The 249,875-nt window shown below is 40.5% G+C and overlaps 15 protein-coding genes across 24 annotated transcripts; 7 read left to right on the top strand and 8 right to left on the bottom strand.

The window, feature by feature from the left end:
* Positions 1-17,497: 17,497 nt before the first annotated feature.
* Positions 17,498-18,390, bottom strand: LOC128737895 (uncharacterized). The gene is made up of 2 exons (XM_053832642.1): positions 17,790-18,390; positions 17,498-17,733 (listed from the first exon to the last, which is right to left on the bottom strand). The coding sequence occupies exons 1-2, from the start codon at positions 18,315-18,317 to the stop codon at positions 17,536-17,538; spliced, it is 726 nt and encodes a 241-aa protein (XP_053688617.1). The 5' UTR covers positions 18,318-18,390; the 3' UTR covers positions 17,498-17,535.
* A 10,948-nt stretch (positions 18,391-29,338) lies between these two features.
* LOC128733429 (peptidoglycan-recognition protein LA) lies at positions 29,339-49,748 on the top strand. Of its 2 annotated transcripts, none has more exons than XM_053827004.1 (5): positions 29,339-29,706; positions 48,442-48,651; positions 48,741-48,973; positions 49,033-49,239; positions 49,307-49,748. In XM_053827004.1, the coding sequence occupies exons 1-5, from the start codon at positions 29,382-29,384 to the stop codon at positions 49,466-49,468; spliced, it is 1,137 nt and encodes a 378-aa protein (XP_053682979.1). In that variant the 5' UTR covers positions 29,339-29,381; the 3' UTR covers positions 49,469-49,748. The 2 variants fall into 2 exon arrangements, with proteins under 2 accessions (XP_053682979.1, XP_053682980.1); XM_053827005.1 differs by lacking the exon at positions 29,339-29,706 and adding an exon at positions 42,098-42,750.
* Positions 49,749-61,652: 11,904 nt separating this feature from the next.
* LOC128737243 (peptidoglycan-recognition protein LC-like) lies at positions 61,653-90,515 on the top strand. Of its 6 annotated transcripts, none has more exons than XM_053831841.1 (6): positions 61,653-61,799; positions 71,376-72,075; positions 72,135-72,362; positions 72,495-72,646; positions 89,517-89,670; positions 89,731-90,515. In XM_053831841.1, the coding sequence occupies exons 2-6, from the start codon at positions 71,523-71,525 to the stop codon at positions 89,982-89,984; spliced, it is 1,341 nt and encodes a 446-aa protein (XP_053687816.1). In that variant the 5' UTR covers positions 61,653-61,799; positions 71,376-71,522; the 3' UTR covers positions 89,985-90,515. The 6 variants fall into 6 exon arrangements, with proteins under 6 accessions (XP_053687816.1, XP_053687821.1, XP_053687820.1 ...); XM_053831846.1 differs by having other exon boundaries at positions 72,135-72,287; positions 89,731-90,514; XM_053831845.1 differs by lacking the exons at positions 89,517-89,670; positions 89,731-90,515 and adding exons at positions 88,927-89,071; positions 89,137-89,447.
* Positions 90,516-90,565: 50 nt separating this feature from the next.
* Positions 90,566-91,460, bottom strand: LOC128737245 (SOSS complex subunit B homolog). The gene is made up of 2 exons (XM_053831848.1): positions 91,348-91,460; positions 90,566-91,288 (listed from the first exon to the last, which is right to left on the bottom strand). Exons 1-2 carry the CDS (start codon positions 91,365-91,367, stop codon positions 90,682-90,684), a joined length of 627 nt encoding a protein of 208 aa, XP_053687823.1. The 5' UTR covers positions 91,368-91,460; the 3' UTR covers positions 90,566-90,681.
* A 1,584-nt stretch (positions 91,461-93,044) lies between these two features.
* LOC128736233 (uncharacterized) lies at positions 93,045-104,479 on the top strand. Its single transcript, XM_053830713.1, has 6 exons — positions 93,045-94,842; positions 96,565-96,729; positions 103,352-103,581; positions 103,641-103,845; positions 103,916-104,139; positions 104,204-104,479. Exons 1-6 carry the CDS (start codon positions 93,820-93,822, stop codon positions 104,358-104,360), a joined length of 2,004 nt encoding a protein of 667 aa, XP_053686688.1. The 5' UTR covers positions 93,045-93,819; the 3' UTR covers positions 104,361-104,479.
* On the bottom strand, positions 104,303-105,809 carry LOC128738313 (uncharacterized). Its single transcript, XM_053833350.1, has 3 exons — positions 104,911-105,809; positions 104,717-104,850; positions 104,303-104,660 (listed from the first exon to the last, which is right to left on the bottom strand). Exons 1-3 carry the CDS (start codon positions 105,789-105,791, stop codon positions 104,467-104,469), a joined length of 1,209 nt encoding a protein of 402 aa, XP_053689325.1. The 5' UTR covers positions 105,792-105,809; the 3' UTR covers positions 104,303-104,466.
* A 3,896-nt stretch (positions 105,810-109,705) lies between these two features.
* Positions 109,706-116,819, top strand: LOC128738314 (ubiquitin-conjugating enzyme E2 N). 2 transcript variants are annotated; one of them, XM_053833352.1, is made up of 3 exons: positions 109,706-110,425; positions 110,489-110,861; positions 116,615-116,819. In XM_053833352.1, the coding sequence occupies exon 1, from the start codon at positions 109,940-109,942 to the stop codon at positions 110,396-110,398; it is 459 nt and encodes a 152-aa protein (XP_053689327.1). In that variant the 5' UTR covers positions 109,706-109,939; the 3' UTR covers positions 110,399-110,425; positions 110,489-110,861; positions 116,615-116,819. The 2 variants fall into 2 exon arrangements, with proteins under 2 accessions (XP_053689327.1, XP_053689326.1); XM_053833351.1 differs by having other exon boundaries at positions 109,706-110,861.
* Positions 116,820-117,299: 480 nt separating this feature from the next.
* On the bottom strand, positions 117,300-125,007 carry LOC128736232 (chymotrypsin-2-like). The gene is made up of 5 exons (XM_053830712.1): positions 124,889-125,007; positions 124,602-124,787; positions 117,885-117,980; positions 117,522-117,819; positions 117,300-117,452 (listed from the first exon to the last, which is right to left on the bottom strand). Exons 1-5 carry the CDS (start codon positions 125,005-125,007, stop codon positions 117,300-117,302), a joined length of 852 nt encoding a protein of 283 aa, XP_053686687.1.
* A 6,613-nt stretch (positions 125,008-131,620) lies between these two features.
* On the bottom strand, positions 131,621-143,744 carry LOC128736231 (glutaminase liver isoform, mitochondrial). The gene is made up of 6 exons (XM_053830711.1): positions 143,716-143,744; positions 143,072-143,219; positions 142,882-142,970; positions 133,525-133,560; positions 133,287-133,383; positions 131,621-133,225 (listed from the first exon to the last, which is right to left on the bottom strand). Exons 1-6 carry the CDS (start codon positions 143,742-143,744, stop codon positions 131,621-131,623), a joined length of 2,004 nt encoding a protein of 667 aa, XP_053686686.1.
* Positions 143,745-148,795: 5,051 nt separating this feature from the next.
* Positions 148,796-155,065, bottom strand: LOC128734853 (nucleoporin Nup188). The gene is made up of 7 exons (XM_053829230.1): positions 154,939-155,065; positions 154,642-154,867; positions 153,123-154,569; positions 150,620-153,063; positions 150,275-150,562; positions 149,846-150,220; positions 148,796-149,785 (listed from the first exon to the last, which is right to left on the bottom strand). The coding sequence occupies exons 1-7, from the start codon at positions 154,962-154,964 to the stop codon at positions 148,844-148,846; spliced, it is 5,748 nt and encodes a 1,915-aa protein (XP_053685205.1). The 5' UTR covers positions 154,965-155,065; the 3' UTR covers positions 148,796-148,843.
* Positions 155,066-160,800: 5,735 nt separating this feature from the next.
* Positions 160,801-164,310, top strand: LOC128734282 (N-alpha-acetyltransferase 60). 2 transcript variants are annotated; one of them, XM_053828381.1, is made up of 5 exons: positions 160,801-161,122; positions 161,781-162,066; positions 162,314-162,534; positions 162,605-162,715; positions 163,581-164,310. In XM_053828381.1, the coding sequence occupies exons 1-5, from the start codon at positions 161,103-161,105 to the stop codon at positions 163,717-163,719; spliced, it is 777 nt and encodes a 258-aa protein (XP_053684356.1). In that variant the 5' UTR covers positions 160,801-161,102; the 3' UTR covers positions 163,720-164,310. The 2 variants fall into 2 exon arrangements, with proteins under 2 accessions (XP_053684356.1, XP_053684357.1); XM_053828382.1 differs by lacking the exon at positions 160,801-161,122 and adding an exon at positions 161,610-161,716.
* An 8,124-nt stretch (positions 164,311-172,434) lies between these two features.
* Positions 172,435-198,618, top strand: LOC128734280 (protein cueball). Its single transcript, XM_053828380.1, has 4 exons — positions 172,435-172,751; positions 194,004-195,528; positions 195,926-196,196; positions 196,261-198,618. Exons 1-4 carry the CDS (start codon positions 172,688-172,690, stop codon positions 196,396-196,398), a joined length of 1,998 nt encoding a protein of 665 aa, XP_053684355.1. The 5' UTR covers positions 172,435-172,687; the 3' UTR covers positions 196,399-198,618.
* Positions 198,619-205,956: 7,338 nt separating this feature from the next.
* Positions 205,957-224,664, bottom strand: LOC128736933 (tubulin polymerization-promoting protein homolog). Of its 2 annotated transcripts, none has more exons than XM_053831445.1 (4): positions 224,417-224,664; positions 206,961-207,267; positions 206,651-206,836; positions 205,957-206,588 (listed from the first exon to the last, which is right to left on the bottom strand). In XM_053831445.1, the coding sequence occupies exons 2-4, from the start codon at positions 207,255-207,257 to the stop codon at positions 206,406-206,408; spliced, it is 666 nt and encodes a 221-aa protein (XP_053687420.1). In that variant the 5' UTR covers positions 207,258-207,267; positions 224,417-224,664; the 3' UTR covers positions 205,957-206,405. The 2 variants fall into 2 exon arrangements, with proteins under 2 accessions (XP_053687420.1, XP_053687419.1); XM_053831444.1 differs by lacking the exon at positions 224,417-224,664 and adding an exon at positions 207,334-207,424.
* A 5,601-nt stretch (positions 224,665-230,265) lies between these two features.
* Positions 230,266-233,268, bottom strand: LOC128733645 (AFG3-like protein 2). Its single transcript, XM_053827381.1, has 6 exons — positions 233,034-233,268; positions 232,484-232,980; positions 232,339-232,432; positions 231,971-232,275; positions 230,856-231,906; positions 230,266-230,803 (listed from the first exon to the last, which is right to left on the bottom strand). Exons 1-6 carry the CDS (start codon positions 233,130-233,132, stop codon positions 230,378-230,380), a joined length of 2,472 nt encoding a protein of 823 aa, XP_053683356.1. The 5' UTR covers positions 233,133-233,268; the 3' UTR covers positions 230,266-230,377.
* A 2,379-nt stretch (positions 233,269-235,647) lies between these two features.
* LOC128737090 (uncharacterized) lies at positions 235,648-245,658 on the top strand. Its single transcript, XM_053831652.1, has 2 exons — positions 235,648-235,867; positions 244,644-245,658. The coding sequence occupies exons 1-2, from the start codon at positions 235,732-235,734 to the stop codon at positions 245,528-245,530; spliced, it is 1,023 nt and encodes a 340-aa protein (XP_053687627.1). The 5' UTR covers positions 235,648-235,731; the 3' UTR covers positions 245,531-245,658.
* The last annotated feature ends 4,217 nt before the right edge of the window (positions 245,659-249,875 follow it).

Here is a 249,875-nt window from a genome sequence, read left to right as displayed (position 1 = left end):
TTTTGTTTTATTCTCCCAATTCTATCATTCCCGTATATGCGCACCACACGCTCCTTATTTACTTACTTACTTAGTTGGCCTAACATCTAATGGCAAGGCTTGCGTAGGATAATTCTTCCATCTAGTTCGCGGGCACCCTGGGCTCGCCAGATCTCACTCCACCTTTTTTTAACACTTCACTCGCTGTGCCCCATTTCGTCTTGTTCCTACCGGATTCGATGCGAAAACCATTTTTAGATATTTGTCCGGCATTCTAGCAACATGTCCAACCTAATCCGTACAGCTTAATACACATTCTGAATACTGGGTTCATCGAAGAGACGCGCGAGCCATTCCTCGTCTTCCTATACCGTTCTCGTGCACGCCGCCAAAGATGGTTCTTAGCACCCGCCGTTCAAAAACTCGTGTGCTCGTAGGTCCTCTTCTAGCAGTGTCCACGTCCCAATCTCAATCTTCTCTGCTTCGCGTTCTAGTCTGGTGTACTGGGGTGACATTGCGCATCTCGTTTCGAGTGATTTTCGTTCGTTTCGACCACGTCTAACAAACGGGCGTCTCGAACGAAAATCACTCGAAACGAGATGCGCAATGTCACCCCTGATCTGATCTTCCACCACCTCAAATATTCTACCGACATCATACACGTCGTCAGCAAATCAGATAAATTGACTGGATTTATTGAAAACCGTGCTCCGTATTTCGATCGACGCTCGTCTTATAACACCTTTAAGCGCAATGTTGAATAGCAGGCAGGAAAGACCATCTACTTGTCGAAGTCCCATGCGAAATTCGAATGAATCCGACAATCCACCCGAGATTCTCACACAGCACTTGATTCCATCCATCGCAGCCATATCCCAGAGAATTGGCGGAAAGTAAGGGTGGTGTTCATACCTAAGGCTGGCAAAAAAGACAAAACCATGCCTAAGGCTATCAGACCGATAAGTCTGACTTCAACGCTTCTTAAGCTGATGGAGAAAATCACGGATAACTATATCCGCAATGAGTTTTTAAAAAACTCTCCGTTACATGTAAATCAACATGCATACCAACACGGTAAACCTACGGAAACCGCACTGCACTGCTTAGTGACGTTAATTGAGAAATCGCTCAAATATCAAGAGACGGCACTTTGTGCTTTTCTTGATATTGAAGGCGCTTTCGATAACACGTCCTTTGCGTCAATTAATACGGCTCTCTGTCAAAAGAGAATCGACCACACTACAATGAGCTGGATTCAAGCAATGCTCTCGAGCAGACAAATTACAGCATCATTGGGAGATACGTCGGTCACGATTTCGGTGATCAAAGGATGTCCACAGGGAGGAGTTCTTTCCCCCCTGCTCTGGTCACTGGTGGCCGACGCACTCCTTCACAAGCTATAACAGCTTGGTTATGAGAGCATTGCTTACGCCGACGACGTTGTACTTATCGTCAGAGGAAAGTTTGACGCAGTACTGTCAAGTCGCTTGCAAGGAGCTCTAAACACCACCATGTTATGGTGCTCACAAGAGGGATTTAATGTAAATCCCACCAAAACAGTCGTTATACCATTCACTAGGCGAAGGAAACATACCATTACTCCGCCTATACTGAATGGTGTCAGACTGGGCTTCAGTAATGAAGTCAAACACCTCGGAATAATTCTCGATAAAAAACTGAACTAGGCCGCCCACCTAGATTATGCTGTTAAGAAAGCAACTTCGGCTATCTGGGCATGCAGCTCACTGTTTGGCAAAACCTGGGGATTGAAACCTCAACTAGCCTTTTGGTCATATACTACTATTGCACGGCCTAGGATAACCTATGCTGCAGTCGTATGGTGGCCAAAGGTGAATGAGGTGACAGCCCAAGCCAAACTAAACAAAGTTCAGCGCCTGGCCTGCCTTACAGTTACCAGTGCCATGCGTATAACACCTACTGCAGCCATGGAGGCAATGCTATGCTTACTGCCTTTGCATCTTCATGTGAAGAAGGAAGCAGAGCTCGGCGCACTACGGTTGCAAAGGAGTAAAAGCATACTCGAAGGTGACCAAATCGGTCATCTTCGCATACTTCGGGAATTCAATCTGACACCCTTAGTAACTTCAGTCTCTGACTGCATGGAAGCCAGGCCCAATATGGACGTTCCATATGAGGTGATTGAAACAGATCGCTCAATGTGGAATAATGGAGGGCCAGATCTTCCATCTGGAACTATCTGTTTTTTTACAGATGGTTCAAAAATGGGGGCCTGCACAGGCTCCGGAGTCTACGGACCCGGCATCAGGGAAACTATCTCATTAGGAAAGTGGCCCACCGTTTTTCAAGCAGAAGTATATGCGATATACATCTGTGCGACAATACGCTTGAAACGAAAGTACAGGCATGCCAAAATCGGTATCTTCACGGACAGCCAAGCAGCACTACTGGCTCTCAAGTCCGCCAAATGCGTGTCCAAATTAGTTTGGGAGTGCAGCACAGCATTGAGGGAACTCTCCCGCCAAAACAAAGTTTTATTACTTTGGGTGCCCGGTCACTGCGGCATCGAGGGCAATGAATTTGCTGATAACCTGGCAAGACAAGGATCAGCTCAGCAATTTATTGGTCCTGAACCGTTTCTGGGCACCTCCACATCCGCCGTAAAAGGCGAATTGATGACATGGGAAAAGCTAGAAATAGTATCCCGTTGGAATCAAACACAGGGTTGTAGACAAGCTAAACAGTTTATCTACCCAAACCCTGCAGTAGCTAAAAAACTACTCCATTTAACTCGTAGTGAACTACGCACGATCACGGGACTCCTAACAGGACACAGCCACGCTCTTTATCATTTAAAGAATATCGGCAAGGTATCATCTGACACCTGCCGCTTTTGTAACTCTGAACCTGAAAGTTCAACGCATCTGCTCTGCTATTGCGGAGCTCTTACATTATCAAGGCACAACTTCTTAGGAAGTTTCCTTCTTACTCCATATCAGGTATGGAGCCTAAATCCCAAAACGGTCATTGGCTTTATAAACCATGTAGTACCGAATTGGGGCACAGGATTACAACTATTCCGCTCAACTCCATCAATGGGTATGAGCGAGCCGTAAACTGTGTACAGCAATCGGGGCCTGCCACAAAAGACGATCATTAAGACTGTCGCAGTGGCCTTTTAACCCAATGCCCTTCTGGCATACAAAAAAAAATCGCAGCCTTGATGAGTCTAGTAAGCTTACCCAGAAAATCATTTTCTTCCAAAATTTGTCATACCTGTTGTCGGCTTACACTATCATATGCGGCTTTGAAATTAATGAACAAGTGATGCATGGGGACTCGGAATTCGCGGCACTTCTGGAGGATCTGCCGCAGGGTGAAAATTTGGTCCGTTGTAAACCGACCCTCCATGAAGCCGGCCTGATATCGTCCCACAAATCTATTGGCTATTGAGCATCCAATCCAATCCAATGCATCCAATTTCTGGAATTATGACACTTTACTACTTATAATCTGCAATCATTCCTATTTCTTTCTGACTTGAAACACTTCTTTCTTGCCATTTTTAAGTTGTCTGCCAACTTAATCAAAGAAGTATATTAGAAAATCTCCGGTACGGTTATAGGAAATCATTGCAGTGTAAGGCATCAAATCACCCGAAACAAATATTCTGTAGCTTACACTGTTAATTCCAATCAAACACTGCATTTTAAAGCGTTTTCGTGCAATTAAATCATTTTCTAGGAAAAAAAATCACTAAATATGACAAATCAAACAGCCAGTAGCAATTTTTCGAACCATAGACGGTCATTTATATTTGCCCCTGCAGCTTTTTTTACTTTTTATTGATCCCCCAACCAAATTAAATTATTCTGATTGGTTATGATGATGCATTTTAATTGATGGCCGGTTGATTGATCAACTCAGTGTCAAATGCGCACCCTAGGGAATGGATATTTCACGATTATTAATTTGAAACAGGAAAAACATTTGATTCCGATGACATCCGAGCGCCTGTGGCCGGCAGGTAATTAAATCAATTTACTGGATCTGTGCGGTAATAATAATCTGCCATAGTAATGCTGTTCAGCTGAAGCATTTTGAAACTTCCTGTTGGGCTACTGGTTTCCTAGAAGTGAATACAATAAAACAGTATCAAAAAAATACACTAATTACTAATACTGCAATATATATAGAAGTCAGCTTACCCAAGTTTTTTCTTGAAATCCATCGCAGGTTTGTTCTACAATTTTTTACAACATAACATTCAAGTTTGCACGCATTAGAAAAACAATAAATTTATTTTGCTTGGTTCTATGCTTTTGGTTATTATTTTGCATGTGTATTATAACTTCATGCCATGTAATGAATCGCCTCCAAATGCGCAGATTTCAGCTTTTATTCATCATTATTGCCATCATATCACTACTTTGTACATTTTCCAGCGGCAATTGTACACACTAATGACCAAAGATAGATTCGGCTGTCCAATGACAGCGCCAGGAACAGCACCATCACCGCCACAAATCACTGCAACCAGTAGCAATAGCATCAGTGTGAGCACTGCACCTGCCGCTCCTGGCTTAGCATCCCCGGTGATAGCAGTGCAACCACTATCCAATAGTAGGAGTAATAGTGCCAGTGGTAGCCTAACCTCCCTCAATCAGCCCACGAAGCCACCTCGAGCGTCGCTATTGCTATTCACATCAACTACCACCACTGCTACTACTTCAATTAGCTTCCCGGGCACACTGGGAAGTACTTCCAGGAAGTCACCCGTCGGAGGATGTGCTAAACGTTGAAATTTACCAGCTCAATTCCCAACCACCACCGCGCTCTTACAGTGCAGGTACATATAACAATCGAATATAATCGATAAACTAACGTTATTGGCGGAGAATCGGTTTCATAAATCAATTTATACTTTTCTACTTTGCTAAAATTACTAAGTATCCAAAAAATTTAATACGACTTTGCATCCTTTTTGGTGGCATGGCTTTTAATTGACTTAAAACAGTTGACAAACATTTTAACAGAAGAGAATGGTGGATTAAATTTGTAAGTATTTATTTGGGCGTTCGGTAAACAAAATTCTGTTGCCCCCTACCGTCAAAACAAACCGAAAAAGATCCAACTTCACATCTCATAAGCAAGCTGCTTTCCTAAAAACATAATAATAAAAGAGAAACAACAATAAATAGACAACGGTCAATCAAACAGTCTTTATTTTAAGTAGCAAGTTGAAAACAATCAAACAGATCAATGTTCAATGTTGACAGAAAGCGTAATATTTTAATAGCAGATTTTATCAGAGAATCAGTCACATTACTGTACGGGCAGGAACCCAACAACATACACAGACTATTAATAGTTGTTTATATATTGTGCAAAATCGAGATATTGAACAAATCTAAGCCGTATTTATGTAATAGACAAAGGCAACAATTAAAAAGTGTCGTACAATCCGAAACAAAAATGCGTAATCGCACTCCTTGAAGGTACGCACGTACAACTATCACGCAGGCCGTGAACCATGCGTTATAATGTTTCAGCCAATGAACGCTAGGCGAAAGAGCTTCATTAATTTTTCGATTCCTACCAGTTTGCGATAGCTCTCACAACGATGTACGATGAGGCCGGATTTGTTGGGACTGCTAATGCAAAATCCTTATTTACAATACAACGAGATGTTTGTCTGTTTAATTTTATTTATTTATTTATTTATTTATTCTTTAAATTTAGTAAAAAATTTTAGGCGAAACAATTTATCCTTTTGATAAAAAAATATGCACAAAAATGTATCCGTCGAAACAACAGAAGGACAATATCAGGAGAATACACCACTGGATGTAATACGATATCTCATTTGGACTTACAAATACAAATATTTTTGCACGATTTTTGCAGCATGAGTTCGAGCATTGTCATGCAGTAAAATGCTTTTATCATCATTTTCTAAGGTAACACTACTTTCGTGTTCCCATGTTTTTGATTGACAAACTACTACTGTACCATACTGCCAAAAGCGAATACTTCTGCTAGAGACAAATTCGAAGTATACCAAATACGAAGCCTTGAAGGCGTTGTTCCCGAAACCATGTTTCTTGAGCTGGCGGTACGTGTATCCCAGAATCTAGTGGACCGATTTGGCTGAAAATTTTTTTCAGCATGTAAAAATGAATTATCTAAATTGTTACGTAGCCGTTTTTGATATCTCAATTTTTCAATTTTTTATGAGCTCTTACTTGGCAGTTTTTGACGAAAAAACACCTTTCTCTTGGAATAATTGCCGCCATTTTGGTAATTTTTCCAATTTTGACCTAAAGCTTCAAAATCAGCCTTAAAATCCGTTCTACGATACCGTCAAACGGGGTAACTTGCAACAGTGGGGTAACATGCAACAACGCTATATCGATTTAATTTATTGTATATATTTACCTGTTACTTCAATTTTTAATCTATCTCAGTCATAAAATCTTGTTGTTAACAATTCAAAGTAGCCTTAGATACTGTTATGTATCTAACCCCCACTAAGAGGGGGCGCTCCCATACAAATCTATGCCTATAAAAATGGATTTCTGTCTGTCTGCCCGAATGTTCTTTATAGAATCGAAAACTACTAAACCGATCGGCGTGAAAATTTGCATATAGGGGTTTTTGGGGCCAAGGAAGGTTCTTAGGATGGTTAGAGACCCCTCTCCTCACTAAGAGGGGGGGATCCCATACAAATGAAACACAAATTTCTGCATAACTCGAGAACTAATCAAGCAAATGGAACAAAATTTGACAAGTGGGTGTTTTTGGAGACAAGAATTTTTTCTATGGTGAATTGAAACCTCTCCCCACTTTAGGAGGGGGGCTCCTATACAAATGAAATACAAATTTCCTCAAAACTCGAGAACTAATTAATCAAATGGAACCATATTTGGCATGTAGGTGTTTTTGGAGGCATGAATTTTTTCTATGATGAATTAGGACCCCTTACCTTTTTAGAAGGGAGGGCTCCCATATAAATGAAATACTAATTTCCTCATAACTCGAGAAGTAATCAAGCAAATGAAACCAAATTTGGCATGTGGGGAGTTTTGGAGGCAGGATTTTTTTTAATGATGGTTTGAGACCCCTCACCCCTGTGGTAGGGGGATAAGGACTCTCATACAAGTAAAACAGAAATTTTTGCGTAACTCAAAAACTAATCGAACTCGAGAAATTGTAGACTCTTTCATAAAACATAAATTAATAATAAGACCACCAAAAACTATCAAATGTAACATTAGATAATTTAGCGCGAGACGGCCACAAGCCGCGGGTGTTGCCGGCAACCTCTATCTAGGTTTATTTATTTTCCTAGATCTACTGACCTCTATTACTTTCCTTCAGTTGGGTCACCCCTGCGAAATAGTACTTTCTACGAAAAGATTTTCCGTGAAATGGTACATCCCGCGTAAGGTTTTTCGCGAAATGGTATTCTGCGAAACTCTATATTCCGCGTTATGGTCAACCGAGAATTGGTGTTCCGCAAAATGGTATTCGGCGAAATGGTTTGTAATGATGGCGAATATTTAAATGCTATCCGCTTTATTTTATCAGGCTAAGCAATGGGCGCAGTTGTTTTCTACTTTACTGTGAGGAAAATTTGTATATTAAAACACCCATGAACTCCCCAGAAACTTGCAAAACTCAAGATTGGGACAAAGATCATCCGAGATTCACGATTTATGTACAACACAGTTTAATTTGTGGCAATACGAAGTTTATCGGGTCAGTCAATAATAAGGAAACAATATAATTGATTTACGATGACTATTTTTTTATATCCTGCTTGTTACCACATTATTCGTAAAGCGAGTACTTAAACGGGGTAACTTGCAACAGCTAGTAGATATAAAAAGCTGTGTTCCGTTAACTTCACGAGGCGAATTATCGTTTAATTTTGCATCAAGCAATACTAAAACACACTTGAAGAGTGTAAGATACTTTCGGCAAGTCGGAAATAAGCCAGTTTTTCTCTGGATATACAGAAAAAGGCCATAGAAGAGGCCAAAAAGAAAATATCCTCACTGAGAGAAATCGACCAGCAATATGATAGTGTCTAATTACGATCACTCGTAACGTAATGTACATTCATATATTACGTAACCAAGATATCGATGATTTTTAACTCCCCCGCTCCACTTCGTGACGCGATTTTGCATAGCGGATTTACAACGTGTAATGCGTTGTTACACAACTCCCGTTTCCGTAAATGCGTTACGTAATATGTGAATGATCCCTTAAGAAGGCAGCTCTATCGAACCCAGACACGAAATGTCAACTGCATGAATGATATAAAAAGTTTAATTGGTAATTTGCGTTACGGGGCTCATAAATTATTAGCTGTAAACCCGGCGCGTCACCTTGCGTCTAATTGAGAGCAAATTGGAAATACGCTGTGTAACGCTAACGCTATGTAACTCTATGAAGTGCAACTACTTTACTTTTGCTCGTCTTGAATGTAATCTGCTGTGATTGGTTTGAGTCTTTGCTTAATGTGGGCGATTATTACCACGAAAATACATATCGCGCCCCTCGTTTTGGCGACAGACATAAGCCTCTTATATTTATGATGATTATGATGATGATTATATTTATGATTTTCACCAACGTGACATAGGACATTTATGCGTAAATTCATAGCAAGAGCATTTGTCGTGGAACTTTCTTTCACGGCGAGGTTAGAAAAAACACAATCTTTTAGCGCAACAATGTAAATTGCTTAAAGCTGTAATAATCTTTTCAATCATTTTAAAGAATATAATATAATTAATTTAAAACTCACATTTTAGTGTTCAAAGTGTTTCCAGACTTCGTAGCCGTATATATTTTAATTTTAACTAATTTTAACCAGATTTTAACTCTTGCTGCCACACGTTCAATACGTTTTAATTTGTCGTGACGTTTTTTGTGCTGTGAGCATGTTACGCTGTACGGTTGGTAGAAGTTGGTGCAATAGAGATGCCGAAGCTGATAGAGTATAGAACACGATTACTGCATCCGCGAGCTGTCATGAGTCTGAAGCACCCCATCGGCAGGCAACCATGTTTTCGCCGCCAACATCTCGTGTGTGCGAAAATGAGATAGCATGTCAGTACTGCATTTCACTCAACTGCCAGCAGTCTGATTTGGGCCCGCTGTCAAATTTTGAGCCCAGGACATGCTGTCGCTGACGTTCACTGCAGCTCGATATAGAGATGTCGATGGGGTGGTCTGAAGGGTAGTCGGATCCTCTCCGTTGTCCCGACAGCATTAAAAATTGCAAGTCGGATTATCATTTGCATATTCTAGTCAAAAGAAACTCATACAAATCATTAAATTCGTTCAATTTCCAAAAAATATTGCTTATTGCAAGTTACCCCGTTTAATAAAATTTTGCAATCCGCTGTGATTCAAAGGTTCATCAATATCTGCGATCCACAAGGCTTAAGGGAAAAATTGGTTTCAAATCCGGTTAAAATTGGCTCCCATTATAGCTTGGTTCGATCCGCGGATCCCCAATTTACCAGAAAGAGAAACCCTAGTTAGAGAAACATTATACAAACTTAATAAGCGTTGCTTCAATGACCCCCCATTATCTAATTTAACGTTCTTTTCCCTTCAAGCCTCGCCAGTTGCTATCAACATCTTTGTTTCATTTACTTTCTTGTACCGTTCTCTCTGTCGACTGTAAATAAAAATTACCATGATGAAAAAAAATATTGTTTGCCAGATTTTCTTTAAAATCCAATAGGTAATCATGCATCATGGTCTTCTTTATTGGAGTTATTGCGTGGAAGATTTTCCGATCGATTGATGTAAAGAAAGGTGTTGTAAATTGCTCAAAAATCGCTAAATTAGAGGCGCTCAGAATGATTAGGTTCAGCTTTTCGTAGCGTTCATATTTTTTGAATCAATGAAATACCACAATACCTACGTCGTCTAAGATGTAGTCCTATGTTAAAAATCTAAGAGGAGTAAATTGAAAAGGTTAAAAAGAATCATACGACCACGAAAAAGTTTTGGCTAGCAACCAACCAACTTATGATACGAATTTGTCGAGGCAGTATAAACTATCTTTATCCGATTCTCGGTGAATTGCCTTTTTGTAAAAGTGTTCAAAATGCATACTTTTTAAGAGCTCCTCATTCTAACAGATACAGAACATTATTTAATTGTACAAACTCTACGATTGCTACAATTTATCGAGGTGAACTCGACTGTGCAACGATGATGGCAATTTTTTTTCTGTTGTTGATGCATGAATGCACAGAAAAATAATAATTCATTTCGCACAGTTGAGAGCGCGAATAACTCTATCAATACAATGTTCAGTAGTCGTTTATCAGTGCATCAATTGGTGCCTATATCAGTATAAAAAAATACAATGTCAATGAAACTTTTGAGTTGAGTTGAGTTGTACCGCCTGCAGCCAATTATTTTGAAATTGAAAACAAGCCAATCGTTCTAGCAAATTATTGCTCCCACATAAAACGGTGGACAGGATCTCTGTATGGTAATAGTTTGATTTGAATTTTGAATTTATGTAGTGTGAACATATATAGACACTTGATTACTTTTGAACACTAATGACAAAATCAGATAACTTCAAAAGTTTCTGCTTATCACTGGTTCAAAAACTCCAATCCTTCTTTGAACCATATATTTGGTTCAGTATAATACTTAAAAGCAGAGTTTTTTTGTTATAGGTGCAGTCTTTGTCAGCAATGCCTTGATAGTTTCCTTTATTAATTTAATCTCGAAAGTAGAACAAATTGTTATGCAACAGAAATCTTTGCTTACGGAGCTTTCTGAATCGTTCCAAGTCAATGAACATTTTGCGGTCTAGATTATTGTATCGAATGCCATTGATAAAAGTCTGTAGGCTCAAATCATAACCTGCAAATATAATCTTCTCTGACTCAAACCGATAATCCTTTGGAATATGTTATCCTTTATATGATAGTAACCGACTGACATGCATTGCTCTCAGTGTTGCATCCGTACGGAAAGGAATGGTATTTGTTTTGAACAATCTGATAAATTGTTCAAACGGAATTCATACTATATCTGCAAGGAACGTGTTTTATTGATCTTCACTGAACCAAATAAATATCAATTAAATTGTTGAATCATACTCGGATGCCGTCATGCGGTTAAAAGCTTGTCGGAAACATTACACTTATTGATATTTTTAGATTAAGATTAACCCAAGTCAGCCCAGAATTATTCCGCAAATTCAGTCCAGCTTTCAACTTTGAGATGCTATTGCGTCAATGTACAAAGCTCAAATACTTTGTGTGATATTTTCTTACTAACGCAAACGGTACCCATTGGCCTTCGAAAAAGTGTTACCAAACCATGTAAATATAAATTTGCTTGTATTTTATGGCGAGTATAGCGTAAAATATGTCAAGTGATTTGGCTATAGGCTATATGGCTATTTATCAAACATAATTTTTGTCCATGTTAATTGTATTTCAAGAGACCCTTGGAAGGCCATAACGCACTTTCATTTTTTATTCCATTTTTAACTTGATCTTTCCATTTTTATCCTAAGGACAACATACTCTCTAAACAATCTAGTACCTCCTAAACCTTAAAAATGAACAGATAATATTGCTGCTAACTTACTTACTGGACCCGCCTGTCCGGCAGAACAAAGGGATGAAATCAGACAACTCCACTGCCGACGAGAGATTTTTTAGGTTGCTTGCACTTATAGAAAACCTCGTATCGAACTGTTAACTGTTGCGAATAATTCAATTTTCTGTGCTAAACAAACTGAAATGCTTCATGACAGCAAAAAGAGCTTTCCCCGAATACGTGCAAAATATTAAAATTAAAAGCAAATGATTCCAAAATTAATTCGTACAGCGTCACTAGCAATGAAGGGATTTACAACTATTCTGTTTAAGGAACACCAATTAGCGAAGACAATCAGCTGGTGTTGGAGTGGAGTGCATCGGCATATGTCGTGCTCCTTCAAGCAAGAGATTCACGTCGTTGAAATAGTGCAGTAATATGAGCGGTCCGAGATGACTACCCTGCGGAATACCTGATATGTCACAGAATATACTGGATCTCCGTTTATCCCACGTCTTTCCAATTTAGCGAGTGCGATTACGTTACTGAGCTTATCAAAGGCGGCTGACAGGTCTGGTTCTTGAAGAGAACAAATTTGGTGCACAGTCGTCCGGCATCCTTGCGAAGTAGCGCCTGTAACTCATGGTTCATACGCCTCCGCCGCCACTTTGCGCTTTCTGGCTGTAATCCGCAAGAAGTAGTCCGCAACACCGTTCAAATATGGCTCGTACACGTACATATATCATCTGTAAACTCCTTGATCGAAACGTCTTACAAAGGGAGGGCCCGCCTTCCAGCTTGAATGGGTCGTTGAACCTCCTTGCTCGTATTACTGTATTGTATTTGGGTGATATCCCAAATATATGAACTCATCAACTATGTACTTCGAGTTCATCGCCATCACTGTCTACGGGAGGCAGAATTTGTTTTCCCTGGAGCCCCTTCCAATCATATATTAGAATTTTGACGCATTGAATTTCTGCTGAACCCTCCGACCCTCCGACTAATAAGACGTTGATTACTTCCGCCGTCGCAAAGTTTCTAGTAATGATGTCAAAGTCATCTGCAAAGGCTAGGAGTTGGCTATTTTTGCTGAAGACGGCTGCCCATGTTTCGACACCCGCCCGCTGGATCACACCTTCAATGGTGTTGTTAAATAACAACAAGACAGTGTATCCCTATTCCGTAAACCTTTGCGCGTTTCGAAAGGAGTAAGGGACACGGATGTGCCCCTAAAACACGTACGTAGTATATCACTTTTTCTAGGGTAACTTTAATCAGTCAGGAGTTAAAATGGGACACATTTCAAAGCGTTGCTAATTTAAAGTTGTGTCCCACTATTCCTCTATCCGTTTCGCTCAACCCAATCATACGCTGCTTTGAAAGCTATATCCTGGTAATGCATGTGCAAATTGAATTCCCGAAATTTATTCAGAATCTGCAGCAAGATAAACATTTACTTGTAAAATTCTACAAATGAGATAATTGCCTACACTGCAAATAAGGTATTCGAGGCATACCAACCAATCAAGTAATTCTCCGATGGATTGCATAACGGGTGGCAGCTAAAATGTTGGAATTTTTTTTCTCAAGCTATCAAAAAAGACAAAGAAACTTGAAGAAAATCTAATTTACTGAAATTACAGATACATTGTCGATTGGTGACAAAAAAAAAAGTGAACATTTAGAAACGGTCCGTAATCGGCTGTTCGGGGTAGCTTCCGTTTGACGTCGGAACATGAGCGTTGTACGGCCGTCATGTCAAATTTGCGAAAGCATCTCTTGCGAAAGCATCTTCTACCAATTAACTGTTTGTAATTCGTGGCTCTCCTGTTATTTTTGTACACCAAGGAGCTCAAAATCCCGAAGAAATCTTCGATTGGGAGACATCGACTGATTTGACATGTTGTGGTTTTTGGGTACAAATGGTATCGAATGAGTATTCAGAAACGATTGTTTTTTTGGCATAATGCGATGATACTTTAGTATTGCCCATGTGCATGATGTTTTTGATTTCCGGGAATGCGCGTCTTCGAAACAGGGAAGCAACTTTCGTCGTCCAAAACAAAGCATTTTCCGGAATAATTTTTTATCAACCTGCGGCATTGGAATTTCAGCGTCGAAATATGACTCTTTTCAATGTTTTGCAGGTGGGAGCAGTTGAACTTTTTTGCGGCACCCAGTTGGCTCACGGAATCCTTGTTGTTGAAGATACGAGAAAGAGAACGAAATCCTTCTGCGTCCACAATTTTGAATGGTCTGCCTCTACCTTGCTTGAGAGTAGTTGTTGGGGATCTTAGGATGTGGTAAATAGTCGAAGCCATAACATTTTCGCTTTTAAAATGTTGTACCATATACTTTTTGCCGAGATCTTTGAGTAAATCGTAGAAGTGTACAACGCGCTTAAGAAATGCTTCTTGTTTTGGCGCCATTTTGAGCAAAACTTGGTAAGCATAAACAAAACAAAAAATACTGGCAGAAAGAGGACACAAAGAGCTAATACATACACAACCTCATTTCTCTCTGAGCTCGTTTGTTGTTGTGCATAGAGTCCCCGAAAAAAATCCAAAATTTTAGTTGCTACCCGTTAGTAGTGACCCGAAGCAATTTTTCTCTTAGGTTAACTGTCAAATTGACGCTGACGGATGCATGGACGCACCATTTTGTTTGGCCCTTAAGAGTTTTAAACTTGATGAGGATATAATTATTTATCTCATTACAACTATTTAACTTTCTAATCATAATTCAGATCTTTAGATGAAAGTTTCTTTTTTTAGGCCAATAAAAAGTTCGGAAAACAAAAAACAAATAATTTTTCTTCGAAGTCACGAAAAAAGGCTTAGAAGAACAGAATGATTAAAAATATAGGGCCAATAATTAATCATTTTGTTCTGAATACAGATTTTTCATTTAATTGTTTCATACATATTCTGTTGTATTCGCAACTATTAGGGTAATTTAGCACAATCCTTTATTATTGCAAAAAGCTTTGCACATGCACGCAAAAGTTTTTATACATTTTTATTTTTATTTAAATTTTTCTTTCATTGCTCAAATTTATGCTTTAAATAATTGAAGGAGCTTTGTTCAGATTGTTGGAGAAAGGTCCCCATCTACTATCTCGTTCCATTGGAGTAGCAACTAGCATTGCTTGATGCTTAAAAATAATTTACCAAAATTGAATCCCTCTACGTTGGGAGCTATTGCAATTATGGGACCTTTTGGCTTTATTCTATCTTTTTCATTGTATTAGGATTAATCTGGTTCGCTTCTAATTTCACAGAAATTAAAAACCTGCTAACTGACCCGCTAATGAACCAGAAAATACAAAATCACAAGGAGTGAAAGAATAGAAACTTGGAGCAGAAGATAAATTCTAAACAATAATCTGTAATAAACCATCAATCATTCCTCCTTGCGAAAATAAAATTTAAGAAGTAGCGATAGACAAAAACAAAACGTCAATTTATAGTTATAAAACTTCTTGCAATCTCAATAACATCACTAACATAACTCCAGATTCTCGCAAAACAAATTGACAAATTTGTTAACAAAACCGGTACCAACATCGGTTAAACAGAAATCGGTAAGCGGTCGCCACTCCAACGATAACAAACAGATATTTTAGAACAATTGGACCAATGGAAAAAATAATTGAAAACACTCAATATTCAAGCGATGTCATTATTTATCTTTAGGGTGGTGATTACGGTTACATCAGCAGTAATTTAGCATTAATTCTCTAAACCGAAAGAAGGCCCGATACAATACCAGTAAATAAGTGTGAGTGTACATGTATATATCAATGGATGTTTTTTTAAGAAACGCACTTAAATCCCAAATTTCGCATCAGAACAAAAAATCAAAAATGTTTCTGTCAATCAAAACACAGCGTAGTTTATTCTAATTTTTAATAAGCATTAACGAGAAACGCGAAAGAGTTGTAACGGAGTGAAAACATAAACTTGGTCAAATCCAACATTCAAAAGGAGTTGAATAAATCGGTGTTGCACATAACGGAAACGGAAACAAAAAAAAATCGGAGAGCTTACCACGTGACTACGGGCCATCGAAAAAAGATGACCGCTGTATACCACAATGACAATCACCACCTTTGGCTCACATATCGTAGCAGTTGATCTAAGAAAATTGCCTGAAAATTTTTTTTCTACCCCATCTTCGTTCCCTATGAATGCTATTATTTGCTCAAATAGAGTGTATTAAAAATTCTACAAAAAAAAACATTGAATTAACAACTTTCCGTTGTTATCAAACCAAAACCGTTATAAGAAGAATTTATAAGAAAGAAGCGATCAAAAGGATTTTAAATATATGTAAAACGCAAAGAAACATCATAACTATTTAGCAATTAGACTTTTTATAATTGCGATGTTATATATTTTGACGCAATTTCAGCAATGTGTTTTCATTGAATTGAAAAATAATACGAGGTGAAATGAGGTTTATACAATGGATTTTAGACTATCAGCAACAAATAGGGAAATGAACAACAATCTCTGCAATCGTTTGGTGTGTCACATTAACTTTGTAAACTGATCTCGTAAGAGATGTAGATTTAAGCTGCACGTCACAATCACGATACTACCTACTTGACGTTTACTTGCTGTACTATTAATCGCTAAACAAGCAACAAATATCACGCCCTTTACAAATAAAAACTACCAATAGAAAAAATTTGAACATTTCAATATTCAACCAAACGTGTAGTTCCACACTCAACACACCTTAACTGTGTTACTGTTTGACTTTTGCGTATCGTATGTTAACATTAGATAGGAATCGAAACCAACTGACAATCCACATAGATTTTCTATACATCTAACGTAAAGTAGAATCCTAACAAAAATGTAATATTCGTCAGGCAACATGTGTCCCATTGTGTCCATTTATATATCCGTTACACAACTGCCGTGCGATGAGAATGATGATAAGGTTGATACCGTGATATACAGGTACAAATCAACCCTATTTCAATCTTCTCCCCTTTATAGAGAAACAAATGGATCCTATAATAGTCTGTAGATAGATAGAAACTTGTTTCCAGGCTGTGATAAAGCATTGGTTAGACACTTTCCTTTCTGTTGAGATACTCGTAAAAGACAGGCAGAATAATGAATGCAAAATTAATAAACGAGAAACATACAATAAAACAGAGTCGAACAGGATTGAGAAAATTATGAACGCTTTAAAATCCTAATGCAGATTATATCCATTGCGAAAAGCCTTTAATATTCGCGCATATTTTTTTTCACAAAAAAACCTGCATTTTTAATCCACACTTGGTAGCTTCTAACTCAAAAATGCAACATTCGCTACAATGAATATTTCCTTTGCTAACTACAACATCGGTGTTAATTAATCATAGCATTTATCATTGTTAAAAGCTACATATTCATATTTACAACCATAGTCTATTTTGTAAAAGAAAGGCAATACATAGGATCCACACATTTTATATTAGATAATCTCTAGCACACCAAAGAAACAGAAGCTCATCTTCGTTTTCGCAATTTACGCTAAAAACAACAAAGTATTTTCATGAAACTCCACTGAAATGTACTGGACAGCAAAACAAACAAAATCTAGATGTAAAAAATCGTGCTTTGCAATAGCATAACATTCCAAACTAGAGTACGGAAATAAAGGTATTTTGCAGCGAAACGTTCCGTTGGCTGTAGTTGCGTCGTTGCATGGGTGAAAAACGGACCCATCATACATTTGTCGCCTCCGAGATCGAGAAGCAAAAGAGCAACTTAATGTACGCGAACAATACGCTAATCAAGACACTCTTCTTTATCGGTAAACCGGAATAAAAGTATTGTGAAAACAAAAACCCGAATTGTACTGTAAAAGTGGTTAACTATTTAAGCTTAAGTCGGAAATATAAAACTGCAGACACCATGACATTTAAACACGTTTTATTCAGTCTTACCTCTCTTTAGCAACCAACAGAAAAGTTTATTTGGAAACGTAAAACAATTTCTTAAATGGTATTTGAAACGGATTAAGGTTAGTATCGGCAAAATAAGCAGCCAATGTTTCATTAGACAAACAATCCGAAGGCGATTCCCTAGGTGCGGCCATGTTCGACATGCATTCACGTAAAAGATTCACATTACTGCTATTGTCGGATTGCTTAATCTGCGATAGGGTTTCCTGGAAAATAGCTCAAAATAACATTTTCACGAAATACTTCACCATTGTCTACCTACCTCGTACGTATCCTTCAATACTTTAGCTGTAGCAGAGTTCATTTCTTGAATTGGACATCCCAGCATCATGTTGGACAAATTCATGTAGAGCACTTTGAAATCCACTCCGTTGGCATTCTTCGGTTCCGGAAACTGTTCCGAAAGAGCAATCATCTTCATCGTCAGAGCAAGCTCGTGATTACACGTTTCTTTTAGCCCGGCCGAAAGCATCAGCTCGCTCCAATTGGTTACCTGAACGAACTCGGTGCTATTCCGCATCTTCTCGTAAACACATTCTTCTGATTTTGTGGAAAACTCATTCACATACTGCTTCACTTCACTTTTATCGTGCTTTTCGACATAATGAGCACCTAAAATCTTCTCTGGTCGTTGCGATCCGAATGTATCGAAAGCTGCATTCAAATGCCGTCTAAAGTAGCGATTGTTTGTATTCTGGCATGATTTAACGTTTGGTTCTCCCGTAGTTGTGTCCACCCGGTTGCTATCGGAATCGTTTTCGGCTCTTGCTGGTGTCGAATATTCAGACATGCTTACCGAAATATGTGAGGCGAATATTATCTATTAAAACTTATTATTAATCAACTTATTCACCTATAATCTGTAAATACCGTAAATACTCAAACCCAACGATTAGACTGAGCACTGATGTCTGATGTCTGATGTTTACATACAAAGATTCTTATTGGAAATGGAATTGACTATACTGTCAACGCTGTCATGTCAAGTGCGAGTGGATGACACGGATAGATATCATATACTGCCATAATTTTGTTAAAGTGCCATATTAGTAGAGTGACGACGCGTCATCATATACACAAGCATAAAAATTACTGTTGTATACGACTGTGTTGGTGGTTGGTTGGCAGCGGGAAACAATTTCGCTACTGGAAATGTTTTTGGATAAAAACCAATCGCATATAGGTAGGTGATATAGGTGATACGTATACGCGGTGGAGTGTGGGTATCTATCAATTATTTTTTTAGGTAAATAAAATGTTTGAACTTTTCTGATATCCACAACCCCTACGCACGTCGCCATTTTTCTGTGACTGAAACTGAAACGTCAAAAACACTGGGTGGGAAATCACTTCATAGAAAATCAATGCGACGGCCATTGTTGTTTGGGGTATAATAGTGAGGAGTCCAACTTAATGGGGGTACTGTCAAACTCTGTAGACCAAGATAGCTATGTCGAGCTTTTTATGAGCTATAATGGAGGACAGTTTAATCCTACAGAGGCTGTAGATTACAGAGGCGACAAGGCACTCAAAAACCGCTAAACTTTGAATCAAAACGGAGACTACCATCACAAATAAAGGTAACTGTCGGTTTTCATTCAAAATTTAGCGGATTTTGAGTGCCTCGTCACCTATGTAATCTATCCAGGTTTTTACGAGCCGCAATGGCGAACGTGTTCATAATCAGAGATGCCAGGTGATTTTTTGAAAAGTCTTCACGAATCAAGGAAAAATGTCTTCATTTGTCTGCTTTCGGCTTTCCGCCCATTTAAATTGCATGGTGAAGCTTCAAGTGAAGACATTTCACTTTTTTGTAACAAAAATGTTTTCAAAATGAAGACATGTCTTCACTTCTGGCATCTCTGTTCATAATATTTGAACAGCATTTTTGACATTTCTCTAATACATCGCACGTTTTCTTTCCGTACATTCCTTTAGTTTTACCGTGAACGCGCGGAAAGGAAACGTGCGATGTATTAGGGAAATGTCAAAAATGCGATTCAAATATTACGAACATGTCCGCCATTATTGAGATTGATGACAGCTACCGTACACACACTATGCCGCGTATACGTACACGCGATTTGTTGCTGCTGCTGTTGGTTTTTCCATGACGTTTTTCAAACTAGGGGAAAACAAACCACCAACACAACCGCAAATTAGCAAGCTCTATGTCTATGGCTCGTAAAAAGCCGGATAGTCTGTAATGGATATTGAAACCATTTTGATACAGTACTTACTTTACTTTAGTGGCAACGGTCCGTTACCGATCCTGCGCCGAACGAATTATGGTTCTCCAGTACCGTCGGTCCTGGGCTGCCGTTCTCCAATCCCCACGAACACCAGCATCGTCTTCGACAGCACACACCCACCGGGGGCGGGGTCTGCCTCGGGGTCTACGGCCTCTTCCTGGTTCTCTGCTGAAAATAGTTTTGGCTACTCTTTCATCGGGCATTCTGGTCACGTGTCCAGCCCACCGCAGTCTGCCACATTGCACTACCTTCACTATATCAGCATTTTCCATTTTCATTTTGCCACCAAGTATAGATCGCAGAATTTTACGCTTGAAAACCCCAAGCACTCGCCGATCAGCTTCCTTTAGCGTCCATGATTCGTGTCCATAAAGGGCCACCGGGAGGATTAGTGTTCTGTAGAGCGCCAGTTTTGTGCGAATTTGCAAACTGCGGGACTTCAGCTGGCTATGTAATCCGTAGAAAGCCAGATTCGCAGCTGCAACTCGTCGTTTCACTTCGCGGCTTACATCGTTGTCACATGTCACGAGTGTACCAAGGTATATAAATTCCTCTACTACTTCATATCGTTCCCCATCTAACTCCACCTCGGCACCAACACCACTTGAGCTCCCACGTTCCCTACTAGCAACCATGTACTTCGTTTTGGCGGTATTAATGGTAAGTCCCAATCTCGCAGCTTCCCTTTTAAAAGGCCTGAAGGCCTCTTCCACTGCTCTACGGTTGATTCCGATGATATCGACGTCATCCGCAAATCCAAGAAGCATGTGAGATTTCGTGATGATAGTTCTATTCCTTTCCACGTTTGTTCTTCGTAAAAGGTGCATTATGGCAATGTTGAATAGCAGGTTAGAGAGTGCAGCCCCTTGCTTCAGTCCATCCAACGTCACGAAAGCAGCTGAGGTCTCACCCGCTATTCTAACGCATGATTTGGATCCGTCCAGCGTCGCATGAATCAGCGTAACTAGCTTCGTCGGAAAACCATGTTCTGGCATTATCTGCCACAGCTCATTTCGTTTAACTAAATCGTACGCCGCTTTAAAGTCCACAAACAGATGGTGTGTCTGCAAGTTGTATTCCCGGAACTTGTCTAGCAACTGGCGCAGGGTAAACATCTGATCCGTCGTGGAGCGACCCTCACGAAAACCAGCTTGGTACTCGCCGCCGAAGGACTCCGCTAACGGTCTCAGTCTGCAGAACAGGATACGGGAAAGCACCTTGTAGGCAGAATTGAGCAATGTAATTCCTCGATAGCTTTTACACTCCATTCGATGTCCCTTTTTGATACAGTACTCAATTTAAAAAAAACGTATTCATTATTGCTAATTGCAAGAAAAATTTTCCAATCCATAAGTGCAAAATCGCTCTTAAAAGTGCTATTTTAGCTTAAGTCGCTTCGGTCTCTTCGGCGCACTGATTGCTTGGAATGTAACGAAGAAGTGCGCCGAAGATACCGAAACGATTTAAAGTAAAATAGCACTTTTATGAGCGATATCGCACTTTGGATGGTACAATTTTTCTTGCAATCAGCAATATCATGAAAATTACGTCTGAGAAATCATATCTAAAAAATTACACAGGTTTGCAAAAAATATTTTTTTTCTTCAGATGCATGAGATATTTTAGGTGGATTCTACGTTTTTCGAAGTGCTGAATCCAAAACTGATTTCCATCTTTCTTCATTGCATTTTTATATGAAAAAGCTACAAAATCGACGGAAAAGTCAGTACCACATGTCCGTAATAAAAAACCCAAACAAAGTTGTAAATTCATTTTTGTAAATTTCCTCCTAATAATATTGCGGCGCTTATAATAAATCATCCTGCTGCGGCGGTGGTAACGCGCTCAGGAGAGAACCGCGATACAACCGCAAAATTAAAATTTAAGTTTTCTGGTTTGTGGTTAAGCCTTAAGCGTCTATTTCCATGTCAGGAGCGGCTCTTAGTGGCTTGACGATTCCTCAATCAAGTAGGGTTACCAAGTAGCCGGTTTTGGCCGGCCCGACCGGTTTTTCACTTGCAAAACCGGCGGCCGGTCAATCCGGCAAAAAGTCCGGTTTGCCGACATATGAAGCCGGATTTGTACTTTTTTCCTGATTTTTTAAATTTTCTGATAAATTTATTAGTAATCCTGAGCGCAGTGGATCATTGAAGATAGCTAGTTTTGTAGAGACAATACGTTGCTTCTGGCGGTAGCATACATTAAATTGTCCACTAGCGCCAGAAACAGGTTGTTACTACCTTCAATAGCCCATTCAATGTTCGGTGTGGTTGTAACTATGATGTCCTGCCGTTCGTCTCCACTGACTTCTCATCCCATTTACACGGGAAACTGTCAAACGACTTCCACTTTCTCTCTATGCCGGTTACATGCTACCGGCGACTAGACTACACTACACATTCCAGGCAAATCCTCTACTATGCTATTAATACAAAAGTGCCACAGCGACCTGACACCCCCCCTCCCCTTCGCATATTTTTGAAGGCGGGACAACCGGCCGGTTTTTGTAATTTTCAGACTTGGCATCCCTACAACCAAGTGTGCGGTTGTGCTCCAGGTTAGGAGCGGCTCACGATAGTGTCTAATCCGGAGCGGACGGCTGTATCAAGAAATGTGTTGTTTCGACACTACACCTAAAATGGCAACCTCATCACGAGACTTGGTAGCGGGACCGTGCTCAAGGAACATTTTTGTTGTATAGCAGCTTATCAAGCGGTTGTTTTATATTCTATTAGTTCTAGCTATACAATAGTTGCCCAGTAAACCATTTGGTTTGTATATCTCGATTGCAACTGAGGTATACGAAATCATATCTGAACGAAAAAGTTATATTTCACGCCATATAAGAACATATATGTACCAAAGTGGAGGCGATATACGTGCGAAAATTTTGACAACTATTTGTAATTCTATTTTACGCAGTTTTTATAACACACAACTAAATACTCCTGAATATATGATTAAGATATAATCAAATATTGCAATTGCCTATCCTGCTTTATAATTCACAGTCATGAATTGTATATGAAGACACGCACGACTGCAAAACAACTTATTGTTTACTTCGATTTAACATTCTCTAATCATTATACAATTCCAATGTGAAATTGACATGAAAACGATTTAATGTGAACTTTCTATTACGATTTTGTGTTATCTGGGTGAATAAGCTACAACAATAGACTAACAGACGTCACACTGAGGCCTCATTCCATCGTCAATAAATACGATCATTTCAAATTTTCGCACCAAAACTCAAACAAATTGCTAAATTTATAGCAACCTACTCTGGCGTCCCAGATAACACAAAATCGTAATAGAAAGTTCACATTAAATTGTTTTCATGTCAATTTCACATTGGAATTGTATAATGATTAGAGTATGTCAAACCGAAGTGAACAATAAGTTGTTTTGCAGTCGTGTGTGTCTTCATATACAATTCATGACTGTGAAGTGTAAAGCAGTGTAGACGATTGCAATATTTGATTATATCTTAATCATATATTCAGGAGTATTTAGTTGCGTGTTATAAAAACAACGCAAAATAGAATTACAAATAGGTGTCAAAATTTTCGCACGTATATCGCCTCCACTTTGGTACATATATGTTCTTATATGGCGTGAAATATAACTTTTCCGTTCAGATATGCTTTCGAATATCTCAGTTGCAATCGAAATATACAAACCAAACGGTTTACTTAAACAAACACCTTACTACAAAAAATCAAGAAAATTCGACTCAGAACCAGGGTTGCCACATACACAGATTATTCTGTGTTTAACAGATATTTGAAAGAAATCACCTGTACAGAATCTGTATGCATAGAATACAGATTTTTGCCAAATTACACAGATTAAACAGATTTTTGAGCTTTTACATGAGAGTGAAAGAGACGGAAATAGTCGGCAAAATGGCTCTCTATCTCTTTCACTCTCATTGTTTTGCATTGGACAGATTTTTGCACAGAAATTTTTCCTCGCCGTACAGATTGTCAGTTTTTTCCAACATAAAACACAGAATTTTATGTGGCATCCCTGCTCAGAACATTCGGCATGACCAAAAGTGACAAAACAAAGGCATGAAATGGAATGAAGCTTGGAACCTGGAACTACAGATCGCTGGATTTCGCCGATTTTGCTCGATCAGTTAGAACGGCGAAACTTCGACATCGTGGCACTGCAGGAGATCTGTCGTACTGGTAGGAAGGTGTAGAGGATCCGTGGCGGCAAGGTCCAATTTTAGCAGAGCGCTAGAGCAATCCACGAGCTGGGTTTTGATTGATAGGCACTTAGGCTGAATGCAGGATCGCGTGATGAATTAGAAGGCGATCAACGAAAGTATGTGTAGGGGAACTGTGGGTAAGACGAACAGGGTGGGTAAGAAGGACAGGTGGTTGATTCTACCAGTTAAGCATTAAAATACATAAATGTTTTGATGGGCATCCAACCATCTTGCTATCTCATGATGTCTGAACGTTTCAATCATCATTTAAAACTTTCCAATTTTGATAAACCACAAAAAAACTAAAAATTGGACATGATTCTGCTTTTGGATGTAACTTTTTTTCCATCGGAATTAAGCTTTTTGAGTGGTTTAATTCCAAAATGTTGCCCATAGCATGAAGTACTTTGATTTAATACCTTTTCAAGTAACGTCTGCATTGAAATAATACATAATTTCATTTGCGTATGAAAAATTGTGAACGCTTTAAAAAAATGTATAATGATGGGGTGAAATGGACAACTGCTAGTGTGGGCCCAGTAAACCATTTGGTTTGTAGGGGAACTGTGGGTAAGACGAACAGGGTGGGTAAGACGGACAGGTGGTTGATTCTACCAGTTAAGCATTAAAATACATAAATGTTTTGATGGACATCCAACCATCTTGCTATCTCATGATGTCTGAACGTTTCAATCATCATTTAAAACTTTCCAATTTTGATAAACCACAAAAAAACTAAAAATTGGACATGATTCTGCTTTTGGATGTAACTTTTTTTCCATCGGAATTAAGCTTTTTGAGTGGTTTAATTCCAAAATGTTGCCCATAGCATGAAGTACTTCGATTTAATACCTTTTCAAGTAACGTCTGCATTGAAATAATACATAATTTCATTTGCGTATGAAAAATTGTGAACGCTTTAAAAAAATGTATAATGATGGGGTGAAATGGACAACTGCTAGTGTGGGCCCAGTAAACCATTTGGTTTGTATATCTCGTTTGCAACTGAGGTATACGAAATCATATCTGAACGAAAAAGTTATATTTCACGCCACATAAGAACATATATGTACCAAAGTGGAGGCGATATACGTGCGAAAATTTTGACAACTATTTGTAATGCTATTTTGCGCAGTTTTTATAACACGCAACTAAATACTCCTGAATATATGATTAAGATATAATCAAATATTGCAATTGTCTATCCTGCTTTATAATTCACAGTCATGAATTGTATATGAAGACACGCACAACTGCAAAACAACTTATTGTTCACTTCGATTTGACATACTCTAATCATTATACAATTCCAATGTGAAATGAACATGAAAACGATTTAATGTGAACTTTCTATTACGATTTTGTGTTATCTGGGGGTAAGATGGTCAGTGAACATATTATATTAAAATTGTTGATTTTGCTTCTTAGTGATATCTCAAGCAAATAAATGAAAATTTAACCGGCAAACGTGAACTTCAAACAAATTAGCAGCGGCCAGGCATGAAACAGTTTTTGGAATGCTTGTTCATATTGCCGCTGCCAATCAACTTTCTATTGGCTGCCTCTAGTGGGAGGGGGTGGACTGCCCCCTTCATTTTTTGCACGCTACACCACCATATTTTACGTATTCAATTTGTTAAGGGTCAAAAATAATAATATGCGCTCAGTTGGGGCGATTCACAATACCTGTCCATCTTACCCCCACACATTGTCCGTTACACCCGCATCACTAAAAAAGTTCACTTTTTCGGACCATTTTTAAAACTCAAAATACACATTGAAAACCATTTTTTGTTAAATATTTCACTAGCTTCTTTTGAAAACAATATGTTGAACTGAAGTAAACTGTATTTAGGTTTTATAAATCATAAATTCTCTGTATTATATTAGCTGTTCTTCTTAACCTGTTCGTCTTACCCACAGTTCCCCTATGTGGAGAGTAAAAGGTCATTTCTTCAAGTACACCATCATTAACGTGCCTCACGAAGGTGGGCCCGACTGTTATATTATTACTTTGCAGTACCTTGTTTATACCCAGATAACACAAAATCGTAATAGAAAGTTCACATTAAATCGTTTTCATGTTCATTTCACATTGGAATTGTATAATGATTAGAGTATGTCAAATCGAAGTGAACAATAAGTTGTTTTGCAGTTGTGCGTGACTTCATATACAATTCATGACTGTGAATTATAAAGCAGGATAGACAATTGCAATATTTGATTATATCTTAATCATATATTCAGGAGTATTTAGTTGCGTGTTATAAAAACTGCGCAAAATAGAATTACAAATAGTTGTCAAAATTTTCGCACGTATATCGCCTCCACTTTGGTACATATATGTTCTTATATGGCGTGAAATATAACTTTTTCGTTCAGATATGATTTCGTATACCTCAGTTGCAAACGAGATATACAAACCAAATGGTTTACTGGGTAGTTACATATACCTTCACAGTAAACCATTTGGTTTGTATATCTCGATTGCAACTGAGATATACGAAATCATATCTGAACGAAAAAGTTATATTTCACGCCATATAAGAACATATATGTACCAAAGTGGAGGCGATATACGTGCGAAAATTTCGACAATTATTTGTAATTCTATTTTGCGTAGTTTTTATAACACGCAACTAAATACTCCTGAATATATGATTAAGATATAATCAAATATTGCAATCGTCTATACTGCTTTATAATTCACAGTCATGAATTGTATATGAAGACACGCACGACTGCAAAACAACTTATTGTTCACTTCGATTTGACATACTCTAACCATTATACAATTCCAATGTGAAATTGACATGAAAACGATCTAGGGTAGATGCTCCAGTAATGGAGGGATTATGTCAAGGGATAGTGTTTAAAGACAATTTGAACGCTCAATTTATCAGTTTCCAATTGAACTACATGATAATATGCTGCACCATAATGTTGGCTTTAAATACATAAAAAACTTATACCATTCTGCTGGTTTATATATCTAAAATATTGTTTTTCGTGACATTAGTCTGTGCTCCTAAAGTAGTGGTAATGTTCCTTTAATAGTGGAAAATTTGCCTATAATAGTGGAATTTTGTTTACCGCCCTTAGTAACGCTTGCAGTGAGCATGGCAGCAGGTGGATAACAGCGTAGGCTTGTTAAAATGTTATGGATTGTTACGAATTTCTTAAGCAGTTGCACTTTATTGGTCTGCTCAAAAGGAATCTGTAATTTTGCACCAACATCTTTAATTTTAACTGTGTATCTTAGATAAAACGGTTAACTAATATATATTTAACAATAGACAATTGAAATTATCTCGAAATTCGCCAAAATTATGATAAAATTCGCGTTTCCACCACTACTGGTACTACCACAACTACTGGAGCATCTACCCTAATGTGAACTTTCTATTACGATTTTGTGTTATCTGGGTTGTTTTTACCCATACCTTGTCTGTAGTGCAATTGTAACGGCAGTTGAATAAAAGCACATGAAACAGTATAGACGTGTTTCTTTTACACTCTGACCCGAAAGTAAAACACCGACGATAAGAGGAAAGCGTTCTATGTACAGCTGGAGGCAACGTGGGGTGGGAACAGGATAGGCTCGATCGTTAATGGGACCAAACCCGCAGTGTAAAGCGAAGAAACCTCGAGGGCCTAAAAAGGCTGATTTGACAGGTAACGCCAGCAGGCAATGAAGAAAACAAAGAGCTTGGAATAACTATCTAAACATTGCCACTAATCGACCTGGTTAAAAACGAGTGCGATTGCTTAAACAATTTAATCTACAATTTTCCTTCGTCATCACCGAAAGCAATCCGCGAGTTGCACGAATCATTTCTAAGGCCAGCAGTTTGACCATCACTGACCTGAAACCTCCACAACACTTACAGAGCAAGGTGTTTTATTTGGTTATCTGTATGGTTGGAGGTTATATTTGTCACCATCAGGGACCGAAACGGTTACACTTTTTCTATACATTTAGCAGCATGCAATGCCATGTTAGACTCTTAACGAATACTATCGCTCTGTACTGTTTCTGTATCGACAGTGCCTATCTCTTGTAAGTGTCAAGATAAGTCCGAATACGTTCATGTTAATAAGCAAACATTTTCGTACGGGAGCTGACCATTCATACAAAATGTCGTATAGAAATGACATGCATTTGCCGGTTTTTGCTTATAGTTGAAGTTGGATTGTATGGACAAGTGACAGAGAATAAAGGTGTTTTGGGGACTTTCTTATTTAAAACCGTGTTGTTTAGGGGAATGCTGTATGTTTGGTTTATGTGCGCAACAGAATAAGAGAATACAAAAAAGTGTCTCCAAGACTGGTGACATTTTCTCCTCGATACCGAAGAGTGTACGACACGTAGAAAAAAAGATGTATAGATGTATTCGTTGTTCTTGCATTTCTTTTCAGTACTTGTGTACCAGTAACAAATCGCAAAACTGGTTGCACGAAAAATGTCTTAAAATTTTTGTTATCAACCAGTACATTTTACGTCTCTGGTCACCATATTTGTCTAGTGTTGTATGACTTGTACCTTCTGGGCCTAAACAGAAGGCAAGGGGGTTGGGCTTGTTAAGTCCTCCCAGGCCCTGGGAGAGATTTAGATCCCCGCCCTTAATCGACTCAGTTTTTTAATTTTAAAAAATTTAATGAGGTAACTCAGGTAGTAAAACCTGAGAGTAATATTTATTAGTATCACTATTATAAGATCCTATGCATTAATGCACATTTAATTATAGTATATCAATGAAATAGCAATAATTGAAGCCTAGCAAACGAGGAATAAAATTAATTCCATTGTGCTTAACTGCGCCATTAATACTCCGTATATATTTTGAACGCTCTAGGTCTACCTGTTAGTCTACCAACATAAAAGCCATTTCACGCTACTAGGTAGATTAATTCAAATTGTAGCCACCAAAAATATCTCGAAATAAATTAGTAATATGTTTGCACATTGTTCGCATTCCCAAAACGCCTCGCTTTATTTACAAATTTAATAACATAAACATTCTCCAAACCACAAACCTAAACTGTTTTAGTAGCTATGTGTGACTTACTACGAGCTTTCTTTACATGACGAATCAATTTAATACAATCATGATACAACCGAGGAAAGGGTGGATTTCCCATCCTAAGTAATAACACATTCGAAACTGGTTTCAGCAGAGCATTATTCATCGCATCGACAGGGAATACGACTTAAACTTAGAACGATGCATGTAGGTATATCTATGTATAGCACACTCGTTGAAGTCTCTCGTGATCATTGTTCGTTTAGTTCCTGTGCAACCTCTACATCGACTGCAGCGCGCAAACCTTTTTTCTCGGTGTGACCGTCGTTCCGATCTGTCGCGATCAGTTTCAGAGCATGGATCAAAATATACCGCGATCCTCGTCAGGATCTTCCCTACCAGAGTCTGCAAGTAATGCGCTAATGAGCATACACCCGCGGTATAATAATTTTCACCAGCACAATGGCATGCCAAATATACAGGAGAACAGCTACAGTCAGAGTTCAAATTCGGGGCCTGGCAGTACAAACAATAATAACAACACAGTGCAACCGGCCACGACCAGTGTGATCAATCTGTCCAACTCAAGTGACGTGGTCATCGGGCCAATGACACAGTACCAAGGATCTGTTACGATCTATCAGTACATGGACGCGACCGTCGAAGCAAGCCGGATTGCATGTAAGTAATGGCTCAGTGAGGGTCTGGCGCGATTGTTGTGTGGGTACGTGTGCCGATTGATAATTATGCCACCGTGAAGTGAAACTCAAATGCATTGTCAAATAACCTACGCCAGGAAAGAATATCTTACATTCGTCATTTGAAGGATTATCGAAGATCGCAAACAAGCAATATATGTGACATAGATCCATTCCGGTTAATGTGTTAACGTTTATACATAATTGAGTGATTTTTCGGTGAATATTTTTATCTCATTTTTGAAAAATTTTATCAATCAAAGCTACAGTTGCGGAAAGTTCACGAAAAAGCTAAAATTAGATATATAATTGCTAACATTTAAAACCAATTAGATGCAAAACAGAACGGGAAATAATAGAAACTTGTTTCGTTAATACAACTGTACCTGTAGATATAGTACTCTGGGTATTCCTGGTAATTAACCCTAGAGCGGTCGCGCTAGTGTACTGAGTACACGCGCTTTCGAAAAACGCGAAAAAATCATCGAAATTTTAATCAAATCTCACCAGGTTTTGGTTGTATTCGAAGATCTACTCTTCCTCTTTCTAATGATGCCAAAATATAGAAAAAAGAAATAAAAAAAGTGGTCGAAAGATGCTTGTAAAAATGGTGTGTCCGCGCGCGTGTACTCAGTACACCAGCGCGACCACTAACGTAACTTTTTTTAAATGAAAAAAGTTACGCAAGCGGTCGCGTCGTGTACTGAGTACACGGCGGGCAATAACTCAAGTTTGTGAATAGATAGAAGGTTGCGACTTTCGACAAAGTTGCTTATCTAGTTAAGACACATCCCGTGATATACAACAAAATTCGGAACTGATTCGCTAGATGGCGCTAATAATGAAGCAATTAAATTCATTTAAGAATATTTTAAAACCGTAATGAGCTAAAAGGTTACTATTTACTGCAAAGTTGTTTGTAAAGCCAAGACGCATTTGGTAACGAACTCTGAAGTTTGGAACTAGTCCGCTAGATGGAGTATAAGGTGAAATTTAATTCAATTGGCGATATTTCCGAACCATGACGAGATAGAAGGTTGATGTTTTCGACAAAGTTGTTTATCATGTCAACATGCTTCCGATGAAGGTAAATTAAATTCGGAATGAAGTAGTAGTAGGTGGAGATGATGAGAAAATCAAATTATTTTCGGAATATTGCGGAACCATGATGGCATAGAACACTGCTGTTCGCTACAAAGTGGTTTCTGTAGTCAAAACACGTTAGATAACGTATCGTTGTCCTTTTCATCATCGATTGCGTTGTCAATTCCAGTCAATCAACAGCTATTTTTATGGTTTCCTGAAAGAAGCAATTGATACGTATTGCTTCAACTTTTATCAAAAGACAAGATGAAGAGCACAGACTGATCATAATGCTTTTGACGAAGCAATTTCGTCGTCTACATCGTCTATATAGAAATATCACCAGAACAAGATTCCTGGAAACCCGTGCTGCGTTTCCATTACATTCTTAAAAAAATATTTTAGAGTGTTTGAGTCCCTATTCTTCCCAGGGTCGCTAATAGGTTTATTCGAAAACCTGGCAAACACGAATAAATGTCAAAATCTGGCGATCAATATGACCGATGGGGAGGACTTTTTCGGGAAACGTCTTGCCAGTTTTGATCAACGCCGGTACAAAATGTTGTCTGAAATTAGGAGCGATGACTCCTTTGCAGAACGGAGAAACAAAAATCTGGCAAAAATCTGGGACATTACCAAATATCTGGAAGATTTAGAACTTTGTCTGGCATGCAATAAAAAATCTGGTAAAATCTAGATTTATCAGCAAAGCAAAACCATGCATGGATATAAACGTCCTTCAGAACTTGACTCTTCTTTATCGATAGATATCGCTGCCGGTTATTAGAGTACAGGAAAATCACTGGGCTAGTGCAAAGATCCTATTAACTCTGAAGCGGCACCGCCCAGTCGAGACTCGAACATACGACGAGTGGCTTGTTGGGCCAGCAACGTATCCCGGAGTTAACTTGGCAGACAGGCATAATGGCAACGTTGATGCTTGCAATTATTAACGTGTGCGTGATGATAAAACCAAAGCTATTTGTTTTGCTAACGCGACAACACGACTGAAGTGCACTCTCTTGATACTCATTTGCAAAACAGCTTGCTTTTTTCATTGGGCTCGAATTCTTTACTCTTTCCTTGTATTACGTGTGTGTTATTTCCTGTATGATATAAGTGACCGTAATAAGAATATTATAGAATTGTTAGGAATCTAATGTACATTTTTCATTCTCATTATCATAGCAGGAAATAAAACAAACAAATGCTCGTTTTGTATTGTTTTATGGTAAGTGTCAACATAATTCTAACATTCTAATGTTTAAAGCATTACCTCAACATACCATAGCAAGCTTCCCTAATAACATACTCATTATAAAACTGTACAACTAATTGTTATACAACTAATGTGAGTCATTAATAAATTGATTTAAATAAAAGTATCGTAAGTGTGCTACTTGGGTAAGTTGAATAAGTATCATGTATTCCTAGGTGATATGTGCATTATTCAGTTTGTCAACATTGTCGATGATTCACAAACTCTGTTTTGGGAAAATCGTCAAAAGAATACTATTTACAAACATTTTGGTGTTCTTTTCCAGACCAGATAAGCCATTTTACCGTTTATTCGACATAAGCTGAGATATCGCAAAAAGAAATATGATTTTACCAACTGCGACATCTAGCGGGACAGTTCTGAATTTGACCGATCATTTTCAAATTCGTCTTGTCTAGACACACAACTTTGTCAAAAACCGCCACTTTCTATCGTATCATGGTCATGAGATATCATCATAAGATTATAATTTGACCACGCGCGCCACCTACTGAGACAGTTTCAAACTTTGTTATGAATTTCCAAATGTGTCTTGTTCGAACAAATAACTTTGTAGAACACAATAACAGTCTATCTCGTCACGACTCTGAGATATTCCAAAAAAAACTCAATATGCTCGTTATAAGCGCCATCTACCGTATCAGTTCCGAATTTTGTTATCCGCAGTCAGATTGATCTCGTCCAGATAAACAACTTTGCCAAAGACAGCAATCGTCTATCTCTTCTCAGTCCCGAGATATTAGAGATTCTAGTATCGAGATTCTAGAATCATTTGTTTTGGTCGCCATTTGCGCCATCTAGCGGATCAGTTTTCAAACTTTATTGTTCGTTTCCAGATGCGTCTTAAATTGATAAACAACTTTGTCGAAAACCGCAACCTTCTATTTCATGTCAGTCCTGAGATATAGGCAGTATTATTCGCCGTGTACTCAGTACACGACGCGACCGCTTATGTAACTTTTTTTAACGCGACCGCTCTAAGGTTAACGGCAAGTATACTGCATTTTATTGTTATGGAAATGATCTGATCTGGTGCTCGAACATATTGAAATTTCAAGACTGTAGAAAAATAATCTTCATCTATTTAATGTAGATTTTTTGTCGGCATATAGTTTGTTGATCATTGATACTCTTGAACTATTTTAACTATGAATTTATAGTGTTAATGCATTCAAGTCACATACGCGGGTATGGCAGGTTCTGGATAAGGGAAACCCCAAAAATCTTGTTGATCTTTTATGTTCTTTTACAAGCTGATTTTGATTATATGTATTATCTCGCAACTACGAGCACGTAAGAAAACGCAACCTTATGTATTATTGCCCAACTTTTGTCTTTTAAAATCGTTGTTTTTAAAAAAATGTAAAGCAATAATCTTTCCCCTACACTGGCCCTCATCGCATCAAAATCTGTAAATGTTTGCTAATAAATAAGTTACAGCCTTGCAACAGAGTAAATACAAAAATTGATACAGAAAAAATGGAGATTACAATTAGCTCTCATATGTTGCATATGTTATGACTTTTACAGATTTTGCTTCTAAGAGGCAGTACAACTCATTGGTGTATGTGAGAATAACTGACCGCTACAAACCTGTATGAAATGCTACAAAAATTAAACTTCAAACTAATATTTTTCCTGAGAGCCACCTTAGAATACATTTCATTTCGTATCAAAATCATTAAAACGGATTCAGTGGATCAAAAGCTAGGATTTTTTAACAAAGGAAAAATTAACAAAAATTACATTTAGGTAATATTATTGAAACCAAGTGGATAAGTGGAAAAAAGTGAATAAAACAAAAATAAATTTATTAAAAGCTGAATAATGCAACCGTCTATGCTTTGCAAACCAGTAGACACAAAATAGATCTTATAGTGGTTCAAAGCCTTTTATCCAGCATCTCATATCCCTCCATGCACGTGGTACCAGCCGGAGTACCAGCAACCTTAGTGGAGCACGGGTAACCATTATCATCCATAATCAACGAGCAATTAGCGACAAACAAGAAAATTCAGCCCGCAACAATGAGAATTAGATCCGCAACGAAAACTGCAACGCAAACTGACTATGGGTTGGAAACTCGGGACTCAACTTCCCAGAGAGCGCTTTAGTCTGTCTGTCTGTCTGTCTGTCTGTCTGTCTGTCTGTCTGTCTGTCTGTCTGTCTGTCTGTCTGTCTGTCTGTCTGTCTGTCTGTCTGTCTGTCTGTCTGTCTGTCTGTCTGTCTGTCTGTCTGTCTGTCTGTCTGTCTGTCTGTCTGTCTGTCTGTCTGTCTGTCTGTCTGTCTGTCTGTCTGTCTGTCTGTCTGTCTGTCTGTCTGTCTGTCTGTCTGTCTGTCTGTCTGTCTGTCTGTCTGTCTGTCTGTCTGTCTGTCTGTCTGTCTGTCTGTCTGTCTGTCTGTCTGTCTGTCTGTCTGTCTGTCTGTCTGTCTGTCTGTCTGTCTGTCTGTCTGTCTGTCTGTCTGTCTGTCTGTCTGTCTGTCTGTCTGTCTGTCTGTCTGTCTGTCTGTCTGTCTGTCTGTCTGTCTGTCTGTCTGTCTGTCTGTCTGTCTGTCTGTCTGTCTGTCTGTCTGTCTGTCTGTCTGTCTGTCTGTCTGTCTGTCTGTCTGTCTGTCTGTCTGTCTGTCTGTCTGTCTGTCTGTCTGTCTGTCTGTCTGTCTGTCTGTCTGTCTGTCTGTCTGTCTGTCTGTCTGTCTGTCTGTCTGTCTGTCTGTCTGTCTGTCTGTCTGTCTGTCTGTCTGTCTGTCTGTCTGTCTGTCTGTCTGTCTGTCTGTCTGTCTGTCTGTCTGTCTGTCTGTCTGTCTGTCTGTCTGTCTGTCTGTCTGTCTGTCTGTCTGTCTGTCTGTCTGTCTGTCTGTCTGTCTGTCTGTCTGTCTGTCTGTCTGTCTGTCTGTCTGTCTGTCTGTCTGTCTGTCTGTCTGTCTGTCTGTCTGTCTGTCTGTCTGTCTGTCTGTCTGTCTGTCTGTCTGTCTGTCTGTCTGTCTGTCTGTCTGTCTGTCTGTCTGTCTGTCTGTCTGTCTGTCTGTCTGTCTGTCTGTCTGTCTGTCTGTCTGTCTGTCTGTCTGTCTGTCTGTCTGTCTGTCTGTCTGTCTGTCTGTCTGTCTGTCTGTCTGTCTGTCTGTCTGTCTGTCTGTCTGTCTGTCTGTCTGTCTGTCTGTCTGTCTGTCTGTCTGTCTGTCTGTCTGTCTGTCTGTCTGTCTGTCTGTCTGTCTGTCTGTCTGTCTGTCTGTCTGTCTGTCTGTCTGTCTGTCTGTCTGTCTGTCTGTCTGTCTGTCTGTCTGTCTGTCTGTCTGTCTGTCTGTCTGTCTGTCTGTCTGTCTGTCTGTCTGTCTGTCTGTCTGTCTGTCTGTCTGTCTGTCTGTCTGTCTGTCTGTCTGTCTGTCTGTCTGTCTGTCTGTCTGTCTGTCTGTCTGTCTGTCTGTCTGTCTGTCTGTCTGTCTGTCTGTCTGTCTGTCTGTCTGTCTGTCTGTCTGTCTGTCTGTCTGTCTGTCTGTCTGTCTGTCTGTCTGTCTGTCTGTCTGTCTGTCTGTCTGTCTGTCTGTCTGTCTGTCTGTCTGTCTGTCTGTCTGTCTGTCTGTCTGTCTGTCTGTCTGTCTGTCTGTCTGTCTGTCTGTCTGTCTGTCTGTCTGTCTGTCTGTCTGTCTGTCTGTCTGTCTGTCTGTCTGTCTGTCTGTCTGTCTGTCTGTCTGTCTGTCTGTCTGTCTGTCTGTCTGTCTGTCTGTCTGTCTGTCTGTCTGTCTGTCTGTCTGTCTGTCTGTCTGTCTGTCTGTCTGTCTGTCTGTCTGTCTGTCTGTCTGTCTGTCTGTCTGTCTGTCTGTCTGTCTGTCTGTCTGTCTGTCTGTCTGTCTGTCTGTCTGTCTGTCTGTCTGTCTGTCTGTCTGTCTGTCTGTCTGTCTGTCTGTCTGTCTGTCTGTCTGTCTGTCTGTCTGTCTGTCTGTCTGTCTGTCTGTCTGTCTGTCTGTCTGTCTGTCTGTCTGTCTGTCTGTCTGTCTGTCTGTCTGTCTGTCTGTCTGTCTGTCTGTCTGTCTGTCTGTCTGTCTGTCTGTCTGTCTGTCTGTCTGTCTGTCTGTCTGTCTGTCTGTCTGTCTGTCTGTCTGTCTGTCTGTCTGTCTGTCTGTCTGTCTGTCTGTCTGTCTGTCTGTCTGTCTGTCTGTCTGTCTGTCTGTCTGTCTGTCTGTCTGTCTGTCTGTCTGTCTGTCTGTCTGTCTGTCTGTCTGTCTGTCTGTCTGTCTGTCTGTCTGTCTGTCTGTCTGTCTGTCTGTCTGTCTGTCTGTCTGTCTGTCTGTCTGTCTGTCTGTCTGTCTGTCTGTCTGTCTGTCTGTCTGTCTGTCTGTCTGTCTGTCTGTCTGTCTGTCTGTCTGTCTGTCTGTCTGTCTGTCTGTCTGTCTGTCTGTCTGTCTGTCTGTCTGTCTGTCTGTCTGTCTGTCTGTCTGTCTGTCTGTCTGTCTGTCTGTCTGTCTGTCTGTCTGTCTGTCTGTCTGTCTGTCTGTCTGTCTGTCTGTCTGTCTGTCTGTCTGTCTGTCTGTCTGTCTGTCTGTCTGTCTGTCTGTCTGTCTGTCTGTCTGTCTGTCTGTCTGTCTGTCTGTCTGTCTGTCTGTCTGTCTGTCTGTCTGTCTGTCTGTCTGTCTGTCTGTCTGTCTGTCTGTCTGTCTGTCTGTCTGTCTGTCTGTCTGTCTGTCTGTCTGTCTGTCTGTCTGTCTGTCTGTCTGTCTGTCTGTCTGTCTGTCTGTCTGTCTGTCTGTCTGTCTGTCTGTCTGTCTGTCTGTCTGTCTGTCTGTCTGTCTGTCTGTCTGTCTGTCTGTCTGTCTGTCTGTCTGTCTGTCTGTCTGTCTGTCTGTCTGTCTGTCTGTCTGTCTGTCTGTCTGTCTGTCTGTCTGTCTGTCTGTCTGTCTGTCTGTCTGTCTGTCTGTCTGTCTGTCTGTCTGTCTGTCTGTCTGTCTGTCTGTCTGTCTGTCTGTCTGTCTGTCTGTCTGTCTGTCTGTCTGTCTGTCTGTCTGTCTGTCTGTCTGTCTGTCTGTCTGTCTGTCTGTCTGTCTGTCTGTCTGTCTGTCTGTCTGTCTGTCTGTCTGTCTGTCTGTCTGTCTGTCTGTCTGTCTGTCTGTCTGTCTGTCTGTCTGTCTGTCTGTCTGTCTGTCTGTCTGTCTGTCTGTCTGTCTGTCTGTCTGTCTGTCTGTCTGTCTGTCTGTCTGTCTGTCTGTCTGTCTGTCTGTCTGTCTGTCTGTCTGTCTGTCTGTCTGTCTGTCTGTCTGTCTGTCTGTCTGTCTGTCTGTCTGTCTGTCTGTCTGTCTGTCTGTCTGTCTGTCTGTCTGTCTGTCTGTCTGTCTGTCTGTCTGTCTGTCTGTCTGTCTGTCTGTCTGTCTGTCTGTCTGTCTGTCTGTCTGTCTGTCTGTCTGTCTGTCTGTCTGTCTGTCTGTCTGTCTGTCTGTCTGTCTGTCTGTCTGTCTGTCTGTCTGTCTGTCTGTCTGTCTGTCTGTCTGTCTGTCTGTCTGTCTGTCTGTCTGTCTGTCTGTCTGTCTGTCTGTCTGTCTGTCTGTCTGTCTGTCTGTCTGTCTGTCTGTCTGTCTGTCTGTCTGTCTGTCTGTCTGTCTGTCTGTCTGTCTGTCTGTCTGTCTGTCTGTCTGTCTGTCTGTCTGTCTGTCTGTCTGTCTGTCTGTCTGTCTGTCTGTCTGTCTGTCTGTCTGTCTGTCTGTCTGTCTGTCTGTCTGTCTGTCTGTCTGTCTGTCTGTCTGTCTGTCTGTCTGTCTGTCTGTCTGTCTGTCTGTCTGTCTGTCTGTCTGTCTGTCTGTCTGTCTGTCTGTCTGTCTGTCTGTCTGTCTGTCTGTCTGTCTGTCTGTCTGTCTGTCTGTCTGTCTGTCTGTCTGTCTGTCTGTCTGTCTGTCTGTCTGTCTGTCTGTCTGTCTGTCTGTCTGTCTGTCTGTCTGTCTGTCTGTCTGTCTGTCTGTCTGTCTGTCTGTCTGTCTGTCTGTCTGTCTGTCTGTCTGTCAGACTCGCAAAATTTGCATGTAGGGCTTATTGGGGCCAGGGAAGGTTCTTATAATAGTTAGAAACCCCTCACCCCCTAAGAGGGGGTCTCCTATACAAACGAAATACAAATTTTTGCATAACTAGAGAACTAATCAAGCAAATAGAACCAAATTTGGCATGTGGGTGTTTCTGAAGGCAAGAATTTTCTATGGTGAATTGAGACCCCTTCCCTTCCCTCCCCTTAGGGGAATTATGACCGCTCCCCCTTTAAGAGAGGGGCTCCCATACAAATGAAATACAAATTTTCTCTTTCCTCGAGAACTAATCAAGCAAATGGAACCAAATTCGGCATGTGGGGGTTTTAGGAGGCAGGATTTTTTATATGGTGTTCTGAGACCCCTCCGTCCTTTCACAGGGGGGCTCCTATTCAAATGAAACACAAATTTCCTCATAATTCGAAAACTAATTAAGCAAATGGAACCAAATTCAAGGGGTTTGAGACCCCTTACCTCTGTGGTAGTGGGATAAGAACTCTCAGATAAATAAAGCAATTTTTGCGTAACTCAAAAACTAATCAAACTTGAAAAATTTTAGACTCTTCCATAAAATATTAGTCAATAAGGCTATTACAAATATTTTATAAAATTTTTGTTCAGTGCTGGGCAACTGAAGGGAAAGAGAATTTTTTAATCGAGCCAAAAAATGCATTTTTACCTAAAGTTTAAACGTGAAAACCAAATCTATTTTTGCTTTTCATGTTCATGTTTTCCATGCAAAAATCGACAAAAAGAAAGAAAAAATGGCGATTGTTGCAAATTCTATTGTTTCAATTTCCATTTCTGTTTGATGTTAGACGCGTTAACACTCCGTACACTAGTTCTTTAGGGTGTAGCGTGTAGAGCCTACAGACAAATGATTTTATTAAAAAAAATTCGACTTGCATCCCACAAATTATTTTTTGCCCTCCGATTTTTCAAGCCAATTTCAAAAACTTTAAAAATAATTTGCAGTTACCTAATAAGGCCACCAAAAACTATCTATAGTCACACTAGATGATTCAGGGCGAAACGGCCGTAGGCCGCGAGTGTTGCCGGCAACCGGCGACTCGAATGCAAATTTGTATATTAAACTACCCATGGTTTCATATGTCGAATTTGTTTATTCAATCCGGATTGGAACTGGATGAACTTTTTGTGTTCATTTGCTCCTATCTGACAGATAAAATTCATCAAGTTTCAACCCGGATTGAATAAACAAATTCGACAATAGTTACGTAACTGCCAAAATGAATCATCTAAAGTTGAACTTCTCAGAAACTTGCAAAACTCGAGATTGTGACATAGGTCATCCGAGATTGACGATTTATGTACAACACAGTTTAATTTGTGGCAAAACGAAGTTTGTCGGGTCAGCTAGTAATAAATAAAATCAAAATTAAGATGAAATTAAAAAATAATAGCGCTGCGGTTATGATTCGAAAATTTGATTTTATATTCAGTGGTTTAATTTTAATTTTTAATCTTCGTCATAAATAACATCGCACCGACGTAAAACTTTTCCAGCTAACTAAATACTACTAATTTCTAGCCTAAATACATTTTATGATGAACGAAAATCCAACAATCCGCACAATAGATGTGGCCTACTAGGAAGTCGAAGATTATCATCCGTTGAAAGAATAGGCTCCTACTTGACATGTGTAGGCCGATCAGCACGCAGCGACTTTAATACGGTGGTAGGACTGCCTTTGCACACGTTCGACTCGGTTGATGTGAGCTACATGATATGGTGCCCACACTTGCAGTCCGTAGCCCGTACTTTAGAACACAGCGCACGTGCGAGCAATACAGCATCGATCTGTTGTCGTTTTTCCATTTAGTTCACAAAAGTCGAAATGTAGCCTAGCAAGTTTGTTGTGGTCGAACGTTTTTTCATACTTTACAGATTAGTAGAGTTTATTGTGCATCATACTTTCAAACACTTGAAGCAGATAGCTAAGCATGGAAATCCCACGATAATTCTCCACTTCGTTGAGAGAACCAGATTTGTGAATCGGTGTAATGGCGGCAGATTTCCAAATCGTTGGAAAATACCACAGAGAGGTACGGTTGAACAAGATACTGACAGGGTACGCGAGAGCGCTCTAACAAGCCAATCGTTTTATGTTCGAATCTTGGCTGGGCCGTGCTTGCTAGAGAGTCAAAAGAATTGTTGCACTAGCCCCGTAATCGACCTGTGCTCTAATAACTGGCTGCAAAGTCTTTCGATGAAGAAGGGTCAAGCCCAATGCTTTGCATTTTTATAGCTAGGTCTGTTATTTTTGCAGTGAAAAATTGTTACACGACTCGGATCGGAGCTAAATACTGGTATTGATGTCACATTGTGAAACATCCAGCTATTCGTATGGGAAAAAATGATACGTATGATCTTGGGTCGTTTCTATTGTAAATACCTGCGATAAATTTCCCTCATCTAATACGCTATTTCCGCTTACGTCTAAATCGAATTATAATTAGTAAATTGGCAAGGTATATAATTATACACTTAGTCAATCGTTAGGTTTTCTAAACCCATATGATCTTGCTAGATGAGGAACTACTTTTTAGTTAGTTTCTCCTGCTATGACGGATCAACCCAAATAATGTCATTAACATATTGGCCGGGACTATACAGCAAAAGAATCAATTGGGCGATTGCATCTCCCGCACAGCCACTGGTAATGGATCTCAATATTGTTATCGTTTAAATTCTATAAATATTTGGATGTAGGCTGTTCATCAGTGTCACTGCTAATTTATAATATTATTTGAAGCATGCCGTCATTAGAAGAGAACGCCAAATCAACAGAATGATTAACGGGAAATTAGCAGTCATCAACTTTTCGTCGGAAACCCCAATTTCGGAAACAGTTTTTGAGCCCAAACGCGGGGTTCTGTTTATAGAAATGTTTTCAATTCCATTTTGTTGGCTATAAGTTAAAAGTATATCTGCTTGTTAAAATCCTTCGCGTTAGTAGTACTAGTTGGTTTCGATCCAGGTATTGAGTGTATATCCAGAAGCATTCATAATCAGACGGTGATTGACGGTTCGCGGTTTGCAAATTGCTAGGCAAATCACGTCGCCCTCTACGAGCGTGTGTTAGCCATATAACATCATTCAGCCTTATGAACGAAAGCTGTCTTTGTACTGTGATGCGCCTGCCGGTGGACGGCCACGACTGTCCAGGCGAGCAAAGAATACGAAACTATATACCTGTAAGTACTGACGGCCGCAGAGTATTAACCCTTTGTTGCACATATTTTCAATATATATTCGATTTGAAATATTACATGATTCTTCGCTTTTAAAATTATTGCAACTCAACGTTATAACGATTTTAAAATATTTTTAGAATATCTTTTTTAGTTCAATTCATTTAGTGCAATTTAGAACTCCAGTCAACCAATTAAATTCTTATGCGTCTTGGACATACGGATTCACAAATCTTGGTCCACCAAGGATTCATTTTATCCAACATCGATTTAAAAATAGTGTTATTTTAAAATAAAATAACATAAAATAGTATAAAATAAAATAAAACAAAATAAATTAAAATTAAAAAAATTAAATTAAATTAAAAAAATATATTGAATTAAATTAAATTTAATCACAGTGAAAAAAATTATTGGCAATAATTCAGATAAGATAAAAGTTAGCTGAAGAATTTAATTGTAAATTAATCTTTTAATATAAAAATAAATCGACCACAATTTACAGAAACACACTCAGCAAAAACTAAAGTAACGCTATTTAGCAGGTCACTTATATTGCGCTTCGGTTACGTTCAACACTGATATCTTCCTACAGCCCTGACCCGGCCCGTATGTACCAATCACTCTCTCCTCCAGTGCAAACATTGCTTATGTACGAAATGACGGGCGGCTCACGCCGTTCGGTATGTTATTTTCCACGTTCCAGCGAGTGCATCCGTTCTGTTTAGCGCCCCAATACTAGTTAGATTGGACATTGTGTCTACACACAGAACCACTACGCAAATAGCAGAAAAATCTGCTCGATTTGTATAGCACATCACATCATCGTTGGATTAACTAAATAAACAGCAGCGAAGACATCACTTGTCCGTTAGCTGTCCAGCGACGTGGTCCGGAGAATGTCCGTTCGCGATTGAAAACTATACCTAAACTTGGTGACAACGAAAGTAATCGCCTTTGCGGATTATTCGATATTACGTGCGCGTAGAACAAAACGAAAGTTGTAATTTCCTTGTGTAATTACCCTTAATACAGTGCAACAAGTGTCAAACAACAACTAATTGAATTTATTTAAAATGGATTCTAAACAGAAATAATCCATCAGTTGATAAATGTTTCGAAATTAGACTTGTCTAGACTATCATTGTTAGTGCACGCCAAAATGGTCGAAACCACCGATTTCGTTCGAACAAAACGGTAACCGAAAGCAACCAAAAGCAAAGTGAATCATGAAATTACTACTGAAAATTCATAACAAGGAACGGCATCACTCGAATCTGCAGCGCAAACGTAAATACTGTCACCGGCGAGGGTCTAAGTCATCATCGTCCAGTTCTGGTGATTGCTCACCGTCCACCGGAACAGCCTCCGCCAGGAGGAATTCCCCCTTTCCAGCATCATCGGCACCAGCACCAACAACGGCGGCGACCAGCTGCGCTACTGCTAGATGTTTGTATATTAGCGAATGCTTGTTATCTGTAAACGAACACCTAGTTTAAGCAATAACCATGTTTCACTCATAATCAAAAGCGAATGAGATTATTTTGGCTTTCTCGAACCGAACTCATCATGTGTTCATCTTGTTTCGCTTTTGTGAAAACGTTTAAGACGGAAATCGGAAGTCTATTTGCTGGTTTTAAAACAAAGTCGTAAAATCGAGTTCAGACTAGAAGATTTTTTATATCTCTGAACTAATTATGAAATTGCATAAACAAAAACCAAAGCTATCACAATGCAGCCTTACTTACCGGATAATCAATCATACTTGATATTAATAATGTATGAATAATATGATATGCGCATTTGCAAGCGAAGAATTTTTTAGATTTTTTCCAAATAATATGTATGTACTGGGCGTCGCCATTGAAGTATATTAAAACACGAGTTTTCAACGAAACAAATCATTCGAATGAAAATAGTATTTAGCTTATTAAGCTACAGCTCAAAAAGTAAGTGAATGAATAGTAAGTTTCAAATTGTAGGAAAGGTTAGTTCTTGTAATAACCTTCAACTAAAGATTCTCATTGGAAATTGTAGACTGTTCCTTCACTATTTTAGATCGTTCCCCACCCAGCTCCTCCTCGGTATTAACACCATTTAGACTCCCACGTTCTCTGCCAGTACGAAAGAATGTATGTACTTCATCTTGGCGGGGTTTAATGGTAAGTCTCAATCTCGCTGCTGTCAATTTAAAAGTCACGAAAGTAGATGAGGTCTCACCCACTTTTCTGACTCATGATTTTGACCCATCCAGCGTCGCACGAATCAGCCTAACTAGTTTCGACAGAAAACCATATTCTAACGTTATCCGCCACAACTAATTTCGTTTGACTGAATCGTACGCCGCCTTAAAGTCCACAAACAGATGGTGAGTCTGCAAGTTGTGCTCCCGGAACATATCTAAACTGACACAGGGTAAACATCTGATCCATCGTGCAGAAACTCGCACGAAAAGCAGCTTGGAACTCGCCGACGAAGGACTCGGTTACGGTATCAGTCTACAGAACAGAATACAAGAGGCAGAATTTAGCAATAGTTTTTGAAAATGAAGCAAATGAGGCCATCCAACCACTTTTCTGGCTTTTTTCCTTACTCCCAGATTCAGACAATAATCTGGTGAATTGTTTCGCGCAGCCGCTCGCCCCTCCCCGCTTTATAAGTTCAGCCGGGATACCGTTCTTCCCAGCAGCCTTACCGTTTTGCAGCTATATCAAAATGCCCACCCCACACTATATGTAACCCCTGGCCTTGGCATGGCTCTTATCATCCGTCACTCTCTAGCATTCGGCCTCAAACCAGCTGTTACGCTGTCTTCCACGCGTAGTGCCTACTACTTCTCTTGCAATTGTTTTGATGGCATTATGAAGGTTTCTCCACATCCCACCGATACCTTCTTCCCTCTCTTCCTGCTGTTCTGCGATTCTTTGATCAAGCTTTCTGTCGTATTCCGTTGCTACGCCATCTGCCGTCAACCACTAGATATTGGAATGTAGCCTTCACCGCGTCCGATAACCTTGCGCGAATCTTACACACGACGAGATAGTGGTCAGAGTCGATATTTGGTCCCCGAAAACACCATACCTATAATTGATGATATCCGAAAAAAAAGTGTTAGCATAGTTTTAGAGCAAATTGAAAACAAAATGTGATATCATGATGTAACAGATTTTTAATACCGTGGACCCACGTTCGTTTGACCGCTTTTAATCTGAACACTTTTTAATTTGCACCCCGTTGGTTTGCACAACGTGCAAATTAAAAATGGTTCAAATGTCATTCTCAACATAACATCATTTGCTTATGCAGACAATGCGCATAAACGTGATTTCTTTGTCCTGATCTAGCGTGTTTAATCTGTTTCACATTGCGTTTTCCCAACGATTATGATAGAAATCCGATCGGAGAATGGAATATTCGCTGCTTCCAATTTCCAACTGAATCAAACCACCAAAACAATAACAAAGAGTAGGGCGACCAGATCACACAAGTTCCAGCATATGTAGAGTTGCCAGTTGTTCAAATTAAAAACTAACCCCGCTAGTTTGCATGAGGAATCGTTCAAACAAACGGGGGTCCACTGTATTCGGTGTGATTTCATTTTGGTCGACTTGGCGGTTAAAATATCAAAATTGATTGCAAAAATTCCACGCCGTGAAATTAAATTGAATACTACTTTTGCTATCAAAAATATCACGCAATACGCAATATTAATAGGAAAGCAGAATTAGTTGTCATTTACCTATCATATCATCATCATTTTGCTATCATGATATGATTTGAACCAACCATTTTACTAGAAAAAAATTTACGTGAAAATAGACTAATTAAAATATTGAAGGTTTATTTACATCATAAATAGAATCTGTCAACACATTTTCTTTCAATAAAAATGAAAACAAAATGATAGCAAAGTCTGATACATCATAAGTGCCATTTTGAGTTAGTAACAAAACTTGTTTTCTAGTTGATATCAACAGCAGAATATGTAATAATTTTGATATACTTTTGCTACAATAAAAAAGAAAACAAAAAGTTATTTATATCCTTTAATTCTACTACTGTCTACACTTCTACACAGTAGTAGAATTAAAGGATATAAATAACTTTTTGTTTTCTTTTTTATTGTTTCAGGTATTCTACTAAGACGCTCAAATAAACATTAGTTAATTTGATACTTTTGCTGTCAATCCTTGCTCGGGTTGACCGTCAATAACATGATCGATCTAAAAGCAAAGTCGTGGGCTTTAACCGTCATTAGACATTACCATTCTTTATCGACAGACTTTGCAGCCGGCTGTTAGAGTACAGGAAAATTACGGGGCCATTGTAACGATCCTGCTGACTCTAGCAAGCACCGCCTAGCCGAGATTCGAACAAACGACGACTGACTTGTTAGACCAGTATCGTACTTCGAAGCTAACTGGGCGGCTAACATGATCGATCTGAGAGTCTCATTTGAATTCCCCCATGTGTGTTTCCGAATATTCAGACGTGTGAAATAGGTGCGAAAGGTGGCCATTCCCCTTACCGTGAAAACTTATGAACCTTATACCGTTATCATTGGTCGACAGATGAAGGCTATGTCTTCCTATGGCTGTATGGCTGTATGGCTGTATGGCTGTATGGTCATTTTAGCTCTAGTTGCTGATTAGCGTTGAAATATCAGCTAATGGTTGATCAAATTAATAGTGCTACTTCTGAGTAACAATTTTATCAATCACTTCGTATAATATTCACGCATTAATCAGCAGAAAAAGCTGATATGACCCATAATTGTGTGTGATCCATGATTGTGGACTGACTGTAAATCTTATCACCGTGACTTCTCCGCCCTGTCAATAATATTTGGAAGCTGGATGTTGCCGAATCTCTTGAAATTTTTAAAGAAAATCCATCCACTCTTCTAAATAATCAAACAGGTAGTAACATTTCACCGCTTTTTTACCTAGTAGATAATTAAAAGATTTTTTTGGATATTGCAACAACCGGTTTTGCGCACCCACCGGATTGTGCGCCCACAATCCCCATATAATCCCTATAGATACTGAATAAGGTCTCACGTTGAGGTCGAAATACGTATTTACCAATAAAACATAGTAGTAGAATTAAAGGATATAAATACTTTTTGTTTTCTTCTTTTTTATCGATTCCTGATACTGTTCAAATTAGGTAAGACCATGGATCGTCATCGTTTGATTTATAATATTGCGATGGACAACTAGATACTTTCATATTTACGAGTTAACAACGACCTTCGTAGCATGATAACCGGAATAGATTCCTCCATTGAAGGTATCGAAGAGCAAAACGCACAAGCTTCCGCTGTACAACTTCGATACAAATCAATACTCAAATACTCAATACTCATTGAAGTATAGAAGGACGGTCCTAGGTGGCTGTCTTGAGGAACCCCAGATTTATTTCCAACTGCCCTCGAAGCGCTCACGTAGCACATCACTCGATCTAGAGTAGTTTCGATCAGTTACGCGAGTTTATCCAGAAACCCGTAATCTTACATTATCTGCCAAAGCTGCTCCCAATCGACTGTATAGGATGGTATCCTGAGATCGATCAAAATATTATGTTAAGTTATACTCCCGCCATTTCTGAAGAATTTATCGCAATGGGAATGCGTAGTAGCGCGATCCCGCCTTAAGCCCGTAATTTCCCGCAAGCGAGGTAATTTCAACAGTCAGGTCAATCGCCAATCATGTGCCATTAGCAAAGTTGATGAACCGCAAACCGTTTAAATTCGTGTTGGTGTGCCGGTTATTGCCTATTACCGGTCTGCATCTCGCACGCTGGGCGTTGATATCCTCAACGACGATTTTGGTGTCCCGTGGTGTTATACGTTGCCTCCAACCCAATGTCCTTCTCGTCACCCAGTCTATCTACGTACGGGTAGTTCACGTAAATGATGCCATACTTTAAGAAACGGTCTTCTATCCTCAAGAGATACATCCCCTCGTTGCTCGCCTTCCAGTCCATCATACTATTCCACATTCTGTCCAACACTACAAAGGCCTTTGCCAGCTCGGCTCCACTGCTCAGGTAAAACTGGCCTTGCCGTCACGGATCTTCTGCATCTTCTTACGTTTGTCACAAATTTGTCAAACATTTACAGTTATGCCATTCCAAGTGCCAAGCTTCTGTTCCATATTCCTATTTGGTTGGATGTGTCCAAAGAAAGTAAAAAAAAAAGTTTGGTTATAAATTTTCAAGTCTAGGGTCTCAACTTTGTGCTGCTTTCTACTAACAGGAATTTTCTTTTTAAAAATAACTTTGAATTGCTACTGGAGTACAAATAACAGTAGGGTAACATCACGGCACAAAATTTTGTCAAATTAACACCTTCAGTGTTGATTCTATTATTACGTTAGAACAAGGCAGTGATGACCTTATTCTGCGAAAGGAGAAATATAGGGTAACCAACCTATTTTGAACCCCATCAGCAGCTATACATAATTTGGACCTTTTCATTAGATTTTGCTGTATGTGTCCAAATTAGGTACAGATGCTGATGGGGTCCAAAATACGTTGGTTACCCTATATTTCTCCTTTTGCAGAATAAGGTCATCACTGCCTTGTTCCAACGTAATAATAGAATCATTACTGAAGGTGTTAATTTGTCAAAATTTTGTGTTGTGATGTTTTGAGGTATATAGCTTTATTCGAGGTATACTGTAAAGTAATGAAAGTATTGATAGTAGCTTTGATGTGTGTTTTTCCTGCTTTGTTTTTTATTAACAGCGGAGAATTTATTGAATTAATATCGTATCAAATTATCCTACATATTCCACAACAATATGAGAAAGCTCAGCAACCATTCATGGGCTTTGAACAATTTTCAATTTACTTCAATTTACTATAACACTTTCCCAGATAAGTTCGGTATTTCCACACTGTGTGGCGCTAGTACATATGTTATTTAGTTTCGTGTAAAGATTTAATATCCAGAGCTTGATGATGTACGCAATTGGGGTCTTTAGTAGTGTGATTTAATATATCCTTTATGCAATGTGTGACATGTGGCATGTTGTTTGTAACATGTAACATATCATGTGTGCTAATTACATAACAATATACTGGGTATATACAAAATAACGTATGTTAACCGAATTGAACCTCTTCTCGTTTTAGCTGGTCGCAATAATCAAAACCGTGGATTGCCATCACCGGAGGAATCAACCGTCCTTCGACAGGAGCGATATTTTCTGTATGGAGCACTAATTTTATTCACCATCATCGCGTTTTCCACTGCGCTATACTTCATAATACAATATACCCAAAAAAGCGATATCCCTAGTCAGCCGGAAATTCTTTTCGGCAATAATTATGCCTCTGGAACTAGTTAGTATACTTAAACCTTATTCACGTCGCATACCCATTCAGCACTTACTAGCTAATACTTTCTAACCATGCCAGACTAATCATTGCAGTTCCGAACCTTGGTAACGGCCATCTAGTCATCGATCGGCAGAACTGGGGCGCCCAGCCAGAGGTTCACGGTCGTTACCCTCTATTGCCACCGATCCCGTACGTGTTGATCACGCACATCGGGGTCCAGTCCACTCCTTGCATTGACATGTATAGATGCTCAATCAAAATGCGAACAATTCAGGATGCTGCTGTAGCCGAGATGGGGCTCCCGGACATTCCTAACAATTTCTACGTAAGACAGCGCTACAGTTATGCCAGAATGCGAATAAACGAAACCATTCATAATTCTAGCTCGGAGGTGACGGTTTCGTTTACGTCGGCAGAGGATGGGATATCGTGAACGCCTACGCGAACCATACGCTTTCCGTTTGTTTCATGGGAGATTATCTCCGATATGAACCAAATGATAAGCAGTTTTCAGCCCTACAACATCTGCTTGCCCATGGAGTCGCTCAAGATTACCTCGCAAAAGATTATAAACTGGTGACACACAATCAAGTATTAATCATCGAACTTCTAATTGTCCACAAAGTCCAATACTAAATGCTTTATCGTTCAATTGCAGACCAAAACCACCAAAAGTCCTGGACCTTATATTTACGACCGGATATCGAAAATGCCGCGATGGGTACCCTGCGGTGAAGCAGGCTACAGCAAGTGTGGAGCGGAAATTGGACTACCTACGGTATGGGATCAAGATTTTCCAAAGAAAAAGAAATCCTCGTAGTTAAAATAGGGTCGTATCATAGCTCAACATCAGCCAAGCGCACCACAAATTGGAATTATACAATTAAAAAGTTAAAAAAAATTCTGTGCCATTACAAACATATTGACACAAAGGCCTGTTATTCCACGCTCATGAATTTGACATCTGTACATAACATATATTAAGAGGTATAATTTACTATTGATTGACGACTTTAGGAACTTGAAAACTCTTTCGTTATGATAATTTATAATACATATTGTATGCATTTAAATAAACTGTTATATTGCAAAATAAAATTTAGGAGAATTTAGTTACATCAAGTACATTGATTTTCTGGAACATATCTACAGAGTCATTTCAACAATACGTTTGATTTAAAGATTTGTTTTTTAAAACTTTTTTACTCCATTCTTCTTATCTTAAAATAAACAATACAACGTCATAAACAGATTATTAGAGCAAAAATCATTTCGAGATTCTAAATACCACTGATTACTGATTTATGCTTAAAATAATTGGAGTAAATCATGCGTAATGCTCATATCATAATCTACTATCTATTTATACACCGTCGCCCCCTAAACTGAACTAGCTCAATGTTTGTTCGGTAAACAAATCTAAGCCAGTGAAAATCGCTTACATTTACAAAACGCTACTTGTTCGTACGCCACAGCCCACATTCAGATCACTAGCATCAAAAGCGAATCTTCCAGGTATATTTCGACCGGTTTTACTATGGAATCTTAGTTTGTAGAACGTAAAGCTGCTGAAACTAATACTATAATACTCGCAAAAAATAGTACACGACAACACCAACTTAAAATAGAATTATCAGACAGTAATGCTGAACCCTTTGTTGAAAGATTAAAAAACACATAACAAATACACTTTATGGTGTTGTGTCTGTTTGCTATTAAGACTGTTGAAATCGCTTGAATCATCCCCGTTATAATCATTTACAGTCTTTTTTTGCTATACAATTTCATCTGTAAAATTTTGCAATCGATTTGGTCAATATATTCTGATAGAAATTTTTACACAAACATTAAAAGCATTACCTATCAGTTAATATTTTGCATACTTGTGTACTGAACCGATATTTTATGACCCCAAACCCTTAATGGTTATATTACTCAAATTGGCATTATTTTTAACTGGTGTCGTCATATTGAAATGGTTTAACCGTGATACACTTTTCGCCTTTGGCGAATTTCAATGGACCGTTTCTACAGGGTGTTCAATAAGTTCGAATACCACTTTTCATCGTTGTGTAAGTGCGCATCATGTGCATTCTGTGTATTGGTATTGGTGTCAGCTTTAGCCTCATTTACAGGCTAACCGCCGCGCAAGGTGTGGACTTAATGTCATTTGTTATTTGTTTACCGCGCGCGATGAAGAAGTAAAGTTATTTGCGAGAGGTGAGCGACCCGGCGACATATATCGGCGGTTGAAATCCTACGGGGTGAAGCGGAATTTCATCTATAACACCATCCGTCGGTACCGGGAGACGGACTCTGCTAAGGACCGTGCTAGACCCGGGCGGCCGCGTTCGGCGAGGACTGCTCACACTATCATGGCGAAAGACCTGGGATGCAAGCCGTACAAGAAACGCAAGGTTCACGGGGTAACGTAGGCTACAACGAAGAAGAGGCTGAAGAGAGAAAAACTGAATCTTTCGCGGCACGCTGGTCAGGAGTACGTGTTTTCTGATGAGGAACTCTTCATTTTGCAACAGCCACACAATGTCCAAAATGATCAGCTGTGGGCGCCGACGTTGGCCAGTATCCCCCCGTCCCACATAAACATCCCGCGGTTCCAAAGCGCCGCATCAGTGATGGATTGGGTGGCCATATCCAAGCGTGGGAAACTTCCACTGGTGTTTATCGAGAAAAACGTAAAAATCAACGCCGCATACTATAAGACCGAGGTTCTGGAGAAGGTTGTGGCTCGGCACTTCGTCAGTGACCTCTACGGGAAAGATCATTTCGTTTTTCAACAGGACGGCACACCGGCCCACAGGGCGAATATCGTCCAAGCGTAGTCCAAGATAAGATTTTGTGGTCTCCCAGCTACCCGGATCATGCTGACCAAGCAGAGCGAACATAAAGTGACCAATTTAAGAAGCTCAATTTCCAAGATCTGGGACGAGATGCCCATGGACCAGGTGCGTGCCGCGTGTGATTCTTTTGAGAAACGTCTCAACCTTATCATAAAGCACAAAGAGGGGGTGGGGGGTGCTTCCACCAAATGTGTCGTAAAGGTTCTCAATAAACACAGCTTCAATAAAAATTGACTCAGAAGAGAATATCTTGTATTTTCATTTTATAAACACATTTTGTAAGTGTTCGAACTTATTGACCACCCTGCACATAAGCACGTCGCGGGAACCGGGAATGCGAATGTTTCTCAACGGAAATCCATTCTGTTTTCACTATTCAACTGAAAATTAATTCTGTTTTCCAGAAAAAATATAGGGTAAATGATTTTGAAATGGACCTAGTCGAATTCTGATCTTGAATGGACCTATTTTTAAATAAGAATTTTAGGATATAATGATCAAGTCTTTGTACTGTATTTAGCTTTTATGTTTATCTTTAATCATTTCTGAACGTAAATATACTAAAATTAAATTAAAATTATAGCCAAAACCACTTTATTGCCGCGTATTTAAAAGTAGCTGTTTTTCAGCCTTTTTGCAGTTACCATAGAGTATTTTCAAACTGTTACTACCCGGAACCCTTCTGGTTTGAAATAAAACAATACTCTTAAAATGATGCTAAAATATGTGTAATTTCAATTTAGGTATTTAAAAGTTCAGTAAAACCAGTAAAATTTTCAAATTCCTTAAAAATGTTAACCCCCTTTTTTGATCTTGAATGGACCTAGTATTGATTTAAGAATGGACCTAGTTTTGCGCTCCGAGACATCACTGGCGGTAGCTATCATTGCCTACCACTAACGAACACGCCGTTGTATATTCCATAAAACTGCTTGTTGTCACTATAGTGTCTCCGTTTATAATTAATCTATAAGCGCGGGATATTGAAAGTAGGCTTGATTTATAGCCTAAATAAAAACTTAATTATATTGATAAAACTAACTATCACTCATCCTTTTTCGTAGTTGCTTCATAGTGTTTGTACATTGTAGCCTCTAGTTTTGAAACTAAAAAGTCTTCCTAATTAGTTAGCTAACATATGTCATTTTATGCTTAAAACAATATAAACTTAATTTATTCTCAGTATTGTACAAAAATTTTAACCATCATTGATTAAAAGATAAGATGGATCAAAAGATAAGAGGGATACTAACTGCCTTCTGTTAAGGGGGCATAGTACCTTTTCAATTTTTTAAAACCTAAATTTTTTTTTGGATTATTTCGAAAGATTAACATTTTGACCATATATGCTTGAAGTCGTTTGCATGAATTCCAAATATTGACAAAGTTACAGCTATTTGTACCGCGCATGGAGCGATTAAACAACGAGTAAAAACTTCAACGTCGTTTTTCTCGAAACCAGGTTTTGAAAGTCGGTACCATAAGTATCTCAAGAACGGCTCAAGCAATTCTTATGATTCTTTTTTTTTTTGTTTGAAAGCCATCAAAATTATCTAGTGTTTGACCCATCCTTTTCTTGATAGTGTAATTTTTGAATTTTTTAGAAATGTTTAAAGTCAATTTTTTCGCTTAAAAACCATACTTTTATGTTTCAATGTCCGCCATTTTGTTATGTGTTTGAATTCTAAAAAAGGATGGATCAAACACGAGATAATTTAATGTTCTTTCATGTCGTTTTGGAATTTTTTCAATTCGGATAAGCCCCCCAGCGCCAATCCATGGTACCGCAATTCATGGTTTTTTTAAACGACTATCTTCAAGGAGCCGTAGGGGCAAGGGGAAGAGGTTCCCTTATGAAAACAAAATTGCAAATATTAGTATAAAATGGAATTCGGAAACTCAGAATTCGAATTTCCATTTCTGTTTCGTGCTAGAAGTGTTAAGTACACTCATTTTTCGAGTTTTTCAGGCTGTAGAGCCCACGGACAATTGATTTTATACTCATATCCTCCAAATTTTTTTTAGCCCCCTGATTTTTCAAGCCAATTTCCAAAGGGGGGGGGGGGTGACAAAAACTTAAAAAATATTTTGCAAACGCCTTATATTCCGCCGATAAGTAAGCAGGTTGACTTCACATCACCTTTTGGTCGATTTGGGAGATTGAAAATCAGTTTAGTAAAATATTCAAAAGTAAGTGGTGAATGACCCTTTGGGTTAAAACCACTCAAAAAAAAAAATATTCAAAATCATGCAACCGGACTAACGTTGTACTACGTCATCCATGGTCGTATCTTATACACAACCCCTCTGATTTTTTTCTTGGGGGATGTAAAGTTTTCTTTAAGCACCTCTCCCCTCTGACTTGTGACAAAATTAATACCTCCTTGTCCACCGAAATTGAGTGACTCTGAGATCTAAAATATTCATTGTTGAATCTTCCTATTTTCTATCTGGTACAGTTCTTCATCGACTATCATTTAAAATCAAAACCTAGTATCTAAGCTTACCTTTAAACCTAGTAGAATTACCAAGTCTAATTTTTTCAAGCACCATTTACAGTATGATTTCGAATTTGACAACAAATGCGTGTCGCCTATGTTGTCAAAATCGAAACCTTGGCAAAATCTAGACCATTTTTCAACTGAAAAAATTGCATATAAATGTGTCAAAAATTGAATAATTACCACTAATTAACGAATTTTTCACGATTGCAACGGTTTTATATTCAAAATGTTCGACAGGGGCTGTCGCAAACCTTTAGATGCTTTGCAGTAAGACGTAGTCCTACGTCAGTAAAAGTCTGACCTTTCGAAATATGCAGTCACTAAATAAAAACTCGAACCCCACTGTACTTGATAAACTACGTTTAATACAAGTTATATTACATATTTTTAATGAATGGTTTAAATTTTTGAAACTAATAGGCGACATAATTTTTTTATGACGTGGAAATCGTTTCAACCATATCTGAACAACAGGTAATAATAAATTCCCCATATACAAATGTCACACACAGATACATACACAACGCATATCAAGTCACTGAAACAATGTTCAATTGTTGGGCTGACATAAAAACAAGACCCTCGGTGACTGTAACCGATTTCAAATATTTCAACCGACTTTCATACCTTTCTAACAGAGTATAAGAAAGGTAAAAGCTGTTCAACCTTGTGTCCTATTAATAAATAACAGTAGTATAGTTGTACTATTAAAAAAAATTCTTTGTTATTATGTTGTTCATTAACATGAAAGAAACTATGACAATCCTAATTTAGGTCCATTTCAAAATCAAAAATAGGTCCAATTCAAGATCATGTTGGGTCCATTCAAGATCAAAAAAAGGCTTTGGCAAAAAACGATATATTTAATAAAAGTTTCATCAATTATACATTTTTAAAGTACTGATAATGTAGAACAAAGGTGGTACTTTCCAACAAATAGTAACATCACCACATATTATTTATAAATGACGAGTAAATTGAGCAGGAGTTCGAGTGGTGGTGTTAAAAAGCGCTAAATAGGTCCATTCAAGATCAATTACCCTAAACATAAATGAATTTTCAGACTAGGACAAGATACAAATTATACTTCTGGGGGTGGCGAAAACTAGGTCTTGGGGTTCGAAAACTGGTGCCTGCACAAATTTTACATTTACAACGAGTTTTTCAAATATTTGAGGTTTTGTGCTGAAAACGTAGGAAAAATGTTTTTGTTTCATGTAGGCTAAACAATTCTCATCGATATGGAACTATATGGCAATAAATCTCGGTTTTTTGTTTGCTATCTGAAAAAGTACCTTATAGCCTTAAAGTACGACCAATACACAGTAGTCCGGTTTCGAAACAGTGCGGACGTTAGCGACTGGGTAAAAAATGCGTAATTCTTCAAGGGTGGTGTCTTCGGAGAAGTTTAATAAAATGTAGCGCATCTTTCTGCACTATTAGGGTGACCGTAAATTCACCTATTAGGGTGATACGCACTTTTTTTTAAATAACTTCAAAACATAATTTCTACAAAAAGTTGCACAACATATAAAAATAAGCAACTTTGCTGAATACAGTAACTATATATCTCTTACCTTTTGCGAAACATAATGATGTGTTAAAAAAGAGCACTTAAAAACCAATTATGCTCAATAACTTTGCACACGATTTTTTACTGCTTTCGAGTGTTCTACAAAGTTATTCAGTATGATAAAATACACATTTCTGCCGTCATATGCAAAAGCGACGTTCATCCATTTTACACATTTTTCAGTAGAAGCAAAAATCGTAAATTTAATGCATTTTTAAGCCAAAAGGCAATTTTGGGAATCTGGTCTATACAATTTGTTCGTTTAGATGTATTGTATACTAGCTAACCATTGCTGTTTCTTTAGTTATTTTGTTGATTACATGACATGCTATCATTGACGTCACTTGTGTGTATATATCCAAATTCAATCTTTACATTTCGCTGCAAAAGTGACGTCGGCGAACAAAATGGCAGGGACAGCATGCAAATGCGTAATATTACACGGCAGGTGTCTTTGGAGAAGTTATTTAAAAAAATATGGTCCATCTTTTTAAATTTTAATTTTTGTTTTCTGTAAATTCACTTCTTATGTAAATTCTTCTAACGACTGCTAACTTTGTAGAACACTCGAAAGCAATAAAAAAATCGTTTGCAAAGTTATTGAGCATAATTGATTTTTAAGTGCTCTTTTTAACACATCATTAGGCCATTACAAATATTTTTGAAAGTTTTTGTCCTTCAGGTGTTGGGCAACTCAAGGGGGCGGGCGAAAAAAAACAAAAATATTTTTTAATTGGGCAAAAAGCAATGTGTTTTTAGCATTTTTACACAAAGTTTAAACATGAAAACCAAATCTAATCATGCTTGTCTAATAAACGTTATTTTCAATGCAAAAACCTACAAAAAGAAGGACGCAAGAGATTCCATTGTTTGAATTTCCATTTCTATTCCGTGCTAGAAGCGTCAACTCCACTCGTACACTCAATTTTCGAGTACTTTAGGTGATCATAAAATAAATTTATGCCTTCAAAAACCTCCACATACTAAATTTGGTTCCCTTTGCTTGATTAGTTCTCGAGTTTTGAGGAAATTTGTATTTCATTCGTATGGAAGCCACCCCTCTTAGAATAGGAAGGGCTCTCAGTACACCATAGAAAAAATTCTTACCTCCGAAAACCCCAACATACCAAATTAGTTCTCGAGGTATGAGGAAATTTGTATTTCATTTTTATAGGAGCCGCCCTCCTAAAGAGGGGAGGGGTCTCAATTCACCATAGAAAAAAATCTTGCCTTCTGAAAACACCACATGCCAAATTTGGTTCCATTTGCTTGATTAGTTCTAGAGTTATAAGTAAAGTTGTATTTCATTTGTATGGGAGTCCCCTCTTAGAAGGGAAAGTGGTCTCAGTACACCAAAGAAAAAATTCCTGTCTTCTAAAACCCTCACATGCCAAATTTGGTTCCATTTGCTTGATTAGTTCTCGAGTTTTGAGGAAATTTGTGTATCATTGGTATAGGACCCCCACCCCCTCTTACGCCCTCCATGAAATAGCTCTCTTAACACCCTCCATAAAATTGCTGGTCATTTGTCGACCAACATTTGAAAAGGGCGCATAAGCCAATTGTCAAACAGAACGAGTGAGAGTTCATTTTCCTATGCTGCTCCAGCAAAAAATAACTCTCGCTCGGTCTGTTTGACGTTTGGCTTATCTGCCCTTTTCAAATTTTGGCCGATATTTTATCTATCCAATGACATATAAATTATTCAGTTTCGTTCAGTAGTTTAGTAGTTATTACTATTTGAAATCTTTCATTCAAACGTTACACTTCTATTTTCATTTTCACAAACTGCTACCCAGTCCCAGTATAGTAAACAAAGACGTAGTCCTACGTCAAAATTAACATATATCCCCGAAATTATTTTTTTGCCCCACATTTTTTCAAGCCAATTTCAAAGGGGGGGGGGGGGAGGTGGCGTGACAAAAACTTTAAAAAATATTTGTAATGACCACCGGTAAGAGATAGATAGTTACTATATTCAGCAAAGTTGCTTATTTTAGTATGTTCTGAAACTTTTTGGAGTTTTTTTTTAAATTGATTTTATTTAAAAAAAAACAAAACCTCATATAACCCTGATAGATGAATTTACGGTCACCAGAATGCAGAAAGATGCGCTATATTTTATCATTGAACTTCTCCAAAAACACTATGCCTTAAAGATTACGCATTTTTACTCAATTGCTAACGTCCGCACTTTTTCGAAACCGGACCACTGTGCAATAGTATAAATATGTAGTCGGTCACAAACACTTAGATGTATTCGCGAGAAATCGTATACCGTGGACCCTCGTTCGTTTGAACGATTCCTTATGCAAACTAACGGGGTTAGTTTTTAATTTGAACAACTGGTAACCTTAAATCTGCTGAAACTTGTATGAACTGGCCGCCCTGCTCTTTATTATTGTTTTAGTGATATTTTTTGAAGGGTTGGCAGTTGAAAGCAGCGAATTTTTCATTCTCCAATCGGATTTCTATCATAATCGTTGGAAAAATGAAATTTAAAACAGATTAAACACGTTAGATCAGTACAAACAAGCCGTGTTTATGTGCACTGTGCTTTTAGGGAAAGACGACTTAACAAGATCTAGGATCTAGGTTAATTATAGCAATGGAGCCGATCGCCTTTTTTGTGGACCAGACAAGTCACCATTAGCATAGCTAGACCAGGCCTCTTTCAGAATTCTGCAGACCCCCTCCAGAAATTCGCAAAAACCAAACGAATATCAACAGTTTTGTAGTTGCAAGAGTAGTAAAGAGAACTTGGGCAAATACCGAATACAACGATCCTGAGGAGTAAAAAGTGCCAAAAAGAGGACTGCTCCCGTTAAGAATTAGAATAACTATTCCGACTAATGACATGCGCAAGTTTTACGAGAAGGTGAAGCAAACTCACAAGGGTTTCCCACAGAAACTTGACATGTGTAGGAACGAGGGAGGGAATATAATCACAAAGGAGCGCAAAGAATCACACGAGAAATAGGGTGGCCGAAGACCAACAAAGTCGCTGGCAAGGACCGTTTACCGACAGAGCTTTATTAACATGACCGAGAAACGCTGGCTCTTCACTAGGTTATTTCCGAGATTTGGGAAAACGAGAAGCTACCGGAGGAATGGATAGAAGAAGTGGTTTGTCCCAACCATAACAAAGATGACCGGCTTGACTACTGCAATTATCACGATATAACACTGGTAAGTGCCGCCTCCAACATACTCTACAAAATCCTGTTACGCCCAGGGGGGATCTATCGGTAAGGAATTGTGAAACACACATGTGAAGGGGCAGGCAGGTGACCATAATTTTCAATGCCGCTCTTGCTACTTTTTTTCTTACCGATTTGCTGCTCTTACCTGTATATGTAGCTTCCGAAAAGTTTATTAGTTTGTTTTATTTACGCTAAAAATCAGATAAATCCATTATCGGGATCAAAACAATACAAACGATAATTGCGCTGCGTATTTGGGTTTGAGTTTCTGTCAACTGCACAGACAAAAATAGAGTTGCAAGTCCCTTGGCTCGAAATCAATCACACGCCGTTTGGTCCATGACAGTACAAACGTCATGGACCAAACACCATCTGCGGTAACGCACACATGTATGGAATTTGACAGCAATAGATCCCCTCTGGTTACGCCGGCACCGATAGCACATGGTATCGTAGGGAATTACCAGGCTACATAGGACTCGAGCTACCACTGACTATATTTTTTCCATCCGACAGATCTTGCAAAACTGTTGGAAGTTCAATGTGTCCACGCATCACATCCCAAGCAACAATGTGAGTTTTATTGTACTCTTATGGCGGTCTTCATGACCAATTTTGGTCTTAAATAAGAGTGTAATGAAACCCAAATTGTTACTTGGGATCTTTATAGATTTCAAAGGTGCGTGCGATACAATCGATCGAGATCCGCTATGACAATTAATGCACGAACACGGTTTTCCGTATTGGATCGAGTGTTGAGTTTCATACGCATCTCGGGGACACTCTAAAGTTCCATCGAGATGCGGCGAAAGTTCAGACAAGGTGACGATGTAGAAAATTACCCAGTTGAGTAATTCTTTTCAAAACTGGCAGGGATGGTTCGATCACTTTGACTTAATTTAGATTCATTTGACAGTAGCATCGTAACCAAGCAAAATTTGGCAATTAAATTTATGGGACATTTGTAGATAATAACTAGATCTACAATTTTGCTCAATAAAGTGTTGCTGTATCTTTTGTAGTTACGGTGCTACAATGCTAGTACCGCATTAGTAACTAAATGATCGTTCATTTAGTTACTAAAGAGGTACTAGCATTGTAGCGCCGTAACTATAAAAGTTATAGCAACACTTTATTCTGCAGAATTATAAATAATAACGAGTTCTACAAATGTCTCATACATAACTTTGTCAAATTTTGCTCGGCTGAGACGGTAGTGTCAAATGAATCAAAATTGAGTCAAAGTGATCGAACCATCCCTGCTTTCAGTCAATAAAATATATCCTATATATAGAGCTTTTGGCATACTTATTTCATTCAACTTCAATACCATAACCGTATGTCCGCACCTTACGCTTAACTCCACTCATAAGGTTCTGTACACCATCTGGCCGCAGCTTTTTCTGTACGGAAACCCACTTTTTCTTCATGTCTTCCTCAGATGCTTCCGTAGTGCCTGCTTCAAAATAACCCAGTATTTTTCGATGGACCTTAGTTCCGGGGCGTTGGGGGGAGAGTTTCGTTGGGTACGAAAGTGACCCCATTGGCTTCGTACCACTCCAGGGCAACCTTTGAATAGTGGCATGAAGCAAAATCCGGCCAGAAGATCGTAGGGCACTCGTGTTGCTTCAACAAAGGAAGCAGACGCTTCTGTAGACACTCTTTGACGTAGATGTGCCCGTTTATAATGACTGAAGTTTTTGGAGCGTCTTAATAGAATACGAAACCTAAAAATAAAAAATAAGAAAACTTATCCAATTTAATTCTACTATGTGTATTTTATTCAATGACAGATACGTATTTCGCCTACGACTTGCAGGCTTCCTCAGTGTCTGTTTTCGAGTTCGAGTTCGAGTTCGAAAACAGACACTGAGGAAGCCTGCAAGTCGTAGGCGAAATACGTATCTGTCATTGAATAAAATACACATAGTAGAATTAAATTGGATAAGTTTTCTTATTTTTTATTTTTCCCGTTTATAATCCCGGTAGTCACGAACTGCGCACTCCGTTTGCCACATGAGCAGATCGCTTTCCAAATCATGTATTTCTTGGCAAACTTTGAAAGTTTCTGCTTCCTTACTTCCTCTGGAATATCAAAGTTGTGCTGGGCGGTAAAGAACAGTAGCCCCGTAAGCTGCCGGTAGTCCGCTTTGACATAAGTCTCATCATCCATAACGAGACATGTTTCGTCAGCATCTGGGTATACAGTATTTTGCCGGTCGTCATGGTTTGGAGCCTTTTTGCAATTTGTACCCTTGCAGTCCCTCCCGGTCCTTGAGGTAGGAAAAATAAAATTTGGTATTTCTAATCTTTTTCTAATGTTATGTTAGGTTTTCAAAACGAAAAAGTAATAAAAGGATTCTTTTGATAGGCAGCGTTATAACGCTATGTCTTAATCAAATTGCTTGATATGTACTTTATGTAACACTTCCTGCTACTAGCTAAAACCCATTGATAAATTTTTATCATTTTAAACATTTCATTGATTGCAACTGTTGTCTTCTTTTTTGACCCTTATTTAATTTTCCATGAACCAAACAGTGCAGTGCTTGTTATCAAGAGCAGCGACGCAACGTCATATTCGACTATACACGGATCATTAAGAGCTTGCCAGCTAGTATTCAAAACTGTATTCTCCCGGCATGCAGGTATTTATGATTAGCAGAAGTAAATTTACTATATATACTATCTCAACACACTGGGCTGGAATTTCGATCTGACTGGAATTCACATCGTTCACGCTGCGTTGTGTTGGTATTCAGCCAGTCAGTAGTGTCATCGCAAACCACCAGCTCAAAGACATTCGCGCAAGTTACACGTTTCACGGTTTAGCAGTTGCTTCAGTGTGCTAGTCCTCGTCGGATCGCGCAGCCGATTAGATCGTTGAGTTCGAGAGTGGTTAAGCATTGCGCGAGACAATTTCGTCGGAATTCAGTCGTCATAGATCTGTTTGCATATTCGAAAGGAAGCAATAAAGAGTATATCCACTTCAAAATCCGAGAAAATAAAGGTGTTTATAGGTGTACTACATGCGTTAGTGTATGCTAGCAGTTGATGGAGTGAGAAATGCTTGTTGTTTTTTCGAATGAACAAAGAAACTTGAATGCATGATAAGCCTCGTGTCCCCCAATTGATAGTGATACAGTGCAACAGAGCAAGAGTGATTGAATTTTTTATCTAAACAAGAGAAACATGTACAGTGACTCGAAAATGGGTGATGGAAAATTTGCAACGGTCGTGATCATTCTTGGAATTTCGCGTTGTCAGAAGCATGTGATTGAATGCAATGTTGAATGTCAAAATACAGTGTAATTTTGAGATTAAGCAGTGACCGCAGTAAAACAAGAAGTGTAAAATACGAAACAAGAACAAATTTCTGAACGAGTGGAGGATTAACCATACTTTTTAAACAATCATTTGTATGCTATTGGACTTATGATATCCTTCTCTTACTTTTTCCTAATGACTCCCTTTTATTGAAGATAATGATTTTAGTATTCCACAATATTTATTTGCATGACACATTATTTGTTTTTGGGACGTACAGTAAAATAATGCTTAGGTTCACTGTTGGCTTGGCCGTCCAGGCAGCTTTGCCTTGACCTCAACCATGCAATATTTTGTGATAAGACGTCTGCAAAGCTGGTTTGTCTTTTGTTTTATGTAAATAAATGGAATGTAAAGTCGTAACTAATCTGAATGTACTATTCGCGGAAATATTAACTAGTATTGTAAATTTGCAGCACTACTCAATTACATTAGTTGACTTGCTTTATTAAACTTATATTCGTTTTTTAAGCATCTCAGTCAGATTTATGAATGTGATCGGCTTTTAAAGGATCGATTAACTTTGCGGAAATAGTTTGACATCTCTACATCATTTTGTGAAACAAATTATGCAATTGACGATATGCAAATACTGACTTAAAAGTATTTCGTTCAAAGAAAAATAATTTCGCTTGCAACGTTCGGTCTTAATTTTATATATGTAATTCAATTTAGCGCCTAAAAAAACCTAAAATAATCTCAACCATTAGCAGAGCGATGATGATATTTTTCCAATGAACAAACGCAGCAGTTTGTTTGAACAAACATTTTTACATATTTTTAGGAATTGAGCTTTACAAACACAGCTAAGCAAAGTGTGAAATTGGCAATAATTATTGCCTTTTCTAAAGGTTGATTTTCAAGACTCGTTTCAACAACAACAGTGAATATGAGATATGGTATACAAATAAACATAGCAAAACGCTGTGTTTTGTTGCATGGAACGATGATCACATTTGTTGTTCCTGCACGGAACTTTAGAACCATACAGATGATGTTCCTATCGCACACGACTTCAGCCGATGATGTGTGACTATTTTTGTACCAGAGTCTCGTGATCACTCACACCAACGGTTCGAAAACCGGCCACTGGAATTGCGTTCACTTCCAGCAAGTACCTATCATGGATCGTCGCGCTTTGTGAGCATGTGTCGTCAGTGACACTGCTTGGAGCTAGACGATCATTCAACGGTTGGTGACGTTCATTGGGATTTTCCCACGATTAAGTGATCTACGGTATGGAAGAAATACAGGACTTTCTTTACAGCTGATAAGTCATATTTATTATGACGTAGATTTCCTTATTTTATCAGGGAACTCTTATTTCAAACAACACTCCGTGACGTATAGAAACGGCCAAAATAAAAGTATTTTTTTTATTAAAATACACCCTATCAGATAAGACAAAGAAACATTTTATGTTACCATTACTTGTGCTATTTGGTTTTGTCACGTACATAAAACCAAGCATTTTGTTTTTCACGTTTTCTAACTTCTGACTGATAGCACTAATCATCTTCGTGTTACAAGACTTTTTAACATTTAAAAATCAGAACTTCCGTGGATCTGCTAGAATATGACACATTGTGTTGTTAAATCTAGCCGAACTGCATGGTGGAAGGGTGAAGAAACATTTGGATCGACAATGAACTATAATAGTTGAGTCCGTGGAAAACACCTGTGCAAAGTAAGGTCTTGGTTATTCGCTTGTGAAAAGCAAAGATTTAGTGTGGAGTACGAACTACTTTTTGTTTAGTTTTACTCTCAAAACATGAGACATATTACTACATGTTTGGATTGCGATAATTTGTTCTGCCCCGGAGGAACACACGTGGGTCACAATTAGTGATGGGATACCGGGTATACCAAGATCAGTACTGATTAAGCCTCTAACGGGCAACATCGTAAAAACGATGCAATCAAGCTAATGACTATTTTATCGTGAGAGTACACTCAAAAGAACCTTAAATTCTGATTTTCATGCAAAAATAATTATCTGGAGGAGCGCAAGGTTACAAAAAGTCCAATTTCTCTTTTCCGTTTTTCATGTCTAACGCTCTACCCAGATATTTTTTCAATTTAAATACATTACAAAATTGAAATAAAGCATGAAATTTACTCATAGAAAAATTTTAAGGTCAATCATTTTATTCTAGATATCCTTTTTCTCCAAAAGTAAAAAAGGAAATATTCGCGCATTAATTATTTTCGAAATTTTTCGGAATTTTTGTTTGAAAGATTTTGTTTGTTTGAAAGATGATAACTTTTGAATGCATAGTCAGAATGTTGTGAAATTAATATCAAAATGTCAAGACATCTATTCTGAACACATTTTGCATGTTGTCAATTCAAAACAAATTTCGTATGCAACTCTGGAGTACCAAAAGCGAAGGCCGTCTACAGACGACCTTACCCTTTAGAGGGTTAACCAGTACCAAAACACCGGTTCTGGCATGAGAAAATACCGGTATTTTCCGACCAGTTTTGATAAAACGTCCTCATGTATTTCTGCTTCAAAATCTCTATAAAGTATTTTGCCTCGATGCCGAAACACAGCATTTTTAAACAAACGCCCAATTTCTCATGCAAATTCAGGACGAAAATACACTTTCTCGTGTCGCCATGTCCGACAGCAAAGGATGAAAGCAGAGACCTCCACTGCCAACGGTTTACCCGCCATGGCTTTCACGTTTCCCCAGGACAGGTTCTCATCAACAGCCACGAGTCTCTGTGTCTGCCTTCGATTAGGCGCACTGAGACAAATATTTCGGGTCGTGGTTTTTGGATACAAATGGAATCGAATGGGTATTCAGGAACGATTGTGTTTTATTGGCGTAATGTGATGATGCTCTATCCGGCCAAAACACGTATTGTCCATCTGCATGATGTTTTTGTAGAAACAGAGTCCAAATTTTCTCCAAACATTCGTATGTGGTGCATCTCTATTGATAGCTAAATCAGAGGGCTTGTTGTTGAAGAAACGAGAAAGAGAACGATGTCCTTCTGCGTCCATAATTTTGGCTAGACTTCCACTACCTTGCTTGCGAATAGTTGTTGGGCATCTTAGGATATGGTAAAAAGTCGAAGCCGCAACATATTTGCTTTTGAAATGTTGTACCGTATACTTTTTGCCGAGATTTATGTGGCAGTTCGTAGAAGTGTACAAAGCGCTCCCGACATGCTTCTTGTTTCAACTCCATTTTAAGCAAAACTGGGTAAACATAAACAAAACAAAAAATATTGACAAAAAGAGGAGTGAGAGAGCTAACACATACATATCGCATTTCTCTCTGAGCTCGTTTGTTGTTGAGTATAGGGGCCGGGAACAAATTCCAAAATTTTAGTTGTCACCCGTTACAAATATTAACTTTTGGTGAACGACTGGAAAACCGATGGTCCGCGGTAGGGTAACCAACCTATTTTGTACCCCATCAGCAGCTCTACATAATTTGGACACTTCCATTTGATTTTGCTGTAAGTGTCCAAATTATGCACAGCTGCTGAAGGGGTCCAAAATACGTTGGTTACCCAACCTCGCGTACCTGCGGAATAAAATAGACCAAAGAGGTCCTCAGCCTTTCATTAATTTATTAAATAATTTATTAACTTTCATCTTTATCTTCTTATGTCTTAGTGAAGATTTGAATGGAAAAACCAGTTTGAGTTGATCAGCGATAGTTCGATCACTTTCACTTCATTTTGATTCATTTGAAAGTACCGTCTCAGCCGAGCAAACTCTGACAAAGTTACATATGGGACATTTGTAAAACTAATTATTATCTATAATTTTGCTTAATGAAGTTTTGCCGTACCTTTTGTAGTTACGGTGTTAGAATGCTAGTAGCTCATTAGTAGCTAAATGAACTTTCACTTAGTAAGGCCATTGCAAATCATGTTCAAAGTTTTTGTCAACCCCCCCCCCCTTGGAAATTGGCTTGAAAAATTGGGGGGCAAAAAAAAATTTGTAGGATATGAGTTAAACTTTTTTTATAAAATCAATTGTCTGTGGGTTCTACAGCCTGAAAAACTCGAAAAATGAGTGTGCGAGTTGAGTTAACTTCTAGCACGAAATAGAAATGAAAGTTCAAACAGTGGAATTTCCAAAACTCGGGCAAAAAAATTTTCTTTCGTTTTTGTTTTTTTGTTCGTAGATTTTTGCATGAAAAATAACAATGTATTTATTAAAATCAAGAATAGATTTGGTTTTCACGTTTAAACTTTAAGTAAAAATATCTAAAATTCATGTTATTTTTGCTCGATTAAAAAATTCTTTTTGTTTTTTTTCGGTTACTCACGCTGTTGTATTTTGTGCAACATGTGTAGGTTTCAAGCCATATTGTTATAAAGGTTTAAATCGTTGTTTAACTAACGTATATTCTTCAATAAACTTGTTATGAGCAAAATGTCAGAATTATTCAATGCATTAATACTTTAAATTGTTTAGAAAACAGATCAGTATAAACCAACATCACAGAAACGAAGCAAGCAGTATGTGAGGTGTGCCGCAATTGGCCCCAATTGCAATATGGAAAAATGGTGTCTGTATGCAGCAAAATTATCAGCAAATGTAAAATGTTTAAAATGTATCCGGCTGTTGGCAGTCGAGTCAAAATCAGGATATTTTTTATAATCAAAGTTCTACAGTTCCTAAACAAGCAAACAAAGAGGTATATTATTTTCAGCAAAGTTGTGTATTTTTACTATTTGTACAATTTTGCAATACACAAAAAAGTCATACAACAATTACAAAAAGAGCTAAAATAGAAAAACTGATTTTACAAATTCATATACAATAAATAAGATTTTTCTATCTTCGCTGAAGAAATAGAAGGTTACTGTCTTCAGCAAAATTTCTTGTAATAGTATGCTCTAAAACTTTGCAGAACACATCAATGTGTTATGTTGAAACTGAAGAAAAATAATTTTTTTTATTTCATTTTTAGGGGGATTAATCAAAATTTAAATTCTACCAGACGATAGAGCTTTCAATTTTAAGAAACTCTTTCAAAGGTTCGATAAACTTAAAACCAAGTTTTCCTAGTCAAAACTCTAGTACGCACATTTTCTTTGGTTTTGGGCCATTGTGCGCGCGAGTGTTCGAGGGTTAATTTCTTTTGACCGGTAAAACTAATTCTTATAAAATTTTGCATATATATTCGCAGTGTCAAAACCTCTCGTTTGATATTGAAATAATTGAAATTGGTTAAAATCATTATAAATAATTGTTAATTTTGGTGTGGTGTATACGATTGCTCATAACTTTCAAATTAAACTTCCAATCAAAAAACCATTCAATAATGATCTATCAGGCTATATTATCTGCCAAATGAAACTAATAGCGCATAAATCGGTCTGGCCATCTCTGAGAAACAGGCGATCATTTGGACCTTGTCAAAACTGGTTTTTTAATGCTAACTTTTAAACCGCTTGTTTGTTTTCAATAAAACTAGGCATGAAGTTTAGCAATAGTAAGAGCTTTTATTTGGTACTAAGATCGTTGAAATCGGTTGTGTGGTTCCGGAGAAAATCGTGTCACGTGGTTTTCACATTATTGCTTATAACTTTTAAACGAAAAGTCAGACCACAAAACAATTCAATAGTAATATTCTCCACTATAATACCTTCCAAACAAAAGTAATAGCAGACAAATCGGTTCAGCCATCTCCGAGAAATAGACGATAGAAAATCAGCAGCGCACACACACACAGACATTGCTCAATTCGTCGAACCCTATCGATTGGTATGTGTGACTCGGCCCTCCGGGCCTTAGATCAACTTCGTGTTTTTCGACCAATTCCTAAACCTTTGTTATATAGTATAACAAAGGTAAAAACGAAAAAATTGTCTGAGCATTGCCACTAGGGAGAACTTGCCCAAATACCGACAAGCAAGGAAGGACGAGGTAGGGAATCTGATCACGCACCAGCGCGATATGATCGAGATGTGGAAGCAGTTCGTCGATGAGCACCTCAATGGCAAAGTTGCAGAAGAAGGTGGAACGAAAGTAATGCCTATGAAGGATAGCAATGTCCCAGCACCTGACCTCCAAGAAATCATACGTGAAATCGAGTTGCTGAAGGTCAACAAAGCCGCCGGTAACGACCGCCTATGTGCAGGGCTTTACAAACATGACCGAGAAACGCTGGCAATGGCTCTGTACCCGATAATTTCCAACATTTGGGAGGATGAGAAGTTACCGAAGGAATGGATGGAACCTTCCACGGACGGTAGCTACACACGGCGACAGACTAGAAGTGGTAAATGGGTTTGTGTCAGTGCTTAAAATTATCAGTTGATACTCATAAAATTGAATATAAACTCGCTCTCTATGTAGCTGATATTTATCAGTATGAAAATCAATTTCAATATCTAGTCACGGTATTATTGGAAAAGATAATCATTATTCCATCTCTAAAACTGAATATCAAATATCAGTTTCAACGAATTCGAAAAGAAAAATGATACTCAGTATCAAAAATGTCAGTTACTACCCTGGTGTTGATATTTTCACTGAGCGTTGTTTTCACCATAAACGTTTGATTTCAGCGCAAACCGCACAAACAGTTATCTCAACTTTAAAGTAAATTGTCATCACAAAGCCTACTGCAATCTGTTGCGTCCCAATCCACTAGAATATAACTATTCAGTGCAAGGCGCTGAAACTGATATTCATATTCACTGCCATGAAACTGAAAATGATATTCAGCTCTGACTTTTTTCTAACGCATTATATGAATTTTTCGAAACGAATATACAGAAACATCGAAACTCAGCAGCTTGGTTTAACAATGAATTTTTATTCCAATGATATTCATATTGCTTCTGGAAAAAAGAGTTTTGATATTGCATTGACTCAAAATCAATCATTTTGAGTTTCGATAAAGTGATTTTTTCCAGCACTGTTTAAGATTATTGGTGACTGTGGACAACAACATTAGTAGTAAGACCCAGCGGAACATTCAAACGGAAAATCAGGATTAATTTGCCTTCCGCTAAACGCTACGAACAAAAAGCATACGTCTCCGTACGAAGCTGACATCGTAGAAACCCCTCGTTAGATCGGTATAGTTCTTTATTAACTTGAAGCTATTTCGCTACTCCCGGAGAACATACGCGCCATGCTGGCACGGAAAGTACTGCGCACGATATCTCGTGGAGTACAAACTCAAAGCGTAGAGTGGCGGACGCGTATAAATCACAAGCTACGGCACTACTTGGAGAGATAACCATTGTACATCTGGCAAAAGTCGGTAGACTGTAATGAGTTGCAAACAGGCCTAGGAAATTACCACCCTAAGAAAAATACCACGAGCTACCCCCAGTATGCTGACGACTAGGACAACGACGACGTATTTTCCATCAAACAATTCATACCACTGAAACATTCGTCCACGATAACCCATTAAATCTGCAAGTGACTCTGCGGAAATGGGAACGAAACGCTATAAATACTACCGCACAGTAAGAAACGAGTTTTTTTTAAATAAACACACGGGAGCCTAGGTATAGATCTTTTTACTTATTATTCTTTTCAAAATTCACACAGTTTAGAATATGTTTTAGTTGGTACTCAAGCCAAAAATCAACCGTGCGTTGAGAGCATAGCAATACAATATTTTGTTTAAAGGCTTATTTGTCTCATTTTCAACCACATTCATATATGTAGTATAAAAGTGACACAAACATTACTAGAAAGAATTCAAGTTAGTAATAAAATTTTGATTCAATAAAAACCAATGCAGACATTTTGTTCATAATCTTACTCATTTACGAAGGCCATATAAGCTAACCTAAGCTTAAAAGGTTAATGGGTGTTAATATTCTTTTTTGGCTGGATTTGAATAGCCGGTTTATCTAGCATATTTAATACAATTTGGATAGATAGATAGATATTTAATATCTATCGAAAACATTTTACTCAAATTTTTTTAATGGTGCACTTGCAGATTAACTATCCGGCTTCTCTTATCGGTTTGATAACAAGGTATTTTCTGATTGGGGAAGGCTGGGGTAGGAGGCATATCAAAAATAAAAGCAAATTGTATAATCTAAAATATTTTAAAATAGGAACATTGTTTTTGCTAAATTTTATGTTAAATATTAAGACATTCTGAGATAATGTTTGGGAACACTTACGTTTCTATTTTTTGCTCAAACTAGACAAGTTTTCTTACAAAGTAAGTTTAGTTTAGCGCGTGATATTTCATGCATTTTTGCAATACTAACCAAAGATCAACATTCTCCATAAATCAATACGATTGTTTCCCAGCAATGGAGTCGCTTTGTATTTAGATCTTAAGGGGGCATAGTACTTTTTACACCATATTTTTAGCCTTATTTCAAATATTTTTTTCTCGATAACGCGAAAAGCGAATCCATTCGAGTTTTTTGCATTCTAAACATTGTACTTTATACTAGTATTTACAATTTTGTTTGCATATGTGAACCTCTTCTCCTCTCCCCTACGGCTCCTTGAACATGATCATTCGAACAAACATGATTTGCGGTACCATGGATTGGCGCTGGGGGGCTTATCCGAATTGAAAAATTCCAAAACGACATGAAAGTATATTAAATTATCTCGTGTTTGACCCATCCTTTTTTTAAAATTCGAAAGCATAACAAAATGGCGGAGATTCAAACATAAAAGTAAGGTTTTGAGTCGAAAAAATGGACTTCAAACATTTATAAAAAATACAAAAATTGTAATATCGAAAAAAGGATGGGTCAAACACTAGATAATTTTGTTGGCTTTGAAACAAAAAAAAGAATCATGAGAATTGCTTGAGCCGTTCTTGAGATATTTATGGTACCGATTTTCAAAACCTGGTTTCGAGAAAAACGACGTTGAAGTTTTTATTCGCTGTGTAATCGCTCCAGACATACGAGATACAAATAGCTGTAACTTTGTCAATTTTTGGATTTCATCGAAATGACTTGAAACACATATGGTCAAAATGTTAATCTTTTGAAATAGTCAATAAAAAAAATTTCGATTTTTTTAAATTGAAAAAGTACTATGCCCCCTTAAGAGTGGACACAAACGGCATATTTGAAACAGATGATTCAATTTATAATCATTTTTATAACCGCAAAATCAAGTAGTTGTTCTCGTAGCTCTTTCCAAGAACTGCATTAACTAACGTAAATAACCTAATTATACCGTCGGTATTTTATTGCAACGCAACGCTCCAACTGCTAGCTACATTGTTTGATAAGTAATATTACCTCGAGTTAATTTTAAACTATTTATTTGCAGTGCTATCACAGAAAAGGTGGAAAGAGATAAGTTTTATCAGGTTTTTGTCTTAGCCCTTACACTCACTCGAGTGCCATGCAATGAAGAAGCTGAAGAAAGTGACTAATCGTCATTGGGCATTCCACGACTTGCTTGAGCACTACAGTTATGGCAAAATCAAAAAATGAACCAAACAATACACCGTCCACTTCTAATTCCAACCCACTGTATCCGAGTACATCTGAGCCCTCAAAGGGTGCAAACTATCCGGCTAGTTGTGACAACACTGGTGTAGTAGTCAACCCAGTTGTAGATAAGAGTGATAGCAGTAGCAGTCAAAACATATCAATCTCGTCGATTAACGAAAATGACAACGATTCAAGTGCCTTCGAGAGCAGTGACAGCGAGTGTGATGATGAACAGATTAAAAAGGCCATTGAACGGATTCCGAACTCGCTACAACCCGGCGGACAGTTGGTACAGAATGGCATGTTGACGGTAAAAAATGATAACGGTTCACCATCTACCAACCGGGGACCGAATATCGGAAGCATAGCAGTACAAAACTCGTCAGACATCACGTTTGGCAACAAAACATACATAAAGGGGCAGGTTGTGATAAAAAATATTTACCATGATAGACAGGACGGCGTCGTTAATCAAGGATATCAGAGAGACGGTGAAGCGGAAGGCGAACCCGAGATTACCAAACAGAACACATGTAAGAAATAGCTACTTAATTTGAAGAATATTTTTCTAATTGAGACATGGATTTTTCAGCCGATCCGTTGAGTCCTAAAGAGCCTGCAACATGGCGTTCTAGTCTTAAGGCTATAATACGGGATAAACCATTGCTATGCGCGGGCATTCTGATCGCCATGATGCTCGTCATAACCTTCATAATTATTGCGGCCTACGTAGCAAGCACTGCAGGTAAACCTATAATAAAGCCGCACTACGGCGATGGCGACGATGACCGAGCATATGTTCCCCCGGATACTGGCATAGGTATTTTAGGGATTGCTTTTACTAGAATAGCGACACACAAACGAACTCTTACTCAGCTCCTATCCAGCAAACATCAGAAACTATAAAATATCGATCTAGTGGAATGGTAATACTAATTTAGTTTATTTTCAGATGAAGACTTCTTCCCAGATCCGAAACCCTTGCGGATAGTCACAAGAAACGAATGGCTGGCGCAGCCACCTAAAGAAGATTTAGAACTACTTAAGCTCCCTGTGCATAAAGTTATAATCGCACATACCGCCACCGAAGGCTGTTCTACGCAGGTGAGCTTTCGCACATTATTGTAATCCGTATTTGGCGAGTGCATATCATAGCTTCGTAATCAACCACTTATTTCTTTAGTATAAATGTGTTACTGTGTTGTTTTCATTGCAATGTTTTCTATGAAACGCAAATCATATTAGTTCCAATTCGTTCCATTAAGTTTACAAATAGGGGACTCGAAAAAAAACTTTAAACTTCACTATAGCTTTTCTTCCGCTTTGAATTTTGAGCCGGAGAGAATGAATAATTGGAATTATTACCTAATTGTTTTTCGGATTTTTATCTCTAAAACCATAGCAGAACAAACATTTTTTATGGAACTGTAAGCAAACTTTCTCTCCATTCCAAAAAACATTGAAATTGAGGAAAAACTTTTTCATAAAGTTTTCTACAGTGGTAGAAAAATTTAAAGGAAAGTCGGAAAAATTGTCTTCTATATCATTTTTGTAATTTCTAATCTTTAAGTTACAAAAGAAATTACGAACCATACCCATACATTAAATTTCTGTACGATAATTTTGAAAAATTGTAACCGTTGGGTTACAAGTATAAGTTGTGGCATTCGCCACAACAATGTAGCCAATAACTTGTAGTGGAAATTTCCCGTCCATTCCCGAAGTCCGTCCCTGATATTAGCTGGACCCGATGAGTGAGGTGCATCCAGATTGTACTAAACTGGTGAACCACTCAACAGGCCATCTCGCCGTCACCTAAATGTGTGCGTCTTACCACCATGAGTGTGAGGTACATCGTACAGCACACCTCACTAATGGTTAAACGGGAGAAGTTTAGCTCAGTGGACGTAGGCAAATCATCGCTCTCGGTGACATTCGGACTTGTCGTTGCCTCGTCTCACAACTTCCGCTCTTCGAATCTATAAAAGCTCAGCGTTCTCACAGTGAAACTTGTATATGTTCGAAACTGGCACAGATTCCAGAAGTGCGCGTCGTGTGTGTCATTAAGAGTAAATTTATTTTATTAAAAGTGGTGAAAGTTTTAATGTGTTGTTCTATACTTACAGCTAAGGTAGAAGTTAAAAACCTAAAATTTGGCATGCACAAAAGTGAAATCTATAAGTTAAGAATACGGTTAGTGTTTTATTGTACGTGGAGTATTTTATTGTTAATCATTGTCGTTTAGTAGCTTTTGTCTGTGAGCAACATAAAGCTGAGTATTGTCATTATTGTATCGAGTGTCAGACAAATAGATTGTACAACAGAAAAGGTAAATGAATAACTCTGTATGATTGATTATGGTTAAATATTGTGCGGTATGGGTAGATGGTGGAAGAAAAGATGGTATGGCGACCGATTACTAATCGTGCTGGAAAGGTCCAGCGGGCCTTTTCTGTTTTACCGGATTATTTCCGGAGTTTTTCGTCTGTACAGGAAAGCCAACGAAGCCAATTCTTCAGTTTCGGTCGGCGAATTTACCGGTCAAATCAACACGCGTATACTCTACCCGTGCCACTCGGGGTTGAGATCAACGTCATTTGTAGCCGAGAGTAAATCAACTCATCCGTTTAGAACCGGGCTGCTACCTGTGCACCGTGACCGATAGGCCGACTGGCGGTACATTCATCTGCTGGGGTGTGCGTCGCTAAGCCCGGCTATTGCTGAACTTCCCCTCAACCGTCACGACGTTTATATATCGCTCGGCGCTAGATCCGGCACCTGCTGAGATATTCACCCACTGGCACGACGTGTATACATCGCTCGGCGGTAGATCCGGCACCTGCCGAGATATTCATCCACGACGTTTCCAAACTCTTCGTCGGTAGGTCCGGCCCCTGCTGAGTTCATCATTGATAGTCGTAGCCACCGTTGATTGTGGGTCGGTGCATACGGCCCATACTGTAAACTGTGGCGTGTCATTCTGTTCCTGAAATTTAACCGCAACCAGCGTCTACTCTTCCCCAATACATACGCTTGCTAAGTGGACGTCATCGAGTCGAGCCGTCAGTGTCGTCATCTGCTGGACGGACCTTATCCAGCTGTGAATACCCATACCCACCACGAGTACCCACGAAACCGCAAGTAAAACCAAGAAGCCATAACTAACCCACCATGTACAATTTGTAATAAAACTTAGCATGTAGGAGAATGTACAAGGTACCTTTAAATTCAAGTACAGTTCACACATCCAAAGATTTTCACCACTTCTATTAGTCGAAAACCGGACTCATAAAGCTAGTCGCCAGGCCTCGGTCTGATCTGGTTTTGGTTCAGTTATCAGTTTCACTGTCGCTTTTGAGTTGTTCTTCGTTGTGCGATTCCACTTTGCGACATTTTTCTTGGACAGTCATCAGTGAGTGAATCGGGTTTAACCTCCTCATTCAAGGTAGGCTGCAGGTTTGGTGAAGGGAGGTTTCAGCTAATATCGTTTAAATCTTCTGCCGCTTCCTTTACCCCATATATCCGCTGACTAGTTAAAGGCTAATAATTGGCGCCCAACTTTAAATACCCACTAAGTAGAATTTTGGCTAGTGACCCCGGAGAGGGAAAGAAAAATCAGTACGCTGATTTAGATTAGCGGCACGTCGTTCTCCAAACGCACACAATGGATATTGAATTTGATTTACAATACAGAAATTTATTAGTCCATCATCTAGAAAGGGATGAAATTGTGCATGAACTTATAATTCGCGGTATTGAGTATACGGAGGTTGAAACACGATCCGCACTGGCAAGAAGACTCAAGGCTAGAATAAAAGAAGATAAAGCGAAGAATGATGCAGGATTAGACTTCAATTTGCTTAATACTTCGGTAGATCAGGAGATAGAGGTAATAGATAAAAAAGTGAAGGAAATTAAGGAGTTCCTTTCGCATCGTAAGAAATTTGAAGGCATACGGGAGGCCCTCAAAACGCGACTAGTACATTGCTTTGCCCGTGTGAAGCGTGCTGCGGAAGGCACAGAAAACGAGGAAGACCTCGCTGATTTGGATTCACTAGAATCGTGTATCCGCGGAACGTTTAATACTTACTTTTCGATCATTTCCCCCATGGGTCAACAAGAAATTGTGAACCAAATTAATCAATCTTTGTCTAATTTAGCAGTCGGTCAAGAAAGCGAGAATAGGTCGGAATCTTCTAGTCCGGAAGAACAAGTGTTTGCCACACCGGGTAGACACCTTAAGAGACAATTACAGTCGATAGGGGTCCCGTCGTATAATCAGACCGTAACCCCAAACAACTTACTCCCATTCTATATGCAAGCCTGTCAGTTTCCGTGGATGTTTGGTCCCACCCAGATGCAAATGTGGGCAGCGCAAAAAATGTGGGGGATTAATTCCTTTGAAAATGTTAATGGTAGAGCCGAGACCCTGGATATTCCTGAAGGAAGGGAAAAACAATCTAATCGAGCTAGAATTGAATCGTTACCGTTAGTCCAAGACTTTAGACCTCCGCGTTCGCGATGGCGTAGAGAAGCAACAGATTCGGAATCGGAAAGGTCATCGGATAGATCGCGTCGGGAATCGAGAGGAAAAAAGCGAAATCGACAGATCGGTAGAGGAAGACCAGTGTCAGACTGGAGACTTAAGTACGATGGCGCGGACAACGGCCAATCGTTAATGAAATTCCTCAAAGAAGTGGAGTTTTATACCAAATCGGAAAATATGTCGCACAAAGAATTGTTTCGGTCGGCAATTCATTTGTTTAGCGGCCACGCGAAAACGTGGTTCATGACAGGTTTTGAAAATGAAGATTTCACCTCCTGGAACGAACTAAAAGAAGAGCTCAAACGAGAATTCTTGAGTCCGGATCACGATCATATGAATGAATCGCGCGCGGGATCGAGAAAACAGGGCCCACGCGAACGCTTTCAAGATTACTATTTAGAAATGCAAAAAATATTTAATTCCCTTACCAAACCGTTGTCGGAACGAAAAAAATTCGAGTTCGTATTCAGAAATATGCGCGCGGATTACAAAGGCCACGCGGTGTCTTCAGAAATAGATAACCTGGCAGACCTGAAGAAATTTGGTCGCCGTTTAGATGCGACGTACTGGTATAAGTATCAGACGACGGCAAATGATATCCCCCGCGGGAAAACGTCCCAGGTGAATGAGATTCAAACCGGGGCAATACCGAAAACCTCGCGGAAACAAACGTACGAGCATCAGAAAACGCGTCATTTCTTTAATTCAAAATCGCGCGCGCGGAGCTCAGAAGACGAGAAAGAATACCCGAATAGAGACGAACCCCACCCTTCCGAGGAAAATCAGGGACTCGACATGCTACTACGTAACTATCAACCGCCAAGAGAGGGCTATTGCTACAATTGTCGGTTGAGGGGTCATCACGCTCGGGAATGTGAACGACCGAAGCACCAATTTTGCAAAAAGTGTGGTTTTCACAACGTGGACACAGCTTCTTGTCCGTACTGTGAAAAAAACTTACCCAAGACTGTCTCCGAGGGCCGACCAGTCGAACATTAGAAAAGCCCCTCGCCAAAACCGAACAGGTAACCAATTTGCAAACGTTAGGATTTGCCAAAGTTTTATCGAAAGATTATGTGTATTCCTCCCAATATGAAACTAATGAAGCAATTATCGAATTAGAAAATGATAACCGTCCATTCGTAGAAATTTCCATTTACGGCAATACCCTAAGAGGTTTATTAGATAGCGGAGCACATTTGAGTATTCTGGGAGCAGGTTCATTGAAATTAATAAAACAATGCAAACTACAGCTGTTTCCCAGTGAGATAAGTTTAAAAACGGCGGATGGAACTGAGCTCATGGTACGTGGCATCGTAAACCTCCCAGTCACTTTCAATGGCCGGACTAAAGTAATCGAAACCCTTGTAGTTCCCGCACTCAGAAGACGAATTCTTCTGGGAATGAATTTTTGGAAATCGTTTCAAATTAGACCAGCGATCGGTCAACCAGGGGTGGAGAACTTAGAAATTAGTAAAGAATTGGAACCACTAGACGAAGATGTAGATCCCGCTTCAAACGCAAGCGAGGATCAGGAAACAGGACTGAACGAAATACAGAAATCAGAACTGGAAAGTGTTAAAAACCGATTCAAGGTGGCAGAGAATGAAATATTGGACATGACGGACTGGATAAGCCACCGAATAGAGCTTTCTGAAGAAGCAAAAAAACTGCCACCTGCGCGAATTAATCCGTTCCCTACGTCCCCGTCCCGACAGGAGCAAATTAACGCTGAATTGAATAGAATGTTAAAGGCCAAAATCATCGAAAAATCCTACAGCGACTGGGCACTTCGCCTTGTTCCGGTGGACAAATCTGATGGGACGGTACGACTTTGTTTAGACGCACGAAAGTTGAACGAACGAACCGTCAGAGATTGTTACCCTCTCCCACATGCGGACCGAATCCTTAGCCGATTGGGAGCTGCTGAATTTATTTCGACTATTGACCTGTCGCAGGCTTTCCTGCAAATCCCTTTGCACCCTAGATCACGAAAATTCACGGCCTTTTCAGTATTAGGCCAAGGTTTATTTCAGTTTACTCGAATGCCATTCGGCTTGGTAAACAGCCCGGCCACACTATCGCGTCTAATGGACCGAGTGCTCGGTGGGGGAGAACTTGAACCGAACGTGTTCGTATATTTAGATGACATAATTATCGTCAGTAACACGTTCGAGGAACACGTGGCACTCTTAGGCGAGGTCGCAGACCGTCTGAGGGCAGCAAACCTTTCGATCAATATCGCAAAATCACGTTTTTGTGTACTGGAAGTAGCTTATCTGGGATATATTCTAGGTCAAGGGGGACTTAAACCAAATCCGGACCGTGTATCGGCCATCGTCAACTACGAACGTCCCAGATCTTTACGAGCACTCCGAAGATTTTTGGGAATGTGCAATTATTACCGAAGGTTCTTAGTGAATTACAGCGTGGTGACACAACCTTTAACCGATTTACTCAGAAACAAACCAAAAACGGTTCACTGGAATGACCAAGCTGAATCCGCATTTGTACAAATTAAAAATTTACTAATTAGTGCCCCCATTCTGACGAACCCGGATTTCCGCCGGCCCTTTGCGATTCACTGCGATGCGAGTGATATTGCGATAGCCGGAATTCTCACGCAATCGTATGAGGGTATAGAAAAACCTGTTGCGTACTTTTCACAAAAATTATCAAGGACTCAACAACGTTACTTCGCGACTGAAAAGGAGGGACTAGCTGTTCTAAAGTCCATTGAAAAGTTTAGATGTTACATAGAAGGCACTAAATTTACCGTTTTCACGGACGCTTCGGCGTTGACTTACATTATGAGGAGTAGTTGGCGGACCTCCTCACGCTTATGTCGATGGAGCATAGAACTCCAACGGCATAGTATGACCATCTTGCATAGGAAAGGTGCGGATAATATAGTAGCCGATGCCCTATCCAGATCTATAGAAGAACTCCAAGTTTCGAATGGCTGGTATCACGACTTATTGGGAAAAGTCAAGGCGACCCCTGAAAAATATAAAGACTATCGAGTCGACCAAGGGACTCTGAAAAAACTCGTTGCCTCTCCCGATCATGTGCTGGACTACCGATTCTCCTGGAAAATATGCGTACCAGAAACGATGAGAGAGAAAATTCTAATAGAAGAACACGATGATCGTCTGCACTTGGGTGGTGACAAAACTCTGGCGAAGATCAGGAAAAAATACTTTTGGCCTCGGATGGCGAAAGAAGTACGGGATTATATTCGTAAATGTAGTCTCTGTCGTCAGAATAAGCCGGCTAATCGGTCGCAACTACCTGAGCCAGGCAAACAACGCCTGACAACGAAACCGTTTCAGATCATCGCACTAGATTTTATTCAATCGCTCCCGCGGAGTAAACAGGGAAACATACACCTTTTGGTCATTATGGATCTCTTTTCGAAGTGGTGTCTCCTTGTGCCAGTAAAAAGAATTTCAGCCCCTCAGGTAACTAAAATCCTAGAAGAGGCGTGGTTTCATCGATATTCAGTCCCCGAGTTTCTAATTTCCGATAATGCCAGCACCTTTTTGTCGGTCGAATTCAAAGCACTTTTATCTAAGTACGGGGTCCAACACTGGACCAGCCCTAGACACCATAGTCAGGCCAATCCAGTGGAACGACTAAACCGAACAATCAACGCTTGCATTCGGTCGTATGTAAAGCAGGATCAAAAATTGTGGGACACCAGGGTATCGGAAATCGAATCTTGCCTAAATAATACTCCACATTCAGCAACCGGGTTTTCTCCATACAGGGTTCTTTTCGGACACGAAATTATAGGACACGGGGAAGAACATAGAATTGATAGGGAGGAAAAGGACATGTCGGAAGGGGAAAGGATTGATAAGAAGGGGGAAATCGATCAAGTAATTTATTCTATAGTAATTAAAAATCTACAGAAAGCCCATGAACAAAATACACATAGTTACCTTCTCCGTGCAAAGAATACCGCTCCCGTATATGCAGTAGGGCAGCGAGTTTTCAAACGTAATTTTCGGCAGTCCTCCGCCGCAGAGGCCTACAACGCGAAGCTTGATGCTCTGTACGTGCCATGTACCATAGTGGCCCGAGTAGGAACAAGCTCCTATGAATTGGCAGATGAGCGAGGAAAACATATCGGAGTTTTTTCCGCCGCCGATTTGAAGCCAGAATCCTAAAAAGAGAACGCAACGGTTATCTTCAAACCGAGGCCAACCCTCAATTTAGAAGCAATCAGCCGGGGGGGGGGGGTCCAACATCGAAGGAAATTGGCACTTGCGATTCTAACACCCGATGCGGAAAAAACACCACGGGCCGGGTCGACTATAATTCGCGATGTTTTCATTTACCAATGGTTCGAAATACCCCCAGTTCACTTTAACGCTTCACAATCTAATAGATTGTGTAACCTACCGTGGTACCGCACAGAAACGAATGATAGTGAATAGAGGAGGAATAGTCGCACTAGAGATCACGGGTTGACATCGCTGTAAGAGGAAAGTTTTAATTATCAAAGTGAAATACTTACCTTAAGAAAATTTTATTTTCACGATGCTTCGTTTACTAATCTTCACTGATTCTCCTCACAATCACGATTGCCATCAAACTCAGACAGTAACCAAGCATAAATAGGTATTGGTGTGCGCTCTTTTGCTTCTTCATATAAGTGAAGAAAGAAAGTGAGATCACAGAAATAGTACAGGAGGTTTTAAGGGGATATGGGAATGTTTTGTACTGGGTACAAAAGATTCTGCATGTGCAAAAAGAAATGCAATCAGTTTAATAACCAGAATACTAAAGGTGATAGGAAAAGGGGAGAGGGACGATGGAGTATTGTAACCGTTGGGTTACAAGTATAAGTTGTGGCATTCGCCACAACAATGTAGCCAATAACTTGTAGTGGAAATTTCCCGTCCATTCCCGAAGTCCGTCCCTGATATTAGCTGGACCCGATGAGTGAGGTGCATCCAGATTGTACTAAACTGGTGAACCACTCAACAGGCCATCTCGCCGTCACCTAAATGTGTGCGTCTTACCACCATGAGTGTGAGGTACATCGTACAGCACACCTCACTAATGGTTAAACGGGAGAAGTTTAGCTCAGTGGACGTAGGCAAATCATCGCTCTCGGTGACATTCGGACTTGTCGTTGCCTCGTCTCACAACTTCCGCTCTTCGAATCTATAAAAGCTCAGCGTTCTCACAGTGAAACTTGTATATGTTCGAAACTGGCACAGATTCCAGAAGTGCGCGTCGTGTGTGTCATTAAGAGTAAATTTATTTTATTAAAAGTGGTGAAAGTTTTAATGTGTTGTTCTATACTTACAGCTAAGGTAGAAGTTAAAAACCTAAAATTTGGCATGCACAAAAGTGAAATCTATAAGTTAAGAATACGGTTAGTGTTTTATTGTACGTGGAGTATTTTATTGTTAATCATTGTCGTTTAGTAGCTTTTGTCTGTGAGCAACATAAAGCTGAGTATTGTCATTATTGTATCGAGTGTCAGACAAATAGATTGTACAACAGAAAAGGTAAATGAATAACTCTGTATGATTGATTATGGTTAAATATTGTGCGGTATGGGTAGATGGTGGAAGAAAAGATGGTATGGCGACCGATTACTAATCGTGCTGGAAAGGTCCAGCGGGCCTTTTCTGTTTTACCGGATTATTTCCGGAGTTTTTCGTCTGTACAGGAAAGCCAACGAAGCCAATTCTTCAGTTTCGGTCGGCGAATTTACCGGTCAAATCAACACGCGTATACTCTACCCGTGCCACTCGGGGTTGAGATCAACGTCATTTGTAGCCGAGAGTAAATCAACTCATCCGTTTAGAACCGGGCTGCTACCTGTGCACCGTGACCGATAGGCCGACTGGCGGTACATTCATCTGCTGGGGTGTGCGTCGCTAAGCCCGGCTATTGCTGAACTTCCCCTCAACCGTCACGACGTTTATATATCGCTCGGCGCTAGATCCGGCACCTGCTGAGATATTCACCCACTGGCACGACGTGTATACATCGCTCGGCGGTAGATCCGGCACCTGCCGAGATATTCATCCACGACGTTTCCAAACTCTTCGTCGGTAGGTCCGGCCCCTGCTGAGTTCATCATTGATAGTCGTAGCCACCGTTGATTGTGGGTCGGTGCATACGGCCCATACTGTAAACTGTGGCGTGTCATTCTGTTCCTGAAATTTAACCGCAACCAGCGTCTACTCTTCCCCAATACATACGCTTGCTAAGTGGACGTCATCGAGTCGAGCCGTCAGTGTCGTCATCTGCTGGACGGACCTTATCCAGCTGTGAATACCCATACCCACCACGAGTACCCACGAAACCGCAAGTAAAACCAAGAAGCCATAACTAACCCACCATGTACAATTTGTAATAAAACTTAGCATGTAGGAGAATGTACAAGGTACCTTTAAATTCAAGTACAGTTCACACATCCAAAGATTTTCACCACTTCTATTAGTCGAAAACCGGACTCATAAAGCTAGTCGCCAGGCCTCGGTCTGATCTGGTTTTGGTTCAGTTATCAGTTTCACTGTCGCTTTTGAGTTGTTCTTCGTTGTGCGATTCCACTTTGCGACATTTTTCTTGGACAGTCATCAGTGAGTGAATCGGGTTTAACCTCCTCATTCAAGGTAGGCTGCAGGTTTGGTGAAGGGAGGTTTCAGCTAATATCGTTTAAATCTTCTGCCGCTTCCTTTACCCCATATATCCGCTGACTAGTTAAAGGCTAATAAAATTCACAAATATTAATTTAGATTGTCCAACTAAACATATAAGGTTGATTTATTTTTTTTAACAACTCATCTGAACATATCAATTTGACCAGATTAGAACTGGTTAGAATTTTAATTTTTCATTCGTTGATATAAGTCTTCTCACTCTAACAACGTTTTTGGTTCGAGCAGCAGTGTTTGAGTAATTTTTCAAATCCATAAGGTAAAAATTTGTTATTTTAAAATGTGTTATTTCAATTTGAAACCAGAATTCCACATGGATAATGTTGTAAACATAATTTTGCGCAACATAACTTGATGTAAAGCCGTACTTTCTGCAGCGAAGTTGTTCGGAATATACTAAACTATACTTTAGCATAATTTGTTGTAATCATTAATGCCAACTTTGGACCTTTAGAAATGAATATACATACAAATCAGATGGATGCAATTTTCAAACGCCATGGAAAAGGTAAATCTATAAATAGTAGAGTATTCATATATAAGCGTTGTATCCAAACAATTCTGTTAAAACATGTATCTAAATGACCATATCGTCATTATGTTCTATGCGACTCTTAAGAATTTTGCAGTGTTGCTGAAATGTTATTGTATTTATTCTTTTGCCAGTTCTATGGGAAGGCGCATTAGCTTATCTATGGTTACGCTACTGTCTATAGGCCAAGTGTCAAAAAAAATTTCTGAATACAACATGAAATTAAAAAGCTTATGCTGAAAAAATATTGCTTTGTTGCTCTCTTATACATTCATACATACACTCACGCAAAGGTTTAAAAAATACGAACATTACCATGTACATACACACACCACACATATTTCCCGCAAGTTTTGTTCCTACATTATCGGCTCCCGATTTTATTCTAATTTTTGACACTTTCTTCCGATTTATTCAGGCTTACAAAAGGACCGATTTTGATATTTCAATCCTGTTTTAAAATGTATACTATTATATTAAAGTTCGAACATGCGTCATTGATTTCTGGGATTTCAAAAGCAGTTTTTATACTCAGAACAAAAGATATGGCACCAAACCAAAAACCAAAAGAACACAATAATGAATTTACTGTGACCCTTGCTGTATCAAGAACTTGTCCCCATTGTAGTCTGTTCTGGGCTACTAGTCACCAATTCGTGCAACGTCTTGACATGCGCAAATCAGCTTCAACCTGGTCGAGTCATCTAACACGAAGAGCCCCACTGTTCCTAGAACCGGTAGGATTCGTGAACAGAACAGATTTCACTGTACAGTCTTCCGGCATCTTCGCGACGTGGTTGGCCCACCGAAGCCTTCAGACTCTCAGCTGGTGCACGAGGGGAATTTCTCGTAGTGTAGTGCCTGAAATTCGTGATTCATACGCCTCCACCACTCTCCGCTTTCTATTTGTAATCCGGGAAAAAATAATACGCAACGCCTTTCGTTCAAATACGGCAAGTGTACGTATGTTTTCCGTAAGCAAAGTTACAGTCTCAAGTCCGTAGAGGATTTCCGGTCTGATTAGTGTTTTGACCAAAGCGTCCAGTGGAGGGAAAAGTGGACCTGACTTCCAGCTTGAATGTGTCGTCGAGTTTCCTTACTAGTTATTGTAGACGCGATGGTGACTAGAGATTCCAAATATATGAATAAATTGTCGAATGAATTATCTTGTTCTCGTAATCTTGTAGATGATAGACGTCGACGTCGTAATCAGCGTTGATCAGCGTATTACCATGAAAACTACAACAATCGAATCTTTTTGTAGATGGGACAAAAAGCACATCTTCCATCCACTCCTCCGGTAGTTTCTCCTCCTAACAAATCTTTAAATTTATCCAGTGAAGTACCGTTGCAAGCTGTTCTTGGCCGAGAGTCAGTCCTTCCGGCAGCTCTATTGGTATCCGGAACTCTTCGAGATCGGGAACCGGCACGCTGTTATCGTTTGCAGTCACCCCTAGGTTAAGTTCCGTTGCATCTCCTGCTGTAATATCACCGTTAAGACCTGCTCAACCACCGACCACCTCGCACTCGTTTGTGTTTAGATCCCCTCTCTCTTCCCTACACATGTCAATTAGCCCGAAATAGTTGTTCCAGTTCCTTACGATCTAGTCATCGTTGGTTCGGCCTTGGCCAAATTTTCCCTCGAAGAAATGCTTAGATAATTTTTCCAAGTTTTTTTCCTCTCCATTGCTTGTTGGCATTCCCCGTCAAACCAGTCATATTCTACGCTCGTGGTTTCTTCATCTAGCACCGCGGTTGCGACCTCATTGACGGCCGAGTGTATCATACTCCATCCGTTTCCGATTACTAAGTGATGGTCCGAGTCGATATCCGTACCCCGTAGGGAGCGCACGTTGGTGATGTTCTAAAAAAAACCGGTCCTCGATGAGAATATGGTCGTTTTGGTTCAAGGTTTGTTGGTCAGATGATCTCCAGGTGGCTTTGTGTTTCTTTGCGGGGAAAGAAAGTGCTTTTGATCACAAAGCTTCAGGAAGCTGCAAATTTGATGCATCGCTGGCAGTTACCGTTCGTGTCGACGTGCAGGTTATGTAGCCTGATTACCGGTAAATACATTGCTTCCCTGCCGAGCTGGGTGTTCATATCCCCGATGACAATCTTGATGTCCCGTGGCGAGCAGCTGTCGTCTCCAGCTGCACATAGAACGCTTCCTTCTCGTCGTCGGGTCTATCTTCGTGTGGACAATGCACGTTTATGATGGTGTAGTTGAAAAAACACAACATGCACGCACATCCTCTCGTTGATTGCCTTTTGCGAATTCCGGTCCATTGCGCGATCTTGCATTTTGACCATCACTAGAAAGCCCGTTCCCAGCTCGCTGGGCACTCCACTACTCTGGTAAAATTGGGCTTTGCCGCCACGGATCCTCCACACCTTCTCGCCCTCAACAGATCTCCTGCAGTGCCACGATGCCAAATTTTCGGGGTTCTAACTGATCGAGCAGCACACTGTCGCCACAACGAAATTTAGCGATCTACAGTTCCAGGTACCAAGTTTTCATTCCATGTCCTTATTTTGTCACCTTTATCCATGCCGAATGTTTCGAGTAGAATTTCGTCGATTCTTGTTAGTGTGGAGGATTTGGATAGGTAGGCGTACTAGGGCCACGCTACCGAGTCTCGTGATGGGGCAGCCATTTTATAGTGCCGAGACAACATTGTGCCTCCTTCCGTGTTGGTAAAAGACCTTAGTTTCCACCAGGGTTGGTCACCCGTTCTCCAATAAGGTTGGTAGGGATAGAAGTTGCTAGATAAGAGGCTAATGATTACTATGAGGTTCGTTTGTATGTACTCCTAGGTAAACTTCCGTTCCGCCCCCTTCGATATAACAGAGCGATTAAACCATTGAGATGTCCATCGAAGAATTGCTTCCCAACACAAATCAGGCGCGTGTCATTGACCCGAACTAGTTGTTCTAGCTCTTCACGATCTCTGTCCTCCTTCTGGTACTTGTTCCTCTCAGAGCGGTGATCAGTTCGTCGACACTTAGGCAAATTCTCCCTCGTGAAATGCTTAGACAGTCCTTCCAAGCTTTTTTCTCCTCTCCATGGCATGCTAGTATTCCCCGTCAAACCAGTCATTTTGTGTCCTCAAGGTTTCTTCGCGGGACATCATTGACGGCCGATCGTATCGTGCTCCATCCATCTTCGAGGGTCGAAGCACGTAACACCTAGCACCTAGCAGAGGACGGTAGAGGTTTATCCAGTAGGCGCGCGTAATTCTCGACAATTTGCGGGTTTTGAGTGAACAAAGTAATTTTTGAGAAAAACCGATTGTCAATGTTGTCGAATGTGGTTGAGTTGGTTCAATGTTCGTTATTCACGTGATCTTTGAGTGGAAATAAAGTGCTGATGGTCACCAGAACTGGGATCTTGGGAAATTGCAAATTTGATGCATCGCTGGCCGTTATCGTTCATGATGGTGTGCAGGCTATGTTTAGGATCGGTCTTTACATCGCTTCCCTGCCGACCTGGGTGTTCACCTCCGAAGACGATCTTGATATCCTGTAGCGAACAACTGTCCTACGTTGCCTTCAGCTAAGTATAGAACACGTCGTCATCGAGTCTACCATCGTGTGAATAGTTTATGATGGTGTAGTTGAAGGAACGGCATTTCATCCTCACATACACTTCCCGTCTATCACGCGATCCTGCAATCTGCTCAACACTACAAAGCCCGTTCTAACACTCTGGTAAATTGGGTCTTGCCGCCACGGATCCTGCATACCTTCTCCGATTGTACCAAGTCGAATTTTCCTAATTATCCGTAGTAGCGTGCCTTACTAGGACCACGCTATCGGGTCTCGTCATGTGGCTGCCATTTTAGCTTTAGTGCCAAGACAACACGTTTCTTAATTCAGTCTCCCACTCCTGATCAAACGCTCTCATGAGCCGCTCCAAACCTGGAGTACAACCGCTCACTTGTTTGTCTCAATTTATCTAAAAATGCAAGTGAGGTTACGCTCAAAATGACCTGCAATACAATGTTTGTATATAATGTATAATAAATAATGTTGAATGGTTTATTCAATTTATATTTAACGCACATCATATTATTTGTCTTTTGCTCGACTGCAATCGTATTTTCTTGATCAAGGAATTAAAATAAAGCCTGTGTGCTATGGTGTAATAGAGCTTTGCTTAATGCTTCTCAGTGCGATTTTTCTAGTGTCAAACCATGTGCATCTAAATTCGTTTAGCATACAACATCGACCGGCGGATTACAATGTCCTCTCGCACTCGGTAGATAACCAAATCGATGCATTTATTCTCTATCAGACAAATGTGCAACCTATCATTTTCAGACGGCGTGCGTCTATCGAGTACGGTTCATTCAGGAAAAGCACATCAATGTGGACAACTTCGGGGACATCGGGTACAACTTCCTAATAGGCGGAGATGGCAACGTATATGAAGGTCGCGGTTGGCTCAAGCAAGGTGCTTTCCTTAGAGGTATGATCGGACATAATTGTCACAGTTGAGTCGCTGTTTAATGTTGTGCTTTTTCTCCAAATAACAGGCCAAAACTCTAAAAGCGAAGGCATTGCCTTCATCGGAGACTACCAACGTGTAAAACCAACCGTTGCTCAAATGGAGGCGCTCAATAGCTTATTAATGATCGGGATTCGAAATGGCCACTTATCGGACGATTTCAAACTCTACGGTGCTAGACAGTGGCAGGCAACCGTTAGCCCTGGTGACATGTTGTATGAGAAATTGAAAAATCACTCGCATTGGAGTGATGAACTCGTTGATTGATGACTACTACCTACTGCTAGGATAATCTGAACAAAATGGCAACAAAAGACTGAAATTATTGGAAAAATATCAAACAAATGAGTTGTATTCGCATTTACCACTAGCTACTGACTATCACAGATAAATTGCCAACCACTTTGTAACGATTTAAGAAGGAGATGAAATCACACACCGAGCTCTAGACCCTTTTCCGCGTCAAGTTCACTTAAGATTTTAAACGTAGTTTCTGTGAAGTTTGGGCATTTATGTTTATTTCACATTTCAAGCAGTAATAAGCTGACTCAAATAATAAATGGACCGATATTCAGATAACAATTCCGATCAGAACGGTTTTGATCGAAATGAAGGTATCTAGTTTTTGCTAATTTGAACTTGCAATTGTTTTGCCCCGCTACTGTTTTGACAAAATTTGTCCAGTTTTGAGTATTTATCGATAGAAATGGACATGAACGGTTATACGCTAACAGTTCCTCTGTCTAACATGAAAAATCTGTAGATTGAAATGGATTTACAATATTTCAAGACAGTACAAACAATTTCGAACAATATGCAATTAAGACGCGACATGTAATGAACACGAAACACAAACACAAACCCAAAACTTTCTGCAAAATATGTAAAATTTACATCATTTAATGATTTAATTTGCTCACCTAAAACCTAATCAATAGAATTAAGAAATTGTATAATATTTTTGTCGAATGAGTGAGTTAAATACAAATTGAGTGGTTTATACTGATACAAAGTTCTGTTCATCAATTCATTTGGCATGCAGTATCTATCAATTTTTGCAACATTAATCTGCACCAGCTTTGAATTCATAGCAAAAACTTGTGCGATTTTCAGACGGCGTGCACTTACCGAATGCGTTTCATTCAAAACATTCATAATGAAATGGACTTCGGTGACATTGGCTACAACTTTCTGATTGGAGGAGACGGAAACGTGTATGAAGGTCGCGGATGGCTTAAGAAAGGTGCTTTCCTTGTGGGTATGTTTGTGAATAACTGACCTACCAATATTGTTTACTGACAATGTACATTTCCTGAGTAATAGGTCAAAACTCTAAAAGTGAAGGCATTGCGTTCATCGGAGATTACCAGCGGAAGCAACCTACTGCTGATCAAATGGGGTTGCTAGATAGTTTACTAGCTAACGGTACTCGAAGCGGCTTTTTGGTGGACGACTTTAAGCTTTATGGTGCCCGACAGTGGCAGGCCACCATTAGCCCTGGCGATATGTTGTATGAGCAACTGAAGAAACACCCACGTTGGAGTGACGATCTTGTAGACTAATATTTTTTAGAAATTTTCAATCAAAATTATTTTGGAAGACTGAATACGGAAAAAACGCATTTTTATTTTTCAAAAGAAGGCCATTGTCATATGCAACGAAGATGATGAAAATCAGTAACCGCCAATTCACATTTTTTACAGAGTCAGTGTGTGTTTATGACCAGCAACATTCAACAATTTCACATGGCTGAGGATTCTAAAAACTACTCCGATATTGCGTACAACTTCCTAGTGGGAGGCGATGGAAATGCTTACGAAGGCCGTGGATGGGACAAACAAGGTGCTCATACTAAAGGTAGTTTTTGGTTAATAAACACAATAGATAAAGCCGCTGAGTAAGTTTTTGTTATTTCAGGATTCAACACAGACAGCATATGCCTTGCCTTCATCGGAACGTTCATTGATGTGGAGCCACCAGTAGCACAACTGAGCGCAGCTCGGCAACTGATAGCACTGGGTATTGAACTCAAAAAACTGGATACCGGATATCGACTCTATGGTCACAGACAGCTTGCCCCATTCGAAAGTCCCGGTAGAGCATTGTACAAAATCATCCAAAAATGGCCACACTGGTCTAATGAACTGGGACCAAATCATTGGACCGAATAGATATCGAATATGCATGTAGTGAGTCATCTCTGTTGATCGGAAATTATCACACGAATGTCGAATAGTTAGATATGTAAGCGGAAATTGAGCTCAAATATGTATTTATGAATACAACTCTGTACACAACTGTGATTCAGTCGAATAAACCTAGTTAGTACTGCAAATTGGCAAAAAAATACTTTGGTGCATTGATATTAACATATTTCTTTGTATAAAAATAGAGTAAGCTTTTTCTGAAGTCACAGATTATTAAAAATCTTTCATGAATTCTAAACAATATTCGGCAAATAGCTTACTTGCAGAACCAATTTCGCAATCAACTTTGGCATAATAACTTTCACAATACATAAATCAATGGATAAGTCACTGCTTAGAAAAAGCCACACGAGCATTTGTACGATTTAAACCACATACTTCTACCTTTTTAGAAAGAAAAACATTCGCAAGCGCAGAAAAGCAAGCGTATTTAATAATATAGGAATTTATTCTACATGTTTGACTTGAAATAAACGTATAAACAGATGATTATACTAAGTCGTTTTTGTTAGAATTATAGAAATTCCCAAAATGTTCGAGTTCAATAAAAACTGTTATATTTCGTTTTACATTATCCAATATAAAATACAGAAAACGTTTGAAAATACTTTCCAAACACATTTTGCTTACTCTTAACTTTGTTCAGCCTTAGCAACCTAAACTATCTCCTCTCATTTTTCGCCGAGGAACTCTTAGCCTGCCCACTGCGACCTGTTCGAGGAGCATTTTTGGGAGCTTTACTTGGTTCCGTACTGGAAGGAACAGCAAATCTCGATCCTTGTGAGCCTACTTTAGTACCGGTTTGACTCTGCGACCCGGAAGGTCCAGGTTCACTTTGAATTTGCTGCCGACCACCTTTTCCTGTGGTATTGCCTGCTCCTACACCACCATTACCATGCGGATTGCCACCGGTTAGACTCGGGTTTGGTTCGCTCATGTTGATAAGCTCGTTAAAGGTAAAGCAAAAATCACCTAATCGATGAATTTCCCCATTTTTCCCGGAATATAGTGTTAGGCACTGGCGCCAAACCGCTGCATAGCCCTTGGTTAAACGAACAATATCTCCCGGCATCAACAACTTGCCCGGTTCGTCCCATATCGACACATTGATAGCGGCACTTTGGTCCGCTACCTTGAACGTTCTGACCTCCCGGTTTTCTTTCGTCAGCGTTACGGGACCTACCTCAAGCACTATGAATATAGCATTTATATTTTTCAGCCCAGGATAGATGTCCTTTATGGCTATGATTTCAATTGGATGTTGCGAGCTTAAACGAATAAAAAAAACATGAATACATCATAATGTAATTGTGTGTTGAATTGTTACCCGTGTAAGCCAGAAGTCATATTAACGAACTATTTACTGCTTCGAAATAAGTTTACGAGTCTTTTAACTGATATTCATATAACTTATAAATAAAATGCTGTAATTTAATTCTTTACAGCCAAAGTATACACCACCGACAACAGCAAATCAGAGTTGCCAGATAGTTTTGGAGCAATAGAACTCTTTTTGAGGAAATGAAACTGCTCGAAATTAGAAAAGTTATAAATAAATCGCTTAATAATCTACGGGGTGAAGTGGCTGTCAAATTCATACATTTTCGATGTCCCACGCATAGGTACCAAAATGTTAATTTTGACAGGAACCAAAAAATTTGCTGAGAATTCCCCTTTACCGAGGACCATTTGAAAGTTGCTCTCTTCACTCTTACATGAGAAAGAGATAGCAACACACCATGACCTTGTTAATAATGTGCACATTATTTAAGAAAGTAATTAGCTTACGAAATTAGACGAGGAAATTTCCAATAAATACAACTATTTGCTTGATAATAAAGTTTCCCAGATTCCGGCCTATATACCTACTGATTGGATTTGTAAAAACGAAAATTAGAACCACACGAACAGAATCTTGTTTGACGAACAGATTATACTGTGTTCCAATTCTCATCACTCGTGTTATTGTCGGCGGTAACCAGAGATTCCGAATATGAGAACTCGTCCACCACTTCGATTTAATCACCGTCAGTAGCCAAAATGTTTTAGAATGAACTCTTATCATTGAACATTTATCGAGTTTTTCCTGTTTCACTTATGAATTGTTCCTTTGAAATATCGTCAACAGACTTCAGATCCTTGATTAAATAGAATTTTGCGTAACATGAAAAGATTAAATACAAATAAAATCGGGGCTGCTCGAATTTTGTTGGATTTGTGGTCATCCAATACTTATGGCAACCTTGCGCGTGCTTCACAGTGCAATTCATAAACAGTCCGAAAGTTATGAATGACTGTTTGCTAATTCTCTACACGTGTTTGTGTAACGAACGTATAGTAGCAAAGTAAATCTAATTTTTCTCTTTATTGCTACATTTGCGATTTGTTTAACGTATGCAATCGCCGGGAGTGGAAACGTTATAAATTTACTATTCTGCTGTGAGCAACCGTGTCGGGTACGCAAATCATTGTTGGAATTGCAATCGGTATGTATTTTTCAATTTATGTTTTGATCGCAAAATGGAAATATTCACACATTTTCGCTGGCGTAATGTGTATGTGCAAGGTAGAGTGGTTCTGGATTCACCAAATTCACCCATCTTTTAAAAGGCTGACAGTCACACCAATACTATCGTTTAATATAGTATAGTAAGAGAAGTACAACCAGTACCGCTATGCAGTATGTATATTGATAATGCTTTTCTGATAATTTAAGCGTTCTACTGACTAAGCGGTAAGCTGCGCAGGCAAGTGCAGGCAGGTTTTTGCTTTGATGTTTTTGGTATCGGTTTCATAGCCAATTCGCCTTAATTTCAAAGCAATTTGTGTGAGAGTAACAATTTTTAGAAACTAGGTAATATTTTTGATGCTTTTCATACACTACCTACATATTTTAGGTAACTCCTGTAGTGTGTACCTCGTAGCCTCGTGTGTGACATTCTTCAGAATGGGTTTGGTGGTCAGTATTGCATGAACCATCCAGAGTACGATTTTTTTTATTTTCTCAGTTTGTTCATTCACTAGATAGTGTGCGTAAACAAAAAAAAAACATTACTGTAGTATTGTGGCATGTTCATGTAATGAGCCCAAAGTAAACAAAGTTCAGTATTGATTCAAGTGGGTTGTAGAGTTTAATTTAGTGTTTTCCTTTCGTTTGGTTAGAACTTGCTTCGAAGGCAGAAATAAGCAATATTAACCGAGACGAACTGACTTAACAAATTACTTTCGAATTTTGTTTTTAAACAAGAGTACACAGTAAGAATGGTAAATCTGTTAGTAAAGTAAATCCGCTCATATTTACATAACTGCACTTGTATGTGCGCGTGTACTTCACGCGAATGCGAGAGAAACGAACTAATCTTTTTCTCCTCATCTTCTATCTGATTCACAAAGTTGCGACGTATCGAGTTAAACGTCAAAACCGCGGATGATCCGGGGCTAGTGATTAAAGTGATTGATGTCATTTTCGGTAGAGAAAAATAACACGATGAAAATCACAATCATCCATTAAAGTGTTCGGTCAAAGATTACTTTCAAAGTTGTGTTCGAAACAGAGAATCCAGCAGTATACTGTCGTGAAATGAAGATCACAGAAGAATGCTAAACAAAAAACCGAATGACCAGAATCAAACAAAAGCAATAAGAAGAAGCTCAGCGGAAGTTGCCATTGGTCCACTAGTACAAATCGCAATTACTCCCACTGAATCGGATGAAGGGAAGTGAAAATCTTTGTGGTGGAGATAAGCAGCACTAGTACTGTGATTATTCGTATCGCACTGATTGGGCACTCGTGATCAAAATGGGTGCCAATGAATCTCCAGGAAACGCCAACGAGGGAATTACTCATTTCATGAAGCTAACAAGTGCAATTTTTTATGGAACAGCCTCATTTCTAATCACCGTAGTCAACAAAACAGTACTCACTTCCTACCGGTTTCCGTCGTTTTTGGTGCTCAGTCTAGGTCAGCTTGCGGCTAGTATTATCGTTTTATTTCTGGGAAAGCACTTTAGTATAGTAAAATTTCCGGATTTCAACCGAGACATTCCGAGAAGAATCTTCCCGTTGCCATTGATTTACTTGGGAAACATGATGTTTGGCCTGGGTGGCACGCAAGCACTCAGCTTGCCAATGTTCGCCGCTCTGCGACGATTCTCTATCCTAATGACAATGATCCTCGAGCTGAGGATTCTCGGCGTCCGGCCCACGACTGCAGTACAGGTCAGCGTCTACGCCATGGTCGGCGGCGCCTTGCTCGCTGCTAGTGATGATCTTAGTTTTAACCTGCACGGCTACCTATTTGTGATGGTTACCAACAGCTTAACTGCTGCAAATGGAGTATATATGAAGAAGAAATTAGATACTGCCGATATGGGCAAATATGGACTGATGTACTACAACTCGCTTCTTATGTTTCTACCGGCACTTGTTGGAACATGGTTGTGCGGTGATCTAGAGAAAGCCTGGCAATTTGAAGCGTGGAACGATCCTGTGTTTGCCATACAGTTCCTGCTTTCCTGCGTGATGGGTTTCGTTCTGACCTACAGTACCATTCTCTGCACACAATACAATTCAGCATTAACGACAACCATCGTGGGATGTTTGAAAAACATCAGTGTAACTTACATCGGTATGTTCATCGGAGGAGATTACGTGTTCTCCTGGCTCAATTCCATCGGAATCAACATCAGCGTTGCAGGATCGTTATTATACACGTACGTGACATTTCGAAAAAAGAGTTCCACCGGAGGGTCTGGCTCTATGGGCAGTAACCAGGCGGCGGATCGCAAATCTTTGCTGCCCCCGGCCGGTCGAATCGACGAAGTGTGACGGAATGACATTGAGGCTGTTAAAGATTTCGAGTTCGTTGGACTCTGAACGGGCGGAGCCAAATAACCGCCAACCAGCAGGACGACGAAGACGAGAAGAAACCAAAGTTATACCTGGTTCGACATTGTGTCTGTGTAAAGTGCTTAGCTATTTGATTTTAGACTTGTCCATAATACACTTAGCTGGGAGGGAAGCAGATCAATGATGCAGTTACTAAGTAGTTTTATGAAATGAGAAATGAATGGACGTTATCATTAAGAGACAAAAAACGGATAGTTTTGTATAAGTAATTGATAAATATAGTTATTAAAGTGACCAGAATCAGGATAGAAACCTGGTAGAAAATGTGGTGTTGTTTTGCATTATTTAAATGTATGTAATTTTCTTATTCCTCATTCTTGTTTATTTATTTCATCTACTTACATGATCCCAATAAAGGTTAGCGTCGTAAAACTAGTGGTTAAGTAGGTATATAACTAATTTGTTATAACGGTAGTTTTTTTTTATAATCGACGGAGGGGACCGTTGGAAAAGTAATAAAACAAAGGTGTTAATAGTATCCAAACAGGGTGGGACAAAGCGTAAAAAGGGAAGAGCGGAAAATTAGGTAAGGCAGGGTCATTGAAGCAGCACTTAAGAAGTTGTGTACCGTTTTTCCTTACCCGAGCTGTTGTGGTAGTTCGGATCCCAGACCGCAGAACAGTACTCCAGAGGCGATGGCACCAGAGAGTAGTATAATGCATTTAAGCAGTAGACGTCCATGAAAGTTTTGTCAATCCTGAAGAATCCCAGGATCCTGTCTTACTTTTTTTGGAGCATGTCTATCAATGACATACGACAAAAAATTTGAAAGATTCACGCGTCGGGATTGTCAACGATGTTATTCCAATCTTTGTTAGCTCGCATCTCCTAAATTCTTGCTCGGTTATGACAGCCCCATCTCCGGTCGTCAAGATTTGCAACCACCACCCTGCAAATAAATATTTTTCTTTTGTAGCATTTTTTTTTTTTTTTTTTTTTTTTTTTTTTTTTTTTTATAAAAGTACGTTTATTTGTCTTGATTATTATAAAACATTAATACATGTTATTTAAATTCCAATTTCAAATTCAAATTTTAGTTCGTCTGTATTCGTTGAGATGCTGACAACCTCTCCAGTGAGGGCCACAGTAAATCGGCAGCACGAAGACGTCTGCCAGATATCGAAAGTAGTTTTTGCTGCAGTACGTCGAAAGCAGCCACCACTCTCGGGCATCCGAAAAACTTGTGATGTATTGTTTCAGTTGTCAAGTTACAGAAGGTGCACTGCTCGCCATCCACTCGTCTCATTCTGTACATTAGACGCCGATGCGAGATTTTTTGGTTGACCCAATAGTACAGCAGGCTACGTTGTGAAGGTAACAGATCACGTGCAGCCACATTTTTCCATACGCGTGACCAGTTGATATCGGGACTTTCAGTTTCTACTTTTGGCCTGTCCGTGTGCTCAACGAAGAAACGATGGATAAGATTTGCGGAAGGGTGTTGCCGCATTTGGAGGGGAAGGTTTGAAGTTTCACTCAGAATTTGCTTCAGGCATGGGAGGTCTGAGAGGGAATTTGCTTGGGGGGGATTTGTTTGATTTAGGAGGGATCTGTAGTAGGGGATAGAATCGATTTCATGCAGATGCCGGTTTATTAATAGTGCCTTACATTTAAGCGCAGGTAAGTGCAGGTTAAGCCCGCCGTTTAGTTTACTGCGCGCCAGCTGCTGCATCGGTACAGTTGCACATGCTCCACGGAAGAGATAGTTTCGCATGGTGGCCGTTAGCTTTCCTACGTGCATTGTTTTCGGTTGTAGATTTGCTGCTATATACCACATCTTCGACGAAAGGAATGTGTTGGGTAGAGTCACTTTTTGATGCAGAGACAAGCTGCGTAGCGAGTGTAGCCAAACTAGCCGAGCGAAATTGGTTACCAATGTGTCCCAGTTTAGTGTCACCATCAGACGCACTGAGTTTGCAAAAACCACCCCGAGTATTTTGATTGTACTCTCCGTTTGAAGCCACGGAGCAGTTAATGGATTATCAGTCAGCCCGACGTCGATTGCCATGGTTTTGCTATCATTTAAACGCGCTCCTGCTACACGTTCAAACCGCCTGAAAAAACTTTTCATTTCTTCCAGCTTGCCAACACTGGTGACGATAGCGCTGATATCATCTGCGTAAGCCACAAGCAGATCTTCTCCACACACTTGGCTTAAGCATCGCAAGAGCGGGTGTAGATAGAGCACGAATAGATGCATGGAGAGAGGGTCTCCTTGCCGGACCGAACGTTGAATCGGGAAAGGTGGAGAGAGGTGCCCATTGATAAGCAGACGAGACGATGACACTGTTGCTATATTGGCTAGCAGATCGATAAGAGCCGAGTTGAATCCTAACGCTCGCATTGTTTTAAACAAATAGCCTTGATCTACACGATCAAATGCATGATCTAGATCGAAAGATATCAGTTTTCCCCTCTGCTTAGTTGCTTTGAGTTGTGCAATTTTGTCTTTGATAGCCAGCGTAGCCTGAAAAATGTTTCGTCCAACGTTAGAACATTTTTGCGAGCCGGTCAAGACACCATGCACCCGTAGCACATTTTCTAGACGTTGTTTGAGAATACGGGAGAGGATTTTATAATCCACATTTACCAAACTGATTGGTCTGTACGAACGTGCGGTTTCCTCAGTGCCGCGTTTTTTAACCAAAACAATCACTCCATCGACAAACTGGGGCGGAAAATTTGAACTGAGTGCTTCGTTCATGATCAGGTTCAATTCACGATGTATAATGTCAAACGTACGCAGGAAAAATTCTTTTGGTAAGCCATCGGGGCCTGGTGACTTTCTTGATGCGCTTGTACGGATGGCGTGGAGGATTTCAGCTGTTGTAATCTCATTCATGCACGCTCTGTTTTCATCATCGTCTTCGGTAATAACTCTCTCGCAACGAAATGGGCTGTTTTCTGCTTCGTCATATACATGACCGCGTGCGTATAGATTGGTAAAATATTGTACCATATGATCCTGTATCGCAGCAGAATCATCGATGATCTCGTTCCTCTCATTTTTCAGCTGATTTATAGTAGTTCTTCGGCGCCTTCTTTCGCCCAACTGGAAAGTTGACAACGGCTCACCAGCAACGTAGGTTTCATTTATCCGCACGAACATTGCAGAGAAATTTCGTTGATGCGCGAGCATTTCTGCTTTTAGACGGTTTATAGTGGTCAGCATGGCACGGTTGTTTTGGTAGCCGTCGTACGCATTTCGTAGTAGCCCGTAGAGATGTTGCTGTTCGCGATGAAAATCGTCAAAAGCGGCTTTGGACTTCCAATGAAAGAATGACTTGATTTTTGGTTTCGCATACAAAAGCCACCATTCCATCCACGACGAGTAGCTTCGGCGTTGGCGAGTCCAATATTGCCACCTTTCTTGGAACTCGTCAATATTTTCCGCAGTCAAGAGATGTGGACGAAGGGACCAGTAGCCACGTCCATGCTCTTTATCGGGAAGAGGGAGGCATATTCTCACAGTGACGGCTTTGTGGTCAGAGAAACAACACACGTGGATAGCAGTTGATCTCAGCTGTTCTCGGAGACCGGTGCTAACATAGAGTCGGTCGAGTCTAGAGGAGGAGTTGTGTGTGATGTGTGTATATCCGATCTCACGTGGGCGAAGCTGCTGCCACGTATCATGTAGTTGTAACTGTTGAACGACAGTTTGGAGAGCTGGACTCAAATTTTGTCCTGTCGCATCGCATTGCCGAATGACGCAATTAAAATCGCCTCCGAGAATGATGTTGTCGGTGCGATGTCGGAGATAGTAGGCAATGGTGTTGTTGAAGAGTCGCTCGCGCTCGGCACGAAGTGCAGAGCCTGAGGGGGCATACACGTTACATAGCGTGGTATTGTGAACACGCAAAGCCAGCAATCTCCCATCTAGGCTTTTCTCTACGTGAGAGAATTTTATGTGCTCTTTTAAAGCAATTGCCGTTCCTCTTCTAGAGTGGTCGACATTGCAGACAACGCTGTAGCCTGGCAAGGAAAGCTGTTCGTTCTCGACTTCTTGTAAAAATACAATATCTAACTCCGTGGTGCGGAGGAACGTTCGAAGGGCGTTTAGCTTGGTTTGGTTGGTGATGTTATTTATATTGAGTGTTCCGATGTTACAGCTCACGAGATCCATTTAATGCAGCATGTCTATATCAGAAATTCTGTCGTGTTCTTGTTCAGTAGTGGCGATGTCTTCTGTAGCGTGTTTCATTTTCTTGCCTGGCGGTTGTCTGCGTGAACGACGAGTGCCGATCGAAGCTTGTGAAGCTTGTGAGCTGTCGGTTTCATGGCCATCAGTCCTGCGATGCGACAATATGTTGCCGATCGAGGTTGATGCCGGCGAGAGTTGCGTGGCAGCGGGAGCTGTCTGAAATTTTGCTGTCGCAAGTACCGCGGGAGGCGGCATCGTATTTTTTTGGAGTGTAGTGTAAGTTAAATTCATACCCGATGTACGACAGTCCGCAAGCTGACTCTTAGCAATTCGTGTAACCGGACTTAATGCTGGTTTGGATAGACCCTAAGGTTTGGTCGATGAACTGGATGGTTTGATCGGTTTTCTCTTCGCTACGCTTGCGTACGACAGATCTGATTCGCACTTTTGCACCAGCAGTTTTTTGTTTTGCACACACGGTATACCGATGTGTGCAAATTCGTGGCAGTGCAAGCAGGTTTGCCGCTGCCCCTTGTATTTTACCGCAGTTTCTTCACCCTGGATTGTCACGAGGGAAGGAATGTTCTTTGCCACTATCATTCGAGCAACGCGAACCCCAGTTTTAACACCACCAAAATCACTGAAGCGGTCATCCCACAATAAATCACGAACACTGATAACTTCGCCGTATTCGGCTAGAAAGTCGGCAATCTGGTCGTTGCTGATATCTTCGGGAAGTTCAAGTATTTTTACTTCCACTGCTCCGTCTTCCATAGCAATTCGTAGCTTGTGGGATTTCCCATCGAACGTGAACTCGTGTTTGCCGTCGTGTTCTTCCACTATCTTCTCGGCCAGCTCAAGGCTATTGACCTTCACGAAGGTACAGCCAAGCCGTCTGCTAGGCTGAAGTTGTATCACATTTTCTCGCGTCAGACCGAGTTCTTTCGCGATGAACTTATGGATCTCATCATGGGAGAGAACTTTCGGAAACTGGGAATAATCAACGCGAAACGTATTTTCGCGGCGCGGCATAGCGAAATATGAATGTCGCGGCAGTTGCGCACGCGATAATGGATGCGAAAGTTGAATAAGTGTCGATAAAAACGTACTAGTAGTTCGTGAACGACTCCCGAAATTTGCTCGTCTAGAAAAAATCGACTGATCAGCTCGGAAGTTGAGCGCTAACTGCATTTAGTATAAGACACATTCCAGTGTGTCCCGTTACGACGAGGACCCGACTTTCATTGACATTTTGCTCCCGCTAGCCAAAAATACGTTAGTGATTAAGTTATTAAACAAGGTTTAAATTATGTTTGTTAAATGTACTTTCTAACGTAGTATTTACTCTTTGATTTAGATTGTTATTTAGGCAGGTATAACAAGTTACATTTCGTAACAAGACACCATCGCAGAAATACCGCTTTTTCCACCATGTTTTAATATGTGTACACTTCAATGTGCTAATTATTAAACGATCTGTATGTTGATTGTGTTGAGAACTACGTTTTCTTTGTAGTTCAATAATCACTGGTTCATATCCAGTATAAAATGAGTTGAAATATGCAGTTTTAAATACCGATTTCTTGGTGTACAAGTGCGTGGAATGGGTCATAAGCTTCTACACACTATCACGCTCTTATAGTGTAATGCATTTGCATTATATTAGACACTTTCCCGTTATCAGTAGATCGAACGTAGCCAAACAGATCTATATGTACCGACCATCATTAGGCTTAATAAATCAGTCATCATACTGACCGTGCGCACAGACATATTTTGTTCTTTTCCATCAATCAGTTTGTCAGTTGTGCAATAAAATTTTCTATTAAAAGATCAGGACCTGGCAAAGGGTAAATATGTGCATTCCATAACCTCTGTTCACTAACTCCTATATCTACATCCACGTGGTGGCTGCAGGGGTATGCAACCTCGGTTGTTGTGCGCTAACAGGGAAGGGGGTACTGTGGCTCCCGCCCACCTTAACATGGTAGCCCTGTCAGCGGGATAAGGCTCTTAAGTTATGCTTCAATTGTTTCAATCTTAAGTTAACAACCTACTGTAGTCGAAAACAAAAAAAAAGTTAATGAAAATGAAAGAAGAATTCTTTTTGGATTATTGACAACGACCTTTAGCATGAAAACACGGACACGAATCGGAACATGGAATATAGTGACCCTTGCCCAGTAGGGCAAGCTGGCTCAACTTGCAAGGGAAGCTTGAAGTCCTGGGACTGAGCGAGTTCCGCTGACATCATCCGGACGTCTTGCTCTACTCTGGCATACGAGGGGAAAATGCTGCTCGAGAAATAGAAGTTGAATTCCTGCTGAGCCTGATGAAGTGGGAACCGATAAACGAAAAAAAAATCGTTGCCAGATTCAGAACACGGGTTAGAAACCTTACAACAATCCAGTGCTATGCGCCAACAGATGCTACTGACCTGCAAGAGTAAGAATCCACTTGCACGTGGGGGGTGGAACACTCTTTCCCCATAGACCAGCACATGAAGTCATGTGGGTTCTTCCCATCTGAATCAGCCGACAATGGTGAAGGAGCCTTCTTGATGTACGTAACCGCAAATGCTGCAGCTCTGGTATTGCACTTGTCAATCAGGTTGTTATCGCTGAGATACGTTTGCGCGTCGCACGTGCCCAACAACGGGAGAAAAAAGTTGGGTGCCGTTACGACGCCCGCATCACTGCATCACGTTGCTGTGTATTACTCTCAAAGTCCTCTGTAAGATAATCCTCAACTGGATCCAGGAGAAGATCGACGCTACTCTCCGGCGGCAGCAAGCTAGATTCCGTCCTGACCAATCATGTGCAGACCATATCACAACGCTCCGCATTATATTGGAGCAGATCAACGAATTCCAGGACTCTCTTCTGCTGATGTTCGTTGACTTCGAAAAGACGCTCGACCGACTTAACCACAAAAATATCTTGGGCGCACTAAGGCGTAGAGAAGTTCCAGATAAGCTAGTCCATCTCATCGAGGCTCAGTACGAGGTGTTCTCGTGCAAGGTTTTGCACGACGGCGTTTTGTCCGACCCCATAAGGGTTACTGCTGGCCTGAGACAGGGCTACATTTTATCACCGCACCGCATTAAAAGATCAATATAGTATAGTACCTGAGCCCTACGACGAACAGTATCTTGTTAAAGTTCACAGTTTTCCACCTCCGCTCGTTTATCTGCCTTCTTGTTGCCAAGGCGGTACCAAATCGCTTGATGACCACTATGGCTATACTCCTCGCACACTTTCCATTTCGTAATCCCTGCCGCATCAGGGCTGCGAAAGGTAACATCGATGATGGACTCCCGGTCTTCCCTGCGGTAGGTGCTGGTAGTGCCTATATCTACATTCAACTAAGGCCTCTAGTAACGCTTTGTAGGAGTAGCTGCTAGCTTTCGTGTCCCTTGAATTCCAACTTTGCTCACATGTCACGTAGAACTTGTTCATACGGATCACCACTGGTTTTGCCTAAGAGCGCCGTCCGGCATGCTTGCGACGTAATCGGCCCACCGTAGTCTCCAAACTTTCGCTAAATGTACCATGGGAATAGTCCGCAACACCTGTCGTTCAAATACGGCAAGTGCACATATGCCCTCCGCAAGCAAAGTTACTGTTACTGTCTCAAGTCCGTAGAGGACGACCGGCGTTTGTAGCGGCATATGCTCCTTGATCGAAGTGTCTTGAGGAGGGAAAAGTTAGCTCGACTTCCTACTTGAATCTCCTTACTCGTATTATTGTCGGCGGTGACCAGAGATCCCAAATTCAACCACTAACTTATCAACATCGCAGTCAATAATCACTGTTCGTAGGAGGCAGCCGTTATTTTCTCCGGATCCTTTTCCTACCATACATTTGATTTTCGACGTATTGATCCTATCCTCCTAGCCTCCGTTTTTAGTCTGACGTAGATTGCCTCCGCATTCTCTTGCGATTGGGGATCGAGAACGTAACAAAATCTGGGAGAGCCAGCGTAATGCTGCGGTAATAACAGCAATCTAGCCACCCAACAAACCATCACTGGTTTTAATTAAACTGGCCAATAATCGAATAATAGTCTTGAGTGCTGAAAAAATGCATGCTGGACTACATGTTATACAATGTTATACAAATGATAGTTAGTAAAGCAAAATTTGAGCATTTATACAACCAATGCGAATATGCTCTTACAAAACGTTTTACAAACAATCTTAATTTCTCTTGTTCAATATGACCATCTAGCCTAATGAACAGCTTAAAAAAGCTTTAAACAAAAACTGACTTTATATTACAGAAAATGCTACTACGAAGGCAACGCTTTAACGAGCTTAGGCGTATGTGGAATATGAACTTATGTACAGTAACCGACCAAGCTTCACCAGCGAACGAATCCAACTCGGATCATACACCGCCGGTAGATGAATTTACGCAGGAATTTCTCAAAAATCAAATTAAGCTCACCGATGCTCAAAAGCTGTTTTTAATTACTGGAAGTTCGATTGCTGCAATCCTAAATCCAAGAAGGCAAGTTGATATTAGATAAAATCCTAAAATTTGAATTCTACGATAAAAGTACTTCTCAGGCATGACATGATAGCTTGTTTGGGCGAAACGACTGGCGCAGGCGTAGCTGAAAATATTCGACAGCAGATGTTATCCTCGACAGAAGGACGACTCGTCCTAGCGGAGAAACCTCGCATCAATACCCGCACCGTGGATATGACTGCTCTTAAGAAACTCCCGGAAAATAGTTTTGGCTTTCATTACGTACAATTTCTAGAGAAACACGTAAGTCCTTATGAAGTGAAAAGTGTACAAATGATTACCTTGGAGATAAACACTGCTTTAACCTTAACAGGAAATCACGCCCGATTCGCGCATGGAAGTCCGATTTATGGACAATCCAGAGCTTGCATACGTTATAACACGATACCGTGAGGTTCATGACCTGATTCATGCTGTTACCGACATGCCGACCAACATGCTTGGCGAAACCGCTGTCAAATGGGTAGAAGCGATTAACATCGGATTGCCCATGTGTTATGCAGGCGCTGTTTTTGGTCCATTGCGATTGCGACCAAAGTAAGTTATGATAAATGTAAGAAATCACTCGAAGCCAGGATAAGATACATGCATTTCTTCTCAGGCAACGACAAAAATACCAGCAATATTATCTTCCGTGGGCCATCCAGACAGGTCAACGAGCCAAATCGCTAATGTGCGTCTATTGGGAGAAACGATGGGATCAAGATATCAATGAATTACGAAAGGAGCTCAATATTGACGTTCTTTCTACAAAGTGATAACAGATGTTTATTATACTTTAGTCGTTAATAGGTAAAGCACATTATTGGTTATATACAATACTACCTACTTACTTAATAATTACATAACAGCTGAAACACTATTTCAAAATTTATACTCATAATTTTTAGCTTTTTGCACCACCCCCTTAATTACTGGTGAATGCACATTTTGTCGAGGCCCGTTTCCACTCAGCAATAAATTTAACAATTTACGATTGTATATTTCGGGTAGCGGTATGTCCAGATTGATAGAATTTTGAATTATTTCCGAGCAAGCTCGCAAATCGCGTCGCCAATCTAAAATCAAACTATTTCAAAAAGTGTTCTAATTTGTTTCGCACGGTATATCTTACATTGATATTCAAATAACCGTATCAAAATAAGTCGACATTGTAACAGCATGTTGTACTTGAGGAACAGTTCCATAAGCTGATAGACTTGCTCGACGCAGTACTCTTGCAGGTAAGTAAAGCATATTTTATTAAGCCTAAAAAGAAAACCTTATTAAGACAACATTTTTGCTGAATCTGAAAAAAGCTATAGGTACCTTCTTGCTATACCCTGCCGGAGATCGTTATGCTTATCAAAAATCTTTTTAGCAGCCTCTTGATCACTATACCACTGACTACGAAAACTCTTCTCCCAGGAATAACATAAAATGCCATCATCTTTGAGCTGCAGCATACAAAATTCGCCCATCTCAATGACGGCCAGCAGCACGGCCTCGCTCTTCTTTCCAATTGTCTCGTCGACGATTTCCTTTAACATTCGGTTTATTACGTCCTTGCTCGAGTCACAAGTGCAGTCTCGAAGAGCGTCCTTAAAATTATTCAGTGCATTTAATGAGCTGCCACTTTTCCACTGCAGCAATGCCTTATAGTGTAACAGGCTACTACTGGAAGATACAAACTCTGCGTCGGATTTTCTGCACAATTCCATCAGGCGAACTAATCGCAATCGATCTACGTTTTTGGCAAAGCTTTCCAGCAGCATATCGAGCACATTTCTTGAAGGAAGCTTCTGATATTGATCCATTTGTTCGAACAATAAATAAACGTCCTTTTGATTACCCTCCCTAAGAGCAGTTTCTACCAGATTGTCGACGTGCTGTTGTTCCAGTTGACCTATGTTGATCACAATCGGATTCGATGTTAAATCGTCGAAAATTTGAGTCAGTTTAAATGAAGATGTTGTGTTAGCTAGTTCTGGTTTTGCTGTTATGCTGGCTAGTTTGGGTACACTCGTAACGTTATTATTATTAAGAACTTTCCATTTTAAAGTTTTATTATCAATCAATTCATTGATGTAGGAATCTATTGCGTCGACACTGGTACTTTTGCGATTCGTCAATAAATTAAGCAGCCACACATTCGGTAACGATATGCCACGGTGTGCAATTTGTCGCGAATTGTATGCCAGAAGAGCCATACCTGGTTTAAAATGAACAAAATTAATTTTTACCTGGACAGCAGAATTCCAGCCGAAGAATTCTTCAAAACAAAAATGATGATTATTATTATGATTATGAATTCACAATCATTAACAATTGACATTGACACTTTGACAGATTTCGGGCTTACTGACGTTCGTTGACATTACTGACAGTGATGCCTTCGTCTGAAAGCTTTTCAGCAACTACTCGAAAACTAAAGTGCTCGAAATTTACATACAGTACCACCCCACTAATCTGACAAATTTATAACTGGATTATCAAATTTTGACTCAACCCCAGAGATGCCAGAAGTGAAGACATGTCCGGAGTGATTCGCGATAAGGGCGCAACTAACAAAGTGTAAACAATGAGGAATATCACTGTTATAATTTGCCAGTACATTTTCAAGTCTTAATTTAAATAAAAGTTACAAAAATCAAGGTTAAAGACATAAATTGGTATAGAATAAATCAATCTTATAATTTCACAACAATACTGCATAAAATTTATGCATTCAAGCTCTAAATCTAATGTCGAATTTGTTTATTCAATCCGGATTGGAACTGGATGAACTTTTTGTGTTCATTTGCTCCTATCTGACAGATAAAATTCATCCAGTTTCAACTCGGATTGAATAAACAAATTCGACATAAGTTTTATAGTTGAACCCCTTGGAATGAGCCTCAAAGCATTTTGACAATGAGATTCGCCCAGCCCTGTTTCGCCTTGTTTTGATTTTTATATTTAGTTCCGCCTGTTTACAATGCGCCTGTGTTTTGAAAACAACGCAGTTTCGCTCTTTACTATCGCCTGTTTACGAAACGATTTGCAAATAAGCCTGTCACATGTGGCAAATTGTCTTTTGTTTTGATTAAACACTTTTATCGCCCATCACTAAAAACTTGTTTTAAACAATTCTAACGATTGAAACAGAAGAAAGGATTCTTCCAAGGATATTATCAGTCTTTTTAAGGCTGATGGTGTAATAAAACGATTTGTTTACAATTTGCCAGTTGAGCCCCAATCGCGAATCACTCCGGATGTTTTCATCACAGAGAACAGACATCCAAGCGAAAGGTCCCCACTTGGATAAAACTTATGTCAAATTAGTTGGGAAACTATACTGATGGTGTCGCTAAAGGCGCATAAAATTCTACACTAAACTCACAACAGCTAGCTTCTGGCGCTAGCATAACGCATATAGTCCATATATACTAGCGCCAAATGAGCCAAAGGTTGTCAGTGTGCAAATCAAAAGAATCATTTAGTTGGGAAACTATAATGGTGGTGTCGCTAGCAAATTACGTGATTTTAATTTGAAATTTTATCCAAGAATTCTCGAAAATTTTGTTCCTGAATGGATGTCTGTTCTCTGTGCCTTTACTCTCTTGTATAGTCACCCAAGTAACCAAGAGTTCGAATAATGGTGTCTAACAAGGGTTAAACAGCTTTATGTATATCAATCTATAACTTGCTAAGCAGCGTCACTTTTAAGTAATTAACCGAACTTTCAAGCTGTCTTGGGTTCACTGCATAGAACGCTAAGCAGCTTCGAAATAAGCTGTCAAAAACTAAGAAAAAACAAATTTAGCAGCACTTCTATGTTCTATTTTTATACTTCTACCTAACTTCTATATTCGTAGCATTTGCCTGCTGTTGGGTTTGAACCCGGGTGTTCCGCGTTGTAAACCTATCCCGATCCACTGCGTCACCTTTGCCGTATACAAGCGATGTGAATTTTGCCAATGAGTTGTTAAGTAAAAGTTTGTTTTAGAACTTGCAGCAGCTTTGTGCAGCGCGAGTTAATTATAGAACATAAAGTTTGGAACCAGGCAATTAACTATAGTAGTGAGATACCGACAGCATATGCTACACAACACAACACAATAATGAAGAGCATTACATTCTAATTTATATTTGTAATTAGAAATCTTAGAAATGTGCGAAGATTAAATTTATTCAAGTGAAATAAAAATAATTAATCTCCAATAGTTTCAGGTTCTGCTGGTTTGATCACCAGAAATATAAACAAAAAAGCAGCACGCAGAACTTGTTAGCAACTAAAGTTACTTCAGAACTTCATGTTGCATCCTAATAGCTTTGAAGTATCTATGAAGTACTCGCTGCACTTCTTAAAGCATTTAGTTCCACGTATACTTGACATACACTACTAATCAGCAAGAAAGTTCCACGGAACTGAATCTGAACTAATTATGAACTTTCGAGTTCGCGTGTCAAGTAATATTCGAACTTTTGGTTGCTTGGGGCACTCTACAATCTCCTAGGACAGGACGTGCCAAGTGTCAACCGTGACGTTGACCCAAAATTGACCCAGTTTCTGATTGGCTGAAAGCGACGAGCAACCGTTGACTGGAAAATATAACGCGGTATCGCTTTCAGTGTTGCTGAAACTCATTAGTGGGAATACGATAATCACAGAGAACAGATTAACAGGCTCGAAGGAAGTAATCGATTTTTTGTGTGTAAAATCTGTCGGTAGCGCCCTCCAGAAATAGTTTGCCAAACGCATCAAAAAATATCCATGTACCTTTATCAATATTTCTTTGTGCTGGAGTTACATAGCAGCGACGGCAGCGACATCAAGATTTAGTTTGCCACTTACTGCTCGAGGGGTGCTCTATTGAAGGATTTCTCATAGATTACATAAAAACCTTTTACACACTTTTTGTCAATTACCTGGTAGTCTGTTCTCTGTGCGATAATAAGTTATTATTACCGACTTTTGATTTCTTTTATATTCTGAAGTTCTATGCTTGGTTCTACATTAGTTTTATTTGTACACGAATTTTAATTTTCAAAATGAAATGCAAAACATGATTTTGGTCGCATAAACTGTGGCGTATTCGGGAGCTGTTGTTCGGCATAAGAAGTTATTCTTAAAAAAATATGTGCAAGCAACAGCGGTGCAGAGTGTAACAAAGAATATGCAACCGGGATGGCGGTAATAATAATAAGAAGAATAAGAAACCAGATGGCACCTCCTGTCCTAGTACAATCTCGGTTAATTTTTGAACGCTTTGACAGCACTTCGATTAAAACCACCCTATTGACAGCTGTATTTCGCGAGGGGATGCGCTGTGCTATCCCTTGCTATGTATTTGTCAGAGGATAACATCGCGCTTCTGTCAACACTTCCAGAAGTGTCAAATTCCAATACAGTAACATAGCGAGAAAAAACAAGAAAAAAAGCAAAACATCGAGTTTATTTGTTCGATGTTGTATTCGCTGCTCTCGTTAATGGAGCATTCCCTTGGTATTTCGAGCTGCAGCAAGTGACAGTGACTAATGTCTCGGGCTCAAAACTTGACAGCGGGCCTAAAACACAGTCGCAGTCAAGTGAAACGTAGCGACGAAGTGCTACAGTGGACCCCCGTTCGTTTGAACGATTCCTCATGCAAACTAACGGGATAAGCTCTTAATTTGAACAACTGGTAATCCTAAATATGCTAGAGTTTGTGTGAACTGGCTGCCCTGTTCTTTATTATTGTTTTGGTGGTTTGATTCAGTTGGCAGTTGTAAGCAGCGAATATTTCATTCTCCGATCAGATTTCTACCATAATCGTTGGGAAAACACATTGTGAAACAGATTGAACACGCTAAATCAGTACAAATAAATCGTGTTTATGTGCATTATCTGCATAAGCAAATGATGTCATATTGAGAATGACATTTGAACCATTTTTAATTTGCACGTCGTGCAAACCAACGGGGTTCAAATTAAAAAGTGTTCAGATTAAAAACGGTCAAACGAACGGGGGTCCACGGTATCTCATTTCTGCTCACGCTATCATGCGGAGCCAGGTTAATTTATGAATTCGCTATTTGTTTCAGTGTGTCAATTCCAATTTCATTTTCATGTCATATATTTGGCAACTTTGCCAACAAGAAAGACGTCGCCATCATTCGTTTGCAGTCAATAATCGTGGAAATTTTTTCTTCACTGTGTAATTGAAGAATTACAGGAATACTGACCTTAAATTAACCAGAAATTGTGTGAAGTATTTTTTCAAATTTTGAAAGTGTCGACAAATCCTTGCTGTTTGGATTCTGTGCTTAATAAAATTTAGTCGGCCTTATCCAGGGTGGGCAATAGCAAGAAATCAGTCCGCTAGAGAAGACAAAGATGGCTGCTCTTCCCCGTAGAATAATCAAAGAAACTCAACGCTTGATGCAAGAGCCCGTTCCCGGAATCAGTGCTGTTCCAGACGAACAAAATGCTCGCTATTTTCATGTGATTGTTTTTGGACCGGAAGACTCCCCATTCGAGGGAGGCCTATTCAAATTAGAATTGTTCCTACCGGAAGATTATCCAATGTCCGCACCAAAAGTGCGATTCATCACGAAAATATATCATCCAAACATTGATCGACTGGGTCGCATATGTCTAGACATTTTGAAAGATAAATGGAGTCCAGCGCTACAGATTCGAACTGTACTGTTGTCTATTCAAGCCTTGCTAAGTGCCCCAAATCCAGATGATCCGCTTGCCAATGATGTAGCCGAGCTGTGGAAGGTTAACGAAGCGGAAGCAATCCGAAATGCTAAGGAATGGACTCAACGGTACGCGATTGTGGACAACTAAGCAAAGTTCTAAGCAGCATCGATCGGAGTAAGAGCGACATTTTATTAAATTAATTTTATAAAGAAAAATCTGAATAACAAATGTACACAGCATAGAATGGTAATATGTATTCCCCGGCGAAATAAAAGCGATGACAGAAGTAGCGTGTTATTACTAATAGAACGTGAGTGGAAAAATGAAAAAAAAAATGTGGAGAACCCGTTTGGTGTATCAAAGTCTCATAAAAACCGACAAACACAAAAATATCTTGCAAAGCACCAGCGAAACAAAAGAAAAAAAAGCAACTGCTATCATGAAAGTGCTGCGTGGAAAAACAGCTAAAATTAAGACAACAAAGAATGTTACGTACGAACAGCAGCACCATACACAACTAATAACCAGCAACAGCAGTTCTCTTTTGATTGATTTTCTCCCTAGTTTTTCAAAGAATCTTCAACCGCTTGAATGGCATTATAAATTAAAGGTAAGCTCTTGAATGCTGCATTATTATTATTTTTCGGTTTGCTATGTTACGTTCAGTTTGTGCTCATGAATGGCTTCCTTCCAGCCCAGCAGTGTGCGCTATTCTCTGTTCTATTCAGAGCTTGATGGGTCAAGTTGGGCAGAGTGCTGTTTTCATACGCGATACTGTCGACATTGAACGAAGCACGCGTGTTGTGCAATTGGGTTATTTTTAATTTTGTAATATATAATACAAGTTTGGAAAAATTACAGTAAAATAGTTCTAAGATTTGCTGATTTACCTCAATTTTTACATTGTTCTGACTAATTCGTACCTACAGCGATTCAATCATTCGTGAGGTTCAAATTGTTCTTTAATGATAGTTGCAAAACGTAGAAAATGAGAGTATTTCATTATTTCAATCGGTGGCGTAAACAATCGGCAATTCGGATTCAGTTGATGGGGGGATGAGCATGGGATGCGTTCCATGACTTCAGTCTTAAAGCAAAGCCTTGGTGCTATACTTCGCATTCAAAACTTGATCTTCTGTTCTTCTTCGATAGACTTCGCAGTCAGTTGTGAAAGTACATGACAATGTTATGCGACAAATGTTACGATCCTATTGACTCTGACCGCCGCTCCCAGTCGAAATTCGAACAAACGACGATTGACTTGTAATATCCGTGTCGTACCTCGAAGTCATACCTAACTAGGAGGCTGTGTGATGAATTTTCGAACAGAATTTTTGCTTTCTTTTGTCAATTTTTTGAGGAATGGAGCACTAAAATCAATTCTAATATGCAGTATTCGTAGGAGAACCTACCCTATAGGCAGGCTAGATTTTCGGTTTTTTGCTAGGTATATGCTCATTTGACTACGTCTCACTGAAACAGATTTCGAAAAAGTAGTGCAAAGAACAATTGTAGAGTTGATTGTTATCAACCATATTGTTAAAGAAAATACAGTTTTCTGTTTTATTTACGACGCTATGGGGTTGCTACCATGTGAGCTCGTTAAAATAAGGCAATTCTAAACAGTTGAAGGTAATCAAATATGTATTTATAAGTTTAAACCCATAGTTTTATCACAAATCCTAAGCTTTTTTCAAGGTGTGGAGTCGCTAGTTTCCTGCATTCTTTCTCTGATTGAAGAAACTGGGCGGTGAGCACCGAAGGCTTGATTTGCAGTTTTTGCTCATTTGACTACAACAGCGCCTAGGCGGAAACTAGAAACACAATTCAATTTCTCCTCTCCAGTTGGGGACCTGAAATATTCATACATACGAGGTGGACAACTACCTAATAATGTTCTGTTGTGATCGCTTCTCGAGTATGGTAGAAATAACATCTGGTGATATCTCAAGGCTCTGTTCTCGGCTTTTTGCTCTTCGGAAACATAACGGTATCAGGTAGCTACTACAGTTACATATTGCCTACTGGAATCAAGATTCCAACTGACGCGTTCATTAGATTCCGCAGACAGCGAACTGTATTTCACGGGCAAAGTCGACTACCATTTATTGTATGATGCAGGCAATTAATGTTATGTTTGTTATAGGGATACAAATCGGGTTTAGATGTATACGTTACACATCCACTCGAAGCTAAGGTTGCAGGCATCTCGTGCGTTTCGTGATAGATCATTATCTGGCTGGAACAAGTTAAGAGTTTTCTCTATACTCGCAACGCGACAGTACTCGACAGTCAGTGGGGTCTAGCGTTCTTATTTTAAAGTATGCAACAAGCAAAACCTAGGTACTGCAAAACCTAGGTTGTTCGACAGACTTCGCAGCCAGCTGTTCCTCCTCTTCTGTTGGGTACTCTTACCGCTGCGCCCAGTATTTTGAACTATTGTATTATGCACAGTTTATTACTTTTACTGTACGCTTCAAGCTTATCTATCACTTATTGAGGAAGTTGTAGGCTGGTAGCTGGAGCGAGACCGGTGCCAATCAGGGATGGCTTGGCTTATGATTCTTGTTATCCTGATCGGCGACGCAAACCAGATCTCCCTAGGTCCTTTTTGAGATACAGCAGTCTGCATTCTATTAGTGCTCCACAATTGCAGAGCAAGTGTTTCGAGGTTAAATATCATCTTGTACGAGACCGAGATTCCGAAGATGATATTTACTCGGACAATGTCCTATCACCAGACCGGTAAGCCGGCTGAGATCTCTCTTATTGAGACACAGCAGCTTTTGTGTAACGTTAATACTCGGCGTTATATTTTTTTTTACTGTTTGAACGATTGTACGACCCAAGGTTAGTCAAGAGAGGTTTTCTGATGTTCAAATTTGTTTTTCACCCCCGCTGGGTTACCCTTGACGATCACCGAAATTTTCAAAGCGGAAACTGTTGAATGTATAAACAACGTTGATGGTTGTTAACCAATCGTTCCGCGCACTTCTGTTCTACAAACTGTGAAAACTAGATCACGTATTTTAACTCACCTTGGTACGGCCATCCAGGCCATGACTGTTCGGCTCTCCTATTGTTTCAGCTCACCCTTCAGCACACAGTCAGAGATTCCGCAGAATGGATCTGGACCCGTTAATAGAGAGTTAGAGCCGCATCTGGCTAATTCGTCTGCAAGTTCATTCCCCTCTATACCGCAATGACCAGGAACCCAGTACAAATTTACCAAGGCTTGGCTTAGTTGTCGTAAGAAGCAAATGCAATCTCAGACAATTTTTGAGGAGCACTTAAAAGCTTTAAGGGCTTTTAGCGCCGCTTGGCTGTCAGAGAAAATGTAGATATTAGCATGTCTGTATTTCGTTTTAAGACGTTTGTACATTTATTATAGCTGTTATCTCTGCCTGGAAGACTGTTGGCCAGTCTCCCATAGCCACAGAAATTCTTCAGTGACCGGCTTAATGCAGTAAGAGCAAATCACTGTGGAGGGCGCCCTGGTATTCCACAGGCTCCGTTGCGGCTGAGTATTTATAAAACCCTCTCCACTATTCATTCCTCGGCACGGGTCGCGTCGTACCTTAGATTAGGGGTTTATCCATTCAGCACATTACGTAATAACCATGAATAACAGCTATTAAAACCATCCTCCTTTTAGGGGCTTTGGACCCTCTGCTCTGGTTCTCAGTAGCTTCAGGTTCATTCTAACATGTCTCTACAGAGATCCGTCATTTGCAGGCGGAATTAGCCAGCTGTTAGTGTGCAGGGTAGTTGCAAGCCTATTGCTACGATCCTATTGACTCTTACAATCTCTCGCAGCGGAGATTCAAACGTATATGCGCGAAATAACCGGCAAGGTAAATGAACCCAAGGAATATTGTTGTATAATAGCTTATCTAACGCTTGTTGCACAGGCATTAGCTGTACAATAGTTGCATAAGCTACTCTTAAATAAAAATATTCGTTGGAAAATCCTTAAAATGATCCTGGTCCCGGCCCAAAAGGACTGATAGTTAATCCAAATAAAAGTCGACGGCATTGGGAATTGTTCGTTACCAACAACTGGACAATGGATTTATATAAGCTACTGATGTCCACCATCAAAATGGTCAGAAAAAAATGAGTAAACTTGGATTATTTTAAGTGATCTCCAAAGGGGGGTCTTAATATTACAACATTGCGTAAAAATATATGCTGATCTGCTAACGTTGTATTCGTTCAAATCGTTTATCCTGTCCGATTTCCTGTTCGGAGATATTTTCCACGCATGCCTCACTGCTTTTACTCACCTGCGAGTGGCAAAATTGTTCGTGTACTTCATTTACGGACTAAGCCAGTATGACCATGTGACTTATCTACATAAAAATTTATTAGGATGTCCTCTTCAAGAGCGTTTAACTTACATTGATTCGGCATTTTTCTGAGGGCAATATAAATACTACATAGAATTCCTGTGGTCGCCGTTTGAAAAGATTAGTGGTCACTGAGAATAACACTACAAACTTAGGGATGTGCTACATTGGAACTGTTTAACACCCACAATTAAGTGTGCACCCCCGCCCGTAATCTTTAAGATAGGCGAATTTTGGAATCATCTTTAAGGTGTTAATCTACGCGACTGAAGTAACCTGATGTCGCCAAGAGTTAAGCGTTATCACTAGAAGCTGCGCTGCCGAATGAAGCTGAGCTGAATAAAATACCTCTGTTGGTGTAACGTCAAAACGATCATTAACAGCGTGGCGGTGTACGTCTTAGGCCGGTACCGTACCGGCCATAAGGAGGTACCGAATCAACGTCACCGACGGTTTGACGAGGATTGCCAGCAGATATTGGATGAGAAGAACGCACCCGCGCTGATAGTGCGTAGAGACACCAGTCAGAATATGAAGCGATACAGAGAGAAGCAGAGGCAGCATACCCGCCTCTTCCAGGGGAAGAAACGCCACCACGAGGAGAAGGAGTGCGAGGAACTCGAACAGCTGTATCGTTATTATGATACACGGAAGTTCCATTAAATCTGTCTATTGAGCCTATTGCCACAAATCATCAATAATATCGATAATAGGGTAACCAACCTATTTTGTACCCCATCAGCAGCTGTACATAATTTGGATACTTCTATTTGATTTTGCTTCCAAATTATGTACAGCTGCGGATGGGGTCCAAAATACATTGGTTACCCTACTAGAACCTTAAAAATATTATTTTCACCAATATTATCCGAGAAAATAGTTTTCGGCAAGATTCAGCCAAGTAGAGGTCCCGCCTTTTTGTGTTTCTGCCAAATACAATTGCGGACTTCTGTGTCAGTTGTTAAAATTCGTTCTTTTGGATTTCGGCTCTCTGTTAATCGGCCATTCGCTACCAGCCCCTTTGATGCACTCCACTTTCGGTCAAACAATCTAAGCCTCCGTATGCGGAGTGCACCTTGTAGAAAACGTAATTGGATCGGGTGTCCTTTAAGGGCATTAAATATGTGGACACTGCTAAAAGAGGACCTGCGAACGCTCGGAATTTACAAAAGGCATGTGTTGAGAACAGTTTGAACGGCTTGAATCTTTGGCCGCAGGAGAACGGTGAATGAAACGAATAATTAACCACGAGCTCGCGCGTTTCAACGGTGAAACCAGTATTTAAAAAGTGGCCAAAGCTCACCGGATATGTTGGGCAGAACATGTTACAATGCCAGACAACTATTCTACAAAAATAGTCTTCTACAGATAAAAACTCTTTCATTAATGTCCTTCGGTTTGTGCTGTATCAACAACTTTCCCCTCTACTCCATGCACGGCTATTTGTCGCCGATTCCTCGTCCTCGTTTTGCGGAGGCCAAAATAGGTTCGATTTACAGCTTGCTGCTTGAATACGTCGTTCAATCTTCTTATTCGCATTGTTGTCGGTGGTGTCCGGAGATCAAAAATATATCAACTCATCAGACTTCAAGTTTATCACCGTACCGCTGTCCTTTCTAGAATCTCTAAATTGCCTCCGTTGTTCAATAGTGATATAGTGATAGTGTTCCGCAGATGATCCGCATGATGTTATCTAGGAAACCAGTCTCGTGCGTTATCTGTCATGTCTGCTCGCGTTAGACTCTAGCGTATGTTACGTTGAAATCTACAAAAATATGATGCGTGGACATGTACTCCCGAGATTTCTCTAGGATTTATTGGAGCATGATTTGTTCAAAGTTCTTAGAAAAGCCCAGTTGGTATTGTTCTACGTCCTACATCTTTTGCTATTGGGAACAAAATTACTTCTGCCTATCAAGTATTAAAATAAATAAGATATGAAAGAAAACACTCCCAAATACTAAAACCTATCAAATATCAATTAATATAAGCTTCTCTTTCGGTTTGATTACAGATTGTACGATAAACGTGCACGGGATATCCATTTAATTTCGACAATTACACGGAACTGGTCTCGATTTCTACCGGTGTATTTCAGTATGGTGCGTAAATCCGATGCCGCAGTTTATTCCGTATGGTAAATTTTAAATTATTTCCCCACGGAAACGCAAAAAAGTTAATGAAAAATAAAACAATAAAAAAGCAGCGTAAGTTATGAAAACCACTCACTTGTTTTGTTTGTCAACCAAAAAAATCAGAATGTCCGTGGTTCATAGTTTTCTGTCATTTTCGGGGATTGCTTAATATAGAGTCTTGCTTCTACGCTCTGCACTGGGTTCTTTTTCTCAAATATTCAAAATAATGGTTAAATTTACCATTGAAAAAGACGAATCGAATATCAAATCAAACAAACGGCCGAAAATAGCAACTAAATTGCACTACAGCGAATATGACTAGAAAAAATATCACAGCTGAAGTGATAATATATAAATGCTATTAATAAAATAATAATCAATCCGCGCTGTTTATCAAATCCAATACGTAAAAAAAACTAAAACCGAAATATAAAGTTGCGATAATCATATAGAAAACATTTACAATCGAAACGTGGAAAACTGTACATTAGAAAGGGAAATAAAACACATCAGTAAAGGTACAATTTGTTTATTTCGACCGAGAAGTTTAACGCAGCTAGATGTTCACTCGCTATTATTGGCAACGTTTGTACGAATCCACTCGTGATAGTAAGAAATTCTGGCATGCGCATCGGGATAGCCACGGCCGCAGGGTATGCCCCAGTTAACGAGCCCGACTAACTTTCCATCCCATGTTAGTGGACCTCCAGAGTCACCCTGATAAGTAATCAATATGTGCGTGGTGATTTTTCAAGTATTATCAAGTACAATTTTCGAAAAACTTACGTTACATGCTCCCTCGCCCCTCTTAGTAAACGTGCACAGATGACCGATGTCTACATTAGGATCATCACCGTGTAGCTTTTTGCAGCGATCGTGATCCACATTGAGCAAATCAATGGTCTGCAGTTTGTTAGGAGCCACTCCGCCAGCTGAAAGTCGTCCCCAGCCGGTTAGCGTAATGGTGGCATTGTCGGGAACGAACTTTTCCGAATATTCAATAGGAGAAATGAGCTCGCTAAAGTTCAAATTCGATGACAACCGCACCAAGCCAATGTCGTTGTGGTATGCAGGTTTGTTGTATCTGTTGAAAAAGTTTATAAAGTTATTAGAAACAATTTATTAATTGTTGCATTTGCGACCGCTTACCGGCTATGATGTATGAGGAGGTCCACCTTCAAGCTTGTGCCGCCTTCGTTGAGGTTATTTGTTCCAACCAGCACTTTTAGGTCCGATGGTTTACGGCTGAAATAAATTAAAATACAAATTAAATATGTTGATAGAGTACCTATTATTTAACGATTCAAGTGTCACGTAAACAAAATCTGGTCAACAGGCAACGCATATGTCCAACCCGCAAATGCTGAATTGATGAATTGATAACTTTCTGAGAAATACGATTTTATGTTCAGAATGAACTAAAGTGTAAATGTGATTTTCCTTTACACTCATTTTTTTCAAATATGAATTCCATTTATCTGCACTATATTTGTAATTGATTAGTTCTGATGATTTTATAATGCACGCAATTAGGCTTCCCCACGATTTTAGCAATTAAAATCTCTAAAATGTTGCAATTTCACAATTTCACCAACAATAACACTGTTCTTACATACTTGACAATACAATGTGCTGCCGTTGCAACCCATCTTTCTGCGATGATAGCGCCTCCACAGTTGTGCCCAGACGTTGTTTGCAAAGAAACTTGAAACGGGGCCGCTCCTTCCTTAGCTTCTTCTCCACCCACAATTTTGGGCTCCGATTCCTCTATCTCATCAGCTAGTGCTGCTCCAAAGCTCCCGTTCGTTATCCACAGGATCACCGAAATAAATGTGAACAAAGTTTTGTATTCCATGTTGAAAGTTCTCAACTTAACCCGTGCTGGCGAACGAATGTTCTTTACTGGGTGAAGCGTGTGTAACTTATAATCTTTGCTAGTGTACACCTGCTGAGCGCACTACTTATTTAATTATTGCGAGTTCACGTTTCAGGTGTACCGCTCGAGGAATTCGGCAGCGCGATAAATGGTAAGTGATAAAGTTTCCTGGCTTTTACCGACAAATCGATCAGTTTTACATTTTCCGCAAGAACATCAAACCTGCCATTAAATAATTCTGAAACTAACGATTAGATGCAGAACTAATGCTTTTAAAGCTGCGACAGTTGCATGATTTAGATTCACGCGAGCTTGTGTTAATTCAAATGCATAATTTTTCTGACCTGGTGACCCAAATTTAATAAGCTCGTTGGAATATTAGCCTTATTACCGTTGGAAACACTCGGTGAAGGTGGAGTTACAGGGGAAAAACTACCACGGTAGTCATCGCGAGCTATTCTCAATTTCATGGTTCCTTCTTGCCAAACTGGTTGTATTCAAATTTCAACCGGGTATAGATCAGTTTTGATCAATTGATGTTGCCATCAAACAATAACAAATAAATATAATTTGTAAATTCAGTTGTAATCGAGGTTGCATAAGTGAAGTGAAATGATGCGAAGGTAATTATCATAAGGCGAAGGTATTCAATATTCATAATAAGGGTCATGATTCATTGAATACCGTATACGACAGGGAAGGAGGCAATCGTGCGAATGCTGACTACAGCAACGAGGAATAGTCTTTCCAGCCTTGATTTGATGGCTTGACGATTCCTCAATCAAGTGCGCGGTTGTACTCTAGGTTAGGAGCGGGTCACGACACCGTTTGATCCTGAGCAAGCGGCTGAAATAAGAAGTGTGACGTCTCGACACTCGCCTAAGATGATATCTCCATCAAGAGCATCAAGAGACTCGGTAGTGTGGCCCTAGTAAGGCAACCTACCTAAACCTTTCCACTAGGAACATTCAAAGAAATTCGACTCGGAACATTCGGCATGGACAAAGGCGACGAAATAAGGAGATAGAATGGGTGCTAGGTATCTGGAACTGCAGGTCGCTAAATTTCGTGGATCGGGACAGGGTGCTGCTGGAACAGCTATAACTCCGAACGTTCAGCATCGGGGCACTGAAGTAGATCGATCGCAAAGATCGCAAAGAAAATGTCTAGGATCCGTAGTGTCAAGGCCAATTTTATCTGAGTGGTGAGGCAACCAACGAGCTGGGAACGGGCCATGTCATGTTGGGCAGAATACAGGATCGTGTAATAGCCTGGAAAGCGATCAACGAGAGGATTCTAAGACCGTTTCTTCAACTACACCCTCATAGACGTGCATTGCTCATACGAAAGTAAAACCGACGATGAGAGGCAACGTACGACAGCTGTTCGTCACGGGACATCAAGATCGTCATCGAGGTATGAACGCCTAGATAGACGTGGTGATTGGTGACCAACGTATGCTTCGAAAGGTGTGCGAATATTAACTCGAATCTTTACCTAGTAGCATTAGCACGTGCGCTTAAACCTATCGACGGTATGTACATTACGTCAAAGCCGTCCTCTTCGGTTAAATATTTGGCAATTAAACACCCCGCGAGTTGTCGTGAACTACGCGCGTCTAGTGGATGAAGCTCTACCTTCTCTGTGGAACTAGGCGATTCGACCCTCGAAGACTCATGGAGCAATGGCGTCAATGAGACTGCAACTGCGGTACTACGTACAGAAGCCTCGAATTCGCGAAATGACTGGCGATGAAGAGATAAAAAGAGCTTGGACAAACTATCTTTGCATTACTATGAGGGAGAATTTAGCCACAAATTGACGAGTGTGGAAACACGATACTGTGAAGGAAAAAGCACAGAAGAAGGACAGAGGAAGGACGTTAAGAGTTAGAACAACTTCGCGCAAACTCTACGAGAAGGTGAATTAATCTCGTAAAGGATACACACCAAAGCCTAATATGTATAGACAAGGTTAGTCAAGAGAAGTTTTCTGATGTTCAACTTTGTTTTTCACCCCCGCTGGGTTACCCTTGACGATCACCGAAATTTTCAAATCGGAAATTGTTCAATGTATAAACAACGTCGATGGTTGCTAACCAATCGTTCCGCGCACTTCTGGTCTACAAACTGTGAAAACTAGATCACCTATTTTTACTCACCATGTGTATAGGGACGGAGAGGGAAACCTGGTCACAAACGAGTGCGAGGTGGTCGACAAGTGGAAGCAGTTCTTCGATATAACAGAAGGAGGCGGAAAGGAAGTTAACCTAGGAATGTCTATAAACGCTAACAGCGTGCCGGCTCCTCATCCCGAAAAGATTCTGCGAGAAACCGGTCAGCTGAAGAATAATAGAGTCGCCAATAAAGGACCGGCTTTCGGTAGAACTCTAAGAAATGACAACAAACCACTAACAACGGCACTTCAATGGATAATTTAAGGATATGAGAGGAGTAGAAACTACCAGAGGAATGGATGGGAGGTGTGGTTTTGAATCTATGAAAAGGACGATCGGCTAGATTGCTGTAATTACCGCGACATTAAGCTAGTCAACACCCCCTACAAGATGCTCTCCCAGATTTTGTTGCATCGTCTATCCCCAATAGCAGGAGAATTTGTAGGGCAGTATCAGGCGGGCTTTGGTGAGGCCCGTGCTACTACGGATCAAATTTTCACTCTCCGACAAATCCTACAGCTATGGCAAATAATGCAAGAGTACGGTTTTCCGGACAAACACGCGGCTGCTCAAAGCGACTCTGAAGCGAGTGATGTGCTACGTGCGTTGTTCTGGGGCACTCTCGAATCCTTTCGAATTGCGCAGAGGGTTGTGGCAAGGGGACTTACGGTCATGTATGTTATTCAGCATCGCTATTAAAGGTGTAATCCAACTAGCGGGTATCGAAACGAGAGGAACGATCTTCGGCAAAAGTTGCCAACTTTTAACCTTCGCAGACGACCTCGACACTACTAGAAACGTTGGGACAGCAGAAGCAATCCAAAGTCGAATATATGAAGGGAAGAGGCTCCAGATAAAGTAACGTTCGCCTCCTACCGACAGTGACTATGCCATGAGCTGGAAGCGGTTGATGAGTTCATGTATTTGTGATTTCTGGTCACCGTCGAAAATAATAAGAGTAAAGAGATTCAACGACGCATTCAAGCTTGGAAGTCGCCCCTTTGCAAGACACTTCGGTCAAGGAGCACCCGCCGCCGCATAAAGCAGACGATATCCAAAACGTTAATCAGACACCGATAGTCTTCCACGGACTTGAGACAGTAACTTTGATTACGGAAGACACGTGCACTTGCCGTATTTGAACGAAAGGTGCTCGGCATCCATTTTTGGTGGAGTATTAACGGAAAACGGAGAGTGGCGCAGGTGTATGAACTACGAATTGCAGGCACTACTTGTTGAGGTTACCATCGTATACCTGGCGAAACTTGGAAGACTACGGTAGGCCGGCCACTTCACAAGGATGTAATTGTGGAAATTTGTTCTCTTCAAGAACTCCTGTTCATTTAATCTTCAGAACAGAAATTCTAATTTTAAGCTATAATGGGATCTTAATGATTGGTTTCGAATCGAACTTCTCCTGGGTAGAAAAAAGTTGGGTTCGAGACCAAGCATTAGTGTACTATGCTGAAGGTATATGCCCAATGTGGTCCAAAATGGCGAACATTGTATTTAAAGAGAACTGTCGTGATAGTTTTTGTGTATGTTTCATTAAAAATCGTTCGCAACACCTTTCGCTTAAATACGGCAAGTGCGCTTATTTCCACCATGATCAGCCGAACTATAGTTCTAAATAAGGAATTTGTACATCAACCACTTTGTACGGTGGCATATATTGCTTAATAATAGCGACTTGCTCAGCTGTTAAAAGCAAAGCTATGATTTCCAACATGAATGCGTTATTAGACCCCCTTACGATTGCATAAAATTTCGCCATGGGCCATTTAGTGCTAACCCAATTCGTGGCTGACTAACACGAAGTATTCTATACCCAAGGAACATTTTTGTTGTATAATAAGTTATCAAGCACATGTTCCACTGGTATTTGCTGTATAGTAGTTGAATAACCTACAGTCCAGACAGTGCCTAATTCTGGTCAGCTGCAGATTCGTCGTAAATATTGTCAAAACTCTAGCTATTTAAAAGTTTTCATAAACAATTCGAATAATTTAAAATCATTCCATTATAGCGATATAGTGATTTTTTATAGCTAAAAACTTGTCTTCAACTGTGCAGAATAAAGAGCCAAATAGAATGCTGCGTCAACTTGTCCGTCAGCGTTATTCTGACAGTTTTTCCATGGGTTTGCTGTCAAATTGACGCTGACGGATGCGTTAACGCTGCATTCTGTTTGGGCCTTAAGGCATTGTCTTCAAAATGGTGCTAGTATAGTATTTTTAAATAAAGAAATTTGTTGGAAAGGCTAAAAACTATTTCGCGAGAATCGCTCATTCGAACCCAACTGAAGAAAAAGTAGAAAAACATAATTCCGTGAAAGCACCAGTCGCCGCGCACAAGGTGATATTTTCATCAATTTCATTAAATTGAAACCATAATTCTTAATTCTATACATGCAGTTCTGTTATCGGAACAAAAACGACATGCAATCTTTTGAATGTATTAATCTCAATTTGCAAATATCGATGAAAATATCAGCTGTGCGCGGCGACTGGTGCTTTCACGGTAGTAGTAAAACCTAATTTCTGACCACGCAGTGGCCGGTGCTCCCAACACCGGGCCGTTGGAAAAGCTCGTGGCCTGCATTACGTAACGTTAATATAAATACTGATTAACAAATTCCGTTCTACTCTACTGTAACATACAGAATAACGGGTGGCAACTAAAATTTTGGAATTTTTTCGCGACCCCTATGCTCAACAACAATCGAGTAAAATGAGAGTGTATGTATGATGTGTATGTTAGTTCTCTCTCCTTTTTTGTCAATATTTTTTGTTTTGTTTATGCTTACCTAGTTTTGCTTAAAATGGCGTCGAAACAAGACGCATGCCGGGAGCGCGCTGTACGCTTCTACGAACTGCCACAGAAATCCCGTCAAAAAAGTATACGGTACAACATTTAAAAAGCGAATACGTCGCGGCTTCGACTGTTTACCATATCCTAAGATGCCCAACAACTATTCGCAAGCAAGGTAGTGGAAGACCAGACAAAATTATGGACGCAAAAGGACATTGTTCTCTTTCTTGTGCCTTCAACAACAAGTCCTCTGGTTTAGCTATTAATTAAGATGTGCACCAGACGAATGTTTGTAGAAAAATTTTGATCCCATTTCTTTAAAAATGTCATGCAGATGGACAATACGTGTTTTGACCGGATAGAGCATCATCGCATTACGCCAATAAAACACAATCGTTTCTAAATACCCATTCGATCCCATTTGTACCCAAAAACCACGACCCGAAAAATCTGTCTCGGTGCGCCCAATCGAAGATTTCTTCGGGATTTTGAGTTCCTTGGTGTACAACAATAACTGGAGAGCTACGAATTGCAAACAGTTGATTGGTATAGAATCAAGAGATGCATTCGCAAAGTTGACATGACGGCCATACAGCGCTTCTGTTCGGACATCAAACGGAAGCAAATGTACACTAATTTTTTTTCAACAATAGATAATGTATCTTTAATATCGGTAAATCAGATCTTCTTCATGTATCTTTGTCTTATTTTGACAGCTTGAGAAAAAAATTCCAAAATTCTAGTTGCCACCCGTTATGTAAATTATAATTTCTATCACAAAATTTGAAGCATTTCATCTTGATACCCCTTGAAATTTTTTAAACTTTTTTATAATGCTAATGAACACAATGAATATGACACTTGAGTATATAATACAGCTGGAGATATACAGAAATTAGAACATTTTTTGTCCTTATGTTTTTAAAGTCAAAAACGTAATGTTTGATTTGGTGCCGATATCCACCTAACTTTTCTGGTATGTAGATGCCTCTTTCTTACTTACCCTGCAATACAATGTGCAGCAGTTAACACCCATCGTTTTTCAATGATAGCTCCTCCACAGTTATGTCCAAATAATGATTGCAAAGAAACCTGATACGGAGCAGATCCTTGTTTGGCATCCTGTCCGCCTACAATCCTGGTTAACGATTTATCATCCTCGTTATTGACTGCTGCACCAAAACTTCCACTAATGATCCAAAAAATCGCCAAAGAAAATACAATCAAACTTTTGCACTCCATTTCTATAACCAGCAGTTTACAATCAGTAGTTATCGAAAAGCTCTTTACTTAACTTGAGTTGACGAACGATTGTTCTCTGCTAAGCGAAGCGCGTGCAACTTATAATCTTGGCCGTAAGTACTCCCGCTGGGCGCCCCCGCATTAGCCCAATTATTGCGCCTCCGCATTTCAAGTACACCAAGTCGAGGGAATTTGGTAGCACAATTGTAGCTGATAAAAGACACTTCAGACGAAAGTACTCAAGCATTTGTTGACAAATTGATCAGTTTTACAATTTCCGCGAGAAAAAATCTAGGTAAATGTCATTGAATTACACATCTAAACAATTGGATGGCACACTTTATTAGTGCTAATTCATTTACGATTGTCCTTACGACTCTTGAAAAATAGTATTTTTATTGAACATTATCAGGTGATGTACTGCGAGTTTGAGACATGTCTCGACGTAGCTAGCGAACGTAATATTTTATAAGATCATTCAGTCCCGAGATCCTACTCCCATTAGATACCAAATTATGACAAAGCAAAAAGCACATGATAATAGCAGGTAACGAATCTATCCGTATAACCCAAATATAAAATGCAGTAGACTAGAGTAAAATGCAGACCCTTCAGGACAAATCAAGCCTCCCAAAGTTGTTTGTCAAACAAGCATTGCGTGTCGTTGATTTCTAGGATTTTTAGGATATTTTCTTCTGTGTGGAAATCCGCTTACATGTCTCCAGTACATGAGAAAGGTAAAAAAACGTAGACAACTGCAGAGGGATCTCTGCCTTATGTGCATTATCCAAAACCATTGGATTCTGGTGGTCTTCATGATATAGACACATCCGACAGTAAATACATACAGTAGGACAATTCCTATTTTTTCGTCTACGAAAGAGTCGTCGTTGAAAGTTATTAGCCGCCAAGTTAAAGTCGAACTAACCGTAGAGTTCTGTCGTTCAAGAGCATACAAATTCAGTCGCTTCAGAAGGGTGAGGCATGAATGGAAAGGGATGGAAAATCAGTGATTTTAATCAAATTTGTGAGTTATCGTCCCACAGTGACTTACTTACCTAGTTGGCTTTACGTCTTATAAGAAGGCACGCGTAGCATAATTCCTCCATCTAATTCAGTCCGTGGCAGCTGGTCTAGAGTTCTTCGGGTACCTACTGCTCGCCAGATCTCGCTCCATCTGGTCTGACCACCTCGGGGCACAGCGCCTTCTTCGTCTTGTTTGCAGGATAGTTGTCCGGCATTCTGACAACATGCCCTGTCCAACGTATCCGGCCAGCTTTAACTACTTTCTGAATACTGGGTTCACCGTAGAGACGCACGAGCTCGTGGTTCATTCTTTGCCTCCATACACCGTTCTCTTGCACGCCGCCAAAGATAGTTCTTAGCACCCTCCGTTAGAAAACTCCCAGTGCTCGTAGGTCCTCTTCTAGCAATGTCCACGTTTCATGCCCATAGATCTCAACCGGTCTAATTAGCGTTTTGTACCATGTGTACTTTGTATGGGGGCTTAGATTGTTCGACCGCAAGTGTCTATGGAGTCCGTAGTTGGGCCGACTTCCCCTGATAATATGCCTTTTAATCTCACGACACGGTATTGTCCTCTGTTGCTAATGAGCCAAGGTATACGAACTAGTCGACTAGCTCAAACTCATCCCGATCGATTACCACAGTGAATTTTTAGCTTTAGTTACACGATTTTGTTCTTTTACCAATTCCCAGTACAGTGTTAGATTTTAGCTGTGATTTTACCTAACTGTTCGGATTGACGCCGAGTGTGATATTTCAGCAGGACGGAGCCCCATGCCACACTTTAAACCGAACTTATACCCGTAAACAAGGTCAACATCTGTTCAGAGTGAGACTACCGATCCAACATGATCTTAAACTATTACATTACTCAGTATGGTGCGTCATGAAAGCCAGGAACTATCCCATAAGCCAGCCAAGTGCAACAAGTTGAAATACATAGCTGTCGGGAATAAATATTAATAGTAGAATTTAATTTGGAAAAAGCTTTCTTCTCTGAAGAAGTTTAGTAATAAAATATAGCGCATCTTTTTGCACTATTAGTATGACCGTGAATTCACCTATTAGGGCGATACAAACTTTTGTTTTTTTATTGGGCCCAAAAATATTGTTTTAGAAGACTTATAGAACATACTAAAATGAGCATTTTTGCTGAATATAGTAACTATCTATCTCTCACTGGTTGCAAAATATAAAGGTTCGTTTAAAAAGAATATTTAAAAATCAATTCGGCTCAATAACTTTGCACACGATTGTTTTAGTGCTTTCAAATGTTCTACAAAGTTATTCAGTATATTAAAATACACTTTTTCCCTGAAGACTGTTTTTCGCTATGATGCATATTTAATGTGTTATAAAATATCTTAGAAAAAAAAATTCGCGCTATTCAATTTTTTTTTCAATTTTGAGCAACTTCGGAAAGTACTTTATTTTATTTACAAAAAACAAAAACTTCTACCAACAGCACTCTGCAGGCACCCCGAAAAAAAATCAATTGAAAAGTGTATTTTTTTAACAAAATATTTTATAAATTGCTAATAGAAAGATATAGAGATTACTGTAGACAGTAATGTAGACAGTAGCACTGCCGAACAGTGCTGGTCCAAGCAGCAGCAAGAGGCGTCTTCTGGCTAGCGTATCCTGCTCGATACTAAGAGTTGCTACTGCCTACCATACGAGTTACTACTGCCTACCGAATCATTTCGTCGGAAGCAGCTTGTGTTATCGCAGAAATGATCCCTATTTGCATTACACCAGCCGAAGACAGTGAAGGTTATAGGCGGAAAGGTACTAGATGAATACGCAGACGGATGAGAGCAGAGTCGATAGCCAAGTGGCAACAAGAGTGGAACACTGCTACGAATGGAGAATGGATCCACAGCCTGATACTGAACCTGGTCACTTGGGTCAACAGGAAGCACGGAAAAGTGAACTTCTATCTGATGCAAGTCCTATCAGGGCACGGTTGCTTCAGGCAGTACCTGAATCGGTTTGAGCATGCAAGGTCCCCCTGTGTCCCGAGTGCGATAATGAGGAGGAAACACCAGAGCATGTAGTCTTCGTCTGTCCAAGATTCGCGACTGCGCGACGCAAGCTGCCATCTCTTAACGCAGATAATATAGTCAGGGAAATGTGTAGAGGTGATAACATATGGAAGGTTGCCAACAGGGTGATAACACAAATCTTGTCCGATCTGCAGCGAACATCGAGTGCTGAACAGTGTTCCAGCGGCACCACTTAGCATCAGATATCCAACAGTGCTAACATCCAGTCATGTAGTACATGCTAACATGTAGTCAATTGAACAAACGTCCTTGGGTCGCATATAACATCTTAATCCAAAGCAATGCGATTCTGGGCATTGTAAAACCCTTGACCGGATTCATATGTGTGGGGATGGGTATCATACCCTAAATAATCCCTGTACCCATATTGGACAAATGTTCATAACTGGCGGAGAACCCTGCGAGGGTGACTGTGACGGAGAGCGCGTCGTGGTGTTGGGCACTTCCCAATCAGTACATATGTCGAAGGGAACAAAGCCCCGTAACGGTGGCCGTGACGGGGTGCACATTATGACGGTAGACACTCCCAAATCGGTACACGTCTCGACGGGTAGCAGGAGCACCGTTATTGGAGCAGTACATAAGCACAGCCTCTCCCAGAAGTAGTCGCCTTGTAGCGGTCCTGGGGGGATTTCAGGCCAAGAGCAGTGTGGTTTTTAGTTGGTTAGAGTCCCACACCATGCTTCATGATGAATATCATCATTAGTGTGCCGGGCATAGAGCTTTTCCTCACTAAAAAAAGACATTGACCCGTACCTTAAGTTTCAAATACGCGTCATTGATTTCTGAGATTTCAAAAGCAGTTTTTATGCTCAAAACAAAAGATATGCTCATGAAAATTTATCATTGTGCTCTTTGCGTTTGTCAACACATAATGTTAAATTTTCGTGTAGGGTAAAGTGGTGCAGAATGCACCGCTTAAGCAAAACATCATTTTGCAGAGCAACGGCGTGTTTGTTCCACGTTTTTCAACTTCTAGAAGACTTTGGGATCTTTTTTATACTTACTCCTGGTGAAATTTTCTAACAAAAACCAGTATTTTTTGTTATTTTTGACGATTTTTGGCAAGAGTCAAAATCATTATGTAAGGCAGAACGCCAAAGCCCGTGGACAAAACGCACCAAGTTTGCCCAGCTATGCGTTAAACGCAACCAAAAAATTTACATTCAATCACGTGATGTATAAACTCCTAAAACTAGGCTGCCGAAATGGCGGAAGCGTTCGTTATAGCGTTTGTTATATACAAACAAATTTAAGGTAAATTCTAAGTCCTATACAATACATAATATTGGTACATTTTTAATAAATAATTCGAAACAAAAGATGTACTGCAAATTAAAAATATTTTATAACTGTTCGATCCAGCTGTGATGCATTCTACCCCAGTTTTGAATTTTGAAGTTGTTTGCAATATATGTGAAAAACATGCCTAGTTAATGCCGTTTTTGTGATGAATCATCGAGTATGACAGTATACCAATTAGATAGACTGTATTTATTATGAAATTTGCATACCGACTAGTGGTAAAAGCTTAGAGAAAACCGTGGTTTCTTACATGTGAAATGAGATCACGGATAATCGCTTGATTTTATTGGATGTGGTTATGTTTGATGCTGTTACATTCTACGCAATTATGAATTAGCTTGTTTTACACCAAAATAAAATGCACATTCATAATTTTACCAAATAGTTTCCGCGTTATTAAACAATTAATAACATGGGCCATTCTATCCCCCCGGTGCGTTTTGGACAGTCTTCCCCTACATATCTTTTGTGCGTGTTTGAATATACAGTTGGAAATACAAATACTAAATACAGTTGGATCCGGACTATATTTAAATGTTACGCGTTTTGAAAGCATCTCGAGGTCGTAATTGTGGCAAAAAGTAAATCAATCAAAGATTTTGAATATTTGATTACATAAAGTACTTAAGAGTAACTATTCTATTTCATATTGTGTGTTCACAAGTGCTGACTTGAAGACTATTAAAATTTTATATGTTGATTTTAGTACCGGAAGTCATGAATCACTTGTCTTACCACACGGCAGAATGTGTTAAAATAATTCTACTTTTGAATGAACACGCTCATAAAACATAAAATATTATATCTTAACAAGACTTAGTATGCAATGCATTACACTACTAGCAAATAAAATAAAAAAAAATCATTAACACTTTTCCTCCAAATGAATAATTCAGCTGTTGTTTTCTCTTATCCATAAATAATAAGGCGACCCCATTAGATCGAATTAAATGGAGGTGGTGTTGGACGCAGACTCTGAAGGTACACAAACAATTATAATTACTGAAACTAATCAGGAAATTTGACTCACCAGTGCGTAATGATTGTGCATAGAGATTGCAGAAGGTGTGCAGCTTTCAGTAACATTTTATTTGAGTGATCAACACTTTACAGCTTTTGATTACAATAATTATAGTTTTCACGACACACATTCCAATTCAGCTAGGTATTCATATAATTGACACAATTTGCACAGATTTTGCACCAAATCATTTTCATGTACAGGTTTTCATGTGATTGTTTTTCTTGAAATGAGGAAAGGAATAATTTTCGTGTACATGTATGGCATTCATAACACAAAATCGCTTTATGGAAGTAAAATATTATTTTATTATTTTTTTAATGTGGTTTTAACCAATTGGTCATTCACCAGGAAGTAAAATAAAAATTTATAAGTTTAGCTTTTCTGAGTTAAACCTGCTAATTCTGAGCATTTTAGCCCATTTTGTTTTGAGGAATTTTGCGCCAATCAAAAGATCTAATTAACGAAAATACTTTCGAATTTCATAAGCAACAATACCGATTGCGCTTTGCAGATCAAGAAAGACTATAGAATAATGAATGCAGAACAAAATAATTCATTTTCAACCGAAACGTAAATCTATTTTGAGTTTAGGCGGATCCTTTTCAATTGCATTGAAGGACATGTAGAAAAGTTCCGTATCTAAGTGACATATACTTCTGTAATTGAAAAATATTTGGTGCATACATTGTTACATTTAATAGACTGTTTAGTTTATTGTTTCAGTTATTCGTTACGATTATTGTCTCATTACTTCGATCATTTGTATTGATTCTAAATATTGTATTTACTCTTAGCAGAGTAAAACTACTTATGTATATTTTCATGGCGGGCTATTTTAGTTTTGTTTTGAATAAATTATATTTCATAGCTACAACTCGATCATGCCAATCTACCTCATTGTATTGCAGAATCTCTAATTTTAAAATTAAAAGAGAAATTAAACTAACAAGACTAACCGAGATTGAACTATAATTGTTTTTACTATTCTGTACAATTATTGTTTATTGTCCTTATATAATTAACGACAGTCTTAATTTAAAAGTAAATATTAATCCATTCGGTGCCAGCGTCTTAATAACGCAACATGAACTTGTTTTGTTTCACTTTGCTGAGAACACTGAATAGAAGATATTGATTGAGATTGAGATTGAGCTATTAAGGTATATTATAAAACAATCGATGTATCAACAATAACATAGGACATGTTACAAAAAACGTCACCGGAAAACGCCTGATACTGAACGAGTTAAATTGAAGTGAATTTTTTCAAACTGTTTTAAATCACCCTTAACAATAAAGGTGTAATAAAGTAAACTTCTTGGCAAAAAAACAAAGTTACATCGTTGTGAGCCTAAAAAATTACTTAAGAATCTCTGTTGGGTGCTTCGATTTGCTCTTTTCCGAACCTGAAGAATCACTTTTCAGACTATCCTGGTCGGAATTATAGCCCGGATCGTTGCCTAGTTTTTTAACCAACTCCACTTTTTCGTCCCATTCTTTCAGAAAACTCACCACATCTTCATGGCCAAACGTTTCAGCTTCATCAACCGGTCGATTTCCCCAGCGATCCTTAGCGTCGTGCGGCACTCCACAATGCTCCAGTAGGAACCTCACGCACTCCAGATGTCCTTCAGAGCACGCTAAATGCAGTGCCGTTCGACCGTCATAGTCCGACAGAGTTATGTCCATTCCGGACAGTTTGTGTCTCCGTAAAGCAGTCACATCACCACTAGCAGCCGAAAAAAGTAGATTAACTACCGATAAGCCTTTGGTTTCATAACGATGTCGGCGAGGGTCCTTTTTGTTTGAGTCGTGCTTCAAATTATCGTATAGATGAAAGTTAAATATGTTCACAAGCTCCTCACAAAACTGTACGCCTCTGCAACTGTTTCCAAGGGGGTCCAGTGGTGGAGACCACATGAATATTCCCATAACATTCGGTATTACCAACATTACACCGCCGCTAACTCCCGATTTGGCCGGTAGTCCAACTTTGAAGGCAAACTGTCCTGAAAAATCATACATTCCACAGGAGTGCATTAGCGACAGGACATCCCGAACATTTTCTGATTGCAGAACTTTCTCTTCCGTCAATGGACAAATACCTCCGTTGGCCAGCGTAGAAGCTACTATCGAAAGTGTTTCACAGTTCGCTTCCATCGAGCAACATTGGAAGTAAAAATCCATACACTCTCTTAAGTTTGCTTTTTCAGGATAACACTTATGCTCACGCATGTAAAATCCCAACGCATAATTTCGATCAGCGGCTTCTCGTTCCGATAAAAATACTGCATTGTTAAAACCCAAAGGTTCTCCACCTGCCATACGACTGAACCATGACTGGGTAAAATCAAACTTCTCAGCCAACGTCATCTCCGGATGCACTAGAGTTTTCAACAGCGAACAAGTTAAAATTGATCCGGCATTAATCATCGGGTTATGTGGTTTTTTGTTGTGATCTAGAACTAATTCGTTGAAATTTCTTCCGCTTGGTTCCTGTCCAACGTACTGATGAACAACATTCGAGCCCAACTTCTCCAGAGCAATCGCATAAGTAAGTGGTTTACTGCAGCTTTGCAGCGTGAAAGGAACGGTGGAATCACCGATCGAAAACCTTTGACCATCGATCGTGCATATGCTTACTCCCCAGTAATCAGGATTGACCCGAGCCAGCTGCGGAATGTAGCTTGCCACCTTACCATCGGTATTGCTTTTACACTTCCAGTACACGTCCTCGATGTCCTTGGTGAAGCCGTGAAAATCCGGAATAACAAACTGATGCCGAAAGGCACGTGCGATGAGCACAATGTTCGGTGCTATTACGGCTTTGAACGTTTCCGCGTTAAGATGCTGCGTTAGGGGTGAACCTCCATCGTAGTTGTTCAGCTTGTGAATTTTCTTCAAATTTTCCATCATTTCACCTATGCGCGGATCGTTACGGCGAATTCCGGTGGTTCGGAGGGCCTACGGGATAGAAAGTCGGTTAAGATTAACTGAAACAAAGATTTCTTTTGGTCAAAACTACCGCTAAAAATTTTCCAATGTTGAGCAGTCCGGTGTCCTCATTTTTGAACATTTCAAAGAGCAGTTCTTCCGTCTGCTTCTTGTCGGTATCCCGTTGTCTGAAAATAATACGTTGATCGAGGTTAATTGTGATTGAAATGTGCAGTTCGGTAACTGCAAACAATAGTATTTTAGAAATTAATAAGTCTAATTTTTAATCTATGTAATTAACACATTTTCCATCCCTGCGGAATACTTACATCTTAACCATGGATAAATATCTCTTAGAGTGAAAGCTTGTGAGGGATAATATAAATTGACATTATCAGATAATGCTTAATTTATCATTGAGAAACATCTAAATCGTCAAAAAATTATTGCGCCTTGTCTTATTGAAAATAGTTTAATTTTTATTGAAAAAATGCATGCGCATTAACTATAGGCAGTTACTTTAAATTGGTCAAATTAAAGTCGAAAACGAAATACCTACATCTCATGGGAAAATAAACAGTACAATTAAATTGAAAGAATCATCTCTTTAGCATCTCTTTAAATTTAGCTCTTAAAAAACTTTTAAAAACTCCTAAAAAACTGATTCTGCTGAGGCACTGAACGCCATGCAAAGCTTTCATACTATGTAGGTCTTAACATAAACTTGACTTCCTGGAACTTGACTTCCAGTTTTTAATTCGATAGACTTCGCAAACAGCTGTTGCGTTTATTTGAAGTTTTATTTGAAGAGCAGTTTATTCAACCATTATTCAGCTAATATCCAATAAACAAGCGCTTGATAAGCTGTTATTCAACAAAAATGTTTGTTGGGGAGTACAGAACAACTGCGAGGCGAAGCTACGCTCCTATTGACTTTTACAGCTTCTTCTTCTCAATGAGGAAACATGAGTCATTAAATGCGTATCAAAAACCACTGAATTATTTGAAAAATACCTGCGTATAAGCTTACGTGCAGTATCTACTCGAATGGGCAAAATGTATTTTTAATGTGATTAGTTTTTTAATTGACCTAAAACGACTTAATTGGCCTATTACATGAAACAGAACTTTTCCACTAAAATCTCAACCTCACAATACTGGGGCTATTTACTATAATATAGTGCGCCGGTGTAATCCTCGTGTCTTTGTGATTAGTGGCAGCCGTCAGTACTCTTCTACATAGTATTTACTAACACATAAGGATTGCTTGCCGAACAGATCGGGAATAATTTTCTAGACATTACTGCGATATGGTATGCTAATCATTCAAAATGTGTCGAAGAAAGACATCGAAATTTTTTTAAATCGCGAAGCAGTTTTTAGAATGATGATAAACTACTGTTGAGTGTCTTAGAAGTCCTCCCCATCTTAAGCACTGGAAAAGATTGGAAGTATTAATCTCAACACGCTTATCTGAAAGTACCGTAAGTGCGCGTAATTCTGTGCATGGTTCCTAATTCTGCGCTACAAATTTTTTAAATTATTAACTAAACCAATCTTAAATTAAGAACCGCTTGTACACATATTTCGTAAGATGCGTTAATGAAGATAGCAGTTTGTAATAATTTGGCAGTTTTGGCTGAAATGTGGGGTGCGCAGAATTAGGAACGATGCACAGAATTAGGCGCGCTTGCGGTAGATGGGTTAAATGGAACATTTGCCTCATTTTGTCGCAGTGCATTAAGGAGACAATTTTGTTTGATACCCAGAAATCAACAATGATTAAATCACATTCGTCACTATTGTTATCATCACTACTAGCCAATATGTGTAAAAGCTGTCGTATGACTTTTTGAGTATTATTAGTTTCCAAAAACACATAGAAACCAGCGTCGGCACTACAACTTACTACTCGTGTAAAGAGCAACTAAACAACGATAGTTCGTTTACTGTACAATCCCAATATCACGTGTTCATGACTTCTAATTGTCAAGACATATCATGTAATATAACTTATTTAGCCCAAATATTCACAAGCAGTCTTCTTAGAACAAGATTCTAATTCCACTACGTTTGTTTTTTCATGTGGTTACTAATTGTCGAGTTCAGTAATGTATTTCGAATCGCACCTTATGAAATTAGCAAGAAGCTTAACGAATGCTTCACGCTGCTTCGGTGGAATTCCATTGTCGCGCGCTTTGGAAGACTCATCCTCCTGATCGGTGTGTTCGCCATCCGTAAGAGCATCCATGCTACTAATAATATCTCAAATCAGTTAACACTATTCGCGCACTATTGCTTGCTTTTAAACAACACTCTTCGATTCGAACATCGTTAGACTGGGCCGGTTGCACGGTAAACGGTGTCCTTTTATAATACTCTCGATATCTCCAAGCCAGTCACACCCTTACAGATTGTTTTGATAATTAATTATCGCGCAACGGCCGATCTTGATATCATCGGTTTTCAGAGAGAATTCGCAAATTTTGCTACATTCGACATCAGCTCGGGTATATTGTTAATTAGAATGGTAAATTTTCTACCTTTGCTATGTGATGGTAACGACGACCACATGTTTGTTAAAAACGTCATCCACTAATTTATTGTAAATAAACAAGGTGACCGATATTGGAAATTTAAATCCCGTCCTTTTATTGTCTAGTTTTGTCTTCTGCTTCTCCACTGAGGAAATGTTACAATTTCACTCGAAAAGTAAACTTTTTCAATAAGGCTTACAGAGCATTGTTACATATACAATTCGACTTAGTTGTGAAAAGTTAATATTTGTGAACTAATAAACTCAATTCATTTTCTCAGCAAGTATCGAGCCCCTTTTATAACGTTAGATTTCTTTAAGGGGAAATGAGCAGTCATTAACTTTTCGTCGGAAAGCCCAATTTCGGAAGTAGTTTTTGGGCCCAAAACAAAAGTTTTGTTTTTAGAAATGTATTCACTGCACTCTTTTTGCCAATCTGAACACAGAGAATACATTTTCATGAGCAGAATTTTTGTTAAAACTGCTTTTGAAATTTACTGAATCAATGAGGACTCATTTCTCCTTAATGTAATTTATATTGTAACGAATGGAGCCGTATGGTGGTAAGTAATTTCTAGAGGAAGGGTGCTAGGTTTGATTGGTCTAGGTCCAATTTCAGTCGCCGTTAATAAAATTGAATGAGGCGAAAAATTTGCGACTGACGCATTCTATCTCATGGAAAAGCCAGAGAAACCGGTCTTCTAAAGAACGCATAAAAATAAAATTTCAATAGAACTAATACGCTGCGGGCGATACGATAGCTGTAATGTCACGATAATGTGCCGATGGAAATAAAATTATCGTTCAACTAAAATGTGGCATAAAGCTTGATTCATTTAATATCTGACTAAAAGCACTGTTTATTTTACTGTTGCACTCCTAGTGGTCGGATCTGGAAAATTTTGACAACAGTTTGTTTTCAAATGTTTCCTTTTCAGTGCTGAACAGTTCATCACGACTAATTTTGTTTCAAAGTTATACTTCATGGAAGCCGCGAATCGAAAATTAATTTTTGACAACCACTTCGAATATTCGACGTGGCCCGATGCTAAAATCGCGAAGTCGTTGAAATTGGTTAAACCAACCGTAAGCGTAAGCAGCGTTCTCAAACATTTTCGTTAGCGGCATTCTATCGATCGGTAGAATCGTAGCAAGCATTACATAGGTACTTTTTTCTTCGACGACAATCCGCTTAACGAATCCATGCCGAATTCAGGAGACGCCTTCCCGTTTCTGGGTCTTGAGCTGCCGCTCTCTAGTCGCGCCCAACACCCGCTGTTCTAGCATCCACGTGAACAGTGCTCATCCAACGGGTACGGGGTCTGAGTCGGGTTCTCTACTAAATATTGTTTACGTTGGTCTCTCATCCAGCATCCCTGCTACGTGGCCAGCCCATTGTAGCCAGTCGTGTTTCAGTCACTTCTCAATATCCGCACCTTTGTACACTTGGTATATTTCATGATTCATGAGTCTGCGCTACATTCCTTCGTCTAACCTGCCGCCAAGAATTGATCGCAGGATCTTACGCTCAAAACGCCAAGAGCTCATCAGTCGCTCTTATACAACGTCCACGCTTCGTGACCATAGAGTACCGCCGGGAGAATTGGCACCTTACAGAAGGTGAGTTTTGCACGGAGTTGCAGGCTACAGGATCTCAGCTGGCTTCGTAATCCGTAGAAGGCGCTGTTTGCAGCCGATAGTCACCTTTTCACTCCATCACTCACATTGTTGTTATATGTCACTAACGTACCAAGGTAGACAAATTTGGCAACCACTTCAAAGGTCCAATACAATGTTAATCAACAAATTCGATAGTCCATCACCTTGCTTCAAACTATCTAACTTCACAAACGAATCCGATGTCTCACTCGCTATCCTGACGCTTGATTTTGAACCATTAGGAGTAGTACTTTGTTGAAAAACAATGTCCAAGCATAATCTGCCACAGCTCATTTCGTTTAACTAAATCGTACGCCGCCTTGAAGTCTAGAAACAAATGGTGAGTTTGCAAGTTGTATTCTCGGAATTTATGGAGGATTCGTCGCAAGGTGAACATTTGATCCGTCGTGAAACGTCCCTCTCGCAAACCGCACTGATATTCGCCAACAAAGGTTTCCTGCAACGGCCTCAATCTGAGAAACCGGATGCGGGAGAAAATTTTGTTTGCAGAATTGAAGAAAGTAATGCTTCCCCAAGTAACCAAAAGTTCCGATAAAAGGCTTTTTTTTTGGCTCAATCAGCCAACGAAATGATCATGAATAGAACTCTATTCAACTTAATTTTTAAGTAATTAACCGTACTTTCAAGTTCGTATTTGATGATTAAACTTCGAAGGGAATACAAAGTAAATTAGTAACTTAAATACAAAGTAAACAGAACTGTAAAGTTCACTTAAGTCGCTATATAGACCACTGTTCAGCCCAAAAAGAAACTCCAATAATTTTAAAAATAAAAAAGATTGGGGAATATTTTTCCACTTCTTCCTGTTTTGTAGATTCATGACATTTCTCATTAACTAAGGCATTTTAATTTCGGTTAACAATCGACTGTTTTTTTATAAATATTAATTTATTGTAACCTACCACACACCACCAACCAAAACCTCGGGGATTTGAACTCGAGTACTTCTTTTCGGTGACTTAGACGCATACCACTGCTCCGTTGCTGGAATATGCGATTTGCATCGTTTTTACTCGATGTGCTAATTTCTCATTTATCACAGCCCCGAAACGAACTTACACTTAAGAACAACTCATCGGCAAAATTCATGTCACTAGCGGCGTCAGAGATGGCGCAATACATCAGGATAGGCTTGCAACGAGGAACGCTCGGGTTCAAATCCAGCAGTGGTCAGTATTAGGCTTTTTTTATATGGTACATCTTAATCGTATGAACCGCCTTTACAAAAGTTAGGAGGAGGCGGAGGTAGAAAATAGAAAAGTATAAAAATAGAACTGAAAGTGTTGTTTTATAAACTTTTGCCAACTTTTTTTTAGAAGCTGCTTAGCGCTATATACAGCGAACTCAACGCAACTTTGAAGTTCGATTAATTGCAGGTAAAACTGATTAGCAAGCTTTAGATCCATAGACATAAAGCTTGTTAACTTGTAATTTATGGGGGGCCCTGTAGCCGCAAGGTTACCGAGTCTGCCTTGACAAGCGAGTGGTCGTGGGTTCGAATCTTAGTAGAATCAGACCATTCGATGTTAAGTGACTTTAGCATGGGTTTATTCTCAGGCCCCTCCACATCCTTCCTGCTGCATTCTGCATTTACTAACAATGAAAGCCTCTTGCCAGGGCAAGTTATAAGAATGGTACTTGCTTTGAGGTGCGAATGAAGCCTCTTGTTCAAGGGCAAATTATAGCTTGTTCCGCTTCCTGACTCTAGGAACGAGATTGGCAATGCATAAGTAGTAAGGAACACATACATACACATATACACACCCTCACTCTGTGCTGAACTCTGCTTTACCGACCATGAAGTCTTTAGCCGGGGCTGGTTATAAGAATGATACTTGCTCGAGGTGCGAATGAAGCCTCTTGTCCAAGGACAAATTATAACTAGTCTTCGCACTTCCTGGCTCTAGAGCTAGATTGGTTGAAAAGCAGTAAGAAGCGTAGAGGGAAAACAGGGTGAAAACACACCGACACTTTAAGCACGGATAATAAGCAGTTCGCTCACTCTATAGCGATACTGCAATAACAACGAAGTGCGGAACAACACCTGGATAAGATCACAATAGATCAAAATGCTGGTCGTAGTGTAATATCCACACACAAAAAAAAAGCTTGTTAACCTTCCTTAGACACCATTATCGGAATAAGCTACTTTCAAGTTGTATGTTGAACTTTCAAGCTGCATGTTGAACTTTCAAGTTACAACAGATGGCCAATTTCCCGGAAGGGCAAAGATTCCATAAAGCCATTAGTCGAGGTTATGTCCCCAGTAAGTTCAAATTCATTTCTGCCGATAAATTTGCAAGAAAGTTTATGGACAAAAAACTAGGTTTCCGTGATCAACAAGACTATGGATTCCAAAATGTACAAGCAGAAGTACCTGAAACATATTCTTCCGTACATTAAAGCTCACAAAACAAAACCTAGGTGTTACATTTCGTTTAGTAGTAAGAATTACATCCAGTTTTAGCCTCCTTTTCAAGGCTGGACTCGTCGTATAGCGCGTATTCATGATTTATTCTCCGCCGCCATACCCCGTTCTGCTGTACACGGCCAAAAATATTGTTCTTAGCACTCATGTCTCAAAAATTCCGAGCACTGACAGGTACTCCTCGACTCACGTTTCTTGCCCATAGAGAACAATGGTCTAACAAACTTCTTGTACAGGGTACACTTTGTACGGGTCTATTCAACCGCAATTACTTGCTTATGAAGCCTATAGTAAGCACGACTTTCACTGAAGTAAAGTTTGGGTGCTACATTCCGTTTTCGAAACTTGACTTCTGTTTTTATTCGCCAGACTTCGCAGCCAGCCGTTAGAGTGCAGGACAATTGCGGGGCTAGCACTACGATCCCATCGACCATAACAGCCTCTTCCAGATGAGATTCGAATGACGACTGGCTTGTTAGATCAGTATCATGCCTTGAAGCCATCTGGAAGGTTCCACTTCCGCTGGTAACACACCTTCGAATTTCACGGCTGCGGCTGGTGCCATTGTGAATCGTCACCAATGAGAATTTGTCTCGTGATTTGTCTGGTTTACTGTTCAGCCACCGTACAGATGTCCCTGTTGTCGGCAAACTAGATGAACTAACTAGGTTTTTTGAAGATCTTGTTGTAGTTCACTCCTTTCATAACACCTCATAGCGCTATATTGAACTGCAGGCATGAGAGGCCATCACCTTGACCAAGCGCTCTATGTGATTCGAATGAACTTATCAATCCACCCGAAATCCGAACACAGCACTATGTACCTACCTATGTATCCATTGTAAATTTAATCAGACTGATCAGCTTCCCGGGGATGCCATTCTCGTATATGGTTTCCTTTCGTAACTTTTTTCGGTCGATGGTATCACATGCAGCTTCGAAGTCAACGAACAAATGACGCGTGGGAGCTCTGCATTCACCGCTTTTTTGGGACATCTGCCGTGTAAATATTTTTTTCACCCATTAATCACCCATCAACAAAGCATGCTGATAGTTGGTGGAAATTATTTGGGAGAGAACTTTGTAGGCTAGATTGAGAAAATTGATCACACGATAGTTCTAATAATGCAGCGTGTCGCCTATCTTGTATATCGAGCAAATACCACTAATCGGAAGATAGTCAGTATCGAAAATTCCAACGTTCAGCCGGTGCAGACAATTGATCAGCTTTTATCGTTGAGGCTGGCACTTCTCGCACGTTTGTCGCACCGTCGAGATTGCTTTCCCGCCGCCATGATTCTCCATCTGGGCACCATTCAGGTGTTCATCGAAAAGCTACTTCCACCTTTCGTTCGCCTCACGATCGTCCGTCAATATACTACCATTGCTATCCAGATATATTTCTTGTGTCTTCTTGTGGCAGAACCTCCGCGTTTCTCAAGAACCCCTACCTAGCGCCTTCACGTGGCCATACCTGGAAATATTTCAATTTGTATATAATTGAGTAGCCAAGCTAGGAGGGGCGGGGTCGTGTGGTTCTCAGTTCCTAACCTTACAACTGTAGTTTCAGGCAAGCATTGAATCACACTTTATTTTCTAGTATTCTATTATTTAAACTAATATTTTTGGTAGACTAACCTATTTTCAGAGAGCAAAATAAGGCGCTATATCCTTGGCCAAATGCAGCTTGGCTTCTGGTCTAAATACCTTTAGTTCATCCCCGCGGGTCTGGAGTATCACTTAACCTTTACAAGCAAAGATACTTCCAGCGACTGTAAATAAATCATAAACTATATGAAATAAGCGTTTGGTGCAGGAGGTCCACGCTTTCTTCCTTCCTCTTGATTTCAAAGAGTTAAATGGAATTAGGTATTATTTCTGGTTCCAAATGATTGGAATTCTCCCTGCGGTGCATGCAGTACAGTTGGCCTGGTCGTTGACAAGAAAAATGATTGATTCAAGTCATGGTCATTTTCCAGGATGCCTTCAAGAATTGGCTGCGTTAGTGTGAGATTAGATTAGATCAGATTAGAACCTTCGCGTTTCCTGAGAATGATGCAGCTGTTCCAATTCCGCTTACTCCTGTTCTTCCAGGCAGCTGTTTTTCTCGCAGTAGATTGAGGTTCGATGCATCTTTATGTCTGCATCTTTCGCTTTTCTGACGAGTGGCACTGCTTGCCACCCTCTTTTTCCAACAGTTCTCGAGAATGGATTCGTTGAGCTTTTCCTCTTCGGGCAGCGCAACTTGGAGTGAATGCGCGTAGGTCACGACTACGTATCTTGGGGTGCTAACTACAGGTAAGAAAAACTTCAGAATAATGTACATTTGCATCACCGTTATAAGATCCCAGGCAAAATTGTGCATTTAATTTTAATATGCCGACGAAATAAAACGGTCGAAAAAAAATTTCGGGGGCTATCACAGTCTCCCCTACAAATGAACGCTAGATCCGCCAATGTCGATAAGTGCTTATAATTTTAAGGTTATTTAAGGAAACAAATTATTATGCATATTATGAAAACAGTCTTTGAACTTATTTTATTGAATGGAAAATATAAGCATCAGCCCATAGAACGGTCATCTTTACATTAATTTTAAAAAATTTGCCAGCGATTTAGCCAATTTGTTTCTTAAAAATTTAAAAAATATATGCATATAAATACAAAAATTAAAGTGCAATGATCGAGCTCATAAAACAACTTTCGTCGTCAGTAGAGGGATATTTAGCATTTTGTGACATCTGTGCTAAGATTTAGTGTAATCTGTTATCAAATGATATTCCCATGCTAGATTAGCTTTTAGCAGTTAAAAATGTGGATTCTCATGCGATGTCTCATAGTTTAACAGTGGAATGATAAACGTTTATCTCCAAGTGCTTCCAGCTCTTCTGCAAACAAAACACGCATGCTAACCCGCAGTATGATACGTAATGCTGGATTTGATTTTCACATCGCAACACACCCTCATGATAGCTTATTCTGTGACGAATTGAAAATACTGAAACTATTCTTTGATTTGGCTTTCCATTTTCATTTGCTCACCTTGGTGCAATGGACTCTTTGTTATTAGGATGTCCTCTATAAAATGCGGCCCTATGACTGTAGATACTCGATGACAAAGATCTGCCAATCTAGAAAATATAAATAATTATTATAAATAAACAACTTTCAGACTAATGCCTATCTTTATAATCTGTTTTACTTAACCACTTGGCAAATGATAAAAACTCACCCTTTTCAAATATCCAGCGTTTTCCTTATGTTTGAGATAATCTTGTATTTTGCCACTATTAGTTTGCAACAGCTTGTTTTGGCAAGAATTGACAGTTTTATCCCACTGTCCATTGGCATGCCAAGAGAGAGTGTGGTAACAATCACGGCTGCATTGGTTGAGATGAATAACAGTGCCAAATGGAAACCGCACTGTTTTCCAACAAGTTTGCGCTAAAAACTGCACCGACGTGTTGATTGATTTTATTTTTACACCATGCATTTTTACAACACGAACCCTGCTTCGTCCCGAACACGACAATGATTTTTGTATAAAAATCTTCCTACACACTTTTCTGATCACTCTATCGAAAGGAAAAATCGATTTCCCTTTCTAGGAACGCAGTGCCTACTATAACACTCGATATCGCAATACACTGAATTAATTTTACAATATAGTCATCCTAATCTACTATAGCAGTTAGTCGAGAACGAGCTCCTCAGGCATCTATTGTTCTAAAAACACTTATATCCTTGTCAAGAGCAATTGGTAGGATATCAATCGCCAATTTAGTCATTTACTGCCTATCTGATCCAGTGATTCGTTGTCAACTTCTCTATCCGGCGGTAAAAATAGAGTGAGAGGACTGAGAGACACGTACCTACATCACAGACGATAGGCTCTGTGAGCACATTATGATAGATGCTGCTTGATAGGCTTGAATTCTACAGTGGCGGGGTAGAACACATGTTTGATATCGTGTCACGTGCAGCACGGGATAAAAGCTTCACATCCTCGATTTGGAAGAACGATGACTTATATTCGGTTTGTTAAAACAAATAAACAAAACATAGAATTATTTGATAAGCGTATATGCGACACAATGATACAGAAGGTTCTGAATTCTGAATGAAATCTCAGGGTGTTTATTTTCCCCTTTTTTTCTCTCGGGTATCCTCGTGAAAATCATGCGTATTACTCTCCGACTATGACCTTCAGAACAGGTGATAACAATGCGTGTGATCTGTGGCAGTAAATTTTGGTAGATGTAGTGAGAAGGAGTAACCATCCCGGTTTTTAGGCTATGTTAATTAAGGACACGCATCAATTATGGACACGCATGGTATATCACAAACAATACGAAAAAGAGTATTAACCATCCGTGAAATTTTTGCCAATTAATACCGCGCGGAGGAGACTCCAATGAAACGATGTACGATATTATGCCTATGCGTTATAGATAGATGTCATGAATCGACTATAGACTGCTTGGACATCTGTTGACAATTTCCCATAGCAACCCATTTTGTTCTAGAGCAGCACTAAAATAGATTTAAGCATATTTAAGTCGTTGTTCTAGAGGTTCATCGTCAGTCCTTACTGCACGTGTCAGTTTATTCATCTTGTATGAGATATCATAATTAGATCTTTATTCCATCCAATTGCTCTTCGTTTCCGTTGTTGGTTCATGTGATAGAATCTTGGTATTTTCAGACCACTTCTTTAAGTCTCTACATAATTAAAAGTGCTGAAGTAATGGCACATTGCGATGAAGAATAGCTTCTAATGCCTTTGAGGGTATGCTTGGCGTCGCTCTAGTTATTGAGTTTAATTTGAGGTAATTTTAACCTTATTGAACAGTCTACTCCCAAGTTCGTACCGCCCAGTTAACTTCGAGGTACGATGCTGGTGTAACAATCGTTGCACTCGCCCCGTAATTGTTAATAGATAGGTGCGATGTTCATTAGGATTTCACCTACATAACAATGTTCCGCCAACAAACTTTATGGCTGTTCGTCTCCAAATTCTCGAAAGGCAAAATAGGCCCGATTTCTCGCTCAAATGCGCCGCTGGATTTCCTTGCTATTGTTGTCCGTGGTTCTGGTCACCAGCGATCCCAAATACACGAACTCATCTGCCAGGCTCTCAGATCGACGACGTTCTGGTTGATGACCGGCACTTTTCAGATGTGGCGTAGTAGGCAAGATTCGCGCTCGGTAGTCGAACATATTCAAATTGAGATCGATGAGAAAGATATGAGCCCTTGCCTCCGAAAAGCGCAGCAACCCAGCCCAGAAGGGGAAGCTGTCAAAGCTCCGATTCCTGGTCTGGAAGTCGTGGAGTGGGCACACAAGACCTCTTTTGTCACTGAGTCCCAGGGCGTTGAGGTTACGGAGGAGATTTCGGATGTGTGGATTGACCTAACAAACGTACCTTCCACGAAATTTTATTCGCACGAAACATGGTCGGCGGGGCTGTTACTGTCGGCTGTGATCTCTAGCCTGTAATCCGAGTGGGCTGCGAGGTTAGAAAATTTTGTTAGAAAAATTTACCGTGGTTCGCATTCGAAGAAACCGGATGGAACGTGGCGGCCTGAGGGTGACTATGGTAATTGGATATGGTATGCTGCAGGCTGATCTCTACCACAGGTCATAGGCCGGATTGCATATGATGCCGGGGCAACGTCAAAACTTGTAAAGTGACTGAAGGATGTCTTCCGAGACCCCGTTTCAACGAGATCAATTTTCACCGTGCTGAATGGTAATTCACGATGGAAGATTCCACTTGGTGCCCGAACAAGGTCAAATTGCCAACCAACTGGTGTATGTCAGGACAACGTCGAAAACTAGTCTCGCGATGACGTTTTCCGGACCTCGTTTAACCGAGATCAAGGTTCGCCGTGCTGACTGGGTTTTCACAATGAAGGATACCACTTTTACTTCTGTCGATTGACTGGATTTCGGTAACAAATAACAAATAGCGTTTTTGTTTTTGCTTAGGTCCAAACTAGGTTCGCTCTAGTTCCAATCGACCGTCTGTCAAAACGTTTGTTTTTTCACTCAGGTTGAACTTAGTTTCGCTCTGGGTTGAACCTTTTAGACGACGGGTACACTGACAACCTGAAAAAGTTTGTTTATTCTCTCGAAAATGTTTGTTTATTGAGTGGTCGGGTTGGAACAAACCCAGGTTAAAAAACAAAAACGCTAAAAGATGAGACTGAACATTCGACAGTTATTAACGGGAGGAGTCGTTGCAGAGTACGCTCGGAAAACTGATGAACGAATCGGTGAACAACTTGCAGAAAACCTGAACGAGCATATCCACGATGTAGATTGCTGTAGTCACTTCCAGCTAATGGTTCGACGTAGAGTGCCAACGAGTGATTGACGAGAAGAATCGAACAACTACGACATGTCACAGCATGGAGAGATACCGAGATACTAGGGCTGCCGAAAAGAGACTTCACCGCCGTAAGAAACGTAAGCACTGTTTCGAAAAGCTTCTTCAAAAATGTCAACGGAATCAGGACCAATGTTTCGCAACATGACCACACCGCGGTGCGCGAGTGTTGCTTCTAGTTTTCAGTATAAAACCATATACAAATATAAAAACCCTACAGCGTAAAACCCTGCAAACGCAAGCTACTCCGCAACATGCATAACAGAGGGTGCTAGTGTGCAAGCAAAATGTGTAGGACGATGGTTTTTAAAGGATTTTCTTCTATGTGTCATGTCAGTTCGTCAGTGGTGTTAGGTTTTTTAACAAAACTGATTAGGCTGATACGTGCTGCTCTTGGTGGTTCAAAATCAAGCGTCAGGACAGCTGGTCAGACATCGGACTCGTTTGTGACGTTAGATGGTTTGCAGCAAAGTGACGGATTATCGAATTTGCTGTTCAATACTGCATTGGAAAGTGCTATTCGAAAGGCAGGCGTGCAGAGAAGTGGCACATCATCACGAAATCTCAAATGCTCCTAGGGTTTGCGGACGTAATCGATATCATCGGTGTTAACCATAGAGCTGTGGAAGAAGCGTACACGCAGCTTAAGGAGAGAGCTGGGAGGATAGCAAAGCCTGGGTGCTAATTCCGTTATCGAAATTTGACCTTCTGTTTTTATACGACAGACTTCGCAACAAGCTGGTAGAATACAGGACAGTGCGGGGTCAGTGCTACGATCCTATTGACTCTAACAGCCTCTCCCAGCCGAGATTCGAGGATAGGGCTTACCATAAATTCGAGCAAAACAAAGTATATGGCGGCAGGTAGAAAGCGTGGTAGCCCATCGGTTGTTGGAACTGCGAGGGTGATGGATAGAGATACTTTTGAAGTGGTCGACGAATTTGTTTACCTTGGTACGTTAGTGACATGTGACAACGATGTGAGTCGTGAAGTGAAAAGGCGGATAGCGGCTGCCAACAGAGTGCGCTACAAATTACGTAGCCAGCTGAGGTCCCGTGCCTGCAACTTCGTACAAAACCAACGCTCAATAAGACTCCAATTCTCCCGGTGATACACTATGGCCACGAAGCGTGCGTGTTGAAGGAGGACGACCGACGAGCTCTTGGCATTTTTGAACGGAAGATCTTGCGTTAAATTCTTGGCGGCGTATCAGACGAAAGTGTGGCACAGGTGCTAGAATCATGAAATATACCCTTGAATACTTGAAAGGCCTGGCCTGGACTGGCCATGTAGCAACGATGCCGGATGAGAGACCAGCGAAAACAATATTTAGCAGAGAACCCGATCCACCTTTTCGCGCGCTTAATGGCGGCTAGTGGGTACACTTTTCGACAAAGTTTATTTGCTTTTGGGAACTCCGCTCACGTACACTTGAAAGTTCTACAACAACAATCAAGGGTGGAAAAATCAACTTGACGTGAATAAAGTTGCCAAAGGCAAGCTAACGTTTTCCGAAAATTGTACCCGCTAGCCGGGTACTCTCGCGTAAAGGTGGATAGAGGTCGACGACTTCGAGGCAGACGCCGTACCCATTGGATGAGCGCTGTTGGCCGAGAAACGTGCAGACGTCTCCTGAATTCGGCATGAATTCAATAAGCGGATTGTCGCCGAAAAAGTAAGTACATGGATAATAGCAATTACAACCATCTTCCTTTTAGGAGCCCTCCCTCTGCGCTAATTTTCAATAGTGAATTAATACACTCAAGTGTACTTATTAATGTAGAGTAGTAGTAGTAGTAGGGGAAAGCCACCATCATTTCAAGGACTTGCCAATGTATGTGGGTAGAATTACAGTAGATCCAAATTTGATTATCAAATGAATTTCACACTAATGTTGTTACAGAAGGGCCAAAAGGGATTGGGCGGACCCACAAGCAGAGGCACTTGTGCGCATTCCGGGGTTATAAGAGTCGCCTTCCAGCATTAGGATCCTTCCATGTAATAATCAATTTCGCTGTACCAACTTTAACCCACGTGATGATTTGTTTGTTTTGAATTGAGAAGTGCCATATTTGCTTCAGACCTTAAGGATTCAGGTTGGCAATCCACTCCGTCATCCAGCCTTCCGCATTTATGATATCAATAATAATACTGTTAATAATATGATATTAAGATGAAATGTGGTATATATGGTAAAAATAGAACAATCTCACCAGCAGTCCTTCGTATGGAATAGAGTAGCGTCCTTCAAGGTTCCATAAATGCTTCTAATAGTTAATTTAATTTTTCATTCTGGTATCCATGTGCAGTATTAAAACTCGTTTTGGCCAAGGCAGCCGGGAACCTCCCAGCAACGCACCTCCTAGCTTGGCTACTCAATAGAGCATTACCAGGTATGACCACGTGGAGGCGCTAGGTAGGGGCTTGGGATGGCTAGAGCTATATTGGACGCTCTTCATTTGCCTTCCCCATTTCATACCCAAGTGTACTTATTAATGTAGATTACAGAAACTCAAATTAGTAGACGTTCTCGTAAAAATCTATTGAATCATAAATCATCACGTTTTAATTCCTTATATTTGAGTCTCCAAGGAGGATATAACAAAACATTATTCAACTTTCACTTTGCGAAATGATCAAAAGTAAATTAGACAGAAAATGCAGATAATCTTCCTCGACGATTCGAACGTGCGACAATCCGGTGTATTTTGTTTCCTCCGGTTCGAAAAATATGGGCTCATCATCTAAACTGGAGTAGGCGAAAGTTTTCTTGCCTCTGGCAAAGTGGTCGTCATCAAACATCACTCGCTTTATAGACGACGTTGGAGGAGAGGGTTTCAGAATTCCTCGCGGAACCGGTGTCGATGAGAGTGGTTTAACATTCAGGTCCGACCGGGATACGGCCCCCTGGGAAACCGGAGTGGACGTTGATGCGGCTTGCTGTAAGTGTTGCTTTCGGACTACGTTGACACGCAAATTGCGATCGGGTTTTTTCGGTTGCATCGGTTGGATGGCAGTGGATACCTGGATGTGGCTGTCTGACGTTTGGTTGTCATCATCATCTTGGTTGGTGTTGTAAATTGGAACTGAACCAAATTTTTTTCTAACAAGGATTTCCTTTGTATCCTTGAGAATACGTTTTTTAACGAAATCGTGGAAAATTAGTAGTTCTGTACTAAGTTCGCGTTTGATTAGTTGTTTTTCGCGTTGCGACAAATTGGTGTCTTTCAATGCCAGTAAACTCTGAGAAGCAAGAAGAGTCAAAATGAACTCTAATCCGCTAATGCATAGTTTTGAGTCGAGGTGCGTCAGTAGCTCATTTGAAAGGGCAATAGCATTCGTTGATGTGAAGCTAGACACAGAAGTCATAGATAGCGACTTAGAGAATGGCGTCCGTGTCTGACGAGTCGAACCATCTGCTGCGGCAAGAGCGGATTTATTCAAGCGCACTAAAGCGGAATTGGACAGTGAAGATCCAGTATCTACGCTGTCCATATCAGAGGGTTTTGGATCTGGCAGGTCGTTCAATGGTGTTTCTTGGAACGAGTAATGTTGCTGTGAATAAAAATGTATGTTAGCATAAAAGTTAACAGTAATGACAACCGAATAACTTACCACATTCAACACCTTAGTAAAAATACAAACTGCTCTCAAAACAGTACCGAAACTGAGCTGGGAGAAATTTTCCGAGTTCATTTTTGGAACGCCAAATTGAATTTCAATCAGCGGATAGTAATGTCCAGGGAAAAAATTGACCTCACAAAGAAGTGTTAGCAAGGAAGGACTGAATTTCAACAAACATTTAGCACAGAGATTTACAATTTCGATCAAATTATTCATAACCGTTACTAGCTCATCCGAAGTGTCTACCGCGTTCGGATCATCTTGATCGGTAAATAACTCTACTGCTGGACCACCTGCCAAACGTTTCGAAATCTTCGGGCGGTACAATAATGAAACAGCGTGATCCATTAGTATTTGTACACAGCGCTGTAATTGAAAAGCTTTTAATACAAGAAATATTTATTTCTACTGCATACCTACCATTAAGTTAATCAAGCTTTGTCCGTGCTCAAGCCGCCAATCTTTTTCGTAATTAACCAATTCGCCCAACAGTTCTAGCGTACCTTTGATCAATAGGACCGCGTTTTCTTCCAATGATTGCTTTGCCAGTAGAAGAGAATCCATCAGGTACTCCTCATGAATCCCGGCGAAGAATATAGCATCACGGAAAAAGCTATGTTTGTGCTGAGACAGAAGCACTCGCACCAGCTCTATACCTTTCGTATAAATTGGCCACCAGTCTTGGGTTTTCCACTTGTTATCTGCCTCCTAGAATAGATTTTGGAATAGAGTCAACTTAAGCCGGTTTTTGCATTTATTACTCACACTTGCGGTCAGGTAAGGTCTCTGTAGCAATTCCTTCGGCGGGAGCAGCTTCAACCACAGATAGTCTCCGATATCGCAATGCAACAGTTCCGCAGAACACCTACTCTTAGCCAGCACCACCAATAGTTCCAATATTTCGGTTGTGGTTTTGCGCTTGGAAAACATTGGCAGCATTATGTTAATAACGCTCAACAGTCGCTGAAATAGCTTGTTTCGTATTAGCCAACATTGCCATCGGGAGGCGGGACTTTCGTTTTCCTCAAACACAAGGATCAACTTCTTCAACAGATTCAGTGACAAAAGGAGAGCAATTTTACCCCTGCTTTTAACATGCGATTGATTAGGATTCTTCAACTCTATTTTTGTAGCAATTTCCAGGTCGAAAATCTCCGAACAGACTATATCTACGGCAGAGCGAGTAATACTTGAAATTTCCATGTCACTATCAATCAGTTGATCAGCATGGAGCTCAACGATTCGTATTCCTATTGCCAGAATGGATTCCTTTGCCCTAACGTGGATTTCCTTATAATTTACAGCTAGAGCGTTCATCAGATGCTGTATTTTATCTAAAACGGCATTGTCCTGTTCAGCATTGTCCGTATATTTATGCTCGTAGTCGGATAAGATTATCAGATATAATTCAACAAGAATTACGAATGGACGAAAGTCTTCAGCATATTCAGCTCGCTCTACTAGAACGTCCAAGCACTGATTCGCCAAGTATCGTTTGCTGCGCTCAGGCAGGTAAATCCCCGAGTCTTTTTTACGTATTACGATTACCATTAGGTCCTTGAAAGATTGCAACCGGCTGAGCCACTCAGGTGTTTCGTCGGTGATCGCTGCAGCAAACATTGAACTGTCATCATTCGTTTCACCGCTCGTTTTGGGTAAGTCAAAAACAGACCTGACCCAACGCGCAAAGACATCGTAGTCGAAGAATCTGTCGTACACTTTTTTCAAATTTTCATCCACCTTTTTACTGGATGGGTCTAGTTTAAACAGCTCAATGCCAAGAATATTAAACAGCTGACTGTAAGCTCTGATGTGTTCGCTTATGTTACCAAACAACGGATTGCAAAGTGATTGCCAAAACGTTTTCTTTTCTAGCAAATCTTTGCAAAGAATTTGCATATTATTTTTCCACAGTGCATGAAACAGTGACATTATACGAGAAAGTAATGGACTGGCTAGTTTTTTCGTGTCATTTGCAATCGCTTCCAGATACTCCTCCATGTAGGTTGGAATTCCATCGCTGATGGTTTTCTTTTTTCCTGGTTTTGTGCCAAGAAAGAGACGGTTAACATCGTTGTAGTGAATTTTAAAGAAAGCTTCTGTTAGACCCGGTTGTTTGTGAATACAAGCTTCTACAAATTCGAGGACAGCAATTTTCAGATTATCGCTCTCTAGGTCATCTCTTAAGCGTTGTAGAAAAATTAACCGAATTTGATCTGGCTCCATGTCTAGACATGCCAGCAGCGACATTCTAAACTCAATCGAGAAGCGTCTCAACAGTCGACAAGAGAGAATAGGCAATCTTCGGTTGAAAATATTGTTCATATATCCGGTTACCACAGGAATTATCCGAAGGGTATCCCTTTGCTTCGGTTGCGTATAAATTGCCGATTCTAAAGGAGATAGCAGCTTATCATCGCCAATTACTGCATGTTTCAGACGTAGAATTTGCATCAATATTGTCATAGAAAGTTGCACTATCAAATTCATGCTCTGTTCCGGTGCCAGCATCCAGCTTGTTTCGCTTTCCATCACCGACTGCAAATAACCATTACCAATGGCGACAAACTTCAGTAGAGTCATTCCATTGTCCAAATCCAGCAGACTATAAACGCAAACGTTGCGCAACACCATTCTGGCGGGGTCATTCTTCAAGGTTTCCGGACTAAGCTGCAGTATTTCAAAGATATACTGCAAAATGAAAACATAGATCTTTTGCCGCTCTGCTTCTTGCTCAAATCGCCAGGTATGAGCGTGAGGAAAAACTTCACGCAGTAAAAATATTAATCCAGGCAACTCCACACCAAAAACATTGCTTTTGTTTAGTTTTGTGTAGGTTTTTAGGAAATTCAAATAGGCCTTCAAAATCCGATATTTGCCCAGATTTTTCTCATAATTCACCAGATAATATCCAATCAAGCTAGATTCGAAGCTCGTTCCGGTTGCGTAATCATTATAGTCCAGGTTGACATTGTTCACACTAGGGAGAACATTAAGATTAATCACACGGGAATAGATTTCCGGCTCAAAGAGTGGTACCAGCGCGGCACAAACATTAAGACACTCGGCCAGCAGTTCAATAGGAGGATTTTGCATGACCTTGAATTTGAGCAAAATATCAAAAACCATCTCGGTAGGATGCACCATCTCCGAGCTGATTTCGTGAGGTTGCTGCAGACGTTTCACAGCTACGGCCAAGTAGCGGATCCCTGAAACAAAATTCAACATTAGTGCACAAGTCTAAATAAAATCTAACTTAACCACTTACCGGCAGTGATCCGGTTGATTCGCTCGTCGTTCAACTGCGTGTATGCCAACACGTCCGACAGCAATTCGTTGATCTCGTGGTGCAGCGCGCTGAAGAAATTGAACCGTGTTCGGAAATGAGCCAGCGTTTGCGTTCGTTTGTCAATCACAACCGTTCTGGTTCCGTGTGGGATTTTACAACCAATCTTACGAAATGGTACATAGTCACGCAGTAGAACAAATTCATCCTCGCTGTTCGGCGATGGACGCAAATCGTAGTGGTCAGGATTGTACACCTCACTGTAGACCGGTAAATTCTCCACCAAATCGTGTACGTATTTGTTCTGAGTAATACCGGACGAGGCCAGCGCATGAGCAATAGTTGCTAATGGGACAAAATCTACAGGAAAATTTTCCAACGCTGTATCAAATAGAGAACGAATAGGATTGTCCTCATTTTTGCAAAATTCTGACGCAATTGATGGACTATGCAACAATTCGGCTAGTAGATCGAAGATTTTGTTGTGATGTGAAACAGATCCATCCGAATCGAATAACTGACATAGATAGCCAAGATGGTTGAATATTGCTCGCCGAGTTATGCGGCATACCAAGCTATGATCCGCAAAAGTTGGATGTGTTACGAGTGCGTGCAAGTACTGAAACACGCCGAGCTGTATAGCCCTGGAACCAAACTGTCGGTATCGATTAGACATGTCGTCATCTTCTAGGCAGCTTGTCAAACGAAAATTGAAAAGCATCCACACTAGCAGAAGGGGCCCATGCTCGGGAAATTGATGCAATGCTACAATTTCACCATCGAGTGCTTTCGATATTCCTGCTATCCATGTTTCATCTTCTTTTCGTTCACTAACATCTAACACACGATATACGATAGCCAATTCACTGAAAGTAATTCGCTTCACCATATCACTATGTATTTCATTCGTGTTATCCAGATACTGCTGTTGACGTCCAAAGGAATGATGTTTGAACAGCTTGAACAGTTGACTGAAATCATCTGCATCAATGCCTCCGTGATTGATAATGAGCAGAAGTATATGCAGAATTTCATTTATCTCCCGCATTTTGCGCTCAGACCAGGAAACCATCTTGCTTTGACAATTCAGTATATCGCCAGGGATTAGTTTATGCGGCATTGTCTCGTTTACAAGATATTCTAACTGCTTGATGTAGGACTTCCTCAAATTTGTTAAACCAATCTTATCGATAACAGCTTTGTATTCTCTACAGTACGGATGACTAGTTGAGTTGCAGAACTCAAGCAAATTTTTAGTAATTTTTAGCATAATCATTCGTTCCAGCCTGTAATATGCCCAGATATCATTCAGTAAGGTCAACATTGAACTTTCGGTTGAAATATATTCTGCTAGAGCGGTTGCTGGTCCCCGATATTCATTGACCAGATAAAAGCAAAGGATGTTCCAGGCTTGCAAAGCATCAATATCCTATAGGATAAAACAGTTTCAAAACCTTCATTAACACAAACCAATATTTAAAAATTAAAACCGCTAGCTTACCAGATACTGATACAGCTTTGTAGCGAACGTAAATAGCTTTTGCTGATGACGCTCCTTCATCATAGTCTGCAGTTTTGCTTCTGATGCCTTATCAGCGTGGCTCTTCCGGTACAGCAGAATGCCATCCGTAAGCTCTTTTGAAACATCCATTAGTTTATCTTGAACAACAGCATTCGGAGTCTCGTAGTGGATACCAGAGATTAGCTGCCACACTTTCTTCCATTGACTAGAGAAAAAAATGTGGAAGGTTAAAAATTGTAAACAAAGTTCAGAAAGTCAGTTTTGCTCTATACTTACATCACTTCACCGTTTGAATCTTCCATGGTAGGTAGAAAATTAATTCTATTCCAAACCGAGAATAACGTTTGCGATTAATTTATGCCTTGATGCACTTAAACGCAAAAAAATCACTCGATTATCCGGCAACGACAAACCGCGCTATAACGTACCGTACAGATTCGGCAGTAAAATTTTATTTTGACATTTGAATTGTTTTTATTACGATGTACTAAAAACCACGGATGCCAGGTGACATTTTCAAAAGTCTTGGCAAAGCCAGATCCCTGTCACGACAGTTGTCAGCTGTAGAGTGACTATATACAGAGTGGCGACAATGTCAAAATTGGAATGATAATTATCTGTCAGTGTCATTCCAATCGAGCAGACGACCTATCCAACGCGTATGCAGGAAAGAGAAAGAAAAACCTTGGAAAAGCCGCATTGCATACATTTGGGATGACTTGTCGCCACTCTGTATATAGCAGGGGCTTGCGATGGGTGCCATGTTTTTGTTGCCAACATCTCAGCACATCTCGACAAGGTTGGCAGCAAATCTACCTGTCAGACGGGCGCTATTTCTTGCGTTTCTTGAAATAGCGCCCTTCGTTAAGTCGACTGTCAAACACCGTTCGTTAAGATTGGGATAGCACCCCGCTGGTATATAGTCACTCTAGTCAGCTGAAGCCGCCTCCGATAGTGGTGGTAATAGAGGTAGACAACAAATTTTGAAATAAAATTTAAACGAACAACGCTTGTATTTAATGCTGCGCAGTATGACGAAAGCAGCGTGTTGTTTCCATTTTTTTGTTTATCGTAAAAAATAAGACTATTAAAAGTCAGAATTTTTCCTATCTTATGTTGCCGATAGCACAAAAAAACGAACATCGTTCATTATCTACATCCTGCATGCAACATATTTTCTGAACCATAAAACCCTATGATTGCGTAATTCTTACAGATGCTGTCAAAATCGAGCCAGCAAGCCTGGCTCAAACGGCTTCAAGAAAAATGTATGAGAATGACGTTCGTGCCAGGGATGTGGGCAAAGTAAGAAAAGTGACCTGTGGGATTTTGCTTGGGAATTTGCAGCCAACTTGCACCTTTATCTCATTTGCTTCACTAAATTTTTCATCACCCATGTAGGATAGATTATCTATTAGTTGCGCCACTAAGCACAATATAACTTCATTTTGCTTGTTTATTGAGGTATTGTCAATTGCAAGGAAAATTGTACCATCCAAAGTGCGATATCGCTCATAAAAGTGCCATTTTAGCTTAAATCGTTTCGATATCTTCGGCGCACTTTTTCTTCATCTTCCAAGCAATAAGTGCGCCGAAGAGACCGAATCGATTTAAGATAAAACAGCACTTTTATGAGCGATATCGCACTTTGGATGGTAAAACTTTCCTTGCAATTGACAATATATGCTTCAATTAATGCTTGTGGGATATATTGCGCTCTTCGCACTCAATTGGACTGCACAGTTATAAATTGCAACCTTCAAAACTGTGATGAAAAGTGTGCTACTGATAATATCGCTGGTAATCTTATATCGATAATACCATCAAACTTTATCGTCACGGAAAAGTATCGAAAATTTGAGGGTTTAAAATGAAATCTTCTTCTTGGCTTGTTATTATTTTAACATTTTTGTTCTATTTCTTACGTATTTTTGCATATACTGTCATATAATCGTTATTAATTATTAATTATTCAAATAGGAATCAACTAAGATTCATGGGTTTTTACCACGAAATTTTGGTAACTTTTCTCACCTACAAAATGTGTGACTGAACAAGTGTGCTCAAAATCCAACTTTCAATGAAAAGGGCAATATTTACAAGATTTTTGCATTTCGCGTTTTGAATGCAATTTGCAATACTATTGGCTAGAGAGCCTTACACACTTAACAAAAAGCACCGAATTCGGTAAAATTTTACCGAAATCTAAACAGCTGAACGTTCGGTAAAAATTTCGATAGTGCCAATCGACGTTTACAGATCACTAGCTGACCCGACAAACTTCGTATTGCCACAAATTAACCTGTGTTGTACATAAATCATGAATCTCGGATGATCTTTGTCACTATCTCGAGTTTTGCAAGCCCCCCAGTGGGCGGCGCTTTCGACGGCGGGTCACCGGCAACACTCGCGACCGGCTCGTCCTGAATGATCTAGTGTTACTATAGATAGTTTTTGTGGTCTTGTTATTGATTAATGTTTTATGGAAGAGTCTCGAATTTCTCGAGTTGGATTAGTTTTTGAGTTTCGCAAAAATTTCTGTTTTATTTGTATGAGAGTCCATATCTCCCTACCACAGGGGTGAGAGGTCGGTCTCTAACTATCATAAAATAAATTCAAGACTGAAAAATCTCCTACATGCTAAATTTGGTTCCATTTGCTTGATTAGTACTCAAATTATAAGGAAATTTGTATTTCATTTGTATGGGAGCCCACCCTCTTAAAAGGGAAAGGGGTCGTAATACACCACAGAAAAAAAATTCTGCCATCTAAAACTCTCACATGCCAAATTTGGTTCCATTTGCTTGATTAGTTCTAAAGTTATGAGCAAATTTGTATTTCGTTTGAATGGGAGCCCCCCCCCCCTCCTAAAAAGGTAAGAAGTCCTAATTCATAATGGGAAAAATGGTTGCCTCCAAAAACACCCACATGCCAAATATGGTTCCATTTGCTTGATTAGTTCTCGAATTATGAGGAAATTTGTATGGAAGCCCCCCCCCCCTCTTAAAGGGGAGAGGAGTTACAATTCCCCTTATAAAGAGGGAGGGGTCTCAATTTACCATAGAATAAATTCTTGTCACCGAAAACACCCACATGCCAAATTTGGTTCTATTTGCTTGATTAGTTCTCGAGTTATGAGGAAATTTGTATTTCATTTGTATAGGAGCCCCCCCTCCTAAAGTGGGGAGAGGTTCTTATTCATCATAGAAAACATTCTTGCCTCCAAAAACACCTACATGCCAAATTTGGTTCCATTTGCTGGATTAGCTCTCGAGTTATAAGGAAATTTGTATTTCGTTTGTATAGGAGCCCCCCCACTTAAAGTGGGGAGGGGTCCCAATTCATCATAGAAAAAAATTTTGTCTCCAAAAACACACACATGCCAAATTTGGTTCCATTTGCTTGATTAGTTCTCGAGTTATGAGGAAATTGGTATTTCATTTGTACAGGAGCCCCCCCTCTTAAAGTGAGGAGGGGTCCTAATTCAACATAGAAAATTTTCTTGCCCTCGAAAACTTTCACATGCCAAATTTGGTTCCATTTGCTTGATTAGTTCTCGAGTTATGAGGAAATTTGTATGGAAACCCCCCCTCTTAAAGGGGAGAGGAGTTATAATTCCCCTTATAAAGAGGGGAGGGGTCTCAAATTACCCTAGAATAAATTCTTGTCACCGAAAACACCCACATGCCAAATTTGGTTCTAATCAAGCAATAGTTCTCGAGTTATGCAGAAATTTGTGTTTCATTTGTATGGGAGCCCCCCCTCTTAGTGGGGGGAGGGGTCTCTAACCATCACTAAAACCTTTCCTGGCCCCAAAAACCTCTACATGCAAATTTTCACGCCGATTGGTTCAGTAGTTTTTGATTCTATAAGGAACACAGGACAGACAGACAGACAGACAGACAGACAGACAGAAATCCTTCTTTATAGGTATAGATTTGTATTTCATTGGTGTAGAAGCCCCCTCTGTTAAAGTGTGGAAGGGTCCTAATTCACCATAGAAAATGTTTTTGCCTCCAAAAACCTCCACATGCCAAATTTGGTTCTATTTGCTTGATTAGTTCTCGAGTTATGAGGAAATTTGTATTTCATTTGTATAGGAGCCCCCCCTACTAAAGTGAGGAGAGGTCCTAATTCATCATAGAAAAAAATCTTGCCTCCAGAAACACCTACATGCCAAAGTTTGTTCCATTTGCTTGATTAGTTCTCGAGTTATGAGGAAATTTATATTTAGCTTATATAGGAGCTTCCCCCTCCTAAAGTGGGGAGGTGTCCCAATTCATCATAAAAAATATTCTTGTCTTCGAAAACCTTCACATGCCAAATTTGGTTCCATTTGCTTGATTAGTTCTCGAGTTATGAGGAAATTTGTATTTCGCTTGTATAGGAGCCCCCCCTCCTAAAGTAGGGAGGGGTCCCAATTCGTCATAGAAAAAATTTTGGTCTCCAAAAACACACACATGCCAAATTTGGTTCCATTTGCTTGATTAGTTCTCGAGTTATGAGGAAATTTGTATTTCATTTGTACAGGAGCCCCCCCTCTTAAAGTGGGGAGGGGCCTAATTCATCATAGAAAATATTCTTGCCTTCGAAAACCTTCACATGCCAAATTTGATTCCATTTGCTTGATTAGTTCTCGAGTTATGAGGAAATTTGTATTTCGCTTGTATATGAGCCCCCCCTCCTAAAGTAGGGAGGGGTCCCAATTCATCATAGAAAATATTCTTGCCTTCGAAAACCTTCACATGCCAAATTTGGTTCCATTTGCTTGATTAGTTCTCGAGTTATGAGGAAATTTGTATTTCGCTTGTATAGGAGCCCCCCCTCCTAAAGTGGGGAGGGGTCCCAATTCATCATAGAAAAAATTTTGGTCTCCAAAAACACACACATGCCAAATTTGGTTCCATTTGCTTGATTAGTTCTCGAGTTATGAGGAAATTTGTATGGAAGCCCCCCCTCTTAAAGGGGAGAGGAGTTATAATTCCCCTTATAAAGAGGAGAGGGGTCTCAAATTACCCTAGAATAAATTCTTGTCACCGAAAACACCCACATGCCAAATTTGGTTCTATTTGCTTGATTAGTTCTCGAGTTATGCAGAAATTTGTGTTTCATTTGTATGGGAGCCCCCCCTCTTAGTGGGGGGAGGGGTCTCTAACCATCACTAAAACCTTCCCTGGCCCCAAAAACCTCTACATGCAAATTTTCACGCCGATTGGTTCAGTAGTTTTCGATTCTATAAGGAACAAAATACAGACAGACAGACAGACAGACAGACAGACAGACAGACAGACAGACAGACAGACAGACAGAAATCCTTCTTTATAGGTATAGATTAGTAATGTTTGGTGCAATAAAAAATTTCGGTAAATTTTACCGAATCGTTTAAGTGTGTAGAGAGTCGCCATCTTAAGCCGAAAATTCCAATCGAACAGAATCAGTTGTCAAAAATAAGTCCAATCGAACAGGAGACTTGTCAAAATACCGATTAGAGAGCCCTAAAAAGAGTAACGACTAGAGAGCCTGTTAAAGATAGAGAGACGCCATCTCAAATCAAGAACATTTTTTGAGCAGATTCTTTTGAATTTTTAGCAGCTTTTTATGTATTATTCAAGATAAAAGCTTCAGAGAAAGATTCCTGTAGTATGTTGTTATTATATATAGCATCGAGAAACTCGAAATCTTCAATTTAAATCGCTGGTTCTCAAAAGAATTAGCAATAACAGACAACAGCAGCATATCTATTTACGGTACGACCAATAACTGTGGTAAAATTATCATGAAAAGGAATTACATATCCAGATTTTATAAAAGTAATTTATTTCAAATGTCTTGATCACAGAATAATCTGTGCGTGCGGCAACACTGACAGACGCAGCTGCATTGTTGCTAGATAATTTGTTTCAGATGGCGACTCTAAGGCTCTCTACTATTGGCAACTTGACTGGCAAGCTTATCCAGATTTTACGAACCAAATTTATGCATGCACTAAATTTAAAGAGCGGACAGCGGACTGCATCACTGTTTTAATTCTGGGGTCTGTCAAAACCATTAGTACTAATGTACTAAAAGTAATGCAAATATAAAAAGCGAATGTCAAACTTTTTGATGCTGGTGGATTTCATCATTATTCGATCAAGTTTTTGTTAGACTTTTGTGGCTCTATAAGCTGTAATAAACTGAAAAAAATTGCGAGGAATGGTTAACGTTACAAAACATGTGCTTAATCCCTGTATAGTGATGTGTTGTGTACGGTGAAGGGCTAACATTAGCCAAAAATGTTTACAGTACAGCAAATTCTGGGCATCCAAACAAAGAAACAGTGACTGCTTTCGAAGATTTTTTTTCTCTCTGGTTCGCGACGACATCCCGTGCGAACGGTTGTGCATTGTTGATGAACAACGGTGATCTATTCACTATTAGAGATTCCGGCTGTATCTCTAATGGCGCAGTCTTTCAGCTGGTAAGGATTACAAAAACATTTTCTCTTGAACCGTCAACGTTCTTGGAAACTTCGTTCAATTCAATAATAACAAAATTACTGTTTTACCCTGTTCTAAATTACGTTATAACTTCAGAAATTCTCTTCGTACACGTCGTGTGAGGACGATAAGCGCGGTGCATAATATTTTATCATCAATTCAATTACAGTCCAACGCGAGTTCTTCGCTCTACGTACAATGGAAGCCAATTGATTTATAAACTCCAGAGCTAGTTGATGTCAATTATCTGTGCGTTCCATTTAGGTTTAACTCGCTGCACAGTATTAAAATTTATGAGCTTGTTTCAGTTGAAATGCTGTCGCAAGTAGTATCAAATTGCTATGAGTAGAACACGAACCAGACGTAAATGGACGTTTCTTTTTACTGTGCACAATTTGTCTTCAACTCTTAGTATTTATTCAGCGACAGATCAATTCAGCTGCGCTTGAAGTGCTGTGAGTTCGTTTCGCGTTTTTCGCGTTTATCGTTTAACGATTATGAAAATTTCAATTATGGTCGCGAGGGCATAAGACACCGTGTATAAGTTGTTTCAGTCAGTAGCGGAAAATGCGATTGTATGTGAATAAAATTGGTGTTGGATATTAAATCATTCTATGGTTTTGCTTTTACGTTCGCTAGGTATCACCACAATCACCTAGGGCCAACAAAAACGGAGGACCAACTAAAGGCCAAATCGGTTCCCTTGTGTTCAGTGAATGACGTTCAGCTGCGGTTTCTCTGCCCGGATGATTTGGAGGAGGTGCGAACCCTCTGCCAGGACTGGTTCCCGATCGACTATCCGTTGTCGTGGTATGAAGACATTACATCCAGTACCCGATTCTTTGCGTTGGCCGCGGTGTACAATTTTACAATTATCGGCTTGATAGTGGCGGAGATTAAGCTCTACTCTAAGCTGAATAAAGAGGTAAGTAGTAGTAAGTGAGTGAGTGACTGTTATTAAATTGATCGGAATAAGCCAAAAAAAGATGTTGATGTGTAAACCTGACCGATTTAAAAAAATATCAACTTACGTTTCTGCGACCCGAGCTTTAATTGACTTTATTTGTGTATACGCTGGTGTGTATGGCTGTGGGTAAACTTTAAAATGTAAGACTGAGAAATTAAACTATTTTGTAAAGACAAATAAAATATGTTGCTAACTACTATTTCAGGATCGCGGTATATTGTCGGAGTCGATGGGCCGCGAGGCGGAAATTGGTTATATTCTTTCTCTCGGTGTGCATCGTAAGTACCGCCAGAATGGTATAGGATCACTGTTGTTGGACTCTCTCATAAATCATTTGACGACTGCCGAGCGGCATAATGTGAAGGCAATATTCCTCCATGTTCTTACGACGAATCAAACCGCCATACTCTTTTACGAACGAAGAGGGTAAGTTTGAAGCACAATTAGTAAATGGACAGTTGACGATTTCTTATAATAATTCAATCGAACCATACAGATTCATACTACACTCGTTTCTGCCTTACTACTACTCGATTCGGGGGAAATGCAAAGATGGTTTCACCTACGTGTCCTACATCAACGGAGGACACTCACCGTGGACGTTATAATATCCTTTTCAAAACAAAAATCTCATGCAATTTGCTTATTTCGATACCATCTTATGATTGCATTCATTAACTTCATAGTTTGTGCATGTGTAGCATTTTTTATCAGTTGAAGGAAACAATTGTGCACATTTTTATTATTTTAATCATAGGAAAAGTTCCTTAACTAATAACTTTATTTATATGTGTGTCTTGTGTCCGGCGTATGTTGTGGTTGTTTTATTTTTCTGTTTTGCACGTTAGTTCCATTATTTTCGTTATAAGCTTTAGGAATAATCTGTGGCAACGTAACTAAGGTTGAAGCATGCTGCATGGTAACTACCAGTGATTTTTTGTCCTATAAGCGGGTATGTATTCGACGTCAATCAATCTTTGAATCTCGGGTTATTGTTTGCAATTTAGTGGAATAATTGTTGTATTCAATAATGAGCAGTAGGTTTATTTGTACTTGGATATTTTATGGTTGCTAATGATCCGGTTCAAAATATTTGCCTTTGTTAAGAAATTAAAATTTCTTGTAATTTAACTGATGTAAACTTAAATCAGTTTATGATCATTACCGGTTTCTACCGTTAAAATTTCCATTTGCATCTACTTGATAGTTAGGAAAGGCTCACAAGATAAAATATTAAAATATAAAAAAATGTATGCCACTTTTTACATCCCAGCTTACTACTCAGATAGGATTAGCATCCATCTTGTTATGCAATTGTCACTTCATCAATGTGTGTCTAACGCTTTTGCTTAATCTCACTTCCATTGTTCGCATTGTTTGTTATGTTTAGATATGAGTAGGATTTTTACAGTGAAAAACGTGTGCTAAATACAATATGACATTCTACAATGAACCTTAACCTACGGATATACTGATCATTTGAAATATTGGTGCTCCCTGGTGGTTACTGCTGGAGGTCTTTGCTCATGGATCAGCGGCCGACTAAGGAGTGCGATTCGATGGGTCTGCTATCGAACGATATCTAGGTTTACGTATTCGCAAGACAACTGAATGAGCGAGAGTAAAATAAAAAAAAATGATTCGTTTTTGTGCTATCTTGGGATTTTCTAATTTTGCGACACACTCGGGCATTTTTTGCAAAATTATCGTACAGGATTGAGCTGAAGGGTCTCAAATGTCATGAAATTGTATACACTCACAGTTGAAGACTTAGGAACGATAACAATATTGCAAAATTCAATTTGTCTAGAAAACTCCAAAGGATTTTTTGATTTTCTCGGTTATTACTTATTTCGAATATCCATAACTCCTAAACTTGTTGAAGATGGAACCAAATTTTCTCAGTAATCCAGAAAATATATCTTAAAAAGGTTTTTACAAAAATTTTCACGGCTGCGGTTTCACGGCAAATTTTGAAAACTATGGTTGAACGTTGAAAAACTACTGTTTAAGATTCAAAGATTGAGAGATTAAAATTGATAAGTAAGATTAACATTTTAAAAGTATTCCACCTTGCATTTTCTACTGTTCTTGGGGATTTCTCGTCACCACAGAAAATTTTGTAAGAAACTATTCCCAAATCATATTTTTTCTGGATTGATTACAAAATGAAGATATATTTTTATACAAAATCTTTATTCTTGGAAGCTTGTTTTTTTTCACTAAAAGATTATGAATTGCAAAATTCGAAAAATTTACCATGATTAAAAACGTAGCTTTTTCAGTTTTTCTTCGGAGTTTTCCATCGCCATGGAAAATTTCGCAAGAAACGTATTCAAATTCAAATTTGATTGCATTTTTATTAAAAATTCCGTGTTCTACGATTCGCCACGAGAGAATGCGAGAGCTTGAATTTTGAAATACTGTTTTCGTTCATAAGTCCATTAAATACTCACGTAAAAAATTTCATGAATTTCTTTGACCTTTTGGCATCAAAAACTCGCACCTACACAACTTATTTGCAACACGCATGCTAAATTATGCAAAAGTACAAGAATTAGAAAAACATGTTTTAGATTGTCACCAGTGTCAGAATGTTTAATGGCAAATATTTTAAAGTTTCACATTATAGGTAAACTTTATTTTAAACGGCGCACTAAAATATGATACGAGACAACACAAATTCGAAAATAGAGACATGCTGCGGTGTAAGTTACATTCTATAAACTCGGTGATCATTTAGTCCAATTTAATAAAAGCACAAACGCGATCGGATTAGGATAAGCGGAAAAAATGAGTAACTTTTTAGTTTACTCAGCCATCAGTTTTATCACAGTTAGAGTAGCAGCTGTATATAATAGTTATAATTGTTGACCAGTAAATAGTTATGCCAATCTCCAGTAAGTATGTTACGCGTCAGTCAGGTGTCTAACGTCAGTTCTGTTGCAATTCGACAGAAATTTGTTTTTTGATTGACCACAATGCAGGAACATTTTATTTATAATTTAAATGTTATTTATACTAGGTTACTTGAAATTCATTCAAAAACTATCATTAGTCCGACATTAAACGATTGACATTTAATTGCATATCAACTGATATCAGGTTCCTTTTAAAACGTTTGTAACTTGCACATTTTTAAGTATTGATCGCCAGTAATGCGCTAGCAAATAGATTGCATTTCCACTTTATAAACGTACAGTTTTTGTGTGTGAACTGACACTGTACTTTACGTCAAGTGTAAGCGTTTATTTTACGACAATAATGATGTAAAATTAATTGGCACCAAAAGCCTTTTGATTATTTCTACATAAGTCATGTCGATTACCGAAGGTTTTAATTCCTAATCGATGCATCTTCTAAACAAAAGACCTACAAAGATGACAAAATAGAGTAAGCAACTAATATTTAATACGGAAAAAAATTATTTATTGAATGATATGCACACTGATATAGCTCTTGAGAAGGGAAACAGCGTTTAGTTATGCCAAATACAAAAGATGTAAAAATGTAGCATGCATTCACAAATGTTTGTAGTGACATATCACTGTTTCACAATGCTTTTCAATTACCAGGAAAATTTTCAAATTTCAAAGAACTTTTTTGTCAGTTCATCACTAACTTTTTGTTTGAGTTTGAGTTATTTATTTAACGAAATTTAAAATAGTGTTATCGTGAAAAATCATCTTCAGAAATGCAAACGCCCACTTTGGGAAGAAGGAATGCTTCCGTCCAGTTGTTAGAAGATAGTTTTCGTACCATACCTCAACTGCATTCTCCACAAGATTACTGAACATTGTTGAATTTTGCACGAATATGACAATGCATTTCAATATCCACTAGTTGAAACCTGTCGGTGTTGTAACACTTAGAAAAGCGGTTGGCAGGACAACAAGGGAACAAGCAGAAGGTATGAATGAGCTGTGCAGTAATATTCATGGTGTCATTGTATCGACCGCGAGAGAATTAGTAGGTACGCTGCGTGAAAGACACCGTTCGAAGCCGAAAACAGAAAAAATGTGCATTTGTACACTATGATAAACAATCGTGGTATTGACGGTTTCGTTCTAGTGTATGACGGTTGCAGTCATGTCCTGCGATCGAGCGAAACATGTCTGTCTTGTTCTGGACTCGTGTAGATATCAGGAGGCTTACCGAAACCAGGAGTTACGCAGGCCTTTATAAATACACACGTTAAGCAGTGTGCAAGCAAAGAACACATACCTAAGACGCGCCCAAGACGACAGAAGCGGGTGGAAACGAAACGGTCGTTTGTTCAATATGTTACCATTCCTCGGTTGGAGTTTAAAGCAGTACGCACTGATACCATCCGCCTTCGTCATTTAAGGAATCTCCATTGTCCATGGTGTTCCAGCGTGTCTTCCCGTAAGATTAAATGGTTGTACCCTCCTGGATACGCACAGGGAAGGTGCTTTTGACGACTTTGTATGCACTTGCTAATTGTTAGAGTTTGAGATACGGAACAGTTCCCGGATGAGTGGAAAGATAGGGGTATCTTCCCGACCTACCAAAATGGTGCCAAGTTGGACTGTGGGAACTTATCAACCGGCTTCGTCGAAGGTCGGTCTACAACACATCGAATAATTACACTACGGCAGATCCTTCAAAAGGGCCATGAATACAGAGTTCCCACGCACCATTTTTTCATTGACTTCAATGATACCATCGATACCAGGCTGAATAATGCGTACCTTCGGTGCCTTGTGCACGTGTAGGCATAAAATAGACCCTACAGTGGTTCATAGCCTCTTATTCAGCAACTCCTATTCCTACCTCCTCGTGGTACCAGCCGGGATACGAGCAACTTTGGTGGAGATCGGGTAACCACCCAGATAACACAAAATCGTAATAGAAAGTTCACATTAAATCGTTTTCATGTCAATTTCACATTGGAATTGTATAATGATTAGAGTATGTCAAATCGTAGTGAACGATAAGTTGTTTTGCAGTCGTGCGTGTCTTCATATACAATTCATGACTGTGAATTATAAAGCAGGATAGACAATTGCAATATTTGATTATATCTATATCATATATTCAGGAGCATTTAGTTGCGTGTTATAAAAACTGCGCAAAATAGAATTACAAATAGTTGTCAAAATTTTCGCACGTATATCGCCTCCACTTTGGTACATACATGTTCTTATATGGCGTTAAATATAACTTTTTCGTTCAGATATGATTTCGTATACCTCAGTTGCAATCGAGATATACAAACCAAATGGTTTACTGGGCAACCCCGGTGGAAGCCAAGGTCGTCTGCTGACAGGAAAGGAGGGCTCTTTCGAGCTTCGTTGGCCCTCCGGCGAAACAGGGGGTTGGTGTAGCAGGCTTTGCAAGCCGTCACCACGAAAAATACTAAAGCACGGAATGAAGAACAAATAAATTCTTACTGGAACAATCGGAATAGACCCACGCGACGAAAAAGGACTATGGATTGGAAACTCGGGACGTGGAACTGCCGATCTCTCAACTTCCAAGGGAGCACTCGAGTGCTCTCCGACGTATTGAAGAGCCGCAAGTTCGACGTCGTAGCGCTGCAGGAGGTGTGCTGGAAGAGCTCAACGGTACGTACGTTCAGAGATGGACATATCATCTACCAGAGCTGCGGCAACACACACGAGCTGGGTACAGCTTTCATAGTGATGGGCGAGATGCGGAAACGGGTGATTGGGCGGTGGCCAATCAATCCTCGAATGTGCAGATTGAGAATCAAGGGCCGATTTATTTACGCAACATTTATTCGTTGACTTCAAAGCCGCATATGATACCATCGACCGAAAAGGGCTATGGAAAATCATGGACGAGAACAGCTTCCCCAGGAAGCTCATCAAACTGATTGAATCTACGATGGATGGTACACAGTGCTGTGTTCGGATTTCGGGTGGACTGTCAAGTTCATTCGAATCACAAAGAGGGCTTCGTCAACGTGATAGTCTTTCATGCCTGCTGTTCAGTATAGCGCTACAAGGTGTTATGAACCGAGCGGATATCAACACGCGGGGCACGATATTCAACAAATCTAGTCAATTCGTCTGCTTTGCCGATGACATGGATATTATCGGCAGAACATCTGAGGCGGTGCCTGAACAGTACACCAGACTAAAGCGCGAAGCAGAAAAGATTGGGTTAAAGGTAAATACGTCTAAAACAAAGTACATGCTGGCCAGCGGAACCGAGGCCGAACGACATCGCTTGGGCAGTAGTATATTGATCGACGGCGATGAGTTTTAGGTAGTCGATGAATTTGTCTACCTTGGCTCACTGGTAACGGCGGACAATGATACCAGCCGTGAGATTCGGAGGCGTATTATCAGCGGAAGTCGTGCTTACTATGGGCTCCACAAGTAATTGCGGTCGAGCAGACTAAGTCCCCGTACAAAGTGCACCCTGTACAAGACGCTTATTAGACCAGTTGTTCTCTACGGGCATGAAACATGGACAATGCTCGAGGAGGACCTGCGAGTGCTCGGAGTCTTCGAACGACGAGTGCTAAGAACGATCTTCGGTGGCGTACAGGAGAACGGAGTATGGAGGCGGAGGATGAACCATGAACTCGCACAGCTCTATGGCGAACCCAGTATCCAGAAGGTAGCTAAAGCTGGACGGATACGATGGGCAGGGCATGTTGCAAGAATGCCGAACAACTACCCTGCAAAGATGGTGTTCGCCTCAAATCCGGTAGGAACAAGACGACCAGGAGCGCAGCGAGCAAGATGGTTAGACCAGGTGGAGCGAGATCTGGCGGAGAGTACTCGGTGTCCGAGGAATTGGAGAGCGGTAGCCCTCAACCGAGTTACATGGAGAAATTTTGTTCAACAGGCTTTGTCTTAGGACAGATTTCGTTAAAGGTAAATACGTCTAAACTACATTCTGGCCAGCGGGACCGAGGCCGACCGACGCCGCTTGGGTAGTAGTATAATGATCAACGGTAATGAGTCTACGTTAGCCCACGGCGGACAATGACACCAGCCGTGCGATTCCGAGGCGTATTATCAGCGGAAGTCGTGCTTACTTTGGACTCCACAAGCAATTGCGGTAGAGCAGACTCCGTACAAATTGTACCCTGTACAAGACGTTTATTGGACCGATTGTTCTCTACGGGCATGACACATGGACAACGCTCGAGGAGGGCCTGCGAGTGCACGTAGATTTCGAAAGACAAGTACTAAGATCGATCTTCGGCGGCATACAGGAGAACGAAATATGGAGGCGAAGGATGAATCATGAACTCGCGCAGCTCTATAGTGAACCCAGTATCCAAAAGGTTGCTAAAGCTGGACGGATACGATGGGAAGGGCGTGTTGCAAGAATGCCGGACGACTACCCTGCAAAGATGATGTTTGCCTCAAATCCGGTAGGAACAAGACGACAAGGAGCGCAGCGAACAAAATGGTTAGACCAGGTGGAGCGAGATCTGGCGAAGGGTGATCGAGGAATTGGAGAGTGGTAGTCCACAATCGAGTTAACTGGAGAAACCTTGTTCAACAGGCTTCGTCTTTGGACGGCAGAAGCTGCTCACGACAGCGTCTGATCCTGAGCGGGCGGCTCAATTAAAAAAAGTGGTGTTTCGACGGTTATTTAGGCGTGTCCTGAACAATGGAATAATTCGCATGATAAAATTTTGAGTCAGCTGCTGGGGCCCTCGCTGAAGCTGTTTGCAGTAGGAATAATAACAAATTCCAAACACCCGGATCCTCTCCCCCACTGTTTGCTCCCCTCTCAAACCTACACAAACGAGCTACAGCTAATGCCATTCTCGTTAGTGACGTAACCGCAAATTGAGGGCCAAACAAAATGCTGCGTCAACGCGTCCGTCAACGTTATTATGACAGTTTGCCCATGGGTTTACTGTCAAATTGACGGTAACGGATGCGTTGACGCAGCATTCTGTTAAGGCCCTTGCTCCATGGACACCTAAACAATGATTTCTACGAACATTCAAGCAAACACGGATCGGAATATTCGGTATCGAGCTAGGCGGCAAAACAAGAACGACGAGTGGAAATCCGGTAATTGAAAGCTCAGATCGCTGAATTTCGTAGGTGGCATCGTAGTTCTGCAGGAAATCTTTCGCAAAGGAGAGAAGGCTTGGAAGATCCGCTGCCGAAAGGCCAGGTTTTCCCAGAGCGGTGGCACTACCAACAAACTTGGAACAGGTTTTGTAGCATTGAGTAGAACACAGAATCGCGCGATAGATTGAAAGGCGATCGACGAGATGATGTGTCTATTGAGGATAAATGACGTTTCTTCAATTACATCATTAACATGTACTACCCGCACTAGGGTAGAGACTCAACGATAAGAAGGAAGAGTTCTACGCATGATATGGGGATATGAATGCGTAGTTCCGTAGGGGAGAAATGTATCGACCTGTGATCGAGCGCCACTGCCTGCACACCGACACGAACGATAACGGCTAATGATATATAAACTTCGCAGCTTCCCGAGGTATGGTGAACCAAAGCACCTTTTCCTACGCAAAGATTTTTACAAAATCATCTGGAGGTCATCTGAACAATGTATAATCTGCAAAGTACCGAGAACTACGCGCGAATATTGGATACGATACTATCTTCTTCCGAGGAATAAGGTTCTTCAACCCTTGCCCTTGACGACGGTTGGGGTAGAAGACGCTCTGGTTGAGAGGGTTGATTGGTTTGATAGGGAATATCAACAAACGGTGGAGAGAAAAAGAATGACTTGGAAAAATTGTCTAAGTTTTGTAACTAAGGAGAATTTGCACAAATACCGAATGCCAAGGAAAAGGAACTTCGAATGCAGGCAATGTTAGTCAAAACTGCTTCAAAAAATACAAAACCACAAAAGCGAGTTGGAATAACTATGATTGCACTTTCGAGCGGTGGTAAGCTGAATATTCGATAGACTTCTCAGGCATCTGGGAAATTAGCGACCAGTGGCCCAATATCGAGTTGAATTGAGACAACTGCTCGAAACAGCACGAGCCCTCCCCGGCTCTATACAGCGTGTGTATCGAAAATAAAATATGATCTTTAGAGCTTTAGATTCATCATTTCTAACGAATAATTTGATTTTTTTTTCAGATAAAGGAAAAGATATTATTAGCTGCCCGAGAACATCCCATACTCTACAAGTCATTGCGATCTTACAAAAATAACAACGCCAGGAACAAGCTATGGAAACCTTTATTACTGATCATTACACGAAAGGTAAGTACCTACCTATTTTATTATTTTCATAGGAGTTATTCTTCGCGCGTGTTGAGAACAATCACACAGCGAATAAAAACTTCAGTATTGTTGTTATCGAAATCAGATTTTCAAAGCCGTTACCATAAATATCTCAACTGCAGCTTTTCATGAAAAAAGGAACTATCAAAATTTATAAGTGCTCCTATTTTGATCAAATTTGGTAGACTTATTTAATTTCCAAAAAAAATTATGTAAACCAACACACTACGCAACGTTAACCAATAGATGAATTTTGTTCCGAAAACGTGTCGATTTCTATCTCGAATAGCAAGTAAGACCGTATAACAAAGACTCCTTTCACGACTAGATGGATTAAATCAGGTTTTTCCGAAAAATTAAATTAATTTTCAGTTGAACAGTGAAAACAGGATGGATTTCCGTTAAGAAACAACCGCGTAACTGGTTCCCACGATGTACTGAGTAACGGTCCATTGAAATTCGTCAATGGTGAAAAGTGGATTATGTTTAAATCGTTTTAATCTAACGATACCAACTGAAAATAATGCCAATTTGAGTTATATAACCCTTAAGGGTTTGGAGTCATATTATATTGGTTCAGTACATAACTGTGTTTAAATTATTGAACATGTTATGCTAATAATGACATTGAAATATCAATAAAACACTTTTGAACCCCTAAGGTGGCGAAAACTGAAGTCCTATCCGTATCTGCAATGAATCTAAAACATGTTAATAAAACCACTAAAACTAAGTTACTCTAAAATCTAATCCAAAGTCCGATAAAAACGGAACAAATAACTAAAAGTGTGTAAAAATCAGTAAAAGCGAATGAAAGTTTGCAGCTAGGCATTAAAACCGCGCAAAGAGGATTTCAGTGCCGGTCACATACCCATAAACATTACTTTTGAACATACCTTGAATCAATCGGCTGTTTGATTCATGGGGGCTTGTCTCATTCTCACTGCGAATGGATGGATCTGATTCGCTGTTGAAAAATATAAGTATATAGCTAAGCCATGCGGTGAACACGATGAACACGGTTGGTGCACGTATATAGTTGTAATACTTTCAGCTACTGTCACTTCACCGAGGTTTAGTCGATATCCGAATGCTGAAGAAGACGGATGTGTTCATCGTGAACTAAGCTTCGACTCGTGCGGTCGTATTCAAACCGTCTATTGGTTTCGGTCTTTGGCCCTCTGCCGCAAGTGCTCTAGAGAGTGGCAGTGTTTTAATTTGGCATTCTGCTGTTTTAGTGATATTTTAGATTTTCAGATAACAGTTCAAAGTTATCTAAAACATAAAATCAGTGTAAGAAAAAAAGTTCTGTTGTGTGGTGTGAAGAGTTATCTAGTGTGTTGAAAATGAGAAATCCGATTCTAATTCTCTGTTTCTTGTTCATCGGTTATGTCACCGGTCTTGAATGGGGTAAGCAACTAAAGGCAAAAATTGGTTAAATCATGTGAGGTGCTTATCTAAAAATAATTGTGCTTATATCTTTGGCAAAAGCATGTGTGATGTAGTGATTCAAGTGATCGAATGTTTCTATTAAAGTAATGTTTAACCATTCTACTTATCCAAAATTGCTTAACAAATCAAGCACGGTTTTTTCAAATACGTCAATAGTCGTAAAGGTAGGATTAGTGCTTTGCTACCACATGCCAGCAGAAATTCGATTACGACAGTAGCAGTGCGATGACAATACGATATATAGACTTTTTCAGCACCCGGTGAACGCACAGTGACATTGCTTGCTATCAGTTCACTCTCGGACGGAATCTCGCGTGAAAATTATTACGCTTTTATATAAATAGTGTTGCAAAAAGTGTTTATTTTTCGTCTATTGTATTTTATACGCGTAGTTTTATTTACCGCATATGGTTGGCATAGGATGGGACTTGTTGCATAAAATGCAACTCCATTTATGACAAAATTGCTCTGAACAGTAACAATTTTATTATGTAATATTGGACTATTAATAATTCCCGCGATTACTGAACGATTAGTCCTTAAATCTGAATAAAAAGTAAGAAGTTTTAAATCGTTGTAATTTTACCTTCAGGGCATGTATGTATGCATTATGCAATCATACACTCTTTTATTCCCACTATTTGACATAGCACAGATGTAGATCTTAATGTGTTAAACCGATGTTTAAATTTGTGTAATAAAACTGCTGTGTTGTTCCAAAAAAGAATAGGTATTTGGCTATATCCGTAGATCTGATGATGATTTTACGAATGCCAAAAAAGAAATTCTTAGTTACTGTTTTCATTTTCTGTAGATCAGAAGAAAGATCAGAAAGATTTTTTAATATGTTTATCTAATCTACGTTAAGACAACAAAAATATAAAAATACCTATAGAATTTTGAATATCTGCATATCTCTATTAACCCTGTAACGGGTAAAATTGTCTCGAGAGAGCGTTCAAATCAGTGTACTTCACGTTTCAGCGCCATCATAGTATATACTGACTATGCGTTTGTATCATTTGAACACGAAAATTCAAGAAACGAAAATTGTTCTGTAATTCTTGAAGTACTTTAAGACAAAATGATCTGCTTCCATATTTTTTCAGCAGTATGTTTTCTGTGTGATCAGAAGATTAAAAACAAAAATAAGTAGAGTACTGGATATGAAAAAATAAAAATAAATAGTTTAGGCCGTTTCTATTTTAGCGTTAAATATAACTATGTTTGCACGAAAATCAGAATTTAAATTTCTTCTGATTTTGTATTGAAACGAAAAACACTTATTTAGCTTGATCTCAAGATTTTTTCGATGTTGCCTGTTACTAAAACGAACGTAATGTGTTATCACTGTTGTACACTACAATGTCGTGTGGTTACATATTTGTCGTATTTGTTTAGGAATTGTTTTAAATAACTACACAACACAGACAAAGTTATAGACCTGGCAGCTCTGGTCTGAGACGCCAGCTCGGTGAAGCCGCGCGGTGGAGCAGTTCACCATCCTGTCACACGATGCACATTTCGGACGAAATAATGTATAACAACATCGATGAAAAAGGCTACGCCTATGTTCACGCGCCATAGCAACATAGCGCGAAGTCACGTAGACCGCATTCACGCGTGTTTATGCTATTAGCTATGCTTAGGTATATCGGTTCGGAAATTGTATGCTTTAGAAACACTTGTTCGATCCACGCTGTAGTGGCAGTGGTTCATTTTGGAATTTTTCAAATATTATTTGAGCATCTTTCACTTACACTCTCCGTATATTAATTGATTAGAATGTATTACAACTAATTACATTTATCGCTTCGACTATTTGAAATAGTTACAATCAATTAATCTTTTCTGCTAATGTTTTTCACTTTTGGTTTTTCGATTACTCGAAAATAAAAACTAGAAAATCTAGAAATGCACTCTTGATAGCCGTAGGATACAAGACAATTCCAAACGCGATCGGGGAAATTATAGTCACTCTCATTTGATTTTTTTTATTATTGTCGCTGAAGACTATTTCTTGTTAGATTGCATATTTACTGAGTTATAAAATGCTCTATCAAAACACATTTTTTGCTGATTTTTTTCCCGAGGTGCACTAAAAATATTGTGTGCAGAACTGATTTGCATAGTAAGGATAGTGTCCCGTAACGTTGGAATGTGTATTATGTGTCCATGTCCGCCGGTCCGGCAGAACAAAGGGATGAAATCAGAGATCTCCACTGCTGACGGTTACCCGCCATGGCTTTTACCTGTCGCCAGGACAGGTTCTCGTCTACAGCCCGGATGTCGTTGGCTAAGCTCCGTCGCCATGAGCCTCTGGGTCTGCCTCTTCTACGCTGTCCTTGTGGATTCCAGTCGAGTGCTGCTCTGCAAACCTCGTTCGCTCCTTTCCTCAAGGTGTGTCCGATCCACTTCCACCTACGCTCACGAATTTCTGTGGCTATCGGCCGTTGATGACACCGACGATGGAGTTCCTCATTGGATATCCAATTATCAGGCCACCAGGCACGAATAATATATCGCAGGCACCGGTTAATGAATACCTGCAGTTTTTGCGTTGTCTCCGCTGAGACGCACCACGTTTCGCAGGCATACAGCAGTACGGATTTAACGTTTGAATTAAAGATTCGGGTTTTCGTACGTAGAGTGATCTGGTTTGAGCGCCAAATGTTTCGCAGACCTGCAAAGGCACCCCTGGCCTTCCTGATCCGTGTGGCTATATCAGTCTTGGTACCACCATCGGGCGTTGTTTGGCTACCAAGATATTGAAAGACGGCTACCTGCTCAACTTGTTGTCCCGCTACTGTAAAGTTGGTGGAATTGTCAGTGTTCACTACCATAGACTTAGTTTTCGCTACATTGACTGTGAGACCTGCTGCCTGGGAGCTCTCGGAGAGGTCGTCTAACTTGCTCTGCATATCGTTTCGGCGTTGTGCGAGCAAGACAATGTCGTCGGCTAGGTCGAGGTCATTTAGCTGCTCCATCGTTAGAGGATTCCAAGGCAATCCTCGATTTGGTCTACTGTCAATTGCTCCAACTAATATCTCATCCATAACGATGAGAAACAGAAGCGGTGATAAAATGCAGCCCTGTCTCACGCCAGCAGTAACCCTTATGGGGTCGGACAAGACGCCGTCGTGCAAAACCTTGCACGAGAACGCCTCGTACTGAGCCTCGATGAGATGGACTAGCTTATCTGGAACTCCTCTACGCCTAAGTGCGCTCCAGATGTTTTCGTGATTGAGTCGGTCGAACGCCTTTTCGAAGTCAACGAACACCAGCAGAAGAGAGTCCTGGAATTCGTTGATCTGCTCCAATATAATGCGGAGCGTTGTGATATGGTCTACACATGATCGGCCAGCACGGAATCCAGCTTGCTGCCGCCGGAGAGTAGCGTCGATCTTCTCCTGGATCCGGTTGAGGATTACCTTACAGAGTACTTTGAGAGTAATACAGAGCAACGTGATGCCACGCCAGTTACCGCATTCAGTTAGGTCTCCTTTCTTAGGGACTTTGACCAATATGCCCTGCATCCAGTCCACCGGAAAAGTTGCGGTTTCCCAAATATTGCTGAAAAGCTGATGCATCATCTGGGCTGACAAAGATGGGTCAGCTTTGAGCATTTCGGCTGAAATACGATCTATCCCTGGCGCTCTATTGGATTTCATACTCTTGATGGCTGCTACAATTTCATCCAGCGATGGCGCCTCCGAGTTCACGCGATTCATTCGACGAACTGTAGGCGTCGTACGCTGCTGGTTTTGTTGGTCTCTGACATTTGAAACTCGGAAGAGTTGTTCAAAATGTTCAGTCCATCGCTTAAGCTGTTCTGTACGGTCAGTCAATAGCTGACCAGCTCTGTCCTTTAGCGGCATCTTTGTATTCATCCTGGCACCACTAAGGCGGCGAGAAATATCGTACAACAAACGGATATCACCATTGGCGGCGGCGGTTTCTCCTTGTTCGGCTAGGGAGTTAGTCCAGGCTCTCTTGTCCCGCCTACAAGCACGTTTAACAGCCCTCTCCAGTTCGGCGTATCGTTGACGGGCAGCTGTCTTAGCCGATCTGGTCCGCGCTCGCTCAATGCCGGCTTTCGCCTCTCTCCGCTCGTCGATCTTCCTCCAAGTTTCATCCGAAATCCACTCCCTCCGCCCACTGCGCGCTTTGCCGAGGGTTTCATCACTGGTCGTGATGAAGGCGTTCTTGATGCCGGTCCATTGCTCTTCGACGGTTCCACCAGATGGCAACTCCGAGGCTCGAGATTCAAGTTGTTCAACAAAGGCCCTTTTCACCTCAGGATTCTCCAATCGGCGGACGTCGTAGCGGCATCCAACTTTCTCCTCCCGTCGTTGGACACGCGCGACGCGCAGACGTATCTCAGCGATAACAAGATGATGGTCGGATGCAATGTCAGCGCTGCGTTTGTTGCGTACATCAAGAAGGCTCCTTCTCCATTTCCGGCTGATGCAGATGTGGTCGATTTGGTTTTCTGTTCGGCCGTCGCGGGAAACCCACGTGACTTTATGTACTGGTCTATGGGGGAAGAGCGATCCACCAATGACCATGTCGTTATTACCACAGAATTCTGTAAACAGCTCCCCGTTTTCGCTCATCTCTCCTAGGCCATGGCGTCCCATGACGCGTTCAAGGTCCGCGTTGTTTGAGCCAATCTTCGCGTTGAAGTCGCCCATGTGAATTTGGATGTCCCCCTTCGGGATTTTCTCAACCACGCTGTTCAGCTGGCTGTAAAAGCTCTCTTTCTCCTGCAGGTCGGCAGCATCTGTTGGCGCATAGCACTGGATTGCCGTAAGGTTCCTAACCCGTGTTCTAAATCTGGCAACGATTATTCGCTCATTTATTGGTTCCCACTTCATCAGGGCCGCATGTGCCCCTGGGCTCAGTAGAAATCCAACTCCTCTTTCACGAGTAGCATTTTCACCTCGTATGCCAGAGTAGAGCAAGACTTGCCCGGATGATGTCCTGTGTTCGCCAGTACCCGGCCAGCGGACCTCGCTCAGCCCCAGGATTTCAAGCTTCAGGCGGCTAGCTTCCCTTGCAAGTTGAGCCAGCGTTGGAATGTGTCAGTTGCTCATTTTAGTGTGTTCTACAATGCGAGTTTTGTAGAAAAAAAATTTTGGGTGCATTTAAAAGACAAAAGTTTGTATTACCTTAATAGGTTGATTCACGGTTATACTTATAGTTTTTTGCACTATGCGCTATATTTTATAAATAAACTTCTTCAAAGACAACAATTGGACTTTAAATGGATTATTGGACATGAAATCGTACTTGCATTGGACTATGAAATTGAACTTGAAATTTGATTTCAAATTAGGCCATGTAATTGGACCTCAATAAAACTTGAAAATGCACTTGAAATTGGGCTTCAAATCGGTGGTGAAATAGAAATTTAAATAAACTAGAATTTGTTTTTACAATGCGGCATTGAAATTAAACCTCAATTCAATTTCAAATTGCGGTTGAAATTGGAATTTTATTTGGACTAGTTCTAAAGAATGTACCATCAATATCTATTGAATTTGAAATTTGATAATAAAAGTTACCGAGCAAAATCAAGAGATTTGATTTTGAAAATTTAGCGATGTTTGAAGAATTATATAAACTTAACTTCCTACGATTCCGGAGTAGTTCCTCCTTGCGTGAATCACACCAGTGAGCAGATAATAGCATCCGAGTTTAATTGTTACGTGTCATGTTCCAACTTTGCCATTCGTCGTATTGTGCTGAAGGTTTTTTTTAATTTCAGCTCGTAGCTCGTAGTTTCATAGATTAAAGCTCGTAAATAGATACACGATTCAACACGATATCCCGTTTCTTATTTCATGAAACTGGTAGGGCAATTGGAAGCCAATGAAATCTCTATTCTAATTCATCTAGGAATGGTGATTGAGCTTGCTTACAGTATTGATTGTAACAGAATAAACTTAGTTGAGTTGAATAAATCAATATCAACTTTTAACACGTGCAACCATTGCACTGAAAATGGTAACATCCTTCTCATGCATTGCAAAGGCAATGCACTTTAAGTTCCACGAGACAAAAAATTAGGTTTCCCATCCCACAATCACTATCGATGTTCATATTGGTAATGATTGAGAAATGTCTGCAGGACTGCTACTGACAGAAAAAAAATCTCACGATCGAATGCTTGATCGGGTTCAATTATTTGACAAGAGAATACGTCAGTCAATCAAAGCCGCAAGGCGCACCGCTGCTCTGCCTGTGAGCTGTGAATGGCGGTTGGCTGGTTGGTTGGTCGGTTGGTGAATGGCGAAAAAATTAGCAACACAAATTGAAGCCTAAAACCGATTCGCGAAACAGCCGCACAGCGAATTTACTACCATCGAGAGCACAAAGTTCAATGTTGCGACGGTTGATCGCTCTTGGTTACGTTTTTAATTCCCCCGGTTAGGTATTTATTTGCTTAGTGCCGCGAGTGCTCGTAGAGGTCACTCTTATTTTGAAAGTATTTTGCGGCAATTTAGAAAGATACGGCAGTTACGAGCGGTAGCTACATGTCATCATGTAGTTTTCTACTTTTGAATTTGATCTCTCCAATTTAACATTTATAGATGACCATTTTTTGTCTTTGGCTGATTTTGACGTAAATGGGATAGATTACACCCAAACTTGTTCTCAACAGCGGAAAATTCCCATGATTATTTTAACAGCATCACCATCACGATGACGTGTGGTGGAGTCTGGTAAAATTTGCACACTCTAATTAAAGTGACCAAGCCATAATAAAAGGCATATACCTAAAAACAATATCATGTTTTGTTCATTTAATTGTCCATGAATTTAATCGGATCGTGAATAGGGGATTTGCCTTCAGGGTAGGACAAACTAAATCGAAAGCGGATTCGATTCGAGCGGTATTCGTTAATCAGGTATTTACTTTTACGTTTCTTATTAGTAGTGTGGTTAGCAGGACTTAAGTTTTTTTTGTGAATCTTCGTATATTTTGCTATCCAAATTTAGAAAAAACTATTTGTTGTTGGTTCGTTAATTAATTCAGTGTACTTCATAGTTGTATTCTGTGCCCATTTCTGTTTACCATATTCATTATCTGAATATCCTAAATTACCGGCAATTCTTTAATATGTGATGATACGGATATTTACGTAATAAAGACAAGTAGAATACGAAAAATTGTGACATGTTAGAATGGGGTCGATTGCCACATAGATATAGTGGTAATAGCCTATTGGAGAGAGTAGTGAATGATCTAAATTTCCAAATATAGAGACATCCGAGGAGGTTGTTTTCAAATTGGTCACATACCACATTGAACATAGTGTAGATGTATTAATCTCTTCCTAATGTTGAAGTTGTAAAACTTTCACAGCTCTATTTGAGCATTTTTTCTTTTCTTCCTTCAGAAAAAGCATCACTGTTGTCAAAAGCGAAAGGGTATTGTGGTTTTGTGGTTTAGCGGTATCAGCCGTTCACTCCCCAACACGGTAGTGACCTCAGAGAGGGATTCCCGATAATATTGAGATTCTGTTTTTTTACAATGGAAATTTTCTAGACTGACTGGAATGCAGTGCAGTATGGGTATTTCACATAACTAAAATATGGTTGATCAAACCATGATAGTTCTCTGTGCTAAAATACACTATTGTTATATTTTTCATGAAACATCGGTTCCCAAATCATTTCAGCATCGATAAAACATTATTAGTACCGTAAAATTTTTATAGATACGATCGTGCTTGGTATGGATGTATGGATACAACAGCCTTTTACTATTCACCATAGTCAAATCTCCACCAGAGAAGTATGGATTATACTGCTCCGGAAACGTGGAATGTCTCATTTGAATTAACTGTCTTATTAACTGTTGAAATGTTGTCACGCAGTGGTCGGGTTTTGCATTAATTTAAGATACAATCTCTCACGGGGCAGCACGTTTCACTTTCGAGCAGCATTCATTCAGCGCCAACGTACCGGTCTATTTCAGAACGGACACCGACCAAACACGCTTGATTGAGCGTTAAAGGTTGCGATCGTCGAATCTACAGGTGCAACGTAAAAGACGAGAACTAGCTGGTGTTGTCTGCACATTTCGTTACATATTTCTTTATAAATAACGGATTTAGGAACTGAGCACGAGCGCAAGTGAAACCAGCGCTACGCGGAAGCTAGCGGAGGTTCAATGCGGCAATTTATTGACTGTCCGACGGAAATCATGCACTAAGCGGTTTAAAGCCGGAATGATTTCTTTCTCACGTTTTTAATAGCCATAAAATACCAACAATCATGCAGCCGAAAGATCGAACATGATATGCGTTTATGAATGTTTTTTTTCCTGGTCTATTTAACCTTGATAATGAAAAGACACGTAGAATTCGCGTTTCAAAAATTGCAAGCTCTGCGTCAAACTTCATCATATCCGCATACAACCAAAATTCATTCAATATCTTATCAGAAATGAAATTGCGTTTCTACGTCGACAGATAAGCAACATTGTCACGATTTGCAAACTCCACATCGGTTGTTGTACTTCCCGTAGGAAAGTAGCGTGTATCTATTTTATGGCATGAGTCAACAGCGCCAATTTCTCAATTGTCCAATCCGTTTCCTACATCGATTATCAAAGCTACGTGGGCTCCGCAGTTTACGCAAGCGTCTATGCTTTTTTTGCAAAAAAATAAACATTATGTCAATATTATGTCACGCTCAAGTACGGCAGAAGTAAGTTCCATTTTTGCCACCACGATGCAAACCATTCGAGCAAATGCTGAAGTTCTTGAGCATGCGGGATGCAAAAGGGATCTTGTTGGCTCTAACATGAAACTGCAATTTCGGGAGCTAGAAGTTAACCTGTGGTCGTTACTAGCCTAACACTTACAAACAGGGATTGTATACAAGAATTTTTTTTATAATAAACTTGAATTAGAACGGTTAATTGATACTCGTGGATATTGCTAATGTGTAGCATTTAGTATTTAAAAACAGGTACAACAAGCCCTTACAGGTTTGCTGACTAAAAACACTGGCCTCCGTGCTAATTATGGATAATTTTGTAAATAAATAATTTTAGCACATAGTAAAAATCTGGATAAGATAGCGTAGGAGATTGCTGATTGTATGATGATGTCAAAATCACGAGTCAAATTTGAGCATGTAAACAACAGTGGCTAGTTTGCCTAGCTTCCATTTAACATTGGATTGGCTCACGGCTCGCTTCGGGATATAAATTACCAATATAGGTAGGTACCATACTGTGGAGTCCATCGGCTCAAAGAAGAAGAAAGTTGTTAATTAATTTAGCGTAGAATTAAAAACTTTGTTTTAAATAAAAAAAAAAGCCGGACAGAAGTCAAACGATGAACAATGGAAGTGAGAAGAAAAACAATTTAATTTAAAAATTCAAAGTCATCTACTTCTGATGAAATATCTATGCAAAATCACTGCTCAAATAATGAAAATTCTATGAAAAAAGCTGAATATAGTGAATGCACGGTGAGGTAAATTAAATTAAATTAGGCGCATTCTCCCTGGGAAGAAGCCATTTTGGTCAGTAGATTACTAGATATTAGGCTAAGCCTTATGTTGAGGTGGACGAGCCGGAAAACGAGAGGTTATTAGAACCTGGACTAATCACTGACGCCAGAAAACGGGATATCACCGGAGGATTGAATCGAAACCGAGAAATACGAATGAAAACCGACCGAGTACAAAATAGCGTCTTTATTGCTCTACTTATTCGTTGGAAGTGAAAAAATTTGAATTTCTTCTTCTCGTTTGTTTATATAGATACTGTTAGTTGATAGACCGGTTGCGTGCGCAGGGGATTGCAAAAAACTCCGCTCCAACATCCTCCCCGCCTTGAGGTAGCACCTCAATCCGGAAGTGGACACAACTTCTGAACCGGGCGTTGGTATTCTGTCTTGCCTCGACGCAGCGTAACGATGCGGACTAACCCCTGTTGATCCGGATGCACTGCTGACACCCTGGCCAACTCCCAAGCCGAAGGCGGCACGTTGTCGCTTTTCACCAGGACGAGCTGACCCGGTTTGATGTTCTCCTGTCTGGTTCGCCATTTGCCCCTGGACTGCAGCGTTGCCAGGTACTCGTTCCGCCATCTGTTCCAAAATTGGATTGTGTATCGTTGGACCTTCTCCCAATGATCGAGTCGATTCATTTGCACCCGCAAGACGTCTGGTTCGGGTAACAGGTTTAACGGTTGTCCTACGAGGAAGTGCCCCGGAGTGAGGGCTTCGCAGTTATCGGGTGATGATGACATCGGACAGAGAGGCCTGGAATTCAAACAAGCCTCGATCTGACAGAGCACAGTGGTCAGCTCCTCGAAGGTCAGCTTCTCATTTCCAACGATTGGTCGAAGTAAGCCCTTGGCGCTTTTCACCGCCGCTTCCCAAATACCGCCCTGGTGAGGACTGGACGGCGAAATGAATCTCCATTGTATACCGAGGCTACTGAGAAAGCGCTCAGCATCCTTACCGTGTGACATCAAGGCTGTGTAAGTTTCTCTGAGTTGTCGATCAGCTCCAACCAGGTTGGTACCGTTATCAGACCAGATCTCGTTGCAATATCCGCGTCGTGCAATCATCCGTTTCAACGCTCCCAAGAACGTAGCTGTCGTAAGGTCCCCTGCTGCTTCTAGGTGCACCGCCTTAGTCGATAAGCAGACGAAGACCACGATATAACCCTTCATCGATCGCTCTCCTCGAGTGTTACTGCAGCGTATCAGAATGGGACCGGCATAGTCCACTCCGACGTGTGCGAATGGACGATATGCTGTAACACGTGCCGCTGGAAGACTTCCCATTAACTGCTGAGCAGTCTTCGCTTTCAAGCGACAACATTTCACACAGTTGCGTATCACTTGCTTAACCACGTCTTGGCAACCCTTCACATAGTAGTATTGGTTTATAGTTGCAGTCAATAGCGATGGGCCGGCATGACAGTTCTGAACGTGTAGTTCCTCTATTAACAGTCGTGTGACGCGATGTTCTTTAGGTAGAATTACGGGATGCATAATGCGAAATGGACGAGCCGAATGCTGCAACCGACCGCCAACTCGCATGGTTCCGTCACTGTCCAGAAATGGATACATGTCGCTGATCTTCGATTTACAAAAAACCTCGCTACCACCCTTTAAGCTATCCATCTCTCTTGCGTAAACGTCATGTTGCGCTAGCCTTGCGTATTGTAGTCTAGCTTCATGTAGTTCGGTTAGTGTGATCGTGCCGGAAAGTTTGGATTGCTTACTTCGCTGTGCCTTCATATTGGTTATGAAACGATTAACATATGCTAGTTGCCGACACGCGGCATGTAAAGTAGACTTGCGTTCAAGAATCTGCCTTTCAATCTCGAAGCTGGTGCCTGGAAGCTTAATCATCGTATTGAGTGTTTGAAACCGTTTACGTACCTCAAGTGTGCCGTCGTCGAAATCTTCCGGTGGAACATTGTGCTTCCACGACGAAGAATCCGCTGCTAGCCAATGCGGTCCAGACCACCAAAGCGGATGATCGACCAACTCCGAAGGGTTTAGTCCTCGCGACGCACAATCTGCAGGATTTTCGTGTGTTGAAACATGGCCCCAGTGTCGTCGCGGTAAAATATCCAGAATAGTCGATGCTCTGTTCGCTACATACGTGTTCCATTTACGGGGATGGTTGCTAAGCCATTGGAGGACTATCGTCGAATCTGTCCAGGCATACTGCTGAACCTGGAAACGTTCGAGCGGTTCCGCTACCTGCTTCATCAGCTTCGCCAGAAGTTCCGCTGCGTTGAGTTCAAGCCGAGGTATAGTTACCTGTTTCACCGGTGCTACCTTTGTTTTAGCTGCAATTAAGCTGACGTGAATACGACCATCTTCGTCAGTTGATCGCATATACACAACTGCGGCGTAAGCTTCTTCAGAGGCGTCAGAGAAGCCATGCAGTTCAATGCGACCGTGAAAGTTTGCCATCCATCTTGGAATTTTCACCTGTTCAAGTTGCCACAAGTTTTGTTTCATTTCTACCCACGCATCCTCGATACACGGGGGCAACGGATCGTGCCAGTTCAAATCGTATAGCCAACAATGTTGATAAAGAATTTTTGCACGAATGATGACTGGTGCGAACCATCCGAACGGGTCGAACAGTCGTGCTGTGTCCGACAGCAGTTGATGCTTTGTGTTAGGACCATCTACTCGAAAGTTTACCTTGAAAGTGAAAACGTCCTCCTCAGGCAACCAATGTATACCAAGCGCTTTCACCGAATTCTGTTCGTCTGGCAAATTGATCGGTTTAGCGTTAACATTTACATCACTAAGTGAGTCGAGAACCGTTGCTGAATTCGAGCTCCATTTGCGTAGAATAAAGCCCGCATCATGTAGTATCTCGTTAATCTGCTTGATTAACACCATCGCCTCTTGCGCAGAGTCAGCTCCAGAAGTCAGATCATCAACGTAGGTGTGCTTTTTGATCCGCTCAACTGCCTCTGGGTACTGCTTCTCGTGTACTTCAGCTGCCTTTTTCAATGCTGCCATAGCCAAGAATCCGGAATTCTTCAGACCGTATGTTACAGTCAGCAAACGAAAATGTTGTATCGGCATGTCCGGGGAATCACGCCATACAATGCGTTGATAGTCCGTATCGTCAGGATGCACCAATACCTGACGGTACATCTTCTCGACGTCCGCCGTAAATACAATCGGGTACGATCTGAATCGCAATAGAGCATCAAACAAATCCGCATTGATATTGGGCGCGCTCAGCAGCAAATCGTTGAGTGATACTCCGGAAGATGTAACACAAGATCCGTCGAATACGACTCGCAATTTGGTCGTAAGACTGTCTTCCTTTATGACCCCGTGGTGAGGCAAATAACAGGACCTTGACTGGTCGACTGCTATCTCCGAATCTGGGATTAACTGCATATGTCCCAGCCGTATGTACTCTTGCATGAACGTTGTGTACCTAACCATGAAATTTTCATCGTTCTGAAACCTGCGCTCCATTGCTCTGAGGCGCTTGACAGCAGCGGTCAAAGATTCGCCGAGCTTCTGCTTTGAATCGTCCAGCGGTAGTTTAACGATAAAGCGTCCTCCTTCCGTACGTGTGAATGTTGATTCGAAATGGTTGATTACCCGTTTCTCTTCTTCCGTCAAAGGCTGGCTGTTGCGTAGCTCTTGGTCTTCCCAAAACATCCGTAGAGTGCGATCGATATCAAATTCCTGATGTACGTTTATCACTGAATGATTGGTGTGTAAACATTCCTGCTTGGAGATTCTCCCTGCGACCATCCATCCGAATATGGAACGTTGTGCTACAGGAATACCGTTAAGATTCTTGACCTGCCCCGATCGAAGTATGGACAGGAAGACATCTGCACCCAAAATGACATCCACTGAGCTCGACTTGTTGAATCGCGGATCAGCAAGTTGCAAACCTTTCAAGTATGGCATATCCGATGCGCTGAATTGCTGGCACGGCAGGGTTGCCGTCAGCTTTCCTAATACGTATGCTTGTGTTGTAATTGTATCACTATCGTCGAATCGCGATGAAACTATCAACGATACCTTGCCGGCTGTAGTACCGACTACTTCTCCGTTAACCCCAGTAACTTCCACCTTAGCGTTGATCCGCTGCAGTCCAAGACGTTTGACACACGCCTCGGTGATAAGAGATGCCTGAGATCCCGAATCAATCAAAATTCTCACTTCGTTTGATTTGCCATCTACTCCCTTGATATTGGCTACCACCGTCGGCAACAATGAAAATGTGGACGGTTCCGAACTGCTAATTACTGCCTGTGCCGCGTTAGCCGAAATTGAAGACTCCTCAGTATTCTGCTCCTCTGGTTCGATAACAGCGTCATTCTGCTGCTCCGGTCGCTTGACGTCTCTTCGGCACAGCAAGGTATGGTGCCGTTGCTTACACTGTGCGATATGACAAACTGATTTCGATGTACAATGTTTCGCCGTGTGTGACGGGCGCAAACAGTTGTAACATAGCCTTGAAGATAGTGCGAGCTGTCGACGTGCTGGTACGTCCATTGCCTTAAAAGACTCACACTGGTACACTGGGTGATCGTTGGAACACTTTGCACAAGATATCGGAGTAGCAGCAGCAGCAGTATGAAAAGCTTGAAGTTTCCTTTCGTTGCCACTGGCTCTAGGATTCTCCTTCTTCACGATGTCAAACGATGTTTTCTTCACAAAAGCCGAACAGGTTTCCAATGCATCACAACGCTTCTGCAGAAAGTCCAAAAAATCCATAAACGAAGGGTTTTCGATGTCGATTATTTTCTGTGCCCAAAGCGAACGTGTGTCTTTATCCACCTTATCCAGCAGCAGGTGAATGAGCCACGGATCACGCGTTTCGTATTCATTGCCCAACGCCTTGAGCTGACGAATGACGTCATCAGAAACATTCACTAGTTTTTTCAATCCATTCGTGTTGCTTGCTGAAGGTTGCTCCAGAAATTCCCGTATGAGTGCAAACACCGTATATTTGTTTTTGTCGTAATGCGCAATTAATGTCTCCCAAGCTTCATGATAATTGGCATCACTAATCGGAAATGAATTCACCATCCTTTTAGCCTCTCCGTCAATGTATGAGAAAAGGTACTGCATTTTTACTGAATCCTTCAGATCAGTACGATTATGAATCGTGCCTTCGAACAAGTCCTTGAATGAACGCCAGTTTTTCCTTTCGCCGTTAAATACCGGAATGTTCAGCTGCGGTAGCTTTACATTGATATGTGGCTCGTGTTTCACCGATTGAATTTCCAAAGCTGGTTGCCGTGCGAGAACTGCCTGCTGCGTCTCCAATAGAGCTTTGATTGCGTCACGTAAATCACTTGTTCCCTCTGAATTGGAACTCCGAACCGAAGAATTTTCCTGCTTCTCTTCCAGATACTGGGTGTAAATATCCTTAACCTGGAAGTACACTTCATCGAACAGGAGCCGATGATTGAAAACTGATGCAACATCCTCCAAGTGGGCCGTTTCCTCTTCAATCGCAGTTTGAATAGCGTCGAAATGATTAGCAAGTTCCGTGAGTTTACTTCGCCTTTCCAATACTTCCGCAGCGGACGGCTTCCGGCAGCGGATGTTCTCTGCGACAGATAACTCCCATTTCACTTTCGCATAAATAACCTTTCGCTTCGAAGCGAGATTTTCCGTAGCTGCTGTATCCATAATCCGAGCGTGAAGGACCAGAATGTTGAGGTGGACGAGCCGGAAAACGAGAGGTTATTAGAACCTGGACTAATCACTGACGCCAGAAAACGGGATATCACCGGAGGATTGAATCGAAACCGAGAAATACGAATGAAAACCGACCGAGTACAAAATAGCGTCTTTATTGCTCTACTTATTCGTTGGAAGTGAAAAAATTTGAATTTCTTCTTCTCGTTTGTTTATATAGATACTGTTAGTTGATAGACCGGTTGCGTGCGCAGGGGATTGCAAAAAACTCCGCTCCAACACCTTATGAAACATATTTTCGGCGCTCTAGAGATGTTATACCAAGGATTTTGGCGGCGGTTCGACGCCATCTATTATGACCTTCTGACTATTATCTATTATAACCATAATGACCTCGAACGGCTTTCCCGGGAAGCTGACCGGACTGATTGAGGTTACGATGTACGGTGTACAGTGCTGTTTGAGGATATTGGGCGCCGCATTAAGCCCGTTTGAAACGCGCAGGGAACTTCAACAATGCGATTGTATTTCTTGTCTCCTGTTCAACATCGCGCTAGAAGGTATTATGAAACGTGCGGGTTTTAACATGCGGGGCACGATCGATGTTAGCAGGAGGAACCGAGCACGATCGAGCTCGCATAGGCAATAGACGAGGACGAGTTCGAGGTGCTGAACGAATTTGTATACCTCGGATGTATACCTTTGTATACCTTGTATCCTTGCTGGAAGTCGTGCTTACTACAGATTCCACAAGACCCTAAGGTCTGGTAAGCTTCACCACCTTTCGTAGCATGTAGCCTATTAAAGTAAGACGTAGTTCTGCGTCAAAAACTTCGTATGAGTGATGCGTCTATGACCGTTTGTGCTTCTTGGTCAGTTTTTGACTTACGGTGCTCTACCGGTATGAGCGTCCGTGAAGAATCTGGGATCACCATCATTGCGACCATCGGGTTAGACGCATTTGCCGCGATGATGATTTCCTGCTTAGGTCATAGAGTGCTAGAAGACAGCTCGGACGACCGAATCGGTTTTAATTTGTTGAAGATTTTTTGAGATGGATGATGAGAAGATTCAATGGATGCTTTGAAACAAAGATTTGAACCACGGCGCATCGTGCCAATGATTTCGACATCGCTTACGAAGTCGCAATGTAAATTCAATTACTCCCCCGCTCCCTGATTGGGCCGTCTGACTCACTAGAACACCTGCTGGTTGACCAATCCGTATTTGTTCGGATATGGCAGTTATATCCGATGCTGTGTCTAAATGCAATGGTATTGGGGTACTATTGATCTGTTCCGGGCTTCATCGACTGTTTTGCACTAGTCCTCATTGTGATTAACCTGGTTGCGTTTGCCACACCTGAAACTGTTGAAACTGAAGTGCTTTGAAAACTGATCTCACCATAGTTCCAACAAGGAACAGCTGGAATTTTGTGGGTTAAAAGTCGGGTCTGTTGTGTTCTGTATCGCTTTTGAAATGTTCCCAGCGCTCCATGTTCTTTTTGATAGATTCAACTATATCAGATCATCGCTGGCTTCTTCCATCAGCGCAGTGCTTTCAAGCTGACTTCGTTGTCGTCTTCAATTTTTACCAGTAACCGAGTGCGCTCCTCTGCATTGCATTGTGAACTGATTCACTCTTTTGTTGGAGAGTTGGTTGATGCTCTTGATGCTACAATTAGTGCCTTCAATTTTTGCTTTTATTTAACAGACTTGGCAGTCTATTATTGTACAGGACAAATGCAGACTTCACGCTAAAATCTTATTGAGTCTGACACCTGACAGTCGTGCGCGCTAAAGGATTGAGCAGACGACAACTGCTGTTAGACCAGTATCGTATCTCGAGATTAACTAATCGTTTTTTGACAGTTGGTTAGCTATTTTAGATATAAATCTTAATACGTTATGAAAACCCCTCCCATGGGTAGGTGGTTTGACGCGTACTTCGGCCAAACGACCTAAAAATTCTTAGTTCCGCATGTAGAATGTTTATAGTTTAAGTTGGATATATGTGTAGTATGTAGTATTGCATAATTTAGCTTTATGTGTAGCATGTGTCTCGTAAAGCGGAATGGAGCGAAATCGAACGGATTTGATTTTAAATTCAATCCGTTTGGGCCGAAGCACCGGGAGGGCTTAATCGGTTCCCTAGATGAATTGCTGGTATGCACAGAAATTTCTCTAGAAAACTGAAACCAAATCCTACCCACCATTCATGAGATTTTGACTTACTCATGAAAATTAAAATGTATCGCTAGTTAGAACGAACGAGTGTTCAAAAATGATGTGATGTCTTTATTTGCGTAATCGAGACATTTTCTATGAGATTGCCATAGAATTTGTGGCTGTTATGCGATTATGGACAGCACAGCACTGAAAAATATACACACACGTACATGTATACATGTGTATGCATGTATGAGTGTGCATGGGTGTATAGGTACGAATGAATATATGTTTGAGTGTTCTATGATGAGTCGGAAATTCTTCTTATACCTATGCTGCCACATTACAATTATTAATGGGCAGGAAGTTATAGTCAGTAGATGTGTTTCCTGTATCAGTTTCCTATGCTATTACTATTATTACTAATATTGCTATCGTTGCTGTTACTGTCACCTCTATTGTATTGTTTTGGATGTAATTATAATTTTTTTTTTTTTTTTTTTTTTCTTATTTCCCTCCTTTATTAGAATGATTTGCATGTCTTGTGACTAACCGCGTTAACGGTATTCAACTAACAACATAAAATGATCATGTATGACGCTGTTTGTCTCCCAAGGGCCTTCCTAATGCTGATGAGCCTCTGTCGGAGAGTCCATCAAGTCGAACGGTGGCAACTCACCGGCGGCCTGCTCCTCTCCATTCTTGCGGCTGTCGTCGCGGTCGGACTTAGTGGATCACTCGAAAAGATTTATAGCCTCGATATATATCTTGTTCTGTCCATTGCCCAATGCTGGCAGACTTCAACTGAAATTCCATTTCTAACTAAATCTTTTTAGAGTCAAAACTTCTTCAAGTAAAAACAGGTATTCGATTCTCTGGCTGATTCAAGCGATAGCGAAGGGCTGTCCTCAATCATTTCCACTTCCTAAAATGGGGTCATAGTACATAATATATGGCCGTGGTATGAGGATTTATTTTTCGATTCAATACCATCCTCACAGAATTATCAACGTTGTTAACATCTTATTAAGTCTTGCTTTAGTGACAGCTTGCACTTAAGACCTAACACGGCATATATACATATCTCCAAGTGAAGTTCTTTTTGATCCACCTCATCCCTTCTTAGTTACAGAATCATTTCAATTGACCACGGTCTGAAGAGCATACCGACAAATCGGTTGACTACCGCTACAAATATGCAATTAATGCCACCGGGAATAATACGAGCGAGTACCAGTCCCCATTACATCGCATCTGCTCTATTTTTCGGAAGTTCAAGTAGTTTTTCGATAGTTCTGAGCGATAATATTGCTCTTGAATAATATTCCGCACAAAATATTCGAAAATTTACGCCATCAGCTACAATACTGCAAAGATGGTAGATAAAGAGGCGGCTGTGGTTTTTAATGAGCATAGGTTGTGGAATAGCGCTGGGTCAATCGTGATGACATGGGTATTTGGGAGATGAGTAGCGTCCAGCCTAGCGAGTAGTTAGTCGGTAGTAGCATAGGTGATGGACAGACATAGAATTCTCGTGATATTACTAACTTGAAAATTGCAATCAACATGTTGACTAAAAAATTCCTCTTTTCTTTTCTTTTCTTTTCTTTTCTGCCTGATCTCTATCGCTTCTTCTCACGGCAACAATAATGTTGCCGTGAGGGGAGGCAAGAGACCAGCCACAGATGACCACACTGGTGACAACGATGGAGAGGACGGCCGGCGTGGAGCCGGCTTCAGGTTTAAGATTGACTACGAACAAGATGAGGAAACAAACAAAGGAAGGAGAAAACAAGATAAGTACAAGCCATCTTATGCTATATTAACCAAGCACACAATTATATCAAGCCAAGTTCTGTCACTCTTCTTCCGCCCATTAATCCATAATCACCAATACATTATGGAGCTAGCGTAATCCGCACGGATTCTTTTAACATTATCACAACCACCTTATCTCAGCCCTGGACAGACTTGGCTCTAACTGCCCCACCTTGTGCTGCAAACAGAAACAGAAACAGAACAGAAATCTTAATACGTTATGAAAACCTGCACGAGAAATTTGTCAGTAAATTTGACGGAAGCGTGATCATGTGAAGGACAATGTAACGGGTGGCAACTAAAATTTTAGATTTTTTTTCGCGGTTCTGCTCAATGCTCAACAACAAACGAGCTCAGAGAGAAATGAGAGTATGTCTGTGTTAGCTCTCTCTCTCCTCTTTTTGTTAATATTTTTTGTTTTGTTTATGCTTGCCCAGTTTTGCTAAAAATGGCATCGAAACAAGAAGCATTTCAAGAGCGCGTTGTACACTTCTACGAACTGCAACAGAAATCTCGGCAAAAAGTATACGGTACAACATTTAAAAAGCAAATATGTTGCGCCTTCGAGTGTTTATCATATCCTAGGATGCCCAACAACTATTCGCAAGCAATGTAGTGGAAGACCAGTCAAAATTATGGACGCAGAAGAACATCGTTCTCTTTCTCGTTTCTTCAACAAGCCCTCTGGTTTGACTATCAATTAAAATGCACCAGACGAATGTTTGAAGAAATTTTTGATCCCGAATCTACAAAAACATCAAGCAGATGGACAATACGTGTTTTGGCTGGATAGTAGAGCATCATCGCATTACACCAAAAAACACAATCGTTCCTGAATTTCCCATCGTTCCATTTGATCCCATTTTTACCCAAAAACCACGACCAGAAAAATTTGTCTCAGTGCGCAGATTTCTTCGGGATCTTGAGTTCCTTGGTGTACAAACATAACTGGGGAGCCGCGAATTGCAAACAATTGATTGAAAGATTCAAGAGATGCATTCGCAAAGTTGACACGAAGGCCATACAACGCTCCTGTTTCGACGTCAAACGAAAGCTTCGCCGGACAGCCGATTACGGACAGTTTTTTTCAACAATGGATAATGTATCTTTCGTTAAATCGTTAATTTAACGTTAATTAATTTCGTTAAATCAGATCTTCTTCATGTATCTTTGTCTTTTTTTGACAGCTTGAGAAAAAAATTCCAAAATTTTAGTTGCCACCCGTTATGGAAAATATTGTGGCAAGTCGGTATCTTGCATTGATCAACAAAATGCACAAAAAATCGTATAGTATGCCAAAAGTTGGAATCACCTTTTTCATTTGGAATATTTATATTCTGAAATTTAAATTCTGTTGTTGAAAACTGTACGCTAGGAATACAGTGAAAAGATAGTCTATGGTTCTACGTCGCTAGAATCCAATATTGTTTACTTATGATAATCCGTAACCTGAACATTTTGTGGAGCCTCACGGCTATATGTAATGAAAAAAACCGGTAGGTCTTGTGCAAAAAACAACATCATGATTTCTGCTTCTTATAGCTTCACAGTAAATTGCGACTTCAGCATTTTACAAAAAATGTTGACGTTAATTTGTTTACATAACACCTTGAATGTTATACGTTCTGAACTGATAGCAGAACGGAAACTGATTCTAATTTTATCAGCACTGCTACTGCTATAGGCGCTAGGTTGCAATGCTCATCATCAGAGTTCTGTGTTGTTTGTAGTTACGGGAATTCCATGGCTGTTTTTGTTGATTTTAAATGTTATAAAATTACGAAAATTGGAGAGTTTGTTTTGCTTAGTCTTTGAACACTCCGGGTCTTTGCGGCATACGTGACTAGGTGCAGCATGGCCTGCATTTCTTATTCCACCATAGCAGCGCCTTTCCCCGAACTGATGTTTACATTTGCCACGTGCCCGCTTTTATGACGATTCTAAATGAAGCATAAGATTGTGTTTTTATATATTTATTTTCACAATGAAGTTGAATTTCCTAATTTTTTATATTTCCCTTTATTCTTGCAGACGCAATGATCACGACCGATAGTGGGATCCTGTTCTTCGACAAAAATTGGACGCAAATTTCTTCCGGTGGACACCAGTTTCAGCACATTTCCGCATTTGCTTATGACGAAGTTAGAAACATAATATATTTCAGCGATGTTAAGGATCCTAACTTTCGTCTATTTTCGATGGATGCCAATCCTCAAGAGGAGTATCACAAAATCGTTAAACTACTGCCAAAGCTAGATGAAACTGCGTACATTACGGGCTTGACATTCGACCATCTGGAACGTAAACTGTACTGGACTGAACGGGGGACGCGTTCAGTTTATTCTATTGAGGTCGATAAATTGAAAACGACAGGTTCAAATGAGAGCCACACCCTTATCAAATTAGTTACTCAAGTCGAGGAAGACCACGAACTGGCATCTCTGATAATTGATGAATGCCAAAGGCATATGTACTGGACCAATAGTTTCTTGAAAACTTCTAGCATAGTTCAAACAACGATGAACGGATCGCTACTTAAATCCCATCAAAAAGACGTATACCAGCCGAAAGGTATCACAATTGATCACTATAAAAATCGGATCTATTGGGTGGAGAAAAAATACGGCCGAGCATTCAGCATTGAAAGTGCAGATCTGGACATGGCCAACCCGAAAACATTCCTGAATGGGTACGATAAAGTACCAACACATGTCTCGTTGAATAATCGGTTTCTGTACTGGATTGATCAGGAAGATGGTGAAGTGCACGAGACGTCCAAAACTGATCCCACGGTGAGTCGAGTCGTTTATAAAGGTAATCGTCCATCGGCTATCATCATTCGGTCTAGTTTTCTGTTGGAATTCCAAAGAAATAATCCTCGATGCAAGGATGTTGTTTCCAAAATTGTGGAAAATGTCAGACGTGAGTCGGCCGGTGAGGCATTGCTGACCGAGAAACCAATTGAAATGAAATCGGAAAAAATCGTTTGTCTTAACAATGGTATTTTAAATCGTAACACAAATAGTTGCATATGTTTGTCGGAGTATCAGGGTAACTATTGTGAAATTCCTATATGTAACAATTTTTGCGTTCACGGAAAATGTATCGTCGGAGTGGACAGTCGACCGGTATGTGAATGCGATATGGAATTCGAAGGGGAACGGTGTGACCGCAATAAGTGCGACGGATATTGCCTGAACAGCGGTAACTGTTCGCTCGGTGCTTTCGGCGAAACATCCTGCGTGTGCTCGAAAAATTTCAGCGGTGACCGTTGTGAGACGGCAATTTGCACTCCGGACTATTGCTACAATGGTGAATGCCTGGTGGAAGGCGAAGTGCCAAAGTGTAAATGCAACGTTGGCTACCGAGGGGAACGGTGCGAGGAGTACACTTGCAACAATTATTGTCTCAATGACGGCAAATGCGTGCTCAATAACGAAACCATGCTGGTGGAGTGCCGCTGCAGCCTAGAGTACACGGGGAAACGTTGTGAGATCCCGAAGCGCTTCTGTTCGCTCGATTCCGGCAACTCAGAGCTGCAACCGTACTGCGAGGGGTAGGTTGTTGCATCTTTTCGTTATTTTTTGGAACAAATCTGTTGTAGAATACAATTATTCGCACCTAATAGGGCAATTCCAGGTAAAATGGATAGATGGTTCAATTTGATCTTCTCCGATTTGAATGAAAGTTTCAACATGTTATTGTTATTGCTATTGTTATGTCCTTCAATTGACCTGTGAGATTTTTTTCTGAAGACATTGAAAGTTTCAATTAAATCTGAGAGAGTCAAATGGAAACATTGTTTTATTTCACCTGGAATTGATCTCTATAGACATTCAAGTTATCAAGTCAAACTGGTTTTAGTTGTCTATTTTTCTTTCTCCAGAAATTGATAAATTAAATTCATATACTTATACTTCATGTATAATTAGCCGTTTTTTTGTTTCTTCTAGCATCGTCAGCTCTAATCTCCTATCGGAGCCGCAGGTTAGCTACTGCAAGAACTCTTTCAACCGTACCGTCGTGTATACGTCGTTGGCTTTCACGGCTTCCCTGCTCATTTTGGCGGTTATTCTCTACATGGTTCGAAGGTTCTATGAGCAGGGAAGGCCACGCATCACCAAGCGTTTCAAGGTGACTAACCACACACAAATGACGTCGCGACCTGCAACGCAGTGTGAGATTACGATTGAGAACTGTTGCAATATGAATGTGTGCGAAACGGTACGAGTGATAGCTAAATTTTGATTTGAAATTACGCAACATTTCAACGTTTGTTTTGTTTTAGCCTTGCTTCGACACCAAGCTGCTGGCAAAGGCATCTTCAAAGGCAGATGACAAGCAGTATTTGTTGGACGATATCGAGAGCCTAGCAGGTTCCTGTCGTAAGCTGCCCAGCTGTGGTAATGAAAAGAATTTGTCATGATTATTTCGAGATTGAGACTGCTAACGAGGATGTTTTCCTTATGTAACGAGTATGGCGTTGTTTTCTACAGCGGCAGCTGTAAAAGTGCGATTAAATAGGTTTAGCTGTGGCGGAAAATAATGCCCCAAAACTGAAATCTCTCCAGACGTTACCGATATACAATTTAGATAGCTGTGAACTAATTTATGTGATTAGTCGATAGGGTCGAACGGCGCTAAATATGCAATAGTAGTATGAATGTGAGGTCCATTTCATATAATAATTTGTATATTGCTTATAATTGCTTTTGTGGGAATTTTTATGCAGTACTTATTTTAAACATGTTTGTTACCTGTGGTAATACAGCTTACCTGATATGGAAATATGCTTAGAAATCTTATCGACTGAAATTTATACTAATTTCAGGATGAAGGCTGGTACCGATAAGCCAACAATGAACTTATGATTATGTACTTTTTTCACGACGAAGCCCAAAAATAACTTTTTCGTTGGTAACACATGCTCATTTCATATTATATTCAGCAAATAATGCTCTCGGTTTAATGGGTACATTACATTTTGTATCAACTTGGCTATTATTTATATGAAAAAAAAGGAAGTACAGAAACAGGGGGTCATGCCCATTTGGCAACACCTTTTTCAGGCAATAAACCGTCCAGTTTTTTTGCTAGTGTTAAAAACACCTGCCAAATTTGTTTTCAAACTGTTTATTTCAAATTTTATTAACAACTCTACATATATATTTTCGGAGTTTTCTGGACGCTTCTAAACGCGTTCGTAATTTTATCGAGATTTTTACAATCAACCGATAACTATATTGGCAAATACACCGAAAATACATGAAAAGGGACTATAATTCATGTTTAGTACCAAGTTATAAAACGCATTTTAGTATACTACGACTACCGGTGATTACAAGAGCGTAACATATGCTGTTATTTTAATTTATTCATCGAGAATCCTTTAATTTCTCTACCCATTTTTTTGAACTAAAAACGATTCGTTCTTAGTTCAAAAATTGCAACTCTGAAAGAAGGAAAAGTGTTTGATACTTAATCGTTGATCTTACAGCTGGAGTTAATGTACATTACACCTAGACGGAGGACGATTGAAACGCAATTGTTACGCTCTTACCAGTCTCCCTCCCAGAATCATGTCCCAGGCGTTATCAACAAACATAATTCATAAAAACTGCATATACACTTGAGCTTATACTTTATTTATACAACAAACGCGTTACAATTGCCATGATTAACTATAGTGACGGGTGATGGACAAAACGCAGGCGCGCACCGCTCGTGTACTCCAACAGATGATCAAATTAAGGTAGATACCTATACCAATAGTACGGATCACATCCAGACTCGAACTGTCGCAAATTGCGACTTGCAATAAACCTTTCATTACTGCAGCTACAAAATACAAATATAAACCAGAAGATGTTCAAATGCTCAAAACATCGAATCCGCCAAAAAATACCATAGATATGCCAATAATTACTAATTTTTGCAGCTTACCACACAGAACGCTATACAGTTTATGTTAATTTCAGTTGCTTGATAGTTCCTTTTAGTCCAATAATGGTTTGGTATTAGTTTCTAGTTTAGTAAAATCAAATGAATGTCTTGCTTAGTGTAATGAACAAATATCAAATTGATATTATATTGCTGATGAGAAGGGTAAATCAAATAAGATTAATGTGCAAGTAGTTTTACACATTTTTAATTGACGATTTTTTATTTTACGTTACAACGCTTTTTTCTGAAATAGTTCTAAAAAATGGCGTACTTAACATTTTTGTCGTCTTTGGAATACTTAAGTCTATAGTCCAGAATTTTCAAACAGCCCGATTACTTAATTGTTTTTCTACGGCATTCTATGCCATACGATTTCAAAAACGATCGCGGTAGCTCCAAGCAAAACATACAGCCGATTGCTTCAAGCAAAAGCTTAATTCAACTACGTGGATTTATTTGGTTTTTGATTTGATTTCGTTTTGGTTGTTTTCCTTTCAATCTATACAGAATGTGAATGAATGGGACTTAATAAAATAAGTTGGATTCCGAGATAATATAGGAATTTTACAATGAAATCGTCAAGACTTATATAAAATATCCACATAAGAAATGTGATATTTGTATAAATTTTAAATAGCGTGATTCATTTGATGAATTGATATGTTAAAGTTTTGTAAATAACATTAGCGTAACCAATAAAAATGTGAACTAAATATGTACGGTGTACATAAATAGACTATCAATATTCTGTTCTTCCTGAACCCCATTGAATTCCAATTACAATCTTTTCCAATAAATTATTGCATTTTTGCGCTAAAATGATTGTCAACCGAATTGAATTTTATCATTGCTGAAATTTTCGTGCGGCCTACCTTTATTGAATTCGGATCTCTGTAGTATCTCTATAGAGTGTAGTAGTGATTTTCACAAGGTCCTTGCATGGAATTTCTACAAAACAATGGGGAGTAGGAGTTTTACCATGCTTGTGAAGTGCAATGGTAGTGCTCTGGTAACCTGCTTAGTGACAAAACGGCGCCAGCAGTCAGGTGGAAGAAGCACTTCCAGACGCTGTTGAATGGAGAGGTAAACACGTAGATTTACAGAAACAGAATGAGAAGCGTGAGTGACGGGTATGCTGTGGAGTCACCAATACAGGAGGAAGTTGAGAAGATAATTTGTGAGCTGAAAAATGGTATCCCGGCTGAACTTACAAAAGCGGGAAACGAGCGTCTAAACGAAGTAATCCACCAATTGTCAGGATCTGAGCGGAATAACGACTTGAGTGTAAAAAGTACCGAGATATTACATTACTCAGCACTGCCTTTCAAGTTCTCTCCCGTATCCTGTTCTATAGACTGAAACGGTTATCGGAGTCTTTCATCGGCGAGTACCAAACTGTTTTTCATGAGGGTAGCTCCACGACGGATCAGATGTTTACCCTGTGTCAGATCCGGGAGCACAACTTGCAGACCCATCATCTGTTTGTGGATTTTAAAGCGACGTACGATTCAGTTTAACGAAATGAACTGTAACAGATAATGCTAGAACACGGTTTTCAAACGAAACTAATTACGCCGATTCGTGTGACGCTGGATATGGCAAAATTATGCGTTAGAATGGCGGGTGAGAACTCTGCTATTCAACAATGCCTTAGAAGACGCAGTACAAACAGTAAATGTGGAAAGGAACGATACTATCATCACGAAAACTCAGTTACCTGTTGGTTTTGCGGGTGACCTCGATATAATCGGAGTCAACCGTAGAACAAGAGATCCCAAGTAACACACTTTCGCTACATTACGAAAGCTCCCGGTGATCCTTTACGGACATAAATCTTGGACGCTGAAGGAAGCTGCTTGATTAGTGCTTGGGCCTTTTGAGCGTAAAATTCTCCGATACTTAGTGGCATAATGGAAAATGGAGTGTATCGCAGATGCATGAATTGTGAGCTCTAAAATCAAAAATACCAATATGCCGATATAGTGAAGGTAGTACAATATGGCAGGTTGCATTGGACTGGGCACGTAGCCAGAATACCCAATGAAACAGTAGCCAAAATTATCTTCAGCAGCGCACCAGAAACAGACCGTAGATTTCAGGGCAGACATTGCATCCGATGGATGTGCGCTGTCGAAAACGATGCACATTCAGCTGGTATTCTAGGGTGTTGGAAAATGGATCAACAGTACTAGAAGACTCGTTTCGACTCAAAACTCGTTCGGCGCAAGATGGATAATGGATCGTCACCACTAAAGTAAAGTAAGTACAGGGGTTAGACAAAATTATCGGGACAGGCAAAATTTTGACGAACTTCTACAAAATAAGACATTTTTAAATGAAACCAGTTGCATTCGACGGGAATTGGTCAAGTCAATGGACACCGGAGATATTCCGAGTTGTCCAGGGGAATGTCAAAAACTTATTTTTGTCCTCGCTTGTACCTTTTTCTGTCACGGCAATTTGTTATTATTTATATTTTTTCCCGAAACTAGATTTCATTTACAGTCAATTGGTGAAAAGAGAAAATCGAAAATCCGTCGAGAAACAACCGAGTTATGACCATTTCAATGAAATCAGTTCTGGAAATGTTGCCAGTAATGTTCTACCTTTATGGACGTTTTAAAAAATGACCGAAACCATACCAATATGGATATCAAGCTTCAAAAATTAACGAGGGTTGAAAATCCTGAAGTTTGACACCCGTAGGTTTCGGATGTTTCCTAAAACGACCCCTACCAACACAGTTGTCATAAAGCAGTTGTTTTAAAACTAATTTCAGTCGTAAATAAGTTTCCTTAACAAAAAGTGCCGAAAGTGTATTGCTTGGGACTACTTCCGCCGGGGTACTTAGAACCTGCTACAGGGCTGCCATGGCACGCCGCGGACCTGGAAATGCTTCCAGTGTCAATGGCTCATAAAATCATTCGATGCTAATATTGAAATGGAATGCGTTATGTCCTAGCCAGAGCCAGAGCAATAGATGTTACTAGTACTGACTTCACGGAAACTTGGTTGCTTGCCGTAACTTGGTTGTTTCTCGACGGATTTGCATCCTCTTTTCACCAATCGACTGGAAATGAAATCTAGTTTCGGGATAAAGTATAAATAATAATAAATTTATATGAAAGAAGAAGTCCACTGGCTACTGCGAATCTTGAAATATTTTAGAAAAACTAGAAAAAAAATCCTCGTCGAATGCAATTGGTTGGTTTCATATAAAAATGTTCTATTTGGTAGAAGTTATTTTACTTACTTACTTATGTGTCTATGTCTGCCGGTCCGGCAGAACAAAGGGATAAAATCAGAGATTTCCACTGCTGACGGTTACCCGCCATGGCTTTTACCTGTCACCAGGACAGGTTCTCGTCTACAGCCCGGATGTCGTTGGCTAAGCTCCGTCGCCATGAGCGTCTTGGTCTGCCTCTTCTACGCTGTCCTTGTGGATTCCAGTCGAGTGCTTCTCTGCAAACCTCGTTCGCTCCTTTCCTCAAGGTGTGTCCGATCCACTTCCACCTACGTTCACGAATTTCTGTGGCTATCGGCCGTTGATGACACCGACGATGGAGTTCCTCATTGGATATCCAATTATCTGGCCACCAGGCACGAATAATGTATCGCAGGCACCGGTTAATGAATACCTGCAGTTTTTGCGTTGTCTCCGCTGAGACGCACCACGTTTCGCAGGCATACAGCAGTACGGATTTAACGTTTGAATTAAAGATTCGGGTTTTCGTACGTAGAGTGATCTGGTTTGAGCGCCAAATGTTTCGCAGACCTGCAAAGGCACCCCTGGCCTTCCTGATTCGTGTGGCTATATCAGTCTTGGTACCACCATCGGGCGTTGTTTGGCTACCAAGATATTGAAAGGCGTCTACCTGCTCAACTTGTTGTCCCGCTACTGTGAAGTTGGAGGAATTGTCAGTGTTCACTACCATAGACTTAGTTTTCGCTACATTGACTGTGAGACCTGCTGCCTGGGAGCTCTCGGAGAGGTCATCTAACTTGCTCTGCATATCGTTTCGGCGTTGTGCGAGCAAGACAATGTCGTCGGCTAGGTCGAGGTCATTGAGCTGCTCCATCGTTAGAGGATTCCAAGGCAATCCTCGATTTGGCCTACTGTCAATTGCTCCAACTAATATCTCATCCATAACGATGAGAAACAACAGAAGCGGTGATAAAATGCAGCCCTGTCTCACGCCAGCAGTAATCTTATGGGGTCGGACAAAACGCCGTCGTGCAAAACCTTGCACGAGAACGCCTCGTACTGAGCCTCGATGAGATGGACTAGTTTATCTGGAATTCCTCTACGCCTAAGTGCGCCCCAGATGTTTTCATGATTGAGTCGGTCGAACGCCTTTTCGAAGTCAACGAACACCAGCAGAAGAGAGTCCTGGAATTCTTTGATCTGCTCCAATATAATGCGGAGCGTCGTGATATGGTCTACACACGATCGGCCAGCACAGAATCCAGCTTGCTGCCGCCGGAGAGTAGCGTCGATCTTCTCCTGGATCCGGTTGAGGATTACCTTACAGAGTACTTTGAGAGTAATACATAGCAACGTGATGCCACGCCACGCTTTCTTAGGGACTTTGACCAATATGCCCTGCATCCAGTCCACCGGAAAAGTTGCGGTTTCCCAAATATTGCCGAAAAGCTGATGTATTATCTGGGCTGACAAAGATGGGTCAGCTTTGAGCATTTCGGCTGAAATACGATCTATCCCTGGCGCTCTATTGGATTTCATACTCTTGATGGCTGCTACAATTTCATCCAGCGATGGCCCCTCCGAGTTAACGCGACTAATTCGACGAACTGTAGGCGTCATACGCTACTGGTCTGAAGAGTTGTTCAAAATGTTCAGTCCATCGCTTAAGCTGCTCTGTACGGTCAGTCAATAGCTGACCAGCTCTGTCCTCTGGCGGCATCTTTGTATTCATCCTGGCACCGCTAAGGCGGCGAGAAATATCGTACAACAAACGGATATCACCATTGGCGGCGGCGGTTTCTCCTTGTTCGGCTAGGGAGTTATTCCAGCTCTCTTGTCTCGCCTACAAGCACGTTTAACAGCCCTCTCCAGTTCGACGTATCGTTGACGGGTAGCTGTCTTAGCCGATCTGGTCCGCGCTCGCTCAATGCCGGCTTTCGCCTCTCTCCGCTCGTCGATCTTCCTCCAAGTTTCATCCGAAATCCACTCCCCCCGCCCACTGCGCGCTTTGCCGAGGGTTTCATCACTGGTCGTGATGAAGGCGTTCTTGATGCCGGCCCATTGCTCTTCGACGGTTCCACCAGGTGGCAACTCCGAGGCTCGAGATTCAAGTTGTTCAACAAAGGCCCTTTTCACCTCAGGATTCTCCAATCGGCGGACGTCGTAGCGGCACCCAACTTTCTCCTCCCGTCGTTGGACACGTGCGACGCGCAGACGTATCTCAGCGATAACAAGATGATGGTCGGATGCAATATCAGCGCTGCATTTGTTGCGTACATCAAGAAGGCTCCTTCTCCATTTCCGGCTGATGCAGATGTGGTCGATTTGGTTTTCTGTTCGGCCGTCGCGGGAAACCTACGTGACTTTATGTACTGGTCTATGGGGGAAGAGCGATCCACCAATGACCATGTCGTTATTATCACAGAATTCTGTAAACAGCTCCCCGTTTTCGCTCATCTCTCTTAGGCCATGGCGTCCCGTGACGCGTTCCAGGTCCGCGTTGTTTGAGCCAATCTTCGCGTTGAAGTCGCCTATGTGAATTTGGATGTCCCCCTTCGGGATTTTCTCAACCACGCTGTTCAGCTGGCTGTAAAAACTCTCTTTCTCCTGCAGGTCGGCAGCATCTGTTGGCTCATAGCACTGGATTGCCGTCAGGTTCCTAACCCGTGTTCTGAATCTGGCAACGATTATTCGCTCATTTATTGGTTCCCATTTCATCAGGGCCGCATGTGCTCCTGGGCTCAGTAGGAATCCAACTCCTCTTTCTCGAGTAGCATTTTCACCTCGTATGTCAGAGTAGAGCAAGACTTGCCCGGATGATGTCCTGTGTTCGCCAGTACCCGACCAGCGGACTTCGCTCAGCCCCAGGATTTCAAGCTTCAGGCGGCTAGTTTCCCTTGCAAGTTGAGCCAGCTTGCCCTGCTGGGCAAGGGTCAGTATATTCCGTGTTCCGATTCGTGTCCGTGTTTTCATGCTAAAGGTCGTTGCCAATAATCCAGATAGATTTCTTCTTTCATTTTCGGTAACTTTTTTATGTTCTGGTACAGTAGGCTGTTAACCTAAGGTCCTTATCCCGCTGATGGGGCTGCTATCTTAATGTGGGCGGGAGCCACTGTGCCCCCTTTCCTAGCATACGACAACCGAAGTTGCGTACCCCAGCCGGCACCTCGTGGAGGTAGGAATAGGAGTTAATGAACAGAGGTTATGGAATGCACATGTCTTTTGAATTTCGTCAAAATTTTCCCTGTCCCGATCATTTTGTCTAACCCCTGTATATTCATTCCGATATTCCCTTTTTCGCGTTTTAGTCTGGTTTAATGGTCCTTTACTCCCTGATGCCAACAGCATCCACATCATCGGCAAATCATAGAAATTGAATGAAATCGTTGAAAATTGTGCCCGTATTCACCTGAAAGCTCTTGAGGGACTCGTCGTCAATTTCCAGACGTCTTAGAGGTCGCAAGTTGCTTTCGATCTGGTCGTGTCATCTTCCACCTCACGTTGGGCCACTCTGTTTCTGGAGTCGGTAGGGTAGTTGAGGAGAACCATTTTCGAAACACTCCGTGAGCAGTGTCATTGCTTCAGTTCCATAAAGAACTGCTGAACATGAAAGAACAGCTTTAGAATTGTCGAATTTTGCGAAGGGTAAACTAGGCCCTGCTTGAATGCGCCACTGGAGCTTCTTACTAATATTGTTTTCCGCGGTCGTTAGCGATCTCAAATAAACGAACTCATTCACCACTTCTAGTTCATCGCCGACAACGGTTGCCGTCTGTGGGAGGCACGTGGTTGTTTCCTCTAAGCCTTTTCATACATTTGTTCTTCGATGAATTAGCTCATAGACTCCGCTTTCAATCTGGCATCGCATGATTGCGTATGTCGTCGCAAAGCTCTTATGATATTAAAGTCTTCAGCAAAACCTAGCAGTTGGCTAACTTTGCTAAAAAGCATGGACATCAGAACGATGGAGCAAGAGCATGGAGGATAAACCGTCCCCTGGTCACTCGAGTGTATCCCCAAGATGCGCACGAAACGCTTCACACGATCCAATGTAGCTCCGTTCAGATCACATCAGCTGGTCTCGATCGACTGTATCATATGTTGCTTTTAAGTCAATAAAGATATGATACTTTGGCACGTTGTACTGCCACATTTCTGCCAGATCTATCGGATGGTAAAAATTTGATCCGTCTCTAAACAAAAGCCACACCTGCCAATAATTGATATGTGCAAATCTGCCACCTCTGTTCATTGACTCCGATCCTTTCCTCTACGTGATGCCGGCTGGGGTACGCAACCTTGGTTGTCGTACGCAAACAGGGAAGGGGGAACAGTGCCTCCCGCCCACTTTAAGATGGCAGCCCCGTCAGCGGGATAGGGACCTTAGGCTAACAATCTGCTGTGTCCGAAAACGTAACGTTTTTATACAGAAAATGAAAGAATAAATTGATCTAAATTATTGGCAACGACTTTTAGCATGAAAACACGGGCACGAACCGAAACATGGAATATACTGACCCTTGCCCAGTAGGGTAAACTGGTTCAACTTGCAAGGGAAGCTAACCGTCTGAAGTTTGAAATTCTGGGATGAGTGAGGCCCCATTTGGGAACCGTTGTGTTAGTCAGTTCAGATCTAAATTATAAAAACGGCGTCTGATACCTTTTTAATAATTAATTATCATAGTTATGGTCGTATAGTCGTAACTTGTAAAATTGCACTTCATCGGCATGCTGATATTATACATTTTATACAAGGCAAGTTTGTTCAAGTAGTGTTGTTTGCGAGTGTTATTGTGATTATCGGAAATAAAACGCTTAAATTTTTCTTTGGGTATTATCATGTAGAGGAAAAATACGAATATATTTTGTGTTTTTTGGGGTTCTTAACCTATTCTTATTTAGTTTGTAGTCATTCACAATGAACTGTATATACTCTTACGCTCTGGATAGAAAAATGTCTTGGGTGCAATTTTAAAAGAGATGTTCAAAATGCAGGTTTATAAGAATACTAAGCACTTAGATTTCGTCCTATTGCGCATGTAACGACTAGAGTCACCTCCAAAACAAATAATCCATATGAAACAATACTAGCGATGTACATAACAACGTTTAAAACTTAGGTATATAAAACAGAACAAAATCAACTTTTCATTTACAAAGATTTACGTTCAAAACAATGCAGCACAATCGTTGAATATCTAGAAGACAATGTATGATTTTGATTCAGTTTTGCTTTGAACAATATCATTTAAAGTTAGGAAGATTTGTCGGAAGAGTAGGAGGTCTTAATGCGTTTTATCATAGGTATTTTTATGGCCGTAGCCGGAAACGTATCCGGAATTGTCCGCCATATCTTTGCGGCCCGAAATTCCCTTACCCTTGCCGGACTCGTCGAAACGCTGCTTATGCGATCCAGTATAGCGAGATGTATCAGTTAACCTGGCCACCGTTTCAGCAGCCTTACCGGGCTAAAAAAGAAACAGAATAACTTAAGATCAACTAAAATTGGTGAGGATTTTTGTGTACTTACGGTTGCATTATGAACACCTGGTGCTCCGCAATTAGCCATTTTGCTTTTGATTTCCTCAAGTTCCACCTTCTTGGTCTTCGCCAGATCTTCGAGAAATTTATTATAGTCTTCGAATGTAAGCTTCATCGATTTTAGCTTCTTAAAGTGGATACCGGTGTCAGTTGTGGTAATTTTTTTGTCGATAACCTGTGTTTTAGAGAATTAATTTAGCCGTTTATTTTCAGAATATATTTACGGATCTATTTTTATTATGATTCAACAACAGATCTTTCGTATATAAAATATAATTAGAAGAAGACAACCAACCTACCTTTGCTTGTTTCATCCACTTATCACTCTGGGACAGGGTCAAGTGTTTTCCATCCGATTTAGTGTCCCCAAACTTGGAGAATGCCTTGAATTGCTCTTTAAAAGCAGCAGTCGAAACGGGGGCGACAACACAGGCAGTTCCATTATCTTCCTTCTTGGAAGCGGTATTGTTTTCGGTCGATTTTGCTATCGCACCCTTTGAATCGCCAGTGGGTGCGGGGTCTTCCAATGCCATTTGCGCTACTTCTACCGTGGCCTTGTCGACTGCATCGGAACCGTTCTGCTGCCTATCGGACATGATAATTGACCTGCAAAGATAAAGATATCACATTAATCATAGTGCATTGTAAATTTAAAATATTCGCAGCACAAACCGATGGATAGCCACATGAGAATACATTTTGATTCAAAACTAAACTGTGCACTTTGCCGGAGTTTGTTTTATTTCGTCATAACAATATCAATGACGATTACAATAGAAGCTTTAGAATAGGAAAACTGCTCACACGAATGGACGTGATGAGATTTTGTTATTTCGCGCTAAGCTGAAGCGTCAATGTTGTAGCAAAGTCATGATCTCATATGTCCAGCAAGCAGACCGCGGTGTTTACTTTATAATTCCTACCACACTAGAGAGTGCTAATTGGCGTCAAGTCACTGCTCATCTGTTTATGTATCGCCAAAAATACTGCTGATAAAAGTATGGCGATAGGGGAGAAGTGTCCCATTTGATTACTATATACGTTTACTCTGTATTTTAGGAATTTGGCCGACCTAAGTTGATAAATAACTCATTTCTTTAAATTTATTTTGAAAATTTAACGACTTTAGAATATGGCATTAATACTGGATTCTATATTTTTGATAAAGTCTGAAAGCTTTCCGCGTTAAATTGAAACTTTATTGAATTACGTAAGGCGCTCGCCCCAGCCAAGATGTGTCGTAAGTTACGACTCGTAGCGAATAAAACGATCTTCAGCAATGGCGGCTGGCTCATAGGATATGCGAAGTAATTCAATATTATAGTCCAGAAGCAATTGGGTTAAGAATTATTGCGTTTAACCCCAAGTTACTAATTATAAGCTTCTAGGAAACTGACGTTCTTACTACAAAAAACCAATTCAATGGACAACGGACAAAGCAGTTTCTATTATGAGGAATTTGCTGAGCTGTCATTAGAGGGGCTTGACCTAGTGGGTCGAGTCGCCTGAGTAATGGGAACGTGCAGTCTGGCAAACTGGAGTAATGTAGCTGGTGCGGTAAAAAGTCGCATTGTGAATATCAAAATTTGTCTGCATTCTATACATTTAATATAAGAATATTTCCCATAAATTGCCGGCAAACTCGAACTCGTTATATCCATCTTCCCCTATGAGCATAATCTAAATTATCAGCGTTATTCGATTATAAAAAAGTCTTATCTGAAATACACGTCTTGCACATTCCTACTGTACTCAGTTGCTTCTCCATGTTTCTGGTGCCGTTCAAATTCCCCAGAAGACATCCAATTCAGAAACAACCAAAAACGTTGGATAAAGATTCATATTAGAGTCGTTACAAATACTAATGATTTCACACTATAGTTTTTCATCAATATAATAAATCTTTTCTAGACAAAATGATTTCTTTTCAATTAGGGTAATAAATCCAATCATATCTGCAGCTGTATCCAATTTGTAGATTTACAGCAAAATCAAATAGTAGTGTCCAAATTATGTACAGCTGCAGGTGGGGTTCAAAATTGGTTGGTTGTCCTACTGATATGCGCTAACGTAAGAATGGGTACAAATCTTATGCAAATAGGACACTCTTCAAATTGGAAACGAATCCCTTTTAGTTCTGCCCAGACTCAAACAAAAGGTGGGGCACCGACCTTTCAAAAGTAATCGTAGGATAGCAGATCTTTTTACGCAATTAATTTATTTATGGCAAAAATTCCGGTTGAATTGGTTGACAACTCCAAAGTTCGGAGTTCCACTGTTAGGATTTTTTTACATTAAAATTTATAGAGACGGGATGTGTTCCACTCTGGGTTCACCCGTGAAATTTAAATTGGATTTGAAATCAAACTTAAAATTAAACTTTAGATTAGACATTAGGTTAGCCTTTGGATTTGAATTTGGGCTTGGCGTTTTGTTTAAAATTCAATCAAAACTGAATTAAAAATTGAACTTCAAATTTCGAACTTGGAACCTCAATTCGGTAGTTCGATTACAATACATCGAGGAAGAAGCACCATTTGTGTCTATAAATAACCCAACGTACCAAAAGGTGGAGTTTGAAGATACGTTGCGCGCTCCTTTTGTCCAGCGCCTCTATGGTTTAAAGGTACATTACTAACAGCGAGCCGCATGCCCTGGCGGGTGTTGTGGGTTCGAATCCGGTTATAATCTCAGATTATAGTTTATAGAGTTCGACTCATGCACCTTCCAGCATTGGGCAAAAGGTAGGAGTTACAACGACTACTTGTTAAGCGTAGTTACTAATAACCCCCGTCCCCCCTCTCACCTTTCCGCTCTTTCTCCTTCACTTTAAAAATTTCAGTACTTTCCCCTACCGTCTCTTCATCATTTGTAGAACCAACGTTTCAAAAAATATTAATGCATATGCCTGACCGCATTTCAAGGTTAAAACTAAAACCACGAGGTTGGTCTAATAACAACACGGCCACTGGTGGACCGCTCTTCCCAATAGCCTAGCAATAACGTTACGTTAGTTTCTTGCGACGACCGAACAGAAAACCAAATTGACCACATTTGCATCAGTCGGAAGTGGAACAGGAGCCTTTTTGATGTACGCAACAAGCGAAATGCCAATAAAAATGGCCTTTGTAGAATTCCGAGTCTCGAAGTTGCCGAAGTTGGCTGGTAAACGGCTGAATAATGCGTACCGTCGGTGCCTTGTGCACGTGTAGGCATAAAATAGACCCTACAGTGGTCCATAGCCTCTTATTCAGCAACTCCTATTCCTACCTCCTCGTGGTACCAGCCGGGATACGAGCAGCTTTGGTGGAGATCGGGTAACCAAACCCGGTGGAAGCCAAGGTCGTATGCTGACAGGAAAGGAGGGCTCTTTCGAGCTTCGTTGGCCCTCCGGGTTGGTGTAGCAGGCTTTGCAAGCCGTCACCACGAAAAATACTAAAGCACGGAACGAAGAACAAATATATTCTTACTAGAACAATCGGAATAGACCCACGCGACGAAAAAGGACTATGGATTGGAAACTCGGGACGTGGAACTGCCGATCTCTCAACTTCCAAGGGAGCACTCGAGTGCTCTCCGACGTATTGAAGAGCCGCAAGTTCGACGTCGTAGCGCTGCAGGAGGTGTGCTGGAAGAGCTCAACGGTACGTACGTTCAGAGATGGACATACCATCTACCAGAGCTGCGGCAACACACACGAGCTGGGTACAGCTTTCATAGTGATGGGCGAGATGCGGAAACGAGTGATCGAGTGGTGGCCAATCAATCTTCGAATGTGCAGGTTGAGAATCAAGGGCCGATTCTTCAACATAAGCATCATCAACATGCACAGCCCTCACCTCAGAAGTACCGATGACGACAAGGATGAATTCTACGCGCAGTTGGAGATTGAATACGACCGCTGCCCAAAACATGATATCAAGATCGTCATCGGGGATTTCAATGCTCAGGTCGGCCAGGAGGAGGAATACAAACCGGTGATTGGAAGGTTCAGTGCACACCAGCGAACCAATGAAATGGGCCTAAGACTTATCGACTTTGCCGCCTCCAAGAATATGGCCGTACGTAGTACCTTTTTCCAGCACAAAATCCATCACAAGTACACCTGGAGGTCACCAAATCAGACAAAATCACAGATCGACCACGTTTTGATCGACAGTCGGCACTTCTCAGACATTATCGACGTCAGATCCTATCGAAGCGCTAACGTTGACTCGGACCACTACCTAGTGATGGTTAAGATGCGCCCAAGACTCTCCGTTGTGAACAACATTCGGTACCGACGCCAGCCTCGGTTAGATCTCGCGCGGCTGAAGCAGACAGACGTCGCCGCAAACTACGCGCATTCACTCGAAGCTGCGCTGCCGGAAGAGGACGAGCTGGACGAAGCCCCTCTCGAGGATTGTTGGAACACTATCAAAACAGCCATCAGCAGTGTAGCGGAGAGCTCCATCGGGCATGTGGTCCGGAATCAGCGGAACGATTGGTTTGACGATGAATGTAGGAGGGTGATGGATGAGGAGAACGCTGCGCGGGCGGCCTTGATGCGCAGTGCCACACGTCAGAACGTGGAAAGACACAAACAGAAGAAGATGCAGCGAAACCAAATCTTTCGGGAGAAAAAGCGCAACCTGGAAGAGCAGGAATATGCAGAGTTGGAGCGGCTGCATCGTTCTCGGGAAACGCGGAAGCTGCTACCAGAAACTGAACGGATCCCACAAACGCTTTGTGCCGCGAGCCGAAATGTTTCGGGATAAGACTGGCAGTATTCTGACGGACGATCGTGAGGTGACGGATAGGTGGAAGCAGCACTTCGACGAACACCTGAATGGCGCCCAGGCGGAAAACCATGTCGGCGGGGAAAGCGATTTCGACGGTGCAGCAAACGGGGAAGAGGTGCCAGTCCCAACGATAGGCGAAGTTAAGGAGGCCATCATGCAGCTAAAGAACAACAAGTCAGCTGGAAAAGATGGCATCGGAGCGGAGCTTATTTAAATGGGACCAGAAAAGCCCCAAGCAACACAGCTTGTTATAGAATAGTATAACATTACATACATCAGAACTTCTCTATTACCAGAAAAGCGCAAAAAATTGAAGCCTAATGAAACAACAATTGAAAGAAGTATGTATCAGGTTATTTCATACCATTTTAAAACGTTATTATAGCATAAGCTACAACTTGTTCTTCCAGTAGTTTAAATTTAGTAATGGAGACATAATAAAAGCTTTGTGTTGACATGTTGACAAAAACAAACTTTATTCATTTGATATGAGCTGCAAATAAATTCATGTTATCACAAAACATCTCAAAACCTTAATAATAACGACACATGTTTTCAAAGTACGTTTATAGTACTCTTAAACGGCTACTTTCCATGAAGATTATTTTCTAACTTGTATTGTGTGTTACTTGGGGCTGGCCGTTTGTCTGCACCGACTAATTATTAGAATTTGGGATACGGAACAGCTACCGGAGGAGTGGAAAGATGGGGTTATCTGCCCGATCTACAAAAAGGGCGACAAGTTGGAATGCGAGAACTATCGAGCGATCACTTTTCTCAATGCCGCTTATAAAGTGCAGTCCCAAATCATTTTCCGCCGTCTATCACCAATTGCGAATAGATTTGTGGGAACTTATCAAGCCGGCTTCGTCGAAGGTCGGTCTACAACGGATCAAATAGTTACACTGCGGCAAATCCTCCAAAAGGGTCGTGAATACAGAGTTCCCACGCATCATTTATTCGTTGACTTCAAAGCCGCATATGATACCATCGACCGGAAAGAGCTATGGAAAATCATGGACAGGAACAGCTTCCCCAGGAAGCTCATCAAACTGATTAAATATACGATGGATGGTACACAGTGCTGTGTTCGGATTTCGGGTGGATTGTCAAGTTCATTCGAATCACACAGAGGGCTTCGTCAAGGTGATGGTCTTTCATGCCTGATGTTCAACATAGCGGTACAAGGTGTTATGAACCGAGCGGATATCAACACGCGGGGCACGATATTCAACAAATCTAGTCAATTCGTCTGCTTTGCCGATGACATGGATATTATAGGCAGAACATCTGTGGCGGTGGCTGAACAGTCCACCAGACTAAAGCGCGAGGCAGAAAAGATTGGGTTAAAGGTAAATACGTCTAAAACAAAGTACATGCTGGCCAGCGGAACCGAGGCCGAACGACACCGCTTGGGCAGTAGTATATTGATCGACGGCGATGAGTTTGAGGTAGTCGATGAATTTGTCTACCTTGGCTCACTGGTAACGGCGGACAATGATACCAGCCGTGAGATTCGGAGGCGTATTATCAGCGGAAGTCGTGCTTACTATGGGCTCCACAAGCAATTGCGGTCGAGCAGACTAAGTCCCCGTACAAAGTGCACCCTGTACAAAACGCTTATTAGACCGGTTGTTCTCTACGGGCATGAAACATGGACAATGCTCGAGGAGGACCTGCGAGTGCTCGGAGTTTTCGAACGACGAGTGCTAAGAACGATCTTCGGCGGTGTACAGGAGAACGGAGTATGGAGGCGGAGGATGAATCATGAACTCGCACAGCTCTATGGCGAACCCAGTATCCAGAAGGTAGCTAAAGCTGGACGGATACGATGGGCAGGGCATGTTGCAAGAATGCCGGACAACTACCCTGCAAATATGGTGTTCGCCTCAAATCCGGTAGGAACAAGACTTCCAGGAGCGCATCGAGCAAGATGGTTGGTGGAGCGAGATCTGGCGGAGAGTACTCGGTGTCCGAGGAATTGGAGAGCGGTAGCCCTCAACCGAGTTACATGGAGAAACTTTGTTCAACAGGCTTTGTCTTAGGATGGCAAGCCACCTAAGTAAGTAAGTAAGAAGTTGCCACTTGGACCGACCACTTGGACTCCCACGGACGCTAACCGTTGACGGCGACGAATTAGAAGCGGTAGAGGAGTTCGTATATTTGGGATCGCTGGTGACTGCGGACAACAACACTAGTAAGGAGATCCAGCGGCGCATCCAAGCGGGAAATCGGGCCTTCTTTGTCCTTCGTGAAACGCTACGATCAGGAAGCATACGCCGCCGCACGAAGCTAACAATGTACAAAACGCTTATTAGACCGGTAGTTTTTTATAAACTTGAAGCCGTGACGGTGCTCACGGACGACATACGCGCCCTTGCCGTGTTCGAGCGGAAAATACTGTAGACGATATTTGGCGGAGTAGAAACTGGAAGCGGAGAGTGACGGAAGCGTATGAATCACGAGCTACAGGCACTACTTGGGGAGACTCCCATCGTACATCTAGCGAAACTTAGCAGGCTACGGTGGGCCGGACACGTCGTAAGGATGCCGGACGACAGTGCGACGAAAATAATCCTCTTCGACAACCCTATCGGCACCAGGAACAGGGGGGGGCCCACGTGCACGATGGCTCGACCAGGTCGAAAGCGATTTGCGACTTCTGAGAGACGACGACGGAAATTGGCGACGAGTGGCCCAAGACCGAGTTAAATGGAGACGAGTGCTTGAAACAGCTCGAACCACCCCGGCTCTATGCTGAAGAAGAAGAAGAAGAAGAAGAAGAAGAAGAAGAAGAAGAAGAAGACGAACAGTCATGAACCGAGTTGAATGGAAACGACTTCTGTGTTCAGCACACTCTAAAGGAGTTTTGATAATAACCAATTAAAAGACAGTGAAATAACTCATCTAATATGCAATGATAATTTCAATTGGGATAGATCAATTTTGGTGTCGATCGCTGAAGAACGAGGACGACTGCATCACAACCTAGCTAGTTGAAGTTTTAATGTTAATATATGTCAGCTAGAAACTTCTGTGTAACACCTTCCATCGCACAAAAAATAAATCCATCGAAATGCAGCTGACTGGTATATTAAGCGCCGGACAGATGCCTTCGGAAACAGACAAGAATAATAAAGCACCGGACAGATCTTATGTTTTGACTCGTGCTAACGTCTGAACCGGCAGATCTCTACATTCAATGTCTCATGTTACCGACCTAATCGTAAAATAAAGCCCGGCATCATTTTCGTGTGGCAAACCAGCCGACCAGCACCGCGCACCACAGAGCAACGAAACGTGTTACACCTGACATTTCGGACGTCGGAACAAGTCTGGTATTGTACCACTCCTCTAAAACCTGTGCTTCTCAGCTAACGATTCCATCAGCGCTATATTTCGATGCAAATGGAGAGAAATGTATCAAACACGTGAACCGCATGTAATTGATACCAACCCAAAGATATACATCAAGGAAAGCAGATTTTCCGTGCATGCTTCATATGGTTTTACACCTTTTTCGGACAAATTAGCTACAGAAAGGGAGTGTATCGTCATTACAAATTGGCGTACATAATTTAGACCTCCTACAGAGATTTGACTGGAAATGAAAAGTTTACCGTTGCGGCTACAATGCCGGACACAACAAAACCTTGGAATGACCGACTGCTTATTATCTACGGCTATTATATACTGTCAGAATCTTAAAACTTTCGCTCGAATCATCTGTAACCTGCTATTTACAGCGGCAGCCGATTATGACATCATCCCAAACCACGCAAGTATAATGCCAAAACAAATAATTTTAGACATTACTTCATGGACAAGCGCAGCACATTGTTTGGCTACTCATTCACTGTGAGTTGATAGCGTTAACTCTATCAGCCACATCGGCGACGCTACCGAAACGGACGCGACACGGTGTGAATGTGCGCGCGATAGCGACGTTTCCTCCCAGGGAGTCATCATTTCAACATTTCAAGTTCCCGCCAAGCGCATTGCCCGATACCTACAGTGGTTTTCGCTCGATTTGGAGTTGGATAAATACTCTCCAGATGGCAAACGCGTTAGGGTGTTGGCCGGTTGAAAACAATGTGAACTTTTGTGTTTGTTTTTATGCTACGAGAATGTTGATGAATTCAACTAGCTTGCTAACCCGCTGACTTTAGCATAATGCTCGATTCTTATGTTAATTTTTATTGATATTTTCTGTTCTCTTTGGTTATGCTGTAATCGTACAGACGTTATGTTGCGTCTATTTACAAATGTCAAAGTGACAAATGTGAGTAAGATGGTAAGATGGTTAATTTGAACATTTAAGTATCAAAAGTGTTGTGTCACGCACACTCGAAATTAATAAATCAGCAGTTCATGCATTCTTCGAATTGTTGGAAAATACGGCAAACGTTTCTCTCCAGTTTAACTATACATATAACGCTTATAAACTCAGAATTAGAAAATTAATCGTTTCAAACTAGTAAACTCCAAACTTAACTTCTGATTTTTTTGCTGGCATAAGGATCCTTGGGTGTCATTTCTTCGTTTTTAAATAACCAATTTGCGCAAAGCTGCAAACAAGGCGCACAGAGATTACATAAAGGGCGATATAACTGCTTAACAAGTGTTCTGCCTCAAATGAAATAGGTTGTATAAGTTTTCTAATTTCGGCTGAATAACTATTGTAGAATTGTTTACATTTTTTTTTTCTTCTTCTGTTGGGTACTCTCACCACTGCGTCCATTATTTTGAACTATTGTGGTATGCCCCATTGTCTCTTTTGCTGTACGCTTCAGGCTTACCTATCACTTATTGAAGAAGTGGTAGGCTGGAAGCTGGAGCGAGACAGGTGCCAATCAGGGATGACTTGGTTTATAAACCTTATAGTCCTGATCGGCGACGCAAACCAGATCTCGCTAGGCTCTAGTAGGGCCTTTTTGAGATACTGCAGTCTGCGTCCTATTAGTGCTCCACAATTGCAGAGTAAGTGTTCCGAGGTTTCGCTCTCGGTATTGCACAGGCGACAAATATCATCTTGCACGAAACCGAGATTCCGAAGATGATATTTACTCGGGCAATGTCCTGTCACCAGACCGGTAAACGTGCTGAGGTCTCTCTTATTGAGACTCAGCAGCTTCTGAGTAACCTTAATACTAGGCATTATAAATTTCTTTGATTGTTTACATAAATTTTATTCGATGCATATTCAGCTATGGCTGAATAATAATGGCTGCTAAAATGCATAATCAGCGCTTAAATGTTTTTTGGGAAGAGCTTTTATTTGACATTGAAATCGGTTACCGAGAAATTAGCAGTCATTAACTTTTCGTCGAAAAGCCCAATTTCGGAAGCAGTTTTTTGGGCCAAAAGCGGGGTTCTGCTTATAGAAATGTAGTCACTGCATTCTTCTTGCCAATCTGAACACAGCGAATATATTTTCATGCACAGAATTTTTGTTTCAAACAAAAAAATTGCTTTTGAAATTTGCAGAATCGATGACGACTAATTTCACCTTAAGCGGTTCCGAAGAAAATTGTGTTGTTTTCACATTTTTGCTTATAACTTTGAACGTTTTGGCCCAAACTTCGAACAGTTGCAACACTTCCGAATAAAATACTCATTAGTATTGATAATAGCATAAAATCTTTCGGTTATTGTGCTCCATCGTGTTCGCTAGAATGTCCTCTATCTGGTGAAGCATGAAATTAAACTGTAGGAGTAGGAAAATAAATCGTTTTGATTATAAAGCTGCACAAAATCTATTTACTTTAGATATAGTACATTCAATTCGAAAATATTAGCAATTAACTGTAATAGATTCAAACTAATTGTGGCGCGAAAAAGCCAAATTATATTACATGCCGGTTTTAAACGACCGTGTTTAGTAAAAAGTGTATAATTTCACTCAATAAAGTTGAGTGGCACGACAAATATTAATATCTATCAAAATCACATGTTATATAGATATCCGATGTTTGAGGCAGATATATTCGAAGTTTGAAGGTCGACGATGAAAGTGTTCAAAGTTTGACACATAGGTGAACTGTAACTTTCAGTGATTATTAACCCCTCTAAGGTCTACATCATTTTTAGCGCCGCAAAATTCACTAAAATGGCCATAACTTCTTTATTTTTCAATATTTTTTCACCAAATTCGGGAATTTTGCCGAAAATATTTTCTATTTTCATAATATCTATAGATAATGGCCATATGCCATATGGTCCCGGAGTTATTCCGGAGTTCCTTGGGGGACCGAGATATGGCTTTTTTAGATAAAGTTGCCAAATATCTAAAATTTGTTTGAAATCTGTTGATTTTTGAAAACATATCATCGACTGTGGACATATCAGTTACTTTGCCGCAGTTATGAGCCATGGTGCGTGCCATCCGGATCCGGGGGGACACTATAAATCCGGAACCGGTTCCCGTAACGGGGCATTTCAGCATCAGTAAAGCATGTCGTGTCGCATATCAAAAAACATCAGCATTCGATAAAATAGCGATTGGCGATCATCTCATGTCTTTCAGAGCCCATATGGCCGATTCCAGGTCCCGGACAAGTTCCTCCGAAATCCGTTCTGTGCTTGAATCAGAAAAGAAACCCTCCCCGGACCCGGAACCGGTCATACGGCCTCTGAGAGACATGAGATGATCACCAATCGCTATTTTGTCGAATGCTGATGTTTTTTGATATGCGACACGACATGCTTTACTGACGCTGAAATGTCCCGTTACGGGAACCGGTTCCGGATTCATAGTGTCCCCCCGGATCCGGATGGCGCGCACCATGGCTCATAACTGCGGCAAAGTAGCTGATATGTCCACAGTTGATGATATATTTTCAAAAATCAACAGATTTCAAACAAATTTGAGATATTTGGCAACTTTATCTAAAAAAGCCATATCTCGGTCCCCCAAGGAACTCCGGAATAACTCCGGGACCATATAACATATGACCATTATCTATAGATATTATGAAAATAGAAAATATTTTCGGCAAAATTCCCAAATTTGGTGAAAAAATATTGAAAAATAAAAAAGTTATGGCCATTTTAGTGAATTTTGCGGCGCTAAAAATGATGTAGACCTTAGAGGGGTTAATGTAAAACAATATTTCGGCAATCTTTACCGTTATAACGCTAGCCGCCTGAAGCTTGAAATCCTGGGGCTGAGCGAGGTCCGTTGGCTAAATACTGGTGAACACAAATACACCATACGGGTAAGTTTTTCTCTACTCTGGCATGTGAAGGGAAAGTGCTACTGGAGCGTTCGGTGCGTAGTTGAAGGCAACGTACGACAGCTACTCGCCACTAGACACCAAGATCGTCATCGGGGTTATGAACGCTCAAGTCGGCAGGGAAGCAATGTACGGAAGATAGGTGATCGGGCCACGTAGCCTGTACACCGACACGAACTATAACGGCCAGCGATGCATCAACTTTGCGGCTTACCGAGGCTTGGTGATCAGGAGCACTTTTTTGCCCGCAAAAATATTCACAAAGGCACCTGGAGATCACCTTACCAACGAATCTTGAACCAAATTGACCATATTCTCATCGAGGGCCGGTTTTTTCGAAAGTTACCGCGGATATCGACTCGGACCATTACCAACTAGCAGTACACGTGCGCTCAAAACTCGACGGTCTATACCTCGCGACAAAGCCGCTCTCCTCGGTTAGACGTTCGGCAATTAGACAACCCGCGAGTTGCCGAAAACTACGCACGTATACAGCCTGAATTCGTTAATTGGGCCACGACTGCACTCCAGCTGATTCGCTAATTGGGCCGACTGACAGTTGTTAGAAATTTCTAAACTCGAAAATTCCATACAATTTTGACATTCAAGTTGTCACATAGCCCAATTAGCGAGCACCCAATTAACGAACCGCCCAATTAACGAACCACCAATTAACGAAACTTTGCTGTACTGGATGAAATTCTGCTTTTTCCTGTGAAACTAGATGCTTCGACCGTTGAAATCGGATGGAATATAATACGCTCGGCCATCAATGAGGCCGCAACCGCGGTGAGGAAACTTCGAGCGCACGAAATGATTGGTTTGACGGGGAATGCAAACAAGCGGTTGAGAGGAAAAGAAGAGCTTGGGAAAACTATCTAAGTATATCCACGAGAGAGAATTTGGCCAAGTATCGACGAGCGCGGAATGAGTTGACCACGATCCTGAGGAGGAATAAGCGCTAGACGGAGGACAGCGATCGCGAGGAGCTAGAACAACTATTCTGGGTTATTGACACGCGCAAGTTTAATGAGAAGGTGAACCAAACTCGTGAGGGCTACACATCTAGACCTGACAATTGTAGGGACGAGGGAGGGGATCTAATCACAAACGAGCGCAAGGTGATCATCAAGTGGAAGCAGTTCTTTGATGAGCATCTCAATGGAGATATAACAGAAGGAGACGCAACGGAAATTAATCTACGAGTGCCTTCAAACGATAACAACGTGATAACAACGTGCTCCCGATCTCGAAGAGATCTGGCTAAAAATCGGGCCGCCAGAAAGGACCGGTTCCCGGTAGAACTTTATAAAAATGGCCAAAAACCGCTAGGTGCGGTACTTCACTGGGTAATTTCCAGGATTTGGGAGGAGAAGAAACTATAGAATTGGAAGGAAAGTGTGGTCTGTCCCAACCAGAAATAGCTAGATTGTTGTAATTTGCGCGGCATTACGCTAGTCAACGCTGCCTACAAGGTGCACGTTCAGATTTTGCTCCGCCGTCAATCTCCAATACCAAAATAATTCGTAGGGCTGTGTCAGGCAGCCTTTATGGGGCCCGTGCTACTGCGGATCACATTTTTACTCTCCGAAAAATCCTCCAGAAATATCGGGAGCTGGATATCAGGGAGGCATACGATACAGTCGAACGCGAACAGCTATGGCAGATACTGTACGGATACAGTTTTCCGGACAAAACAACGACGATGAACTGGTAGTGGTTGATGAGTTTGTATATTTAGGATCTCCGGTCACCGCCGATAATAATAATACGAGTAAGGAGATTCAATGACGTTTTCAAGCTGGAAGTCGAGTGTGCTTTTCCCTCCGCAAGACGCTTCGATCAAGAAGCATACGCTGCCGCACAAAGAAGACGATGTACAAAACACTAATCAGTCCGTCAGTCCTCTACGGACTTGAGACTGTAACTTTGCTTGCGGAAGACATACGTGCACTTGCGTATTAGAACGAAAGGTGTTGCGGACGATTTTGGCGTAGTACAAACGGATAATGGAGAATGAGGTTGCAGGCAGTTCTTGGAGATTGTAACCCTGGTGAAGGTTAGGAGACTACGGTGGGTCGGCCACGTCGCAATGCCAGACGACTGTGCAGTGAAATCCGTTCTCTTCAAGAATCCCATCGGCACCAGGAATAGAGGGGCTCAACGTGTGCTAGATGGCTCGACTAGGTTGAAGCCGACCTGCGTATGGCGAGGCGGGCGCAACGAATTGGCGAATTGGGGGGCAGGGGTGCTTCTGGCATATCAGGAGAGTTTGTATAGCCAGCTGAACAGTGTGGTTGAGAAAATCTTCAAATCCACTTGGACTACTCAAACGTGAAGAGTGGCTCAAATAACGCAAACTTTGAACGCGTCATGGGACGCCATGGCATATCCAACGACGAAAGAAAAAAGCTGAGTGTCGTTACGATATTCGCCGATTGGAGATCCCTGAGGTGAAAAGACCTGTTGTCGAACAACTTTAATCCCGAGCTACAGGGTTACTAACTGGTGGAACTATCGAAGAGCAATATAGCGGTATCAAGAACGCCTTTATCACGACCAGTTACGAAACCCTCGGCAAAGTGCGCATCGAGCGGAGGAAGTGAGCACAAACTATTAAGTGACTAAGACAAATGCCCGTCGGCGATACATCGAACTAGAGAGGGCGGTTAAGCAATCTTGTATGCTCGTCAAGAGAGCCAGGACTAATTCTCTAGCCAAAGATGAAGAAACCGCCACCACCAATGTACAACTTTTCTCGTCGATTTAGTGGTCGTCTTCAGCATAAAGCCGGTTGGTTCGCTTTCGATCTGGACGTGCCTTCTTGCGCATCGGGCTTGGCTGTCCAAGCAGTACCCGTTGCTCGGGACTTAGTGGTGCCAGGATGAATGCTAAGATACCGCTAAAGAACAGAACTGGTCAGTTTCCGACTGACCGTACAGAACAGCTACAGAACTGAACAGTGATAGACTGAAAATTTTGAACTGGTTTTTAAAGTGTCTTAGTCCGTTTAGCGACGATGAGCTCCATTGTCGACGTCATAAACGGCTGATAGCAACAGAAATTCGAGACCGTAGGTGGAATTGAAGAGGAGCGAACGTGATACGCAGAGAAGCATTTAACTGTAATCAGTAAGAACTACTAAAAAGAGATGGATCCTGAGAAACTGTCCTTGCGCCAGGTGAAAGTCATGGCGGGTAATCGTCGGCATTGGAAATATCTGATTTCATACCTTTGCTCTGTCTGACCGGCGAACATGGACCAATAACTACATAATCTTTACAACAAATGAAGACAATGGTAGAAGAAAGTAAAAAAATTAAATGAGTGAATAGTAACTTTACGGTAAGAAAAGACGTGAAGCTATTGGAAAATTAGGTGAGAACAGGATCATTTTAGCCACGTTCCCTTCAAAACCCCCATCGGCGCTCTAAACAATGGGACCCAAGCAGAGCTGCCATAAATACAGATATTTATGCATGCATAAATTTGGGACCCTACCGTTTCCTCCGGAGTATTTAATTTTCTCGATCTAATCTTTTAATTAACATAAATAGTTTATAGACTACTTTAAAATTCAGGAACATTAGTAGAGCCAGAAATCACAGCAACTGAAATAATTGATGGGTCCCAAATTTATGCATGCACAAATATCTGTATTTGTGGCAGCTCTGGACTCAAGTGCGAGATAGCTCGACAAGACCGAAGACGATTTGCGACTACTGAAATGCAGGCGAAATTAGCGACGAGTGACCCAAGACCGAGTTGAATGTAGGCAACTGCTTGAAACAGCATGGACCATCTAGGCTCGATGCTGACCTACCTGTCCGAGTTCGTTACTTACTTGTTTTATCCGTTTTTGAAAAAGTTCAATTTTTCGATAATATTTAATTAGCGAAGAAAGCATATTTCACCAGCATTACTGCAAACAGCTTTCGGAATTGAAGTTAACTGCACGTATATTTAGAAACCCATAGTTCTCCAAAATATTTTTGTTATTTTTGTTATGCTGTTCGTCTTACATACACTGTCCCTCTGTCTTTTTTGTACTATCATCTTCGAGTCACAATAACTGTCAGGACTAGCTATTCTTCATTATACCACTAAGTAGATGGCTACTAAATCTGAATTAACCGACTTTTAGCACTTTTCTTGTACATTTTAGCAATTGGATGCATATTCAAGGCCACGGTTATTAATAATGCATCTCCATACCTACTCTTAAAATAAATGATTGGGTTTGAATGTAAATCCAAAACCGTTCCGTCAGATACCAATATTTAGTTCCTTCAGATACCAATTTGTGAAGCAATTTCTTAAATCTAAAACAGTGTATGTATGCTATACTTACTAACAATAAGCAAAACTTTCAATTTCAATCACGTTCAATTTCAATTCAAAACCTAATTATGTATATTTTTAATACTTCGTAGAACGTCAAAATGGTTCACTTCATTGCACACTTCGATGTAACTCGAGCTGCGTTACAATTCTGGTCACGTTTCGCTAGGGAACATGCATAGTTTTTCTACTTATCCCAATTTGTTTATGTTACAAAAAGGATGTACGTAACAGATAGAAAATGATATCACTACAAAAATGTAATACAGCACTCATATGTTGTACTAGTATAAAAACATCAAAGGATATCCAAAGACCGAAAATGTATCATTACTACAATTCTAGAAAAACACAAACTTTATTTTAAATTTCTACGATAAAATAGGTGTGTTGATTTTTCGAATCATCATTTTGTATTAATCTGAGTGATGATGTAATATTCTCCCGACACTCATCGTTTGGAGTGCGACCGTATAGCAAAGCAAATGTCGCATAAACATGATTTATAGTTTTCCCATAATTCGCGCCCGATAGAAAGCCTTCCCGTGTGAGTCATCCAGGAAAATGAATAGAGAAAAAGTTTTCATCATCGTAGTTAAAGAAAAAGAAAGTTGGCCACTGACACATAATCAAGCTTGTTGCATTATAAACTGTTACAAAAAGCTTTTTTTTCTGATGATTTTTTAGTATATAACAGCCCACTATCTGGAACCTACAGTAATCATCTCATCACGAACGAACCTACCCATCAAATTAAATCGCGTTCTGTCAGCTTTCACTTTATACGCTGTAGCTTTTCCTTCATAAGAACACTACGTGTAAACAAAGGATATACTCCGGGCTGATACATTACACACCCACTTGTAAGGGGCGCTAATGATTTGGGGTGGTCAGCATGAAACCACGAAGTTGCTTCAAGCACGCGATTTTGTGCTGCATATCAGGGGTTCTAAGTGGGTCGGAGCTACACCGAATGCGGTTAATTATCATACCTGCACAGGCCACGTGTGGCGGTATTGGACTTTATCGTTTTAATGCTAGTAAATCTGAGTCAAACTTCGAAAATCTGTGCAGACATTTCTTTCAACAACAAAGCCATCCTCCATTCGTTTGATAGGGGACTGAAATGTCCACTGCGCATGAACAATTAAGTATTGATCCGTGCTTTTAGGAATCATCGTCATCATTGTTTCTTCCGTTACGAAGCTGGTATGATCTCATAAGATGAGATTTTTCATTGTTGGATGCCCTAAATTTGCATTGTTTTCATTATCTACACGAACTGATGATATTTAAACATTTCACAAACTGTTGCATCGTTTGTACCAGATCTGAGTTTTACATTGATTTTCGTCTCTAGCAGTTCCAAACCCCCTATGATTTAAAATAGAGTATTACCTCAGACACACTTAATTCACAAACGAGCGAAAACCACAGTAATTGATAGGTTTCAAATTTCCTTCCTGTCCAATTCGTTGTTAACCTTTTTGCACTGTTACTGTTGTTTTATTGAAAAAAATGAGCGATGGGGAGAAGAATCTATGCTATTGATATACACGAAACCAATTTAGATAACACTCGCGGGATGAGATCAGCATCAGGAGCGCCCTCCAACGCTTTATATTCTATTGCACTAGCGGCTACTTGCAATTTTGTCACGCGTACCAGAACCCGCCTGAAAACAGACTGAACGTGATGGCAGGCGCAAATACGCGACTAGCCATGCTTTTACCTATTTACTCTATACTCTGCGAGCAACAGAAGCACGGATGATGCCTTCGTCATGGGAATAGACTGAGAGTAGAAATGCTTATGATGAGATGTGTTTTATTTCACTATACTCTGAGTAAGACTTTTTTTCGAAAATATTAAAACTACAAATTCGCTGTAGGTTTGTTCAATCAATTTCATGAATATCATACTTTTAAAAATGCATGTAATCAACTCATTTCTGTTATCAGTTATTGGTTTATGTCATTGTCCAGCAATGTTATCGACAACAGCGAAATTTCCGCAGCGCTTTTCGGAAGCGTTCGCCGCAGAAACGATAAGTTTAACTTCGTAGAATTTTGGCCTTCTCGAATCACGTCTTAGTAAAAATTAACAACGTGATAATATTCGTGATATTATAATACCTATGTATATCTATTAGTTACTTGCATTTACTACATACTTCGAGCTTAGCTTAAATTTTATTTATCCTGAATTGGATTTACACCAGTCAAAGGCGATGATTAACATTCATTTGAAGCTTTGGCGTTATCACTACCGAGACGTTTTACAAACGAAAGGATTAGGCACTTGATCTCGTTTATTTTGTTTGTAATGAAGTTTTCTAATATCTTGATAAATGTCTGCTTTTAGTTGATAGTGAAATGTTAGACATCTCAACATCCTCGCTTCATGGCCGTAGCTCAACGTTTGCTCAACCTAATGAGTATCTGCGATCCAGGTTAGATGCGGCTCGTGACAACGTCTGATCTCGAGCGAGGAGCTAAATTATATAAGTTTTTTCGAAGGCTAAAATCAAGATAGCGGGTCCATCACGTCACACGGTAGCATGCCCCTAATACTTAATGTACTTATTGCAACATTTGGCTACAAATCTCATACAAAAATTGGCTCTGCCAATTAAGTATGTTTAACACGATCAGTTCGAGTTTTCATAATCAAAAATATCCTAAGTCCACCTCTGAGCAAACTGTCGACTGTTTGAACGATAGGTCTTCAAGTATATGGTCAATTACAGGGGAAACCTTCTACCTATCGCTAACTGAATTCTACAGGAGTTATTCGCCCACGTCGTTTGATTTTTGGACTGAATATTGCTTTTTATCTAGGTTTTTCACCCAGGTCTGTATCTGTATACGCCGGTGGTCGGTGATAGGACCCTATAGCCTGTACACTACCATTCACGATAAAGTCTTACTTACTTATTTGTCTATATTGGTATTACTTATTGGAGCATCTGGTACGGGGCTAAGATTGTTCGACCACAAGTGTTTGTGGAGGTCGTAGTAGGACCGACTTCCACTGATAATACGCCTTTTAATCTCACGGCTGGTATTGTTGTCGTCTGTTGCCAGTGAGCCAAGGTATACGAACTCGTCGACTACCTCAAACTCATCTCCATCGATTACCACGGTACTGCCCAAGCGGGTCCTGTCGCGCTCGGTCCCGCCCGCCAGCATATATTTCGTTTTAGACGTATTTATCTTCAACCCAGTCTTCTCTACTTCGCGTTTTAGTCTGGTGTACTGATCATCCACCGCCTCAAATGTTCTGCCGACAGCATTCACGTCGTCAGCAAAGCGGATATATTGACTGCATTTATAGAAAATCTTGCCCCGCATTGCGATCGCCGCTCGTCTTATAACATACCTTCAAGCGCAATGTTGAATAGCAAGCTGGAAAGAGCGTCTCCTTGTCTATGCCCCCTGTGAGATTCGAATGAGTCCGATAATCCACCCGAGATTCTCATACAGCATTGGATCCCATCCATCGTAATCATGATAGGTCTGGTGAGCTTACCCGGAAAGCCGATTTCGTCCAGAATTTTCCATTTTGCTCCTGTCGTTTTTCGCTATCATATGCGGCTTTGAAATCAATGAACAGGTGATGCGTGGGGAATTGGAATTCGTGGCACTTCTGGAGGATCTGCCGTTGGGTGAAGATTTGGTCCGTTGTAGACCGACCAGCTATGAAACAGGCCTGATAACTTCCCACAAATCTATTGACGATAGCCAATGAAAGATGACTTGAGTCAGCACTTTGTAGGCGGCATTCACGATAGTGATCGCTCGGTAGTTCTCAGAATCCAGCTTATCGCCTTTCTTGTACATAGGGCAAATAACCGCGTCTTTCCACTCCTCCCATAGTCATTCCTTATCCCAAATCTTGACAATCAGTTGATACAATCAGCTAGCCAACTTGTCCGGGCCCATTTTTAAGTTCCGCTTCAATATCGTCCTTTCTCGCTGCTTTTTTGTTCTTCAGCCGCTGGATGGATTCTTTAACTTCTATTATCGATGGGGGTTGCACATCTCCGTTGCTTGCTACATCAATGAGGTCACTTCCTCCACTAGCATGGTCATCCGCCTGCACGCCATTCAGGTGTTCATCGCAGCTGCTCCCATCTTTCGATCACCGCACGGTCAAGATAGTCAGTCAAGATACCTTCATCTTTATCTCTGCACATTTTGGCCCGCGGCACTTAGTCTTTGCAAGATTAGTTGAGTCTCTGATAGAGCTTCCGGGTGTCGTGAAAGCGGTGCAGCTGCTCAAGTTCTTCGCACTCGTCCTCCTGGTGGCGCTTTTTCTCCAGGAAGAGTCGGGTTTTCTGCCTCCGCTTCTGTTTGTATCGCTCCACATTCTGACGGTGGTTCTGCGCAGCATTTGTACTCGCCCTGCGTTGTTCTCATCTAATATCTGCTAGACTCCTCGTCAAACCATTCGTTACGTAGATTCGGTGCCACACGACCTAAGACGTTCTCCGCAACGCTGTTAATAGCTGTTTTTACTATATTCCAACAGTCCTCGAGAGGAGATTCATCCAGCTCATCCTCTTCCGGCAGTGCGGCTTCAAGAGATAACAAGTAAGTTTCGGCAACATCCGGTTGTTTCAGTCGCGTTAGATTATACCGTGGCGGGCCACGCTTTCGTATGTTATTGACGTAGCTTTACCATCACTGGGTAGTGGTCCAAATCATTGTTGGCGCTCAGATAGATTCTGATGTCGATAACGTCTGAAAAGTGCCGACCATCTATCAGGGGCCCTATCCTCAGTCCTTACCTCACCTCACTTCTCTCACGCGCTCCATTCTCAGTCACCCTCACCTCACGTTACAGGCCTCATTTGATTTGTACAGTCGCCAGGTGAGCGGCGTCACTTAGGTGACTCTCACAATCGCAAATTATCCTCTCACCTAAAAAATTCAGGTGAGGTGACTTTGAAAATAGGGGCCCAGAACGTGACCGATTTATGATTCCGTCTGGTTGGGTGATCGCCAGGTGTACCGATGGTAGAGGTTATGCTGAAAATAGGCACTATGTATGGTCATGTTCTTGGAGGCGGCGAAGTGATAGTCTTAGGCCGTTTTCGTTCGTTTGCGGGTGTGCGCTGAACCGTCCAATCACTGGTTTGAATTCCTCTGTCTGGCCAACCTGAGCATTACAGCCCCCAATGATTTTGACATCATGTCTATGGCAGCGGTCGTATTCGTGCTCTAACTGCGAGTAAAATTGTCATCATCGGTACTTCCGAGGTGTTCAGTCCATTGCTAAAGGCTTAAGCTTATCTTCCAAGTTTCATCTGAAATCCACACCTTCCACCCGCTGCGCACCTTGTCGATGGCTTCATCACTGGTCGTACTGAAGGCGTTCTTGATGTCGGTCCATTACTGTACGACTGTACCACCAAGTGGCAACTCGAACCTCGGATTCAAGTTGTTCCACAAGGGCAAGTTCGTGATCGTCGTTAGGGTAGGCTGGTTACTAACGGTACTGATTTCTTCGCACAGGACACAAAAATAAAACAAGATGTCTAGAGACAACCATCCGCCAGTGGCGATGGCTGCTAGTGCACTGAATCAGTATTGCTATTTATTGAACGCCTTTTATACACTTGTAGTAAATAGATTTCTTCCACATTCAGAGCGATAGCTCCTGCGTATTCCGTTCGGTCGAACGGACAATAGTTTTTTGTGACTAGATTCGGCAGAACAATAGAAGCTAACTGCCAGGGAATATTACAATGCGGCTTTTTGCCTCAACATACTCCACTACCAAAACCAACGGTTTTTAACTATGGCGTACGGATGAACATTTAGACGGAACGGATGAACGATGATGCGGGTTAGTTGAATTCTGCTTCTGGCGAACGACGCGGACGGTAATTGTTCGCTGGTCACAGCGGCGCAATCCAAGCCTGACTGTGCGTAGTCCGAGGCCTGCATTCCCAGACGAACTTTTCTAACCGCAAACTGAGTACTTGCTGAGACGATACATCCTCGGATGCTGCAAGCTACCGTGCTCTACAGCCCTCCTACTACTACGCTGAATCCAAGAACCGGTGACTCAGGAGCTGAATGTATCTTGCTAAGCGGTTGTGATTCGCCCACACCGGCATAGCTCCGTTGGGGGAATTGATTGGTAAGCGGCTGCGAAGTCACCTAAACTGGCATAGCTGAAGCGTACGTATCCGATAACGATTACACGTTACACTTCTTCTAGTACGGCCAACACAATGAACGTCTAACAGGGACTACTCACTGTTCTGATACCAAATGTACCACCCCTAGTAGCTAGTCAGCAACACAGTCGTCGGACTTGATGTCCCGCGAGTAAAACTATGCTGATGCAGTAACTAATCCTGCGCTGAAAATATCACGAGCTCCTGTAGTATGCAGTAGTTCGGTCGAACGGACAATAGTTTTTTGTGACTAGATTCGGGAGGACAATAGAAGCTAACTGCCAGGGAATATTACAATGTGGCTTTCTGCCGCAACATGCCCTTTTCGCCTCGGGATACTTCAATCGGCGGACGTCGAAACAACATCCAACTTTCACGTCGCGTCGCTAGACAGGTGCAACGCGCAAGCGTATCTCAACGATAACAAAGTGAAAAGAATATAACGTTACCTTAATGAATGACAAAATCCGTTTCTTCAAGCATTTTTTCATGTACCATACACTGGCATTGCTGAGGAAGTGATTTGCATCGTTCGAGTTCTATTCTGTATTGCTCCGCAACATGGTGAAATGTTTTGACGAAACTAGAAAAAGTTGTTCTTCATAAATATGTAAATAAAGTCATGTTAAATGATTCCAATTCCTACCACTACTAGAGGTATGCCACGAGAAGCGTCCAGATTTACTTTTAGGCAGACCTTAATGGCACAATAAGAGCATCAAAAAATTAAAATTTTAAGAAGTTGCTTTTCAAAATACGAATTTTTGGAGCGCCTCTTCTAGTTAATATTTTTTGTAGAGCTTCCAAGAAAACACACGATCTGGGAATTTTCGATACGTTAGTAACGGTTAGGCTTAACCCTCAACACAAGCCCAGTTAATAAACAAATTTACTACAATAAACTAGCATGAGATTGCATCAGGCCTTGGTAATGCAACGGCTAAGTAGATAGAGACGTTCTGTTTGTATCCTTTCATCTGCTTCACAGTTGGCTTTTCAGTAATTTTTTCACGGTGGTAATAGCAAACAATAGGTTGAATGATTTTTTACTGTCCAAAGAAACAATGCAAGCATGTATCAGTAACAATTTTATTTTTTTTTGCGTCGATTCAATCATGATCTAAACTTTTAGTTAGCTTTCAGAACATCTATAAACAAACAAATGCAGGCTACGCTTTGGTTGGTTCTGGTTTTTTACTACTCGTGTCGCCATCCGCTTCGGCCGCCTTTTCCTTGTTCCAACTCGATAATCCCTCTGGTAATGTAGTGTCTTCCTCAAAGGAACCGGTACCTTCTACGAATTCCTCGTACGTAGATTTCTCTGGGAACGGTCTTTTGCCTAGCAGCTCGATCATGTCATCCCGGCTTAGAATTTCATTCTTCAGTAATCGTTCAGCAACCTTCTCTACGTCTGCCTTATGTTTAACGAGCAATTCTTTTGTTCGTTTGTATGCTTTATCGATTAATAGTCGAACTTCTTCATCAATCAGTTGTGCCGTTTGTTCAGAGTACGGTTTAGTAAACATAGGATCACCCGGTTGCGAGCTATCGAAACTGACTTGACCGACTTTTTTGTTCATTCCAAATCGAGTAATCTTAAAATTGCAGAAATCTAGTAACGTTTAACTAATCAAAACATTTTCCTACCTGTGCGTATGCGCTGTCTGTAATTTTTTTCAAGTCATCCTGGGCGCCTGTAGTGATTCTGCCAAAGAACAATTCTTCTGAAACCCGTCCTCCTAAAGTCATGCACATGCGATCGAACAACTGTTCCGTTGACAAAAGATATTGATCTTTCGGTAAGTACTGTGCATAACCCAACCCTTTACCTCGTGGGATGATTGATACTTTAAGCAAAGGATCGGAATGTTCTAGGAACCATCCGGAAACGGCGTGTCCTGCCTCGTGATAAGCGACCGTACGCTTCTCATCCGGCGCCAGAACATTTGTTTTCTTTTCCATACCTGCAATAACACGTTCTATAGCCTGTTCAAAATGTTTCATTATAATTGATTCGTTCAAATCTCTGGCTGCTATTAAAGCAGCTTCATTGCAGACATTGGCAATGTCGGCTCCAGTAAACCCAGGTGTCAACGCTGCCATCTTCCTTGCCAATGAAGTTTTTTCTATATCGGTCTTAAGAGGTCCTAAATGTACTTTGAAAATACTGGCACGACCTTTAATATCCGGGGCCGGTACAAATATTTGTCTGTCAAAACGACCTGGTCGCAATAACGCTTTGTCCAGAATATCTACTCTGTTCGTAGCCGCAAGGACTACAACGTTAGTAGTAGTGTTAAAGCCGTCCATTTCCACCAGCAATTGATTCAAAGTATTCTCTTGTTCGGAATGACCTCCGAAACTTTTTCCACCACGTTTTCGGCCGACTGCATCAATTTCGTCAATAAACAGTATACACGGTGCATGCTTTCGAGCCATTGCAAACATATCCCGAACTCGAGACGGACCAACACCGACAAACATTTCCAGAAATTCCGATCCGGATACGGTTATAAACGGAACATTTGCTTCACCAGCAGTCGCTTTAGCAAGCAGCGTTTTACCAGTTCCGGGCGGACCGGTCAACATGGCTCCTTTCGGAATTTTTGCACCCAAATCGATGTACTGTTGAGGGTTTTTCAGAAAGTTGACGAATTCCATAATTTCGATTTTTGCTTCTTCGCATCCGGCAACATCTCTAAAAAACAAAATAAGTAAAATTTTAGGTTTTTCATTATCCCAAACCATTTCGTTGTACTTACTTGAAACCTACGCTTATTTCGTTTGCATTAATAAGTTTGGCCGTTGATTGCATTACACCGCCAAATAGGCCTCCACCCTTCATGCCCTTTCGACCACCCATCATCTCCGACGATCGGCGCATCATGTACACCAAGAAACCGATGATAAGTAAGGTGGGTAGAATACCTGTCAAACTTGAGGCTTCAATCTCGCTTCGATAGATGACCGGAACAAAATTTACGGGTTCAATGTTCATATCACTTTGAGCGCTTTCCAGGTTTCGCTCGAAGGAATCAACGCTGCCAATATTGAACCATAAAGTACCCTACAATAACAATTTTTTTAAGTTATAAAGATGTTATGCCTATTACAGATAGGGCAAAACTACCGTTCCATCGGTTGCATTTCCCGGGGTTAATCGTACACGGACCCACTTTTTATTCACTACTTCTAGCTTTTCGACAATCCCACGGGCAAGATAACTGAAAAGATTGACTATTTATCACGAACCTAATTTTACTGTTTTGTCTTACTTATTCACGAAATCTTTCCACGCGATTTCTTTGTAGCCCATTTCGAAATATGCAATAGCCGAAATTAGTGCCACTCCTGCCAGCGCACCAAAGACCATCATTTTTTCCTTATCGCTACCTTCTCCTCCAATGGGCCTACCGGCACCACCACCTCCTCCTGCTCCTCCTCCACCAGTATTTCCACTGCTTCCCCCTTTACCCTTCGGAGATTGTGGACCAAACATTCCTAAGTTCCAGTCATTTTTTGCCGGTTGCTGTGCCTGGGTATGTTGACTTTTTGAGCTAGTTGAAGCCCCCTCATTGGATGTCGAGTCGGACTCTTTGTTGGCTTGTGCGGCCTGAGTTTCTCCCGAGGCAGCAGCAGCTTTCTTGCCGCCCTGTTTATAATACTTTTCAAATCCCTTCGGAGGGTTCTCGCAGAACAACTGAATTCGATGCAAGAATTCGTTCCAGACTTGGTTTCTGCTAGACTGCAGGCTACTTAAGCTTCTAATAATCTAGTGTAAAGAAAAAGTTAATGCAATTCATAACATAATAACAAATTTCTAACCTGTTCACAGTCATTGGAATTCACGGTACGATGTTGTCGATTCAGACTCGCCAAAGTTGACTCTAACCGGCGGGCTGTTGTTAAAAGTCTGTACGCCATTTTCAGCTTTTGCTGCACTTTCACTTATTCCGTAAAACTGAAGCACATTCGTCGAAAAACTATTTAATAAACGCACCTACTTTTAAGTGCAATTTATTACACAATCTTCCAAATACTTGCACTGCGTACTCCGTTCCGTGGATGAAGGTAATGAACGGACAAAAAATTTTAATGAGAAGATGTCATGCGGCGATGAACTGTCAATGTTGTAATCAGTGTTGCTAGTTTTTTGATACAAACGTAAAGCATAACAAATAAGAGCGTCAAGAGCGTAATTGCAAGCAAGCCCGCTTACGAAAATTTCAGATGCTTGCAGGGATGGTTCAATCACTTTGACTCATTTTTGATTCATTTGACAGTAACGTCTCAGCCGAGCCAAATATGACAATGTTATATATGGAACATTTGTAGTACTAGTTCTAATCTACAATTTTTCTGAACAAAGTTTTGCTGTATCTTTTGTAGTTACGGTGCTACAACGCTAGTAACTCATCAGTGACTAAATGAACGTTCATTTAGTCACAAATAAGATACTAGCATTGTAGCGCCGTAACTACAAAAGATACAGCGAAGTTTTATACATCAAAATTATAGATGATAATCTGTTCTACAAATGTCCCATATATAACTTTGTCATATATGGCCCCGTTAAGACGGTACTGTCAAATGAATCAAAAATGAGTCAAAGTGATCGAACCATCCCTGGATGCTTGGTAGAAATCGAACAGAATCAATAGGCAGCCACGGCACTGACAGATTTGACGTTTCGAACCGGTTCGCTTTTCTTGATTTTTTTGTCGTTTTCACTTTTTTCGCTCTGCTGTCTTTTGTATCCAGCTTTTTACGAGCCATAATGGCGGACGTGTTCGTAATATTTCAACGGCATTTTTGACATTTCCCTAAAACATCGCACGTTTTCTTTCCGCGCGTCCACGGTAAAACTAAAGGAATGTGCGGAAAGAAAACGTGCGATGTATTAGGGAAATGTCAACAATGCTGTTCACATATTACGAATACGTCCGCCATTACGGTTCGTAAAAAGTTGGATAGGATTAGAGTGACTATATACCGTGGACCCCCGTTCGTTTGACCATTTTTAATCTGAACGCTTTTTAATTTGAACCCCGCTGGTTTGCACGACGTGCAAATTAAAAATGGTTCAAATGTCATTCTCAACATGACATCATTTGTTTATCCAGCTTTTTACGAGCCATAATGGCGGACGTGGTCGTAATATTTGAACAGCATTTTTGACATTTCCTCAATACATCGCACGTTTTCTTTCCGTACATTCCTTTAGTTTTACCGTGAACGCGCGGAAAGAAAACGTGCGATGTATTGAGGAAATGTCAAAAATGCTGTTCAAATATTACGAACGCGTCCGCCATTATGGCTCGTAAAAAGCTGGATACAGACAATGCACATAAACACGATTTGTTTATACTGACCTAGCGTGTTTAATCGGTTTCACATTTCGTTTTCCCAACGATTAAGATAGAAATCCGATTGGAGAATGCAATATTCGCGCTTGCAACTGCCAACTAAAACAAACCACCAAAACAATAACAAAAGCAGGGCGGCCAGTTCACACAGGTTTCAGCATATTTCGGGTTACCAGTTGTTCAAATTAAAAAGTAACCCCGTTCGTTTGCATGAGGAATCGTTCAAACGAACGGGGGTCCACTGTACTGAGTTGCGACAATGTCAAAATTGGAATGATAATTATCTGTCAGTGTCATTCCAATCGAGCAGACGACCTATCCAACGCGTATGCAGGAAAGAAAAAGAAAAACCTTGAGAAAACCGCATTGCATACATTTGGGATGACTTGTCGCCACTCTGTATATCCAGCTTTTTACGCGCTATAATGGCGGACGCTATAAATTGTGTTCGTAATATGTGAACAATCTTTTTGACAACTCTGCATACATCAAAACTGGGCACTCTTCTCCTGTACGGCAGTGTTGCTCTTTCTTTCGTTTACGCAAAAGAAGGAAGGCAATAGTTTTGTTTACATTTCGCACAGTTTTGCTTTCCTTCTTTGACGTAAACGAAAGAAAGAGCACGGTAATGTTGCAAGAGAAGAGTGCCAGATTTGATGTATGCAGAGTTGTCAAAAAGATTGCTCGCATATTACGAACACAATTTATAGCGGCCACCATTATAGCGCGTAAAAAGCTGGATAGATTTTTTCCAGCGGGGTGCTATCCTTATCTTAACGAACGGTGTTTGACAGTCGACTTAACGAAAGGGCGCTATTTGCAGGAAAAGCGCCCGTCTGACAGGTAAATTTGCTGCCAACCTTGTCAAGATGTGCTGAGGATGTTGGCAACAAAAACATGGCACCCATCGCAAGCCCCTGATTTTTTCGCGTGTATTCTGTCATCCCCCGAAAACGTCATAACAAATCTCGCCGTTTTCGTTTGTGAGAGTTGCGCTCGTGTGTGCGGTGCTGGTGAATCTCGTCGTTTTGTTCATTAGTTATTTTTAATTTCTTCTGGAGTTAGGTCACATTTTCGTTTGTTATTGTGTTCAACAGTAGTTGTTTCGCAGGCTGCTCTCATATTTTAACAAATTTTTCCCCCGGCGAGGAATAGTAATGGTGATATCAGCGGAACACGAACGTAATGGCATCGCCGACTTCTTCACGCAAACCGATCCGGAGGTGCGGAAAGTTACGTTAACAATAGGAAATATCATCTCTAAAAATACCATAAGAGAGATCACCCTTGAAAGTAAGTAGTCGTTGTAGAGATCTGTGCGGAAAGTTGCCCGTTCCAAGATGTATCCCGAAATTAAAAAGTTTGTTAGATTTTGCAGAGGAGTGGCGCCTTATCTTTGTTTTTTTTTACTAATATAATAAGACTGAATTTCCTTCAGCGGTATTTCTTATCAGCTGACAGTGGTGTAGGGATTGGTTGCTTTGGGTTAATTGATTAGGTGTAATACATGCAGTTTGATGGTCGCCTAATATTGTCCGATGGTTGTCAATTGTTGTGTTTTACACAAGGAACTGATTTATTACAGGCTGAAAGCTCTGAAAGATTCGCTATCGTGAAGTATTTTTGGAAATAATACAGGAGCATGACGGTTTCGGCACGATGAAGAACCGGTTTCGGTTAGCTGAACTTCAAAACGAATTTGTATGTATTAACACATTGCTTTGTATTAATATGTGCGTAGTCTACTTCATTGAATTCGAGATGAATCAATACACGTGAGACGCAAGATTGAAAGGATTCAAAACTGGTAGCATATTATGTGCTATATATTTTAAGACGTTAATATAAGGCTAGTATGGCAGACGGAGTGCTGAAGGAGTTGTGTTTGGGAAGTTAACATATTTACTTTAAATGCAAATGAGTGCACTTCAAATTAGTAGCATTATTTGGTTTTGCGTCACACGATTTTGGAATTCATGTAATCTGAATGTTTGGGGACATAAATTTAATGTTGGCAAAGCAGTTTTCATCACCGGACCGGTTTTGAACATTTGTTTGACGTCATATGCATTTTTTTGTGGATATACTCTGATATACCGAATGATATACCTAGCGCAAAAATAAGTAGAAAACTATTGTGATGTGTATTAGAGGTCGTCGAGTCAAACAAACGATTTTAAAATATAATTAGCTCGATCTGATTCAAAATTTTTGCTTAATACTATTCATATTTGAATATCCGAGTGAAAACTACTGTGTTAAGAATCCGATCAACTCGAACCGAGATGTGCATTAGTGATGTTTAAAATAATATAGCATCACCCTTATAATGGAACACTTCCTATCATTGACTTAACGAGTGAGTTGTTCATTTGATTCGGCAGGCGTCTGTTTAACGTCTTCAATCGGTAAGGCTCTTATACCCGGTTGAATTCGAGTGTTTAGATGGAATATGTGTGTATGTAGATATACCTAATGGAACACCATTATTATTCAGAGATTTTGCCTATGTAGATGAGCCGAAATTTAAATATCTAATGTTCACTTTATCTGACACGAAACTATGTGAATTAATATAAAAAAAGTGATAATCCAACTTTTTTTTTGCTTGACAAGAATAGCTGCCTTTACAGTTACCTACCGGTTTAAAACCGTTTTTGATTCTATACAATTTACACTCAAAGCACGTTTTTCAGCCTGCACGTTGGCACGTTTGTGAAGAATTATACAGGTTAACCAAATGGTTGTTGTCGTTTCGGTATGTGATCCCAGATTTGTTCGAATTTAAAGCTCCAATGAGTAAATGAGGGTTGAAGAACTCGATTATATAGGGGTTAATCCACGCGAAGAGTGTCGGGTAATCGATCGTATCAGTATGTATCCATTTTCCGTATGCTTATAGCGAATTCATAAATTAACCTGGATCAGGTCGATTAGCACTCAATTTTAATCGAAGTGCTGTCAAAGTGTTCATAAATTAACCGAGATTGCATCTCGATTAAACTGACAGCATTCAGTTTGAAGCGCAGGTTAAAACTGTCTAGCATTACGGTTTACGGGTCGATCTGTCAAACTGCCCGCATCGTTCGTAAATTTCGGGTTCGAGTTAGCACGAACCCAGGTTAATTAATGAATCTGCTATTAGTAACACTACCTACAGGCGTCAAAAGTCTTGCTTAGTGTAGTCCAATAAGTTTGAATATTGGTAAGAATAGGGGAAAATGTGCAAAACATACTTCCCGATGACAAACAGGATATATACGATCTTATATATTGTTATATATTATATTTTGTCAGCTGGAAGGCCGTTTTGTCCGTTTTTAAACTAGCCTATAGTGCAATAAGTGGTAATAAAGCCATTTTCAAGTTTTTCAATTACTTCGAGGTTCTCAGGAGTGAAATATCAAATTAATCAAAATAACAATGCAGTATAATCAAATAAATACCTAGCAAAATTAAATAAGAAAATTTGTACGAAATTGTTACTTTCACTTAAATATACACTGAATATCTAGGACATCCAAATTTGTGATGTTGACTCTATGTTGAAAAAGCATCTTTTTCAATCTCCGGATTGATGCATGATGATAGACGAGTTTGAACATACTTTCCTAAAAATTGAGATAGAATTACGCATGCCCCATATATTCAAAACACAAATTTCTAATATTTTTTTCTAGTTAAGTGATTCTTATGTGTGGTTTTCTGGCGAATATTTTAACCATATTCATTCGAAAATAAAATCGGGGGTGTTTTGAGATATTCGCATTTTTCGTTTCAAATTCCAAAAAAATGTATGATGTTGATAAATTAGATTCGATTGTGCGGCCAAAAGCTCATAGAAAAAAAATCAAAGGGGTTGTGTACAAGACACAACCGCATAGGTGACGCAGGACTACGTAAGCTTCTTTGTAGCGATAGTAGCATGTATACATGCAATTAATAATTCGATTCTTCATGTATACATGCTATACGAAGCATATATAGGGTTTGTTGAGGCTGCAGGTTGAGAAAATTCGATTTTTTAAAATGAATGTTAATAAAGGCTCAAATCTCAATTCAGCATTAACGGGAAACCGAAAATGGCTCAAAGATGGCTGGATAAATAGCTACCGTTCGATGCATGTACTGTTTTGTGCCTTAAAAATGCATATGTATTGGCAGAGCACGTAATCAGTGCTCCCAGTGCTGTTAGAATTTCCTAAATCTTGTCATTCCATTTGTCGACCCGGTGTATATCTACAAACGCTCAGCAAAACATAGTTGCTAATGGAAAACAAATTTAACGGATCATATAGATCATTACGTGTTCATAAAACGTATAATCTGGAATTGGTTAATAGATATTTGGTTGCGCACATATTTCGTTGTACTAGCGCTTTTCGAAAAAACAGCACCATGGTCTCAAAGTTTCGCTACATCAATGAGCTTTGAAAGAGCTTTATGCTTTTGCCGCATCGATAAGCTTAGAGAATGTAAACAAAAAACTCGCCTTCACAGCAAACGGATTAATTAGCCATCCTATTGAATACATAGGATCAATAGGATTGCTGCTGCAAATCTTAGATGAATCGTAATGTCTTGATAAAGAAAATAAACCATATTTCGGGATGGTCGTAGTCGCAGTTGGCTGCGGATCAGCTGTGTTTATGTTTGCAAGCTCTGCCATTTGACATATATTACCAATACTAATGCATGCATACATTCAAATAAACGTTTAGGTTTAGGTTTTTAACGAACACATGAGATGTACAGTACAGTGTGTGTCGCACAATAACGTTAGCCACTTTCGGTGTCTCCTTAAACACTTTTTACAGTCAGTCCACAATCGTGGGTCATTTTAGCTTCAGCTGCTAATTTCCGTTTAAATATCACCGAATGATTGACCAAATTATTAGTGCTGCTTATGAATAATAATTTTATCAATCAATTAGTATAATATAAAAAGCAAAGCAAAGCCTAGGTGCTACATTCCGTTATCGAAATTTGACCTTCTGTTTTTTTTATACGACAGACTGCGCAACCAGCTGTTAGAGTGCAGCACAAGTGCAGGGCCAGTTGCTACGATCCTATTGACTCTAATAGCCTCTCCCACTCGAGATTCGAACGTACGACGACTGGCTCATTACACTAATGCGGCTCATGATAATCATATGGAATTTCATATGGAAATTTACTATTAGTTATGTGCAGAAAATTTTGAGTGTAGGCCAGCGTCATACCTCGGAGCCAACTGGGAGGTCAAAGATATTAGCATAATATTCATGCATTAATAAACAGATAAAGCTAAAATGTCCCATAATTCTGGCGTTAGTTTTCAGAACGTCGTATAATCAACCCTTTTGCATGGATTATGCGACGTTCTAAAAACCAAAGCCAGAATTGTGTGTGACCCATGATTGTGGACTGACTATATATGTATTTTAATGATATCAAAAAATTGTTAAGTTAAGATTGCTCGGCTTTGTTGCCCTGGCTAGGGGATTGACCAATCGGTGTAAATCTTTAAAAAATTGGTGGTAGGGTCGGAATGAACAATGATGCAAACTTTGGTTTGCTTCATATTTCTCCTATCGCCATCAAGAAGTAAACATCGACGGTTTTATGTCAAGATCTTTCACTGTTTATTACATTCTCCAGGAAAAATTTCTTTTTGAACTACACGCTATCAGACGTGTCTTTAAACCACGAAAACGGTGCTAAGAACCTGGCAATACTGCTCGACTCTAAGCTTGATTCCAAACAACACATCGCATCTATTGTCGACAGGGCTTGCCGGAACCTCGCCAAGAACTTCTTCTGAATACATATATAATATAATACAATGTCTCAAAGCTCTCTACTGTTCACTAGTCCACTCCAAGTTGGAGTAGTGCGCTGCAATGTGGAGTCGCTACTATCAAAATCGAGTTGACCGAATCGAGTCAGCGCAGCACCGATTCACCCGTTTAGTTCTTCGGAGATTGACCTGGAACGACTCCTTCTATAAGTGCCTTTAAATTTATATAAAAACTGAAACTGAACACTAGCCCTCCAATTAAAACATTTTGTACACTACTGTTTTTTGGTCGGAGACGTTTGTGAAGTCACCGTAGAGATTTGCTATTTCCTCCGTCGCCCTATCAAGTCCACACGGATTATGAACTATCTCTTATCTTTAACCCCTCTAAGGTCTACATCATTTTTAGCACCGCAAAATTTACTAAAATGGCCGTAACTTTTTTATGTTTCAATATTTTTTCACCAAATTTTGGAATTTTGCCGAAAATATTTTCTATTTTCATAATATCTATAGATAATGGCCATATGGCATATGGTCCCGGAGTTATTCCGTAGTTCCTTGGGGGACCGAGATATGGCTTTTTTAGATAAAGTTGCCAAATATCTAAAATTCGTTTGAAATCTGTTGATTTTTGTAAACATATCATCGACTGTGAACATATCAGTTATTTTGCCGCAATTAGGAGCCATGGTGCGCGCCATCCGGATCCGGGGGACACTATAAATCCGGAACCGGTTCCCGTAACGGGACATTTCAGCATCAGCAAAGCATGTTGTGTCGCATATCAAAAAACATCAGCATTCGACAAAATAGCGATTGGTGATCATCTCATGTCTCTCAGAGGCCGTATGACCGGTTCCGGGTCCGGGGAGGGTTTCTTTTGTGATTCAAGCACGGAACGGATTTCGGAGGAACTTGTCCGGGACCTGGAATCGGCCATATGGCCTCTGAGAGACATGAGATGATCGCCAATCGCTATTTTGTCGAATGCTGATGTTTTTTGATATGCGACACGACATGCTTTGCTGATGCTGAAATGTCTCGTTACGGGAACCGGTTCCGGATTTATAGTGTCCCTCGGATCCGGATGGCGCGCACCATGGCTCCCAAGTGCGGCAAAGTAACTGATATGTCCATAGTCGATGATATGTTTACAAAAATCAACAGATTTCAAACGAATTTTAGATATTTGGCAACTTTATCTAAAAAAGCCATATCTCGGTCCCCCAAGGAACTCCGGAATAACTCCGGGACCATATGCCATATGGCCATTATCTATAGATATTATGAAAATAGAAAATATTTTCGGCAAAATTCCAAAATTTGGTGAAAAAATATTGAAAGATAAAAAAGTTACGGCCATTTTAGTAAATTTTGCGGTGCTAAAAATGATGTAGACCTTAGAGGGGTTAAATGAGTAACGTATTTAGCCCTCATAATCTGATATCTTATTATGTCACCGTTCATAAGTCTGTTCATGTATGTTCATCGAGGAAAGAATTCTGAGTTCTAATGTTTTCACCAGAATAAGAACAAAAATCCAGATGCCTAATCTATATTAAAATATTGCGTATAATTTGAGAAATAAGAACAACATTAACATATTAGATCCAGGATACAGAGAACTGGTCTCCAATTAATAGGTGCTTAACTGCTTACTTCGACAAAACACATGTTTTGCGAAACTGTGGATGGTGTCGCTAGAAGCGTACGACATTTTATGATAATACATATATGATTCATGATTCCGAGTTTGGATTTCCGGAGAGCTGATTTTGAGTTACTGAGCGTTGCCATTTCACAAAATGACTGGCAATTTCTGGAGTCCTTCTGGAGTTGATGAAGCTCTGAAATACTGCAACTCGGCTATTAAGTCAGTAATCGCTCGTTTTGTTCCATATCGAAGACAAGCTCGAAAACCTCCTTGGACTAAAAAGACAGCGCTCCGCGGCTCTGCAAAAATACTGTAAACTGCGATACCCAAGTTTTAAACAGCACTTCGGCCGTGTTAGCAGCATCTTCCGAACATATAACCGATATCTCTAAACAAGCAGTACACCTACCAAGTACAGAACAATCTTAGACTGAGATCTTAGATCTCTTTGCTGAAAACTTTTAACATACATTCCACATTAGTGAACAAATCGGCATGTCTGCACTGCAAAAGTTAAAGCTTTTTCATATTGCTGGTCCTGTTGGCATTCCAGCGTCCATTCTAAAGTTGTGCTCGGAGGTGTTAATTACTCCACTTATAAAACTGTTTAACAGGTCACTGCAAGAGAGCAAATTTCCTGAACTGTTATAGCAATAGTCTTCATTTAAGTTCCCTGTTCATAAGAAAGGTGATAAGAGAGACGTTCGGAATTACAGAGGCGTTTTTGAGAAGTTTTTGAGATTATTATCAAAGAGGCGCTTTTCTGCTCATCTAAGAATTACATTTCAACTGCTCAGTATGGATTCTAACCTAAGTCGTCTGTTGCGACTAATTTGACCGGATTTGAATAACTATGCGTTCGCACAATGGACAATGGTGGACAAGTTGATGCTGTCTACACTGATCTCAAGGCAGCATTTGATCGAGTGGATCACAAATTCTTTTAAGCAAACTAGAGAAACTTGGAGTAAACAGATCCTTAGTCGCCTGGATCAGATCTTATCTGATAAACCGATCGCTTCGCGTTAAGATCGGAGCTTCGTGCTCCGATCCGAAGTGTTCACGAATGATTCGTGTGTCTCCCAGGGTAGTAATCTTGGGTCACTTTTGGTTCTCTTGGTTTATCAACGAATTTTCTGTCACACTGCCATCTGGATACCGCCTGTTTTACGCCCACGACATAATCAACAGTACTAATTATGGCGGCTACTTGCAACTAAGTGTAGATCGTATGCAGAGTTGGTGTTGCCGGCATTTTTTGACACTTCGTATTATCAAATGCAATGTGATAACCTTTCACCGCAGACAGAAACCAATTATGTTTATTTATTCAATTGCTGGACATACGCTCGAACGGGCTTACCAGTTACTCTTGCTTGACTGCGAGCTAGCTTTCAAACTTCACTACAACGACATTCTGACGAAGGCTAACAGACAACATGACTTTATATTCAAAATATCCAAAGACTTTCGCGACGTGCTGTGCTTACGGGCGTTGTATTCAGAGCTGCCATAAATACAGATATTTGTGCATGCATAAATTTGGGACCCTACCGTTTTCTCCGGAGTATTTAATTTTCTCGATCTAATTTTTTAATTAACATAAATAGTTTATAGACTACTTTAAAATTCAGGAACATTAGTAGAGCCAGAAATCATAGCAACTGAAATAATTGATGGGTCCCAAATTTATGCATGCACAAATATCTGTATTTGTGGCTGTATTGCTCACTAGTCCGCTCAGTTCTTGAGTTTACTAGTGTGGTATGGTGTCCATACCAAGCGTGTTGGATTGCTAGATTCGAGAGAGTACAAAAGAAGTTTGTTCACTACGCACTTCGTTGGCTACCATGGCGTGATACTACGTATCTGCCTTCCTACGCTGATTGCGGCCGGCTACTTGGGATTCGTACCCTAGAACGGAGAAGATTCATCGCACAAGCTTTCTTTGCTGCTAAGATTATCACTTCGAAAGTCGATTCGCCTGAATTACTCCGACAGTTTTACTTCTATGCTTCAGAGAGTTATACAACGTCAACGCAACTTTTTACACCTCGCAGCTCGTAATCGACAATACGGACAAAATGAGCCAATCCGTACCATTGCCAGTGCATTCAATCTCGCTTACAGCATTTTTGACTTTAACGTTCCATTGCATGTTTTATGAGCAGACTATCGTGGTTCGGTGTTTGTTTTTTTTTCATTAAGACATTATTTTGTCAGATGAATTTTATACAATAAATAATAATCAATAATAACACTACTGCCTCGAGTTCTCCGATTTGCTTCATGGTATCCAGTTTCAACTCTGTTGCGGATCTATATCATTTTAATTTGGTACTGGTAATGCCCTTGAAGAGTGACTTCGGTGTAGATAGTTTTCTTCTAAGACCATAGGAATTTTTAAACAATAAACAATGTTTTCAAGATGCATCACATCAGAGGGTTTTAGGGCGCCCACAGACCGAAATAGTTTTGTGGTCAATTTAGTTTAACTCACGATTTCGGAGGTTTTAGCAAAATTAGGAAATTTCTTTTTTTACGAACGAAGGCAACTAAAAGGCAATTTATGGTTAACTTTCGATTATTTATCTATTCACTACTTCAGTCGTAACTTTTGTTTCACTTTTTAGAATCACTGACCGTTATGTTGGATAGCTGCCGGGATGCTGCTTCACTGCTTTCGAAAAATATTGTAAAACCGGAATTCATCTACAAATATTTGCAGAACTACAACGTTCAGTTACCGCCGGAGAGTACGAAATCTAGTCTGATCAATCAGTGTCTTAATTTTTGGCGTGTCAAATATGGTGCACCGGTGGATCCGAACGCATCGAGTTCCGATCAGCAGTTGGCCGTGCTACCGTCAACATCCGCGGAGTCCAGTTCGTCCAACAGTACCATGCAGAATGCCGTGGGTAATCTGAAAAATCTCGTTGCGACGGGTGGACCAATGGGAAACAACACGAACGGGCCTGGATACGAAACAACCGAACCAGGCTTGGAGCAATATCCAGTCAACCTACTAGCGTTGGACTACACGATCTGGTTTTATCTTAAATGGAACCGCAATTCATTGGACGAAAGTGCATTTTGGCCCGACGCCGTTTGTTCAGTGATGCTCGAAATCAGCGAAACCCAACAAGGGGTTGAAGAGGTCCGAGGACCAAAGGACATCATCAATTTAATATTAAGTCTGAAGTTTCAGTATAACTTCCAATTCGTGCCTAACGTGATGTTTGATGGCTGCCAGGGTCGAATCACGCAAACCGGCGTGCTAGTGCTTGCAGTCGGTGTAGTCTATAGCAATCGGATAGGACCGGATAATCGACAGACTAGTCTAGGGGAGTTTGAAAGTATGATTGGATTGCGGAGGGATCCACAAGAAAACAATAATTGGAAAATAACTATGTACAAGCTATATATACGGTACAAACCTGTGGATAATTTACCTGCCTTGTCGAACAGTAGAATGCTTACCGAATGTTTACTTATTCCTCTTAGTTTAGACACTGTCTGAATGCCGCATGGACGTACTATATTGTTATCTTAGTGATAGTTGTGTATAATAGGATGGATATCGAAATACTTGTGTCGAAACGAATTTAAGATGCTTCTAAAGTGTGTGAGTCGACAATAAATTGTTATTTAATATAACTTGCGTTGTGTATGAAATGTAATGATATCACTGCCCAAACCTATTATTTTACGAGGCGAACTCTGCAATAGTATGAACATAATGTTACGAACAACTCAATAAATACAAAAAGTAACGTAAAATAGTAGATTTACGATTAAAAGGCAATAAAAATAGATCCCGATCGTATAAAATCGTTTGATTTGATTTGATCGTCTCAGACCAATACATTTGAACAAGCAGTAACCAAAATATGATTCTGCAACATTCCGATGCTCTTTGTTTGCGTTCTCTTTGCAACCGACGTATTTGTTTTTGGAATTTTCAACTTAAATTTACAAGAAATCATCTGTAGTATGTTCCTATCTAACGATGACTTCACTGCACTACTTAAATAGGTGTACCCTGAGGAATTTTTTGAAAGAAGTTGATTTGAAAATAGGACTGATATGTAAGGGTAAAACCGCGAAAATATCGTCTTTTCAGTTTCTCCTCGACGCGCCAATCGATTTAGACTTTCTAAATAACAAATGATAGCTAGTTATTGACCTGCAGATTTCTGCTAAGATTTATAGAGATCAAATGTTACTTATCAGTAAAATGTGTTTAAAAGAGACGCCCCATAGCGCCATACAAAAGATAAAAGTATAGTATAGTACAGTAAATGAACAGTAAAATTTTACATAACAGAAATACTTTATATACTTCTAATAAAGGGTGTCCCACATCAAATTTAGTTTAGAAGTAGTAGTGTATTGTTTACACTGTATTTTTATCGCGGTCAGTTTTTAGAAAATTGGAAAAAATGGAATCACCTGAAAAGCAACGTCGCGAATTTAATTTACGCAAGCACCTGGAAAATCCGTACTGCTGCATGCCTGCGAAACTTGGAGATAACGCAAAAACTGTAGGTATTTATTAACCGGTGCCTGCGATATATCATTCGTGCCTGGTGGTCTGACAACTGGATATCCATAGTCGGTGTCTTCAACAGCCGATAGCCATAGAAATTCGCGAACGTAGGTGGAAGTGGATTGGACACATCTTGAGGAAAGGAGCGAACGCGGTCTGCAGAAAAGCACTCGAATGGAATCCACAAGGACAGAGCAGGCGTTACACGCGCGGGGCCCTGTGTAGGTTAAGCAGCGAGGCCCTTTGTATGCCAGAAGGGTATGGGGTTGAAAGGCCACTGTGACAGTCTTAATGGTCGTCTTTTGGTGTTGGCTTCGATTGCTGTACACAGTTTCCGGACTTCTCATACCCATTGATGATGTTGATACCGTGGACCCCCGTTCGTTTGACCGTTTTTAATGTGAACACTTTTTAATTTAAACCCCGCAACCACCCAGTTAGTTTCGAGGTACGATGCTAGTCTAACAAGCCAGTCGTCGTATGTTCGAATCTCGGCTAGGCGGTGCTTGCTTAGATAGTCACTAGGATCGTTTCACTGGCCCTGTAACTTTCCGGTACTCTTACAGCCGGCTGCGAAGTCTGTCGATAAAGAAGGATTATGTCTAATGACGATTTAAGCCCACGACTTTGCTTTTCGTTTGCACAACGTGCAAATTAAAAATGGTTCAAATGTCATTCTCAATATGACTTCATTTGCTTATTCAGACAAGGCACATAAACACGATTTGTTTGTACGGTTTGTACTGAGCTGACCTAGCGTGCTTAATCTGTTTCATATTCCGTTTTCCCAACGATCATAATATAAAATCCGATCGGAAAATGAAATATTCGCTGCTTGGAACTGCGAACTAAATCATACCACCAAAACAATAACAAAGAGCAGAGAAGTTGTTCAAATTAAAAACTAACCCCGTTAGTTTGCATGAGGAATCGTTCGATAAAGAGCGTTAGGAGTCCCATGATTATGTGTAGCTCACTGTTTAACTGTTTAGTCTACGTCCTATATTTGATTACTTCGAGATGCTATCTTAACAGCACAATCTAGGTGGGCTGCTTCAGTTTTTCATTCCAAACTTTCCTCTGACGATAAGTACTACGTTCGACGTAAGTAACAGTCTCGTAACCAAGTGCGTTGCTTATGAAAGAATGCATCGGCCACCGTAACCAAACCACGGGTGAGAGAGCTCCTTGTGGACTTCCTTTCATCGCCGAAAATGTTAAGCGATTTAACTCCCAATGAGGCTGATATTTTACTGCTTGAAATCATTGCTAGAATCAAGCTTGTCGTAGTTGATCGAATCCTCGGTAAACAATCTGTGTGCAAGCAGAGCTGAGTCGTTTGGCACGTTATGAAACGACGCATTCCAAAGCAGCGAAGCTTAAAAGCAAAGCAAAGGCATGGGTATAAATTTCCATAAGAACTTCACCCTTCTCTGTCGACAAACTTCGCAACCGGTTATTAGAGTACAGGAAAACTACGGGGCTACTGTAAAGATCCTATTGATTCAATAGCGACACTGCCCTGTCGAGATTCGAACCTACGATGACAGACTTGTTAGACCAGCATCGTACCCCGGAGCTAACTGGGCGGACAGCGAGGCCTAATTTCATCGATTTTTTCCTAACACTTTACACTGAACCTTAAAATAAAAGATGATAGGACACAATACAAATATTTCTGAACAATCAACTGTGTTATATACAGCCAGGAATTGTCCACTAGATTTTTAACATTTTTGTCTAGTCATCCCCAAGCGTGAGGACCCCTGAAGCGTGAGGTTCCATTCCACCGCACGGGTTTGCCGGCTCTGCACAAGAGCAGCGTAGAAGAGGCAGACCCGGAGGCTCATAGCAACGGAGCTTAGCCAACGCCATCCGAGCTGTAGACGAGAACCTGTCCTGGCGACAGGTAAAAGCCATGGCGGTTAACCGTCAGCAGTGGAGATATCTGATTTCACCTCTTTGTTCTGCCGGACCGGCGGAAATGGACACATAAGTAAGTGATTGGAAAATTCTTAACTCTCTCATCATGGATGATAAGACTAACGTCAAGGCGGACTTCCGGCAGCTTCCGGGGCTACTGTACTTCACCGTCCAGCACAAGTTTGATGTTCCGGAGGAAGTAAGGATGCAGAAACTTTTGAAAAATACTGGCTTATTATGAAGCAGGTACTACGGAAGCATCCTAAGGAGGTCAAATCTGAGGAAGACATGAAGAAAAAAAGGGTTTCCGTACAGAAGAAGCTGCAGCAAGATGTTGCACAAAACTTTTTAAGTGGAGTTAAGCGTAAGCGTCTGAAAGTTTGAAAAGGATCGGTCTATTAGGTAATTTTTTACAACGTTTCTTCCGTGATGCAATTTGATGTGGGACACCCTTTAGACGAAGGGGATGACGTTGAAAGGAGCGTTGAGTCGACTCAAAGAATTTTTGCTTATAAAAATTTCATATTTTCAACTTTTGTCAAAAAATGCCTTAGGCAACGCCAACATGCCATTGAAATTTGATAGTATCGAGTTTCAAAAGCAGAAATGCAGACAATAATTCATTTTTAAACCAAGGGAGTAAATGACAATCACATTTCATGGATGAGATAGGCAAAATTAAACTCGGTGTAAGTAAATGCAGCAAAAGAAACAAAAAATTAAACACAAAACGTCATGTAGGATGCGGTTTAGATATGTAAAGCGGAAACATATAAGACAGAAATTCGAAAAGCTGAAGTATACATAAGACTGAATCACGACTGACTGAAAATGAATACTGTATGTATACATAAGATTAAATGCATAGAATGTTGCCGTCCTACCAGTCCATTTTTGTGGCCAGTAAGGAAGAGAATGATTCAATTTAATTCCATGAGCTTTGCAGTATTCTTCAATTTTTTCCTACTAATTATTTATATCTAAATATCTAATTCTGGTAATTATTTTGCTCAATTCGATTACAGTTTTACGAGAATTTTTTTTAATCAAAGCTTCTGCTTCCTTCTTTGTATCGGTTCACAGGAATTTACTATCATTGTCACTTTAGTTAGAGTAAGGATTACCCTTGTAGCAGATTTTCTTGCAAATCCATGAAACACAATTTTGTCTATAATTCTAAACTCGCGACTTTCTGCTTGAGTAATACCAAATTTCGCATTTTTAAGCCTGATCAGTTCAACGCAATAAGAATTTACTCGATGAAATTTTTTTTTGGAGTGGAGGGGAAAGAGCGGGAACCTTAGAACCGCAGAGGCGCTGGACAAAAGGAGACTGCAAAACCCCCCTTATTAAGGTAGCGACGTATCTGGCTGGGTTATTTTTAGACACAAAT

Source organism: Sabethes cyaneus, chromosome 2, assembly GCF_943734655.1.
Source record: "Sabethes cyaneus chromosome 2, idSabCyanKW18_F2, whole genome shotgun sequence".
Classification (NCBI taxonomy): domain Eukaryota; kingdom Metazoa; phylum Arthropoda; class Insecta; order Diptera; family Culicidae; genus Sabethes; species Sabethes cyaneus.
This window is presented reverse-complemented; position numbering and strand designations above follow the sequence as displayed.

Coding starts and splice junctions, on each gene's coding strand:
- LOC128736232 (XM_053830712.1), bottom strand. CDS start 125,007: ATGCGGAGGCGCAATAATTGGGCTAATGCGGGGGCGCCCAGCGGGAGT. Junction 117,981..124,601: donor GCTGCACATTGTATTGCAGG/GTAAGTAAGAAA, acceptor AATTTATTTCAG/CCGTAAACCATCGGACCTAA. Junction 117,820..117,884: donor CTCCTCATACATCATAGCCG/GTAAGCGGTCGC, acceptor CTTTTTCAACAG/ATACAACAAACCTGCATACC.
- LOC128734280 (XM_053828380.1), top strand. CDS start 172,688: ATGAGAAATCCGATTCTAATTCTCTGTTTCTTGTTCATCGGTTATGTC. Junction 172,752..194,003: donor TGTCACCGGTCTTGAATGGG/GTAAGCAACTAA, acceptor TTATTCTTGCAG/ACGCAATGATCACGACCGAT. Junction 195,529..195,925: donor CTGCAACCGTACTGCGAGGG/GTAGGTTGTTGC, acceptor TGTTTCTTCTAG/CATCGTCAGCTCTAATCTCC.
- LOC128737245 (XM_053831848.1), bottom strand. CDS start 91,367: ATGACTTCTGGCTTACACGG. Junction 91,289..91,347: donor ATGACTTCTGGCTTACACGG/GTAACAATTCAA, acceptor TATTCGTTTAAG/CTCGCAACATCCAATTGAAA.
- LOC128738313 (XM_053833350.1), bottom strand. CDS start 105,791: ATGGCTCTTCTGGCATACAATTCGCGACAAATTGCACACCGTGGCATA. Junction 104,851..104,910: donor CGGCAGGGTATAGCAAGAAG/GTACCTATAGCT, acceptor TTTTCTTTTTAG/GCTTAATAAAATATGCTTTA. Junction 104,661..104,716: donor ACGGTTATTTGAATATCAAT/GTAAGATATACC, acceptor GTTTGATTTTAG/ATTGGCGACGCGATTTGCGA.
- LOC128737895 (XM_053832642.1), bottom strand. CDS start 18,317: ATGTCTGAATATTCGACACCAGCAAGAGCCGAAAACGATTCCGATAGC. Junction 17,734..17,789: donor TATTGAAGGATACGTACGAG/GTAGGTAGACAA, acceptor GCTATTTTCCAG/GAAACCCTATCGCAGATTAA.
- LOC128737243 (XM_053831841.1), top strand. CDS start 71,523: ATGGCAAAATCAAAAAATGAACCAAACAATACACCGTCCACTTCTAAT. Junction 72,647..89,516: donor CCGAAGGCTGTTCTACGCAG/GTGAGCTTTCGC, acceptor CATTTTTTACAG/AGTCAGTGTGTGTTTATGAC. Junction 89,671..89,730: donor ACAAGGTGCTCATACTAAAG/GTAGTTTTTGGT, acceptor TTGTTATTTCAG/GATTCAACACAGACAGCATA.
- LOC128736231 (XM_053830711.1), bottom strand. CDS start 143,744: ATGTGCTCACAGAGCCTATCGTCTGTGAT. Junction 143,220..143,715: donor CAGAGCCTATCGTCTGTGAT/GTAGGTACGTGT, acceptor CAACCAATGCAG/CCGTGATTGTTACCACACTC. Junction 133,561..142,881: donor AAAGAGTCCATTGCACCAAG/GTGAGCAAATGA, acceptor ATCCCTCACAAG/CTTTCACTCTAAGAGATATT.
- LOC128733645 (XM_053827381.1), bottom strand. CDS start 233,132: ATGGCGTACAGACTTTTAACAACAGCCCGCCGGTTAGAGTCAACTTTG. Junction 232,433..232,483: donor TGGAAAGATTTCGTGAATAA/GTAAGACAAAAC, acceptor CAATCTTTTCAG/TTATCTTGCCCGTGGGATTG. Junction 232,276..232,338: donor GAAATGCAACCGATGGAACG/GTAGTTTTGCCC, acceptor TTGTTATTGTAG/GGTACTTTATGGTTCAATAT.
- LOC128737090 (XM_053831652.1), top strand. CDS start 235,732: ATGGTGATATCAGCGGAACACGAACGTAATGGCATCGCCGACTTCTTC. Junction 235,868..244,643: donor AAGAGAGATCACCCTTGAAA/GTAAGTAGTCGT, acceptor TTCACTTTTTAG/AATCACTGACCGTTATGTTG.
- LOC128738314 (XM_053833352.1), top strand. CDS start 109,940: ATGGCTGCTCTTCCCCGTAGAATAATCAAAGAAACTCAACGCTTGATG.
- LOC128736933 (XM_053831444.1), bottom strand. CDS start 207,359: ATGTATTCTCATGTGGCTATCCATCG. Junction 207,268..207,333: donor TCTCATGTGGCTATCCATCG/GTTTGTGCTGCG, acceptor TTATCTTTGCAG/GTCAATTATCATGTCCGATA. Junction 206,589..206,650: donor CAGGTGTTCATAATGCAACC/GTAAGTACACAA, acceptor TTTCTTTTTTAG/CCCGGTAAGGCTGCTGAAAC.
- LOC128736233 (XM_053830713.1), top strand. CDS start 93,820: ATGGGTGCCAATGAATCTCCAGGAAACGCCAACGAGGGAATTACTCAT. Junction 96,730..103,351: donor CGACGAAAGGAATGTGTTGG/GTAGAGTCACTT, acceptor TTTATATTACAG/AAAATGCTACTACGAAGGCA. Junction 103,582..103,640: donor GCAATCCTAAATCCAAGAAG/GCAAGTTGATAT, acceptor AGTACTTCTCAG/GCATGACATGATAGCTTGTT.
- LOC128734853 (XM_053829230.1), bottom strand. CDS start 154,964: ATGGAAGATTCAAACGGTGAAGTGAT. Junction 153,064..153,122: donor AATCAACCGGATCACTGCCG/GTAAGTGGTTAA, acceptor ATTTTGTTTCAG/GGATCCGCTACTTGGCCGTA. Junction 149,786..149,845: donor TTACTAAGGTGTTGAATGTG/GTAAGTTATTCG, acceptor TTTTATTCACAG/CAACATTACTCGTTCCAAGA.
- LOC128733429 (XM_053827004.1), top strand. CDS start 29,382: ATGGATCAAAATATACCGCGATCCTCGTCAGGATCTTCCCTACCAGAG. Junction 48,652..48,740: donor TAATTATGCCTCTGGAACTA/GTTAGTATACTT, acceptor TAATCATTGCAG/TTCCGAACCTTGGTAACGGC. Junction 48,974..49,032: donor ACATTCCTAACAATTTCTAC/GTAAGACAGCGC, acceptor TCATAATTCTAG/CTCGGAGGTGACGGTTTCGT.
- LOC128734282 (XM_053828381.1), top strand. CDS start 161,103: ATGGCGCAGTCTTTCAGCTG. Junction 162,535..162,604: donor CTCTTTTACGAACGAAGAGG/GTAAGTTTGAAG, acceptor CGAACCATACAG/ATTCATACTACACTCGTTTC. Junction 162,716..163,580: donor CACTCACCGTGGACGTTATA/ATATCCTTTTCA, acceptor CTACGGATATAC/TGATCATTTGAAATATTGGT.